A 288,358-nucleotide genomic window follows, 5' to 3' on the forward strand; every position below is an offset into this window, starting at 1 on the left:
CCTGACCACCTGATCCAACTAAACTCCACACCTCCACTGTCATGTGAAACTTTGCAATATATGTTGGCTGAATGAATGAGTGAATTAATGAACAAGTGAATGAGTGAGTGAGTTCTCTTTACAATATGCCTATTCTTTTTGCTTTTGCCTCTAGTCTTCTCCCTAATTCCAACTTTTTTTGTTAAGACAACATTACATATAACTTACACTTGTAGTCTGTTGAGTACGTAACTGTTAAGGCATCATCCTGCTTTGTGAATTCCAAATCTATTTCTATATGATCACACAAACATTATCTTCAGCATATAAATGTTTTAGATTCCTTAATCTTTGATTAGCTGCATTGCTGTGAATGATTGAGTGGCTTTGCTTGTCATTTGTTGAAATACCAAAGATACTTCCTACTTTTTCTGCTATCGAAGTAGCTTTATAAATACCTGAAATTTCTCTTTTAAAAAAGAGTATTCTTAGATTCTCTTTTAAGAGTTTTGAAATTTTTCTTATCACTACAGAGGAAAGAAATCCAAGTAAATCAAAAGGAACAGAAACTAGAAATACATACGCATACTTGTGGCTGGAGTTATTCCACTACTCATACATTATGTGGTTTACCTCAACATGTGGAAAAATACAGTAAGTCCTTCATTGTGCAGGGTGTAGTTACAGTATCATGTAACTTAGGCAGCTTATTCTTTCCTGCTATTTTATGATAAACACAAAATATGCTGTAATCTTTTCTGAATAATTAATATCTATTTGCTTAAAAGAATATTTTTTAACCCACTAAAGCTCTTTTTTTAAAAAAAATTATTTTTCTGCCTTCTTACCTCAACCAAAAAACGTTCCAACCCCACATACATGAAAAAATGCCTTTAGGCTTATTGAAGTCATTTATTTATGGGAGTATACAGAGTAAGTCAGACCTGTCCATCAGGAAAGACAAAAAGAAAAAAATCTGAGGTATTACTATATCAGGTTTGCTTACAAGAGAAAATGTTCAACTTTTCTACTCTAGATAACTCACTGTCTGTACTATTATTGAGGAGGAGAAATTAATGTGTATAGTGTATCCAGAGTTTACACCCTACATATTATGTTCCTCAGTATAAAATATTTTTTTAAAAATGGTTCCCAGAAATCAAAACTAAATAATTTTGATTTAATTTCTGACACTTTCAATGGTCCCTTGTCAATTTTACTAATAAGCAAAAGAAACATTTCGTTTTGTATTCAGTCCTGAGAACATAGAAGGTCTTAAACATCTACTTGCTTATTTTTTCTTTGGGAATCTTAATATTTCATAGGGGCTTAATATTCGTAATACTCTTGGTTTAGATATGCTAATCTAAATGTTAAATTAAGATGATTTCAAAAATACAGGCTGAAATCTTTTCTTCAACATTTCACAGTTCTTTTTATGTATCATTTCTAAACAATTGTTTTATATAAAAATGTGTTGGATGTTAAATCATATAATTATGATTCATGTTATGGTATACTTTAATTTTGTTTTTATTTGTACATTTAATCCTGCAAGTCAACAAAAATCAAAAATACTCAACAATACCATTCTATTTTAAAGTTAAAAATAAATAGCTATTGACTCTTATGACCATCTGTAATCTCTTGAAATGTTTTTAGAAATGAACATCCAGTTGGTTGGTGTGCTATTGGCCATCACCAGTGATTTTTATTCTCATTATTTATGCACTTGCTTTTCTTATTATAACCTTTGTCTATCACAGACTCTTTAGAGAAGTTACCAATTTTTTTCTTATTTCCACCTTCTTTAATTCACAATGTAATTTTTCTACCAGAGGAAACTTATTTTCCTTTTTTTTTAAAACTTTTCATTATATAAAGTCCTGTTAAAACTTTGTTTCCTGGCCAGGTACAGTGGCTCATGCCTGTAATCTCAACACTTTGGGAGGCCAAGGCAGGAGGATAGCTTGAGCCCAGGGTTTAAGATCAACATAGCAAAACCCCATTTCTAAAAAAAAAAAAAAAAAAAAAAAAAAAAAAAAAGCTGCGTGTGGTGGTACACATCTGTGTTCCCAACCACTCAGGAGGCTGAGATGGAAGGATCACTTGAGCCTAGGAGGCAGAGGCTGCAGTGAGCTGAGATTTAGCCACTGCACTCCAGTCTGGGTGACAGATTGAGACCCTGTCTCAAAACAAACAACAAACAAAATTTCGTTTCCTGTAGGCAACTATCATAATCCTGACTGCAGAGCACCTATTTGAAACTTATTTGAATTAGATCTTACATTGTATTTATTTGACCTTGTTCATCTGTCCAGTTTTCTTCTTGAGTTTATTCAGTTACCTAAATAAACTGAAAATTACTTGTAGATAGAAATCACATTTCATAATTTGCTTATAATTCCCCTCAGGCCTTCTGCATTTTTTGCATATTGAACATTACATAATTTAATGAATGGATCATTGGAAAATCTCTCATTATGTACACAATTATAGATGCAATACATTTTCATAAGTTATATAATTGTTTTATTTAGTGTTACAGTTAAAGCTAAAGATTGAGGCCTATGCGTGCTAATCTATTCCTGATGCAATGGTTTATTAAAATGCCCTTTTAAATTATTGTAGGTTTTTGCATTGAAATTGGTTTGTCCTTGCTTAACAGATTCAATCATTAAGAACAGTAAAGAGTTTCTCTCACTGAAATCATTAATACATTTACTTATACAGAGATAGATGGATAGCTGCTGGCACATACTTACAAGCTTATGAATAACACAGTTAGTTACGTCACATTGACTCATTTCAGAAATGTCGTTGTAAGTCACAAAATATTTTGTGAAATGATTATAGTATACTTTCGGCTACAACATTGAGTCTATTATACCTGAGAGGAAATTAGACTCTGTGGGGGGAAAAGGATGGAAAAATTTCCAAAATCAAATTTTTAACACGAGGGTTGCTGTGAGCACTACCCCAGGGGGTGCTGTTTGTGGCATGGTCTGTGGAGTTAAACAGTGTAGGCTATGTGGTTTTATATGGCAGCCCTGCAGAAACCAGAGTATACAAAAGGTATCGTAAAATTTTGAACTTTAGTGCCACTCCTCAGGTAAGTCGTCTTCAAACTCTTATGGATGTTTAGTCAATCTATTGTAATCCATGATAGAATGTACAGCGGTTCTTACCAATCATGTTATTTGATAGAAAAGAAAAAGAAAATATATCAATGAGAAGTAAATTATATATTTAAAATACATATACATAGAATTAAGAAATAAAGCACAAAATATATGACAAGCATCTAAATATTAAGTACTTTTCATAGTCTAAATTTTCTACTACTATACTGTAACTAATAGAGGAGACCACCCCTCATATTGTCTTATGCCCAATTTCTGCCTCTAAAGAAAAAAAGAAGTAAAAACTAAAAGGCAGAAATGAAACCCACAGGCAGACAGCCCGGCGCTACACCCTGGGCCTAGTAGTTAAAGATCGACCCCTGACCTAATGGGTTATGTTATCTATAGATTACAGACATTGTGTGGAAAAGCACTGTGAAAATCCTTGTCCTTTTCTGTTCCGTTCTAATTACCAGTGCAGATGCATGTAGCCCCCAGTCACATACCGTCTGCTTGCTCAATTGATCACAACCCTCTCACACGGACTCCCTTAGAGTTGTAAGCCCTTAAAAGGGACAGGAATTGCTTACTGGGGAGCTCATTTTTTGGAGACCTGAGTCTGCTGATGCTCCCAGCTGAATAAAGCCCTTTCCTTCTACAATTCGGTGTCTCAGGGGTTCTTGTCTGTGGCTTGTCCTGCTACATAACCATTAAAATTGTGTCTTGCTTATACGAGGATTGCATGTCAAAATAAGAAAACATTTTGTAGTGATAATTCAGTCTCCAAATAAGACCATCATTTATGGAAGTTAAAATTAATTACTTCTGCTAAATTAATACAGGTTTGAGCTTTTATATTAAGTATATGTTCCAGGTTTTTTTATGTAATGGTATCTTTTAGACATTATTCAACCACATAAAACATTGAAAATCAAGATTTATAACCTAACATTATTTTTTAAAATGCTTTCTAACATAAATCCTTTTTGTAATTTATGTATGTAATTAGAGGCACAGGGAAATAAACATAATATCTACTTCATCAACATCTTACTTGGTTAAATGCAAATGAAGGAGTAGATTGTATAGGTTTCTATAATATAACCTCTCTGTATTTATTTATTTATTTACTTTTTTTTTTTTTTTTGAGACAGAGTCTCGCTCTGTCACCCAGGCTGGACTGCAGTGGCACGATCTCAGCTCACTGCAAGCTCCACCTCCCAAGTTCATGCCATTCCCCTGCCTCAGCCTCCCAAGTAGCTGGGACTACAGGAACCCGCCTCCACGCCTGGCTAATTTTTTGTATTTTTAGTAGAGATGGGGTTTCACTGTGTTAGTCAGGATGGTCTCGATCTCCTGATTGTGATTCAGCTGCCTTGGCCTCCCAAAGTGCTGGGATGACAGGCATGAGCCACCGTGCCCGGCCCCTCTATGTATTTAAAAAGCTACATGGAAAATGCAACTAGTGATGCTATAGTCTGAATGTTTGTGTCCCCCTGAAAATTCACATGTTAATACCTAATCTGCAATGCAATGGTATTAAGAGCTGAGGTTTTTAAGAGGCAATTTGGTCATGAGAACAGAATCCATATGAATGGAATTAGTGCATTTATGAAAGAGCTCTGAGGAAATTTGTTTGCCCTTTCAACATGTGAGTACTTAGAAGGTGTCATCTATGAACCACATAGTGAGGGCTCACCAACTGCCAAATCTGCTGATGCCTTGATCTTGGACCTCCCAGACTCCAGAACTGTTAAGCAATACATTTTTGTCATTTATAAGCCACCCAGTTTAAGGTATTCGGTTATAGCAGCCCAAACAGACTGAGACACGTGGGAAAAGAGGGTGCATAGGTATACACACTCACGGTGATAGTTAATTTTATATGTCAGTTTAATTGGGCTAAGAGATGCCCAGATAGTTGGTAAAACATTATTTCTGGGTGTGTCTCTGAGGGTGTGTCTGGAGGAGATTAGCATTTTAATGGGTGAACCAAGGAATGCAGATGGCCCTCCCTAATGTGGATGGGCATCACTCAAGCCACTAGGGCTTGCAAAAAACAAAAAGGCAGAGAAAGGGTAAATTTGCTCTCTTTTCAAGCTGGAAATATCCATCTTCTCCTGCCCTCAGACATTGACACTCCTGGTTCTCATGCCTTCAGACTCAGATGGAATTACTCCAACTTTCTTGGTTCTCCAGCTTGCAGATAGCAGAACATGGAACTTCTTGGTCTCTATAATAGTGTAAGCTAATTTCCATAATTAATATATATTAATTTATATGGGACACACTGTCCCTTTTATAACAGTATTATAAATAATAATAGATCTTATTTATTAGTAAGAGGTACAATTATATCTCTACTGGTTCAGTTCTGTTTCTCTGAAGAATCCTGACTAATCTACCCACTTTAGACCAGTTTAATGGGCCAATTTAATTAGTCAAGAATAGAAGACATATACTGTCTGTATAATTGCAGCTAGAGGTTAACTTAAGCCATCTAGGAAAACCTCTCTCAGGATCTGACAAGCTCAATAGCTCTTCTGCCTTTGCTCTTTTATACTTGGAGCTTACATTTCCATTCTGGAAGAACTAAAGTTACAATTTAAGAAAATATTACCTAGGCCACAGTCTCCTAGCGGGAGAAATGACAGTTATCTGTGAGGCATACCCAAATAACATCTCCACCTCCAGGTTTCTAGCATTCTGAAAAGCTCGCTTTCCTGCATTCCCCCACCATCCCCACACTTGTGCATGGGTGATTCACACAGTGTTTAGTTCAAGGACCATCATCACAACTCTACTTACTGAAATACAAGATTTGATACAGAGAAAAATAACACCTTTTTTATTAGAAATTAACAAGACTATTTTACCATTCATATTCTTAAATATGTGGCTTTGAGAATCTTTCCAAATCCACAAGAGAGTCAGATGTTGCTGTAATCCCTCATTCTCATTCTCTCCTGGTTTCTGATGTGTGTCCTCAGTTGGGAAAGATGCCGTCACGGCCTTTGGTAGCTGCACTCAGATTAGGGATTTCTCCATGATAACAGCGTGTTCTGTGCTCAGGATTCAGTTGTGTAGGAAATGTTGCAATGCAGAGATTCCATAGCAGTTCCTAGAGATGAGAATTTTCTGCATGTAAAGTGACACAGAAATTATGACACTATCAGAATGTGTATTTGTCTCAAAGAGTATCAGATGAAGCTTTGTGAGCTGCTCTGATTTTGCCAAGTAATGAGGGAAATTTCAAAAGGAGTTAGCTACATTCCCATCCTCATGCAGTTTATAGTCTAGTGAGGTTAATAAGGAGCCACCTGAGACCATATTTGTTCGTCAGGTACTTAATTGCATTGGACAATTTATTAGTGCATAACGCAATTTGAGTTCTGAGAAATAAACCATCATCAAATCCAAAATAACACAGAAAGACCTTCTAAGAATAGCACAGCTATGACATTTACTAAGAGTTTGGGAATTCAGCCAATCCAAAATTCCTAAGAGATTGTTATGCTTTGTGATTATGAGAAAATTGTGCTAATATTTAAAATTTCTGCTTACTAGTGAGCATAAAACTCCTAACAACTAAATAGGAAGTAGAGGCTGTCAGAGAGAGATGTGCGTATGGATAAATGTCACAGTTATACATTGATATTTTTGCAGCCTATGTTGATGTGTGTGTGTATCCATACTTCCATCAAAAAAAAAAAAAAAAAAAAACCAAAAGGGCAACGTATGGTTACTTTTTTCTCCCCCGAAAAAATTCAGCATACTCTGATTTAGCCTTCCTGTATTGTCCCAGAGAGTTCAGAAGAAGTTTTTGGATTGGGTGGAATGATGAGGTTGGTAGTAGAATTGCTCTTTCCCCTACCCCATTCTGTCTTTTCCTGACCTCTCTCCCTCTATTAATTCCTCCACCCCATTCCTCTTCTATGACAAACTAACTGGGAATTTGCAAACACAGATTTTCTAAAAGGATATCTACTTAAAAGTCTTGGCTGCTGGTGGTCAAACTAGCAGAAAATTCAGGAAATGTGTAATTTGTAAATATGTAAAAATGATTTGGAGTCATTAAAGTACTGCAGAGAAGATTGATTTTTACTTCTTTGGTGAATGTAAGAATAGCCATAGAAGTGGTAATAAATAATAGACTTGACTGGTTGTTTGATGACCTGTTTAACTGGAAAAGCTATTGGACTACATGCAGGTAAGATGTGAATAACGAGATGGGTGAGGGAAACACTGAAAATGAGAGATTTGGTGACAGAATGAATGAGAGAGGATGAGTGGGGGAATAAACTAAAATTCACATCTACACCAAAAGCACTCTGATATTTTGTGAAAATTTTCCTATAATTTTCAGGTGATTTCTACAAATGTCAGAAATACCATTGCTCATCCATTAGACTGATACAGGCAACTGAAAAATAGAATGCCTACATGAAATTCTGACTATATCTTAACTAAACATTTAGAAATCATAACATACATGTTGAAAAAAAGTTCAGGAAAAAATACACGTTGAATTCTTAGACTTACAAGTCTGTGTACCTACTTTAAAATCATTTTAAAAGAGGAAAATAGTTACGATGTGGCTACCATCAGTAAACCAGAAACCTAATATTTCCTATGTGTCTTTCTCTTCTTGTTTTCTCTTGCTTGCTATCTGTTTTGTTCACTAGCATCTCTGCCATATAATAGTAGAAAGGAGGAAAAAGTCATTTTTGGCTATTAATGAACAGGCTTAATATTTGATTAGGAAGAGGTTTGAATGAAATTAGGGATTTCAGTAATTCATGCCACCCTTGATTTTTGATTCCAGGGAAAATGAGAATTGGTGAGCTCTATACCAAATAGATGGATTATATTTTTATTAAGTAAGCACTCTAATGTTCTAAATTTATCTTACCACAAATAGTTTAAAAAGAATCCACATATTTAGTGCCTTATTTCATACTGTAAAAATATGAAAAGTGCATAGATTAACCTATTATTCCACATACAACACAAGCATAATTCTGGCATCATAATCCTTTTAGAATATTTATAAATCTGAAAGTAGGTGAAGGTATCACGTCAACAAAAAAAAAGAGCTCATGTATTTATTTCATACAAGTGGACACAGCATCTCAGTTCTCAAGCATGAATCAGTTTTATAGCTGGAAAGAACCTAAACAGTTTCAACCCCTCCTCTGCATAATTATTTGGTTATTCATAATATTTGGCAATCCAGAGTTCTTCAGGCAATTTTTCATTCTGTTCAATGACAGTAACAGAGACAAAAATTAACTCAGTTCAGTCTAATTAAATAGACAGCATCTGTGTGTCCTCCATGGTCTCTGTTTCTGGGGAGCAGTCCTTATTTTTTCTTGTTATTGATCAGGTGCCTTCACTGGGTCCAACAGCTGGGTGCCAGGGACATCATCTCCTTTATCTGTGCTCTTGTGGTAGCAGTTTCCTGCTCCTGCCAAAATCTAAGTCAACTCACTTTCTGTTGTTTGTCTTTTCAGCTTCTCTAGGACCTTTGCAAGTAGTTCCCTGTATTAAATTCTCTGTTTCCAAATGAACCCTGACTGATGCATTTGGGGATAATAATAACTTTGGTTATTGACAGGTGATAGCAATGAACACTGGGATCCTAGGAAATACCCAGGTGGAGCTGGATACAGTATTTCTTGTGTGTTTATTTGCTGTTAATTTTCAATCCAGTTTAGACATACAATACAATACAATACAATACAATACAATACAATACAATACAATACAATACAAGTCCCAGCAATGTCAAATTGCTATAAAAGCTTACAAACACAGGCTTGGTGCCCTTTCTTCTTCCTTCCTTCCTTCCTCCCTTCCTTCCTCCCTCCCTCCCTCCCTCCCTCCCTCCCTCCCTCCCTCCCTCCCTGCCTTCCTTCCTTCCTTGAGTCTCTTTCCGTCACCCAGGCTGGAGTGCATTGGTGCAATCTCAGCTCACTACAGCCTCCGCCTCCCTTGACTTCAAACAATTTTCCTGCCTCAACCACCCAAGTTACTGAGATCACAGGTGCACACCACCATGCCTGGCTAATTTTTGCAATTTTAGTAGATGCGGCGTTTCACCATGTTAGCCAGGCTGTTCTCAAACTCCTGACCTCAGGTGATCCACCCGCCTTGGCCTCCCAAAGTGCTGGGATTATAGACATGAGTCACCATGCCCAGTATTGGCTTTCACTTTCTAAATTCATCTTGTACTAGAGTAGCCACACACAATTCACGGACCACTGCTGTTGGTGCACACACAGCTCTTTGAGTAGCACTAGCTTAGTAGAGAGCTAGAAAAGAAAACTGCTCTGCAGATTAGAAAAAGTTGTGGAAGTTAAACATAAGATTCTGGAGTCACTGGCAAGTCAGTAGTAGTTGAAAACATGGAATTGGAAAACCAAAAAACCAATAAGGAGAGGAAATGGACAGACAGAAGCAGGCTAAGGGCAGAGGGTCAGCAAACACCACACTTTGGCCAATGGCAAGTAGGTACTCTGCAGAAGCAAGGACTAAAGGTGAGAAGTGAGATGACATAGGGAGAAGAGAAGCACAGCTGCCCAGCATGGCATTGCAGTGCCTTGCAGGTGGTCTGCTGGCCTTGCATGCCTCAGAGAGGCACTCAGTTCAGTACGCCCTGGTGATTAAGGCCGGCACAGAAACGTATTACCTGTTTTAGAAAGAATTTCATCAAAACAGTTAACTTAAAAGCATTGCAGTAAATTACTTGGAAAATTCACTCATGAAGAACACTGCCTTAATTGATGATGATACTGATAAATCTGAGCAGCATCCGAGTCATCGGATAGAACTTTCTATGGTGATGGAAGCACTTATCTGTGTAGCCCAACAGGGCAGCCATCAGCTGCCTGTGGCTACAGAGCACTTGAAAAGTAGCCAGTGTAGCTGAGAAACTTGTTCACATTTACAATACAAAGTTTTTAATTCAATGAATTTAATTTAAATGTAATGAGGCCGGATGTGGTTGCTCACTCCTGTAATCCCAGCAGTTTGGGAGGCCAAGGCAGGTGGATCGTCTAGTTTGAAACCAGCCTGGACAACATGGTGAAACCTCGTCTCTACTAAAAAAAAAAAAACTTTGCTGGGCATGGTGACACATGCCTGTAATCCCAGCTACTTGGGAGGCTGAGGCAGGAGAATCTCTTGAACTCAGAAGGTGGAGGTTGCAGTGAGGTGAGATCGTGCCATTGCACTCCAGCCTGGGCGACAAGAGCGAAACTCTATCTTAAATATATATATATATAATTAATTAATTGATTTAATTTAATGAATGTAAATTCCACAAAATTTTAATTCATTTAAATTTCAATAGCCTCATGTGACTACTGACTCTCTTACTGCATAGGTAATATGTGAGATTCATTGGCAAGTTTGGCTTATAGTAAAGATATATAGGTTTTGGGGTCCCATGGACCAGTCTTTAAGTCCTCTAATCACTAACTCTGTGATCTTGGATTTGTCTCTTTCCCGGGCATGAACTTCTTCGTTCATAAAATGAGAATCAATAATATTTATGTTTAGGGCCGTTGTGACCACTGAAAATGAAACACGTAAACTGCTAGAACAGAATTTCAATAAATGGTAGTTATTAGTATTAAATGATGGAGGTCAGTATTCAAGAACATACTTTGATTGTTTTGATCTTCTGGTCGCCAGCCTGAACATGCACCATGCTGAGAAACAAGCAGCATGAGGGAACCTCCGGGGGCTGTTGCCCAGGATGGAGTGGAGTGGTCTCTTAGTCCAGCAACTGACAATGCTTTTCTATTTAGTGGCTCTCTTATCTCAGCTTTGCTGTGAGCTGTCTTTTTTCAGTGTGATTTCTCCTAGCAAATCCTCCAGCTCCTCATAAGGTGCATTCCTCGCTGCTTTTTTCTAGTTCCTCAGAAGAACTATGGTTGTTAAGGGGAAAAGACAAATTGAGCTTGTTCAATCAATAACTTTAATTTTACATACAATTCTAAGTCAATGGAGTCTGATCTGAGGGCTGAGGGTTTCTCAAGTCTTTTTCTGTGGAATTAAGAGCACAGATTCACCTTTACCTTAGACTTATTTACCTTAGCCCTGCCAGATCGCTACAATCTCTTGGGCAGATCTTTAAAAAAAAAAAACACAAAACACAGGCCTATCCCTAGATCACTACAATCTCTTGGGCAGATCTTTTGAAAAAACAACACAGGCCTATCCGTTCTCCCTCAACCTAGAGACCCGGCATTAGCTGGCAGTACTGCAGGTGATTCTGTTTCGTGGTCTGAAAACCGCTGATGTATGCCAGGATTTCAGGGGGAGCTCTGGACAGACAGGGTGGTCTGACTGAGCCTGGGTTAACTGAGGGACTGCTGTACCACTCTTAGGCAAGAAAATGGGTACAGGTATCCCACTGATCCAATACAGGCATGCTGGATATTTGATTGAAATTTTCCCTGGCATAGCCAATCATTGGAACAATGACTGGATTCCAGAACTCTTATCTTATTTTATTTTTTTACTTTTCCTCCGAAGCTGCTTTGGTCGTCTTGTTTTCAGAGATGGTTTACTTCCTTGTGCTCTCATTTTGTGAGGCTTGCATCTGTTTATAATATATTATTATTCAGCTTACGGGCTTTTATATATTTAAAGTTTCACTAGTTGTTGACACAACTTAGGTACGTACCCTTCTGGAGAAAGACTAGTGAAAACTCTGAGCTCATGTCTTTTCAAGCTCTCATTTTCCCGTAGGAAACCATTTTGGCAGTCAGAGGATTATGGCTAATAACTGCATGTCCCTAGGCTCCCTGCCTTGCTAGGAATAGTTCCACTGTCCAGAGTCACCTGTGAGTAATGGTTAAATTGCATACTGATTCGTGTATGGATGCTTGTTTGGGTACTAGTCAAATATTGTTACATACTTTTGGAGACAGAAATCTCTGTGAAACAAAAGAATTCCAAGCCTAGGATAATGGCCCACTTCTGAAGAATAAACAACACAATAAAATTCCAGTACAAACAACTAATTTCAACATTCTCTGAAAATCTGTAGCAGTCCTTAACATTTTCAGTCCCCAAAACAAGAAAACTATGTCCTAAATCAGCAAACATTAGGGTTTATGAGAGCAGTTTTATTGGCATAATTGATAAGACAATATTTACTGAAATATTCCAGCATAGATGTTTTATTGTGTTCTCTCTGGCTCTTTGACCACATCTTTTATTGGTTTTTGGTTTTGGTGAGGATACTTTGGGGCTACTAAATCTACACTGGGTGATAGTAAAACCCTAAATGAGAACCTTAATAATAAGAGTTAGGGCTTCCTACTAAGTGAACTCCTTGTCATATACTTTATTATCAAGAAGTAGTTTAGGCAATAGAAAAGCTAAAACTTGGCTGGCTCACGTCTGTAATCCCAGCACTTTGGGCTGCTGAGGCCTGTGGATCACCTGAGGTCAGGAGTTCCAGGCTAGCCTGGCCAACACGGCGAAACCCCGTCTCTCTTAAAAATACAAAAATTAGTCGGGCGTGGTGACCCGTGCCTGTAATCTCAGCTACTTGGGAAGCTGAGGCAGGAGAACTGCTGAACCCAGGAGGTGAAGGTTGCAGTGAGTAGAGATCGTGCCACTGCACTCCAGCCTGGGTGACAGAGTGAGACTCTGTCATCAGAAAAAAAAAAAAAAAAAAAAGCTAAAACTCATTGGTTACATTCCTGATTTTCAAAGCATGGATCATAGTGGCATCTTTTATGACTTTAAAAGTGAGACTTCTGGAAAGAAACTTAACTCAAAATGACATAAGCAAGAAAGACAATTTATTGGTGCATTACTTCAGAAGTTCAGGATTTGACTGGTTTTAGAGGTGGCTGTCTTCAGATCGTCATTGGTGTCATCAGGGCTCTTTTCTGTCTCCATTGCTGTTTGGCTTTTTTCTGGTTTTGTTTTGTTCTCTAGTAAGTTGACTCCAGCTGCTGCACGTGTATATGATACGGTCTCAGGAGCTGCCCTGTCAGTGAGGGAAAGGACCCTCCTCCTGTGTTCCCAGAGGATATTCTAATTGGCTGTCCTGGGTCATATCCCTCACAATGTCAGGAAGGTCTGTGGGCAGGTCACACCCAGTGGGAGGGGGAAATTCCTAAAAGGAAGGGATTGGGGCAAAGAAGTGGGGGAAAAAGAAAACTATACCTGAGAGGGAGAGAAATTGGTTCCATTTGCTATGGGAATGATGAAAAATAATTTCTTTCTACTGTTATGTGACTTTTGGAGTTAATGGAGACCACAGCGTAATCTGTGATCATAAGGAATGTATTAGTATGCCAAAGGAAAGTTCCATTTAAATCCCAGTATCATGTCACTTTCTTAAAATGGTAGTCTTTTAATTAGCAAAAAAAAAAAAAAAAAAAAAAATTATTATAAAGTCTGAGTTTTATTTAGTTGGCAACTTCTTAACTATTATGAAACAATAGATTCATTGAATTGAAGCACAATTCAAATATAAAACGATCTTTCTGAGAAAATGCGATGAGTGAACTTGTATTTTCAATGTAGTAGAGATTAAAAAGAAATCGTTGGATCCTTGCTAAATATTTTCTAGAAGAAACAATTATTTTGTGAGTCTGTATTCCATTCAAATTCATTTTGATAAAGATAGATTTTATCTTTTAGACTTCCCAATAGCAAAATTAAATTACAATGTGTTTAGTCTTCCTAAAACAACCCCTCTCATGAAACAACCAAGTTATTAAGCAAATCTAAGCAGAAAGCATTCTTAAATAATATATTAGGCGATTTATAATGATGCACCCCAAAACATTTCATTTTAAAACATCAGCTGGCCCACATTTCAGAGGTAAGTACATCATGCTTGATATTTTTCGTTATTTTTTACTATTTTCTCCAAACTTTTTTTTGAAGTCTTGAAAATGCCTTCAGAAATTAAGCTAGACCGCTCCATCTGAGTATATGAAAGTTAGTAAAGAGAAAATGTCAAGCACCAAGACGTTTGGGTGTATTGACTACTAGGTGGGGTTATCTTATTCAGGATACAGGCTCTAAGTCTACAGAGCTGAGCTATCTGCACTGGGGTGGCAGTCCGAGATGCAGCGGTATCACCGGGTGGGAGCAGGGTGGGGGTGCTTGTGTGCGGATATAGGTGGGGGTGGGGGAGGGGGAGGAAATGGGGGCGCCGACTGAGTGCAGTGGGGGTGGGTCAGGGGTGGGGTGGACATCAGTAGCGGGGTGGAGATGTTGGGAGAGAGGCAGAACTTGGAGCGGAGGTGCTAGAGGGGTGGGAACCCGGAAGGTGGGGTGGGGGCGAGATGGAGGAGGGGCGGGGCGCACGAGGGGCGTGTACACTGGCTCAGGGACACGCGCTCTCGGCCACAGCAACTGGCTCCAAGTTCCCTCCCTCGCTCTCCGGCGAAGCCTGCCTGAGCCCTCCCACTCGGTGCAGACCGAACCATCGCGGCCGCCGCCAGCCGGGCCCTCCGCGGCCGCGCGTCCTGGGCCCGTTCCGCCAGCCCCGTCTGCTCTCTACCAGCGGCCCCGCGACGGTGACCGTGAGGACTCGGCAGCCCCTACAGCCCGCTCTCGGCCCTCCGTCCCTCGCGGGCCCCGACTCTCCCTCCTCGCAGTCTCCGGGAGCCTGGCGCCCGGCTCGGGCCGCACCGCCAGGGACTGGGGTGCGCGGCCCAGGTAGGACTGGGCCGTGGGGGCCGGGAGAGAGACTGCTGGGCTGGGGTTGAGATTCGGGTTCAGTGGTCGCGCCGCGCCCCGACTGCGGACAATGCGAGAGCTGCGCGCGGCTGGGCGGCGCGGAGCTAAGCCGGCTTTGCGCCTGCAGCTTCCTCACCCGGCCCGGGTCTCCATTCAGCCCGGCCTCACTGGCCCAGGCGGACCCCGGCCGGCTTTCTGGGCCGCCGGGGGAGGCGCAGCGCCGCTGCCTACCGCGTGCCCCCTCTGCGCTCGACTTGGCTGCAAGTCCTGGGCTCGGCTAGGAGGCCGGGCGCGGGGCCGGGGCTGGAGCCGGGGTTGGAGCCAAGGCTGGGGGAAGCTGGCGGTGCTGCGGAGCGGAGGTGGGCTCCGAAAGCGCGTCTGCCGGTTGCTGCTGGAGGAGTGAGACTACGAGGGATGGGGACTCCTCTCGGCCACCGCTCCTTGAATGGTCTCTAATCTCAGTGTTAAATACTTTGAGAATATCAATACCACCTAATCCTTGTCTGCTACAAATGTAGATTCTGAGGTTCCGAAAGTTTGCTTTTGGTTACCTCCTCCAGCTCGTCCCGCGGCCTCAATTGTCTCTATTTTCTTTGAAAGCATACAGATTTGAAATAGAATTAAATTCTCCTTGGCTCACTCGGGCCTCCATCACCCAGCGGAGCTCATAACTTGGCAACAAAGCCCATGCAGGCTGTGGGAAGCCGCGATGCCTGCTGCCCAGCCTGGTGCCCTCCTATTGTTTAGAGCTGGAGCTGTACATTGTACATGGCAGTGACAGGTCTCCCCTAAGCTGGCTCGTGGGGAAGGGGGAGATAACTTTGCAATGTGCTTAAATTTCTCTGGAAAGTGGAAAGAAAACACCTGGTGCCCGGCTTTTTAACCCTTTCAAGTTGTTATTTAGATTTATTCACACACACACACACACACACACACACACACACACACACACACACGTGTTTCTTTCATGCCTAAAAAATAGGCAAACTTTGGGTTCTTCCTCACAGCCAACTTATCTCTTCTGCAAAATCTGGCACACATCTGTGACAATACTGCACTTCTGGCGTAACTGGTCTATTTCTCAAAGGGGAATATGATAGTAGAATAAGCATTTTTGCAGTGTGAATAGTAGGACTTCCATTTTCTTCGTTTCCTTTGTTAGTGAAGAAGGTATTTATTTAGTATTTCCCCCCCAACTTACACGTAGTCATTTGTGGGAAGATACTTGTATTAATTTCTTGTGCTCATTTTTGTAACGTCACAACCCCTGGTCATTCAGGTAAGCTATTTATTAAGCATAGTTATTCTAGAATAAGGGTGAGTTAATGGTAAACTAGAATCCTTCACTGATAACATCCCACTGGTTTACCCTACGGTATTTAATCTGTAGTATTACTATAGATTGTACACTGTAAAGTCACTAATTGAACAGAGAGGTGGTTGGTGCCTTGTCAGCCTGACATAAAGTGCTTAGAACAGTGCCTTGCATATAGTTCTAGGTGTCAGCTAATATTACTTTTATTTTTTCTTATCAAGCTATGTGTTTTTTTCTGTTTGGAAAATGGCTGTTTTGATTTTTAAAATTCTGATCTGTTAAATCGTGATCTATTTTAAGTCTGTGGTTTTAATTTTAGATCCGGGCTGAGGTTGGGTTGTTATTTTGCCTGTGACTGACAGGCTCCTCTGTGTATCCTTATGCATGGTAAGGGTTGATTTAATTCATCTTACATAGTGGATCTCTTAGGGCAAGACCACAGTCTTGAACCCAGTCATGCTCTGGTGCCTTTCATAAGGAGACCTGGTTGTCCTTAAGAGCCTAATTGTTTAAAGAGAGGCCTCGACATTAGGGAAGACCTGGGTGCTGAACTCCATCCTTACCTCCCCTGCATTCCCTTGTTCTCTAGGTTTAGAATCCTACTTCCAATTCCCAGTGGAAAGAACCATTGGTACAGCAGAGTTAAGTAACTCTCACAGTGTTAAAAGATGATAAAAGATAAATATATCTACTGTATATACATCAAGCAGAGCAAGCAGGATTCATAGCCTAACAAGCTAAGAAAACTCACTTATTTAAAACTACTTATTTGCCATGTGTTAGTAACCAAAGATTGTGTTTGCTATTTAGATATTTTAAATGATTGTCAGGAGTTTACTCTCATTTCATGTTCTCCTTTCCCCTTTAACTTTGAAGTGACTTTTTAAAAATTATTATTCCTAAATAACTTACTTAGCTAAGCGAAGGAATGGTATTAACTCTTAGGGCACTGCAGAAGCAAAACTGCTGTAGGCACAGTGGCTTGGCAGTAGATGGTGCTGTAGACAAGGCTGGTGGAGGAGGCACATGTATGGTCTAGTAGAATCCCAGGGATTAATTTAGCAATCCCATTGTTGGCTGCCCCCAAAACATACTCTTACCAACCAGACACTATCCAACAATCTTTTTGGGAATACAGTTTGTTTTTAAATTTGTACTTTATATGTTCAACATTTGTAGACTGTTGACCATTTTTCTCTCTGAAAGCGATCGCATTTTAGGTGCTACACAAACATTACTTGTAAAAATATTATTAGGCAACTGTTCACTTTATTTTCCCATAGTAGAGTCAGATTGATCAGCTGAGCCTAGAGTATCTCCAACTAATCTGAACTTTTTTCATACTTAACTTTTTAGGAGAGAGAAACAAACGATCAGAAACCTACTTGCATCTTGAATTTATTTAAGAAAACAATTTCTTAGGGCCAATTCTCATTTACTTTGATTTGCATCATTCTTCTGCCTCCTGGTGTGATGCAGTGAGAATTGATATTCAGGATGAAGACTGAAGTGTTGCAAAGTCATGACTCATCCAAGAAAAATACATCCATTTTATTCAGTACAGACACCAAGCCTAGAAATCTAGTACACTCAGAAAAAGGATTTTCTGGTTCATAATAACAGTTATCTCTAAGGGCTGGCTCTGGGACCAGCAAAGTCCTCGATGGTTGATGTTGGGTGCGTTCTCTCCTCTAAGAGAGAGTAGGTGCTGTTATCGCTTTTCTATCATACAAGTGAAGGGAAGTGACTTGTCTGAGTCACATAGCTAATATGTGGCAAGGTGTGTGTGTGTGTCTCCAGACCCCATGAATCTTTCTGTCATACCAGGAGGAGTAACTTCTGCCTTGTACATTCAGTTGCTGGAGGTGTTTGTGTTCCATACTTACTTTTCAGGTTTGATGTCAACAAATCTCTTCTCTAGAACTCATTGACATACTTTGAATTTTGTGGTTAGCATTTGATTATCAAAGAGTCTAAAATGAGAAAAGGTACACCACTTTTAGTTTTCAGGGGAAACCTTTTAAGATTTCACAATACCTTGTTAAAGATCGCTTGTTTTAGGAAGGTTGAAGAGAGAGATGGCACATTTAACTTCTTTGAACTATGTAGACTCTGATAAAAATGTCTTAGATTTAGAAGTAATAAAGAATGTTGGGTCTGTTTTTGACTTTGTTGCTCAGGTGATCTGGGAGTACCACAGCTCCCCATATGCCCAGTGACTTTCTTTCCCTTGGGTTAAAGAAAGTTTATTCATTTTGATCACTTAAGTACATCAGAGGGGATTATGATGATTTTGGAAACATTGAATCAAATCCTCTTTCTGTATATTCATTTATTTTATTTTAGACTTTAGGCAGAGCCTAATCTGATTTTTTTAATGGTGATTTTTTTTGTACTGAAAACATTATAGAAATATAAAAATATTTGGGAATTGTTCAGAAGAAAACACATATTATAGCCAAAGTGTTTATCAAGGAAGCTAAATGTAGCATTAACTCTAGACTTTGAAAGGATAAGTTATGGGATGATTTGTATGAAAAATTTTGGGGAATAATTGTAGGAAACTTAGTTTTTCATTTTTTGTGAATGTTAACATCCAAACGATTACAGATAATAAAGATATAAGACTTCTCCACTGTTCCAGAATTTCTTTTTCATCCTGTTTTAAAACAACCTTAGTTTGTTTCTGAATGATCCTTTTGTAATATAAAATTAATTTACTTAAATCATGCCTATGTCATTTTGACATCTGAAATTTCCTTACACTTATGGGAAGAACGGATTGAGTGAGATTTTTACGTTTTTCACATTTTACAGTTTGTCTCATGAGGAAACTCCCATAAGAAACTGGCATTCAAAGACATAAGCCTTGTTTTTTGTTGTTGTTGTTGTTTTAAAGGAAAGTTTAGTAGGTGAAGCAAGTTACTTTCTTTGCTCAGTATGTTTGGTGACAAAAATAGTGAACATGTGGATGATTAAACAGTTTTAAACCGGCATTAAATCTGTGACTTTAAAATTGTAAACACTTTAGAGAGAAGTTCAAAAATGAATACCTAATCAAAAGGAAACAGTATGTCATTTGGTAGACAGGTTTCTGGAAGAATTAGAAGAATTCTGTGGTATGTTTTATACATCAGGGCAAGATCAATGGGTTTTGAAATTGTCCAGTTCCAGATAAGGCTTTTAAAAATACAATTCACAGGCATATGGGAAATTTTTGAGTGGTTGTGTTGTAATGCAAAACATTTTTTTTTTCCTCACAGCCCCATTAGAAGTTTATTTCATCTTTTTAATTTTATTTTTTGGGAGGAATCACATATAGGCTTCAAAATGATCATTCTCACCAGTGATTTTTTTTTTTGTCCCATTAACGGGAACTTAATATAAATAAAAAATAAGTAATTGTGCAAAAGAACATAGTTTACTAAGTTCCTCTACTATGATGATTTTGTTAAACAGATATTGATAGAGGACTTATTGTGTGCCAGGTACTTTGAATAAACACCAGTCAGGAAAGACAAGGTTCCTTCCTCTTTGAGGCTTTATTGTGTAAAGTGGGAAAATAGATAATAAATTAAGTGAATAAATGAAAAGTGAATTTAAGGCAGTAATAAGTGCAGTCAAGAATGGGGGCCACTTTTCCATCTGGGCTTGGTGGTCTGGGAGGGCTTCACTGAGGACTTCAGGGCTGACTTCAGTGAAAAGAAGGCAACCTCTGCAAGGTCTCTGGGCATTGAGGATGACCCATGCAAAGGCCCTGAGACAGGCAGAACCTGCCCTTATGAGGAACAAGAGATAGCAGCAAAGGAACCAGGTCAGCAGGGCCTTATGGACCACAGGGGAGTTGGGGTTGGGGTGTAGCGTTTCCATTTAGTTTGAGTATAGTGGGAGCTGCCAGATGGATGATGGATGGTAGATAATTCTCTCAGTTTCTGCTAAGTTCTTTTGTATTACTTGTGATTTCACATCTCATTGTAAGGGCTTTTGTTAGTACACTGATTTTGGTGCTGTTTGTATTTTTCAATAGGAAATCACACTCATTTTATAAATAAGAATATTTGTGTATTCTTCTTCAGGCTTTTAATCTTGCACAGTTTTTGCTTGTTGACTACAGTCCTTGGGTGAAGTTTAGTGAATAAAATGCAAAGACATCTTCAAACACTTTTGTAGACACTCCACATTTATGGCTGTGTATATATATTTAGTCACACACATGCCCAAACACGTTAGTCAATTTACTTTCTCTGGCTGCCATGGGGGCCACCGTTTCTACTCTTGGCCAAAAAGAGACAGTTGGAAATTGAACATTCAGCAACTTTGGAAAATACCAATGAATCCTGATTACCCTTGTGTGTTTTTACCACATAGTTAAAACAAGGTGAATTGGGAGGTTCATTGTACAGTTGACTGTGAGTTGGGGATTTGAAAAAAATTCCTTTAATCTATCCCTAGTCAGTGTCCTTTCAAATGATCATTAATTGGAATGTTGTGATTTTAAAATCAGATTTTTTTTCCCCAATAAATTTTGTTCTTGTTTAGTGACCATGACAGAAGAAGAGAAATCATTGTGTGGGTTGTTAATATGACTAGTCATGGGTGCTCTTCACAGCTTCTGTTGGCTTTGTTCCAACCTGCAACATGCACTGGCTGTGTAACCATAAACCGTTTTATAACGTTTTGGTAAAGTGGCCACAATTTTTGCAAGGATAGACTCCCTGCCTAGTAACTTAGTTCTTTAATTTAATGAAGATTTTTTTTTTCTAGTTCTTCTTAGAGAATCTGTACGTACCTGTCTTGGTGGTGGAGAGTAGTACAGTCATATAAATATATATTTTGTGGGTCGTTGAAATGTTCTTTTAGGTAGTGCCAGAGATTATCGATGGTGTGCCTGTATTATTTGGAAATTGACTTCAAATGAATTTTCCATGGAAGCAGTGAAAGTGCCACACTTGTCATGGAGCTAGTGTGTGCAGGTGTGTGGTGTGTGTGTGTGTGTGTGTGAAGGGCCTAGTGTTCAGTATGTACCTAGCATTTCCTGTTTTTCCTGTTAGAAGTGGCTCTGCCCTTGCCTCAGTGTGACATGTGCTTTAACTCATGTGGCCTGATTTGCTTATTTGATTTTTCTTACAGGTATTTTTCCTTTTAGGATTCACTAGCATCACAAGATTGAACTGTTTTGATTGTTCATCCCTGGTTGCTATCTCCACAAGCCTTTTTCAGAGTAATTTCAGTGTGAAACATGCTGCTGTTTAGGTACTGTGAGTTATCCATAAAGGGACCAAATCACAGGGCCCTTTAATGAAATATACCTGCATATTAGCAAATACCTTTATGCATTTTGTGCCAGAGATGCTTAAGTATCTTCATTTTACTTTGGACTTTTAATTTTACCAGATGGTATTAATTATTCACATATACCTTGTATAAGTCAGAGAACCAGAACCAATAGAATATACATAGAAAAAGAGATTTATTACAAGGAATTGGCTTACATGATTATGGAGGCTGAAAAGTCCCATGGTCTGCTGTCTCCAAGATGGAGACCCAGGAGAACCAATGGTATAAGTTCCAGTGTAAGGTCAGGAAAATATAGATATATTAGCTAAGCAACGAGAGAGAGAAAGAGATAAAAATCAATCTTTCTCCACCTTTTTGTTCCATTTGGGCCTTCTACTGGTTGGATAATGCCCACCCACATTGGGAAGGGCCATTTCCTTTACTCAGTCCATCAATTCAATGCTGATTTCATCCAGAAACACCCACAGGTACAGCCAGAAATAATGTTTAACAAAATACCTGGGCACCCCAATAGCCCAATCAAGTAGACACATAAAATTAACAATCACATATATGTAATACAATCAGAGTAAGGTTTTGTGAAAACACTTTTGTAAAAGTATATTTCCCAAGTTGGTTTAAATGAGCTGACTCCAAGAGTGTTAACACCAGATACCCCTCCTCTAAGTCCTGCTCCTCTACAAAGTCTTTCTCAGTAGTGCTAGCAACATCATACTTTTTCCTTCCTGACCAACACTTCCTTTATTGACCCAATTGATTGCTGCATTTTTGGTGTATTCTTGGTTTTGTGAGTGTATCTTCTGTAAGACAGTAAGTTCATCCACAATGAAGACAGTATCTACTGGCATACCTTGGAGACAAATCGTGGGTTTGATTCCAGACCACCACCATAAAATGAATATTACAATAAAGTGAGTCACAAGAATTTTTTGGTTTCTGGGTGCATATAAAAATTATGCTTTAACTGTATTGTAATCTATTAAGTGTGCAAGAGCATTGTCTAAGAAAACAATGTACATACCTTAATTAAAATACTTATTGCTAAACAGTGCTGATGATCACTTGAGCCTTCAGCAAGTCATACTCTTTCTGCTACTAGAGGTTCTTGCCTTAGTGTTGATGGCTGCTGACTGATCAGGGTGGCAGTTACTGCATGTTGGAGTAGCTGTGGCAATTTCTTAAAATAAGACAATAATGAAGTTTGCTGCGTGAACTGACTCTTCCTTTCACCAAAGATTTCCCTAGAGCGTGTGTTGCTGTTTGATAGCACTTTCCCCGTAGTAGAACTTTCAGAACTGTAGTCAGTCTTCTCAAACCCTGCCACTGTTTTATGAACTAAGTTATGTAATATTCTAAATTCTTTGTTGTCCTTTCAACAGTAGAACATCTTCAGCAGGAGTAGATTCCATCTCAAGAAATGAGTTTTTATTTTTTCATCCATAATAAGCAACTCCTCATCATTGGTTTTATCATGAGATTGCAGCAATTCAGTCACATCTTCAGGCTCCACTTGTAACTCTAGTACTCTTGTGCTTTCCACCAGATCTGAAGTTGCTTCCTTCATGGAAGTCTTGAACCTCTCAAAGTCATCTATGAGAGTTGGGATCAACTTCGTCCAAACTCCTGTTAATGTTAATGTTTTGATATCCTCCCATGAATCATGACTGTTCTTAATGGTATTTAGAATGCTGAATCCTTTCCAGGCTTTCGATTTACTTTTCCCGGATACATCAGAGCAATCGGTGTCTATGGCAGCTATAGCCTTACAAAGTGTATTACTTAAATAATGAGACTTGAAAGTTGAAATTACTCAATGATCCATGTGCTGCAGAATGAATGTTGTGTTAGCAGGCATGAAAACAACATTTTTGTCCTTGTACATCTCTATCAGAGCTTTTGGGTGACCAGGGGCATTGTAATTGAGCAGTAATATTTTGAAAGGAATCTTTTTCCTGAGCAGTGGGTCTCAACAGTGATCTTAAAATATTCAGTAGCTCATACTGTAAACAGATGTGCTGTCATCCAGGCTTTGTTGTATAGAGCACAGGGATAGTAGACTTAGTATCATTCTTAAGGGCCCTGGGACATTCAGAGTGGTAAATCAGCGTTAGTTTCAACTTCAAGTTACCAACTGCATTAGCTTCTAATGAGAGAGTCAATCTGTCTTTTGAAGCTTTGAAGCCAGACATTGACTTCTCCTTGTAGCTGTGAAAGTTCTAGATCAGCGGTCCCCAACATTTTTGGCACCAGGGACCGCTTTTGTGGAAGACAGTTTTTCCATAGACTGGGGGATGGGGTGGGGGAGGGGGGTGGTTTCATGATGATTCAAGCTTATCACATTTTTCATTAGATTCTCCTAAGGAGCATGCAACCCAGATTCCTTGCATGCACAGTTCACAATAGGGTTTGTGTTCCTTTGAAAATCTAATGTCTCCACTGATCTGACAGAAGATGGACTGCTTGCCTACCACTCACCTCTTGCTGTGCACCCTAGTTCCTAACCCCGGGGATTGGGGTCCCCTGTCCTAGATGACATCTTCTTCCAATATAAGGCCGTTTCGTCTACACTGAAAATCTGTTGCCTAGTTGTAGCCATCTTCATCAATGATCTTAAGTCAATATTCTGGATAACTTGTGCAACTTCTGCGTTAGCACTTGCTGCTTCACCTTGCACTTCTATGTTACGGAGATGGCTTCTTTCCTTAAATCTCATGAAGTGCCGGGCACACTGGCTCATACCTGTAATCCCAGCAGTTTGGGAGGCTGAGGTGGGTGGATCACTTGAGGTCAGGCCAACTGACCTTGAACTGACCTGTTCAAGACCAGCCTGGCCAACATGGCGAAATCTTGTCTCTACTAAAGATACAAAAATTAGCCAGGCCTGGTTGTGCATGCCTGTAGTCCCAGCTACTTGGGAGGCTGAGGCAGGAGAATTGCTAGAGCCCGGGAAGCGGAGGTTGCAGTGAGCTGAGATCGCACTACTGCACTCCAGCCTGGGTGACAGAGCAAAACTCCGTCTCAAACAAACCTCATGAACCAACCTCTTCTAACTTTCAATTATTCCTTTGCAGCTCTTTCGTCTCTCTCAGCCTTCATTGAATTGAAGAGAGTTAAGGCCTTGCTCTGGATTGGGCTTTGACTTAAGGGAATATTGTGGCTGGTTTAATTTTTTAGCCAGACCACTAAAACTGTCTCCCGAGAAGCAATAAGGCTGTTTTGCTTTCTCATCCTTTGTGAGTTTGCTGGAATAGCAGTTTAAGTTTCCTTCAAGAACTTTCCTTTGCATGCCCAACTTGGTTGACTGTTTGGTTGAAGAGGCCTAGTTTTGACCTGTCGTGGCTTTTGACATGCCTTTCTCATTAAGCATAATCATTTATAGCAGTTGATTTAAAGTGAGAGATGTGTGACTCTTCCCTTCACTTTAACACTTAGAGGCCGTTGTAGGGTTATTAATTGGCCTCATATCAATATTGTTGTGTCTGAGAGGATAGGGAGACCTGAGCAGAGGAAGGATGGGTTGGAGGGTGGTGCAGCAGTCAGTGGAGCAGTCAGAACACATACACTTATTGGTTGTTTGCTATCTTTTGTGGTTACATTTCATAGTGCCCCCAAACAATTACAGCGGTAACATTGAAGATCCCTGATCACAGATCACCTTAACAGGTAAAACAACGAAAAAGTTTAAAATATTATGCGAATTACCAAAATGTGATACACAGACCAGAAGTGAGCACGTGCTCATGGCACTGACGGACTTGTTTGATGCTGAATTGCCACAGACCTTCTATTTGTAAAAAAAACATTATCTTTGGAGCATGTTAAAGTGAAGTGCAGTAAAACAAGGTATGCCTGTGTATTTTTCCATGGTGAACATTGTCTATGAAACAAAAACAGTGGTGTTGTTGATACCCGTTTCCTCCCTAATCCGTATGGTCTTTGTAAGGTGCACGTGGAGATGACTGTTAGAGCCATTAGCACCTCTTACACTTCTACCAAATCTAAGTCTCCATTTTATGAATTATCCCCAACAAAACTTACATTCAGGTGTAAAGTGATGGCAGTTACTTCGTACAATTACATCTTACTTAGAGGTTTCATTCCTATTTACTCTTCAGATTTTGACCAGGTAAAGAAGTGTTTTGAAACTTAAAAATAACATTTTCTGGTATTAACAGAAGATAGTTATTTAATTTGATGGTAACTACCATTTATTGCCTAACGTGGTGATATCAGGAAGGAACTGGGCTCTCTATCATTTTTTTCCAGAAACCATCATTCACAACTGGCTTTTCCTCCATTAGCACGTGAAATCAATCACAGTAATAATAATGACAATAATATTATTATTCAGGCAGATCCTTATATTTTACTTACTTTTTCCTGGCACTACTTTGTGTGATGGCTCTGTCAGTTTATGGGTGAAATAGTTGATGCGTTCCTGCTTATGTGCAATGTTAGCTTTGCTTTCTGAGAGTTTAGGCTTCAAGTAGTAAAGAACTGAGCAGTTGCATATAACTAAAACTTAATAATTTCTCTGAGTTCACTTTTAGACTCACTTATTTACAATGCTCTAGACTTTCCAACGGCTCTTCATCTGTCCCTCTTTGGCCAGGAGTTGGTTTGAGACTAGAATCAACTACAGACACTGGCTTGGGATAAGGCCTAAGGGACCGTGCAATAGTGGGTGGCCATGGAACCCTAGTGCTATGGCCATGGCAGGGTTCAGTAGGTTGACTGTGGGTCTTTAAACCTCAAGGAAGAGTTTTATCTAGACCTTCTAGGGTAAAACTGGCTGGGTCCGAGTGTAATAAAGCTAAAACTTTTCACTAAGGACATTTCACTGTTAGGACATGAAGTCCACCCTTAATTGAATTTTTTTTTTTTCTTTCTGATACAGAGTCTCACTCTGTCCCCCAGGCTGGAGTGCAGTGGCATGATCTTGGCTCACTGCAACCTCCACCTCCCGGGTTCAAGCAATTCTTCTGCCTCAGCCTCCTGAGTAGCTGGGACTACAGGCGTGTGCCACCACACCTGGCTAATTTTTGTGTTTTTAGTAGTGACAGGGTTTTACCATGTTGGCCAGGCTGGTGTCTGCCTTTTGAACTCAGGTAGTCCACCCACCTCAGCCTTCCAAAGTGCTGGGATTACAGGCATGAGCCACCGGTCCTGGCTTAATTGATTTTTTTTTTTCCCCCAAAACCAGAGTTTGGATTTTGGTCAGCTGATATGGTGATTATTGGTGTCGCTAGTTGCTGACACCACTGCCATTTCCTAGCCAACCAGTATTTCAGTGCCTACAATGTGCCAGGCACCATGCTGCTACCTAGGTCGTGGAAGTTGAGTCTTCGCTCGCCCTGAAGCACTGAGTAACTGTAAGCTCCATGGGCCTCGTCTCTTAGCTGGAATGTCATCTTCACCTTCAGCCGTCTCTTAGAACGTCACTTCTCTGGTCTGAACCCCAAGTCACTGCCTGGTGTAAGAGAAACGAACTGCCCTCACAGGTGCTCTGTCCTCATGAGCCCTCTGAAATGTCCTGTTGCCTCTTTTAAGAAATAGCTTTAGAATCCAGTTGCTATTGTTGAAATTGTCCATGTACCTTGTGTATGGGATCACGTGGGTCCCACTGTTTCCTACCAGACATGGGTGATGCAGCATCAGTGGAACAAAGATACGTCTTTTTAGTTTGGAAGAAAAATGAGGTTTCATCCCATTTTCTTTTCCATCCCTCTGCTATGGTCTGCATTTTTATGAGTCCCCAGAATTCATATATTCAAATCTTATCCCCAAGGGGATGATACTCAGAGGTAGGGCCTTGGCAAGTGGTTAGATGATGAGGGTGGAGCCCTCATGAATGGGATTAGTGCCCTTGTAAAAGAAATCCCAGAGAACTCCCCTGCTCCTTCAGCTGTGTGAGAACACAGTGAGAAGGTGCCACCTGAGAACCAGGATGGGGACCTTCATTAGACTGGATCTGCTGGCCTTGATCTTGGGCTTCCAACCTCCAGGACTGTGAGAAATTTTTGTGGTTTATAAGCTGTCCAGTTTACGGAATTTTATTATAGGAACCACAGTGGACTAAGTAAGGCACCTAGGCATTATGCTAGGTGCTTGGAAATACTTGTAGCAAAGAGTAATGCAAATGAAATGCTATGTCAGAAGGTTTTATTTTCTGTAAGATTTTTTTTTTTTCTATTACAAGAAGGTAAATTTCTCATGCCTAAAATAGCAATTATAGCTACAAGCAATGCAGTTTTTGTCTGTGCTCATAGGTGTTTAATAGATTCGTTGAAACTCTGTGGTCTAATGAAATGACAGTGTAGGAGTCATGAAAAGCTTGCATTTTCTTTTCTTTTTCTTTTTTTTTGAGACGAAGTTTCACTCTTGTCGTCCAGGCTGGAGTGCAATGGCGTGATCTTGGCTCACTGCAACCTCTGCCTTCCGGGTTCAAGCAATGCTCCTGCCTCAGCTTCCCAAGTAGCTGAGATTACAGGCGCCTCCCACCACACCCAGCTAATTTTTGTAGTTTTAGTAGAGACAGGGTTTCATCATTTTGGCCAGGCTGGTCTCGAACTCCTGACTTCCGGTGATCCACCCGCCTTGGCCTCTCAAAGTACTGGGATTATAGGCGTGAGCCACCACGCCTGGCTGCATTTTTTTCAATTATTATTTTTAATTAACATCTAATAGTTGTACATATTCATGGAGTAGAGCTTGGTATTTGGATACACGTATCTAATGTGTTATGAGTAAATCTGGGTAATTAGCATATCCAGCACATCAAACATTTTTTTGTGTGTGTATTAGGAACATTCAGAATCCTCTCTTCTAGCTATTTGAAAGTGTATAATATATTATTGTTAACTATAGTCACCCTGCAATGCTGTGGAACACTAGAACTGATTCCTCCTCTGTAGCTGTAATTTTGGAGGGGACTCAATGAATTCTTCCCCCTGCATCTGAACTAAGGCCGGCACCAGGTATGAGCCCCATGAGTGGGAGAGGCCTCCCCACTGCAGGTGGAAGAAAAGCCAGTATCCACAGACTGTGTTCTTGCAGCTGATGCTCAGCAGCTCACCAGAACCCGAGTCCCCATTGACATCCCTCATCCTAGTTTTTCCTCTTTATCTGACCCTGAAATACCTCCCCTGTCTGGCTCCTCTCTATTTCTGGATACCCCTCCACCTTAGTTCAGGCCTTGGTCATCTTTTCCTTCCTCTCTGCTCTCCCTGCCTCTGAATAAAGAGAAGAGAAGAAACAACCTCGTGTTTATGATGCTCAAGTAACTTCAATGCACAGACATAAGGTATATCTCTGCCTGACCTCTAGACAGTGGGACTTGATAGAGGGGCGTAAGTCACATTCCAGCCAGCAGAGTCCTGTGAGTATCTGCTTCGGTCTTCAACCTCTCTGCTGCTTTGAGAGTAGTCTGTATCTGGAGATTTAGGTGGATTATATCTCGGGTGTTGAAGGAGTTTGCAGATGGGAACAAAGTACCACTGTTGATAATAACCTGAGAGTTTGTGGAGAACACAAAAGGAGCTGGGATCGAGGTAAATGCCTGGATTTTGCAGAAGGCACCAAGAGATCCTAGACCTTCACTGTACAGTGTGATAGCCACAGGACACACGTGGCTGCCCAGCACTGGAAATGTGGCTGGCCTGAATTGTGCCTGAAAGTGTAAGAACTTGCCAGATTTTGAAGATTCAGTTTGAGAAAAGAATGTAAAATAGCTCAATAATTTTTATATTAATTACATGTTGATATGGTAATATTTTGGATTGGGTTAAATATATTATCAAAATTAACCTCACTTATTCTTTTATTTAAAAATATGTTTACATGAAAACATAAGATAACATATATGGTTCACATTTGTGGCTTACATTATATTATCATGAGATGGTGCCATTCTAGACTCTGTAATTCATTGATTTTGCTCCATCTCCTTGGCAGCATTCTAAAACATAGTGCGAAGCAGATGGTTGTGTACTTGTAGGAGAGAAAGTAGTAATAACTAAAAGCAAGAATAATTCCACTAAGAACAAATCATGCCAAACTGACCTCATTTTTTTTTCTTTTTATAGGGTTACTTGGCTAGAAAATCAGAACACTTCTGTAGGTTTATATTTGGATTTCCGTAACTCATTTGAAATGTGTCCTCTGATCAGGTCGAAGGCATTTTAGAGAGCATTGAGTTGTGGTTGATGGCACGGCTCTGTCTATAGCTGGTGAAACTCGGTTTGAGACAGTGTCTCACTCTGTCATCTAGGCTGGAGTGCAGTGTCGTGATCTCGGCTCACTGCAACCTCTGCCTCCCAGGTTCAAGTAATTCTCGTGCCTCAGCCTCCCGAGTAGCTGGGATTACAGATGTGCGATGCGATGCCCTGCTAGTTTTTTGTTTTTTGTTTTTTTTTGTTTTTTTTTTTTAGTAGAGACAGGGTTTCACTACGTTGGCCATGCTGGTCTCGAACTCCTGACCTGAAGTGATCTACCCGCCTTGGCCTCCCAAAGTGCTGGGATTACAGGTGTGAGCCACCATGCCCGGTCTCGGTTCTCAGTTCTTGATGGTTGTGTCAGGAACAGCCTGAGCTGTCCTCCAGCTTCCTACAGAGTTTGCTTCATTTCAAGAATGTGAGGAAACATACACTAGCCTCATTTGAGAAGAGATCAGATTTGGTCAGGTTTTTTGTGCTCTAGAAGGTTCTGCCCCATAAGCCATATTCTGTTAATGATCTGTGGTTCATTTATTGAACACATTTCTGGAGTACTTACGTGCCCTAGCACTATGCTAGGTTCTGGGAGTAAAGATTAATAAGATGTCATCCCTAACCTTAAATTTCCATCTAGGACGAAGGAAAACAGCTTAAATGAAGCCACAGTCCCTGTGGTAGCACACCATTAGAGGCACATGTGTGTGGGGTGCTGGGCCGGGCCAGGGATATCACCTCCAGCTCTGCTGGTTTGACAAGATTCCACTTGATCCTGATTTCTAAGTCCTGCCATAAAGAATGGCTTAATTGTTATAAAACTAGAATCATTATCTTTAATTGTTCATATCTCACAGCTTAGCAAATTCATTTATGTGAGATTTTTCTACAGCTATGGTAGAAAGCTTGGCAATGTCTGCTTTGAAAAATTTCCAGGAAAAAATTGTCTTGACGCTGCTCTTTGGGAGGTGTACTGGGCCCAAGTACTAGAGTGACCTTCAAACATTTCTCAAAGGACATTTAGCTTTGCCTACACGGTATCTGTTTGGCTGCATCCCTGCAGAAGTGAAGAAACGTACATTTTGGTCAGGCATTTTGAACTCTAGCTCAGAGTCAGGAATCTACTGATCTCTTTACAATTAAGGAGGTTTGTTTTCTGATTTGAAAGGTTTGCCCCTTTCTCAACTAAGAAAGACCCTAAGGTTAAAGAAACAAAGTTGCCTATGGATTGAGGGTTCAGAGTCCTGGCTGGCATGGCAAATTTCTAAATTCCTATGGCTCTAAGCTCCCTGACAGTAGAAATTATCAAACCCCTCCTAACAGATTTGCCACCCAGACCACTGCAACTCCGACTGGATAGAGCGCTGGGCTTTTGAGCATCCTTTTCTAATAAGCAACTGCAGACCAGCATGCTTTTAGAGACTGTGCAGGAACTCTGTTTCCTGTGGTTCACCTTTTGACATAAAGAGCCAAATTCTACCTCATTTTAATGCTTAAACCCTGCCCCAAAGTGAACATGGGATGTATGTTACTTACATGTTTACCCACTGTGCACGCGCTCAGCTCCCTCCAAACCTGTGGCATGTGTAGGACTCTCGTGTGATACAGTCCCTGTGAGGCATAAAACCCAACCTGTCCTCCCGTCTTTGAAGAAAGAAAGAAGACCTTTGACACACCCCCAAGATCGTCTCTTCCACGCCAGCAAACCAATATTGCCAGTAGAACTCTCCTTTCTACTCTTTAGCCATCCTGGTCTTTTAGATGACATTTAGTTCTGGAAGATTATTTCAGGGATTTAGGTGGCCCATCCATAGCTTTGCTTCCATCAGCTTGTGTCTTCCAAGTATGTGGTAAGTGGCTCTAGGCAGCATCCAGGTGGCAAGGAGTTATGTTAGACCCCCTCGGAACCACCTTCATGACTGAGTAGACCTCACTTCTGTCACAGGCTCTGCTTCAGCTGAAGGATATTCCAGAGATGGCCACACGACATCTCACTGTATTTTGGTAGAGATTTTGTGAGGACCTCGTGCATTACTGCCTATTGTGCTCTGCACTTTACACGCCTTTAGCAATATGTAAAAAATCTGCAAGGCAAGTAATTTGATTAGAAAGATGAACAGTCAGCTTAGGCAAAATTGAGGTGAAACCATAGCAGCTTGGTAGGAAATTCTGACTAGTTTCTTCTCTAGCTTGACCTCTGTATTACATGCTTAACTTTTCTCTAGGTACTATAATTTTAATTTTCTGTTTTCCTCTGATTTTTTGTTGTTGAAATATCTCACATATTTTTGGGAAAGAAGGCAGGGTTTAAGGTAAAACTAAAGGCTTTCTTAATGTCATTTTTGGTTGGTTGTGTTTAAACTCTACACCTAGAAGATGGAAGTTATTTTTGACCTTGTTCAAACTTTTATATTAAATATCTAAATCAGGAGTGAGCAATGTTTTTATTTTTATTTATTTTGGTAGGTGAGAAAAAATATTTGTGCACCTTGTTCACATTTCAAAATAAAAGATTTTATTGAGTCCTAGGGGAAAAAAATATTAAGAATGATTTCCTTGAGTAGAAAACCTCCAAGGGGATTTGGTGCTGGATCTGGGCCATGAACGTGGCTTACTCCGGGCATGCTGGGTGGTCACAAGTGTGGTGGCAGACAGCCCTTTCAGTCCCTGGGCCCCTGGAGGACTGCTGGAGGACATTTGGGGTTACCCATTTCTTCCTCAGAGGAGTGCTGCAGAGTATGTGTTACTGTGGTCGCACTTCAGTAACAGGGACATTGGTACAAAGATGTACTCTTTAGGTTGTTTGGGGAGTGGAGGAGTGGATGAGGGACAGGCACTGAATGGCTCCATAGCTTGGGGTCCCAGTGTTCTCCCCAGTCTGTTCTTCCCTTTCCTGGAGTCTGAGGTCTAATCCCACCTGAGCTTGGCAAGGTGAAGTGAGCGTTCCCATGACATTTGCCATCCCAGCCTGGTGTCCCCCTGCTGGGATGGCTCTCAGTGGCCCCAACTTCTCCTTCACCCCGGGCTGTCACTTCTGCTGGGGGAGGGGCTGTGGAAGGCCCCTGATGGGTTTTCTCTAGGACCTCCTTCTCCTGAAAGACTGAGTGATGTCTCTGGAAGTGAGGCTGGCTGAGCTTTACTTATCAACAAAGATTTCTGGCATTACTGGACTAGATGGCAAATGCCTGCTGTTACAGAATCTTTCCCCAAAGTGTATCAAAGATGGAGTATCATCAGTATCATCGCAAGAAATGTCAAGTCTGGCAGAAGAGTATGAAAGGGGCAGCTTTGGGCTGTCCCCATGGCGGTCTTTGGGCGCACATCAGGGGCTTATGGTGGGGAGTGGGTGCTGTTCTGTCTCTGGCAGCAGTCTCAGCCTGGCACACTTTTTGGGGCTCAGTAAATAGTTGTGTATATATTGGGAAGGCCCTGGTGGGGTGGAGGGATTTGTGAATTACATGCATTCACCACCACATTGCTGAACCCACGAGGGAAAGTGGTGGGGAAGCAGGCTTCAGCTTAATGTGCAGTCCCAGATGACCCAGACCAGGATGGGCTGCCATATAAAGTGGACCCTGTATTCAGGGACACAGAGGGGCAGTGGGGCTGGACAGTTATCTTCTGGTCCTGCATGCTGAAGCCAAGATATTTTTTATCTTGAGACGTCGTCCTCACCCATAAACTACAGTTGCTGTTGCTATTTCTGGCACCACCTTTTTTACTTCTCATTTTGGGTTTATTTTATCCTGGAGCGCTGAGCCTGCTCTGTGGTAGACTCAACCAGAGTCTATTCAGGGTACTCTCAGGGACACAGTGTTGCAAAATAAGGTCACTTCTCTCTTTAACACCAAAATAAACTGATAAATGCTTGTACGCAGAGTAGAGAAGGAGTGAGGTAGCTGGCCTTTTGTGCTGGCATGCCTGTCACTGTGCTGTGAAAGTGACTGGGACATGGGCCTCTTGTGAACAAGGATTGATTGTGCGCTAAGACGTGAATCTGCTTGTGTTGATCATGCTTTGGTCATCCATTCTCTCTGGCTTGGAAAAGGCCCGAGCCAGACTAGAACTGTCAGAGCTAAATTGGCATCACCCATGTCAGTTCTTCCTGGAAGGGCCCTTCTGGATTACCTGCTTCAGTGATCCAGACTGTCCATCTAGTAAGAACACTTGGGATCACAAAGCTTCCTGGGCCTCCCTCTGCCTAGTGGGAATCAGTGGGACTGCGCAGGGTACTCCCTGGGGGACGCTGATGCACAGGTAGCTTTAGAAACCCTGGATCTGGGTCATTGCTTTGTAAACTATAGCACACAGTCACCAGGAGAGCTATTCAAGCAAATTTACAGTTGCTGCAGAGTTTCTTATTCACGCGGTCTGGGGAGGGCCTCGAAATTTGCATTTTCCCCAAGTTCCCTGGTGATCTTGAGCCTGTCTGGACGAAGTCCTCATCTGCAAAGTGTGTAGTGCTAGGTCTGTGTCCCCGCACGTAAGGTTATAAAGGTGGATGTCTTGCAGGGAAAATGCTGCAAAGGGCAAAAAGGGTTGTAAAAGTTCTCCCAAAGAAGATGACCTTTGACGCAACAGGCTTTAACTTTCTTTTTTTTTTTTTTTTTTAAATTTATTTATTATTATTATACTTTAAGTTGTAGGGTACATGTGCATAACGTGCAGGTTTGTTACATATGTATACTTGTGCCATGTTGGTGTGCTGCACCCATCAACTTGTCATTTACATCAGGTATAACTCCCAATGCAATCCCTCCCCCCTTCCCCCTCCCCATGACAGGCCCCTGTGTGTGATGTTCCCCTTCCTGAGTCCAAGTGATCTCATTGTTCAGTTCCCACCTATGAGTGAGAACATGTGGTGTTTGGTTTTCTGTTCTTGTGATAGATTGCTCAGAATGATGGTTTCCAGCTGCATCCATGTCCCTACAAAGGACACAAACTCATCCTTTTTGATGGCTGCATAGTATTCCATGGTGTATATGTGCCACATTTTCTTAATCCAATCTGTCACTGATGGACATTTGGGTTGATTCCAAGTCTTTGCTATTGTGAATAGTGCCGCAATAAACATACGAGTGCATGTGTCTTTATAGCAGCATAATTTATAATCCTTTGGGTATATACCCAGTAATGGGATGGCTGGGTCATATGGTACATCTAGTTCTAGATCTTTGAGGAATCGCCATACTGTTTTCCATAATGGTTGAACTAGTTTACAATCCCACCAACAGTGTAAAAGTGTTCCTATTTCTCCACATCCTCTCCAGCACCTGTTGTTTCCTGACTTTTTAATGATCGCCATTCTAACTGGTGTGAGATGGTATCTCATTGTGGTTTTGATTTGCATTTCTCTGATGGCCAGTGATGATGAGCATTTTTTCATGTGTCTGTTGGCTGTATGAATGTCTTCTTTTGAGAAATGTCTGTTCATATCCTTTGCCCACTTTTTGATGGGGTTGTTTGTTTTTTTCTTGTAAATTTGTTTGAGTTCTTTGTAGGTTCTGGATATTAGCCCTTTGTCAGATGAGTCGATTGCAAAATTTTTCTCCCATTCTGTAGGTTGCCTGTTCACTCTGATGGTAGTTTCTTTTGCTGTGCAGAAGCTCTTTAGTTTAATGAGATCCCATTTGTCAATTTTGGCTTTTGCTGACATGATTGTATATTTAGAAAACCCCATTGTCTCAGCCCAAAATCTCCTTAAGCTGATAAGCAACTTCAGCAAAGTCTCAGGATACAAAATTAATGTGCAAAAATCACAAGCATTCTTATACACCAGGAACAGACAAACAGAGAGCCAAATCAGGAATGAACTTCCATTCACAATTGCTTCAAAGAGAATAAAATACCTAGGAATCCAACTTACAAGGGATGTAAAGGACCTCTTCAAGGAGAACTACAAACCACTGCTCAGTGAAATAAAAGAGGACACAAACAAATGGAAGAACATACCATGCTCATGGATAGGAAGAATCAATATCGTGAAAATGGCCATACTGCCCAAGGTAATTTATAGATTCAATGCCATCCCCATCAAGCTACCAATGAGTTTCTTCACAGAATTGGAAAAAACTGCTTTAAAGTTCATATGGAACCAAAAAAGAGCCCGCATCTCCAAGACAATCCTAAGTCAAAAGAACAAAGCTGGAGGCATCACGCTACCTGACTTCAAACTCTACTACAAGGCTACAGTAACCAAAACAGCATGGTACTGGTACCAAAACAGAGATATAGACCAATGGAACAGAACAGAGTCCTCAGAAATAATACCACACATCTACAGCCATCTGATCTTTGACAAACCTGAGAGAAACAAGAAATGGGGAAAGGATTCCCTATTTAATAAATGGTGCTGGGAAAATTGGCTAGCCATAAGTAGAAAGCTGAAACTGGATCCTTTCCTTACTCCTTATATGAAAATTAATTCAAGATGGATTAGAGACTTAAATGTTAGACCTAATACCATAAAAATCCTAGAGGAAAACCTAGGTAGTACCATTCAGGACATAGGCATGGGCAAAGACTTCATGTCTAAAACACCAAAAGCTTTAACTTTCTCATTGAGAATCTTCAGTGCAGTTCCTAATTTTTAAAATAACACTTCTGCTTAATAAGCCACGTATATGTATGTTTTCCCCCAACCATTCTGCATTTTTCTTTAATCGGTGTAGATTTTCATATTTAAAATGCCAGTTCAATTATAATTTGGTTTTGGGGTTATCATTTTTACAAAATAGTTTTCTTTTCTTAGGAATTGTAATTGTTTTAGTTGATGAGTCGATGTTCTTCTTTATGTTCAGACAACTTGGGCAGTTTTTACTTAAGATAACGTTAAAGACGGGTACGATGACTCAAGCTTGTGATCCCAGCACTTTGGGAGGCCGAGGCGGGTGGATCACTTGAGGTCAGAAGTTCAAGACCAGCCTGACCAACATGGTGAAACCCTATCTCTACTAAAAATACAAAAAATTAGCCGGGCATGCTGGCATATGCCTGGGATCGCAGCTACTCGGGAGGCTGAAGCAGGACAATCGAGATTGAACCCCCAGAGATGAAGGTTGCAGTGAGCCAAGATTGCGCCACTGCACTCCAGCCTGGACGACAGAGTAAAACTCTGTCTCCAAAAAAAAAAAAAAAAAAATTGATACAGATCCTATTGATTAATTTTGGAGGAATACAGTGAAGAAAATTTCTAAATTTAGTCTTAGGTCCTTAAGTAAAAGTGCCTTTAGTTAACTAAAACACGTGTTTGAAAAGGCATGAGGGGCCAGGCATGGTGGCTCATGCCTGTAATCCCAGCACTGGGGAGGCCTAGGCAGGCGGATCACTTGAGGTCAGGATTTCAAGACCAGCCTGGACAACAAGGTGCAACCCCGTCTCTACTAAAAATACAAAAATTTTAGTAGAGATTTTTGGTGTGGTGGTGTGCACCTGTAACCCCAGCTACTCAGGAGGCTGAGGCAGGACAATCACTTGAATCCAGGAGGTGGAGGCTGCAGTGAGCTGAGATTGCGCCACTGTACTCCAGCCTGGGTGACAGAGCGAGACTGTCTCAAAAAAAAAAAAAGAAAAAAAAAAAGAAAGAAAAAGAAAAAAGGCATGAGGATTTCAAGTGAAATTAATTAAAATAGGTCCTATTTGGAAACAAATTGAACTCTTGAAATATTTAACTATTCCTAACTATATCATTCAACTCATTTTATTTATATGGTTTAATTATATATTTGACCCATTTAATCTTAATACCTCATGAAAACAAAACTATGTAGGGTATCTTTTAATCATTTTTAGCATCTGAGAAATCTGATGTCTCTTTAGTGGATTTGGCCAGAGAAAACTGGAACACGTGCTCTCATTGCCACTTTGATGATATTTTTTAAATCTATGAAATAAATGCTTTTAGAAAAGGACTTAACTGGGCAAAGAGAACCAGGAGTGGAAGTAAAATTTGAATTATCTATTGTTGCATAACAAATGACGCCAAAACTTAGTGGCTCAAATAATACAGATTTTTGTCTTCACATTCTCTGGGCATTCGGAGTGTCTTAACAGGGAGTTTCTGGCTTGGGCCTCCTGGGAGGTTGTTCTCAGATGTGGCTGGGGTTGCAGTCATATGGAGGCTGCACAGAGCCTGGAGGCTCCAACACCCAATGTGGCTAAGTTCTGGCTCAGCTCCTTGACTGGAGAGTTGATGCTGCCTGCTGGTGGGGGCGGGGAGCTCAGTTCCTCCCCAGCTTAAGCCTATCCTGGTGCTGCTTGGTTGCAGGTCAAACAGCCAAGAACCTGAAGGAAGATCTTTCGTAATGTCTCAGTCTGACTAGCTACCCAACTCCAAATATTCATCCTGTTTGCCTTGGGGTGCTGCCTCATGCCAGGAAGTGCTCCAGTCTGTGTTTGTCGTGTTCTGTGCCCTCCAGGAGCTCATGATGCACCAGAGAAAAGGCTAAGCCAGGGCCCATGAGAAGCTGGTGCAGTGAGCAGCATGGGCACAACCTGAATGAGGGAGGGAGTGTGTCCAGGAAAAGCTTTCCTGAAGAAGGTCAGATTTGAGCTGAATCAGATGTGCCTGCCTTTTAAGAGAAGGTAGATGTTAGCTAGGTGAAGGAGTGGGCTGGAAGCAGGGAGTTGGGGGAGAAATTTAGGAAGGAAATGCTAGGCAGATAGAACAGACTTAGTGAAGGGACTGAGACTCGAAACAGCACAGCAAGTCTGGAGAACTTTAGCAGTTTACGTTTGCAGTGCCTAGGGAAATGTTTGAGTTAGGGAAAGATGCCAGGATTGGAGACGCTAGTGTGGTAGGTAAGGGAGTCAGTGCTTCTCAAGCACACAGCTTGGATGCTTGTGTTTCTTGCCCATCATGCACGTTTTCTTATTCATTCCTCAACAAAGATTTGAGCATACAAGGCTTAAAGCATTATGGTACTTCATTGAACCCTGCAAGGTAGATATGTCTGCGTTTTATAGATAAGAGACTGGCTGAGGGATATTGACTTGCCCAAGATGATGTGGCCAGTGAGTAGCAGGGCTGCATCTGTGTGAAAACCCCAAAGTCGAGTTGAGAAGCAAGCCAGTTCTTTATAAGAATCACTGGAGGCACATATTTTATATAAAGATTTCAGGGCTCCACCCTAGACTTACTTATGTCTAGGGGAAGGGCCTCGGGTACGCTTTACTATTGGTGAAGTGGAGAGTTTAGCTTTGCTTTCAACTTGATCTTGACATCAGTGAGAGTGGAGAAATTGTGGAAGAGGGTGTGCAGGTTATTTTCTGTATGTGCTGAGAGACATGAAGTCCAAAAGATGTTTTTATTTGGAAAATTCTGAGCGACATTACTGCCTCATTCTCTTTGAAGATATTTTCAAAGTCTCTAAAAAATAAATTGTGAAGAAAGCTATCCATAAGCTTCACTATCTTGGAATCAACACACAATTGGATTTTTGATATTTGATTTGATTTGATATTTCATGTGAATGAGTAGCTGAAAGGTGCTAATGAGGTATTTAATACTGGTACTAGAATCAAAAGCTGAGAAATACCTGAACACAAAGGCCAGACTAGTAATAATGTCATAGGTTCCTCAGGACTAGAGAAAGAAAAAACATGAAGAATAAAATTACTAAGATTGATTCAAAAGAGTGCTTTGTTGTTAAGGATTGCTCTGTATGTCATAATGTACTGTTTAAGGTCTTCACATGTATTGGGTCATTTTATCCCCCAAACCAAAAATGTTACTGTTTTTATATTTCACAGGGCTATAGAATGTGAAAAAATGTGAAATTTAGTTAATTATTGTTTTTAAATGCTCAAATGTATTTAATTTTTTAATATCCTTATAATTTTTTCTGCCTATTCTACCAATTATTGAGGGCGGAGTGCTAAAAATCTTCACCTGTGATTGTAGATTTGTCTGTTTCTGTCTTTAGTTCTGTAAACTTTTATTTCATTTAGTTGAAGTTCTATGATTAGGTACATGTACATTTAGAATTCTCAGGTCTTTGTAATAATTGACTCTGATCGTTATGTAATGCCTGCTCCTTATCTTTGGAAATACTTCTTGTCTTAAAGTTTACTTTGTCTGATGTTGAAATAGCCACACCAGCTTTCTCATGATTAGTGTTTGCATGGTATATCATATGTATATATTTTTTTCCATTCCTTTATTTTTAACATACCTGATCTTTATCCTTAAAATGTGTCTCTTATAGTGTACAGTTAGATAGTGCTTTTTTTATCCAGTCTTGACAGCCTTTCCCTTTTAACTGAGGGGTTTAGTCTATTTACATTGACTATAATTTACAATGATATTATACATTGATATGGCTGATTTTTAAGTCTATTGCCTTATTCTTTGTATTCTATTTGTTTGATCTGTTTGTTCCTCCTTGTTGCCTCACTTTGGCTTAATCAAGTAATTTTTAGCATTTTATTTTGTCTCCTTTGCATTTTAGCCAAGGTTTGGTTTTACTTTTTACTGGTTGCTCTAGGGATTACAATAGATAGATAGATAGATAGATAGATAGATAGATAGATAGATAGATATAGAATCACCATCTACATTGAATGAATATTTTACCTCTTCACATTAAATGTAAGAATCTTAAAACTGTATATTTTCCTTTACCCTCCTTTACTTTTACTGTCCTTTGTGCTGTTCTGTATTTTACTTGTACGTTTGTTGTAAACCTCACAATACATTATTTTTTACTTTTCAGACAAATATCTTTTTGTAAATATAAAAAAGAAAAGGCCAGGCGCGGTGGCTCACGCCTGTAATCCCAGCACTTTGGGAGGCCAAGGCAGGTGGATCACAAGGTCAATAGATCGAGACCATCCTGGCCAACATGGTGAAACCCCATCTCTACGGAAAAAATATAAACATTAGCTGGACACGGTGGCACACGCCTGTAGTCCCAGCTACTCAGGAGGCTGAGGCAGGACGATCTCTTGAACCCGGGAGGCGGAGGTTGCAGTGAGCCGAGATCGCGCCACTGCCCTCCAGCCTGGTGACAGAGTGAGACTCTGTCTCAAAAAAAAAAAAAAAAAAAAAAAAATCCACACATTTGCCATTTCTTGTGCTCTTCATTTCTTCCTGAGATCTAATTTTTTTTCATTTGGTATTATTTCCCTTCAGCCTGAAGAACATTCTCTATTGTTTATTATAGGGTAGGTCTGCTGGTGATTAACTTTCTTAGCTTTCATTTAGCTGAAGATTTCTGTAATTTGCCTTCATTTTGTTGCCAAGTATGTAGTATTCTAGGTTGTCAGCTTCCTTTTCTTTCAGCATTGTAACTATGTTGTTCCATTATGGCCTCCCTTGTTTCTAAAAAGAAGTTGGCTATCGTTATTATCTTTGTTCCCTTGTATGTAATGTCTTTCTTGTCTTACTGCTATTTAAAATTTTTTTCATTTATGTTTTATTTTCAGCAATTAGACTCTGTTATGCTTAGGTGGGTTTTTCTTTGTATTTGTCTGATTTGAGTTCATTGAGCTTCTTGGTTGATTTTTTCCCAAATTTGGTACATTCAATCTATGTTTGTTCAAATATTTTTAATCCTATCATTCTCTCTTTTCTCCTCTCCTCTAATTGCCCATATATTTTATTGTTTGGTATTATCTTGCAAGCCACTTGTACTTAATTTTTTTCCAGTTGCTTTTCTCTCTTTGATTTAGTAAATTCGTTTTTTTTTTCCTTCTACAAAGTCCAATCAGCAAGCCATTCAATAAATTTTTAATTTGAATTATATTTTAGTCTTGTATTTTATTTAGTGCTATTTTACAGTTTTTATTTCTGTCTGAAAATGTTCCATCTCTTCTCCTATTAGATTTTTTATTTGCGGTAAACGCCTCAATATATTTGATGTAGTTGTTCTACAGTCCTTCACTAGTGAGCTCACTAAGTGAGTCATCTGAGATTCTGTTCTTACTGACGGTGTTTATTTTTACTTATGGATCATATTTTCCCATTTTTAAATATATTTTGTAATTTTTAAAATTTTCTGTGTTAAATTTTTAAATTGTATTCAGGTGTACACAAAATAGTGACATTTGTTTGTTTCATTTCTCAAGAGTGCTAGCTCTCTTCTTAATGGAGATAAGGCTAAGGAGCTGTATATTTAGATCCCTGAACGTTCAGTTAAGGTTGGAGTTACACTTTTAATTAGATAGAGTTCACCTGATCAGCCTTTTAAAAAAAAAGTTCATGTCAATATTTCAGCTGGGAGAAAGTTGGTCTACAATTTTAGATTTTTGATTTCCTGTTGGATTAAAAGATTGAATGAAGCATCATGAGAGTATATGGGCTACATGATTTCTCTCAGCCTTCTACCCTTTCCACTGTTGCTTTTTTGTCTTAATTTGGGAGGCTGGGGGAAGGTGGTGGTAGATCAGAAGGCTTATTAGGAAAGTAACTTGCTTTTGCATTTGTTCTTCTAGCTTCCAGTATGTCCCACCTGTACACGCCACTGTCTGAGGCTTGTGTTTCTCTCCTTATTACTGCGAGTCTCCCTCCGATGGCTCGTTCCTCCTGATCTAGACGAGGCAGTCCTCAGATAGGGAAGCTGCTGTGGCTTTCAGCTCACTCAGGAAAGGCTACTTTCTTCCTGGACTTAGGCTTCTTTGCATTTATTATTTTTTGCTAGGCCCATAGAAAAGTGACTTTTTATTTTGTCCAGGTAAAATTTTTTGTTGCCATAGGGTGGAAGGCTTTTTTGTGCTTCTCATTAGACATAGAAGTCTCACCTGCATTTTGAAAGCAAGTGCCCCAAAGTATAAAGTGTCAGTGAGTTTTTTTTCTCCCTGGATGCTGATTGGGTTTCACCGGTTGGAAGCACTGGATGACCATCAGTGCCCAGTTGGATGTGTTAAGTGACATTCTTCTAATTTTTCTTTTATCCAAGTCTAAAATCTGCAGTATCAGTGCTATTCTATTGGGTCACCACTGGTTACTGATACCTGCCAACCAAATAGGATATCTGAAAGGCAGTAAAAAATAAATAAATAAATAAATAAAACCAAGCATTGCTCTGTAGGACTTGCCCTGAGACACTCTTTTTTAGTTATGGAACTGCCCAATCACATGTAAGCCAGAAAACATGAAAAGTTAAAGACACATACACAGAACGGATTCCTAGCATTACTACTACTTATGGCTTAAATGTAATTATTTACCATTTCAGGTACTGTATCAATGTTGTTAAATGTATTGTCATTTAGTAGTCAGAACAACCCAGAGTAAAACTGAGATTCCAAGTTGGGGTTGACTGCAAAACATACACTTTTAATCACTGTGCTATAAATGCTACCTTGTTCAACCTAGTTGATCAACCAGTATTATTTTATCCAATACCAACTTGGTTGAACAAGGTAGCATTTATAGCACAGTGGTTAAAGGCGTATATTTTGCAGTCAACCCCAACTTGGAATCTCAGTTTTACTCTGGGTTGTTCTGACTACTAAATGACAATACATTTAACACCATTGGCATTCATTTCCTTGAAGTTCTAAAGAGAACATATAGCAGACATTAAATATGGAAAGTTCAATCTACAGTGAAACCTTACCCTAATTGTTTTACACACATACTCTATGGCCTGGCTCTAGCATTCCACTTGCTGGGGAGCCAGTGTTGAGAGTTTCTGGGGAGCACAAGTGAGAAGGGAGCTGAGCTGTGAGCAGCATTCTGGAGTGCTGTTGGTGCTAGTCTCTCTCTCCTGCGAGTGTAGTCAGGCTCTCACTTTCATAAACACAATGATTGGTATTTAGCCTGTTCAGGTACAAGAGCTTGACTGGTGAGAAAGACCTAACTCTGTGCTTCTATTCTGAAAGTTAAATGTCCCTTGACATGAGAAGTTAAGAAGTACCCAGTAGACATGCCCTACACCATGGGCAAACCATGCGGGCATCATGCTAAGTGAAATAACCCAGTCAAAGAAGGACAAATGCTGCATAATTCCACTTACGCAAAGTACCTAGAGTAGACAATGGTGACAAAGTACAATAGTGGTTTCTAGGGGCTGTAGGCAGGAAGAAGTAGGGGTGAATGGGGGTACAGAGTTTCAGTTTTGCAAGATGAAAGGAATTCTGGAGATTGGTGGTGGTGATGGTTGTACAACAGTGTGATAATACTTACTCCACTGAACTGTATACTTAAAAAAGTTAAGTTGGTCAGTTTTACATCATATACATTTTTACCTCAATTTAAAAAATTTAATAATATACAACATGATGTCTCAATAAGATTTGCATTTCAGCCTTTAATAAAAGCATCCAGTGGATTCTGTTATGTTTTACTAACATTATGCTTAATTTTTGTAGAACAGCAGAAAACATCAGTATTGATATTGGCATTGTTCTACACTTGCTTATTAAGGAGATGAATAGCTTTTCTTAAGGAAAGCCAAAAGTAGAAATTCTTTGGCCTGAAATCATTGCCACCTGCTCTGGAAAGCACTTGAAGAAGGCTCCAATTATACTTCTAGACAAGAAAGCCCAAACCCAGGGGGTTGTTAGACAGTGATTAGTCTCTCCAGGGGCAGAAAAACAGTGTGGGAAAGCACTGCCCTCGCAGGTGATGAGCCCCAGGAGCCTGTGTGTCTTTCACACAGATTACGTGAGACTTAGAGTCCCTGCATCCGATGTTGAATATATGGTGGAGACTAATTTTTTTAAGGAAAAAAAATTAAAAGAGATGAATTTCATCAGAATTCTTTAATACATGGAAGGGTGGAAAACTGCCAGTTTATAATCTTAGTGGAAAACAAATTTGTTGACTTAATTTCTTGGCATGGTATTCTAGGGTTACTTAAGTACTATTACATAATTTTTATTTTTATTTTTCAAGCAACACAGCGAGTGATTTAATAGATAGTCATTGAAAAATAATAATTTAAAAGATCAGCCTCCAGATAAGAGAAATGCTTTCTGCTTTACCCCTATGTTTTTACTTTAAATAAGTATTTTTTTATTATGTCGGCTAATAAAGGATTTTGCATGTAAAACTTAGCAGCTACAAAATACATATTTTTTTGCAATAGTTTTTGCTGGACAAAGAGGTACAGTGATTTTGGAAGAACTGGGCTGATGAAAAAGTAAATATTTCCCAATATATTTTGGACTCATGAATCTCAGGTCCTGCACAAGTTCAAACGTTTTTAAGGAAAGTAGCCCTACTATTCTCTCCTGCCTAGAATAGCATGGTAGTCCCACAAAACATATCAGAGTTACCCTTGTTTACGTTCATATATGGGGATCTAAATAGTAGTTCCATCTAGCTGCTGCTCACATGTTGGCTGGGAACTTTACTATAAACTCTGTGTTTGCTTTGTCATTGTATTCGTCTTTTCTAGATGATTTAGGATTTCCAGCTGTTGATTCAAAATCATTGAAATTGTGGAAAATGACGGCATTATTAATTAGATCATATCCAGTCAGTAATGTGCTAGCTTTGAAAACGTGTATTTGTATAATAAGCTGTGTCTGAGTACCATTTTTAGGAGTGTTAAAAATGAAAATGTGAGCTGTGTACCACTCTTTTTAAAAAACTGTATTCTTTGCCACCAGGTATATTTATCTTTAATTTGCAACCAAGTATATTTATCCTTAAAAAGATTTTGTGACCCTACGTTGTACTAAGCACTTATAGGTTTTTCCATCATGGCATTTTCCAGAAATTTCCATCTTGGCATAACATTTCTTTGACCATATATGGATTTGCTAAATGTTATTGTTTATAGAGAATCAATGAACAAAAGTGATGGGCTACATTTGAGTAAATTTAATGAAACTTTCAGTGTGCTTTTCTTTCTTTTTTTTTTGTTTTGTTTTGTTTTGTAAAACTCAGAGAAATATACAGATCTGTTTCCACTTGGTCCAAATAAAAATAAATAATTAGAATACATAAAAAGGCTTCTCTTTAAGTTGTCTTTTTCCATAGCATGTGAGGAGCATTGCAGAGAGGTGATTTGGGTCTTACTAGTTTGAACCTCAGAAAGATGTCTCTAATTGTATAAGCCTGCCTTTTTTGGAAAGAAAAGGAAAATTTTCAGATTGTTGGGAAATCAATGATCCATAACCAAAAAGGGGATAGAAGGAACTTTATTAAGTGACTCCTCTGTGCCTGGCATTTTTACATATATTATTTTGTTGACTTACATTCCTCCAAAGTAGGCATTCTTTCTATTTATTGATGAAAAAACGAATTGCCCAACGTGATTTGTCCAAGGTACGTTATGAATAATAGTGGCAAGGACTTAACCCAACTCTGCCTTACTCAGTGCTGCTGCTGAACAGCCAGCCAGCATTGAGTGAGTGTGTGCCCTGTGCCTATTCCTTTGCCCACTTTTTTATAATAAATTGTTATTTGATCCTCACAGTGACCCTTGCAGGAAGGGGCTATAATTACCTTTTTACAGACTGGGAGGTTAAGTTAGTTACTCAAGGTCACATAGTGCCATGGAGGCAGGCTTTGAACTCAGTTGACTTCAGAATTCCAAAGAGAGTACATTATCTAATCATTTTTGTTCTTATACTATATCCCAACTTAAGGCAGCCTGGATCCTTTAGAGAGTTGCTCACCTTCTATCTTCTGTAGACTTATAATAATGGTATTTGCCTGGGCTTACACTATGTCTGCTGCATGACCCACATTGATACACTGCAGACAGGACATAAACAACATGGCTAATTTACTATCTTGGAATCCCACTCATTCAAAAATATCTATGAAGTGTCACATCCTGGGCCACATCCCAGTGAATAAAATGTTTTCGTGGAGATGAACAAGGCACCATGGGCATGAAGGGGAGAAGTGGTCAAAGGTCAGAGAGGCCAAGGGAATGTTTCTTAAAGGCAGCACCGTCTGAACTAGGGAGGCATGGGCTGAAAGTCTCCAGACTCACAGCAGGAGACGGGTGTTTCAGACAGTGGGTATTTCAGACAGTGGGCAGCATGTGTACAGTGGGAAGGCAAGAAGAAGCATGGCCTGATGAGAGGGTGCTGCAGTGCTTCTGAATAGCTAGGACACAGCAAATGGGGACATTGGTAGATGAGACTCCATCCATAGCGACCTTGTCTGCCATCCTGAGAAATGTTTGGCCTTGATCTTATAGGTGACGAGGAACAGTGAATGTGTGAAAATTATAGGCGTGAGGGCAGGAGGGCATGGACGCAACTGGATATGAGAAAGATTACTTTTGCTGAAAGGCTGGTGTTGGGAGACAGGTTGTGAGGTGATGGTAATGACCTGAGTGTCACACTGAGATTAATTTAGGATGAGAGTGTTACTAAATTTGTAGCTGCTGCCAGGTGTCCCTACCTTAGCAGGCAGTCCATTCAGATTTGAGATTGTTCAATTGCCAGGATGTTCTTATCATGAGCTGTATAACCTCTCTGTAACCTCTGTTGCTCAGAATGATGTCACTTCCTCCACCTGACAAGCACTTCCCTAGTTGATGTAAATATGTTTAGGTCCACTTCCTGTCCACCCATGCCTCAGTTTCTGCTAGATCTTATCAACTTGGATTGGACAGGAGGTCCATGGTCTTTCCAGACTCATGCATCATCTTAGGGACTTAGTAGTGGGGGTTTGCAACACTATACAAGATTCTGGCACCTTCAGCTGGCCTTCAGAAGGGGGCTTGTAATGAGTACATTCACAGCATAATAGAACATCCCCTTTACGCCCGCTACATGGGTTGACCCACTGAGTACAGGGTAGTGCTTATATATATTTGTACTGAACACAATGCTTCTGATAGTGCAGCCTATAATTTCACTAGTATTTATGCCATAGCTAACAGTTGAGTGATAAACTTGCAGGCTTTATTCACATAACATAGTTTGAGCTTCTACTGTGGATTGCGTTACTTACTTTTTTTGGATGATGAACTTTGTAAGAGCAAGGGCTCTTTTTTACTGAATCTTGGTGTCCTTTTTCATCTAGTGTAGTGACCAAAACATGCCAGCCCATCAGGAAATATGTGTTGAATAAAAGTAGTTTGATTATTATTTTGACCTGCACTTGATATTAGTACTATAACATTGTTCTAGCTTAGCACATTTGGAATCATGATTCTATTGTATATCATTTTAGTCATTGTCAACCTTGAATCATCTGTAATCACTTTGATAAGCCTGTCTTATATCTTGTTTACATATTATAGATAAGAGTTTCTAGTAGACTCAGAGACAAAGCCTTGTGGATGCTTAAGAGGTTTTTCTCGTTTAGCGTATCAAAGTGTTTTTAAGAATAGTTTTGGAGTTGATTTACAATCTGGTCTATAATTCTTCAAGTTTCCACATTGACTGTTTTTTTCTACACATTTCTTGGTAAGTCTTTGTTACCCACACAATGGGTGGGTTCAATTTCTTGGCGGTTGACAGTCCAGTGACCACGACTGGATTTAACAAGGGGATTGTATTACTTGCAAGAAGTAAGGACACCAGGATAGTTCCCAGAGCAGTGCCTTCCCTAACTGTGGTGAAAACAGGGCTTTCATTAGGCTGGTTAACTGTCATTGTGTGAAGAGTAAAGGCAGTGCAGGTGCAGCTGCTGATCATGTTTCTACGTATTATCAATCTTCTACATACAATCAAGCTTCTATATATAGTCATGCTTCTACATACATCACTTGTATAGAAAATTGCAAATAAACTCCTCCCCAGGCAGGGTTTTTAGTGTAGTGATGAGGAGAGTTGGTCAAAGTTTGTCTCCAACTCTGGCATCCCTGGACCCAACTGTTTTTTGTTTTTCTGGGGTTGAGTTTCTGCTTGGAACTTTTTAAAAGAACATGAACTGAAGGTGCAACAAGGACAAGTGGGTAGTCTCTCACGGTGTTTACCCAAAAACCAGGCACCTTGGGCTATATCTTCCCTCTCCTGTATGTCACTCTCCATGGATTATCAAGAGTTTTAGAAAGTTTATCTTTTTACATTGAAGAAATTTATTGTAGACCAAATAGGATTAGAATATATTTTGGAAATCTATTGTAAGGTCACAACTTACTAGAAGTTGTAGAACAAGGGAATGATTTAGTTTCCTTGTAAGCAGTATTATTGATTATTGGTTTTTCTTTTTTGTGGTCTCCAGATACTTAGCCATCATTGATTGCTATAATCCTTATTAATTATTTGAAAATGTTGAGTACCATCCACTGAAAGAGTCCCAGGGCTTATTGAGGAAGTTTGTGAATATTAAAAGATGGGAACACTGAGTTTTTTTTTTAAAGTACTTTTGTGAGTTACTATATATATATAACTAAATTTACTGATTTTAAGTGTATGGTTTAATGTATTTTCGCAAATACGGGCAGTTATGCACCCACTACCACAATCCTGAAATAGAACATCTCCATCACCCAGCATGTTCTCTGGGGTGTCTTTGCAGTCAGTCCCTTCCCCCACACTCTGACCGTGCCAATCATTGATCTGCTTTCTATTGCTCTAGTTTGCCTTTCTCTAAAATTTCATATAAATGCGATCATATGTGTAGTCTTTTGTGTTTGGCTTCTTTTCCATAGTATAATGCTCTTTAAATTGATTTACGTTGTTGTATACATCAGTAATTATTTCTTTTTCATTACTGAGTAGTATTCCCTTGTGTGATGTACCGCAAATTGTTTATCCATTCACCAGTTGATGGACGTTTGGATTCTTTCAAGTTTGGGGTTATTATGAATAAGGCTTCTGTGAACATTCTTATGCAAATCTTTGTGTGGAATCTCTGTGTTTCAATTTTGTCTTGGGTATATACTTGGTAGTAGCATTGCTGGGTCATATGGTATGTGCTTAACTTTATAAGCAGCAGCCAAATTAGTTTTCAAAGTGCTTGTAACATTTTGAATTTCCAACAATCATTGTATGAGAATCCAAGTTGTTTCATATCCTTACAAACACTTGATATTTTCTTTTTGAGACAGAGTTTCGCTCTTGTTGCCCAGGCTGGACTGCAATGCCATGGTCTCGGCTCACTGCAACCTCCACCTCACGGGTTCAAGTGATTCTGCTGCCTCGCCCTCCCAAGTAGCTGGGATTACAGGCGCCTGCCACCACGCCTGGCTAATTTTAGTAGAGATGGGGTTTCACCATGTTGGCCAGGCTGGTCTTGAACTGCTGACTTCAGGTGATCCGCCCGCCTTGGCCTCCCAAAGTGCTGGGATTACAGGCGTGAGCCACCACGCCTGGTAACACTTGATATTCTCAAACCTTTTAAAATTAGCCATCTTATTTGGTATGTAGTGGTATCTCATTACAGTTTTATTTTGCATTTCCCTGATTATGTTGAAGATCTCTTCCTGTGTTTACTTGGCATTTCTTTATTTTCTTTTTGAAATATGTTGGAAAGGACATCTTGTCCTTTTTTCTCCCTTAATATGGTTGTTTGGCACTTAGTTTTAATATCATTAGTGAGTTTATAAAAAGAAATATAAGGAAAATATTTTGTTGCATTCACAGTTTCTAGAAAAGAGTTCTTCTTAATGGACATTTTGTTTCCTGACTGTGTGTGTGTGCATGTGTGCTTTTTTGGGCATGCGTAGAAGAGTTTTTCTGTCATCTGTTGGCTGGATTTCATTTATCTTACCTTGCTTGCTTGCATATACTGTTTATTTCCACGGAATCTGTCAGTTCACATTCCCCGGGAAAACTCCATGTGGATTTACTAACTACCCATCTAAAGACACACTCACAGTTACACTCTCATCCTGTACAAACCTTAACTCCAGTGCTGCTCTGAAGGACTTCCTTGGTGACGTTCATCATCAGCCCACAGTGGGCAGGACACTATCTGGTGCTTTTCGGTTCTCATGCACCTAGCACTGTGCAGCAATGAATAATGGGAGAGTCAACACATGACTATTGTTAATAAGCTGCTGATCTGGGTGACCCAAGTGCTTTGCAGTGATTCTAGGGTTTCAGTGAATACGAATTCAGTCTGAACTGATAGATCTAATACCAAATCGTTTTGAAATTCTACTTTCAAAACTGGTTATGTAAGCTTTGAGTAGAATACCTATGTTTTGCTTGAGAGACTATAAATCTACTTGAAAATGTGTTGCAGCAAACCTATGATTATGATATGACTATGAATAAGACAGGGAAACTGTATAATATTTTTGTATTAGATTTATCTAGGTTAGACAACCTAAGAATATCCCAAATTTCATTTTGGATTTCTCATGGGCATTTATATTTTAATCTAGCTTTATCGCTGGGACAAAAGGCAGAGTATGCCCTTGATAACTTTGAACAGTGGGTTATATTGACAGAAAGTTGAGTTGACTTGTGATGTTGTAATCATGCGGAGTAGAAATGATTTTTTTGTTTGTTTGTTTTACGCTAAAATAGATGAAATTGTAATCTCTTAAGAGGTTATTTAGGAAATTAAAGATCCGCTATGATCTAATAGAGCACTGGATTTACACCTAGAAAATCTGGGAATCTGGAGCTGGCTTAGCTGTGTGACTTTGAAGTGGTCACTTAACCACTCTGGACTTTCTTTTTCTCATCTGTGAAATGAGACAACTGGAGCAGATGACCGTATGATCCCTAAGTTTCAAACATCTGTGCTATGAGTTATTTCTATTAGGATCGTTTTGATTTCACATGGCACCTTTGAAGATAAATCCAGTCTTGAAGTTCTCCATATGTGGTATTACTCCCTGTCTCAATCACAATTGAGTGACTTTTCTGTCTGTGAATTCATTCTAGTAAGTGTTCAGCTCTTTGCTATTTTCTCCCTTCAAAAGTGTGAGAAGGATAAGGCAAAAATCATGAGAAAAAATGAACAGGGATTTTAGATATAATTTTTGGCCAACACAAAAAATATTGGTTGCAAAATATTAAAATACAGAACCCTTTGCTTTGTTATTCTGGGCCACAATCAAATTCGTATGGGCCCAGATATATTTTGAATCAATATTTCTCTAACATAATAACAGCACATGATTTCATTAATTTGAGTTTCTGGAAATTCCATATACCTCAGCAGTCTAATAAAATACTATCTTAAATTTCAGGTATTAAAGCAATAAAAAGAACCATGGAACTTGGAGTTTATCTTTCTATTTTAATCTAATACTAGTCTACTTTATCTTCTTGTTGACCCTTGTTAGGTAATGGGACAGGAGAAAGTAGGCTGTTTTGAAAGTTTTAAGAGTGGAGACTATCAATCTTAGTTGTTATTTGGGCATTTTCAGGCTTTCTTTGTATTTTTTTGAAGCGATACAAAATCTAGGTCAGGATTTGCAGCCTTCCTAATAAATGTTTAGTGTATCATTCATTACACATTGCTCCAGAAAGGAGATGATAGTGCTGAGGATGCTGGCATAGATCTTAATGAAGTAGTTTTTAGCCATTATCTGGAGTCCCAAATGCCTCCTTAAAATATTTTTCCCTTGGTTACTCCTATAAACCTGCAAAATATACAGTAAATCTCAATAAAGAAGATATCTATCGCAGACAGGACACTTCCTTCCCTGTCGGTTGGCTCCCACTTTCGAGTAAACAAAGATGCAGTCATTTGGACTAATGGTATCTGACAAAAGCAGATGCTGGAGGAGGAGACAGTTAAGATTTTCAGCACGGTATTTTCTTTAGCATTGCGGGCCGTCCTGATAACCACCACTTTCACGACTCGTCCCAGTATCTCCAAGTGCAGGAAAAGCCGAACATGTCCAGCAGAAGCGGCTTTCCTCCAGGAGCCTCCATTTCTTTCCCCGTTTCCTCCAGGAGCCTCTGTTTCTTTCCCTGTTTGTAAGAAGGAGTCATGTTGTTTCTGGGTCCAGTCAATGTTAATTTTCCCTGATAATGAAATAGTTTGTACTTGAAATTTGGGACTGTGAGGCCATCAAGATCTGTCCTCAATCCAGGAAAAAGAAGTCCAAGACCAGCGGAAATGTGTGCTTGTTCATGACCTTGGGTCTGAACTGCATTTGGAGGACAGAACAAGCTACTGGACTTGTCCTGTGATATCTTCTCCCTTTGCAAACATTAACAGTGTTTCTGGAGGACAGCGTACCGGTTCTGTAGTTGTTTGTGAGGAGGCTTCATCATTTCCTGCATGATTCTGGGAGGTAGAAGGAGTGACATGTCCTTTCTGGGAAGCTGAGTATGAAACAGTGCAAAGCCGGGGTTCCCCAGGCTCATAGCCATATACAGGCTCTTGTTTAGTTTATTTTCCATTGAATACATGAAGTTGGCCCTATACTTTGATTTTTGTTTCCTTTTGGAATCAGTTTTACAGTTTCTTAGAGCAGCTGAATTAGAAATGGGCTTTGAGGAAAAGCAATTTAATTTTGAATGATACCTTTTAATCACTTTTATTCACCAGCGTGATTTTTAATCTGTGTCTTTTTCCTTTTAGAAATCTCCAAATTAGACATCCAGAGCAGCATTCTTGTTCTTTCTACGTCTTGAATTAGAAACTACCAAGGCTCTTTAAGTCCTGAAAAGGAAATAAAAGGTAATTATGTTAAAAAGTTATTATTAAAATCATGTATAAACCTGGTTATAAAGTAAATATGATCCTTTGTATGTTGAGCAGAATTTAGGTATTCTCCAATTTTTCCTACCTTTTTCATTCTTACTTTCCCTTCCACCTTTTTCATTCTTACTTTCCCTTCCCTCCTTCCTTCTTTCTTCCTTCCCTTCCTCCCCCTTCCTTTACATATATTAATTTAGCAAACTTGTGGAGTCTGCCCTGTGCTGGTCACTGTTCTAAGCACACACACTGTATTCCAACTTCCCATGCCCTTGCAGGAATGGGGAGATTGGCAAAAACCATCCTTGTAGAACTGGCTCCCCAGCCTCTGTGCCGGCTGGTGGGGGGCAGATGCTTTGCCATTGGTTTGGCTGAGAGGCTGATCCCAGCACCCGCCCCACCTTCGCTAGCCCACTGGCCCTGAAATGCATGCGCTTCTCCCAGCCCTCTCTGAACTTGGCTGGGTGTTTACTTGCAGTGGCTTTTTTTTTTCCTGAGAATTCTGAGCACTCAGTGGATATTTAACTTCCCCAGTTGACACTGTTAGAATTATAATCTCTCATGGGGTAGGTAAAACGGAAACAGTGTACTGTTCCCCAGCTACTGAATATGTGAATATTCTCACTGGACATGGGACCTATCATATATATATTTTTAATTACTAACATAATGTAAATATTGCAAACAAATAAATGTTACAGATAAGTAGCATAGAATGCAACTTGCTACTCAAAAGCTACTCTCCAGATAAAATACTGGTTAGATTTAGGTGCACATTCTTTAATTATTTTTTTCTCCATGCGCATACTAATGTTCAGGTATTCAGTCTGTATTAAATCCCTTAACCCTATGAGTGAAAGTATTGGGGTAAAGATGACTTCATAATTTCTGGTAAATACTGTGACTTATTTTTGTTCTTGGCCTTTGTTAATCTAAATAATGATGTCTATGAGTTGGGGGCCACTGGCACACCTATTATGCACTTGGTTTATTTGCTGGTGTTTTGTAGTTACTTTCTAATCCAGAGCACTTACCTCCCATTGTGTTAGGAATGCATTAGTTGTTCCAGTGTTCCATAGAGAACCTGGACTCATGTGGCAAGGTGAACACCCTTATCTTGGGTGGAGGGCAGGAGTGGTAAACTTCTCCCTAAGCTGAGAACTGTGGTAAATCCACTCCAGTGTGGCTCTTGAGACATCGATTTCATTAAAAAAAAATAATTTCTACTGTTATTTTAAATTCAGGAGGTGCACATACAGGTTTGTTACATGAGTATATTGTGTGATGCTGAGGTTTGGGATATAAATGATCCCATCAGCCAGGTAGCAGCCATAGTACCCCATCAATAGGTTTTTCAGCCTTTTCCCACTGTTACCCCCCCCCAGTAGTCTCCAGTGCCTTTTGCTCCCATTTTTATGTCCATGTGTACTCAGTGTTTAGCTCCTACTTATATGTGAGAACATGCTGTATTTGGTTTTCTGTTCCTGCATTAATTCGCTTAGGATAATAGACTCCAGCTGTGTCCATGCTGCTGCAAAGTACGTGCTTTCATTTTTCTAATGGCTCTGTAGTATTCCATGCTGTGTATGTACCACATTTTTTAAATCTAGTCCACCATTGATGTACACCTAGGTTGAGTGTATGTCTTTGCTATTGTGAATAGTGCTGCAGTGAACATATGAATGCATGTGTCTTTTTGATAGAACGATTTATTTTCCTTCCGTTATACACCCAATAATGGGATTGCTGGGTCAAATGGTAGTTCCAGTTCTTTGAGAAGTCTCCAAACTGCTTTCCACAGTGTCTAAACTAATTTACATTCCCACCAATAGTATATAATCCTTCCCTTTCCTCTGCAGAAGGAGCGTAAATGATTTCAACAAGCAAAACCAAATAGTCCCGTTAAAAATTGGGCAAAAGACATGCAGACACACTTCTCAAAAGGAGACATACAAGCAGCCAACAAACATGAAAAAATACTCGATGTCACTAATCAGAGAAATACAAATTAAAACCACAACAAGGTACCATCTCGCAGCAGTCAGAATGGCTATTATTAAAAAGTAAAAAAAATTAGTTTTATTTTTCACAGTGTCTCTATCCACTCTTAAGCTGTCAGCTGCAAGTCAGTTGATTGCCACACGTCTTCCTCCTGCTGACTGCCTCTTACTCTGGCTTCCTGCCTCCCTCCTGGGATGCCAGAGCATTGCCTCTGGTGCCTGACTCGGCCCTCCTACTACTTTTCCCTGGTAGCCTTTGTTAACCTCTCCATGCGCCCTTGGAATTGAGCCCTCTCATCACTGGATGCCCGCCACTATATCCCAAAACAATTTTGCCATAAATTCCAGCAGTCCCTCCTGAAACAGACCTGGGTAACCAAGAGCCCGAGTAGCAAAATCCATAGTCCAGATCCTACTGTGGCCGAGGGACACAGTGGGCTGTGGTAACGAAGGGACAGATGACCATTGAATGGACATGGAGCATCCGTCTAGACCAAGACTTGTTATCCTGGAATGCCTAGTGCCCTGGACACTCAGAAATCCTGTCATTTGGGTCTTGTGCACTGGGTATCATTGAGTTGCCAGCTTTGAAGCAAGACTTCTGTTTTCTTACGATGAGTTCCTTCAGGAAAACTTGGGCAGGGGGAGCGTCCCAGCTGGATTTATCAGCTGACTTACGGGTTGGAAGGTCTGGCTCTGCCCAAACCAGTCCTGGCCCCCTTCCTGTCCATTGTTTCAATTCTTCTCATGTCTAGTGACAGAGTGCAGTTCTGGAAAGCCACACTCCTCAGTGCTGAGGGTAAGAGTGTGGGCTTTAATGTTAGAACGACCTGGGTCAGGACCTGGACTCTGCCATGTGCAATATGTACAGCCCTGGAAAAGCTGTTTACTCGATGTTCCAGCCTCTTCATCCATCAAAGCAGAATAACAATAGTGCCCAGATCATAGGAATGTGAGGTTAGGAATGTGAGTTGCAACATGAGCTGGCACATGAGAAGTGTTTGAGGTATGTTAGTAGCTTATGTACTGTGATCTTCTGCAGAATGGAGATAATACCTACTTCTGAGGGTTGCTGTAAACATTAAATGAGGTAGTGTATATAAATCCATTGTGCTGGGTGGATAGTGCATACTGTGTAACTGAGAGCCCTCCATGATAATGGTAAAGTAAAAATAGCACTATCAGCAAATGTGTTCAGAATGGGACAGACATTGTGACCCAGAGTGTGGGGGAATATCTAACAGTAGTAGGGAAGAATGGCCGCAAGTTCAGTCGTCTCATCGTTAGTTTAAGTCACCGTCTAAACTTTGGTCACAAAGGCTCATTGATAAAGGCTTTGGTTATGATTGACTACTAGAGTGAATAGTCAAGAGTTATGTGTCCAAAGATCCTTTTATTCTTATTAGGGACTACTTTTTAAAAGGCAGTATATTCTTGGATTTTTATGAAATTTAAAAATCAACTTAAGAGTAAAGATAGTAGTAATTATTTTGTTCTCTCATTACACAAAATTTTTTATCATCCTTAAATGGGAAGTATACTGGAGAATGCTCACTTATGTTATATGGTTGTTATGAAATGATTAAAGCAAGCAAATTGAAATCTAATAACGTTTGACCCTATCATACCATACCTAAATTAAATGAGATGTATTTAACAAACTTTGGCATTCATTTTCCTCTACTTTAAACCAAAGACACATTTGAATTCTTGGTGTGTTAGAGAATTTTCTTACCATTTGTTTCACACATTTGCTTTTTGTACACTTGAAACTAATGACACTACTTGGCTTAAAAATGTCTTTTAAAGAAAAGAGTATATAATTACATAATTCACTGCAAGTCACCTTAGAAAGTGAATGTATCTGAGCCCTCCTGTCCATAGAGACCTGTCCTGTTATCTTAGCACCCAGACCTGGCATTGAGCATGCTCAGTATAGATGGGAACTGAATTGAAAAAGCAGCAAAGGAATTGAAGGTGTGAAAACCCATGTGTTAGAATGCTGAGAATATGGTGACATTTCTAATTTACCTTTAGCAGTACAGTTTAAACTATAATGAAAGACACTGTAGTGGGAGTAACATGTGCATTTGAATGCAGTGATAGTGATGCTAGTTCTTTGCTCTATGCTAAGTTTAGGATGCCGATGGGCTGGAGTCATCTGTCTCTTCTTTCCTTCTGCCCTCCTTCCCTGCTTGCCCCTTCCTCCTCTTTTTCTTACTAGCACCTACTCCTCCTCCTTGTGAGACTGACCTTGTGCAAGGCTCCATGCGTTCTTGTTCTTCCAGCATTCCCTATGCAGTAGCCTGTGCCTCTGTGGAGGAGGTCCTGATGCGAAGCCACTACACTTGCTGTTTCTGCCGTTGTGACTTGTATTCCTGTAGACCCTTACATCGGTCAGACACCAAGGGAAGGAGTAGGCAGTCTCTTTTTCAGAATCATGGTGGCACGTCTCTCATGCTGACTTAAGTCAACCTCTTAGAGTGGTTTTATCAGTGTCCTTTGCTATATCTTTTCTCAGCTAATTTGGGATGAAAACATTCTGTCTGTATTAACATCACTATATTCTGTCAGAGAACAGTATTACGCCTGAATTTCAGCAAGTCTGTTTGCATTTCACAGGAGAGAACCAGGCTTAGCCAGAAGTTTTATATTCTGTATGAAATCAAGACTTATTATCTTACTTGATAATATTCATTCCTCATGGTAGAAATCTAAAACTGAACTTGCTAAGTGTTCTTCTCTCCAACAGTAGACATCAGCAGTCTTAAAAATCACTGACTTTTTAAAGTAAATTTGCCTTATTTCATGGCTGCCCACAGGTTAGGATTGGTCATGAGATTAAGGTGGTAGGAATAATACAGCCACCTCTCAAAATTTGTAATCATGCCAAGGGACAATTTCCAAAAACCAAGGAGTCGTTAAGGTGCTGATCTGAATGGGATAGATTAGTGAGAACCCCCACTCTTCTTGCACATGTGTGCACACATATACACCTCCCAGAGGTGTGATTTGATTTTGGACTTCAGCTGTTATTGAGTTTGCTTCCTTACTTGCTTTAGGTATTGATCTGACTTGAGTACCATTGAAGAGCAACCCCCTTAAGCGTGAGTGTATTTTAATATGTAGTCGTATACAGTTCTTCAGTCTCTTCAAACCCTAAGAATTTGAGTTTTTCTTTTCCAAGTACAAGAGTATACTAGTTCTCGGCCGGGCGCGGTGGCTCAAGCCTGTAATCCCAGCACTTTGGGAGGCCGAGATGGGTGGATCACGAGGTCAGGAGATCGAGACCATCCTGGCTAACACAGTGAAATCCCGTCTCTACTAAAAAATACAAAAAACTAGCCGGGCGAGGTGGCGGGCGCCTGTAGTCCCAGCTACTCGGGAGGCTGAGGCAGGAGAATGGCGTCAACCCGGGAGGTGGAGCTTGCAGTGAGCTGAGATCCGGCCACTGCACTCCAGCCTGGGCAACAGAGCGAGACTCCGTCTCAAAAAAAAAAAGAGTATACTAGTTCTCTGAAATTTGGTAATACAAACTTAGATTTTCCTGGAATGAGTTTCCCTTATTGTTATCCAATCATACTTATTATTTTTTAGCTTGTTTCGCTGTTTGAGTAAAGGGAAAACACATCGGATGGTGTGTTCTAGTTTTTCAGATTGTTTGAAAACAGCAAAGTATTGATAGACCTTTCATGTGTTAATGCCGTTAAGGTACAAGTATGTTAAATTTTTTTTTTACATAGTCTATAAGCTGATCAACCTGCAACCTACTATCTATAGTAAATGCATTCTTATTGTTACATAGGATTATCTTTTTTAAAACAGTACTTTTAGTGACTTGAGGTTTTTACATATTAATATATAATTTTTACTTGACTTCTCTCTAAAAGGAAGTTTTTTTTTTGTTTGTTTTTTGTTTTTTTTTAGTTAAAATGTTCTCCAGTTTGGAGCTTAGAATGGTGACTCATGCCTATAATCCCAACACTTTAGGAGGCCAAACTGGGAGGATTGCTTGAGGCCAGGAGTTTGAGACCAGCCTGGCAACATAGTGAAACTCAGTCTCCACAAAAAAAAATAAAATAAAAATTATCCTAGTGTGTGGTGCACGCCTATAACCCTAGCTATCCAGTAAGCTTAGGCAGGAGGATTGCTTGAGCCCAGGAATTGGAGGCTACGGTGAACTGATAGTGCCACTGCATTCTAGCCTGAGCGACAAAGTAAGACTCTGTCTCTTTAAAAAAAAAAAAAAAAGTTTTCTAATTTAGGTTGCATACATCAGTCATGATGATGAAATTCTTTTTTCACAAAAAGTATTGTTCACAATCTGTTTAGTTTTCTTAGTGGCATCTCTTTTCAGTGAGTACCGTCTTTGGCAATGTTTTCTGACTTGTTTCCTAACTTAACTAGAATTGGAAAACAGCCGTTACTTTTCTCTCTTTCTCTTTGTTGTCTGGGGCCCTCATACCTGACTATCTTGATTTTCGCTTTCTCCTTCCCCCACTGCAGTTAACGCTTCATCTCTGAGGCTACTTTTCTTTGTTTGGAGTCTGTCAGCTGAACAGATAGGCATCACCAATGTGTGACACAAGCAGGGACTGTCTGGGTTTGAAATGCAAGATGTATTGTACCAAATGAATTCTAGATTGTCCTGCTTTAGTAGCTCACCCAATTTTTGTTTCTTTAATCTTCAAAAGGTACGACTGGGATACTTGTATTCCTGTAGACCCTCACATCAGTTACACACCAAGGGAAGGAGTAGGCAGTCTCTTTTTAGGATACTTGCACCTATTGAGAAAGCTTGTGGTCCTCTCCCTGAGTGATTGCTGATAACATAGAAACGCATGGTAGCCTCTTTTCACTTAAAAATTAAGTATCAGGTATTGCTTACTCTAGATTAGGTTACAGAGCTGCCATCACTCCTCATCATCAGCCCTGGGACCATTAGTGATGACTGTTCTCTGGGCACAGTGCTGTGTTGTGTTTTGCACATGGAATCCTGGAGTGTTGAAGACAGAGATGTCGCATATTTAATTTTAACTCCTTGATTTTCAGAGGAGAAAACAGAGATCATTTCACAATTGCCTTCATATAAATAGTTGTAAGAATGCAACAAAGATATTCTTAGTATAGCTATTCTTCATGTAATTAAAATATCTGTGAAAATTACCTTTAATCCCAGCACGTTGGGAGGCCAAGGCAAGTGGATCACTTGAGGTCAGGAACTCGAGACCAGCCTGGGCAACATGGTGAAACCCCATCTCTACTAAAAATGTAAAAGTTAGCCGGGTGTAGGGGCATAGGCCTGTAATCCCAGCTGCTTTGGAGGCTGACGCAGGAGAATCATTTGAACCTGGGAGGCAGAGGTTGCTGTGAGCCAAAATCGCGTCACTGCGCTCCAGCCTGGGTGACAGAGTGAGCGAGACTCTGTCTCATAAAAAAAAAAAAAAAAAAAAAAAAAAAAAAAATCTCTGAAAAGTAACAAGTACCTCAAATTATGTTAAAATTGATCGGCTCTCTCTACCCACCCTTCAGATCCACTTTATCCGGGACCCAGAGAAGAGCTTGGCATTCAGGAATTTCCTAAACAGCTGTGTGTTTGTGTTTGCTCATTCATTGGTTCCCTTAAGAAATGTATTCTGGGCACTCGCTGTGCAGTACCGGAAAGACGTGGCTCTTGATTGAGAAGCACATAGTTAACCCACCAGAGTTGTTATCTGATCCCATATTTCTTTAAATTTAGCATTTGACGGAGCCAGCAAGATTTGTGTTTTCGACAGAATTCCCTGACGGAGCTGAGGAGAGCCTATCAGCCTGAGGTAGAGGCTATGAGGGCATTTCCCTGGGGCCAGGTTGCCGGGGGCTCAGCCTGGGCTGGCACTCACAGGGCCCCTCCTTGCTGGCCCTACTGAGCCCAGAGTCATTGTCATTCTCAGAACCTCCTATGTTTGGGTTATGCTAAAAATGTAGGGAGCTCTCTTACATCAGCCTTAATTTGACGGGAAGAGGTCAAATTAAAGTCCTTGTTTGGTTTCCTGCAAAGTCCCTGTTTCCTGCAAAGTCCCTGTTTGGCTCCTTGCTGGTTGGCCGAGGCAGGCGAGTCCACCCTGGAGTACCACAGGCCTGTTCCAGGGGCCAAGAAGGCCTTTGTCTCCAGCTCCATTTTCTTCCTCTTTGCTTTTGAACGTCTCACCATCCATGTAGAAAAAGTCTTATACATGTGGGATCCCACTGAGTTTATATGGTGTTGAAATTTCACTCACTAGTACTCTTCTCACAATTTAAAAAATAGTCATTTAAGAAGTTATATCTGTTGAGTAGGCTGTGTTAGGAGCCGCTCCTGTCTATGGGACAGTAGGAAGTACAGCAGGAATTTCAGAACCAAATTTCAGATCTGCCCCCTGATAGTGGTGGTTTGAGTCACATAGAGTGAGGTTAGCCTCCCCCTCTGAAGGTCAGTTCTTATATATATTTAAACATGCACACACACACACACACACATACACACATATTAGAGACAGGGTCTCACTCTCTTGCTCAGGCTGGAGTGCAGTGATGTGATCATAGCTCACAGAAGTAACCTTGAACTCCTGGTTGCAAACAATCCCACCTCAGCTTCCCAAGTAGCTGGGACTACAGGCATATGCCACCATGCCTGTGGAGACAGTGTGGTCTCTAATTTTTAAATTTTGAATATTTAAATTTTTTTTAAATTAAATGTTTACATCTTTTACATTTTTAAATTTTTTTTAAAGAATTAAATTTTTTGTTTGTAGAGGCAGCCTCTCACTGTGTTGCCCAGGCTGGCCTCGAACTCCTGACCTCAAGCAATCCTCCTATCTCTGCCTCCTGAAGCACTGGAATTGGTCAGCGCTTCTTCGACATACTGTACCCACCTCAGCTCTTTTTGAGTGAACCCTTTTTTTCCCCCTGCAAAATATTTAACTTTCCCTACTTGTTATTTGGGCACAAATAATTCTGTCCCTAAAGTGGATTCATCGGCATTCTGCGAGAGTTTATTTATTGAACGCAGAAGCAGTTCGCTTTCCTCTAACATTACCAATACCTGAAATATGCTTACGGAGAGAAACTGGTGTCTGTAGCCCAGTGAGCGTGTGCCATATGCGCACGGCGGCTGCTCTCCCAGCCGTTGACTTGTGGCTCCTGCACAGTCATCTTGTCAGCATCACAGACCCACATAGAGACCAGGCACTCCAGGGCCGCTCTGCCTAGATTAGAGCTGGAGGAAGAGAAAACACTAACCCAGGCAGCAGTGGCCATTAGCCCACCCAGAACAGAATGCTTACACCCAGAACAGATGCATTCACATCTTAGGAAATAGTGCCTGTTTCCATATAATTTTAAAAACACTACCTCACCTTTTTTGCTGACAATTATATTAGGAACTTTAAAATTGTATTTTGATTTGAAATCTGGAGACTTACATTAAGGTAAGTGGAAAGTGAATTACAGCAATGCAGGATCAGCTTTAAAAAAAAAAAAATCAGTTTTTATTGAGACTGAAAATGTCCACTTAGGATATTTCTTCCTTCTCTACTATCCTTAAGTTGGTATATCATAGTTTATAGCTAAAATAAATGGTAGTGATAAATGTGACAAATGTACACTTTTTTAAAAGCAGAGGTTTAGAAATGGGAAAACCTTTTTTTTTTTTTTTTTTTTTGAGACAGAGTTTCACTCTTGTTGCCCAGGCTGTAGTGCAGTGGCACGATCTTGACTCACTACAACCTCCGCCTCCAGGTTCACGCAATTCTCCTGCCTCAGCCTCCTGAGTAGCTGGGATTACAGGCACATGCCAGCATACTTGGCTAATTTGTGTATTTTCAGTAGAGATGGGGTTTCACCATGTTGGCCAGGCTGGTCTCGAACTCCTGACCTCAGATGATCCCCCAACCTCAGCCTCCCAAAATGCTGGGATTACAGGCGTGAGCCACCATGCTCAGCCAAAAATGGGAAAATCTTAATTGCCCATGCCCACCTCGCTAACATAGCCAGGTGAAGGAAGTGAACATTCATCGGAGTGTTCATTCCAGCAAGAAATAGGACCACTGTTTCAATCTAAAATGTGATGATAGTTCCCACTCTTCTCCTATGTTACCTTTCTGTCCACATCTGAAACATCCAATCATGACTATGTACCATCAGTGGTCCTCATTAATTAATTGATGGTGATATTTTAGCCAATATGTCAGCAAATGTTCTTTGCTGATTCTGTCTTCCCCATCCCCAACAATTTGATTTGTGGGTATTCTGTATCTACTGCCTGTGTGGAGTGAGCCACAGTCAGTGGAAATCATAACACATGGGGGCTCTTGTTGCCAGGTAGAGAAGGTAAGTGCACTACCTTGCATGGTAAAATTCACTCACTACAGTGGTAATCAGCTGTCACCAACTTGTGACATTGATGCCTTGCGTTGCACTGATTGGTGGAGGAAGAATGGGGGTCATCAACACTTACTGGTGTTAACCATCTGCTAAGTAAGGACTTACTTAAGACTAGTGCATGTATTTCTGTTCTCTGAATTTCAGCTGTAGGACTCAGTAATCACTTAACTACCAGATGGTTGACAGACAGCTGACTTCTGCTGTCAGTCAGGAAGCAGTGCTAGGAATTGAAATTATTTCCTTGCACTCTGATTTTTCTCAGATAAAATAAGCAGGGGTCTAGCTTCAGTTCTTAGTGGGATATAGCCTTGGGTAAAGTGCGTAAACTCTCCAAACCTGTTTCCTCCTGTTTACCATGTAAAGGCTGAATAAAATAGATTTTGATTTCTCTGTTTTCATAAGGCATAGAATTTTTAATGTGACTATTATAATCAGGCAAAAATTTAGAACAAGTACTGTTATTGGACCGAAATCTCCTATTTCATCTTTTTAGATTCCACACATGTGATCCAGTGTATGGTACTAATTGCATTTGTGATGAAGAAATTCTAAAATCACAGATGTTGATTAATTTAAAAATGGAACATACGCATTTTTATTAAGCTGTTGAGTTACAGGGTTTGGGCTCCTCTTCCTGATTTTCTGGCGCAACCCAGCGGTGATGAGAATTGTAAGTACAATGTCAGCATCATGCAGAGATGAAATTAGGGGACCCATTTGTCTTTTGGCTGCTTTTGCAGAGATTCTTTTATACAATGTATCTATTCCTAGTTTAGTCAGACCTCTAATTTACCTGGATTTTTTTTGTGATACAAACTTCAGTTTTTCCCAGTGGGGTCTCCCCATCTTATTTCTTCCAAGAGAACTAGTTAAGTGATTGGTTGCAGGAGGTACTGTGGGACATTTTGGTACAGTTAGATAATGTGTGCACCATCATGTGCCAGCATTTTATGAGTAGGACTGCGCTTTTCTAGAATTGCTAGATGTAGGTGTGAGTGAAGCTTGAATGTTGCATATATTTAATTCTCTTCAAAAATATGTTTCTTGTGTATGTTGTGTTTTCTACTATCTAAAACTGTAATCCACATCAGAACTGGTTATCAAATCTCCTGGGATGCTTGCATAAGAATTGAAATAGATAAAAAGCATCTGCAAGTTAACATGCCAGGCATTTTTCTGGTTTCTAGCGGTCCCACTTCACACTGTGGGAATAGTCCTGGCTGCCTCTAGCCTGGGAAACTTTTCATGGTGCTTTCATCTTTGTAACACTTCCTTCTCTCTCTGACAGCACCAGGAACAGGGCCTGTTTGCACTGCAGTGAATGAGATAATTTTCCAAGGTGGGAGTGCAATGCACCAGGGATTAGCTGATATTTAAAGAACATGAATGAAAGCAGCAAACACCTCACCAGGGCGGGCCGTACAAGCCTTTGGGCAGTTATTCCCTTGTAGGATTTGAAGTTTTATTGGCAGCTGATTAGGTAAACTGGAGTCATTTGTCCCCTAGGTGTGTCCCTACCCGTGAGGAGAGGTGGCCAGTAAATGTCAGCTGAGGCACCGAAGGCTGCGATGTACCAGCCCGGTGCCCTGTGAGGACGGCCTAGTGGAAACACTCAATGCATGCGAGTTTGCTTTTCAGACCTAATCATTACTTCAAGTCAGGGATTTTAACTTTGTCAGAAACTTGAGTTGTAAAACAGATTGGTCTCCTGAAAACTTCCCTGTCAATCAAGAGCCTTCATTTTCAATCTGGAATATATCACTAATTTTTAAACCCCTGACCTCTTTCAGCTTTGATTTTTTTACAAAATCTAAAGCAATATATAACCAAAACGAAATCTAAACACTTACAGAGTTTGCTATTGCCAGGCACTGTTTTAGCTATTTTACATGTATTACCTCATTTAATCCTCATAACAGCTCTGAGGTAGATTCTGTTATTATGCCATTTTATAGATGAGGAGACTGAGGCATAGAGAGATGAAATAATTTGATCAGGGTCATACAAGCTAATAAGTAGTGAAGCAGGTACTTGCATCCAATCAGACTGATTCTAGAATTCCCTTCTCTTGACTGCTATACTATACTGTCTTCAAAAAATGTAATGCAGATCTCCCTTATTTCTTTACATTTGGCTTGACTGTGTGAATACACATTTCCTCTTTTATGGGAGATATTTGAACCAATGAATATGAATACTATTTTTCTGGGCTTAGATATGTTTTGGCGGGCTTGAATAAAGCACCTCGTCTGTGCTACTTGTGAATTACTTTCTAGAGCAGCATGAGTTCATACCTAGATACATGTGTTCTCAGAGGCACTGCATATACTGATACAAGTGAATAATGTGCAATCACAGGGGTGCCACTTACATAGACTACCATGGTCATGATGCCCCTGACATTGTGCAGTGTGCAGCCTATGCAACTGTCTGTGCAGCCCTTTAAAAGCTGCCTGCCAGCCTTATTTAGATAACTTTCAGGAACATAACAGAAAACGAATATACCTCTGGTCATAGTTCATGCTTTATAGGCTTACCTCAGTGCATCAAAGCTACCTTTCAGTTAAAAATGTATGAATGAAAAAATAAAAAATATTATATAGAACATGTCTGTATATTAAAATATCCATGTAAAAGCAGCCTACCAGATAAGTAAAGAAGCTGTTAGGGTGGCAGCTGAACAATCAAAGTACCTGTACTCATTTCTAATTTAGATGGACCTTAGTAGCCAGACTGTGGATGTTACACTTAACAAAATCATCAGCTTTGTAACTTTGCAAATTAGACATTGACACAATAGAATCAGAAAATAAAAACCAAATGGAAATATTTCAGCTGTCATTTAGCTTGAAACAACAAAACTCACTCACACATCAGACTTCAGGGATTCATGGATGCTCTTTCATGAAGTACCGGTTGTGGCTAAAAATCAGGCAACACTTGGAAATTTTTATGAGACGGGCAGAATACTTTATGGATGAAGTGAAACAGAGCCCTCAAACTGTTTTATCAATTAAAGATATTCAATAGTACGTGGGTTATGTAGCATTTATACTACTTAGTTTTAGGAAATAATGAGTTAACTGGCTAAAATAAAAAGCTCTCTTTCCAAGCAGCTTTAATTAGGTAAAAGTCAATGCTTAATAGTCTGTTAAAGCATTATTTTAAAAATTAGTGAAGTGGAATTAATTGTAAGCTAACAGTCTTAAGTTGGTGTGGTGTAGGCTTCTGCAATTACGATGGTTATTGTCACCTTTATTAAGGGAAGAGGGCTAGCACAGGGCATGATGTGGAGTTCACAGCACACTTGAATTCTATTCCCTTAACTGCTCACAGCAGTGCTGCATGCATCAGCAGTCATCAGGGCTGTAGCAGGGTGTCAGCAAAGTGACACATAACCACACTCTGTCTTGCTACTGTGTCACTCTTCAGTTAGAAAGTTGAGTATTGATAGTAGGATGAGGATTTAAGCATCTTGAGGGTGGGAAGATCCGTCTGTTTCCTGACTGCTCTATCCCCAGGGCCTGGCACCCAGTGAAATGAATGAACTGTTTTCTGATCTGACTGCATGCACACTCTGTGTACTCATGAGGCATAGGTCTGTTTCTGTGAACAGCTTTACTATATGTGATGTCTTTTAATGACTTGGACTTCTTTTATATTGTATTTATTTTTATTTTATATTGTGACCTTGAGGCCAGTTAGCCACCCAAGTTTCATCTGACAGACATGTTTGGTAGTTGATTATAGCAATTAAAGTTTTATCTATTGGTTAAAATTCGGAATTTATCAGCCGTCTGTGAAAACCACTGCACTATCGACCACAGACCAAGGAGGATTTTCATCTAATGAAAAACAAAGAAATTATATTAAGATCCTAATACCAGAAGGCGGGCATTCGGAGAATGTCTTAGTTTGCTCAGGTTGCTATAACACAATACCTTAGGCTAAGTAATATATAAACAACAGAAATTGATTGCTTATGGTTTTGGAGTCTAAGATCAAAGCCTCAGCAGAGTTAGTGTTCTGTGAGGGCTCCTTCCCCATAGATGGTGCCTTCTATGGAGGTTCACAGGCAGAAGGGACAAGGCAGCTCTCCGGGGCTCTTTTGTAAGATCCTGATCAAAAGCACTGATCCCATTCATGAGGGTGCAGCCTTTGTGACCTAATAATCTCCCAAAGGCCCCACGTTCTAATACCATCACCTTGCTGATTAGGTGAATTTTTTTTCTGCTGTGATCTTTTTGTTAACATAAGAATCATTTCTGTAACATAAAATATGATAATCATTAAGCATGGTGGCCAAGTTAGCATTATCATATTAGCTCTAATTAGCTGTAATTGAATTTTTATATTTTATGCAATTGTCAAAACCAACCTTTACTGTATATTTTAATATACAACTGTGGACTTTAAAAGTGTTAGTAATTCAGTCTTCTAGGACTCCTGGATTCTCAGAAATCCTTTGCACATAGTTTTTGTCGTTCTGAAGAGTACCCATTTCACAGATGAAAAAACTAAGGCACAGAGCGGTTGTGGGGGGCCCAGGAGTTAACTATCAAATGTAACTGGAGACTCATGATTCCATGTAGTGTGTTCTTTCTAGTCTACAGTACTGTGTATACCAAGAATCCTCATTAAGTACAACATAGCCACCCATTAGCAAACCGGAGATAACCAGAAAGCCTTAGTTATATGTACATAGGTATATACTTTCTTCCTTGCTGGGACAACCTTTGGAACTCCCTTAGGGCAGGAATCTAAGAAGAAAATCAATGTATCCCTCTTACCATAGGCAAAGCAGCATTTCTTAATTTTCAACTTGTATCATCTGCCCCTGCTCTCACTTATTTTGTAAGAAGAGTCATTGATGCCAAGTCAGGCCACCATAATGGCCACTTTTAATTACTGCATCTCCAGTCTTACACTAGACCTTGCCATTCTATGTGATGGCAGAGGGGTCACACCTTACTGTAGTGACTATAGTGCAGTTGTATGTGCAATGTTTGGTTGTTTTATGAATGTTGGAGAGAATTTGTACTGTAGGACACAGGGTCTTAAGGTTTTATGTATTGGGCTGAGGATCCTATTTTATATAATGGCAGATTTCTAGAGCTGATGTTGACAGCCATAATGTTAACACATTTTCAAAGCAAAGAAAGTTGGATGGAAGAGTTATGAAGAGAAAATATTGGTGATGATAGGGAACACTTCCAAATGATATTGAAAATAATATTCCAGGAGAGAATTTGATTAGATAGAAAATGCAAACTGAGTACACTGCTTTCCTATGAAAACAGTGAAGACTCTTTACTAAGAATGAGATATTGTGCTATTTTGGAAGCAGTAGCATGAGCATTCTGCAGGATTTCAAATAGTTAAATAATTATTATGCCTTGGCCCAGGAGTCTCAGCCTGTCTGCAGAGAAGAAGCGAATATTAAGTACCTGAAGCCTTTGCTCTGAGGTCTGTGTTGGGGGAGGATGTTTGTAGTAAGGTTTGGGTCTAGTGGATGCATTCATAAACTATAGAGATATGTGAACTATGCCTGGAAGCTACCATTTTTGTTTCCTCTGGAAGTTCCAGAGTAGAAGGAATCATCATAGTCTCCACCCATTACCTCAATGGCATCCCTGAACTACATCTGGGCTATAGTTCCAGCAACTGACCAGAGGCAGTCTGTACCTCATCAAATTGTAGTTAATCTTCCTTTTTCCTTTCTCTCTGTCTGACTTACATAAATCAAGTATGGTCCTTAGTAAATATCTGAAGAGGTAATTTCCTATTAAATAGGAATAGTAATAGAGGAATTCTATCTGTACAGTTTATACTTGTTTTGGTAAATGACTGATCTCTTGTAAAACTTGAGAGCTTTTTCTGGGCTATTCAGTGTGCATAATGAATATTGATATCTTAGGGCTTTAAAAAATAGCTTCCTTATGTAGGCGTTAGTGTGCTTGGAGACCAGTTTGAGAATTTTGAAAAAAAAAATTTAATGTCAAAGTAGGATTTAATTTAAACTTTAGCGTCTTCATCTTAACCCTCTTTCAACTTCTCCAGAACAGTTATTAGCATAAAAGCTTAATGATTTACATCTGAAGGTTATGTATGTACTGAGGAAATTCAGTGTTGATTCTAAATACTTCTTAGTCATCCTTAAACCCAGCTTGAAGCTCTAGGGTGCTTAAGCGTAGCTCGTTATTACAGAAGTAAGTCATCAGTGAATTGTTTGGCAAACAGCAGTTGGTAGTGGTTTTTCTCTAACTTAGCCTCTTTCAGAAGTGTCTGCATTTTTCAGGAAAATTATCTGTTCATATTTTGAGGATAAAAAATAGCATTGAAGGTACTTTTAGTGCAGCTTTGCTGGGGCTATTTTGGTGGTCCTGAATTTTTTTTTATTTTATAAAGGAATATTAATATTGGTCTCCCCATTATACTTCTTGGAATTCCTTACCTGCTGATACCTGACACCCTTGCCTCTGTGGGGGAGTTTCCCATTATTGGGGTTTCCTCAGGCCCCAACCCTCCTGTCTCTTCTGCCTCCCCTCCTCCAAGGCATTGGTGTCTTCCTAGCTTGATCATCTGCCCCTACCTTCCCCCTACCCTCCTTTCCTTTTTAGTTGTGGTGAAAAGCATGATACAAAATTTACCATCTTAATCATTTCTAAGTAAATAATTCTCGGGAGTGTTTTGTTATTGCTTTATATTATGAATTTTTAATTTTAAAATGTTCACATGTTTATTAGCTGCATCTCTACAGCCAAGATCTAACCTACTTAAGGGCTTGGGCCACATGTTGTCCTTCTCACTGCATGCAGTCAATGCATCCATTATGTGCCTGTTATTTCCAAGCACTCTGTTTTGCATTCCTGACTTTCTTGAGCACACAGCAGCTGTTAAACATCTGATCACTGAGTTTCAGAATTTTTTTTTTAGGAATGATTTTCAGTGGTAGAATTTGAAAACAGCTTGTGTGAGTAGTCATAGCTCACTCTTTTAAAAATAAATGCCAAATAAGAATTGGATTATCGTGGGGAAGTCTCTCACTTAAGAAAAATCATTGTAGAGTAATACCAATTGAGATTTTCATTTCCTTTCAGCAGGACTGGTAGGATAGATACTGTGTGTGTGTGTGTTTTCTTAAACTATAGTGTTGATTAATTTCTTTTTTAATTACTCTGCCATCTCAAGAATACATTTATTGTCATTTTAGATTGCTGGGTCAGGAATGAAAGTTTGAGTGTGTTTGATTTCAGTCCTGAACTCTCATATATTATGTTTCTGGGGAGTGAGCTTGGTTTTAATATAACTTTCGATTTGGGGGATTTTAGAAGTTAATGCATAAAATAGTGTTCCCTTTGCATGGATAGATGAAATTTTGTGGTGTTCGAACTGTTGTATTAGAGATGTGAATGCCTAATCATAACATAAATTCTGTCAACTATCTTTCATATTTAAGCAGGTTACAATGGATAGAAATATTTCTTGAAAAGCTAGTCTTTTTTTGTTGTTGTTTGTTTTTTTTTTTTTAATGTAGTTGCTCACAGTCCTTAGGCACACAGCAAATGCCAGAACTGCCCTAATTAGGTCAGATGTTTCTCATTAGCTTGTAACAGTCTTGGATAGATGGATGGATGGATGGATGGATGGATGGATGGATGGATGGATGCACAGCAGATAGATTGACCCAGGATAGACACTTTAATCGACCCCTCGCCACTGTCACACTACACATATATAACTCCCTGGCTACACTGAATCTTAAAGACTACACATACCACTAATATTGTACTGATTGAAATTGCTCATTTCAATTCCTAACAGACTGTCTCTGTCTTTCTTAATAGCCTGTGAATATCTGCAGAACAAGGGCTGACTTACCTGTTTTGTTAGTGCCTAGCATGGAATAGACACAGAACAAGTGTCTATAAATTGAAGTAACAGTGTGATGGCTTATGAAAGCAAAATCAGATGCAGAATATTTGTATATTTTATTTCAGAATATTTATATTTCAGTAAGTTAATGCTCACTCTTAAGTAAAGCAATGGGAAAAACATCCTCTAATATGTACTTTTTCTTGTAATAATCTACTGATGGTACTGATGGCATATTTTTATTAGCATTCCTTGGAATTATTCAGTAAGCATTTACAAAGGATCCTGTATACAGCAGATAATTAGTATTTTGATGAATAGAAGATGAACACTTTTCCTAATATACCTCATAGAAATGTAAATAAATTATATTGTTGATATGCCTGTCATTGATGTTAACATTAATAAAATATCATGGAAGGGCTGGTTTCAATTTACCATTTTTGAGAAAAATGGCATATGCATGGTGGTCTTTAAAATAGTCATTGTCATTAAGGATTTGTATATTCTGTTTTTTCCCAGATGTCATGGTCTTGTGGGGAGGATAGAATATTCCTCAGCCACTTCTTACACTTTTTTTAACACGTTGGTTCCGTGTTCACACCTGTGAGTTTAGGTGATAGTGCTGTGAGATACTTTTAGGATGTTATTTTTTGCGTGAACAAACAGAGGCTAGGCTTAGAGGAAAGCATACCAGTTTTTTCTTGCTGCATAACAAATTTCCACAGGCAGCACCCATTTCTTAGCTCGGTGGCTCCAAGTCTGCCATGGCTCAGCAGGGTTCTCTGTCAGGGTCTCCGATGCAAGGAGTTGGCTACACGGCCCTCTCGAGTAAGGCCATGGGGAAGAATCTGCTCCCGAGCGCTCATTCACGTTGTCAGCAGGGCTGAGGTCTCTGTTTCCTGGCTGCAGGCCAAGGACTGAAGTTTCTGGAAGCTCCTAGAAGCCACTTGCATTTGTTTGCTGTGGGCCTTCTCAGGAACATTGCAGCCAACAGCAAGATCCCTCATCAGATTCCCGTCAGACTTCAAATCTCTTTGGATTCTTTTCTGTGACCAGCCAAAGGAAGCTCTTTTAAAGGGCTCATGAAATTAGGCTACGCCCATCCAGATAATCTCTCTATCTTGAGGTCACTGTGGCACACACCTGCCAATCATGGGAGTCAAATCCATGGTATTTACTAGCCAAGGGATTACACACAGGGCATACACCAGGGGGTGGGAAGTCCTAGCCCCTCTTTGAATTCTGCCTCCATGGAAAGGTCAGTTAAGATGCTTGGGAAATGCTGCCAAATTTACCCCAACATTTATACTGCTTCTACTTTGAGATGCTGAAGACCGTGCTCTAAGAACTCTCTTCTTGTTTTACCTTACTGTGTTTCTATGGGAAAGGAAAGCAGTGCTCTGTCCTTGGCGTACAGAGATGTTCTTAATTTACAGTCAGTAGGGCTGAGGGTTTGATGCTTATGATTTCCGTTCCTTGAACTGTATTCTTTCAGCCAATCACTCCTGGGCCAGTGGTACCCAGATGAGGACTGTAGTCAGATGTGCAGGTTTGCAATGAACGTAGAAACCAAACTGACCCTTGTTAAGGGCTTAACCTAGGTTAAGAACTTGACAAGCTAGGCCACAGGGAGCTGCCCTGCCCTGAGTTCAAGACTAGAGGAGTGACTTGTCAAAATCACTGTTTTGGGCAGATTAACCTTGAAGCTGTGTGAATGGTAAGAGGGGAGAAGCCAGAAGCAAAAGCCAGCCAGGAATTCAGAAATGAATGCTCATTTATCAGTGGTAAGGGAGATTTAGAAATGTATTGTGTTCCTTGAATTGCTACTATCAATGGTGGTAGTGCCGGGAAAATTAAAAAGACTGAGGAAGTGTAAGCAAGCTATAAGACAAAATCAGGCTGCTTGTTAGGACTTGTGAGCACCTGGGTAGCCTATGTTTACTTTCCGGAGAGACCATATGCTCGTGACTTTCAGGGTGCATTGTTCAGGTAAATCATCACTTTGTGTATGGGACTTGCAAATATATAACATTTGGCATTTCAAATGGTAAAAATTACTATGGAGGAAGATAAAGCAGGAATGGGGATAGATGCATATTAGTATTAAGTGTATATCAATTTGTGGCTTTTAAAAATCACCTAACATAAGTTGTTAACCTGAGGCACATAGGTTGGAATGGATATAAATGTGTATTTTACATGAAGTTGTATTTCACATTTATGGCGTTTGACCATGTGCTCTCCCCTACCTCTTTCAAAAAGCAACATTCATTTAAATGAGGTGGATAATGGATCTATAACATTTATTATTCTGATGATAGGATGTTCATTGCTTCTGAATACCTTACTTCTCTCTGTTTGATCATTAACCTAATCACATACTCTAATTTTCCTAGAGTCAGTATTCAAAGGGAGTTTGGCTTTTACTTCCTTTTCCTTCCACTGTTTGACTGAAGAATTTTTGAAATAAAAAAACAAAACATAGGAATCATCTGTGAGGCTGGGCACTGGATAGGGAACACATCTGTTTCATGTAAGTATAAAATGCTGGCTTTACAAATATTCAATGTGGAGTTCTCACCACATAGTTGACTGAAATTTTCCATGTTTGCAGTGGAACTTGAAATGAAAATAGAACTATATAGCTTTGTTACCATGGGAAGGGATAACATTTAATTCCATCCTTTGTGACTCAACAAAGTTCTGATGCAATGCAATGACAGTAGAAACAGATCATAGAAAGCAGTATAGAGATGTTGAGATCCTGATGTTTTAAAAGTAAACCTATGTAGTAAATAGGCGACTAATTCAATAATTATTTCTTGATAACTTATTTATCAATAAATATTCAATAAATATTTATTGAACAGGGCACTGTTCTGCAGACTGGGAATATAGCAGGAAACAAAAAATGTTCTATCCTTGTGAGGCTTATATTTGAGTGAAAGGAAGCAGAGAATAAATAAATGTATAACGTATTTGTCATTCAGATGGTAAAAAGTACTACAGAGGAACACAAAGCAGGGATGGAGATAGATGTATATTGTGTATTCCGGGGTGGGATACGGTAGCGATTTTAGAAAGCGTGGTAGGCAGAGTTCTAAGATGGCCCTTGCAATGGTTGGTTATAAGCCTGATAGAGTGTGGTGAGGGTGATGGGCTCTTACTGCTGTGATTAGGTTGCAGTATATAAAACTCTTACCAGCTGACTGCAGTAGAGAGTCTTGCTGGCCTTGCAGAAGTGAGATGCCATGTTTGAGAGAGTCTACAAGAGACCAGTAAGACAGCTACAGACATAGATTGCAAGGGATGGTGGCTTGGGCCAGGGGTTGACTGTCAGGTGGTGAGGAATGGTCAGGTTCTGGAAAGACTGATAACAGAAAGTATGAGATTTAATGACAACTTGACTGTGTGGTGTGATAGAAAGAGGAACAGAAATGCTGACTCCTGAGTTTCTGGCCAACACAGCAGGAAGAAAGATGCTGCCATTAACTGACAGAGAAGAGTGTGGTGGGGACAGGTTTAGGAGAGATCAGGAACTCAGTTTGAGATGCTGATGACATGCAATGGAGACGTGGAGTTGGCCATTGAATACACCAATACCTAGAGATGTGAATGAGGAAGTCATTAGCATATTTATGGTATCTAAAGCCATGAGGTCCCTAAGGCAGTCAATATAGATAGGCAAGAAAAATGTTTTAGACCAGAGTTTTGGTGCTCCAGTAAAATATTTTCAATTATTTTATCTCCATGATTTTAATGTTTCATTATTAACTTTTGTTCAATATTTGGTTCAACTTAAAATGTTTTTCTATTCCCTTCTAGAACTTCAGCTGACTTAAAAAATTTTTCTGTTTGTGTTTGGTATACTGTATTACTTACGTATTTAATGGAGAAGAAAAATCTTAGACAAACTAAATTGAACGTAGGTTACTTGAGAAATGAATGATTCTCAAATTGGGAAGCCCCTGAACCAGCACAGGTTCAGAACTCCAGTGCTACCACGTGGTGGAAGATTTATGGACAGAAAAAAGAAAGTGGTGTACAGAAAACTGAAGTAAGGTGCAGAAACAACCAGATTAGTTACAGCTCAGTGTTTGCCTTATTTGAACTTGGCTTGTACAGGTGGCTGCCTTTGATTGGCCAAAACTCAGTGATTGACACCAGAGTAGATGACAGTCTATTTACACATCCAATTAGGTTACAGTTTACTATGAACTGAAAAACCTTTAGGCCAAACTTAAAATGCATAAGGAGGCAGCTATAGGCTAAATTTAATTTAATAATTAGATCTGAGGGGAGTGGAGGTGGGAAGATGGGTATGAAACCATAAGATATGACATCTCCTGATGGGAAGATTCTAGCACCAGCTAGAAACAGTCTACACCCATGGTAGCCTCCTTCCAGAGGGCAAATAGATATATACATCGAACATCTCCTTCCAATCCCAGATGAACAAAATCAAGCAGAGTATTTCTATACTTCTCCCTAGTCCTCAACTTCATTAGCAAAGAATCAGTGTGGTTTTTCAAAATGGAATTTATGGAAGACCCATGGCTAGCTGGGTGTAATTTGCTATATTTCTTCAGCTATAACTGTTTAAACAAATAGATACACAGAATTAGGAAGATAGACTGTCAATGAGGATAGACAGGCGATTGAGACTGCAAGAACAGAGCCTTTGAGAGTAGATGAGAGCACAGTCTCGGGAGCCCTTGGGAATCTACCTTTGCTGAGTGCACTGGGACCAGTATGTTTGCAGCTAGAGGCTTGTAAGAGTTGATGGCAGGAATGGGGAGAACTATGTCACTCTAAAGCAAAAGACCTCTACCGGTAGATCTACTTTTTTTTTTTTTTTTTTTTTCCCCAAGACAGAGTCTTGCTTGTTGCCCCGGCTGGAGTGCAGTGGTGCAATCTTGGCTCACTGCAAGCTCTGCCTCCCGGGTTCATGCCATTCTCCTGCCTCACCCTCCCGAGTAGCTGGGACTACAGGTGCCCGCCACCATGCCCAGCTAATGTTTTGTATTTTTAGGAGAGATGGGGTTTCACTGTGTTAGCCAGGATGCTCTCGATCTCCTGACCTTGTCGTCCACCTGCCTCGGCCTCCCTGTAGATCTATTTTTTATGTAAGTAATCCCTGTAATTAATAAATTTCTTTTTTAGGCTAGTTACATCTTTACTCATGTATCTTAAAAATTAACAGTTATTTCATAGCACTTTCTCAAGTCCTGTTTTCCTGCTTTTTTTTTTTTTCACCTGATATTAGAGAAAGCTGTTTAGTTACTGAATTGCTTCAAATGATAAGTAATTCTCCACAGTGGTACCATTTTTTAAAGATCCATACAGATCATGATATAACATCTTTGGGAACTGAAATAATTATTCTTACCCTTGCTTGTTCCAAAAAGGACTGCAGCAGCAACTTTTGAGAGTTTGGGTTTTCAGTAGTTTATCTACTGTAATGAGGACATTAGCCCAGGGCAGCCAGCAGAGCTGACCTTGTCACCATGGCAAGTTAGCAGCGGGGTCAGAGAGCAGCGTGGTTTCACTGTGTACACTCTGAGTTTCAGTGCTAAAAGTCCAGAATAGCTCTCTACTTGACCTGCCATGGGCATTTGCTCAGATCTGACCAGCAGATGTTCAGTGTTGAGGATCTGGTTTTAGCAGACTGCATTGGAATAGGTTTGAAAAGGTCTACTCTTCTTATACCTTGATACATCTTTTTCTGTCTTTTCTATTTATACCTTTTTGGTATTTAAGTAGATACCATTCCTGATCTACAGATTATATTTTAATTGATTTTCCTTAAACCTGTGGAAACAAAGTATTTTGAGTCATTTGAGAAAAATACAGCAAGCTTTTCTCTACTCCTCTTACTGTTTTGTATGTTTTTCAAAGCATGGCATTTTCAGTGCTCTTTTGAAGTTCAGTGAATCAATTGAGCTCTTACGTGACAGAAGTGACTTTTTTCTTCTAAGGTACACTGGCCTTGTTGAGAGCCAATCCTGGTCAAATGAAGCATCCTTTTATAAATAGAACACTTTCTTTAGCCATCTGGAGTCACACATGGGACCCACTCTACTTCTAGCTGTGATCCGCATTGACACCTGTTAATACGCTCTGTTCAAGAAAGGATAAATACCCTCAAATCTCATGTTTCATGATAAAAATTAACAATTTGCAGAAACTGGAGAGAAACATTGACTGCATCAAAAGTTGTACAGTTGGAGACAAAGGGTTTCATATTTATGCCCTGAAGTTTCAGCTTCCATTATTTATTAGAGATGGGATTCCACAGGATCTTTTAGTCTAGCCTAGATCAGGGGTTGGCAAATTATTGCCTGTGTGCCAGATCCAACCCTCTGTCTGTTGTGTAAATAAAGTTTTATTGGCAGACAGCCATGATCATTTGTTTATGTGTTGACTATGGCTGGTTTCACTACAGTGGTGGAGTTGAGAGGTCATGAGAGACTGTCCTGCAAGGCATAAAGTATTTACTATTGGGTTCTTTATGAAAAAGTTCACTAATCCCTAGTTTAGTATATATAACTTTTTTAAAAACTAAAAATTTTCAGTCACTAAATAATTTTGGAATAATTGATATTTTTAGCTTTGTCAGCATGAGTCCATCTAGAAGATGGTTTAAAATAAGTATAATTTAAATATTTGGCTTTCTAATGCCATTTCAATTTCTGCAGGTTGTTAAAATCTAACTTAAGAAGCGTAATGTAATTGTATAATAAAGTCAGACTACGAGAGAGCACTGACATTTTATATAAAACTATTAGGTTGCATTTTCATATAGCCTGATAACATTTAAAACTAAAATCTTCATGAAGGCATAATTCATGTATCTGCTAAGTGCTCCCTTATAAATTACCCAAGATGACGTGTTTATGGCCAAACATGAAGGTTGGATTTGCTTTGACTGAAATCGCATGAAAACTTAGTTTGTTCAGGTTCATGTGCATGCATTGCTGTGAAAATTTCAGCGTTTCTTTCTGGTAGGTTAAATTGTCATACAGTGCATAGTTTATTTGAATTGATACTCAGTTTTTTGTAGGCTGTTGGTTGTTGATGTGTGTTCCAGTGTGGTAATGGTGGGTCCCCTTTCCCAGCATTTTCCATCCCACCCCTGCTGTAACAGCAGGATGTAGTCAAAGGGTCTGGAACCCTGCATGCATGTTCTCTCTGTCATTTCTTGCGCTTTGGTGACTCAGGTGGGATGCAAGGCCGAAAATGAGGAGGCCCTGTGTTTTTAGTGGAAATGATCTGCCTTTCTTTCTGTCTAGAGCTGGTAAATGAGGGCAACACAGGAATGGCATTAAGTGCTGCAGAGTGCAATTACCGCTTGATTTGTTTACACCATGGCCAAGGGGTGAGGCCACTGCCATGACAGGACACTCAGCTGGGCTCCCTGGTCATGGGCTGTCTGGAGGGCTCTGCTTCCCTTTGCTGATCCTGCATTTGGTCACTGCCCACCTTGGTGAGAGCACTGGACAGACGAGCTCTCCAGGGTGACCTGGCTGGGTCCCCTCGAGCACACACTGTGGGCACAGATACAAAAGTGCTGGGCTTGTTGATGGAGTGCCTGAGAATTGTCAGACATGGACCTGCTCACACATGTGTGCACAAACACAGGGCACATTTAGGCAGCTGAGTACAATGTTTTTGGTAAGGCTGCCCTTCTGTATTTCCTAGCCATTGGGAAATTTGGCTATAGTTCATTTTCCTAAAGAATATGACTTTCAGTTTTTCTTGTTTTTTATACTGCCGTGAACCAACCTTAAGGATCCAAATTCTCTCAAACAGACTTTTTTAAATCAAGAATTCCCCTTTTCTCAGCCTCCACCCTTTTCTCTGTCACCATCTTAAGCCCCTAGGAAGGCCATGCAGTTCAGAAATAATGATGTGGCTTCATGGTTCAAAGGCACCTCTTGGGGTCCGCTGCCAGCATGCTCCAGTTCCACCTCTTACCGGTTGGTAGTCCTGAGGAGTTTAGTTATCTCTCCATCAGTTTGCTCAACTGTAAAATGGTGACAGTAGTATCTGCTTCATGGAATGTTGCAAGGATTAAATGATTAATGCCTTTTGGCATGGGGCCAGGCACATGGAAGGTGCTCAGTAAAGGTTAGCTATTCCTGGGCTGTCGCTAGCTAAATGACTCACCTGGTGCTTGTGTTACTTTGCTTCCTCCTGCACTCCACAGGGGTGGCCTCCAACCTGCATTGCTTTGACTTGTCCTATTAGTGTCACTGAGACCATTTTGCCCTGTGGGGCCATGGAGAGGGGATATTTTGTCATTGACATGTTATAGAATTGTCTGCATATGGCTTTATTACTGTTTTTTGCATTCTCTACAGACAGTACACATCCTTATTAGTTGCAGGGTGGTTGCTTTCACCTTCTCTCCTTTTGAAGCTATGAAATTGCCATAGTGACAGCTGTTATTATTTAAGAAGTAGCTGGATCTTAATGAAATTATTTAACTTAAAGTCATATAGTGAGGAAGTAACAGAACAGATAGTCAAACCCAAGACTGTTTTTAAAGACTTCTTTGACCTCAAAATTCTTAGCTGTGAGTTTAAGAATGAGAATGATATCAGAGATGAAAAGGAAAAAAAAAAAAGACAATTGTGAATACTACAGTCATATAAAATATATATTAATTTCCTCCTGAAAATGGCTTTATTACAAACGTGGGACAAATAAAAGAAAAATTGGTAAGATAAAAGCTGAAGAGGCAAAAATATTAGTTGAAAACATAAAGAAAGATGTCAAGTCAATGTTAACAGGGATTAACTTTAAAATAAGGCCTATGTATGAATAGGAAGAATTATTCTCATGTCCTTTTAAAATAATCTCAATATCAAGGCACAATATGACATTGGAATACATAAACTATAACCATCATAAATGCATGAGAGCTGGAGTCATTTTTTTCTTTAGATATACATGATATGCTACATATAAATAAGAGGTTGAAAGTTTCAGTGGAATTTAAAATAAAAATAATTTTATTAGGATGATCAAATCAGTAATAAAACCTTTTTTAAAACTTTATAGTAATACCGTATTTGTAATGTTTTGTACAATAGGGTTTTTTGAGGTAAAATTTACTGATCTTAAGTGTACAGTTTGATAAATTCTGACAACTATATATACTCAGGTAATCACCCTAATAAACATATAGAATATTTTCATAATCCCAGCAAATTCTGTCTTGCCACTTAATCAGTTTTCCCTTTCCACCTCCAGAAGAAATCATTGTTCTGATTCTATAATCGTGAGTTAGTTGTATTAAAGTAAATGGAATCCTACAGTAAGTGCTTTTTGCACTGGTTCCTTTCATTTAGTAGGATGTCTTTGAGGTTCATCTCCAGTAGGATTGCTGCCTTTTATTAATGAATAATATCCATTTTCTGGCTATACCAGTATTTGTTTATCTGTTCTTCTGTGAATGGATATTTGAATTGTTTCCAATTGTGCACTTTGAATGAAGTTGCTGTAAATATTGCTGAATAAGTCTTTTTGTGGACAGGTGTTTTTATAGAACTTGGGTCATGCCCATGATTGGAACTGCTGGGTCATAGCATAAGGGTTTGGGTAACTATAAGAAACTGTCAAAGAAGCTTTCCCATTAGCAGTGTGTGGGAGTTCCAATTGTTTCACCTCATTGCCAACATTTAGTATTGTCTTTTTCTTTTTAGTTATTCGGGTGGCTACGGAATTGTATCTCATTATGTTTTTAATTTGCATTTCCCTGATAGCTACTGATACTGAGTACTTTTTCATATGCTTACAGATCATTTGTGTTTGTGAAATGTCTCTTCAAGTCTTTTGCCCCCTTTTTAAGTTTGATTGCTGTTCTTTTGTTACTGATTTGTAGGAGTTATTTTTTTTCTGGCTAAGTCATTTTTCAAGTTTATGTATTAGATATATTTTCTTTCATCTAGTTTTTTCCTTTTTATTTTCTTCAGTGTTATTTGATGAGCAGACATTTCATTTTTGTTAAAGAGCAATTTATAAATTCTTTCAAAACAGTTGATGTTTTTGCAGCTCTACCAAATTTGTACCTACTTTAAGTTTGCAAAAATAGTCTCCTGTTTGTTCTAGAGGCTCTGTAGTTTTAATTTTTAACTTTTAGATCTGTGATCTACCTCAGATTGATATTTTTGGTGTGAGGTAAGGGTCAGCATTTACTAATTTTTTAAATGTATATCCAATTCCTTCATGATCATTTTTTGAAAATACTTTAAACTTTTCATTGTATTATCTGAGTGCCTTTGTTAAAAATTGATTGTGTAATATATATGTGGATGTATTTATAGTCTGTTTCTTATCTTTTATTGATATGTTTGTTCTTATTAACACTGAAGTGTTGGGATTACAGTGTCTTTATGGAACAATTGAGCTGTCTTTCTGGGGGAGGAGGATACTTTCTTATCAGTAGGAACACAGACAACCTGCCCATCTAGATTCCTCACCATGGCTCACATTTCCACAAAATGTGAAGCATCACTAATGCATGATTCTGACATTGAATTTTGTAGGTGGAATGTGTTATGCAGTTGGATGACTTCAGTTTGTTCAGATATGAAAAATTTGGTGCAGTACATTTCATTTCACTGCAATTTAGGTCAGGGAATAATGCTGAAAGGAAATATGTGTGAAGGCATGAGTGAGCACAGACTACAGAGTGGCCCAAAACTAATAAATCAGAAAGGAAGATAGATTAACTGAAATTCCGATTAATCTCACACAACCAAGACCAATTAGACCAACCAATACTTTAAGTAATAGTGCTTTCGTATTGCTTTTTCTTGGTTGCCAATGGAGTATTTTTTTTCCTCCCTAACGTCTTCCCCAGCAGCACATAGCATACAGTGTATTTTGGGAAAAGGGAAATTATTTTGCAAAAAGTAAAATGACAGGGAAGAAATTCTCTATAAATTTCATTTCTGAAAATGAGGAAATTTTAAGGAAAGAGACAGTTACAAAATCAAAAAAGATCTTGCTTCTCTGTCCCGCTCTCTCAACCTATCCCAAGCTGGGATTTGAGAAAGGAAACCCTTGCCCACCAGTTCAGGGCCCTGGCTCTGTCACGTAGGGCCTCTCAAGGATGAGAGCTCAAGTGTTAGTCCTCATCAGCGAGACCACCCACGACTGATGGAAGAGCAAGGCCTGTGTGATTTTCTGCTTTCTTTACCCGGAGAAGCCAGGATCCACTCTGTTCTGTGTGGATGAGCTGCACCCATTGAGGGCAAATAAAATTATTTATTTGAGGGCAAATAAAATTAACTGAGAGCACCCCTTCCCCCAACACACAGCATAATGTTCTCAGTATAACAGAACACCAGCTACCATCTTTCTAAAGCCTGGCATTGATTTATATCACATGTTCAAATTGTTTTTAATTCAACGACTATAGAAATAAATGTGAAGATCTTCATTTATATAGAAATAAATGAGAAGATGGTTAAAATTATAAAAGCTTCTTTAGTCTGTAAAACATTGAAAATGCCATCAAGCCATCAGGTGGACAGTTCCTGTTGCTGCTCTCTAGAGCCCTGGAAGGGTTTTCTGCTCATCTGTCAAATACTTTGTGCCATTTATTCCTATTACAGAATATTTCTGTGGCATTACTTTAAAAGCCTTCTATATAATTGACTATGCAAACCAGTTGTGTAGGCTTGACTCAGACTTTATGATAAAAAACATTCATCATATGCTATCCCCTGTAAGAGGAATTTAAACTCTCCTCTTCATTAGAAGGCCTGCCTGCAGTGGAATTAAAATAGCTTCTCCTGAATGGGAGCACAGACTTGGTACAGATCATGAGCAGTCATTCAAGAGGAATGTAATCAAATACTTGAAATTTAAATTAGCTTGTAATCTGACTTTGAAAATAAAGTACAAGAGAGACCCAAGAAAGTTTCCTGAAGGTGAATTAATGTCCTTCACACCACTTCCTGTTTCAGAGCTAATAGCATACACATGATAAAAGTATTATAGCAGTGAAACTTATCTTTCCCATGTGCTCCTTCTCCCAGGTCACTGATACTGTGCTTAGAAAAGGTGGCCTACATAGAGAGAACCCACACCTGCAAAAGCAGCTTTCAGACATCACCAGGGATTTACAAACTCTTTCAGCAATGTTTGGAGGAATAACTTCTTTTTATTGGGTCCATAAAGCATAAATTGTTAACCCAAGAAAGAGAAAGAACCTTAAATAAGTGACACAGATTTTCTTCTTTATTTAGAAACTATTCTGATGTTCATATTTTTAAAGGATTCTTTCTCTTCGAATATCTTTTCCTCATTCTTGAAGGACACGATACTTTTTTTTCTGTTAAAATCACCCAGTGGTAAATGCTGCAGCAGACTGACACTTCTGAAATGAAAAAGGTCCCATCGTTATTGCGGCTGCCTTTGGCAAAATTATATAATGAAAAATCATTTCTTTGCTATAAAATATAATGAAAAATCATTTCTTTGCTATAAAAGAAGACCATGGAAAAGCATCTCTGCATATATTATTGTATGTAAATTAGGAACAGAAGAAATATAGGGAATCTAGATACAGAGAAATCATCACTGTTTATGAACAGCGTAACATTTCTAAAAAGAGATTGGGGTGATTATTTTCAGTAGAAGAAAAGTCTTAGCTTTACAGATAATTACACTCTTAATAGTATAGATGGAATAGAGCTCAGTTTGCTTCAAGGCAGATTTCTGTTAAACAGACTCCATTTGCACATTAATTTCTATTGTGGAAGTTAAAAAATTGGTCCCTAGATATAATAAAACTACCTTTAAAATACACACATATAAATAGAAATATCTTTCTGACAAACCCATTGAACCATTATCTGTTAATGGTACTGAGCTATGATTCACAGATATTTTGAACTGTGGAAGTAAGAATATAGCCAGGAGAGGCAGACACACTGAAATATGATTGCTTTGCTTTACCTCATTTTAAACTCGATTCCCACTGTAGTGGTAACAATCCATAAAATTTCAGAAACTTGCCAAGGTTCATGTCAATCTTGAATCATGCTAATGTTTCTAACTTTATATCCAAAGAAATTATTTTCCATTTTCCCCATCACTTAAACTTACTGGCTGCCTTCCAGACATTTGAATCTGGCCATATCTCCCAAGTATATAAGAATATCCTTACATAAAATGAGAGAATTGTCCAAATAACTAAGGAATGAAATATCTAGGCCTTCCTTAGCAATGAGGACTTGTACCAGCGCCAACAGAGGCTTTCCCTAATGTCTAATAATAATCAGCAAATTGGCTGACAATTCTGAGCTGAACTTTTGGGGCCCAGCCTAATGGTTTGACTGATGGTTGGGAATGGTTAGCACATCAAAATCCTGCTTGCTGAGACTGCTACTTACTAGCTGGTTAACAAGGCTGAGCTGCACCATGTAGACGGGCAGTAGGCCAGATCTGATGACCACAGCACGAAGCACAAGAATCTCTTAAGACCGAGACATTAGAGGGGCCACTCATGAAAAATTTACCCCCTCCAGTTTTTACCTTTTCCTTGGGTGGAAGTGGGAAAAAAATACCAAGTTTTTATTAACAATTTATATTCAGTGTTAGTAATGACATGGTAGAAAAATTAAACAATTCAGACAGGTTGACTATCTCTGCCATGCAGAGATAAAAACTATTGATGCTGTAGCATTTGCCTCAGACCTTTCCTATGTGTATACTCAAAGAGATATTACAGCATATGTTTATACATACAGAGACTTTAACAAAACTGGAGTCCTCATACATCCATTATTTGAAATGCTTGAAACAAGAAGTGTTTTGAATTTCAGATTTTTTCAGATTTTGTAATATTTTCTGAGAACATACTGCTTGAGCATCCCTAATCTAAAAACCCGAAATCTGAAATATTTCAGTAAGTATATCAATTGAGCATCATGTTGGTGCTCAAAGAGTTTTTGATTTGGGAGCATTTTGGAACCTTCATGCTCTACTTGTACACATTGATTTATAACTTACCTAATATTCAGCTATATTTTTATTTGGTAAATATTTTCTTATAATAGGACTTTTTAATAACTTCACAATGTTCTATTGATTTTATTTTTATGCTGTCATTTATTTAACTAATTTGCTATTGTCAAATGGTAAGATTGTTAATTTGTTTTTGCCCTATAAAGGTATATTAGTCTGTGCTTGCATTGCTATAAAGAAATGCCTGAGATTGGGTAGTTTATAAAGAAAAGAGGTTTAATTGGCTCATGGTTCTGCAGGCTGTACAGGAAGGATGGTTGGGGAAACCTCAGGAAACTTTCAATCATGGCAGAAGGCAAAGGGAAGCAGGCACATCTTATATGGCTGGTGCAGGAGGAAGAGAGATGGGGAAGGGACCACACATTTTTAAACAACCAGATCTTGTGAGAATTCACTCACTATACAGTATCAAGGGAGATGGTACTGAACCATTCATGCAAATTGCACCCCCATGATCAAATCACCTCCCATCAGGCCTCACCTCCAACACTGGGGATTACAGTTTGACATGAGATATGGGTGGAGACACAGACCTAAACCATATCAAAAGGATACCATGGTAAATGCCTTTCTCTAATATTTTTGTACATATCGTCAATTATTTCATTTTTGGGGCATGTGATCCCAACTATTTCCTTAGAATTATATTTCCAAAATGAAATGGCCAGGGGTAAAGGTATACACATTTTTTTAAATTTCAAAAGTTGTTCCAAGTTGCCTCATGAAAAAAGTTGTGCTTAGTTACGTTCCAGAATTTCTAGATGTTATTAACACAAATTCTTAACAGTATAACAGTTTTCATCTGGGTTGTGCTCGGGGCATGAGGGTTATGTATTTATACTATATACATCTTTTTCGAGGAGGGTGTCAGTTTTTCTAGTATTATCTATCATTTGGCCTGGATGTTTTAGTTTTGCCATCATCCAAGTGGGGAGAATTTAGATGATGTTTACTAAGTGTTAGGCACTCCCTAAATGCTTTATGTATTCATTAACTCATTTAGTTAATCCACACAACGTCCTCCTCCAAATGTTCCAGATGAGAACATTGAAGCATAGAAAAGTTAAGTAGTTTACAAAAGGTTACCAGCTAGAAAGTAGCTGGATTGTGATAAAACGTAATAAATGGCAAAGGAGAGACATATATGGCAGTATTTTTCTAGGAAGATAATTTCTCCCTAGGAATGTCATTTAAGATATAACCCCCGAAGTTTTTGTATGACTCTTATCAAGACTGCTATCCTTTAGCCTCTACTAATTTTAAAAGTTTCAGAAAGACCCTAGATGAGATTCATAGCAAATGATGTTCTTTACTTACATATTTGTTTGGATAAACGTCTAATCTTTCAAAGTGACTAGTGTTGAAATTTAATTATGAACATTGATGGCATGCATACTTGAAATTCTTTCATGAATCTTTTTTTAAAAACAGCAGCATGCTTTACCCGTGCAAGGTTATATGCCTTGATTTTGGACAGTAAGTGCAGAGATGCATTAAAGAGCTGGTGATGGGGCTGAATGGGACTACTTCAAATTATCAGAACCTGCACATCACTGAAATGGTGGACATTTCGCTTTAGAAGACAAAACTGAAATTTAGGGTATTTGCCCATGTATTGTAATTTAAAATTTTATAGGAATTATTCCATGGTCCATATAGAAGGAATTCCAGGTCCTTTAGGTGGTACAGAGATGAATAATGAGGTAAACACTTTCATAACCTAGAGGATGCCTGTTAACATCCAAAACCATGGTATGATCTGAGAACAGAAGAGAAGCTAAAGTCTTAGGATGACTTCTGCAACAGAATTCATAGCTCTCATTAAACAATAATATCTGTTTATGATTTTAATACCTAATTATTAATAGGTTGTAATATGTAATTATTATGGCTTTATTATATATTAGATTAATCCTATCCAGTTACTATGCCCATGGGATAATTATAAATAATTTTTGTGTGTAGGAATGAATTGAGTGTTAGGAATGAATTGAGTCTGGAGTCGCTGAGCAAGTCCTGTAGCCCCCCTGGCATTTCCATATCTCTAAGTGAGAAAATAAGAATACCTACCCAACAGCATTTTGGGGATTCTCAAAGCAGATACTATATGTGACGTTTCCTTTGCAATTTTAAAGCCCTGTTCAGGTTTAGTCATTGGCATTGTTGAATCTGTCTCCTTCGCTGGTTTGGAAGGTCCTTCCTTGCCCTTCTCATCCTAACACAATATTTGGCAAATGATAGGAGTAAATAAGTATGAGTTAAACGTCATTATGAGGACAGGGAGGAGGAGCCCTGATGACAAGAAACTGTATGAGAACCAAGTTCCCGCTCCAGTGTGAGTCCTAGTAACCTCTAATTCATACCCCTTCCCGAGCCTCGTAGTACCCTGCCCCCTTCACCAGTACTATAAAAAGCCGATCATTTGAGGAAGAAGAAAAACTAGGCTTTGAGAAGACACTTCAGGATGCACAATTGGCTTCTAAACCGAGCCCTGCAGAGAAGACTCAAGCGGTCTGCTCAGGGCTTTTGTACCCGGCAAGGTCATTGTCCAACATCATTGTCCCTCTCAGCGGGCAACCTCTCTGAGAACTCACACTTGGTATTCGGGGCTGATGCACAGGTACTGGGGAGCCACTGAGGACCTCTTCAGACAGTGAGGCTGCCTCATGGCACAGGGATGCCAAGTGTCTGTGGGGGAGCTGGGGCCAGGGCTGCTGCCCATGGCCTTTGGAGCAGCAGGAGTGACTTCTAGCAGCCAGTTTCAGTCTGCCGCAGGCCAACCAGGCCACAGCTGAATAAGTGCCTGGTATGCCACACTCTTCACAAAAAAAGAAAGATTGCTGTTTGAGTGTCAGAAACAGAGAAGGAAGGGGCACCAGCTGCCTGGACTCTTGCCCACCAGTTGTCTTGCTCCTGGTAGCCAGAAGGAGACTTTCACAGCCTGGGTATTCTTTTCTTTTCCTCAATGTGGGGTGATCCTGGTGGCTCCCTGGACCCGGCTCACATTGACTGGGGAGCGGATTTTTGGTTTCTGTGCCCAGCTCTGCCTGCAGTGACTTCATGTTGTGGCTTGAGGTCCCCTGATAGAAATGCTGCTCAGCACTCAACCCTCCAAGCTGCCCTCCACTCCTTATGTGGGCTGGGGCCCAAGGCTTCTGCTGGACCACGGCTCAAATGCTGGTCCTTTAACATCAGAGGCAATAGCCCCACATGCAGCCAGGCCTCCTTCTCAGGCCCTGGTGCAGTTCATCAGAGCAGAAACAGCTCTCCAGGACCCCTCGCATTAAGATAGTGTTTGACCAGCAGCTGAAACCGAGATACTTCCTGCCGGAATATTATGATCTCTCTAAAGTTATCCCGGAGCCCTGGCTTTCAACAGAATCATTTTTTATACATGAACCCTAACTTTTTTCCAAGGTGAAAAAAACTGTAACAGTTGTAACAATTCTATATGAAAATTCTGGAAACACAGCCTCATTTTCAGTCTCCAGGGTTAGAGAATGAGAACAGAACTTGAGGAAATCCATGCAGTGAGGCAGAAGGTTTCTGTAGTGCCTGCTCCTCCTCGTCAGTACAGCAAATGTAAAATGTACACGTCCGCATTCTCTGAGCCAGGAAGAGGAGATGAGGGTTTCGACTTGGAAGATAATGGGAATCTACAAAGATCCAGAAGGAGAGAAGCGGTGGTCAGACCCTCAGGGAGCTTGAGCCAAACAAACCCTTTCCTCCTCTAGTGTGTGTGGTTGTGTCTCCTCCTTCCTCCTCCGTCCACTGCCCCCGGCCAGCTTCTCCACGACCTTCACAGCTCTTGAAGGTCTTTGCCCATGCTCCTGCTGAGGAAGCCGGCAAACCTGCTTCATCCTTAGCCAGATCCTCCACCCCTGTCATGTGAGCATCCTGTGCTGAGCTGCAGTTTACCTGATCTTTATTGCTTGTTTGTTAATCACGTAATGAGCACTCCCACATTACAACAGAAGCTCCTTTAGGAATCAGAATGCTGTTATTCCCTACAGTATTTCCAGGGTCCAGCACAAGTCCTTACACATAGTAAGGGCCTAACATGATTCACTGAGCAAACAAACGATTTTTCAGAATCAAAAGTGTGTTGACTGAAGTTCAAAGACAAGAGGGCTCATTCCAGAGGCTGTATACATAGGCCCCCCCTTAGCCAAGTGGCAATAAGAAAGATTCCCAATGAACTGTTACTCAGCTCTAAAACAAATACTGGGTCTGAACATGTTGAAAGATAAGACCCAAGAAAGGACAGTAGCTTTCTTCTTTTAGAAAGTGTCTGTTTAATGTCTTCTACTAAACAGGCATGAAACAAATTAATTAAACAGCTTTTTCAGTGCCTATTTTGAGCTAGCAGTCTGTTAAATGAAGAGGAAGGCAGAAGCTGTTAGATGTTTCCTAGAGAAATGCCTGGAAGTGTTACTAGCCTGTATCCTGGCAGCCTGCAGGGAGCTGTGCCTTAGGCCAAATCTCTGAAGCCAATTCCTCTTGGAGTTTTTACCTCCTGATGATGGTGATTGCACTCTGATAATTCAGGAGGAAGATGCTTCAAGGTAGCACACACAGCTCTCACTTTCTTTAGCCAGTTATCTCCACATTTTTCCAGGGTTTGTGTATGTGTTTGCATTCCAGCACAGGTTTTCACTCTTGAATTTATGGACCATGAGTTTCTGTGCTTTCCCTTGAGGTTTATGGTCCATGTCATTCCTTTCACTGGTTTATTTCCCAACAGTTTGTGGTAGACAGAGATTGGAGGATGAAGTGCCCCTTCGCCAGTAGTCCTGTTTCTTGGCTACTAATTAATCCCTGGGAAGATTTAGTTCCTCAGAGCAAATCATAATGCCTCTTCAGCGTGTCAGCTTTTTGGTTTTTAGCTAAAAAAAAAAAAAAAAAAAAAAACTACAGAAATGGGAAGTTTGCATTTTATCTTTGGATTGGAATTTGACTGGTAGAATATACCCACTTGTAGGGAATATAAAAAAAACCGTTGAACATTTACAAATTTGATTAGATCGGCTCAGGACTGCTAATTCTGTAGAACATATTGACAAAAAAGAAATTAAGGGAAAAGAAGTAGATAAACAACTCTCAGAACTGAGAGTTGCATTTGACTGGCTGACTTCTCTCCCTTTTCAACATAAATTTGTCATTTTAAATTTAATCCAACTCCTTCTAATTAAAACTTTTCCCAATTTATATTCCATAGAAAACATTTTTGAAATTTATATCATTAAAAAAAAATTAGAAGCCCTTAATTTCCTGAAAAATTAGTTTTAAGATAGGTTTGTATAGAATCAAGTGAAAGTAGTGACTCTTATATATCTAAAAAGAAGTAGGTGAAATAATTTGCCTCATAACAGTGAATACCAATAATGGTTCTGTGTGATTAATCAACCCTACCATTAGCTTCTTGGCCTTCATGACTTCTGAGTGGTATTTCTGACAGAACTGTATGATGGAGGCGTGTTGAGGTACTCTTTTGAGTGCTGTGATGCTGGAAAGAAAGGGAGACAATATGGAGTGGTTGAGATCACTACTGCTCATAAGAGCTTAATATAGAACCCAGAATCCACCCTGTGCCAGGCCCCGTGCTAAGCACTTACAGCTCATTGACAGTAACTCTTCAAGGTGGCTCCTATCATTGTCTTAGACAAAGAAATGCAGTTATTTGCCCAGGGTCATAGAGCTAGGTAGTGGCAGATCCAGAACTTTAACTGAGGCAGTCTGACTGTGAGAACGCGTCACAGGATTTGGCGTCTAGAAGTAGTTTGGCCGTTCAGTTGTGTAGTGGCCAAATGTGTTTAATTTTTCCTTTTACAATAACTTCTGAGATCCCTTTTCTGTCCCTTGTAACTGCGAATTAATCACTGTAGTCAAGATTATGATTTTTTACACCTTGATTAGCACTTTTCCGCTATAGATAGAAATTTGCATGGTATTTCCAACTATATTGAAGAGTGATTAATTAGCACTTTATGACAAATATGTGGCAAATTGTTGATTAGGATAAATAAAGTAAGACTCAGATTTTATAGCACCACTATTATTTTCACAATATCAATTTTATTATTTATTCTTAGTGCTGGAATCTGATCAGCTTAACTAAGCCGATAGTGCTGTGCATTGATTTAACCACTCTTTGTTTCTCTAGATTTCAGGAAAATAAGAATACACTTTAAAAATCACTTATAGTTTATAAGGTGACACATTAATCCTCAAAGTGACAGGAAGTCGAGATGATTTTGTCTATGAGGTTTAATTTATTAAAATTTACTTTTCTCCTGTGCTTTGCTCCAATGGCTCTGTGCTAGCAAACCAGCTATAATTAGATTAGCAGCCTGCTAAACGCCGGTGACAGCCTGCGTCTCAGAGAGCATGTGCTGGATTCCGCATGTGCCTTTTCCTTATTGGTTGGTGGCGTTGCTGCTCGCCCGTGTGATAGGTTTCCACAGTAATCTTTATGCTGCATTAGAGACATAGATACAGAGGTGCTGTACTGTGTTCTTGCAACGGTGGAGGTGCTCGGCTGGTAACGTTAAAGAAGGAATAAGGCGCCCGAGAGAAGGCGTTCGTCTTTGTTGTGGAGCATCAGCTGTTAAGGACAGCCAGAAGCGGTGGGAGGTCAGTGAAGGAGACTCAGTTCATGGTAATTACTTTAAGTCTATCTCTCATGAAAAACACGGCCATGCGTGAAATGAAGTATGTTCATCGTGTCATCTGTTTAATCTGATTTTGCTTTGTTAATACCATGGGTACTCCAGCATTCCATATGAAAATACATTCTCCCGCAGGCTTGCCTGGTAAACAGCTACCCTGTTTACAGTATTCACCAAGGAATCATGTTTTTACCTGGATCCAAGAATGCATGTGTGTGCTTGGGAGTGATGCTTACCAGCTCGCTTCTGTTTTGGAAAGCCCGATGTTGCATCAGTTTGGGTGTCTTTGTAGGTGCGTTTCAGTACTCAGTGGACTTTGTTTGCATTGAGTCCACACTGTGCTGAATAGTGAATGATCAGGAAGAATTTAGTGAAACACACTCTAATTAGGACAGGGCAGTGACTCCCCTGATGTTGAAGCTGTGCCTTAGCAGAAGTAATGTGCTATTGTTTCTTCAAAGATGTGTGCAGCCTTCATTTTGGATGGTTTTCTTTGTCTCACCTTTTGTAGTTTTTATTAAGCCTTTTAAATACAGAGAGGGTTAACATATCCCATTCTGCCAGAGATATTTAAAGTGTATATTTAGCCGTGCTTGAAAGAGAAATTTTCGTCTCATGGCTTTGTTTAGCAGGGACATTGCGTTAGGAGTTGAAATGAAGTCTCAGGAAGGTGGGGTTCTTACCACTTACTTTGTCTACTGTTTGACAACATTTTTATTTCTATTACTTTTTGCCTGAAAATTCATAATCTTAAATAATCTGAGATAAAAAATGGCACATTCTAAAAGAAAAATATTTAAATGGGCAAGACTGAGGTTCAAATATCCCAAATAAATGCAGCATGAGTTTTTCCTTCTCAGTGTCCCTTCTCCATAGTGTCCTGTTTTATACCAAAACTTCCTTTGTTTTTACTTATTCATCAAACTTAAAAATTGATGTCCTTCCCATATCAGGCTGTAGAGTCCACAGAAACTTGTGTATTCAATCACCAGTCACACGGCTGGCTGCCAGCCACCATGCGTCTGCTATCACCAGAGCCTTGCGATCTCTGAAAACCATCAGGAATTATTTCTCTGCTCCTGAAAAGCCAAATGATGCAATTTTAATGATTTGTTCAAATACCTGCTCTGATCTAGAACTATATTCTGGTTAAAGGGATTCAGTATATTCTTTGACAGAGTAAACTTCAGAGTACTGACCAACCGTGCCTCCTTCCCCACTCCACATTCCCTTCCAGGTCCATCCTGGTAGATAGTAAATCATCCAGTGCAAATTGCATCCAAATAACATTTTTAAGGGAAAAAAATGAATATTATGAAAGCTTGCCTTGAATTGTAATAGAGTATCATCTATAATAAGAAAGTTTGGTAGTTGTTGCTTGTAATACAGTGTCTTTGTGACTTGAACCCGCTGGCAACATTCTCAGGTTTTAGACACCTTGTGTGATGAAATGAACCTGGGAACAGTCGTTCTACTTCACATTCCACTTCCTTGATACAAACCACGCCTGTTCCCATTGCAGAAGATACGCACCAGTGGCGGAGAGTGCAGTTTCAGTGAGAGTGGTTTTGCTCTTTCCAGAAGTCCAGGCTCCTCTCTCGTTTCCCTCCCTCCCTCTGCCTGCTGTGCTCTTCTATGTGGATGTGCAGAAAAACCTTTCTGGGAATCAACAGTTAGGCTTGGACACTCATTTTGGGAAGGAGGGAAGGATAAATTGGTGTGGATCGATCTCTCTCTCTGTGTGTCTCTCTATCTCCTGAAATGCTCCCTAAATTGCCTTAGTCTTAAATAATTTCCAAGAAGGTTTTCTCTACTTTGAAAGCCTTGGGCACACATAAACATTGTCTAGAGTTCCTTTTTTGGGAGCCCCTTTGAGGTGTGTGTCATGGAAAGATGTAGAAAGTAGCTCTAAGTGATGTCAAATCCCTAGGGCTGGGTCTTAAAGACTTTCTGTGTGGAGGAGGAACTTTTTAAAAAATTTAAATATGAATGTATCTGTGTACTGTGTAATGCACCGGCATTATGATATCCCAAAGGGACTTTTAATATACACCGAAGGGGCTTTTTATAACATAAACAAGTGTTATTTATGTTTTTGTAAAGTAACCAAAATATGTGCTTTTATCTTCTGATGTATCACATCTTAACGTTTTAAAAACTAGATTAAGAAGACTCTTTACATGTTTCTGTGACAAGAAAATAAAAAGAAATTTTTTGGACACTTTAAAATGTTGTTCTTTTTCCTCCTTAAAATTCTGTAACTCTTTACTGATGACGTTTCTGACCAAACAACAATAGGTCTATCAGCATAAGCATAAATATTATATTTTAAAATTAAAACATTTTCTGTTATAAGGGATACTTTCTAACATTTTCTCCTGAGGTCTAAATAGGAAAAGTGGTCACTAGTTTCAAAATGAAGTCATTCCATGAAAAATATGATGTGCTGCAAAGTAACTGGGCTGAACAAGGTGTGGAAAATATTTGTGAAGAGGAAAGAGAAATGGGTAGTGCATGATATTGCATGTAAGAGTTTCCATGGTAATATCTATAGGTGGATTTGTGGCTGGTCACTTGGCATCTGTGATAATCCAAAAACCTGATAGATATTTGTCATTAGCAATTGATAAATATTTCAGGGTTGACCTGTTAAGGTTGCCTGGATTGGAAAAATATGTGAAAAGGTATTAGGCCTCTCATCTAAGTGTAGTTATTTTTCATTGTAGTATTCTATGGTCATGGACACTCACCTTGTGCTAAGCTCTGTGCTAAGCTTTATCAAGAGAAAAAAGGCACAGTCCCTTCCTGTAAGAAGTGACTACTGAGGAAGATAAGCAGCTAAATTAATAATAATAGGGGTACATGAGGCAGATAGAGATACATAGTTTGGTGATACCAAGGAGGGGCAACCAGTTTTTTAGAAAGGGGGTGAGGAGTGCCAGGGAGGGCTTCAGGAGAGGAGAGATGGTACCCAACCCATAACTATTTCCTGCCCATCTTGACATCACATTCACAACTCAGCATTAAGTTGAAGCTGGCCTAGCTTCATATTCTGTTTTTGTGTTTTTTATTGATTTCAATACATGTAAAGTATCATTTCTCTTCTACCTGCTAACTCTTCTCAGAATACACACTAGGTTGTTACATGGAAATATGTTCATAGATTTACATCCTGTGGGAATTGAAGTTTTCTTTAACGTATCCAGAATTTAGAAATGCATCTTAGATGAATCACCAAACACTTTGATTGCTATTATACTCTTAAGTAATTTAGTGATTACTTTTGGAACTGTTTGCATTGGCAGGAATTGTCATTTACTCTTGGCTGCATGTAGACTCCTGAAAGTCATTTATCTTGTATGTGCTTATTAAAGACAAGCTTGTAAAATTTGAGACTGGATTATAACACTTGGATTTCACCTTGAAGGTGTTTGCTTTTCTTATACATTTAATTGGATTTAAATTTTAAATCTTGTCAAATTTGGAGGAGAAGTCCACTTTAGGGGTCACCTATTTGCAGAAGATCTTGCCACCAGTAAAATCTCTACATGGAAACAGATTTTGCATTTCTACTTCTATAGATCCTGCAGTCAGGAAATCCTCCTAATTCTGTCATGTGTTACCCTAGTCAGGCTTCCACACTTACTTTTTCAAACGCTGTAAAATGTGCAGGCTTTACTTTTCCCGCCCTCCAGACCCCACCCCACTGCCTGAGTTGGATGGTAGCCCCTTAGAGCCCCTCTCTAACCCAGCAGACCTCAGGACAGGAAACAATTCTCCTGTGTTGCTCTCTTGTCTGTGGTTTGTTTTTTCCCTGTCTCCTTTGCTACCCCTCTTTAAGTAGCTATTCTCCAACGCTCTGGCTTTCATCAGCTTGCCTGTCCATGACACCGACTTTCCATTGGTGGGCCCATCCATTGCCACACAGTGTCCACCAATCCCCCACCCTCACAGCCACACCGACCTCCGGTGCCTTTGCACAGCGTGGAGAGTGGCGCTGCTGCTCCCCCTGCTGCCTGGAATGTGCTTCCCCAGAGAGCCCATGGCTTGTTCCCCCACTGCCTGAAGGATTTCGCTCTAATGGAGCCACCTCAGTGGGTCATTCTGAGATAGTATTTACTGTATTTGTTTATTTCTTTAGTTTCCCCTTTCTGGAATGTAAACTCCATGAGGTCAGAGGTTTTTTGTCTTAACCCCCAGAGCCTTGAACAGTACTTGGTCCGTAGAAAGTGTTCAGTCAGTACCTGTTGAATGAATGAGAGAATTAATGATTCCTGGCATGGGGGTGCTACAGTGCAGATGAAGGGTGCTCCTGAGGCAATCAAGAGCTCTGCCCCAGCCAGCTGAGTGGTGCTGTGGAGCCTCTCACTTTGAATGGGCCTCAGTTTCCAGTTCTGTAGATGGGGCTATAGAACCAGAGGCTCTGAGGCCCCTTAAAACTCTAACACTTTTTCATAGCCCTGGAAATGAGTTATGATGTCACATAAAACGTTATTTATGCGACTCATCACAACTTGATGTTATATTCTTCTTTCTACGTAATTGCTATCCAGGGTTAAATGTCTCTTTTAAAAAAGAAACAATAGTTGAAGTGAACAAAACAGTTTCCAAATGAAGTAGTAAAAACTAATGCATTTTGGTGTACTGACATGTGTGCTATCTTTTTTTAAATATATTGATCAGTTTCTATTTTTATTATTTTTGAGACAGAGTCTCGCTCTGTCATCCAGGCTGTAGTACAGTGACACGATCTCAGCTCACGGAAACCCGCACCTCCCAGGTTCAAGCGATTCTTGTGCCTCAGCCTCCCGAGTAGCACCACCACACCAAACTAATTTTTGTGGGGTTTTTTTGTTTGTTTGTTTTGTTTTTTTGTGGTTTGATTGTAGACATAGGTTTTCACCATGTCGGGCAGGCTGGTCTCCAACTGCTGGCTTCAAGTGATCTGCCTCCCTCGGCCTCCCAAAGTGCTGGGATTATAGGTGTGAGCCATTGCACCCAGCCTGTATTGACCAATTTTTAAAAGAATTACCATTCTCTGTTGCTAAGTGTATTTAATAGCCTGCCTATTTTTATCAAATAAAAAGGCAAAAGCAATCTTTTCTTCCTTTGATTTTTTTTTTAGCAATTTCCTGCTGCAGAGAGCATTTTAAGAAAGGACAGCATTCCTGTGACCTCTGCCTGCCATCCATAAAATACTCATTCCCCTCTCAGGTAAGCATATTGCTTTGCTTTGATCCATTCTGAGAAGGAGGTATTGATTCTCTGTGAAAACCTGTGTCATTATTGCACTAAGACAAAATAGCTGAGGTTTCAGATATTTTACTGTCTGGCAAAAATAAATAAATGAAATGAAATGAAATGAAATAAAATACCCACCTTTTGAGGTCTTCTCCAGGACCAAAGTATCAGTGATGGCCATTTGCCGTTCCAAGGGGTTTCATGATACACCTTCTGCATATCTGCTAGTTGTTAGTTTGTTAAATGCTGTGTGCTGTTTATCAGGTAATCTCCCAAGAATTTAGAAGTCCTCTGTGTTTTAAAAAAAAAATTATTTTTTTTCAGAGATGGGTTTTTGCCCTGTTGCCCAGACTGGAGGGCAATGGTGTGTTGCTCATTGCAGCCTTGAACTCCTGGGGTCAAGTGATCCTGCTGCCTCCGCCTCCTGAGTAATTAAGCCTATGAATGTGCACCACCATGCCTGGCTAATTTTAAAAAAAATTTTCATAGAGATGGGGTCTCACTATGTTGCCCAGGCTGATATTAACTCCTGGCTTCAAGCAGTCCTTCCGCCTCGCCCTTGCAAAGTGTTGGGTTTACAGGCATGAGCCACCTGGCCTGGCCAGAAGTTTCCTCTTTGTGCTTGGGGAATGAGATGGTGGTGCAGGGTCAGCAGCAGGGGCACTGGGAGTGGGTGACCAGGAGAGAGCTTTGCAGGCTGGCTCCTTAAGGGAGGCAGGGTCGAGAGAGCAGAACTTAAAATTCCAGTCCAGGAACTGAGACTGAGCGGGTGGAGCATCTTTGGAGGATGGCCGGCCAGCAGGCCTGGGAATGGCAGGGTGCTTTTCCCCACATCCCCACTGCTCCCGGGAATCCTTTCTGGTCCCCACAGCTGATGGAGAGCCTGGGAACATTTTTTCCAGGTCTCTTCCTACAGTCAGACGATCTTCCAGGAAGGAGCTAAGGAAGTGGAAGAATGGTGGTCAAAGTACAGATGGTTCCCTCTTTTATGGAGGGACTGAGAGCTCAATAACACCAAATGAGGAGGTTAGAAATGTTTAGGAAAATGAAGACAGCTCTCCAGTTCCCTCATTTCCACCACAAGTTGAAAAGTGTAAAGAGCAACCCTCAGGAGAACAGAGCCTCAGCCTCAGTGCCCACATTCTGAGTGGCCCCATGCTTGGATTTGATTGACAGCCTTCCTCCAGCTTCCTGTCCCGCATCCATTTGTAACGTACCCTTGCTTATATAGTAAGCCATGTATTTTGTAATTTATTATTATCGCATTATGCAGGATGTTGTCAGGTGATGTGATCGCTTTTCTAGAACCTAAGAATCTAACTTGGGCTGACAAATAAGAATCAGCCTGTGCCGGGCAGAATTGTGCAATCTGTAGAAACAGGAATTAAAGAGAAAGCCAACAACACCCCTCAGTGCTCTACTCTGAAGTCTCTCACTCTTATCGCCATCTTACTTATCTTCTTATCTCAGATATAAGAAGCTCTGATATGAAAGCCTGGGGCTCCTGTTGACTGGAAGGAGCTTTGCATCTGCCATCGCCAGCACTTGTGGAGCTGAGATTGTAAAACTGCACCCGAGTGCCAGTGTACTTAGTGGGGAATGCCTTCCAACAGTCCCATGTTCTTCATTCTGCACCATTCTAGGGAGCTCATCCATCCTGATTTGCCCATGACTGAGGGATTTCCTGGGACATGGGACTTGGCAGTGCTAGAACTGGGAAGTCAAAGCAAGCCAGGACATGTTGTTCCCTCTTGTGATCCCACCACCCCTCCTCTCTCTCGTACATGGCTGTGTGATGTTCTGCTCACCAGGATGGTTGCCCACAGCAGTTGTTCGCAGCCCTGGTGGCCAGGGAAGAACTACAGAGTTTAGTAGGCCTGGCCATTACCTCAGCTCGTCTGCTTAGTAACCAGCTGGGTGGACTGGGATGGTTTTCTTTGTTTCTGTGAGCCTCAGTTTCTCATATGCCAAGTAAGAAGAACAGCAAGGCAGTGGGGTTGTAGGGAAAGTAACAAGACAGAGCAATGGAGATGCCTGATATAGCCTAGGTACACAACAAGGGGCGGGTCCCTACCGGCATCAAGGCAAACCATCCAAAGCAGGCAGACAGTTACCTTCACAGGCATAAGTAACTGGCTTGAGCTTTATCAATACTATTATTTACCTAGATCAGGAAGGTTAGAAAGAGCTTAGCCATGTGACTCACCAACACAGTGTCAGCTGGGTTGCAGGCTTAAATCCTAGCCCTGATACCTAAGATACCTAATTCTTAAATAACCTTAAGTCAATGTGTACAAGTTACTTCGAGTTGTTTTTATACCAGTTTTCCGATGTAGATTGAAACATTTTTTAAAGTGCTGTAAAGAATGCTGTGAAAAGCATAATTTGTTTCTTATCTGTATCCAAATGTTTTTAACTTTCAGGTTATTATTGCATTTAAAGTTTATTAAAACATTTTTCTTTCCTAGATTCTTAAATTACAGATAAGCAGCCTTATGAATTCATATGCATTATTAACGCCATTAAATGTTCACTGCTCTCAATATATGAGTTTAAGATTACTTTGATTTTAGAGAACACACTGGGACTTTTTAAAAGTGGCTCCTTGTTTAAGGAAACTAAAAGGCAAATGAAGTCATGAAATAAAATGATATTGTAATGTTCTTTTGGTCAAACCTTTTTGAGTTTTTTCATCCTGGAACATGAAATGTCCTGAGTAGTGTATATATGTAAGTCATTTTTAAAGGAATACACAAACACCCATATCTGTGCATTATGCATGTAATTACAATTTCAGGAAATAAGCTTGAGGGCTTCCTTTGTTTTTTGTTTCTTGTTATCTTATTCAAACTTAAGTAATTGATAAAATCCATTTCTCCTTGAAGGTTTCCTTTTTCAAAACTTCTCTTCAGATTTTCGCCTTTTTAATATGGTGCATGCTAGATATTTGAGAAATTGCTCGGAACAACAGCCCTCGCACATTTATTTTGTATGTTAAATGGGCCTGACCAAAAATGCTTGCTGGTTTTCCCCAGACACCTTTTTTTCCAACTCGGTGTTTCCTAAAGCTGGTCCTCCAGAATGAGAGGTTTGTACCTCGTCAATGACTCATCACCCTCTCATGCCAGCACCCCTGACTTGTGCCTCTCTCCAGATCAGCTGTTTCCCAAGAGAATGACTCAAGATCAGATTCCAGCAGTACAGTCAGGTGTGGCTCCTCTGAGGCCATCTCAGCTGACCTTGAGCAAGGTCTCCTCAGGAATCAGGAGAGTTGGCATAACAGTGAGACCCACTGTGCCAGGAGCCAGGCTTGCTTGCTGCTTTTTTAAAAAGAGGAAGAGGAAAGGGCATTCTCTGGGGAGAAAAAGCAGGGATTTTACATGTTTTCTTTTACTTAGTCATAAAAATTGTATACGCTTCTCTAAGGATAGATATAGGGATAGTCCCCCTCATACTCAGAAGTAGAATTCTATATTTGAGGATTTAACACACATTTATTGTGAACTTCAAAAAATTATTGATTGGAATTTAAATTGTCAAATTACAGTAGGGTGTTGGTCGCTTACGCTTGTAATCCCAACACTTTAGGAGGCTGAGTTGGAAAGATGGCTTCAGACCAGGAGGTCAAGACCAGCCTGAGCAACATAGTGAGACCCTGTCTCTACAAAAAAAATTTTTTTTAATTAGCCAGGTATTGTGGCATGCACTTGTAGTTCCAGCTGTATAGGAGGCTGAGGTGGGAGGGTTGCTTGATCCCAGGAGTTTGAGGCTGCAGTGAGCTGTGATCATGCCACTGCACTCCAGCCTAAGTGACAGAGCCAAGACCCTATTTAAAAAAAAAAATTGAGTAATTTTGACATATTTAAATTTTTTTAATCAAATGAAAGACAAATTCTGTATTACTACCTGCATAGTTGTTTATTAATGGCTGTTATAATAGAAATTGTGTCATCGTAAATGTAGTCACTGGTTTTCTTACAAAGATCAGCAGAGAGGAAGGATGGGCTGCAGTTATGCCCATGGACTATAGAAGGACTGCCCTGTGGTCCTGTGCTGGAGACATTTTGTGCAGTCTTTACTTGCCCTTCAGAGAAGCATTAGAATCTTCAATATGTAGATATGGGATATGTGTAATACGGGAATCAGAGGCTAAACTTCAGACCAAAGGGCAGCCATGTGGTTAGACATACACTGGGTATAAAGCCCAAGTCTACCCAAGGCTCTTCTATCAAACCCCCATCCAGACCTTGCACACCAGTTAATTTCTTTACAATATCAGGGTCATACATGCAACAGGAAAGCCAGTTGAGGGAAGTCGGACAACAGGGAAGGTAGAATGGAAAGGTTACAAGGAAACATCAATGTCTAGTGGAATATTAGAATGATCTGTAGAAACCATGAAAATCTTCAATCAATTAGAGTAGGAAAGAGACCAAAAAGGTCGTACGAAGAGGGAAAGAGACTGTTAGGAGGACGCAGGTGAAAGAGAGGAGATTTAAACAGTGATTGCAGTTGTGCCAGGAGAAAACCTAGACTTTGCAGACCTTCTCACTTTCTTTTCACCCTGTAAACCATGTGCTACCATCTGTAGGCGTGGATGGAGAACGCAGTCATGCATTCTGAGTACTCAGAGAAGTTCAGAGAGATGTGATGCTTGCCAGGACCCGGTGTTTAGTGAGCACTGGAGTAGCTTCTCCACACGGGTCTCCCTCTTCCATAGCATAGGATAAAAGAATGCTAAATATTCAAATCTGGTGTCATGTCTGTGTGTCTGTGTTCAGAGATGCAACCAAAAACCTAAATATATTGCTAATCGGCATTTCTTCTGGAAATTCCTTCTATTCACCAGGGGAGCAATGCTGCCCTCTCCTTGCATGGTCTTTAGACAGAGCTTCACAGAGCACTGGCCCTTCATGCTCCTGAAATACTTATGTTTTGCCTTTACTTGAGTCCTACAGGTCCAGTTCTCTATGATACATTTAAAATCAAGCTCCACATCACCCTTGGTCAAAAAGAGACAGCTTTCACTCACCATGACAGTCAGTGGAGACCCTTCCTCTGGAAAGAAGGCTCCCAAGTGACTGTCCCTTACTATGCCTGCCTGTTCAGGTGTTGAGCCCTGCTGACTCCTCCTGGAGGGCTCATGCCCCAGCACAGCCCTCTTCATCACCAGACAATCCCATTACTGACTTAGCCATATGCTGGTCACCTGCCTCTAGTTTCTGCTCCCACACCAGTCCATGTAGGAGGCAGAAAATTTTTTTTCTTATTTTTATTTCTTGAGACACAGTCTGGCTGTGTTGCCCAGGCTGAAGTGCAGTGGCGCAGTCTCAGCTTACTCCAACCTCTGCCTCCCAGTTTCAAGCAATTCTTCTGCCTCAGCCTCCCAAGCAGCTAGGATTGCAGGCGTGTGCTACCACACCCGCTAATTTTTATAGTTTTGGTAAAGACGGGGCTTCGCCATATCGGATAGGCTGGTCTCAAACTCCTGACCTCAAGTGATCTGCCTGCCTCAGCCTCTCAAATGGCTGGGATTATAGGCGTGAGCCACCACACCTGGCCAGAAAATTCTTTTACAAACAGTTTTCATCCTGTTACTTCCCTGCTCTGAAACCTACTTTCTCCCAGTTACCTGTCTACCAAATTTAAATTCCAAAGCCACCTCTCATCTGGGCTCTTCTGCTTACTCAAAGTCAGTGTCTGTTATTCTACTCATATTGCTACACACCTGGCTCCTCAGAGCTTATGGGCTGCTGCTTGCCCGAAATGCCTTATCAGTTCCACTCTCTTAATGCCCAAGAGTTCCTTTAATGCCCATTTCAAAAGTTACTTTTTCCTTTAGAAGCAATGGGTTTTTGGGTGTGGGGGGGAATCTAAGAATTTTTGAAATTTATTCTTTCAACAAATTCATAATCCATGCAACAAATTTCTTCACAATTTAATGTATACCATGTACATATATTTAAGTAGTCTTGGAATTATTCTTTGCTGTCTCTGAGGGTTTATGTGTTATCTCTTAATTTGTATGATCAATTTATTTAAAAATTTTACCTTCATCAAAGAACCTAGACTCTCAGATGCTCGAGGGGATGAATAAATAAGCCTTGCCCTCCCAACTCTTCTGTACAGGGAGCTGCGAGCACATGGGCTAGGGTTGAAATCCTAGAGGAGATCGTAGATGGCTCTGCAGCGTCAGTGCTATTCTATGGACTGATTCACTTCCTGAAGAGGAATCAAGTGATTTACCCACCTGGGAAGCCTTTGTGAAAATAAAAATTTTCATCAACAACACAGAATGGAAAGCTATTGTCAGTTCTTAACTGCCCATAGTAGAGTGACGTCTTAGTGGGCATGTAGAGACAAACCATCTGGGGAAAAATAACCGCATCAGCAGGAAGGAAGAGGAACTCGGTCTAAACTGTGAAGAACCAGTTCAGATTCTCCCTCCCATGTGGGCTTCTTATCCTTAAATCTCCATTTATTCATCATTTACATTCTGTGTCCTCAGAGTTCCTTATGACTGTGAGCACCTAGTCATGTACATTCTTTAGTCTGTGAGTACATTAAAGGCACTTGTAAAATTCTGATTTAAGTTATAGTAAAATTTTTCTACCTCACTCTAGTAGACTATAAGCAAGTTGGGGGTAAGAATTATGTTTTAACTCTGAATCTGTAGAATCGAGCACAGAATCTAGCAAACTGCAGAGGATAAAGAAATGTTTGTGGGGCTGGGCACAGTGGCTCATACCTGTAATCCCAGTGCTGTGGGAGGCTGAGGTGGGAGGATCATTTGAGCCCAGGAGGGCAAGATTAGCGTGGGCAACACATCTCCTCACTGGTAGATGTGAGACCCCCATCTCTGTTTTGTTTTTGTTTGTTTGTTTGTTTGTTTTTATCATGGTGGCACACACCTGTGGTCCCAGCTACTTGGGAGGCTGAGGCAAGAGGACCACTGGAGCCTAGGAGTTTGTGGCTTTGTTGAGCTGTGATCATGCCACTGTGCTCCAGCCTCAGTGACACAGAACAAGATCCTGGCTCTTAAAAAAAAAAATTTAAGGAAATGTTTATGGAATTTAATAGACTGAAGTTTTTTGTGCATATGAAGGGAAGTCACTGTACATTGCTCATCTGTCTTTTTGGTCACTGCCTCTCACAAGCTCCATCTTCAGATATAAGACAGAGCAGCACAAGGCTTAGCAGGGCCGGAAGCATTATTTCACTGAAAGAGGGGGAGACACAGTCTATTGCTGGAGAAAGAAAGGCAAAAATGAAGTCAGAAACAAGAGAGGGGAGAAGAAACAGAAGAAATTGGGTTATTTATGGTTAGATGTAGTTGAACATTATGGTACAGAATTGTAAGAACTTGGGTGAAACTTTAAACTAGTCAAAGTAAGGAATAATCAAGGCATAATTAGCTTTGTTCAAAGGCTGCTTGAATTTGGTGTCCTCAACTGCTTTTGAAATAGGGTTTTGTCTCCAGAATTCAGATTACATAGTTTATTTATTCATTTTTTAAATTTTGCTCAAATCGATTGTTCCCTATGGACTCACAGATTCAATATTCAGAGATTCAATTATTTGGGATTGTCTCCACGTTCACTAATTGTGTTAATTCCGCTATTTCGGGGAAGTGGCACCTTAAAAGCCCACACTCCAGGGCCCATGAAGAATACAGAGTGCAGGCCACTCCTGCCATCCACGCCTCCCCCGGCTTCATGTTCCCTGTGTTAATCTTCTTGTCATTTGCTGTTCCATTAAAATGACGGATCCAGTGTCTAGTTTGCCCAGGGGTGAAATGGGGATGAAGAACCTTTCCCACCTTGAGACTCTGACATTCTTGTACAGGGTTAAAAACTGTATTTGAAAATTCATCCTAAGAAGAACGGTAGCTAGTAGTGCTCGAGTTGGAAGTAAAGAAAATCTGAGGAGATCCAAGAAAATGATGAATTTTAGGCAGAGCCGAAGCTCTGGGTACGTAGAAGAGTATGGCTAACTCCTGGGTGGTCCGGATCAATGGCATATGAGAGAATCCACCACGGAACTGTTTGTGTTTGAATCTTTGGTTCACACTAGTTCGCCATATTAGTGGTCTGTCCTGTGTATCCTCAGAAGTTACAAGACTGTCTTTCCTGAGGTCAGCGGGCTCCTGAAGTGTGCTCGTGACCAAGACCTTGCTGGCTGCCATCTGAATCATATATAGTGGATGAAAAAAAGGAGTCAGCAGAAGGCATGGATGGTGTGCACCTCGCTAAAGAGAAGATGAACTATAATATTTTCAAGCATCATTCTAGTGACAGTTGGCCTATAAGTAGTGTTTCCGATTTTAATTTCATTTCTAATTTATGTGGTTCTATAAGATTCTCTGTGTTTTCCATCCTTCCAGCAGTAGACTTGAATCTCCATTTTTCCTTTTTTTTTTTTTTTTTTTTTGAGATGGAGTCTTGCTCTGTCTCCAGGCTGGAGTGCAGTGGTGCAATATCTGCTCATTGCCACCTCCGCCTCCCCGGTTCAAGCTATTCTCCTGCCTCAGCCTGCCAAGTAGCTGGGACTACAGGCACTCGCCACCGTGCCCAGCTAATTTTTGTATTTTTAGTAGAGACAAGGTTTCACCATGTTGGCCAGAATGGTCTCGATCTGTTGACCTTGTGATTCTCCGGCCTCAGTCTCCCAAAGTGCTGGGATTATAGGCATGAGCCACCATGCCTGGCAAAATCTCCATTTTTTAAACATGATTTTTCACTGGAAAACTTACCATCATGTATACCTTAAACTCTCCATCCCCAGATAGAATGGATTGTGAAGCTTCACTCTTTACCTGTTCGTGAGGATTATATCCCTAGAGGCTGCTGTCAGGTGCCAGCAGGGATTTTATGGATCACTACCAAGAAAATGATGGTAAATGTCCCCACCGAGTGGCACTGGATTCTAAGCATAGTATAAGGAGTAGATTTCACCCTGCACCTGCCAGGACTTTCCCTCTGGACACTGTTTTACAGGGGGTGTTAGAGTGGCTACCCCGCAGGATGCTAGGGCAGTCAGAAAGGGATTGACGCATCACACTCTGAACCTGGCAGTTGGCATCAAAAACAGGAGAAAAAGCAGCCTTCATTTTCATTTACTCTCCTAGTTGTATTTGTAGTTCAACATTTCATGCTGTATTGGTAAAGGGAAAAAATTACTTTTTGTGGAGGTCATGCCCCCTTTCTTTAATCAACTGAAAAGTCTTGTAAAGCTGATACACTTTTAGCCAGGCATGGTGGCTCACACCTATAATCCCAGCCCTCCTGGAGTCCAGGGCAGGCAGGTTACTTGAGGTCAGGAGTTCAAGACTAGCCTGACCAGTATGGTGAAACCCCATCTGTACTAAAAATACAAAAATTAGCCAGATGTGGTGGTGGGTGCCTGTAATCCCAGCCACTTAGGAGGCTGAGGCAGGAGAATCACTTGAACCCAGATGATGGAAGTTACAGTGAGCTGAGATCACACCACTGCGCTCCAGCCTGGGTGACAGAACGAGATTCTATCTCAAGAAAACAAACAAACAGAAAGTTGATACACTTCTAGATTTAAGATTTTGACCATTGGCCTATGAGCCAGAGAGATGTTTGTGTTGAACTTGGGCTTAAAAAAGTTTCACATTCGTTTTTAGAGTATAAGGAACTCTCGAATACTTCTGACACACTGATTTATGAAGCACTTTAAGATCGTGTTCACTTTCTTCTCCACCAGATATCTGTTTTCTGTACTTTGAACCCTCCACAGATGTCCCTGTTATAAAGTGTGCTGCATTCTGCTTTTTGCAGGGTGGCTTATTCTCCACTGCAGTTCTTGGGCACTGGCCATTTGCACACGGAGCTCTAGCCTTTAGGGACCAGTGCCCAATTAAAAAATCAATGGAATTAATATAAACCTGAGTAAATTATCAATGGGAAAGTATGATTTAGCTTACAAAATTAATTTGTAACTTTCCAAAATGTTTTCAGTTTGGTGAAGCCAACTTCCCCAGAAGTAAAACTCCTTAAGGCCTCAACTCAATACCTGATACCTGGTTCTCGCTTTACTGGCTTATAGGAGGGGCCCAATCAGTGTTGCTAAACTGAAATTAATGCTGTGTTCATCACCTGTGTACAGTGGTCATATTCATAACCGAATCTGCAGCTCTTTTAAGGTAGTCTCCAAGAGTGTTAAGCCAAAGTAAATTGCCTCATTCGGAGCCTTCCAGAGCACCTCTCTCTTATTTTAAGCTAAGCATTAGATTAATATGCCAAGTATAATAAGGAAAAATTATATGAATACATGACTTTAAGTCTACTATTAAGAAACAGGAAATTAAGAGATCACTTGAAGACATTTTACGTCAAATCTGCAACATTTTTTAATTTCTTATTATATTTTAGTAATAAAACTTCATGTTATACATGTTTGCAGTATCTTATTAATTTTAAATTCCACTATGTTTAAAACCATTTTATGATTATTAGATCTTTTCATCCAGTCAGTATCTTATTTTTCACACGATTGAAACCTAGCTTTGAAGTGCTATCTGAAGTGTTCTTATGTCTCATACTGAGAATTCACCTCTTTATTGGCACTTAGCTTTACCCATAAGTAGGACCACTGTACACTTCTTAGGACATTCCACAGGGGGTGCTACTTCTGTTGTAAATTTGTGCAATATTGCTCTGATATGTAAAATACTTTACAAACTGCCACCTTGCAAAGTTCCCAGTCCCCACTTGTCAGTGATGGATGGTGATGCTTTAAGGGTTCATTTCAATAGCGGTATATTTTCCAGTAAAGACAAAGGAACGTTAATGGACTAATAGCTGCATACTGTCATGACTAACTGACGTGGTATTGCACAAGTTGAAGACAGTGGAGCTGGCATTTTGCTTGGCATTCACTGGGCACTTCAGCCCTTTAGTGCATCATCTCCCTTCATTCTCACAGCAGGTAGTTGATGGAACACATAGCATGTGATCATGGGGCTAGATTTGAGCTCACACCACACCGTCTGGTTGCAGATCTGTCCCTCTACACTATCTTGCCAAGTGTCCAGTGTGCTTTAGGTGTCAGGTGCTTCACAGACTATGGAGGTAAATATTTTCCTACTATTTAGAAGCCATGTTTTTTCAGCACATAAGATTTTCTGAAGGTTTCTCTGAGCAAAAGAACTTGCTGCAGATGCCAACCAAGAATTCCTCCTCAGGGGTGCTTATCATATAGTAGTGCCAAAGAAACCAGCGCTGTGCGTTACCTTCTGCCTTATCTAGAACCCTAGAGAGGTCTCCTATCTATCTGTGACTTAGATCTCTGGGCTTCACTTCCAGTTGTCTGATTTAAGGCTTCTGTTAGAGCAGCAGCTGTAGCAATTTGCTTTTTGAATAGGCTTATACGTTTTACAAGCACTTTCACTTCAGCGGCCTAGAGGGCTGGAGTAAACTGTTATATCAGCTTCATAGATGAGGCAACAGAAACATCAGAGAAAAACGACCTCTCAAAGCTACATGGGTCATAACTGGAAAAGCCAGGATACAAGCTCCTCTGCCTCTTTCGCCATCACAACTCCAAAACTTGACCTCTCTCTGGGGCCATCTCCTCATTGGCTCATCGGCAGAATGAATGAATTGAACTCCGGCAGTGATTTTCAAACCTTGTTCCCTGGAGTATTAGGGGTTTCAAGGCTGATGGGGATTGAGATTTGGGGCTCTCCTTTAGCCAAAACCACTCTGCATTCATCTACCTTGCATACCAGTGTTCCACATTGTCTTTAAAGAGAGCTTCTGTGGTAAGAAAATACTTTGAAGATTACTGATCCTCAAAGGTTTTATTATATTTTAAATTTTAACCTTTAGGGGCCAGTGCCCCGTTTAAAAATCAATGGAATTAATATAAACATGAGTAAATTGTCAATGGGAAAGTAGACTGGACTTACAAAATTAATTTGTATCTTTCAAAAATGTTATCTGTTGGGTGAATCCAAGAGGCTTCCCCAGAAGTAAAACTCCCTAGGACCTCAACTCAATACCGGATATCTGGTTCCCACTTGACTGGCTTATAAGAGGGGCCAAATAAATGTTGCTAAAATGAAATTAAAAGAAAAAAATTTATTTTGATACTTGTTTTAAGTAATGCACAGACTATCAAAATGTATTTATTTTACACCTGTTGTAGTATGCTAGGATTATAAATATTCTACAATTAATTTTAAAGGACAATCACAATTTTAGTTTCTCCATTGAATCTTATTTTGCTTCATTCATACATATATTCAGTAAGTCTTCCCTCTTACCCGAGTCTCTCGATAAATGTCTCCATTATTTTACTGACTTGATGAATTCCCAGTTCCAAATGATGTTTCAAGTCATATATCTAGTTTAGAACTCATGCAGCAAAATAACATTTCTAGACAGAATTCTGAATTCAACGAAATGTGTCTCTTTCTCTCTATAATACATTGTGTTATCTTCATTCTTGGAAGAGATTTGAGTAAAGGGATTGTATATGCTTCCTTTAATGGGATGCTATGAATATGAAAACTCATTTAACAAACCAAATTATATTTCTCTCATTCCTCAAACTTTAGAAAGGTTTATGATTTCAATTGATAGCACACACTAGAATTTGTGTAGAAGTTACAAGGAAACAGAGCTGCCCTTGAGAGTTGCACCTTCATCCTGGGTTCAGCAGCATCCTTAGAGTGAAAAGAGGGTGGAGGAGTTCTAACTGCATTCCAAGACCAAGTGATATTTTGTCCAAAAACTATCAAGGACAGACTTCTCTGCTTTTAATACTAGCTTTTTGATCAGAGGGCTCATGGGGTGCAACATGCACACCAAGTTTGCTGCCTTGTAAACTTGAGCCCTTGTAAATCCGTGACATTTTTCCTTGTTACAACAGTTTTATATTCTCATGTATATAAATACTGCCTTTGACAGGATAAGGGACTAGTGCCATGAATATTCCTTTAGCTGTGGTAAAAACTCTGCAATAAAGCTTTGACGTTTTAAGATGACAATCAAATGGTCCAACAAAGGGCAGAAGAAGCTAAAGTAAAAACCTTCACAGATGAGTGATTTTATTTCACATCAACTCTGTGGTCTTACTGCTGCCTGTTGGAGGCATGTTTTTGCATCAGCCACATGAATTGGTGAACTTTAGTGTATATGGATCATAAAGTATTTCTTCACTTGAAGGTCATCTGTGGCTAAGCTGTAATTTCTGCAGTTCTGTGAAAATTAGCACTCTATCAACCTTGTCATTTGAATTGGGGATCTTTCTGTAGATGTTTGATGCTTCTATTTCACTGCTGCTTTCCCTCTGCTGGAGTGCTTAAAACATGGTGTCTGAGATCCACTCTAATCTAGTTTCGTGGTTTAGTTTACTTGTGGGTGCCTTAGTTTTGTGGGTTTTGCTTTCCACAAAAAGATGTGATAGAATCTGACCTCACAGGCATTACCTTCTATACCCAAGGACTTTTTCCCTCTCTTGTCACCCTTTCCCTGTTAGCAGACATCGTTTTACTTCGGCATTATTTGATTTGGTGTGATAAATGGATTAAGATCAAAATTAGCATCAAAATAATTATGGCAATTTGAAAAGACATTCATTGGGGGAACACTGTAAACACTCCAACTTCGTAATGATAGGATACAGAGATTTTGAGAAAAAGCTATTGTACAGAGGCACTGATGATAGGTTTTACTTCTGAGTTAGTTATTGTAAAAGCTCACATAGCTCTTATTTATTTTTGATCAGGAGATCATGTTTTAGAAGAAAGCATTACACGGAAGTAAAATGGCATCAAAACTATTGCTTACTTTGAAAACATTTTTGCCATTTGGCATTTTCTAGAAAATTGTATCCTTTATACATATGTAGTATGATTTCTGTCCTTCTCATACATTAGCAGACTTTCTATTAACTACAGTTGGCCCTTGACTAACACAGGTTTGAACTGCTCAGGTCCACTCATATTTTCTTCTGCCTCTGCCACCCCTGAGACAACAAGACCAACCTCTCTTCCTCTTCCTCCTCCTCCTCTTCCTCAGCCTACTCAGAGTAAGACAATGAGAATGAAGACCTTTATGATAATCCACTTCCACTTAATGAATAGTAAATATATTTTCTCTGTTTTGTGGGGGTGAGCAGAGCAAAGTCTCTCTCTGTTGCCCAGGCTGGAGTGTGGTGGCGTGATCTCAGCTCACTGCAACCTCCACCTCCCAGGTTCAAGCAGTTCTCCTGCTGGAGCCTCCCAAGTAGCTGAGACTACAAGTGCATGCCGCCACGCCTGGCTAATTTTTCTGTATTTCTAGTAGTGACAGGGTTTCACCGTGTTTCCCAGGCTGGTCTCAAACTCCTAAGCTCAGGCAATTTGCCTGCCTCGGCCTCCCAAAGTGCTGGGATTCCAGGCTCAATGAGCCACTGTGCCCAGCCTGGGATTTTCTTAATAACATTTTCTTGTCTCTAGCTTATTTTCTGGTAAGACTAGAGTGTATCATACATCTAACATACAAAATTTGTGTTAATTGACTGTTTATGTTATCAGCAAGGCTTCCAGGCAACAGGAGGCTATTTGTAGTTAAAGTTTTAGGCAGTCAAAAGTTATACTCAGATTTTCAACTGCATGGGATGGAGGGTCAGGGTCTTTCACCCCTGGCATTATTCAAACGTCCATTGTAGTTTACTCATAATAGAGGCTAAGGTATCTGTACACCCTTCAGATAATTCCTTTGAGCATATCAGTGGTTTCATCTCATTATTTATAAAGATTGACTTGAGATTTTCCCCAAAAGGCCTTTGAGCTCAGATTATATTGTGTTTTTTGTGGAAAACGAAAACCATAAACTTAAGGCACCCACAAGTAAATTACAATTTTTAATATGAGCAATACTAGTAACATTAATAGTAATAAATATAGCAGTTAACAGATATGAGTTGCTTGCTATGCACTTCACCCCCTTTTAAGCATTTACTTGGATTTCTCACTGAATTCCTACAACCCCTTGGTCCAGATGAGGCAGTGCATGGCAGGTGTAGCCGTGCCTTTGCTCTCCTAAGCAAGGGCCCTTCTACTAAAGCATTCTCTTTAGTTAACCGAACAGTCTCTGTAGTGGGCCAAATGTTAATGCCTCTCCAAAAGTTGAACACTGTAAGACAAGATGAGGGCATTTTCATGCTCCTCTCTTCAGCTGGGATTGTTTGAAGCAAAGCAGAATGAAAACATGTCCCTTAAAGAAATAGGCTCAGTGAAGACTCCCTCATTCCAGGATGTGAGCGTGCCCGGTGTCAGGTTACCTAGCTTCCCTGTCTTTGTTTCCAGCTCCTCGGGGTAGCCTCTCCCTTACCCAAGCACAGGCAGATTCTGGTCATCACCAGGACATTTATCACAGCTCAGGTGTCCTGCTGGTGCTCATCAAGGCTCCGCTGGACGGCAGGCGCTGCTTGCAGCAAAGCCCCACGAAGGGTTTTAGCTCAGCCCTCCTCTCTCTCAGGATTCTACGTCAGAATTTTATAATCACGTCGGCTGTAGCTCACAGCATAATGAGATCTGTGGATGACCTTATCACCACCAGGCTTCCATCAGAGCCCATGCCTGATGGTCACTGGCAGACTAAAGAAGAGAAAAAAATAAGCATAGGTAATTTTTACATATTCATGACAGATGCCCCCCATTCAGCATTCTCATAAAAATACGATCCTGCTGAAACTCATTTTTAATGGTGACCCTGAAAATCCAAAATGGGGATCTTGCTTCACCCCTCCATGTGGTCGCTGGGTTACAAGGAACATGTGAAATGATCCCTGCATGGCAGAGCAGCCTGTTACCATGGAGACAGCTTACTACTTTCCCAGCCCTCTGGCTAGTTCCAGGAATGTTAACTCCATACCAGTTTTAAAGAAATGGAAAGAAGTCTAAGGTTAATATCTAGCTTTTTAAAGGTTATAATTATTAAAAAAAAAAAAAAAAAAAGCACTCATATTAAGTTACAGACTCTTCTCATCTGGAAAGGATTACATTTAATATTATTAATAACAATACTTCATGTAAGCAGAGTAACCACTGCTAAAAGACTCACATTCTGTTGCTGTTAATTGAGCTTTTCTTTTTCATATTTTACTTTCAGGCTTGGTATTACACTCATCTGGAGGAAATAATTTTATTTATTCATAATTTGCTGTTTATGTATTATTTGTGTCTTTTAAATCTCAATATCTTCATGGAGATATGCTATATTTTTCTTCTTTTTTTTTTTAATTATACTCTAAGTTCTGGGATACATATGCAAAATGTACAGGTTTTTTACATAAGTATACATGTGCCATGGTGGTTTGCTGCACCCATCAACCTATCATCTACATTAGGTATTTCTCCTAATGCTACCCCTCTCCTAACCCCCCAACCCCCGACAGGCCCCAATGTGTGATGTTCTACCCACTGTGTCCATGTGTTCTCATTGTTCAGCTCCCACTTATGAGTGAGAACATGCAGTGTTTGGTTTTCTGTTTTTGTGTTAGTTTGCTGAGATTGATGGTTTCTAGCTTCATCTATGTCCTTGCAAAGGACATGAACTCATCCTTTTTTATGGCTACATGGTATTCCATAGTGTATATATGCCACATTTTCTTTATCCAGTCTATCATTGATGGGCATTTGGGTTGGTTCAAGTCTTTGCTATTGTAGACAGTGTTGCAATACACATAACGTGTGCATGTGTCTTTATAGTAGAATGATTTATGATCTTTTGGGTATATACCCAGTAGTGGGATTGCTGGGTCAAATGGTATTTCTCGTTCTAGATTCTTGAGGAATCGCCACACTGTCTTCCACAGTGGTTGAACTAATTTACACTCCCACCAACAGTGTAGAAGTGTTCCTATTTCACCACATCCTCTCCAGCATTTGTTGTTTCCTGACTTTTAAATGATCGCCATTCTAACTGGCATGGCATGGTATCTCATTATGGTTTTGATTTGCATTTCTCTAATGATGAGTGATGATGAGCTTTCCTTCATATGTTTTTTGGCTGCATAAATGTCTTCTTTTGAGAATTGTCTGTTCATATCCTTTGCCCACTTTTTGATGGGGTTGTTTGTGGGGGTTTTTTGTGAAATTGTTTAAATTCTTTGTAGATTCTGGATATTAGCCCTTTGTCAGATGGATAAATTGCAAAAATTTTCTCCCGTTCTGTAGGTTGCCTGTTTAATATGATGATAGTTTCTTTTGCTATGCAGAAGCTCTTTAGTTTAATTAGATCCCATTTGTCAATTTTGGCTTTTGTTACCGTTGCTTTTGGTGTTTTAGTCATGAAGTCTTTGCCCATGCCTATGTCCTGAATGGTATTGCCTAGGTTTTCTTCTAGAGTTTTTATGGTTTTAGGTCTTACATTTAAGTCTTTAATCCATCTTGAGTTAATTTTTTATAAGGTGTAAGGAAGGGGTCGAGTTTCCGTTTTCTGCATATGGCTAGCCAGTTTTCCCAACACCATTTATTAAATAGGGAATCCTTTCCCCATTGCTTATTTTGTCAGGTTTGTCAAAAATCAGATGGTTGTAGATGTGTGTTGTTATTTCTGAGGCCTGTGTTCTGTTCCATTGGTCTGTGTATCTGTTTTGGCACCAGTATCATGCTGTTTTGGTTACTGTAGCCTTGTAGTATACTTTCAAGTCAGGTAGCATGATGCCTCCAGCTTTGTTCTTTTTGTTTAGAATTGTCTTGGCTCTGCGGGCTCTTTTTTGGTTCCATATGAAATTTGCAGTAGTTTTTTCTAATTCTGTGAAGAATATCAGTGGTAGATTGATGGGGATAGCATTGAATCTGTAAGTTACTTTGAGCTGTATGACCATTTTCACAGTATTGATTCATCCTCTCCTTTTTTCCATTTGTGTCCTCTCTTATTTCCTTGAGCAATGGTTTGTAGTTCTCGTTGACAGCCCCTGTAAGTTGTATTCCTAGATATTTTATTCTCTTTATAGCGATTGTGAATAGGAGTTCAGTCATGATTTGGCTCTCTGTTTGTCTATTATTGGTATATAGGAAGGCTTATGATTTTTACACATTGATTTTGTATTCTGAAACTTTGCTGAAGTGGCTTATCAGCTCAAGGTGATTTTGGGCTGAGACGATGGGATGTTCTAAATACACAATCATGTCATCTGCAAACAGTGACAATTTGACTTCCTCTCTTCGTATTTGAATACGCTTTATTTCTTTCTCCTGCTTGATTGCCCTGGCCAGAACTTCCAATACTGTGTTGAATAGGAGTGGTGAGAGAGGGCATCCTTGTCTTGTGCCGGTTTTCAAAGGGAATGTTTCTAGTTTTTGCCCATTCAGTATGATATTGACTGTGGGTTTGTCACAAATAGCTCTTACTATTTTGAGATACGTTCCACCAATACCTAGTTTATTGAGAGTTTTTAGCATGAAGGGCTGTTGAATTTTGTCAAAGGCCTTTTCTGCATCTATTGAGATAATCATATGGTTTTTGTCATTGGTTCTGTTTAGGTGATGGATTACGCTTGTTGATTTGTGTATGTGGAACCAGCCTTGCATCCCAGGGATGAAGCCTACCTGATCACGATGGATAAGCTTTTTGATGTACTGCTAGATTCAGTTTGCCAGTATTCTGTTGAGGCTTTTCACATCGATGTTCATCAGGGATATTGGCCTGAAATTTTCTTTTTTGGTTGTGTCTCTGCCAGGTTTTGGTAGGAGGATGATGCTGTCCTCATAAAATGAGTTAAGGAGGATTCCCTCTTTTTCTATTGTTTGGAATAGTTTCAGAAGGAATGGTACCAGCTCCTCTTTGTAGCTCTGGTAGAATTCGGCTGTGAATCCATCTGGTCCTGGACTTTTTTTGGTTGGTAGGTTATTAATTAGTGCCTCAGTTTCAGAACTTGTTAATGTTCTATTCAGGGATTCGACTTCTTCATGGTTTAGACTTGGGAGGGTGTATGTGTCCAGGAATTTATCCATTTCTTCTAGATTTTCGTTTATTTGCATATTTCTTGTTTATAGTAATCTCTGATGGTAGTTTGTATATTTGTGGGATTGGTGGTGATATCCCCGTTATCATTTTTTACTGCGTCTATTTGATTCTTCTCTCCTTTATTAGTCTGGCTAGTGGTCCACCTATTTTGTTAATCTTTTCAAAAAACCAGCCCCTGGATTCACTGATTCTTTGGAAGGGTTTTTCTTGTCTCTATGTCCTTCAGTTTTGTCTGATCTTAGTTATTTTTTGTCTTATGCTAGCTTTTGGATTTGTTTGCTCTTGCTTCTCTAGTTCTTTTAATTGTGATGTTAGGGTGTCGATTTTAGATCATTCCTGCTTTCTCTTATGGGCATTTATTGCTATAAATTTCCCTCTAAACACTGCTTTAGCTGTGTCCCAGAGATTCTGGTACATTGTGTCTTTGTTCTCATTGGTTTCAAAGAACATCTTTATTTCTGCCTTGACTTTATTATTTATCCAGTAGTCATTCAGGAGCAGGTTGTTCAGTTTCCATGTAGTTGTGTAGTTTTGAGTGAGTTTCTTAATCCTAAGTTCTAATTTAATTGCACTGTGGTCTGAGAGACTGTTTGATATGATTTCCATTATTTTGCATTTGCTGAGAAGTGTTTTACTTCCAATTATGTGGTCAATTTTCGAATAAGTGTGATGTGATGCTGAGAAGGATGTATATTCTGCTGATTTGGGGTGGAGAGTTCTGCAGCTGTCTATTAGGTCTACTTGGTCCAGAGCTGAATTCAAGTCCTGAATATCCTTGTTAATTTTCTGTCTTGTTGATCTGTTCCATATTGACAGTGGGATATTAACGTCTCCCACTATTATTGCGTGGGAGTCTAAGCCTCTTTGTAGGTCTCTAAGAACTTGCTTTATGAATCTGGTTGTTCCTGTATTGGGTGCATATATATTTAGGATAGTTAGCTCTTCTTGTTGCATTGATCCCTTTACCATTATGTAATGGCCTTCTTTGTCTCTTTTGATCTTTGTTGGCTTAAAGTCTGTTTTATCAGAGACTAGGATTGCAACCCCTGCTTTTATTTGCTTTCCATTTGCTTGGTAAATGTTTCTCTTATCTCTTTATTTTGAGCCTATGTGTGCCTTTGAACATGACATGGGTCTCCTGAGTATAGCAGTCTTGACTTTTTTTTTTTTGAAACGGAGTTTTGCTCTTTCACCCAAGCTGAAGTGCAGTGGTGCAATATGTGCTCACTGCAACCTCCACCTTCCGGTTTCAAGCAATTCTCCTGCCTCAGTCTCCCGAGTAGCTGGGATTACAGGCACCTGCCACCATGCCCGGCTAATTTTTGTATTTTTAGTAAAGACAGCATTTCACCATATGTTGGCCAGGCTGGTCTCGAACTCCTGACCTCGTGATCCATCTGCCTCCGCCTCCCAAAGTGTTGGGATTATGGGCGTGAGCCACCGCGCCTGGCCAGGCCTTGGCTCTTTATCCAATTTGCCAGTCTGTGTCTTTTAATTGGGGCATTTAGCCCATTTACATTTAAGGTTAATATTGTTATGTGTGAATTTGATCCTGTCATTATGACACTAGCTGGTTATTTTGCCTGTTAGTTGATGCAATTTCTTCATAGTGTTGATGGTCTTTACAACTCGGTATGTTTTTTGCATTTGCTGGTACTGGTTGTTCCTTTCCATGTTTAGTGCTTCCTTCAGGAGCTCTTGTAAGGCAGGCCTGCTGGTGACAGAATCTCTCAGCATTTCCTTGTCTGTAAAGGATTTTATTTCTCCTTCACTTATGAAACTTAGTTTGGCTGGATATGAAATTCTGGGTTGAAAATTCTTTTCTCTAAGGATGTTTCTCTAAGCCACTCTCTTCTGGCTTATAGGTTTTCTGCAGAGAGATCTGCTGTTAGTTCTGATGGGCTTCCCTTTGTGGGTAACCCGACCTTTCCCTCTGGCTGCCCTTAACATTTTTTCCTTCATTTCAACCTTGGTGAATCTGATGATTATGTGTCTTGGGGTTGCTCTTCTTGAGGAGTATCTTTGTGGTGTTCTCTGTATTTCCTGAATTTGAATGTTGGCCCGTCCTGCTGAGTTGGGGAAGTTCTTCTGCGTAATATCCCTAAGAGTGTTTTCCAGCTTGGTTCCATTTTCCCCGTCCCTTTCAGGTACACCAATCAAACATAGGTTTCGTCTTTTCACATAGTCCCATGTTTCTTGGAGGCTTTGTTCATTGCTTTTCATTCTTTTTCCTCTAATCTTGTCTTCACACTTTATTTCATTAAGTTAAACATCAGTATCTGATAACCTTTCTTCTGTTTGATTGATTTGGCTATTGATACTTGTGTATGCTTCACGAAGTTGTCGTGCTGTGTTTTTCAGCTCTATTGGGTCATTTATATTCTTCTCTAAGCTGTTTATTCTAGGTAGCAATTCGTCTAACCTTTTTTCAAGGTTCTTAGCTTCCTTGCATTGGGTTAGAACATGCTCCTTTATCTTGGAGGAGTTTGTTATTACCCACCTTCTGAAGACTACTTCTGTCAGTTCATCAAACTCATTCTCTGTCCAGTTTTTGTTTCCTTGGTGGCAAGGAGTTGTGATCCTTTGGAGAAGAAGAGGTGTTCTGGTTTTTTGAATTTTCAGCCTTTTTCTGCTGGTTTCTCCCCATCTTCATGGATTCATCTACCTTTGGTCTTTGATGTTGGTGACCTTTGGATGGGGTTTTGGTATGGACGTCCTTTCTGTTGATGTTGATACTGTTCTTTTCTGTTTGTTAGTTTTCCTTCTAACAGTCAGGCCCCTCTGCTACAGGTCTGCTGGAGGTCCACTCCAAACCCTGTTTGCCTGGGTATCACCAGCAGAGGCTACAGAACAGCAAAGATTGTGCCTGTTCCTTCCTCTGGAAGCTTGGTCCCAGAGGGGCACCCGCCAGATGCCAGCTGGAGCTCTTCTGTATGAGGTGTCTGTCTCCCAGTCAGGAGGCATGACCCACTTGACGGGGCAGTCTGTCCCTTAGCAGAGCTCGAACTCTGTGCGGGGAGATCCCCTGCTCTCTTCAGAGCTGGCAGGCAGGAACGTTTAAGTCTGCTGAAGCTGCGCCCACAGCCACCCCTTCCCCCAGGTGTTCTGTCCCAGGGAGATGGGAGTTTTATCTGTAAGCCCCTGACTGGAGCTGCTGCCTTTCTTTCAGAGATGTCCTGCCCAGAGAGGAGGAATCTAGAGATGCAGTATGGCTACAGCAGCTTTCCCTAGCTGTGGTGGGCTCCGCCCAGTTGGAACTTCCTGGCGGCTTTGTTTATGCTGTGAGGGGAAATCTGCCTACTCAAGCCTCAGTAATGGCAGATGCCCCTCCCCGAACCAAGCTTGAGTGTCCCAGGTGGACTTCAGACTGCTGTGCTGGCAGCAAGAATTTCAAGCCAGTGGATCTTAACTTGCTGGGTTCCTTGGGGGTGGGACCCATTGAGGTAGACCCCTTGGCTCCCTGGCTTCAGCCCATTTCCAGGGGAGTGAATGGTTCTGTCTTGCTGGCATTCCAGGGGCCACTGGGATATGAAAAGAAACCCCTGCAGCTAGCTCGATATCTGCCCAAAAGGCTGCCCAGTTTTGTGCATGAAACCAGGGTCCTGGTGGCGTAGGCACCAGAAGGAATCTCCTGTTCTGCGGGTTGTGAAGACCATGGGAAAAGTGTAGTATCTGGACCTGAATGCACAGCCCTTCACAGCTTCCCTTGGCTAGGGGAGGGAGTTCCCTGGCCCCTTGCACTTCCCAGATGAGGTGACGCCCCACCCTGCTTCTGCTTGCCCTCCATGGTCTGCACCCACTGTCTAACCAGTCCCAGTGAGATGAGCTGGGTACCTCAGTTGGAAATGCAGAAATCACCCACCTTCTGCATTGGTCTTGCTGGGAGCTGCAGACCGGAGCTGTTCCTATTCAGCCATCTTGCCAGCCCTCTGACTTGCTATATATTTCATGCCAACTGTCCCTGTGCAGACAGGATGCATTCTTGTTCACTCTTCCCTGTCGACAGTAGGTTTTGTAGGTTTTGTGTGCAGTGTTTCTATTCCTGCTGATTTCTTAGTTGAAAACTGGTGTAATACCTCAGGGGATGTACAGAAATACTCAATGTTATTTTGTAATCAACTGTGATATACTTAAATATTTAAATGTAGTTTTAAGAAAAATGAATGCAGGTTGAGCATCCCTAATCTGAAAATCTAAAATCTGAAATGCTTCAAAGTCTGAAACTTGTTGAGCACCCAAGTGCCGCTCATTATAAGTATAATGAAACTATTCCAAAATTTTAAAAACAGAAATAAAATCCAAAACACTTCTAGTCCCACGCATTTCAGATAAGTGATATTCAACCTGCATTTAATTATTTAAACTGTATTAAGCTGTATTTATTATAGTTTAAAAATTAAACATGTTTAATTTCAGCATATAAGTAATTTCAGTATATAAATAAATTTTCGAAACTGAGAAAAGTAAGCTTATCTATTCAGTCTGTTGAGGTCTTGCTTAATACGTACCTCAGTTTTGATCTCTCCTGTCCCATCTGGGCAGATTTAGTACTCTGGTGTAGCACATTAATTTGCAGATATTTATTGTTATTTCATATAAGTGTTAAGATTTTTAAATAGATATACAGATATGAATACTGTATATATATCAAACTGTGTTGTCATTCCTTTTAGAGTAGATCTTACCTATTTCTTTTTTAGTACTTTATTACAGGGTTTCTTAATGTGCATTTTCTACTATGTAGCCTATTGTATTGTATCTAAAGGGCTTTATGAAGGCTCGGTGTTTTATGTGCTTGATTTCATTTTAAAGATTTTCATTGATTTCTGTCACTCTCTTCAGTCTGTCCTTACCAACTTCTAGCTCAGCATCCAGAAACACCTTGTGTTTGTTCTAAGGTTCCCCTATATTCTGTGAATTTGCCTACTCTTTCTGCCTCCTCCTAAGCCATTTCTCAGTACTGTCTGGCCAGACCTCTCCCTGTCTAATTCCTCTCCCTGTCCCTTTCTTTTCTCTTGTAACTTAGATTCTAGGGAAATCTTTTGGAAATCAGAGACCGTAAACTCTGGTCTCCTGGTTCTGTGTAATACACAGTGTAAATATTAATACATTTCACCAACTATTAACACTGAAATGGCACTTCCCTGGAGTTAATCTGGTGCTTCCTCTAGATTTTGAAAAAAAAAAATCATGGACTCAGTTTAGGGTACTGGAGTTGTTCCCGTCAGATACATTTGAAGCTGGGTGAGATCCTTCAAAGAGCAAGGGTGGTGTGTTTTGGCTTTTTCTCAGTTGACTATGTTTCCTATTGTATAAGTTTTCTAGGCTGCTCTAGCAAAATGTCACAGACTGAGTGGTTGAAACAACAGAAATATATCATCTCACAGTGCTGGAGACTGGGAATGTGAGATAAAGGTGTCAGTAGGGCTGGTTCCTTCTGGGGGCTCTGAGGGAGAATCTGTTCCATGCCTCTCCCGGCTTCTGGTGGTTTCCTGGCCATCTTCCGTGTTCCTTGGCTTATAAGAGCATCATCTCCATCTCTGCCTTCATCTTCACATAGCGTTATCTCTGTGTCTGTCCAAATTGCCCCTTTTTATAAGGACGCCAGTCCTGTTGGATAAGGGGCCCAGCCTACTCCAGAATGACCTCCTGTTAACTCATTAAATCTGTAAAGACCTTATTTCTAAATGAAGAATGTTATAGTACAATGCATTCTGAGGTGTTGGGGGTTAGGACTTACACGAATGAATTTTGGAAGACCCAATTAAACCCGTAACACATACCATTGCAATAACAGTAGTTCTCTGGCCGAGCATGGTGGCTCATGCCTGTAATCCCAGCACTTTGGGAGGCCGAGGCAAGCTGATCACGAGGTCAGGAGATCGAGACCATCTTGGCTAACACAGTGAAACCCTGTCTCTACTAAAAATGCAAAAACAATAAAAAAAATTAGCTGGGCGTGGTGGCAGGTGCCTGTAATCCCAGCTACTAGGGAGGCTGAGGCAGGAGAATGGTGTGAACCTGGGAGGCGGAGCTTGCAGTGAGCCGAGATCGTGCCACTGCACTCCAGCCTGGGTGACAGAGCGAGACTCCATCTCAAAAAAAAAAAAAAAAACCTGTTTTATATTCCAAGTCTATTCACTCATTTTACAATAAGCAGTGATTTTGTAAGTCTGTGATTTTGATCTTGTGTTTGGATCAAAATATAGTACAAATCAAACACAATTGGTGTGAGTGCATTTAATAAATGAATTGTTGACCATTTGTATGTTGCCAAGCTCCAAAAAGCAGTCTGATCATTCATGTACTTGCAGGGTCCATTTATTTCTAATCATGCTGGCTTAACTTCATTTAAAGAATGAATTAATTGTTTTTAAACTTATGCCAGCAGTTGTTATTCCCAGAGGCCAGGCGAAATCTCTAAACACTTTTTAAACCTTTTCATCAAATAGTAATTTCATTTTAACCCAAAAATTCCTTTTTGTTTTCTTTCTTAAAACATGACCATGATGCATAGTCAATCAAAATAAATCAAAGTATTTATTAATTAGAGCTGTATTGATTTCTACTCTAAACTGACTTCCTCCAAAATCTAATATGTTTCATGTTTCAAGAATTAATTTCTTGATGGTACTCTGCTGCACTGTAATTTAGTCGTGGTGGATTGAGTCACCGGCTATTAAGACAGTCGTGATAGTAAATGGCAGATGGCATCTAGTGGCTCACCTTTGTTTGTACCTCTTGGTACCCATTTCTCTGAAGCTACAAGTATAGCCATGAGGCACTGATAACTGTCTTAGCTGGAGTCTCAGAGCTCGTGCTTCATTTATTCCCAAGGGAAGGCACTGAAAAGCCATAGCTGGAGCTGGAGCATTTGCCAACTTGTATTTCTGCCATTTACAAGATGCTCAGTCCCTACGTCTAAAATTTGAAAGGAAAGGAAATCTTCCATATGAATGCCACTTTTCGTTATTTTCCAGACCATCACATCTTACTTTTCCTTTCATTCAACAATGATAACTTATTCGCCAACACTTTTCAAGAATGTGTTTACATGAAAGCAGAGTGAGCATGTAAAGAGACCCAGACTGCAAATAACTTTGGAACAGCTTCAGAGTAATTCAGAGTGAGTCATCCTGCCTCAGTTACAGAATGAGCAGCTCTGATTGACAGAACTTGGAAAAGCTAACACAGAGCAGGAAAGGGTATTCCCCAAACCTTAATTTATTTCTGTTTGAGAGCAAAAATATTGCGAAATTATCCATCTACAACTTACCATTTTCTTATTGTGTAATTTGATTTTAATGCTAGAGGATTTACCATTGTTTACATAATTTGATCTTCAATGAAATTACTCCTTATGTCCGACTTTTGGTTCAAGTTATATCTAAATTAAGAGATTAATAATCATTTTTAGATGAAGTGGACTAGCATAGATCAGATGGTATGATTCCCGACTACCAAAAGGAATTTATTTGGGCAAGAATTACTAGTACGTCTATTGCTTTTGTTGCATAAATGAATTGATTTCCACCTAGGCCTTAACAGTATATCTCACACGCAACGTCTAAGCTGGAGTTGGAGGAGCTTTCTTGTCTGCCACTGCCCTCAGCCTCCATTCTCCCTTCCTGGTGCCCCGGTACAGTCTCTATTCTCCTTTTTCATAGTTTCCAGTGGGAGCATCTCCACTTCCCTTCTTTTTAAGGGGCCTGGTCATCTTCACCTCCACAGAGCCCACAAACTTCTCATTTGTACTTCTCCTGGTACAGTAGCCATGCCATTAACCAAGATGGATACTGATCAGTTACTCAGGCTAGAAACTTCAAAACCACGAAAACAGGTTCAAGAAGAGAGTAGTACAATTACACTTATGCTTTAGAAAAGTCAGTCTTCTACCTGAGCAGTATTATATTGTACAATGTTTGTTATTTAAAAAAAAAAAAAAAAAAAAAAAAGGATTTCTTTTCCATTGTTTTTTTTGGGGGGGGTGTTTTGTTTTGTTTTGTTTTAACAAAATGAGAGATTCCTCAAATGGATAACCTTCAGCTTTGCAGCCTGAGGGCCATACCTAACAAGTGGAACTAGGTGCCTTGGGTCAGCATTGTCCTGTGTTAGGGGGAGGTGGTAATTTCTAAGACTTTTGCCATTTTCCTAAAATTGCTTTGGGCTCCATGTTGCCTAAGGTTGGAAAACAAGTTCTGAAGCTAGATACACACAGGTTTCATCACAGCTCTACCACTCAATATCAGGGTGAACTCGGCAAACAAGTTAATTAACTCCTGGAAACCTCAGTTTCCTCAGGATTGTGTGGATTAAATGAGAAGATAGATATAAAGCACTTAGCATATTCTGCTGTTCTATTGGCTCAATTTTTATTGCATTTAAAAGGATAGTTGATGTGACACATATACACCATGAAATACTATGCAGCCATAAAAAAGGATGAGTTCGTGTCCTTTGTAGGGACATGGATGCAGCTGGAAACCATCATTCTCAGCAAACTATCCCAAGAACAGAAAACCAAACACCATATGTTCTCACTCATAGGTGGGAATTGAACAATGAGATCACTTGGACTCTGGAAGGGGAACATCACACACCGGGGCCTATTATGGGGAGGGGAGAGTGGGGAGGGATTGCACTGGGAGTTATACCTGATGTAAATGACGAGTTGATGGGTGCTGATGAGTTGATGGGTGCAGCACACCAACATGGCACAAGTATACATATGTTACAAGCCTGCACGTTGTGCACATGTACCCTAGAACTTAAAGTATAATAAAAATAAATAAATAAGGATAGTTGAAGTCCGGTGCAGTGGCTCACATCTGTAATCCCAGGCGGGGAAGATTGCTTGAGCCCTGGAGGTCAAGTCTGCATTGAGCCATGATCACACCACTACATTCTAGCCTGGGCAACAGAGTGAAACTTTGTCTCAAAATGAATGAATGAATGAATGAATGATTTTTTTTTTTTTTTTTTGAGATGAAGTCTCTCTCTGTCACCCAGGCTGGATTGCAGTGGCGCGATCTCGGCTCACTGAAAGCTCCGCCTCCTGGGTTCAAACCGTTCTCCTGCCTCAGCCTCCCAAATAGCTGGGACTACAGGCACCTCCAACCATGCCCAGCTAATTTTTTGTATTTTTTAATAGAGACGGGCTTTCACCATGTTAGCCAGGATGGTCTTGATCTCCTGACCTCGTGATCTGTCCGCCTCAGCCTCCCAGAGTGTTGGGATTACAGGCATGAGCCACCGCACGCCGTCTGAATGAATTTTTTAAAAAGTATAGGTGATTTATTTTTCAGAACTTTTTATTTTTCGTATATTCACTTGCCTTTTTTAACTTTGAATGTTTATGCGAAGCTTGGGAATTTGATTGTTGCCCCAATATAAATAAATACACCGTTGTAGTCCATTGAATTAGAACAAAAGTGTCTAGTGAATTTGAATTCCATCCAATCACTACTTTTCACTTTGCATGCTTTCAGTCTGCATTAATTTCAATTCCCGTATTTTAGTTAAATAAAACCAGTCCCCCAACATCACAGTTCACATCTTAGTTACCATAGTATATTAACTGTAATTAAATAAAGTGCAAACCTCATAGTTAGTCTTCATTCCCCAAATCACTCTGTAAATAACAGGTGTTCATCACGATCAATGACCAATCATGCCCCTTCTTTCCATGTCTGCTGGTGATGGTTCTGTTCTCATTTATTATTCAGTTTTCAGACAGACAGGAAAGGTTGTCCTTGTGTTGCCTCCCCACTGACAGTGATAACTCATGGGGAATTTTACAAAAATAGATTTAAAAGATGGAATTAGTCAACAAAGATGGAAACACAGCAGGGCAATGAAAAGTGGTAGTCAAATTAGAATCAAGCATGTGTAGAAGAAATAGCTGATGGTGGGGATTTGACACTGCTGGCGTTCTAGATCATGTATTGGGAGGAGACTCTAGATAGGCTCACAGGAACCGAGGGAAGGCAGACTTATCAGCATAAATGAGGAATGGGGTTTTGACAGAAAGGACAAAGATATCCCAGAGGAAGTGGTGTCATCAGAAAGCTTTACATTAAAGGAGTTCTCAGAAATCACAAAGGATAAAATGTTGGAAGCTGACCCAAACTCACAAAGGGCAGTTAGCCAAACCATAAAAAAGATGCTTATGCCATACTGACAACATAAACACACTAGATTTTAGACTTTCAGTCTTTCAGAGTTTTAAAAACGTGTCAGGAGTAGTCCGAATGGTGCGTGACTCCATACCCATGGTTTTGGGTTATATGGTTATTTGTACAGTCGTAACCTCACAAAGCAGGGACCACTAGCGGTAGTTGAAAAAAAAAAAGTAATCAAACCACTACTGTTGCCATCTGGATTTTTATATTACTGAAAAATTAGTTAACACATTCTCCTTAATATTATCAATAGTTTCAAGTACCTTCCTAGCCTGTTAAAGGCAATTTATGTAGTAATAGATGACTTTCTAATAGTTGCTACTTTTAATTTTCAAATAGTCCTGAAATTAAATATTCAGACTCATATTTCTGTGGTACTTTTAGTGAAATATTTTTGCAACATTAAAGTTTTCTTTGTCGTCGTCGTTCTTTTCATTTTAAAAGAAGGCCCACCGGGATTCTCCATCAGCAAACAGCCAAGCCACTGCGTTATACATAGCAAGTTTTAGTGACAGTTCTAGTCTCTTGGGGGTGAGAAATATAGTCTTGTTTGCTCATTTAAGTCAACAAGCTGTGGGATTTATTGTGTATTTTGTAGTATGCATACAGAATGTTTTGATTTTTAAAAGTCTAAAATAATTGAAACTGTCTTATGTCATTCAACCCTATAATAAATACCTATAATTTAAAACCTCAAAATTGGTTGGTTTTGAAAGATGTTAGTATAATGCATAGTAATAAGAGCCTCTGGATTATTTTTAATGCATCAGATCCTGTGCTATGGTCTGTGTAAGAGAAAGGAGCCCTGATTACAGTTTTGGAGAATGTTCCTGGTGCCCCCAGCATGCCCACGGTGGATACCACATCATTATGCTGTGCTCTGAGGGGCCTCATTCTGACAACATGCTTGGTTACATACAGTAATGAAAAGCCTTGTTTGGGGAACATTTGTGCTTTTAAATACTGGTTTCAGCATGTCCAGGGAATGAAGCTGATTTAAACATAGCTCACAGTGAATCTGAGAGTGGAAAGTTTGATTTTACCCACTAGTCTTTCTAATTTTTTACTAATCTAACTTCCCAATCCATTGTGTAGCAGAGAAACTGGTTGAATTTGTTCTTCCAGGGAAAGAAGGCCCTTTTTATACATGAATTTGTATGAAGTTTTTCATGTAATGTATTTTATCCTCCATGTTCATCAGCTTTACAAAGAAAAACTTAAGAGTTTTTACTCCAAAACATTTTATCTGAGCCTGGAGTGCAGATTACTGTAAGGAATGATTGAACAACGAGATGCCAGTGATGGTCAAGGAAAAAGTCAAAAATGTTGATTTTGAAGATCCTTTGCTAATTCTCAAATTCTGGTTGTTTTTCTTTTCATCTATGAGCAAGGCCAATTTCAGGAATAGGAAGAAGGAGGAACATAGAGCCTTAGCCAGCATTGGCGTAGGTGACACCTTCAGCATGGTTGTAGGAGCACAAAAAGTCAGCCTGGTGTCACTTGCTGGCAGGCCTTCACTTCAGATCTGACCTTAAACAACACACAGAACCTCTCCTTTGGCTCAGATCCCAAGTGAGTCTTCCTGGCATATTTGGGTAAATGGATGGCTTGGATCGAGGCTGCTCCTGACTTCAAGTTGTAGACCAGCCCCCATGGGCTTCCTGGCCTGGTCTCCTCAGCTCTGGAGGCTGGCCCGGAAGCTCCAGATGATTCCAGGAGATAGCCTGCTCCGTGACGGTCCTCAGGCTCCAGCTTCTGTTCCTCCTGTCTCATTCGGGGCGGTGAATTCCCACGTTCATGATGTTCCTTCTGCCTAGAGGGCCTGTCCGGTCTCCCAGTTTTCCATTTTGTGAACCACAGTGAAAATGTTGAGTATTCTTTCCCATACTTCCCAGGAGCTTCATTCCTTTTTCATCTGGGTTCTGGAAGTAATTTATTCTCAACTGTGGTTCCTCCTGTATGTTGGGTGCCCTTTACAAGCACAATCTCAACCCACCCAACAACCCTATTCAACCCTATTTATTACAGACTCTAATCGGTGAAGAAACTCAACTACCTTGCTCTGGGCTTAGCTAAGTAACTAGTGGAATTTGGATTGAAACACTTTTCCTCTTTTACCTCTTACAGCACATCACACATTGAGTCATTGTCTACCTGCTTCATTTCTGTCTGCCACACTAGACTAGGAACTCTTATGTGTCTTATCTGTTGACGACTTCCACTCCCATCCCAAGCATCCCCATGCTTGGTCCACAGCCCTTGTTACATAAATGTTTATCTTGCAGGACCAATGAGTAAATGAATGGAAATTTGAATCAATTACCAACTAGCTGCAGAGTAAGAACAGAAGCCACAAGAAAGATGAAAATCCAATTTTACAAATTTAACATAATATCTGTAGGAATAGTTTTTTGCTGTACAAATCTGGCCATCATGAGAACCTATGTAAATAGAACTCATGAAGACCCCAGGGCTTATTTTTTGGTCTTCAATAAAAGTCACAGTAGCTGTTTTTATTAGTGACACAGAAAAATGATTTTGTTTCCTATGATACTGATCCTGCACAAGTTTTCTTTTTCTTTTTTCTTTTGGTTACTGGCTAGGGGTATATGAGGGAAGTTTGGGGGAAGGCTTATTGGTGTTCCCATGGCTTATACTCCTCCCCAAAGCTGTGCTCCTCTGACACAACCAAAGAAGGACAGACAGGAAAACGAGGCCAGGAATCCTGGAAAGGCCAAGGTGCCTGGGATACCCATGGGGGATCCAAAGGGCCACCAGGCATCCCCAGCGACATCGGAAACATGAAAGGCTACATGAAGGGTGGCCAGAGCCATCAGTCTCCCGAAATTGTGGACCCTTAGACTAAACATCCTGCTGCCTTTTCATCATTAACCTGCCCTTTTATGCAACTGATTTATTATGGGAGAAAACAGTTTATTGTGAGTTATTCAGTTTATTTAGTCAGAAGCTGTAGAGTGGCTCAGCGACAGGGACAAATGAAAATTCGGAACACCATACTCTCCGTGTTTATTATGATGATTCTCCTCTTCTCTCACTATCTATAAACAACACTGTGAGGACAGAATTCCCTGAAAAGTTAAGATATGGGACACCACAAAGACCTGAAGCTTCCATCCAAAAGATCTGGGTTGGAGCTAGTGGGGATTAAGCATGCTATTGATTTAGTATTCATTTTTAATATTTGGACTGTTTAAAATTACTTATCCAAGAAATCCTCCAAGGCACATGATTATATTATCATACTCATTTGTTGGGGAGAGTGGGGGGTTGTACTTATTAGTCTAATTTGCCCCAAACTAGAAAGTACTGCTAAATGCTATGATTAGAAAAAGGAAAAGGAAATCTGTGTTTATATGGAAAAGAATTTACTTATGATGTTATTCTGCATTTTAAGTTGTACAGAAGAAAAAGGAAAGAAACCGGTTAAGAGGCTTAAATTTAAAGTTTCTTTGGAGAATCAGTGACTAAAATGTCTCAGAAGGTATGTGTTAGGATCATAGTTGAAAAAAATAAAAGATTACACTGATTTATGTATAGTGAAATCTAATTAAGTTGTAAGTAAAAGTAACAGTATTTCAAAGATACTTGACCTGCTAGCATTCTTTTTATCATCTTTATTGACCATAAATCAGAGCCCTTGGCTAAGGATACATTTCATTCCAGAAAAATTATTTCAGAACTTGATTTCAACTGTATTATTGGTCAACTATTTTATTTCCTTTTTTTATTTCAAATGTCAAACAAGAGGGTGTAGACATTTATCATATTTATAATTATTTGTATCTACAATTATAGGCACTTAATTTATCATTTGAACAATGATATGACATTGTGCTAAACATTTCAAGGAGAGACACAGAAGGGGGAATATTATTGGTCATTACTTCTTAAATATAACAGTTTGTCTTTAAATAGCTGTGAAAGGTGTTATAGGAGTACAGATTCCAAATTACAAGCCAAACATAAAATCTTCTAAATGTTATTTTGGAACTGTACTTTCCTCAAGATAGCATTATTTTTATATCTGTGAAACTGACTTGATTGGATATTGTTTCTTCATTATAGTAATTCAAAAATTTAATGTTAAGAAAAATATTGGACTTCAGAATAATATGAATGAATTAATCCTTATAAAAATAATTGTATGCTTTGTGTTTATGTACAAGCCTGTGTATCTCTTTTCCCAAACACAAAGCAAACTTCCAAATACACACATTTATTTTGTATTAGCCCCCACCCTCATCCACCTGTCTATTTGAAAAATAATTCTGAGCTCAGGAAATGGCTCTCCATGTGATGGGTATGAAAGTGTGCCCTTCACTCCTGAATTTTCACTCCTACCTTATTTTTGGCTTATATTCATGTGAATTTTTACAATTTCATTTTCTATTTTTTGAGCTCAGTAGATTCAAAGCAGAAATTGTGAAGTAGATTAGAAATAGAAATAATTGTGAGAGGTTGGGGAACTTCTGGACATGTGAATAATGGCAAGACATTAATAGCTAGCAGCCTGGCTCCATGTGGAACACTGGAAATCTAAAACATTAGACAGCTACAGAAGGTGTTTGTGTGTATTATAGTAGTTAAGATAGCAGCCATGATTCATCAATAAATGAAGACATGTAAATATATAAACTACTTTTTAATTTAAGAAAAGAAAAAACTACTTTTAAAAGATTGCACCAGAAATGCTGATTTAAACAAACTATTTCCTTCCTTACATAAACATGTGAGTGGGCGAAAAGACATAAGCTGCTATTTTCTAGGTCCCCCACGTGTGTGCAAACCCCTTCTTCTCTGACCATAGGAAGTAATTGAAGAATTAATGCTGTATTCTCTCACCCACTCACTTCACACCTAGTTTGTGCCTGGCATTGGGCTAGGTGCTTTCCATACCTTACTTAACTGATATAAGTGAAATAAATTCACCCAAATATGTTCATAGTTTGGGTTAGTTACACTTCAAGCAAAAGGTCACTGGTAAAAAAAAAAAAAAAAGGCAAAAGTTTTTTGGGTTGTTTTTAGTACAGTTTACAATTATAACAATATTAAAGTTTAAAATTAGTATTTTTGGCCGGGCACGGTGGGTCATGCCTGAAGTCTCAGTGCTTTGGGAGGCCAAGGTGGGCAGATCACCTGAGGTCAGGATTCGAGACAAGCCTGGCCAACATATAGTGAAACCCCATCTGTACTACTTAAAAAGTACTAAGATTAGCTGGGCGTGATGGTGCACACTTGTAGTCCCATCTGCTTGGGAAGCTGAGGCAGGAGAATCGCATGAACCCAGGAGGCGGAGTTTGCAGTGAGCCAAGATTGAGCCACCATACTCCAGCCCGGGTGACAGAGCAAGACTCTGTTTCTCAAAAAAGAAAATAAAAAATAAAAACAAATTAGTATCTTCACATCAACAGCTTACCTAATAATTTTTACAAATATGCTCCACCTCACATTTGTTTGAAAAATCATGAACAGCCCCTTGTATAAAGCGAGACTTCTGAAGTCTAAGTCATTGCAGTCTTTACCTCAAGCATATGTTTGTAACATTAGTAACAACCCCCACTCATCCTGCAGCTGAACTTCACCTGGGTGATAATTTGACTTTTCCACAGTACAAGATGGTGCTGAGGGTCCACTGGGCCACATCTCTGGGCTCTCCTGGGGTTTGTCACCCCACTTTGTCGGAGTATAGCTTGGCCCCATCTGGTCCTGTTCCAGATGAGTGCTGGTTCTCATTAATAGCCTCTGGGAGTGATTTTTTTAAACAATATGTTCTTAAGATTCCCAAAGGAAATATATCTGGTTTTATGCTTTTAAGAGATCTTTTAAAGTTTTCTGCATAGTAAGTGTCTTAGTCCACTTAAGTACTAAGGGCTAAGGACTTAAGGACTTAAGGACTAAGGACTTAAGGGCTGCTGTAACAAAATATCATACCCTTGAGTAGCTTAAACTACAGACGTTTATTTCCTGCAGTTCTGGAAGACTGGGAAGTCCAAGACCAACATGCCAACAGATTTGGTGTCTAGTGAAGCCCCACTTCTGGGCTTACAGATGGACATCTTTTCAGTGTGTCCTGAAGTGGTGGAAGGGAAGAACTCTTCTCTTCAATCCCTTACAAGGACACCATTCCCATTCATGGGAGGGGGGGGAGTGGAGACAGGGGGGCTCCACCCTCATAATTCAATCACCTCCCAAAGATCTTGCCCTTTTTTTTCATTTTACCAGTTTATAATGAAAATTCTACATATGATTACTTTATTTCTGCATCTTTTCAGTTGTTTCTTCCTTGTGTTTGCCCTTTCTCTTGCCTGCTTGATGAGATTTGGCTTTCTGTCCAAGGATCTTTCTTTGGTCTCTGTTCACTTTTAGCCTAGAGGTAAGAGCTTGCTGGAGTGAATGCCTATGTGGACAGTTGTGCCATTAGCCTTTTCCCACTGCACCTGCTCAGTGTAGGTGACACATTTCTTCCTGTAAACCTGGACTGCTTTGCCAGTTTGCTGACATTTATAGTGTCCTCATACAGCCTGAACTTCATCATCCTTTCAGATGAGCGTGGATCGAACATTGTACTTCTGTGTCAGCTCTTTGGAAACGGGAAGACGTAATCTTCCTGAGAATGTGGAAAGGTACCTTGAAATGCCATTTTGTGGTTCTTACTTCAATCAAAAGTCACAAGGGATTAAACTTCGTTTTGGCCACTACCACTTCAGCGATAACTACAAAAGGGAAGACATTCTTCCTCTTAATACTATCACATTGAGGATTAGGTTTCAACATGCGAATTTTGGGGGTACACATTCAGACCACAGCGATAAAGAAATCAATCTCTGACTGGGAATGATTCATTAATAAAGAAGTGTCTGCTGGGCACAGATTTTTAATGGCACTTCATAGGTTTTCATTTCTGTAATTGCTTTAGATTCATGTCTCAGCTGAAACTTCATAAAGCAAGGAAAGAAGATAAATGGCAAAGGAGAGTATAAGTGACTTCTTTGTATTGCATCATGCCTTAAAAGTCTTATGCTCACTTACAGTCCCTTGTCCCTTTATTTTGGTAATCTGCGTTTTAAAGTAACTCACTGCCCTGCCATTGCCATCTGCACATATGATAGGTTTGCTGTAGCTTAACCTCTGGGTCTTTAATGAGCATGCCCTCTCTCTTAAGAGAAAGAATAATCACTCAAGGGCTAATATTTGTGCAGGGAGATATTATTTTCCCAACTATTGCTATGATGTGAAACAGAATCAGAAGTCTCGATAGATCTGTCCATGACTTGTCTCTAGTCCATGAGAAGAGCTTGTACTGGTCTGGTCTCAGAGGGTTACTACTAGAAGCCACAGTTGCTATTCCTCAATAGTCAAATAGATGTATATTAAATAATTATTTATTCTGGTAATGATATAAAAACAAATAATATATTTACATGAATTCTCAGAATTTTCTTTAAAACCTGTAGTTGTATAACACTCAGGAATCTATACTGGCTTTCCCAAGTGTATTCACCCTACCCAGGATGTCATCGTCTCAGCCAGCCTCATGCTGACCTCAGTAGCTTTGTGATCTTGAAATTGCTACTTCAAGTTCACCTCTCTTGAATCCCAGGCATTCTCTGAAAGGCTTCTTTTTCTGTACTCAAACACTGAAAGGAGAATTCCCTTCTTAATTACCTGAACAAGTTGGGGTGGATCTCCGCTGGCAACAAGGTGAGAGACCAAACCACGAAGTGAAGGTACAAGGGTTGAATAAGCGTCAACTATCAATGTGAGTGCTAGGCCCTGTTCTAAATGGGTGCCATGCGGAGATTCATTTAATCCTGATTTAATAATCCGAGGAGATGAATAATATTTTATCTCTTTTTGCAGATGAGGAAACTGAGACCAAGGGAATTTGAGTAGCTGCTGAAGGACATTCAGCTAGTTCCATAGAGTACTTAAACCCAGCAAGTTATCTCAGCCCCGTGTTGTGTTGACCTCTGATGAAAGGCAGCAAGGGAGATGGTCTTCACTGGAATTAGACCGCTAGAATTCTCGAGTGCTTTGGGGTCACCAGTCCTCTCTATTGGAAAGTTGTTTTTTTTTTTTTTCTTAATTAGTAATTGAATCGCCGTAAATTCTAGGCAAATCCACTTTCCTCAGAATGTGACTCATTTTGACTAACACTCTTTTCCAAAATATTTCATTGCTCATCGGCTCGTGCCCACCCCCATGCCCCACCCTGGCCAATTTCTTAAAGACTACTTTTCTGGCTCAATTTTCCTTTTCTTTAGAATGACAAAAAGTAATTCCTCTTCCATATACTTTGTCTAACTAAAAAATACTATTAATACACCATCTTCCCCAGATAACAAATTCTATACACAGCACAGGTGGACGTGAGCACACACATATGCACAGAGCACACATACACACACACACACAGTCACACACACACACACACACACACACACACACACACAGAGTAGTCAAAAGCAGAGCCTGAGTCATTTTTTTTATTTTTTATTTTTTTATTTTTTTATTTTTTTGGAGACAGAATCTTGCTTTGTTATCCAGGTTGGAGTACAGTGACACGATCTCGGCTCACTGCAACGTCCACCTCCCGGGTTGAATCGATTCTCGTGCCTCAGCCTCCCAAGCCTCCTCCCAAGTAGCTGGGACTACAGGCATGTGCCACCACGCCTCCTAATTTTTGTATTTTTAGTAGAGATGGGTTTTCACCATGTTGGCCATGCTGGTCTCGAACTCATGACGTCAGGTGATCTGCCCACCTTGGCCTCCCATAGTGCTGGGATTACAGCAGAGTCTTGACATATGTAAGAGCACCTTGGGACTTTTGCCCATCCCTGGCCTTTGTCTTCCAGACATCAACACGGTACAGCAGATGGCTAATGATACAGTGTGCCTTATTCTGGTGTTGAGAAATGTATTATGCTGAGTAGAACTTAGGCTAGGAAAAAACTTTATTCCTGATAAAAAGTAGTGTTAGCAGAGGTAGAATAGCATAGTGATGAATTGGAAAAGGTTGTTAGCAGTAACTAGAATTAGTATGGCAGTAAGGAAGATAAGGAGGTATTTGAAGAATGGGTTGATATTTGGGTCTGAGCTTATGTACCATAGCGAGAATTCTATGATGGACCAGGTAATGAATAGTGCGATTGGAATAAATATTATGGAGAAGTGGAAGTCAGAGAAAGGCCCAGATTGGAATCCTAGCTCAACCACTTGGAAGCAGTTCAAACTCTGGCCAGTTCGTTCACTTATTTAACAGGATATTTGTAAACTCTGTGTACCAGGTCCTGTTCTAGGCCCTGGGAATGCAGAACACAAAACAAATCAAGACTGCTTAAATACTAGTATGGAAGACATACATACATACATACATACATACATACATGCCTGGTAACCAATTGGCTGCACTTTTAAAATATATTCAGAAAACAACCAGTTTTCACCACTGCCATCATGGTTCCAACCCCTCGGATCATTGCAGTAGCCTGTTAACTGGTTCCTGCTTCTATTCTTCCCTCCTGCAGTCTTTTCCCAACAGAGCATTCAGAAAGCTCCCTCTAACCCATGAGTCTGAGCCCTCTCTCCCAGAGTCCCACTCTCCTTGAAGACAGCCATGGTCCTTGACAGGTTGTGTCCATTCTCTCTCCACCTCCATCCTCCCATGCCAGCCACATCTGTCCTCCAGGCCTCTGCAGTTGTCTTTCCCCTAGCATCTCTGTGTTTACTCCTTTACCTCCTTCATAACTTTGTTCCGATATCCCCTTTTCAATGAGGCTTTTCTTATTTGGCAGATAGATCAATGCCTGAATAAAGAAGGAGCTAACCCACCCATTTCATATACGAATATGCCAACCCTCATATTCAGACCAGATATATTTATTAATACTTTTAAATGTTCTGTAACGCATCTGTGGAATAAGCCTATTTTGAAGCTCTTGGGAGTCCTATTCCTCCCAGTCACTGAAACTTGAATGTGCCATGATAGCAAACCAAGACATTGTAAATGAATGAACATTCAGTTTCCAGGAAGAGATTAAAAAAAAATTAAAAAAAAAAGTAAATTACCTTATTTGTTTTGTCCAGAATGTATTCCATTTAAGGCTTATAATTCTGAATTCTTGAGACTGGAGAACAGATTGTAGAGCATCAGGAATGGTTTGTTAACTCAAAACCATTTCAAGCTTCTTAATGCGATGCACACAGCATTTGGGGGCTGCCTCCAGGAGTGTAAGCCTAGCTGCTCCCTCAAGACCTAGAGAAAAGCAAGTGAGAAGGCGAGTGCATATCTCAGGATCTGACGGGACGGCTGAAAGCAAAGAGCCTCTATTGTGGCAGGTTTATTTTATAGCATTTTTATGCCACTCTGTCCAGAATCCCTTAACCGGTGTGAGGGAAAAATCAGTATTAGGTAAACCAATTAGGGAATCTCAGTGAGGTATTTTTCTCTGAGTCTAATAAAGCAGAAGCTAGCTGAGCTCTACCTGAGAAGGGTTGATGGGATTCGACGTGGTGCTTTCTTGATGGCAGCTGGACACAGATACAAAAACAGAGTACTTTGTTCTAATTTACACCCCAGTGGGATGATCCATGAACCAGTATTCGAGAAAAGAGCCAGAAGAAAATTCTGCAGAAAAAGCCTCAGAAACCTCAGCTTTGATACATAAGCACAGAGTGACAGAACTACTGCCAAAAGTGGGAATGGCAAATTTGGGGGAGGCCTTAACCTCTCAGCACCTCAATTTCTTCCTTGGCCACATGGTAGTCATGAGAAGCATCTATAGTGGAGTCAGCCCGCCTTGTTCAAACTCCAACTCCATCTCTCTCTAGCTAAGGTAGAACAAGGGTTTTCTTGGGTAAAGTATTGAACGCCTTAGCATCTTTAGACCTCATTTTCTTCATTTGTAGAATGAAGGGAAGTAATAGCCCCTGCTTCGTAGAGTCATTGTAAGAGTTAATATGTTCATATTTGCAAAACGCCTTAGAGTGGTTCTGGCACATAGTAAGCACGATCTGAGTGCTATTTTTATAATCATTATTATTATGTAGTATGTGTCTAATGAATATGTATATTAATAAACATAGTCTATAACCAGAAGACATTTTTGCAATTTCTTTATTTAATTTGCATTAAACTTAATAGAGTGGAGACTTGGTTCTGTGTTAAACTCTTTCAGAAAACTAGCGGACTTTAAATACAGGATGGCATGTTTAAAACTTAAATTAAAAAGTATCTATCTTTGTAGATAATTATACAATACTGTCAAACCAGCTTCCAGAAAGTATCAAAAAGATTCTAGAGTTACATCTTGGGCTGTGAAAAAGATAAATCCTGTGTTCACAAATGTCATTAGCTTTAAGTTTAGCTTTAAGTTTTAAAAATGTTTACCCCATTGTCATTAATCTATTCATTAATAATAATGCTATTTCCATAATCTCAAGGGACCTAATTCAATATATTTCTTCTCTCATTTCTCCTCTCTCCACTGACCTTGTTCTGTGACATTGCTTTCCAGACATTTGATGAATGAGCATGGTCTGTCTTGGAAATGCCAATGCAGATTGATACAGCCAGGGATCAAGCCTCAGTCAGGTCTCAAGAACCAGAAAGCTTTGTAGATTTACTAACCATGAGAATAGCAAGTAGCCGCATTCCAGGACATTCAGATTTCACTCTTCCCATCCCAAAACAGGTTATCTTTTTTGAAGTGGGTAGGGGAGACCAAATTTCAGGTTGGGTCTGGGTGCTTACCAGAAGATCAGCAGTGGGAAGTTTCTTCAGTTTAATTTAAGGAGAAAGCTTAATTGCAAATGCTTACTTCTGGGGTGTGGTGGGGCATGGTACCTGGGGCTGAGCTGCTGCTGCTTCGAAAGTGGCTTCACTAAGAAGACTGTTTACCCTCAGTGCATTCACACTTTTAGTTACAAAGCAGCAGCACCTTGTAGCAGCATCAGTTGTGAGCATCTTCCAGGCCTCTTATGGGTTAAAAACTCCAAAAATCCCCTTTTGAAACCATAAAAGCACAGTTTGAAAAGTGCCTCATTCTTAGAGCTATAACTTCAGATGTTATTTTGGTGCAGCCTGGGGAACACTGTTTCCCTGAAACAGATAGCAGTCCTCATAATGATAAGTTTAAAAAACCACTCGACCATATTCGTGCAGCTGGCCTTACAGTCTCATTTTTAGATTCTTGTTTTAACATTGCCTAGAGACATTATTCTTACATATTACTTTAAACATTGAGAATTAAAATTATTCATGATTTTCTGAAGAAATGAGATAATGGCATCATTTAGAAACCAAAAAACAAACACTCTGAAAAGTACCTGTTCGTTTGTCCCTTACTGGAGGTGGCTGGACTGACATCCAGAATGGAGCCAACCCAAAGCAGGCAGCATTCCTGAAGAAAGGTCATGTGCATGCCCTCTCTTTTCTCCCCTCATAACTTATTTTCTCTTAATTTGAGTTTAGAGGGTAACCTAGTCAGTTTGAGCCACTGTAACAATATACCCTGGATTGGGTAATTTGTAAACAACAGAAGTTTATTTGCTCAGTTCTGAAGGCTGGAAAGTCCAAGTTCAAGGCACCAGCAGATTTGGTGTCTGGTGAGGGCTCCTTCCCCAGAGATGGCAACTTCTTGCTGCATCCTTGCATGGTGGAAGGGCCAAGCACACCCCCTCAAGCCTCCTATAAAAGGGCACTAATCCCATTCGTGAGACTGATGCCCTCCTGAGCTAATCACCACCTAAAGGCTACACTTTTTAATACTATTGCATTGGGGATTAGGTTTCAACATGTGAATTTTGTGGGGGACACAGTCAGACCGTACTAGGGGGAAATAGTGGTGTGTAAATTTCTCATTGTTACTGAAGATCTACCTTTCTAAATAATTTGGTTGTAACTGGCAAGGGTATTTATAGTCTTGTTGCAGTCACTGTAGGATATATCTAGACATCTCTGATAGCTTTAGGTCTTTCCACTGACCTGTCTGCAGAGATTCTTCAGGGTTGTACTCCTTCCCAGGCTGGTCTGTGGAAAGAGAGTAGGTGACCACGCTGCTTTTTGCAGTTCTTTGGTACTTACTGCACCCAGCATCCCGCTAAGTGCTCTGTGCAGGTTATCTCGTTCTACATCCTCAACAGTCTGGTAAGGTTGGTTATTATCATTGCTCCTTTACTATTGAAAAGACCAAGACTCGGGTTTGGGTAAATAACCTGCTTCTGGGAAATGTAGCCAGTAAGCCACAGAGCCCAGGGTCAAGCCAAGGTGGGTCCGACTTCCAAATTCATACTTTCAGTCGACATTTGTACATCCCAGAATTGTGTCCTGGACTTGGTGACTCTGAGGACACCTTCCCCAAGGGCACATGGTTTCTGCCTAGAGTGAGGAAATATGAGCTACATGACTGGAGCATATTTTTAAAAGATAGGCAAACTATGTTTGCACATAAATATTTTATTATTATTTCAAATACCTGGTCAACAGCATACGGTTTTCTTAATGAGATTGCTTTAGGAAACCGTCTTTATGTGGAAAGAGGGTTTTTCATCTTCCTGATCTAGCCCCCCTCATATGAATTACCCTGTAGACTGTGGCATACTGAAGAATAATGGAGAATGTAGGAATAAGAGAATAACTCCACTAACAGCCATTATCTACTGGGAAAATTCCAGGCAGGGCACTTCAGGAAGTACCTCTGGTATTTCAACAGGTGATGAACATCTTTCTGTGTAATTTATTTTTGTGTTGGAACACGAACTTATGGATTGCTGGATCCCATCCCAGAAGTGGCTACCCCTCCACTGCAGATAAGAATAAGAGCTCCGAGGGTGGGACTGTCAGCCCATATTGTTGAGGTTTTGATTTATTACTCAAGAGTTGTGTTCTAAAGAATCCCTCATTTAAAGTACATGGCTCTGGGATCCATGAAATTCCCAAGGTGAAGAAACGAGAATGGATGTAACTAGGCTAGATCGAAGACTGGGAGAATAGATGATATTTATTGAAAAGCCTGGCGGGGTTGGGGCTGGCATCAGAATCCCCAGAGGCCCATTCCCTCCCACAGCCAACATCCAAGCAAGGTGGAGTATCCCCATAAGAAACGTGGGAGAAACTTGCCACTCCCCTTGAGTTACACCCTTTGTTCTTTCAGTCATTTGAATATTTGAATATAAAGGGATGCAAGGGTGAATAACAGACGCATTGATGTCCTCTGGAGCTTGCCTAGTTCCAGTGCAGGAGACAGAAAATAAATGTAGATTTTAGTCAGTGGCAAGTTCATGCAGAAAAATCAGCACTATAATAGGATGAGGATGAGCCTCCAGATGCTGTGTGGCTGCTAGGTCTGGGGAGGTGCCATGCAAATAGGGAAGCCAGAGGCCCATTGATCTCTGTTGTCCACACGCACCACTGTGGATGTAGCTTCAATGGTCTCACTGATAGAACAGCATAATAATGCTTTTGATGTATTCTCCTGTGGATCTCCGAAGTCTAGTAGAGGTCATCAAAGTAAAGAAAAGTATTTGGGTTTCAGTCCATCTTAGTTTCCGAGATTCCAAGCATCCGTATGCGAATGCTTCATTTAGTAAGTTTTGAATCTGTGAAATGTACTCTGTATGGAAAACCTGCAGCAATGTGTTAAAATCATTTTTCAATTTTCTTTCACCTTGAATTGCCCAAGGAATATGCCAGATGGCAGAAATTATGTAAAGTTGAGAGTCTGCTTAATTAGTTTGCTTTTTAAGTTAATTTTATTAAGACAATGTAATATAGCTACACATTCTGCATAGTGTCCTATAACCATGCCTCTTTGCTTATAGACAGAGTCCTCTTTTTATAACGTTAATGACCTCCTTTTTGTATTTTGCCTTACTTTCTAATATACCTGGCGTCAGATTATTTTCCCAGATGTTCCCGCATTTCTGCCATATGCCTTTGAATAATATTTCACGTGTGCTCATGCAGACCTCTTTCCTGGATCTCTATTCCAGGGTCATTTGAGGTCCAGTTGCTCTCTAACCTGCTCCAACAGCTGCTGTGCTGACTTCTCATCAACAGAATGTGGGAATTGCCTTTGGCTGCCCTTCTGGATGGAATCCCCTCTTTTCTTGGATCTCATCTTTTTCTTTGTAGGTTTATTTTCTCACCTTACTGAAGCACACCCTCTGTAAGCCTCCTAAGTAAAGGGGCCTGGAAGGTATATTTTTGAATCTCTGCATATCTACAAGTATCCTTATTCTATCCTTCTGCTTGAAGAAGGATTCTCTGAGCATAAAATGTAGATTAATAATTATTATCTCAAAAATAATTTCCCTCAATTTTGAAGATATTACATGCTGTTTTTAAGTACAGCACCATTTTGATTCCTGAATGTGCCCTGATTTTTCTCTAGAAGCTTTTTAAGGTCCTCTCTTTGTCCCTGGTGCTCTGGAATTTTACAGAAACTTTCCTTACTGTGGATTTTTTGTTTCTTTATTCTCCAGATATTCCGGCCTTGGAAGTACTTGTATCCCTTCATCTGACTAACTTTTAATATTATTTATTAAACAATTTATCCCCTTCAATATCTTCTATTCCCCTTGGTTATAATTGTTATTACTTGCTTACTGCATCTGCTGGGATGGATCTTCTAATTTTTATTATCTTTTCTTTCCTGTTTCCTAACTTTTGTCATTTTACTTTCTAGGACACTTCCTTGATATTTCTTCAAGCCCACCTATTAAATCTTTACATTTTAATTACATATTTAATTTCCAAAGCTTATTTTTGCCTTTTTCTGTTGTTGGGTTTTTTTTAAAAGTGCATTTGCTTTTTATTTTAGGGCTGCACTAACTTCACTTTTTTCTGTATTTCATTTCCTAGGCCTTTTGAAGTTCTCTGCAAATGTCCTTTGCATATCTTGTTTTCCTTCAGGTCTCTTTTGTTCTGTTTGATTATTTGAATAGTCTCTGCCTTTCATGTTAGAGGTTTGCCTGCCCATTACCACTTAAAAGGGAGTGCCTAAAACTCGGAGCAGAATCTCAGTGTGGAGGTAGGAGTTGCTGATGATAGAGTGTGCTGTATGAAATCACATGCAGAGCTGACTTTCTCCAAATTAGAACCCCTAACTTCAGCAGGCGTCTCCCCCAGATCATACCTTCCTTGGGCTGATCAGTTTCTTCAGAGGGAAAAATAATTCCTTTCTGGAAAGCATCCTGTGTCCTGCTCCTTGCCTTATAAGAGCTCAGCAGAGCGGGGAGCTAAAGGTCCCACCCTCTGAAGGCTCCCTTTACCCTAGTCCTCCTGCTGTCAAACTGCTCCCGCCCGCCAAGGACCCCCTGGGTGCTGGCAGAGGTGGCAGGTGGTGTGGGGGCTTGCCTCACTGCCATATTAGGGTGGGGTTTCAGGAGCCCACTACTGCTCTATTTGGTGCTGCACAGGCTCTGTCTTTTCAACTTTGTTCCTGAGCCCACACTCTTGGCCTCACCTGCCCTCAGGTCCTGCTCTTTGAGGAGTCATGCCAGGCAAATGCACTCACTTCTCCCTGGGATCTTCCCCAGACACTTTGAATGATTGCCACTGTCCTGTGAGGTTAGTTCCAACTCATCTGTACACTTTGTGTCTCTCTTGTCCTTTCTGCTCTGTTTATTATTTTCATTTTAACAGGGATTTGGGAATAAAAAGAGATAAACCAAATAAATCTTGCTACCATTTTGAACCAAAAGTAACATTAAGGCTACTTTTTAATCACTCATTTCATATAATTTCACATTATTTAAATGATAGCAGTCAGACTATTTATCTAATATTCTGTGTATGATGCTATAATCTTTAGAACCCATTGTGCAGAAAATGCTAAATTCTGTAGACATGAACATGATACGGTAAAGATTTTATACAGATAGTAATTATAAATTATTTGATTAAGCATGACTTCTCCTTTATAAATACTCATCGAGAAAAAATCTGTCAGCTATGCCAGACTTGTTTTCATAGCTGTCGTGATTTAGATTCTGAGGTACACTTTCCTGCTGCACACACTTCTTTGGAAGACAGAATAAAAGCAGATTTCTGAGTTAATTAAGAGTGTTTGTGACAGGGATTTGATTTTGTTCTATTTATATAGAAAATGTGTTTTTCGGATCCTTTACAAATACAGAGGATAAGATATCCATGTAGGACAAAGGTCTTCTTATATCTCTGCTAGCCCACTTTACCCTGTTTCACTTTTACCTGTTTCTGTTTTTGATTATTTAATAAAAGTGTCAACCTAGTGAAGGAGACAAAGTGGAAGGCCAGGTTCCCCATTAACATCTTACTGTTCAACAGGGTGGATTAGGATTGGCCTCTATTTTACTGATCAGAGGCCACATATACTGGCAGAACATTCAGTACTGGATTCGTTGGGTTAGTCAGTCAGCCCCCAGTAAAATGATTTGTACTAGAGGGAGCTCTTCATGTCCCTAATGACAATGAAATTGTGAAACCCTCAGCTTCTCTGATAACAAAGCACAGCAGAGCATTGCTAAGAGGAGTTCCAGTGGATCAATTCTTGGGTTGCTCTCTGCGAGAAATGCTTCCATCTCAAAGCCAAACCGATGGAACAGCCTAGTTACAAGTAGAGACTGGGATTTCATATGACGCTGCATAGGCAACATTTTTCACTTGAGCTTTTCGTTATCCTTGTTTATAGTCCTTAAATCTCTGAAATGCTGTCATAACCCATACTCTAGTGATGTATGTGAAGAGAGGTGGAAGGTAGGAAGGCACATCCTAAATACACCTGATGCATTTTGGGGAGATGCTATGGGATGAGAAAGCCACCCTGTCTGCATCACTGATACTAGAACTGACTTGCATATTTAGCTGGAACTTAAACTTGGAAGCATAAGTTGTTTTCATAACTTTTCCCATCACTCTACACACATCTCTATTAAAATGGTCACTTAAAATGTAGAATTCATGAAGGAGACTTAGGAAATGTCAAATATGGTATCTCTGACTCTAGTTCTTCTAAATAGATTAGATGATAATGAGGAATTTTTAAAGAAAAATGATTCTTTTTATGTTTGGTAGACCGAAACATCAACTCTGCCCCAAATCCTTGTTCTTCGGTGCTGATTTTTTTAAAATATCTTATCAAAATATAACTTTGAAAGCACTTCAGTTTACAGTAAGAAATCACTGAAATCTAGAATTGTTCTGCTTAGATTATTATAACTTGTACATGAAAATATTATTGAGGCCAGGTGCAGTGGCTTATGCCTGTAATCCCAGCACTTTAGGAAGCCAGGGCAGGTGGATCAGCTTGAACCCAGGAGTTCGAGACCAGCCTGGGCAATGTGGCAAGACCCTTCTCCTCAAAAGATATAAAAATTAGCTGGGCGTGGTGGCGCATACCTGTAGCCCCAGCTACTCAAGGGGCTAAGGTGGATGGATCACTTGATCCTGGGAAGTTGAGACTGCAGTGAGCTCTGGTCTCGCCACTGCACTCCAGCCTGGGTGGCAGAGAAAGAAAAAATATATATATTATTGAGAAACTCTTTCAAAGAACACTAGTAATGTGTTAAATTTATTTTGTTTCTTATCTCATCTTCTCAATGTAGCTTCAATTTAGTATCCTCATAGACATGAATCATTTCATATGATTGTGATTTATTGCCTTCGGTACTATTTAAAAACTTTTTAATCCATGGCATATTCTGAACCATAATAATGGAAAAAGACTTTTTGTTCAAAAAGAGACTTAATTTTAAAATTTTGGAACAATTTAGGAGACAGTCTCATTTTTCTGATTTTTAGTCCAAAGTTTGACCCTAGGTTATTTTCTCAATGTTAAAATATGAGAAATGTAAGAGCCTGTTTCTCCATATAAAATGTCTTAGGACCTGAGAAACATGTCAACTTACATTATAATTTTAACCTCTTGTTATTTTTAAAAATCATAATTGTTCCTTTATTTGGGAAGCAGATTATGGATCTCTCTCTCTTCCCCCAGTTGTTTTCTTTAAACTTTTATCCTTTGAAATTATAGATTCACAGGAAGTTGCAAAGATGGTAGAAGTTTCGTGTGTCACCCAGTACCCTCCCATGGCTATGTCTTATATAATTATAGTACAGTATGAAACCAGGAAGTTGAGCTTGTGTGTATAGTTCATTTTATCACTTGCATAGATTTATGTAACCACCACCACAATCAAGATCCTATTCTGTATCACAGAGATCTTGTGCTTTACAAGCACCCTCATAACTCCTCATCCTTATCTCCTGAAAACCACTAAATCTGTTCTCCATCTCTCTAATTTTGAGAATGTTATATACATGCAGTATGTGACTGTATGACATTGGCTTTTTTTCATGTGGCTGTTCTTCAGACACATCCCCGTCATTGCATGCCCCAATAGTTCGTTCCTTTTCATTGCTGAGTACCAGCCATTGTATGGATATACCATAGTTTAGTTAACCATTTGCCCATTAAGAGACATTTTGGTTGCTTCTAGTTTGGAGCCATTACAAGTAAAGCTGCTCTGAACAACTGTGTATAGTTTTTATGTGGATATAATAATATATACTCTGGAATAAATGCCCAGGAGTGCACTTGCTGGGTTCTATGGTAAGTGTATGTTTAGTTTTTTAAGAAACTGCCCAGCTATTTACCAGGGTGTCTCTAGACTCTTACATTCCCACTATCAAGGCATAAAAAGATAGAATTTCTCTGTATTCTTGCCAGCATTTATTGGGTGGTGTCTCTTTCTTGCTCTCTCGTTTTTATCTTACTTGTTCTAACAAGTGTGTAGTGATAGCTTATTCATTGCTAGTGATAGATTTTAATGTCTTATAATATTGATATCTTTTCATATGTTTATTTGCCCTTTATATGCCCTCTTTGTTAAAATGTCTTTTGCCCATTTTCCAATTGGATTGTTTGGTTTTTTAAAGTTGAGTTCTGAGAACTCTTTATATGTTCTAGATATCGGTCCTTTGTCAGATATAGATCATGCAAATATTTTCCCCAGTCTGTTGCCTATCTTTTCATCCTTTTAATAGAGCCTTTCACAGATAAAAAGTTTTTGTAATTCTGATCAGTCAAATTTATCAGTTTTCTTTCATGGATCACTCTTTCGATGTCATATCAAAGTACCCTTCATCAAGCCACAAGTCCTAAAGATTTTCTTCTTTGTTGTTTCCTAACATCATTTTTTATTTTACAGTTGACTCTATGATTTTGAGTTAATTTTTGTATAAGGTATGAGGTAAAAAGTATGAGGTCAACGTTTATATTTTTGACTATGGATATCCAGTTGCTCCAGCACCATTTGTTGAAAAGTCTAGTCCTTTTTCTTTGAATTGCTTTTGCACCTTTGTCAAAAATCACTTGGCTTAACTTGTGTGGGGCTCTTTCTGAGTTATCTGTTGTGCTCCATTGATCTGTGTGTCTGTCCCTCCGTCATACCACTGTCTTGATTACTGTAACTAGATAATGTCTTGAAATTGAGTACACTGATTCCTCATTCTTTATTCTTTTATCTCAGAACTGTTTTAGCTATTGTAGTCCTTTGCCTTTCCATATACATTTTAGAATAATCTTGTGTAAGCTTGCAAATAACTGGTGAGAGGTTTTGCTTGATATTCACTCTTCCTTCTCCCTCATTTTCATCTAGCCAACTTTTCTTACACCTGCTTCTTCTTTGTTGTCTATCTTGTCTTATATGATTGTCTACATAGAAAATCTCAAATAATCTACCCAAAAATGTAAATAAAAAGCTCTAGAACCAAAAGGTGAGTTCAGCAAGGTCTCAGAATATAAGATCAACAGACAAAAGTCAATTGTATTTCTCACTAGTGATAAGTATGTGGAAACTCATGTTAAAAATACTATACCATTTACGTTGGCTCAAAAAATGTAATACTTAAAAATCTAATAAAACACATATAGAACGTATATGCTGAAACCTACAAAATACTGATGAAAAACATCAAAAGTCTAATTAAATGGAGAGGTAGATCCCTTTTAAGGACAAGAAGGCTCAACCTAGTGAAGATGTCAGATTTCCTCAAAGTAAACAGGTTTAACGCAGTGCTTCTCAAAATTCCATAAAGGATTTTTGAGATTCTGTTTTAATGCATTTCATTTTTACAAGAACATCTAGAATTTGCATGTGTTTGGATGGATTGACCAGGGAGGTGATTTTGTCACAATACACAAGTACTGTCAGTATGTCCAATTAAAAATAACCCTTTTACTGTAAAAATATAGTTCACACCTTCTGTATGACAGGCCCTGTGCTCAGTGCCTTCCAGCCTTTGCGTCATATCACCTTCACCAGCACCCTATGAGGAAGGTGCTGTTATCATCCCATTTAACACATGAGAAAAGGGAAGCACACAGATGGAATTCTCTTGTCCAGAGTCACAGAGCTAGAAGACGGGGAAGCAGGATTCAGACTAGACCAACATGAGTCCTGCGTCTGCTCTGCATGCAGTGTTCCGTGGCCTCCCTGAGGCCCATTAGGGGTCTTGGGGCCTTCTTTGGTTTCATCAGGGTACTCACGTCAAGTCCAGAGAATCCTACTTTTTGAAAAATCACTGTAATCCTTACATCATTTCCCTCACTAGCACCCTGTGAGCCCCTGTTTTGTTTCCCCAGTCTACTATAGGATTTCAGTTTCCGTTAGACAGCTGAACCCCAGGATTATTTAAATTGTCCAGCCATAAGGAAACATTTGATAGATACTTTTCAGGAAAAAAAATTCACTGTGTGTTGAGAGTGTTGATTAAAAGAGTCCTTCTCATCTGTCAGAGAAGAATGGCTGTGTAAGTATTTGTCTTTTGCCCTGCAAGTGGGGGAAATGGATTTGGGGATGACACATCACTTTTCTGAGGTGTCAGAAGAAGTAGGTCACATTATGCTATTGATCATAATGTTTGAAAAAGCTGGCATTGAAAAATGAGAAATTGCATTTTGAATAGTTCTTTGTCCAAAGACTAGAAATATTTTCTGAGACAAACAATAAGTTTTATAAATTTTTTCTTTTTTTCCATCATCTCCCTAGGATAACTTTTCTTTTGTGGTCAGTTTTAGCCTGCTAAAAGGAGTCACTGGCTCTTCATAGATGTATTGGCTGCGTTTATTGAAATGTCTTTCAGGAAAGCTTTACCTCTTGAGTTCTAGAAACAACATTGGGAGTGATCCAGAATGCCTTACTAAGTAAAATAGATGAACGTTTAAAAGCCTCTGTCTATCTTTAGAGCTATCAAACAATAGAGAAACATTCAATATCTTCCCTTTAGTAGTCAGTAAGAAAGAAGAGTGTTGCAAAAGAGTTCGATCCCCTCTAGGCTAATGGAAGGGAACCACCTGAGTCAGAGAACTGGTCTGGAGAGACAGGCATTACACCCAGTGGTCTCTGATAGCATCTCAGCTCTGAGCCAGTGGCCTCAGGGGTACTGTGTCCCAACTGGAGGATTAACGAAGTGATTACTTAACTGTAATTGCTGGCTAAATGTCTTCCAAAGAATATCATAATCTCAGAAATAAGCTGACACATTACATGCAAATATAACACGACCTTTTAGCACAGTTTATTGCAGAACCATCCAACTCTTGATAACATTAGAAGCTGCCTCTGTTCTTCAGTCAGCCCACTTCGGGGCCCCTGTTGGTAATATTTTAGCCCAATGAATGGCTCCTGTCAGTGGTTCCCTTGGCCTGGAGGAAGGGAAGGCGCTGCTGGAGGCACTGTACACGTTCTGTACCCTCTTATACATGCTGTATGAGAAGTATGTGAGGCTTGAGGCTCAGGGCCATAAAGGATGTGAGGGATCAACCCTGGCACAGATCGCAGCTACTAGAACAGGGAGGCACAAAAGGCTGACAGCTTACCAAGGCAGAACCATGCCCATGCAGGGTCTCCGGTGCCCATGGCTGAAGGGATGCCCTGCATCCTGCTCCTTCTTTCTTCCTCTCTTACTTTTTTCATCCAGTCTCCTTAAACCTCCCTCTTCTTTACTTTTTTTTCTTAGATTTAATCTACTTATCAAAAACATTCTTGTCACTTTCTTAATATATTGCAATGATTTTTTTATGCTTAAATTCTCATTACAGTTTATCTTTAAAATTCTACCTTCATGTTCTGTCTTCATGTTCCTTTCTTCTTGCTTTGAAAATAGAAGTTTCAAAGAAACGTAGAACCTGTTAGAAAGGAACTTGACATTCACCTGCCTCCTCCTTCCACCCATTATAGGAATTCCCTCTAAAAGTTATTGGGCAGATGGTAAGTCTACCTCTGCATGAAGCATTCCTGGGATAAAAAGCTAGCACTTCTTTAAAAAGCAATGAATTCTAGTTTTGGGCATTTGAATTGTTCAAAAATTATTCCTTCTATTAACCTGCAAATTGCCTTTATAGTCTATGATGTTCATCTGATAATGTTTTCTCCAGTTCATTAAAAAAAACAGTAGCTAACATATATTGCCCCCCTCTACTATCACGAACCCTGGTATCAGCCACATGGCACAGCTAAGGAACCTAAAGTTAGAGAGACAATTTTTCAAGGTCATGCGGTGGTAAATGGGGGAGGAGACTCACGTGTTCTGACCCTAGAACCTAGAACCTATGGCCACACCAGCCTCTCCTCCTTATAGGCACAGTTTACATTTTCCCTTAGAATCCAACCATAGAATTTCCCCCATCTCTACTCTAAATCGTGTAATCTGTTCTGTGGAATGTATGTGAATGCCTAAGCATGCCACAAAAACAGGGAATTGTGTCTCTTCCATTCATGTCAATACCTCCAGCGCTAGTAACAATGCCCGGCATGAGTATCAATTGAATGATTGAATCCCTTCCTTAGCTATTATATTGCTCTATGAATTCTTAGCTGTTTTCTCCTAGGATCTCTAATTCCCTGTTGATAAACTTTAAATTCACAGAAGCAGTACTTTCTCCCTGTGTTTTACAGATGATGAAATTATCACTCATCAGATGATTTGCTTTTGGCAGATGTCTAGAAAATGGAGAGTTTCAGAGACCTGTCCCTATTAGGTTTTGCCTCCGTGAACACGAGGCCGTTGTTTACACACCAGCGTCTAAGAACATTCCCACAACAGTATCACTGTCTTCCTTTTCGTGCTCTCTACCCTGTGCCTCCCCTCAGCCTCCGACAGCAATCCATATAGGCACAGGCCCCAACCCACAAAAGCTCTCTTCTACTGCCACTCCTTTAGAGCCCTTATTATTTAAAAAGGCCTTCTCCTCCAATGCCACTGACCAGTTAAGAAAAATCCCATACCACCTCCTGACACCTATACGTCATTATTCTCTGGATTAAAGTTTTTGGTCACATTTTTATCCCCCTGTTCTCAGTGCATTAGTGTAAAGTCTTTCCTGTATAACATGCATTTTTCTTTCTGTTGTGTCATTCCCAATATGCTGCCTTTTTTTTTTCTCTCTCTCTCTCTGTTGCCGGTGGAGTGCAGTGGCATAATCATAGCTTACTGCAGCCTCGAACCCCTGGCCTCAAGCATTCCTCCTGCCTCACCCTCCCCATTTACTGGGATTCCAGGCATCAGCCACTGCTCCCAGCCCATGCTACTATTTTTAACCATTGGAAAATAAATATCCTCTCTTGATTCTGCTTACCAACCTCTAGCTATTACCTCCTCTCCAAACTCCTGAAACAAGCCACCCATATCACCGTCTCCTGTTTTATTTTTCCCATATCTCCTGAAAGGCTGCCAATCACTTTACCAGAACCCTTCTTATCTAAGTCAACAGTAATTTCCACCTTAGTAAATCCTTGCTCTGCTTTTCTTTTCAGCACCTATGCTTGTCATACTACATACTATATTGATCGATCGATTGATTGATTGATTGCCATATATGTGAGCTCCACATAGTGTTTGTTTTGTTCACTGCCTGGCACATTTATAGATGCTCAGTAAACACTTGCTGAATGAACAAATACTTTAGTCGGGGTGTCCTGCCTTCTAGCTCTTCGGCCTGTATAAAGTTGATTAAGCAGATCCCCTTTGAATTGGTTCCCTTGAGGGCAGAGCTTGGGGGAAGTTGCATTGCGTTGGTCTGCATGGTTGAAGGATCCGTCCCCAGAGATGGGCTCAGGCTTCACCAGGATAGGCTGATTTTTATCTATCAGGTCATGACTAGATGTTAGTTTTCTATTGCGCAGAATATATTCTAATTTCCTTAGAAAGATATTAGAATACTTATTTGCCACGAAGGAGGGTGTCGCCACATTTTCAGAGCCCCTTGGAGAATCTCACCAAAGAAAGAGCTTTTATTGTCACTGCCTCATATTGGATTCATTGGGCCTATTTTTTATATTTTATGAATGCCTCTCCTCACAAAGTTTTCACATCATCTTCCTGCCTCTCACTGCCTCTCACTGATGTATCCTCCGGCACAGCAAGTACTCCTAACCGCGGCTTCTGCCTGTAGTAGGTACACACTCTCCCACCATAGCAGGAAGGAGTTTTGCTGTGAAAGCAGCCTGGGGCTTGGCGTGGTACAGGCTGGGGTCGGTGAGGGGGGTGCTGGCCAGTATTTTTTCCTTTTTTCCGTCCTGGCTGATGTTCAGGTCTGCCCCTCTTCAGTCCTTGTGGCCACAGCTGTTTCCATGACCGTCCAGAGCAGTCTTAGGGCACAGGCTTAGAATACAGATGGCCCTGAAGTGGACAGTAGCTCCTTCAGCTCACTGACTGCAGGCAAATCACTGAAACCCTCCGTGTCTCCACTTCCCCATCTGTCAAGTGGGAGAATGACAGGTGCTGGGCAGGGCAGGTAAATAGAAGACATCCACCCTGCCTGGCATGAGGTCCGGCGGGTGACAGGTAGCCAACAAATGATTGCTGCTGTGTTCCTCTTCTTACATTGAAGATGCCTGTGCCCAGAATCAAAAGCTTAAGAGATCATGAGGCACCAGACATCAGCAACTACCTTTTACTGCAGCAAAATTATGCTCGCTCTTGTGAAAACACAGGAGAAAACTTCCTTTCCCAGTCAACAACAACAAAGCTAGAGACTGAGAATAAAAGAACCGTTTCTAAAAGCCAACTCCCTTTTTCACTTTGGGGAGTTACTTTTCTGTAGTAAACAGGAATGAGAAGCTTAAATGTTAACCAAGACAGAAGCAGGTGGTATCATTTTAACATGAAAGCATGATGGAATCGTGTAAAAAAAGGTACATTTTATTTTAATGTATATTGAAGGCAGAGTTTTCATATCTAATGAAAGATGTATTTTGCCCATTCAACAATGTCTGTAATTTTTTAGCGTATTGATCAGATTACTTTTAATGATGGTTTTAGATTATTATAATCCTTAGAGAGCCCCTTAAGTGAGCTCGATTTTGTTTTTTTTTTTCTTTTTGATAGCAGGCGCGAGTCGGGAGACCGGTAAGTGAACAAAGCCACTTTCATAACACATTAGGTGAGGTTTTTAGATTTGTATTCTTTTATCTCGGGGCAAAGGCACATCCTGAACTAAGCACATGTCACATGAAAATCTCTACAAGAGATTCCAAACTCTGCTGTCCTCCAGTACCTGCTGTGCTGGGCAGGCAGGAGCCAGGCAGCTGCCCTCAGGTGTCCCATCCTTCGGGGAGGAGGGTCATTACCACCACTCACCATTCGGGAATGAGGACCGTAAGGCAAGAGCCCAGGAGGAAGGATGGGACTCAGAATGAGAGGTCAGAAAAGGCTTCCCTGTAGTTTTGTTGACTCTTTTTTCAGCTTGGAAGACTCAAGGAGGGCAGTGGATTCCAGGAGAGAGCGCAGAATGTGGAGGCAGGTATCAGAGAGCCTGGGAAGGAGGAGGGCGTCTTGGTCGAAGGAAGCTGAATAGAGGGGACAGAGCCTGTGGTCGCAGACCTGCATCCCCCTGATACCAGTCTCTCCTCTCCCTCCTAAGGCAATGCCTACCTTCAGGCACAGCTGGACCCAACCTAGCTCTGCCCAGTGGAGCCCAAGCCTGCTACTTTCCTTTGAAGGAGCTTCACGGCAGAGCTGAACTGGGCCTGGGCAAGGTGGATGAACTTATTAGTCATTGCTGAGCTTCCTGTCACTTGAACCCAAAAATAATACTTCAAGTGCAAATTGTGATGAAGCCTTACCTTTAGCATTCTAGGCTTGAAAATATAATTTTATGTAAGATATGTTAAGTGCTGGAAAGATGAAAATATGTGCTGCAAGAAATAGGTGTCTATAGTCTTACATGTCTTATTTTGAAGATTATTTATCCCACAGTTCAGTCTGAATCCATAGAAGTGAAAAATAAAACTGTTCTTTTCAGAATATACTTAAGGCAAAGAACTAGTTGTTCTAACAACTGCTATACAAAGAACTCTTCAAGAGATGGAAAATAATTCTAGGTGTTTCTTGACAAATGAGATCAACAATATTCACTATTTTTTTAAGTGAACTTACTGGTTCTGCTGTAAAATTCTACCTTGTATTCATTTCCTTTTGCCCCTTATTTGTGCTCTAAGCACAATTCAGTGCTAAAGTGTTTCTTCGGTTGTGAATAAACAGTCTCCGTGTATTTGCTTTCTATTGCACCATAATCTCCAATCAAAAGGAGGTACTTGGAGTATCATTTCAAATATATACACATTCCCAACTTCACTTCCCAAGATTTTATCTGACATTTTCACTGGGCCTTTACAATATGAAAGAGTGTGCTAGATATTCTACTGAATGCTTAACATTTTAGTTCAGCTCCATGAACGTTTGAATTAATGCCTACTATGTGTATAGCTGAGAGCTTTAGTAAAAATAGCAGTAAAATTAAGTGATCTCTGCTCTTCATATGTTCTGTGCAGTAAGATAGAATGAAACCAGTCTTACATTACTGTTCTTTTTCAAATCTTTCATTAGTTTCATCAAAGTTCAGCCAACTTTGATAGATCCACAGTCAGTAACATAAAGAAGGAAAATTTAAAATGAACAGAACTCAATTTATAAATGTTTTACCTTCTCTTTTGTGCATTTAAGCTGTTAACAAGTAGCATGGTTATTTGATTTAACAAAAAAATCAAGGGTTTTTTTTTTCCTCCTTCACCCTCTGGAGGAAGCTGGTATTAATACTAAACAGTGAATGGCCAAAAGAGTAGATTTTCAGAAGTAAAATATAATTAGTGTGGGTGCCTGAGCCATATTACTTTAATATAAAGCATTTAAAAATACATTTGATGCTTCATATGTATCTCTTTAACAGCTGAAGCTACAATGTGACAAGGTGGGGTAAGCCAAACCATCCTTGTACTCACTTTGGTATGAAGCCCTCGCCCCTCCGTAGCTGAACATCTTAGACAACCTCTTTAATGTCTCTGGACATCAGTTTCCTCATCTGTAAAATGGGGATAACAACACTTGGTTTAGAGATATTTGCAGGATGGAACTTAAAAATGTGCGAAAGGCATTATTACAGCACAACATATGTGCCTAATGAGAAATGGTCATTACTAACGGGGCATTATTTCAGTTCCGGGGACATTGTATGTGCTTAATAAGAAGTGGTCATTACTAACAGGTAATTTTTTAACATAATTTATGTAGCAATTTATCTAATACACTCACAGAGGAATTCCCCCAAAATACTGCTTTTTCTCCCTTCAAGTTTAAATGTTTCATAATTTTATTATAACACATTTTATTTAAGAGTAAATATCATCTTCTGCCCTAAGGCTGTTTACTATAAATTACAATTTTTTTCAAAAATAAATGTTCTGTGTATATTGGCACAGTAAACTTTCTTATCATTTGTGCTAGATTCGCCCTAGAGTACAAGTTTACACAGCTAAAGGAGAAAGCAGTAACATGCAAAGTGCAGACTCTTAAAATCGACCTTGGTAGAAGCACTGGGCACGGCTCCCCAGATCCACACCACCCTGGGTTCTGGTCTGGGCTCTCTCTGCTGCTCACCAGTACTCACCCTCTCCTCTATGCAAGGGGATCAGACCGCCTGTTAAGGAGGCTGGCTGAGATGAGGTGTGGGAACTCACAGCACAAAGCCTTATGAACTGCAGGAGTTACTACCAGACTTTATAATCACCGAGTTAGTTGAGTTGTTATTACTGCTGCTGGAAGTTGTGCCTGGTTCACCCAAAATGGGGAACTCACTAACTCTCAGACTCACAGTAGCCAGCGAGTCTTTTTTTTTTTTTTTTTTTTTTTTTTTTTTTTTTTTTTTTGAGATGGAGTTTAGCTCTGTCTCCAGGCTGGAGTTCAGTGGCGTGATCTCGGCTTACTGCAATCTCTGTCTCCCAGGCTCAAGCAATTTTCCTGCCTCAGCCTCCCAAGTAGCTGGGATTACAGGCACGTGCTGCCACGCCCAGCTAATTTTTGTGTTTTTAGGGGGTTTCACCGTGTTGGCCAGGATGGTCTCGGTCTCCTGACCTCGTGATCCGCCCACCTTGGCCTCCCAAAGTGCTGGGATTACAGGTGTGAGCCACCACGCCTGGCCCACCAAGTCTTATAAACTCTGTGACTCGAGTAGACTAGTCTGTAAAAAAATGACAGTGGTCCCTTGAACTCCACATTCATTTAATATTTGGTCATGGCCTCATACATTGTCACAACTGAATATGAAGCCACATAAAGCTCTCCACAAGAGAGGAAACGCTGGCAGAAAGGGGATCATTTTATGTTTGCTTGGGTAGGGCAGGCATTCTTACTATATTTGCATAAAGGAATTCTAGTAGCCCTGCTTTTTAATTACTTATAGTAATTTTCATCAAGCAAGTCATTATATTTCCAAGTGATTCTTGGCACTGGTTATGCACAGCATTGATTTCTGTAATCTCAGGTAAAAGGCAAGGCTCCCCCTCACTGATGCAAGTTGGGGGCCCTCTTACAATAACACATTCCTTACCTTAGGCCAAGGAAGAATGTTGAGCTAGAAATGTGAAATTTTTTTCTGACTCTCTGTTTCATTATAGTTGTCTTAAATAGGAGGAAAACATTTTAAAAGAAACTTCTAACATTTTTGTTAATCGCTTTACTTACAAATGAAAATGAAGCATGTGGATGACTTCTCTAAATGACCTTGGAGAATGACATTAAAGTAAAGAATCCATCATGGATTGAGATTTGACCTGCTATTTTTCTCCTACTACCAGATTTCATTTGTAATAATGGCTTTATTGTTTACTCTAGCCTGTTTCACTCATGTAACTGTTTGCTTTGAAATTTGAAACCACATATTTTCTCTGTAACTCAAATAAAAATGGGGTCATACAAGTGACCTTTTAGCCAGAAACTGCACGGTCAATCCTCTTTGACAGAAATAGCACAGGCTCTATCACTTGAGAGTAATGGAATCATTTTAAGACAAAAGATCATTCACTTACCATAAAGCTTGAAATCTAATGATGGTGATTATCAGTGCCAAGCTGCAGACACTGGGGACAGCATTTAATAATAGCTTACATTGGCCAGGCACGGTGGCTTATGCCTGTAATCCCAGCACTTTGGGAGGCCGAGGCGGGTGGATCACCTTAGGTCAGGAGTTTGAGACCAGCCTGGCCAACACGGTAAAACCCCGTCTCTACTAAAAATACCAAAAATTAGCCAGGCATAGTGGCAGGCACCTGTAATCGCAGCTACTCAGGAGGCTGAGACAGGAGAATCTCTTGAACCCAGGAGACAGAGGTTGCAGTAAGCCAAGATTGAGCCATTGTACTCCAGCCTGGGCAATACAATGAGACTCCGTCTTTAAAAAAAAAAAAAAAAAATTGCTTACATTTACCAAACAATTTCCGGGCTGAGCTCCTCACTGAGCACTTTCATGTGTCACCTCAAGGAATTCTCACCCCAGCCAATGAAGTGTAGGAATCATGGTTATCAATGTTCCATAAATGATGAAACTCAGGTACACCAGCTGGAGAAACTTGCTCAGGGTCAAGTGTCCTGTGTTCTTTTTCCATGCCCTAAGCATTTACCCCACTGAATTTTCATTTCTATGCCTGGATGAAATCTCAGACAGGACCTGTAGCCTTTTCCGTTCATCTTCAATAATTTAGAGTCCCCGGATCAGTTTCAGGCATGGAAGAGTGCTGCCTCACATCAAGATCAAAACTCCACCTCTGGTCCAGTTAAATTGGTTTCTCTTCTCCCAGCTCAGGCCTGCGTTGGCTTGGAGACCCTGTGAAGAAGGTAGTTAACAAACATCATTTTCCCCTTTTCTTGCTCCAGCTCCTCTCCTGCTCCTTATCAGACGGCTCTACCAGCCTCTACTGGGCAGGCCCCGAATTGCATAATGAGCAAGGGACGGACAGAGCGTTCAGCGGAGGTGACAAGGTTTCTCTCGCGGCTCTTAAGCGGGAATCGATGTCCCCTGGGCATGGTGCATTTCAGAGCTGGTTCTCTCTGGGAGCTTTTAGGTTCTGTGGAGGCAGCCACGCCTCTCCTCAGCTAGCGGATGCCCCCAGCCTTCTCAAAGGAGGGCTTTGGGCGGGCATTTTTTCTGTTGGCCTCCTTTGAAGGGACTTCTGTGAGAATACTCCCAGACCACCTTTCCCCGGCACATATGTGGGCGGAGCAAACCCTCATTTTTGTGCCTGTGGAAAGGCAGCTTCATCCTGCCTGTGTAGTCTGGTTAGAGAGTCCATTACAGACTCTGCTCTTAGACTTCTCAGACTGGAGGTATAAGCCAGTTCCCAGGCTCCTCAGCTCCAAGGGGCCTGTGTTGGGCTTTTTTGGGTGCCCTTGAATTCAGCCCCAGCCAGTGTGAGATGAGAGGACGCTGTGGCCACCATTGTGTACCTGAGCACCGAGTGAAGGGCTTCAGGCAAAGCTATTCCTATTCCAGTAGACTTGGTAGCTTGCTTTGCCCACCTGACATCATGTGAAACCTTTGTGGGTAACAAATTGTACCCAGTCCACTCCCTCCTGACTTGCCACTTGGAGGATCCTGCCACAACGTAGTGCATATTCACTTAACGTCAAAATAACTTTTCCATTTGATCGACATGCCTGTGCGAGTTTTGTTCTGTTGCACTAGTATGCCTCAGCACACCTCAGGAGCACCACTGGGGTGGACTTTCCTTGAACTGTATCTGTAAAAACGTTAGAAGGTAAAAGTTGGCCTTCCCTGCATCTCTACACCTGGTTCTACATTTACTTCCCATCCTCCGGTCATATAGAGTAGATGTGTCAAAAGAAACCAGACTTTAAAAAGTTGCTGAAAAAGTGGAGAAATGATTTACTCATCTTTGTCGAAAAAATTAAAGTGCCCAATTAAAACAAAATAATGGAAACCTAGAGCAAGAGGATACTTTATTAAATAACATTGGAAAACCTACTCTAGGAAGCTGAAAGAGTACGCTAAAATATGACTAGAATACTGGAATCAGAAGTTTAAATATTATTAGGAAAAGTCTGTGGTTTTAAAAAATTTATAACATGATAGTGTTGTTGTCCAGAAGATTATTTTGCTTGCAATCTGGAGCTGATTGCTAATGGCAATACTAAGGTCAGAAAGAGAAGATTCAGCCATCAGAATTATAGATGGTGAAGGATTTCACCATGGAGATAAGAAGGAAAAAGACACAGCATTCAGTAATTGGAAAAGTGCAGGTCCTGAAAGGGTGGTGGTTTTGACTTAATGTTTCCAGATGGGTGACACTCTGATTTCATACTTTCTGTCCAATTTATAGTGTGCAAAATCAGTCTCTTTTGGTGCGTGCCTTTTACTCCTCCATTTGCTCTTTCATTTTCTCCACTTTGCATTCTTTACAAGTTATGCTCACAGTATAAAAGAGGTTAATGAAAGTGGTGATGTGCTTGGAAGAGAAGGAAAAGGGAAGATGTTGAAAAGGAGAGCATATCTTATTAATTAAAATGAATAAATACTTTGGGAGACCGAGGCGGGTGGATCACAAGGTCAGGAAATCGAGACCATCCTGGCTAACATGGTGAAACCCTGTCTCTACTAAAAATACAAAAAAAATTAGCTGAGCGTGGTGGCGGGTGCCTGTACTCCCAGCTACTCGGAAGGCTGAGGCAGGAGAATGGCATGAACCCAGGAGGCAGAGCTTGCAGTGAGCCAGGATTGCACCACTGCACTCCAGCCTGGGCAACAGCGAGACTCCGTCTCAAAATAATAATAATAGTAATTAATGTCTAAATAAAATGGATAAATAAAGGAGGCAATGGAATGGCATTGCTGTTGGTTAAAAATGGCTCAGGCAGAGGGAGCAGCAGGAGTGGACACAGTGGGTGAGAGACCACTGTAGTTGTAGTTCTGTTTGGCTTAAGCCCAGGGTGCAGAGGAGGAAGGGAGCAAGGATTAGAGAGGAGAGTGTATACTTCCTGCCAGCCACTTCTCTGTAGTCAAGTGGGAAGCTGGGAATGACTCATCCTCAACATGCACCTCCTCCCGCTTCGCATCCTGCCTGTCTCCCAGTTCAGCCCAGTGTGTCTCTTAAACATCCCTTGAAACTGTCCACTCTTTTATCCATCCTAAAGCCACCCTCCTGGTAAGAGTGAAGTAAATGAAAATGCCTGTGTGCTCTTATTTAACCCACTCAAAAAACCCTAAAAAGGTAGGTACTATTGCTATCCCCATTTTCCAGATGGGAAATCTGAGGCACGAGAAGATAAAGTGACCTCCCCAAGGGTACTCAACCATTACAGGGCAGAACCATAGGCAGTGCCATATTGGGCGGTGCTCAGAGCCCAGCTGCCATGTCCCCTCCCCTGGGAAGCTCTGACCCACCTCTCTGCAGCCACACTTAATCCCCACTCATCCTGTCCCCATACTGCAGCCAGAGGAGTTTAAAAAAAATACACGTATGACCATGTCACTAATGCTCAATTACCTCATAAAATCCAAAGTCATCTGCCTTTCCCCTATACCTAGCTGGCCTCTTACCGGTGTCCCCTAGCACTCCAAACCAGCCATCAGAGTGTCTTGAATGTACCATGAACTCAAAAGCTGCCCTGATGAGGGATGGCCTCGCCTCCTGGGTCTTTATTGGAGTTCGTCTCCTCCTTACCCTTCTTTTACCTTCAAGTCCTTTGCCACAGTCCTGCTGAATTTATTTTCTACATCATTCATTCAATTCACATTTATCAAATGCATTTTGAATCTTTAAGTTCAGGATTTTTCTATGTCTTACACATAATTACTCCACCAATAGGTAGTAATTGATTGAACACAGCCATAATTCAGTGAGTACTCTTGTATTGTAAGTGCATCTGTCTTCCATTTGTAAAGAATCCAAAAGTTAACATTGCCGTGGGAAACTGCATTTTTAGTTCAAAGACAAGAATGTGACTGTTCTTAAAAGGGAAGCCAAGAGTATAGATATGAGAGTGATCGGAGTCAAGTTGGAACCTGATGCTTCAAGTCAGTATGCACAAATACTGTTACCAGAAAAATCAAAAAGCAGTGTTCCAGAGAACAGTTTTACACATATTGTAAACGTTTTGTTATCTGGCATGTTAGGAAACTAGAAGAATCAGTTCTAGAATTCTTAATAACTTCAAAGGTAAATTGCTTCTTTTATTTGCTCCCAAGAATGTTTGAGCTGAAGACATTTTTCAGCTCACCAGATTCAACACATTTGTTTTTATAGATAAGAAAATCAAGACACTTAGATGTCAGGTGACTTAGAGCTCAATTACTCAGGCTTGCTCTTTCAGTAACCCCCTTTTCCTGCTGTGAGACACAGGGGAATTACTCATTCTCACATAGAAACTTCTGTGGGTGAATCCAGGTTGTGTTCAGTTCCCAGGGCCCTTGCTCTAACTCCATTGCTTTCTTTCCTACTTAAAATTTAAAAACTAATTAGGCATTTAACTATCCTTTTCTTTTTCGTTACGAGAAGCACTCTTTAAAGAGGAACTAACAAAACAGCAGCCCGAATTTGGCCAACAGTGTTTTTAATATTGAATTTTTAAATCGGGAGAGTTTGTGCAGAGCTCTGGATTTGCTGCTGTGTCAACAATGAACCACATTCCCCATGGCAGCCCGTAGCTGGGAGCTCCTTTCCCCAGGCCACACACTCTCCCATTATCTGCCTGGCCTCAGAGGCTTGGAGGCACAAATTGCCCGGATTACAGGAACTTTGGCTTTAGCATTTTTTTTCCAAATAAACTGTGTATGAGGTTCATTCTCTATATCTAACCACCTCCAGGATTGCAAATGTTCTTGAGTCTCCCCAAGGTTATGGTTAAGCTGAGGGTCCTGTTCACCTGACTGCACCTGTGAGGAGCTGGCAGATTGGAAGTTAGAAAGGTTCAGGCCACTTTGGTTTTAAAAACTTGGAATTCTCTGAGATTGCTATTTCTGTGCCTAAAAAGCTCAGACTTTTGCTCATTCAGAGACAAGAAACTTTGGCCTGTTTCCTCTGTGCTGGAGGCATTTGGGTTCTAATGGGATGCTGGCTAGCACAGAAATGGGCTTCCCCCCTTTCCTGTTGCTATACTCAAAGGCAACAAACAGCATCACCTGGGATCTGGGGAGAAATGCATAATCTGGGCCTCACTCGAAATCTACCAAATCCGACTGTGCTTTAAGGAGATCCTCGAGGGGTTTACAGGCCCATTAAAGTTTGAGAAGCACCACTAGAGTGAGTAGTGGGAGATAACATTGCTCTTCTTCCTTGTCCTTGGGTCCTTTGTCCCCCAGCTGGCTCTATGTGCCATGTGTTCTCCCTGCACAGACCAGGACTCCCCCACAGATGATGTGCTCCCCCCACCACCCGCCGCCACCATCACCCCCAGGCCAGATTGCATTTGAGTTCATATCTGCTCTGATTTGCGAACCATTTAGCACTTTGGCTTTGCCAAGTTTATTTTCCCCAGTCCTTTTTATCCCTTCATGAAATTTTCAAATGGATGCTAAACAGGGTAGAATATAGCCAAGATGGTTTGTGAATGGAAGTTTCTCCCACCCACAGGCTGTGTTCTCCGTCCTGAGTCATAAGTCAAGGATCAGGCAAGGCTACATAATTATTTTTGTTGATGAAACCCTACGGGGCCAAGATCTAATTTTCCTTCCTCAAAACAACACGAAGCCCCTCCCAGCCTGGCGGTTTGCCTGACCATCCCATCAGCGCCTGACTGTACCTCAGGGGGCCTGTTCAGGACATCAGAGGGCTGACTGCAAGGCCACAGCCAGTAGAGTGTCATGTGCCACAGTGTTCTCTGAACAGACCTCATGGTTATCTCGTACAAAGTCTGCACTACAAAACTCAGAGTATTTCTCCAGCACTATATAGCTCCGTCCCTGCCAACACTGTTTCACACTAAAAAATAAAAGAACCAGAGTTAAGGATTAAGTAAATATTACAAGAGACAGCAACCTAGGTCACCTGCTTATTTTTGAAGTAGGTTTACTTTGTTGGCTAAACCAGGTAGAAAACTTGGATTATGCCTTAGTATCCCACAATACCCCAAACAGTATATTTAGTTTGTTCTGTTGCTTTTGGGTCTTCCAATAAGATGATGTTGTTTTTTTTTTCCTTCCCAGAGTTCACATCAAATCTATAAACTCTAACCATGATCATGTCAAAACATCATCACTGTTGAAAATTATTAGGGAAATTGGGAATAGCAGAGGAGGAGTGGGAAGGGGTAGAAGCCAAAAGGAAATGAAGTATGAAGTACTTGCAGGTAATTGCTATTTCTGACGTAATTCTTTCACACAGGTTTTAAGATAAGTAATTGTTGAGGGGTGTGGAACAATTGCGAGTGCTAGAGGAGCCGTCCTGAGGGTGTCTGCCACATGAATATAGAAAGCAGTGTGCAAGGAAGACAAGCAGCTTTCTGGAAAATGCTTCCTAGAAGATAGACTGGTGTTCCTCACTCTTGTGAATCAACAGTCAGGCTTTTTATTCAGTGTTGCCAACAGTACCAAAGCCTACCTCAACAGACATGCAGGTGTGCATGGAAGGCCACGCCAGTGGTGTAGGTGTTTTAGGCTTCTGGTCCAAATATGATAGAACTAGAAGAGAAGATGGTTAGAAGAGAAGCACAGGCCTGCATGAGGAGGAATGTTACATGAGAACTACAACTCATCTTCAGAGAGCATTGGCCTAAGAACAGTCAGTGCAGGACCATAGAAAAGTTCACTCATTCACCAATATTCCAACACGCCATTTTGAAACTGGAAGTAACTCCTTCATTCTTAGATCCTCAGAACCTCATGATTTTAAAGGAAGAAGGGATTGAAGGAATCTTGTCCAACTAACTCGTGCCCCAGGAGAAGGGAGGTGAACTTTGTCTCCCACTGCCCACTGGGTGGTATTCCCTACTCTAGTCCTCAGGCACAAAGCTGAAGGGTACAGATCTTGGTCCTGCCCCTCACTGTGCCCCCAGACCTTCTGGTATTGCCCTGGAGTCAGCCCTCTCCTAAGATTCCCGGGTATGATGCCCTCGGAGTTGCACGCTGGCCCAGGCTCTGCTGCCTGCTCTGGCTCTGAGTCTCCTCTGTAAAGAGGATGAGATTGTGCCTCCAGAGGAATCAGGGCTCCCTTCTGGCAGTTCATTCAAAATGTGTTCAAAGAAACAATCTCATTTCAACTTAATGGGAGGAGGTGTTTTTTTAAAAAACCGAATTAAGGTATCAAAATAGAACCGCACAATTAAAGGAAATTGTTAACGTAGGTATTGCCTTGGGGTTTCTCAAATCTTGCATAGGAAAATATTTTTATGAGAACAAACCCCTTCGCAGATTACTAAAATTATCTCTAACAAAACCTGGTGATGGGTTGCATTTAGAGATTTAAGAATTTCAGAAAATTATAAGGAGAAATATCAGCATATCTGGTTGTAATATGACTTTATTTATTTTGTCAATTAGTTATTTGGCATGTTAGTTGAATAGGTTACTCTCTTAACATTCCTAATGATAACCAAAGATGCTGTTAAGGTTATTAGCCCGTTGCTTTGGAGTGCTGATGCGTTTGTAAATGTTCTCGGCCTGCAGTAACAGGTTATGGGACGAATTGTTCCAGGGGCTGCAGGGGTAAGTGTTATATTATATGGCATATGAAATAAAAAGACTCCTTACAGAATTACAGTAGGAATATTGATAAACGTTCAACTATTGACAGGTGGGTTTCGTCGTTGTTGTTGACTTGGTAGTCAAGTTTTCCCATGAAAGCTTACCTATTACCCAAGTTTTCTATAGTATTAAAGTAACATATTGTTAGGTATGATTGACACTTTTAAGACTTTGTTCCTAGTACTGTTAGGGGATTTGGAAATATACATACCATAAAGAAACTTTTGATTTCTGCTCATTAAGTATGAAAAATTATGGATAACTTAGGGACAATCAAATTATCTACTCATATGGTAAATCTGGAAGTATTTCTAGGTTTCTTCTAATGTTAAAAAAAAAAGTAAGCTTGTGTTTAATGGGAGCAACTCCATGCACATTTGTGGTTTTCAGGAGAAAGTGTTTTTAAATATATTGGTTGGCCAAAGTAAGATAACTGAAACGTTGAGTTTTTGGGGTTTTTTTTTTTTAAACTTTGTAGCTTTGCTGCCAATCCCATTTCTTGCCCTTTTCAGTTTATGAAGTTATAAAAGGGATTGTTGTAAGTGTTCCTGAGAGATTGGGAGTACGGAGGGAGAAGTTTTGCTTCATTGCAAAAGAGATAATTCACGACGTTGCAACTGGGGGCACGGAAGGGATTCCTAGGAACTCAGTAGCATGTAATGAGCTGGAGAACCGGACTTGGCTAAGCCCTCATTCCTACGTTCATCTAGTATTTGCTGGGTTTTGAGCTAAGAAATGCCAACCGGGCGTGTTCAGAAGGCGGATCTCACCAATCCGGAGGCAGCTGGAAGAGTTCGCGCGTGGGAAACCTTAGCCCTTTCTTTCTTCCCAGCACAGCGTTGTGCTGCCGTGCGTCGGCACAGGCGGGGGTGCAAGGCCCGGGTTGTCCCCCTCGCGCAGTTGGGGAAACAGCTGCTGAGCTGCGGCCCGCGACCCTCGGCCGCGAAGGGGCGGGGCGGGGGCGCTGCGGGGTTTCTCTGTTGCTAGAGCCGTGATGTCACCCGCCCCTCCTAACCCGCGGTTGGTTGTTTTGTGTTTCAGCTCTGCCTGCAGTTGAACACAAAGACCTGGAGGAGACTCCCACCTCTTCAGGGAGAAGAAAGGAGGCAGCGAAGCAGATTAAAGGAACTTGTGGCTTGTGGCCTTTTTGTGCAAGGGCTGCCTGAAAGGGGAGAAAAGTGTATGAAAGCCACCGTGGCGGTTAATGAGCTGTGAGATGAGGCGCTGCTGCGGCCGCTGCTGCTGACACTCGCTCCCAGGCTGCACCCGCTGCCCTTGGCGCTTCATGTACATGTGTCTATTCAGGCCGTGCGGAGGCGTCCAGAAGAGCATCCAACACGGCTGCCGGGGAAAGACCGCCCACCATGCCCACGGAGACCCTACAGACAGGTAGCATGGTGAAGCCGGTCAGCCCCGCGGGCACCTTCACCTCTGCCGTGCCCCTACGTATCCTGAACAAGGGGCCAGACTACTTCCGCAGGCAAGCCGAGCCCAACCCCAAGAGGCTCAGCGCCGTGGAGAGGCTGGAGGCCGACAAGGCCAAGTACGTCAAGAGCCAGGAGGTGATCAACGCCAAGCAGGAGCCCGTAAAGCCCGCCGTGCTGGCCAAGCCCCCGGTGTGCCCGGCTGCCAAGCGCGCGCTGGGCAGCCCCACGCTCAAAGTATTTGGCAACCACGCCAAGACCGAGAGTGGCGTGCAGAGGGAGAACCTCAAGCTGGAGATCCTGAAGAATATCATCAATAGCTCCGAGGGCTCCAGCTCGGGCTCGGGGCACAAGCACAGCTCCCGCAACTGGCCACCCCACCGGTCGGAAACCACCGACCTGCACCGTCACTCCTTCGCGGAGTCCCTGAAAGTCTATCCCACGCAGGGCCGCGGCAGCCCGCAGGAGGGCGGCTCCCACGTGAGCAGGAGACTGCTGGAGCAGTCAGCCGAGTCCTTCCTCCACGTGTCCCACAGCTCTTCGGACATCCGCAAGGTGACCAGCGTGAAGCCCCTCAAGGCCATCCCCTGCAGTAGCTCTGCCCCTCCCCTGCCTCCCAAGCCCAAAATCGCAGCCATCGCCACCATGAAGTCCCCCGAGGCCGACCCTGTGGAACCAGCTTGTGGAGTCAGCCGAAGACCCTCCCTCCAGCGGTCTAAGTCAGACTTGAGTGACAGATATTTCCGAGTGGACGCGGACGTAGAGAGGTTCTTCAACTACTGTGGACTGGACCCGGAAGAGCTGGAAAACCTGGGAATGGAAAACTTTGCAAGGGCTAATTCTGACATAATATCCCTCAACTTCCGCAGCGCAAGCATGATCAGCTCAGACTGTGAACAGTCTCAGGACAGTAACAGTGACCTTAGAAATGATGACAGTGCCAATGACCGTGTGCCGTATGGCATTTCTGCCATCGAAAGAAATGCCAGAATCATCAAGTGGTTATATAGCATCAAACAAGCTAGAGAGTCACAGAAGGTCTCCCACGTGTAAGACAGTGCGTGGAAAGGAGGGAGGGTGGGTCTCTGTGCTTACGCAGTTGTAAAGGTTGTGAGGTCTCCTTGAAGTGTTGTGAGCTTCTCCACTCTTTGTGTTGCTTGTTGTGCAATGTTTTCAAGTTGCATGCCTGTCAACATGGGGACTGACCTGGCTTCCACGTCACCATCGCTGCAGAGCCTGGCCTAACACGCGTCATCTGCCAAAAGTTTCAGGCCAGAATCTAATTAGGGCTTTGCTCTTAAGCAAAACTGTTTACATGAAAATGGTATACGACTTCTTCAATATTTATGTGGTTCTTGTGTTTTTATATCCCGCGCTATTATGTCTTAATTAAAAGTTTTATCAACTGGCTTTTAAGTTGAGAGCAGAATCTTTTTGAAATAAAAAGCCACTTTGCCTACATGTGAGACTATTCCAATGGGACAGTAAATGGGATCTGCTACCAAACAGATAGTGACTGACCACACATAGAACCAGGCTGGGTTTTCTGTGGAATAAAGTGGTGAGCCTGACGTTAATCGTTTACATGTTGAAATTCTCTTGCCACTTAGTGAAGTGTCGCTGGGGTAACAATGCTAAGTTTTGTGTCCAATTCAGTGTGTAAATGTTGGTGGTTCTGTGTAATGCTGACCCCAAGGAAAGACAATCAGATAAAATGAAGGATGGTTAAATCTAGGAGGTTGGGTGTTTGGGGGTTTTGTTGATGTTGTTCTGATTTGGGATATTTCAGAAATTTTTAATACTATCTTTTGACAGAATGGCCACCCTAAAACAAATACTGAATGCCTTTAAAAAAAAAAAAAGTTGTGTTTGTTTGTTTTTGTCGAGAACTACTAATTTCATGCTGTTTCTTTCTTTCTCCCTTTGTTGTTATTTGATTTGAGGGAAGGGAGTGAGGCTTGTGCAGGTTTGAGCTATCAGAAGACATGAACAGAAGTGAAAATACCAGCCATATCAGTAGAGCCTCCCATTCAAAAGTGAACACACTTGGTAGCTGAACCATATCTGAGCAGCGTGATTCTGTTGTCTTGCATATGTTACTCTCTCAGGCTGTGGGTCTCTGTTACAGCTCTAGGAAACTGTAGAATTTCAATGCTATGTAGCTTTTCCACCCCATGGTCTCTAGTGCTGCCTATCAACTTGTCCCCTTTTTTTCCCAATAACCTGGCTTTCAGGTGGTACAGTTAGCTGTCACTCAGCTGACTCTATGATGTGGCAGCAGAGAGGGAAACCTACAAGTGGTTTGCCTCATTGCCTTTGCCACATCTGAAGTTCTCAGCAGCGCTACCTTAGACTTCATCAGCTAATAGGAAACTTTTTATGGTGTAAATGCTGTAAGACTTTGTACATACTTCAGTTGTTATGAAATCTTTAAAGAAAAAAAAGAAAAAGTTACACTAATAAATTGCTCTGGTGCAGGCACTAATGGTGGTGGTTTCTCTTTGTCCTTCTGTATTCTCCTTCCACAAAAGTTTGACTTTGGACTATGAATCAGAAGCAGATTTTTGATAGTCTTGAAGAAACATTATTTCATTAAGTTATATTCACCACATTCCAATTACTCCAAACACCAGTGTTCTTAATTGTGGCTCTAGCAATGTGCTTTTGCTAAAATGGTTACATCAGGGTTCCTAAAATGTGCTGCAGCATCTCAATTCACACTTGTGTTATTTTTGTCTTTTCTTAAACATCAGGATTTTTTTGCATCTTCCACATGACTCTTCAGTTGTAAATATTTATGCGTTCTCACCTTGGAGGCATACCTTCGAAATGTATGGCTTTGTTTTTATTTGTACCATCCCAACATCCGTACCTTGGCATGTTTTCACACACTGGCTCCTCCACTCCTTCCTTCATTCCTCTTGAAAATGTCACTTGTTGAGTGAGTGACTCCTTCCAGGTATCATGGTAGGCACAGGACTTTCATAGTCAACAACACAGTCTCTGCCTCAAGGAACTTAGATTTTCCCCTTTATTTTAAGAGAAATAAAATTCCTCTTAGTGGACATGTCCTATCTGCTGTATTTGGACAATGAGTATTCCATGATTATTTATTACATCAAGTTATTTGAAAATTAATATTTCTTGCAAAATTCCATATACTACGCAAATGTAAAATAAAGCCCTCTTTAAAAGGTAATTTTCAGAAACAAATTATATGATTCTCAACTATTACTGTTTATAAATATTTTCCTTCTCAAAAGCAAATGTGCTTCCTTGACTCTTTCTCCTGGTTTTGAATTCTGCCTGGTTTTTTTATTCATGTTCAGTAAAACTAAAACCCTGCTTCCCAGAAGAACTATTTTGGAATGCAGCTATGAGTGGGGATGATACAATGTGTTCAATATAATAGAATAAAAATAAGTTTTCTAAAAAAAAAAAAAAGAAGAAGCAAAATTTTCTTTCCTACCATTTGTGTAGAAATGTGGCCTTTTAAAACATACATGGCTTAGCATTGACATATTCATCTCTTTCAGTAGTATTCATCTCTTTCTAGAGCTACTGAAATACCAAAAATAGATATTATTTTCCTAAGGAAACCCTTGTCTGGGGAGATGAGCACTTAGCTAATTTACTATCACTGCTTGTGCTATTTGAGTCATAGACAGTGTTTGAATCTTCCAGTATTTCGCTACTGTGTGCAATCTGTATTCAGACAGGCCTATAAATCACCCCACTGTAATTCAGTCTAATCCTCTGTGGCCTTACTTGTACAACAGACAGATGTGAGGCTTTTGGTTCCAATGGAAGATGGGCGCTCTTTATTTTCTTTTTGTTCTTGAACTAGCATTTCTATAAAGAACTATTTTTTCAAATGCTTAATATTAAATCCTAAGAGTGTGGCATTTCTTTTGAAGTACTCTTTGTGATGGGCTCATTCTTCTAAGTTCGTGGAAGAGTGTGTGTGTGTGTGTGTGTGTGTGTGTGTGTGTGTGTGTGAATACTGGTATAAATATGGTGTCATATAGTTCACGTTTTTTTTTCCTACACAATGCAGAATGAAACATGATTGCACTAGATGGCCTTGGAAACTACCTGTTTCTTTCTGAAAACCACCAAATCTTAAGACAGTCCTCCCATATGCAACCCCTCTGCCATTGCCTTAGTTCATGTTCTCATCATCTCTTACCTGAACTGTTGATTCTAGAAGTTCCTAACTGGAAGTCTCCCTCACTCCCCAACCGGCCTCTTCCCCATTCCATTTCATGCCAGAAATATCATCATCAACTCTGATCATATCACTCCCCTGTGTAAAGACTTCCTCTGGCTTCAATAGGTTGCTGACAGGCTAATCCTAACTTCCTATAACAGAGGGGCATATGACTCTCAGATCTTGGTCACCAAGCCCAGGCCCCCAGATTCCAACCAAAGGGAAGTTTCCTTCGGAAAATTTTCACCACTGAATTTCTAATCTATTACGTAACAAATTGTCCCAAAACTCAACAACTTAAATAAACAATTATTTTTGTAGTTCCTGTGGATCAGGAATGCTAGAGTGGCTTAACCAAGTGGTGTTGGCTCAGGGTATTTCACGAGGCTGCAGACAAGATGGCAGCTGGGGCTTGACCACTTCCAAGATGGCTCACAAGGTATTAGCAAGAGGCTTCAATTCTCTACAGCATGGGCCTCTCCCAGGGGCTGCCTGAGAGTCCTTATAACATCTGGTTCCCCCTAGAGGGAGTGACCAAGGAGAGGGAGCAAGGAGGATGCCACAATGCCTCATACAGTTCAGTGTCCTGGATCACACACATTCAATATGTGTGATGGCTGTCCATCACAATCAGTTCACTAGAAATGGGTTACTAAATATAGCCCACTGTCTCAAGGAGAGGAGTGAGACACATATTTTAAAGGGAGGAATATCAAGGTAACTTATGGACATATCTTAAAACTGCCATTGCTGCGGAGTTTCAGTAGCTCTTCACCCTGGAAGGAATGTTTTCTCCTCCCTCCTTGACCACACAGACACTTGCTCTTTCAATACTCAACACAACCATCAATCAGTGCAATTTTTTTTTTGAGTTTCCGTGTTGCCTTTCCCCACTAGATTATATTTTTTGTCATGGCCATGACCCAGCCTTTTCTAGCCTAAATAGTGCTTTGTGTGAATTTTAAAAAGGTGTGCCTTCCTCAAAATATTTTATTCCCTGCCAAAAAAAAAAAAATGAAAACATCCTAATAAACATGCAAATCTCTAATGACTGTGATGCAAACTGTGGTCCCAGAGTTGGGCAGCAAGCAGCAAACACAGAAGCCCAGGGTAAATAAGAGGTTCTTAATCAGTATGTACTGACTTTTTTTTTTTCCACGTTCACGTCCTATGCTAAACTATAAATGTCACCACAATAAATCCAAAGTGATAGTTATTGTCCCCATTTTAGAGGTGAAGAAACTTAGTTCCATGGAGATGATGCACCTTAACCAAGATCCCAGAGAAAGAAATTTGCGGAGTGGAACTTGAAACTCAACTCTGATTCGAAATGTTTTGAGGAAGGCATGCCCTCCCTACAGTCCAGTTGAAGATAAGAAGAGGCAAACTGAGTGGGTTATGCTTACACACAGAAGGGCCCTTACATTCATTTTGGTATTTTTAACTGATGCCTGTGTGAAAAAACAGTCCTCAAGCAGTCAAAATTTCAGCGATTTCATTCGTACCTAAATGGGAGCCCATAAAGTTAGAAAAAAGACTTCAGCTCTTCCACTGTGGGTAACACACAGCCCACTGAGTTCAAAGAGACAAGGACATTCGAATTGTGTGCTTTCAGTTTTGTGTGGGCCATATTTTAAAATCGCATCCTGTCTGTTTTGATCAAGGACTTTTAGAAGGGTAGAGAAAAATGGCCACAATTCAACAATCAGGAAACACATTTTGACTATTTGGTGAGTCAGCATCACTGTGTTCTCCCATCCTTGCAGGTGTAGCTGGCATGTTCTGACCAGAAGGAGTAAAGAGGGTAAGGATGCTCCAGATAAACCGAGTAGATTTCTAACTCGGTAGTCAGAAGAGATGGCTAATCTCATCAGCATTTTGAACATGCCAAACCTGACTTGTCCACTTAGCCCTGTAAAATAACTGGGGTTCTCTCACTTTCTACAGTGCTGAACAAGAGCTGAGCTGGAAGGACCCCAAGCTGGGTGGCTGCATGTGTGGCTCTGCACAGGTCACCTTCGTGAGGGTTTCTCCTGTGTGTTCAGGTCCTGACCCCTTGCTTTGGCAGAAACTCTGGAGAAGGAAAAGCCAGAAGGAGATGGGCCTCGGCTGCCTTTTAGAACCCCTTCCTCCAATACCTGGGACTCATCTGCCTCAAAGTGTGCCGTCATTCCCTCACCTGGAAAACGGGGGAAGGCCATCAAATGGATGTAAGGCCTTGGCCTCACATCCTATGCTAAACTATAAACAACATTTGTAGTTCGTTTATAGTTTAGCATAGGATGTTTATTGCACGGATAACTGTTTTTGAAGCATTAGGATGATGTGTGAAGAATATGAGAATTCAGAGAAAACAGGGTTCGTGGGCAAGTAGGACAGCAAGTGAGGTCCAATGGGGGCCAAACACTTAATGGAACAGCATTTTAGGCTCTGTCTACCTGAGAGAGTGTTAATTGGGGAAGGAAATGAAGGGTTCTTTTCTAAATGGAAGGAATCTCCAGAAAAAGCCTCATTAAACTTTCAGATTGACCGAGGCTGACAGAATTGAATGTGGCCAAGTTCACACCAAGATACCATCCAAAGTTGTGAGGATAAAGATTATGAGAGTCTTTTACTAGTTGAACGTTCTTTTCATGTGACATTCATGAAACAACTATCAGCATGTCTTAGATGGACACTATGCTAAGCACTTTGTCACATTATCTCACTTTATTCTCACAAGAACTTTAGAAGTAAATTAGAATCCATCTTACTGATGAGGAAGCTGAGGATTAAGTTTCTTCTCCAAGGCACACATCCAGTAAATGGAAAAAGCGAAACACAAACCCAGGTTCATAAAACATTAAGACTCATTCTATCATATGAAAATGAATTTTTAATATCTAGGATGGCGGGAGCCACTTTTGCTTCTTTGCAGTAAGTTGCATCTCATAACATTTCTCAGAACTTAAAACACTGTTGAACATACTGGTTTGTGATTGTTTCATAGAGTGAGTGACTCAAAACTATTGAGCGTATGGGATCACATCAGGACCCATGTTTTTGGGTTCTTCTGAGAGGGACATTAGTAATAAATTGTCCCTCTCCATGTTACTGTACAAAAGAGAAAACAGAGATCCAGGTAAATAAGGTGGTGGACACAGCCAGGGCTGTAGGGCAAGGGAACTGGCAGAGGGGCTGGAACAGGGAGACAGATGCTCAGACCCCATGAAGGAGCCTGGATCAAAGAACAGTGGAGCCTCGCAAGGCTAACAATTCCATCGTGCCAAATAGGAGCAACCTGAATAACATAAACTCTTGTTTTGTTTTGTTTTGTTTTGTTTTGTTTTGAGATAGAGTCTCGCTGTGTCACCCAGGCTGGAGTGCAGTGGCACAATCTCGGCTCACTGCAAGCTCCACCTCCCGGGTTCACGCCATTCTCTTGCCTCAGCCTCCCGAGTAGCTGGGACTACAGGCGCCCGCCACCACGCCCAGCTAATTTTTTTGTATTTTTAGTAGAGACGGGATTTCATTGTATTAGCCAGGATGGTCTCAATCTCCTGACCTTGTGATCTACCCACCTCGGCCTCCCAAAGTGCTGGGATTACAGGCATGAGCCACTGCGCCCAGCCAACTCTGTTATTTTTAAGCAGTTTCCCTTGACTCAAAAACTATGTATCAGATATTTAAAGAAACTTTGATTTAGAGCTTTTCTGTTAATATACATTAACTTTTTTAATTAATCCTAGCAAACATAAAATACTTAATAAAGATGAAGAAATTTCTCTAAGGAAGTTTTTGTCAATTTTGGAAATGAGTACCACTATCTTATTATTTTATTAACTTCACCATCCATAGATGCCCAGTGATCCTCAAGATCTCAAGAACCATCTTTCCAGGTCTGGTTCCTCCACCTCCTTGTCTGCTGAGGTGGACATTGCCACTGGTTCTGATATCCCCTTCTCTCTCCTTCCAGGATCATAGGAGGATGGCATTTCTACACCCCGTAGCATTAGGTGTGGCCAGTGAGTCACCAACAGAAGCGACATGCTACAGATGGGAGGCAGCATAAAGAGCCAGCCCACGATTGTCTATCTTCTCTTCCTCCTGACCTGGCAACCAGCAGAGTCCCAGAGGGCAGAGCTTCCATTAGGATCCTGAACAAGGACAGTGTGGAACAAAGGCCTCCATCCTAACCCAGAAGGACTGTGTCAATCCAGGGTTATCCTTCTAAGCCACTGAGAGTGTGGGGTTCTTTTTTTACTGCGGTACAGCCTATCCTGTTCTGGTTACAGCCTCTGTCGAAGTGCATCCAATCTGTCACACAGGAGAGACCTCCATGCTGTCCCATCAGGAGGGGGTGGTAGGAAACAGAAACTGACCAGGAATCCACCTTTTCAAGAGTGTCCCCCAGATGATTCATGTGCACTTCAAAATTACAGTCTTTACTTTCACAGATGATTTTCCATGTTGCTAACTGGAAATCAGGTGAGAATACTATAGTTGCCAAATACTTAAAAACACTTTGATACATTTTAGAACCACAATTACAAGCTCTGGCTTTTCGGAGGCTTATTTTCAGAAATTTAAAACACACAATCAGTTGTACCTGCCCACTGTGACAAACTCAGCAGATTGGAATGAGATTGCAACCTCTGTCCACTTCCCATGTCCCAATGCATTCTGACCACTGTGATCTGTCATGAGGACCACCACCATAGCCTCTGAGTGGGTGTCCACCCTGCTCTTGCTTCCCTCGGTGTATTCCCAGAAAGCTACCAAAAGCGATCTTTAAAAAGCGGAAATCACATGGTGTCGTTCTGTGGTTTCCATTGCAGTTATGACACAATTCTTTAAAAATGCCAAACCTCAGCCTGTAAGGCCCTTCAGGAGTCCCTCACGACCAGGCCCCTTGCCCTCAGCCCCCATTCTCTCCACTCTCATCCTGCTCTGGGCTCCTTCTCTCTCTATGCTGGTGGAACCTATCAGCACTTCTCACCCCAGTCTCCAGGGGCCGAGATCTTGCCATTTGGCCTTAGTAGACTATTTTTCCCTTGATATTTGATCTTCCTGTTCCTGATTTGTCATCTTAAATTTTGCTTCAGCTGACACCTCTGAAGGCCCTTCCTGCCACCCTATGTAAACTAGATGCTGTGTTAATCTCCATCCATTTGTATTTCCTTCCTGGTTCTTTGTCATCTGAAGTTACCATATTCATTAAGTGACTGTCTTGGTCACCTTTTACCTCCTTTACCCAGTTCACTGCCTGGCACAGGGTTGTGAAGAGTAGGTACCTTTGGAATGAATGGAAGAATCCAAACGTGACTCCACAACTAAATCCCACCTGGTGGCTGTGGAGACCCCGCCAGCTCATGCGCTTCTGCCTCCCCTGCCTCTGTTGCTGACACCATTGTTCTACAAGAGGCAACTGGGCTTGGCATTGAAGAGTTTTCTTCCTATTTGTTCTTGGAAAATAAACTAGACAGCATGTTTGAGGTACTGGGGGTCCAGAATATGAAATTCTTTGTACAAAGAGATTTTACAAGCAAGTATTTTTCACTCCTTCAAAGCAATTGCCTTCAAAGGAAGGGGAAGTCCTGCTCACTTTGCACCATAGCCCAGAGCCAGGGAAGCTCTGCTGGGGGGGTGGGGCATGGGAAATAATAATCTAAGACTGTTGACATGAGCTGGATCTTGACACCCTCGTATTTGTCCCAAAGGACAATGAGTAGCATACTCCTTTTCTCTGCCAAAATACAAAAACTTACCCTTTATGCGAAAATATATCCTCGGGGTAGGGCTACTGGGTATTAACCATTGAAGCCCTCCCGGCAGACTGTTTTCCAGGAAAATTGGCCTCAGAAACACTTCCCATTTTAGCCTTTCAATGTGTGCACACTGACCTCTTCACCACGGGTTCACCATCCCGTTCTCTGGAAATTCTGCTCACTGGGGCAGAGGGAAACAAGCCATGCGTGAATGCAATTGCTCCCTCAACTGAATAAAACTGTGGTGGCTCGTAATTGATAACATATGGAAGTTCAACTGGGAAAAAGGGAAAATGGGAGGGAGAAATCTCATTACACCACCTCCTAGAATGCTTGGCTTAGCATGTTTTGCCTTCTTCAGTGTAAATAAATTTGAAGCTTTCAAGGATTTCTAGGCATACATAATCTTTTCTGGTCCTTTCCTCCTTTTTGTACTAGATGGAGAACAGCAGCCAGGTGAGGTATTTATGTGCCTCGCAAACCCAGCTCCCAGACAGGTCCTCTGAATGAGTCACGTCACTTTCCTCTATTGAGTTCTAGGCCATTTTAAGGACTTGAGCTACTGAGCATTTTATTTCAGTGGAAAACGTTTAGACATTCATTTATTAACTTCATGGGCATGTGGTTTTTCACTAACGGCTTTCCCTGTTTCCCCTCAGTGAGCTGACAGCTGCACATGGTTTAGGAATGTGTGGCTAAGGCCTGTGGCTGCAGGAAAATGACTCCACTTGATTTGGACAAAGGCTTGGTGTATTTTATCCATGTTTCAGATTTCTCAGAGCATCTCGGTGTTCAAGCATCTGATCTAAAACAAACTCACTTTCCTGAAAACCCCTAGCTCTGAGTTTATGGACTTACTACCATCTGCTGAGAATTCTTTTGATTTAAAAAAAAAAATCTATGAATGGAGATCTGGATAGCGTTTTGGGTTCCCAAATGTTTTCAGGTTTAATTCCCCACCTGATACCTTTTAAAAGCGGTTTAATGTTTGAGATGGAGTTTTGAGCGTTCTGCCATGTATATATGCACATGTTGGATTTCTTAAGGAATTTATTCCAGACAAATGTGCTGAGGGTCAAATTACACTACGGTTATTTCCAAAACTTAAATCCTGGTGATTTTTTGGGTCTGTTCAGGGAGATATGAAATGCTATGCAGACAAGCAGATTGTAAGGCTGATTTCCAGCTCAAAGGGAACTGGAAAAGATCTTCTTTCCTTGCTCTTAACACTATTTTCCTTTTGATTGGATTGCTTTTTCACATGTTCAGATTTGGAGGGAAAGAGAGAAGGAAAGGAAAGGAGAGGAGAGGAGAAGAGAGGAGGGGAGGGGAGGGGAGGGGACGAAAGGAAGTGTCTTGCAGGTGAGAAGGTGACACAACTGCTGTCAAGGCTGGTTCTGCTCAATGTCCCTCTTTCTGCCCACGTGCAGGTGCCCACTAGAAATCACTTCCCTGAAGATGGGCACTCTTGCTCACCTCTGTATCTCCAGGCCCTAGTTAACTGTGTGGCAAGTAGGGGGTGTAGGTGCTTAATGTTTGCTGAATGGATATGGAGTAGAGAGAACTAGGAGGACTTTAGGGTTCTTAATCTGTGGGGAGAGACCAGAAAGGCTTAGTGGGGTGGCTTCCCATCAGTTATGTCCTGTCCCTTCATAGGCTCCCCACACACGTGTGCTGTGGTTCTCCCTCTTTACCTTCTCCATCTTACCTCTCTTCCCTGAGTTGCTATGATGACCCAAGCATCTCTAGGCCCAAGGGATACAGCAGTGAGCCCCCAGACAGAATAGGTGCTCACAGCCATAAGGAGCCTGGCTCCTTGACAGAGAGTAAATCCAATAGGCTAAATAGGTCAGATGTATAAAATGTTAGATGATGCACGCACTTAGGGAAAGAAAAATAAAACAGGGAGGAGAAAGAGGGAGTGGCCTGCTCAGGGAATCATTTGAGAAAGACTAAAGGAAGTGAGGGAGGTGCCCTGAAGATACCTTGGAGAAGCAATCTGGGCTAGAGACAGATCAAATAAACTGCAGGGAGGCCAGCAGGACTGGTAAGGGAGGGGCTGGTCAGGTAGGACCTGTGGCTATTTACCAATAAGTGTCAATGGGGAGGAAAAAAAGAAGAATGTACTATAATCAAATGTAGAGGAAACTTCAGGTTAAATGGACGTAAGCATGTTCTGTGGGATTTTCATCGGAGCCTTTAATCTCCGAGAGACAATTTTAGTGAAAAATGTTTCCTAGGTATTTAAGGCAGGAGGCACTTTTGCAGGGAACTCAAGAACTCGGTTCCCTGAAGATCCCATAAGTACGCTGAGGGGCTGGGGAAGGGATGTCAGCAGAGGCCGACTCTGTGGCCCATCCTCTTCACTGACTGTGTCCCAAATCCATCCTACCTGAGCTTACAACACAAAAATATCCAGGAAAGAGAAAGTCAAATAAGCTGCTGTGTCAGATGACAGAAACATTATACACATATTATGCTTTCCTGAGATACATTATTTGTTTAGCTAATCCAACTATTAATTACTACCAATTGCTACCATTCAATAGTCTTATTTTTGTTTAATTAGTAACATTTCTGTAACAGAAAAGTAAATAATAAGCACATAGTTTTCATTTCTTAAGGTAATAACACACACGTCTGTCATTTAAACAAATATATACCTATGCGGCATGGACATACTATCTATATATATGTATATGACATGCATGTGTACACTATATATTTAAAGTTGTCCTGCTGCTGCGGCTGTGTCCTGGGTGGTCTCTCTGAAGAGCTGGTCCCCCTACCCAAGTTCAGAGTTCATTTTTCATGGGGACTTAGAGAACGCGTCAGCCACCAACCCTACCTGGAGAACAAAGACAACAGAACCAAATAAAACAGTGGAGACCAGCAAACACTCCCCGGGTGGAGTCTCCTAGAGCCAAACAAATCAGGAACTTAGACTGGAGTCAACCGCAGAGGCTGAGGAATGTCCGAGAACGTAAAACTCTAGTCTCTGCAGCCCAGTCACAAGAACTCACATCTGCTGTCTGCTCCCGGGAAGCACCGGGGACCCCTTCCCCACCACTCCCTGCCCTCCACCCCCCAAGAAGGCAGCCAGCAAAAGGGTGAGAACTGGCTTGGGAATTTGACAATTTGACTCCCATTTCCTATTCCTGTGATGAATCTTCAGCAACTCACTGCAATTCCCTGAGCCTCGGTTTTGTCAACTGTGAAATGGAGATGCTGTTGGCTCCTACTGAGTGGTGTGGATCAATTATTTTGTGAGGATTTCATATGCGTATACAGTGGAACTCTGTGAGGCCTTATATATCCCCTCCTCCTCACTATACCCTTTGCTTTCAATAAGGGTCATTTCGGATGCTCAGTAGAATGAATAGTCACCATAAAGGAGGCCTGAGTTTTAGAAAATTATTTGCCAGCTGGGCACGGTGGCTCACACCTGTAATCCCAGCACTTTGGGAGGCCGAAGCAGGCAGATCACTTGAGGTCAGGAGTTTAAGACCAGCCTGGCCAATAGAGTGAAACCCCATCTCTACTAAAAAATACAAAAAATTAGCTGGGCGTGGTGGCACACACCTGTGATCCCAGCTACTCGGGAGGCTGCGGGAGGAGAATCACTGGAACCTGGGAGGCAGAGGTTACAGTGAGCTGAGATTATGCCATTGCACTCCAGCCTGGGCAACAGAATGAGATTCTGTCTCAAAAAAAAAGAAAAAGAAAAAGAAAATTCTTTACCACAGGAAAACTTCTTTTATTTATTTTTGTAAATAACAATTTTTATTTTTATAAATAAAAATTCATATTTTTATTTAAATAAGAATCACTGCAGGCCTGGCGTGTCCTTGTGGAGCCCAAACAGAAGTCAAACAAGTGAGTAGAGGGGAGAGGACTCAACTCCCACCTCCTCGAGCTCCTTGCCCCTTCCTCTCCCCTAGTTTCAGTTCAGATCCTAGGAAAACCAAATCAAACTACCTCCTCTCCAAGCCTTCCTATTCCTGCCATACCTCACATGAAGCAACCTCCTTCCTACAGATGCTTATGATAATGATTCATAATAGAGAACACTTGATAATAAATCATGTACAGCATAGTGGCATGTCCTTCACATTAAAAAAATGGTTTTTTAATTGTTGTCAAAAATTGTTTGCATTTTCCACTATTCTATTTAACTTTCCCACTGAGAAAGCAGTGAGAAAACCCACCCATCTAAATATTCACACTGTGACTTCATCTGGGAAAACCCATTTTGCATACATACTGCCCAGCATTCACTTTACATGAATTTACTTTAAGATTTTCTATTTTTTAATTTACAAACATTAACTATAGTTGTAAAAATCACTTTGTTTCAAATGGGGTGTAGAGATATATAGACATGTGCAGTTAATTAAAGACCTAGGTAGACCATCCGTGCTCTGCACTGCACATTCCTATCCCTTTCACTATGGAAGTCTGCAGTCCAACACCCTTTAGAGCAACTACAGTTTTCATTGTGCAACATGCTTACAGGAATGGGAACACTACGGAGCTTAATGAAGGGAGGGGGTGAGAGGGACAGGGAACCCAGGAGAAGAGAAGTTTCCCTAAATGGTTGTACACTGTGTTGAGCTTGACTTACTGAAATAAAGCTTTTTGCAAAACTCATTATAACTTTCCGTGGGCTAGAAACTATCTACACACTGTACCCACTAGATAAGTATATCTATTCACAGTAATTCAGGACACAATTTTGTCTTACCTTGGGCTGCCATAACAGAATATCACAGGCTGGTGGCTTACACAACAGACACCTTTTTCACAGCTCTGGGGGCTGGAAGTCCAAGATCAAGGTGCTGGCATGGTTGAGTCCAGGTAAGGGCCTTCTTCCTAGCTTGCAGATGGCCAACCTTCTTGCTGTGCTCTCATGTGTTCTCTTGTATCTTTTCCTCCTCTTTTTTTTTTTTTCCTCTTTTGGGATGGAGTCTTGCTCTATTGCCTAGGCTGCAGTGCAATGGTGTGGTCTCGGCCCACTGCAACCTCCGCTTCCTGGGTTCAAGCAATTCTCCTGCCTCAGCCTCCCAAGTATCTGGGACTACAGGTATGCACCACCACGTCCCGGCTAATTTTTGTATTTTTAGTAGAGATGGGGTTTTGCTATATTGGCCAGGCTGGTCTCAAACTCCTGACCTCATGATCCGCCCGCCTTGGACTCCCAAAGTGCTGGGATTATAGGCATGAGCCACTACACGCAGCCTCTTTTCTTCTTCTTATAAGGACACTAATCTCATCATTAGTGACCTGCCTCGTGACATCATCTAACCCTAATTACCTCCCAAGGCTCCATCTTCAAATATCATCATATTGTGGGTATTCAACACATGAACTTTGGGAGGATGCAAATGTTCAGTTGATAGCAGTAAGTTTGCTGGAAAACACGCCGAGAGTGGAGACTAAGTGAAAACAATCCTATTTGCAGGGCATGTCTGAAGTCATTTACATGTATATCTCCCACCTCAGGCCCAGAAAGGTGGAGGAGCTGCGAGATCATTCTGTGTCAAACAGGATTAAATGATGCTCTAGATGCTATCGGAAAGTGAACACTTTAGAAGATTTTAAATGTTAAAACCAAAAGAGTTTGAGAGTTTTCTGTGTAAATGTTCCTAACCAGATGTGCATGTGTGTGTGCCTGTGTGTGCATATGCGTGCGTGTTTTCATACTTCTATAAGAGAAATTTTACTCTAGAATTTAGGGATTTGAAAGTGTGGATACAGCAGACATGAACTTGCCGTGCGGGTCTTGTTTGTTGCTTCTTACTTTACCAAAGCTGGTATTTTAAGCACCCTGATCTCATTTCCATCCTGAGACCTTGCAGATAAAATAGATATCCCTATAGATAAAACACAAGTTTGGATGCAAACCACACAGAAGCCTATGGCAGCTGCAAACACCCTCACTGGAGTGCTCCCTGCACACCAGGCAGTCACAGGTCAGCAGAAACAATGGGCCTGTCTCTCCAAAGAGCACACCACATACAGCACAGCTGGTTAAAACTTACCGACAGTGACCTCTGCATGAGGTGGCATTCCTTGTAAATGATAACAATTTTTCAGTTTGGTAGAGGAGAGTATATTCCCTAAGATGCACAGCTAACAAGGTGACAATCCCGGGTGCTTTTCACAGAACAAAGGCCAAAGTTTGTGTTCTCAGGATAAGATGGCTAAAGGAGTGGGCAGGGACGTCCGCCCAGGAAATTTACAGGCAGAAATAGGGGGAAGTGGCAAGCTAAGGACAATTCCAGAACTTAAAAAAAAAAAATCTAACGAGTTCAAGTAACTAATGATCATAGGCTAGATTTTGTTTTTGGTTTTGCATTTTGATTCACAAGTACTCAGAAGTATGTTAACCTCTAACAAAATGAATACCTAAATATTTTATCAAGCAGAGTCGCTGGTTAGGCCTGATTGCTCTGAGTATGACCACGCTGAGTGGAGACTCCACAGAAGGGAAGCGTCCGCCTGCAGAGAACACCAGGCTTCCCACCGCAGCTCTGCCCAGAAAGCCCGTAAAAGGGAGGCACAGACAGGAGGCCTGCATGCTAATGTCCTCTTCTCATGAACTGTTTTCGTTCCACTTCCTATGAGGAAACTATACAATACCTATTGTCAACTGCACTAATTTCACATATTCCTCTGTGTCCCCAGAACTGAGGCATGTTGGTTTCACCTGTGCAGGATCCACCACCCTCTTCTGTATACAACACCCCTAATTTCCTTTAGGTGCTGAGGCTTCCTGTTACCAGTTCCCCTCGCCACTGGCTGAGGGTGTGACAGGGACTCAGAGAGGGCCAATTGCAGAGTGTACCATCTCCCAGGCCACCCGCCCCATCTGAGGCGTCCCCTGAGGAGAAGTAGGGGTGAACAAGCCAGGAGAGAGAGTTCTGGAGCTACTGGGGCCACCATGTGCAGTGAGGCCGAGCTGGGACTGTTCAGTCATTCCATTTGGCTGGCAGTTCTGAAACAAAGAAAAAGAAAGAAAAGAAAGAAGGAAGGAAGGAAGGAAGGAAGGAAGGAAGGAAGGAAGGAAGGAGGGAAGGAAGGGAAAGAAAGAAAGAAAGAAAGAAAGAAAGAAAGAAAGAAAGAAAGAAAGAAAGAAAGAAAGAAAGAAAGAAAGAAAGAAAGAAAGAGAAAGAAAGGAAGGAAGGAAGGAAGGAGAAGAAAGGAAGGAGAAGAAGAAAGGAAGGGAGGAAAGAAGGAAGGAAGGAAAAGAAGGAAGGAAGGAGCAGGGAAGGAAGGAAGGAGAAAGGAAGGAAGGAAGGAGAGGGGAAGGAAGGAAGGAGAAGGGAAAGAAGGAAGGAGAAGAGAAGGGAAGGGAAGGGAAGAGAAGGATCCTCCTCTTTAATCAGTCAGTTTGAATTTGAATTGGGTTTTCTGTTGTTTCCAACAAAAAGTGTTTGAACTAAAGCACTATGTATGATGTCTTTTCGAGGATTTGCTGGTTTAAAGACAGTGAATCATTTACGTAGGATGTGAGCCAGTTTCTTAGATTGACGTGCTCCTTGGAAACTTTGTTCAAACGAAGACTTCCGAAGAGCACCACAGCAGGGCCGGGGAAAGGGATCAGCAGAACTGGTGGGGAAGATCTGGGCTAATGGTCCTGGCCTCAGGCCAAAGAGACACTCCAAGTCAGGGGACTATGTCAGCCAGTGAGGAACTGCCCTCTATAAACTATGAACACTTTAAAATGGAAATGTATTTATAATACTTTTATGATACAAGTAACCCATAGTAGCATAAAAAAAACTGGTAAAAGAAAATATATAATTTCTCTATAATTCTCACTATACATGTAGGTAAAGATGTTGCTAATTCTTGTCTATCCTCTCATTGTACTATAAAATCACAGGCAGGGCTATGTCTTCATCATTATGCTAATTTCAGGACCTAGCGCTCTCCCTGCCTCATTACAAGCATAATAATAAACACAAATAGTGAGTGAATAAATGAATGAATTTGAACATAAGGCATCAAAGCTCAGCTGCATGGTGACTTTCCCTAACCCTTGTCCTGGGACCACGGAGTGTCCTTGGTTTGTGAACTTGAGCCTGGTAAGCCCACAGACCTGAAGTGGGATACATATCCCTCTGAATGGAGCATCCTCATATTTAGAAATTGGATCCATTTTTGAAACCTGGTTTAGAAATTGGATGCAAAACAAGATGAGTGATCAAATTTTATTTTTATTTTAGAATAAGATATAATTATAGAATAAATGATACATTGATCATTCTCAAGCAGTTTTTTCAAAAATGTATCTTGGGAACCATTCTGAAAACAGAGCCAGAATATTTTAAGAAATAACACCTCTGTGAGAATGAGTATATCATCTCCCATAGTAACCACTCTGAGGGAAGCCTTATTTGGATATATGAGTTTCAGCAAGTTTATTGAAGAGCATATGTCTTTATAGTAATGCTGTAGAACTCCAATCACTTTAGAAACCCTGGTCATCTTAGTGTGGGAATATATAAAGTATTATTTGTATTTGGGTGTGCCACTTGATTTATTTTCTAAAAGAACATCGGTAGTACATATTTAAGCAATTTGTGGTTTATCTTGCCCCTGACCTACACAGTCTCAAGTGTTGATGGGACTATGAGGAACGATTTTCAGGTATCTACTTTTATGAAAAACCAACCATAATTAGCAGCAATTAGAAATAAGCTTATTCTTTAATTTTTGTATTTGCTGGCCTTTAAAAATCATGATCTGAGCCTAAGTTTGAGCTGTGGCTCTTAAAATTTTTTTTTTTTTTTTTTTAATTCGAGACAGAGTCTCACTTCATCACCGAGGCTGGAGTGCAGAGGTGCGATGTCTGCTCACTGCAACCTCCGCCTCCTAGGTTCCAGCAATTCTCCTGCCTCAGCCTCCGGAGTAGCTGGGATTACAGGCACTCGCCACCAGGCCGGATTAATTTTTTGTATTTTTAGTAGAGATGGGATTTTATCAGGCTGGTCAGGCTGGTCTTCAACTCCTGAGCTCAGGTGATCCACCTGCCTTGGCCTCCCAAATTTCTGGGATTACAGGCACCATGCTGGCCTTAAAATTCTTTTTTGAAAGAAAAGCAGTGTTCAAAAACATATTCCTTTTCTTCCTCTGTGATGTAAAACTACATCAAAAAGCCATTTTAAGGAACACTACATTAAAATAAAGTATATTATGTGATTCTGTGTTATGTATACTAGTAACATTCTATATTAGGCCATACTATATTATCTCAATAGCTGGTATGTTGCTAGACTCACAACAATCACAAAAATATGCCCTGTCTCTAACTGAGAACAAATAAAATAAAATAATAATGGGAACCCACCTTTAGTGCCCAGATCTTACGAGTTAGGCAAAGGTACACACTTAACCCTCGCAGCAACCTTGAGAGAGAAATGGTGGGAGAAACTGACCCTTCCGTGCATCAAGGAAACCCAGGAAGGACTGGGCTGTGCATCCTCAATCTAGTGTGTTACCTCAGAGCCTGAGTTCCCAGAGTAAAATCCATGAGATACTGAGGTTTAAGAAAAATGTCTCCAGGGAAATTTTTCTTTTTTCTCCTTCCAAGACACAAGCACATTTCTCTGATGGGGCCTATCTGGGATGAGAGGCCGGGAATCAAGCAGTGTTTCCCCTCAGAAGGGCCAAGCTAACCAACAGTGTTTTCTTCCCATGAAAGAGGTGGAGGGGGGTGGCAGGGGGAGTGCTACAGGGAAGCGCTCTGTGACCATACACACTGAGTAAGAAAAGGGCCACCCGGTGTCCCCCTTCAAAGCCTCCGCTTCCGGCTTCTGCCTGTGCCAGTCCCTTTGCCTGGAATGTGCTTTCCATTTCCAGCCCCCTCGCTGTCAAATGCCTGTTCCTTCTCCGAATCTCAGATTAAACACTCTTTATGGTGATTAAACAGGCTTCCCTGACATCCCAGTCACATGATTCCATCGCACTTTGGGCAGATACGGCACACTCTTAATGATTTGCTTGTGTGTTGATTGTCTTGTTTTTAGCATTAGACAGTAAGTTCCATGGAGAGACGGACTGTGAGGTCTTGCTGTCCATTGCACCCTCAGTGCTTCAGCACAGTTCCTGAGACATAGCTGAGAGTTCATCATAAATATTTGTTGAAGGAGTAAATGAACCATATGAATTCCTTGGGGAAAAGTATTTGTCTTACTCCTTCATATCATCAAAGTTTGATTTAGGGAACTAATGAATGTGCAAGGAATGATGAGGTTAGAACTTCGCCATTTTGCCACTACAGAGCAATAATTGATCTGGGATGCTATAATTTATGGATGCATGTTTGATGAGGTACAAGGATATTTACACGGCCTCAAAGAATCCCCTCACAAAATACTTGTTCTTTAGAAAGAGACAAATAGTAACCTTATGGTTACTATATGAGAAAAAAAAAAAAAAACATAAAATAATAATGGGAACCCACCTTTAGTGCCCAGATCTTATGAGTTAGGCAAAGGTACACACTTAACTCTCGCAGCAACCTTGAGAGAGAAATAGTGGGAGAAACTGACCCTTCCGTGCAGCAAGGAAACCCAGGAAGGACTTGGCTGTGCAAGATGGTGGAGAAACCAGGTGGGCACCACAATAACCAATGGACCAAAGTTAACATCACCAGTGTTGGTACAAATCAGCATTATGTGACTCCTGGAGTGAGGCATGAAAAAGAAGAGAGTCTATGTGGAATGGGAATTGGGATGCTGAAAGAGCAGAGAGACTTTCACTTGGTTCTCATGGTAACCCTGGTGACATAGAAACCCTGAGATATAGGAAGAGCTCATTTCCATATTATAAATGAGGAAGCAGATTTAGTGAAATCAGGTGACTGAGCCAACAATCAATGAGAGAGTGTCAGAAATGGACAAGGACCTCTAGCTCCAGCCTAAGTGTACCCTCCACTTCCTGCTGCCTCTCCCAAGGCCTCAAACACACAAGAAATGTGAGTGGAATAACTCCACCAACAAGAGGTGGGCCCAGTGGTGAGCACAGGGAGAGAGTCTGCAGACTCAAGTTCCGGGTCTGCCTCCACTATCAACCAGCCAGCTATGGAACAGTGAGGAGGGATCCTCTGCACCCCTGGCTCTGTATCTGTAAATGATGAAAGTTGGAATATACCTCTCTAAGCTTCCCACTGCTTCTTATTCTAGAAAGGAAATCTTTCTGTCTAGACTTTTATCACAGAGTTGGCAACCATTCAGTTTCAGTATGATCTGGAAACTTGCTATGAATGTTTTAAGAGAAGTAATTTCTTTCAGAATTGGATGCTTTGTGAAATGACTACAATATCTTCGATTTGAGACAGGTAGAAAGAAAGGAGAAATCATATCTCATTAGGAAAACACTTTTCTAGTGTAATAGCAAGTGAAGGAAAACTCCCAGCTCCCCACTCCCAACCCAGTCACATACACAACAGGCCAAAAGCTATCATTTATTCATTCTTGTATTTAATCATTTCTGTGAACCATAATTTCCAAAGCCACCTCTCAATCCCCCCAAAAACCCTCATTATATAAAAATTGTCTAGGAGTTAGAAACCTAAGTCTTAATTGGCTGAACTAAACAATAAAATGACACTGCAGTGAACCTGAAGAGAAAAGAGAGTTATTGCTTAATTATCTTCATTCTATAATCATTTAATGAAGACCCACTACGTGCAACGTATTATCATAAGGTTTTATGTAGTACATGAACCAGGGAGGATAAAGCAATGGTAGAAGGTAGGATAGAAGGTAGAGGGCCCCACAAGTAAACACAAGGGGTGTGACATGCAGATTATACAAAGAACCTCTAGTCATTCAGTCTCATTGCCTGTCAGGCAGGGTGGATCCCAGTGGAGGGCAAATATGAGGAGGGTAGCCTCAGCTTAGAAATCCTTGTCTTCCTTGTTCAAGCTCTTGTCTTAATAATGATGAAAGTTTTTAGCAGAAGCTTCATGCTTTAAGGGCTGTTTTGTTGTTTATTTATTTGTTTGTTTAAAGGATACTGGCTGGAGAAGGTTTGGGATATTTGGGATGTTTCCTATCGAGAGTAATACAGGCATCTAGGAGAGCACTAGAGCCCTGGCCATGGCACCAGAAATGTAAACCTCTCATTGACATGGATACTTGAAGCACAGTGAGCTCGAAGAACCTCAGCACATTATCCTTCTGCTGGGCCTTGGACACCCTGTTTCAGACCTGAACCTCCTGTTCCTTGAAGGCCTTTGGATCACACTCCGATATGGTTTGGATGTTTGTTCCCTTCAAATCTCATGTCAAAGTCTGATCCTCAGTGTTGAAGATAAGACCTAGTGGAAAGTGTTTAGGTCATGGGGATGGATTCCTCATGAATAGATTAGTGCCCTCCCTCAAGGGTGAGTGAGTTCTTACTCTGTCAGTTCCCATTAGATCTGATTGTTAAAAAGAGCCTGGTGCCTTCTCCCTCTCTCTTGCTCCCTCTCTTGCCATGTGATGCTGGTTCCCCTTTGCCTTCTGCCATGAGTAGAAGCTTCCTGAAGCCCTCACTAGAAGCAGATGCTGGCCCCATGCTTCTTGTACAGCCTGAAGAACAGTGAGCCAAGTAAACTTTTTCTTTACACAATTCTCAACCTCAGGTATTTCTTTATAGCAACACAAAATGGACTAAGACACACCCCTTGCCCATGTTAATTAAGAAGAGCTGATGCTAACATCACTGCTGGGAAGATGCACTTAGGTCATGCAGTGACCTACTTTAGACCCATAAATACTTGGCACCTGAGCAGTAGCTCTTGTCTGGGTTATCAAGAAATTTATGGAGAGTCCTTGGAGCCTCTGAGAAGGTACCCGACTCATAAAATATCTGGTGAAGACTAAGTTCCTTCCTTGGTGGTTCATGGTGCTGTGTTGGAAAGATGCCAAGGTTTGATGCATTCTCAGAAGTCCCCTGAACCACAGGCCAGAGACTTTCTTGGACTTGGTGCAACCCAAGACTCCCACACACTTTCATCCATAGCAGCTTCTGTTGTGCTCCTACTGGAAGCACAGACTGTGGAAAAAGAGCAAGAGACAAATGGTCTGAGAGAAAACCACCAACAAAATAAACGATGGTTCCCCCGGGCTGTGGGTATCTGGGAGGCTCTCAGAAGGTCATGCCCGTTTATCAGCATGCTTCCCTTGGCAAGAGTTTTTATGCAGACTGTATGATGAGGTTAAATCCACAAAATCTACAGCAGAGCTCTTCAAAGGGAGGACTGTGAACAGGTGCTGGTCTACAAATTGACTGTTACCAGTTCACAAAGAGATAAGTATGGAAATAATGAGCAAACATTTAGAAACTTTTATGGCTATCTTATGTGACTACAATATTCAAGCATAGGATTAGTGGATTTGTCTTGCTGAACATGGTAGAGATGAAAAATACTGGTCTGCAACAGCTTGGAAATGAAAACGACGACAAACAAAACTGCAAACTGATCCTTCAACCACAGCTAGTTGCAACAACTGTAGAAAGTATGAGGTAGAACTGGATTTTGATGGTTTATTCTCAGCACGCTTTGAGTGCCAGCCATTTTCCTGCAGCTGGGGAAGAAGGCTGAGGATCATTCTTAAGGAGCTCACAGTTCACCTGGGAAGACAGATAGGCCAACCAATTCATGTAACCCAATCGGATAGAGGCTAGGATAGAGCTTACTCTAGGTGCTCCCCACAACATCCAAAGCAAGGCTGCTCTTCCTCGGCCATTTGGGTTGCCTGGTGATGATGATAGCATCCATTTACCAAGTATTTACACCATATCAGACTCTGAATTAACCAATTTACATGCACTATCTGTTTAATCCCTCATAACATCTCTCTGGCTAAGTACCTTACTGTCACTTTCAATTTATACTTGCATAAATTAGGGCTCAGAGAGGATAAAAGAACTTGTCCAAGATCATAGGTTTAATTCATGGAAAAGCCAGAATTCACAGATCACCTGACTTCATAGTCGAAATTCTTAACCCCTACCTATGTTGCCTTTAATCTGGCTTGTTGTACTTGCTTGTTCAGTAGGGGGAGAAAGACTGAATTCATTGCCTCTTTAGCGGCTTACAAATGGTTGGCACACAGTAGGTGCTTGTGATGAAGCAGGTGATAGTGCAGCTGATATTTACTCCCTCCACCTCATCCAGACTCCAAGGGAAGAGACTGTGTGCCCACAATATTGATGGTGAATTTGGCTATGTGGCTTGTTGGATTAATGTGACTTGTTGGAATGAAGGCAGCAGAGCTGATTCACTGACTCTGACACTAAGAGCATCATGTGTTTCTGCTTGTAATTGAGTTTTTTTGAAGCAATACCTAGTAGCAAAATGTTCAATAAATATTTTTTGGATAATGAATCTGGTGCCAGGGGAACATATAAAAAGGTACCTGACAGTGCAAGGGTAAAGAAAGGAGTCTTTGTAGAGGAACTCCTTGAGTAAGATAGTTATCCAAATTTCTCATAAATCAATTCCTAGTGGTCATCCCAGTGCCTAATACCTATTAGTGGACTAATATCAACTGCATGATTGAATACCAAAAATATTACATTAATATAAAGTTATATATATGAGCTAGATAGTACTTTTTAATCTAAAGGGTTAAAGCTTTACTACTGAAATTAACAACTTAAATGCATTAGTATCCCTCATACTTTGTAATTAATCCGTGTCTTGATCTGAAATGCATATAGCCATTCTTTCATCCCTGGACACCCACTGATCTCACATAAAACTGATGCTTAAAATGCAGTTCTTCTTTTCTCTGTTAAAATATGAATGTTTACCCAGTACCTACATTTCTCCTTTGCTGCCAGGGCTCAAAGCAGAGGTGACAAAATGCCTGAGAAAGACAATTTGCCTGAACTGCCAATATGAAAGAAAGCCAGAGGTACCAGCATACTTCCAAGAAAGGCTGCTTTCAAAAAATTCTAGCTGGATTTTTGCAGATACAAGGGGTTTAAATAAACATCTAAACTTCTGCATGCTTATCAAGCTTGAACCTCTGAACCAGTCACAGACAAAAAGATCTAAAGCAAGAGAATGAGAAATCTCATGAATAAAGATTATATTTAACTGTAAATGCCTCCCCACCTTGTCCTGGTGGCTTCCCACAGAAGGAGAATAGACAGTATTTTGAACAGATTAGTGAAAACCATCAGCATACATAGGTTATACCTAAAAGTAAATAGCATTCATGTTCCCTTAACCGACCCAAATCTAACACCAAAACGCAATAGATTTGTGTATTGTAGCATATCTAGAGGTCTAAATGTTTTTCTTCTTTTCTAAGGAATATATTTCTATTAAATTTCCACGAATATTTGATATACACATACTCATGGATTTTCCATTTGTCTGCTGCATAAGCAGATGGCTAATAGTATAAAAATATGGAATTTATTAGAACATCTGAATCCCAGGCCATTTGGTTTATCTTGAATACCAAATTGAGTATTGGAATGTTTTAAATTAAAGTGCATAATTCTTACCACCTTGATGAGAGTCTTAAATTCTGTACACAGATTAACTAATGAAATCACAAATCATGGAAGAGTTGACAAATAAGGTGCGATATGGCCTTTTAAAAAAATAATTTACTTCTCAAGATGGAAGTAAAGAGATGTTATGCCACCCCTCCACCATGATTGTTTTTATAACACACATTACAAAGGAATCTTGTTTTCCTCTATGACACTACAAATGCTCTTACTTTATTTTATATTAAAACAAGTTTACCTACTAGTTCCAAAAATCGATGAATGTGTACAAGGTTAATTGGCTTTATCTCCTCTTCTCAGTAATAGTCTGTTCTCTCTTTTCTTCTACCTCCTGACCAATCCACTTTTTCCATTGACTTTGCAGTTTGACAGTGGCAATGGCAATTAGCTAATATTCTATTATATTCAGTGACTTCATGATAGGGCAGGAGGAGCAAGCCTTTATCCCTGAGGGAAGCAGGAAAGGCTGTGCTGCCACACTTGGCTGGCTCCTGCTCCTGCTGCCGCTGCTGCTCCTGCTCCTCCCCTGGGTAACTTCTCCCACTGCCTGAGGACTTGGTGGTTTCCACCACCCCTAGCGTCCCATGCATCAGAGACACAGTCATGCCTATCACTGTGTGATCCGGATGTGGATTCCCTGAAGTTCAAAGCACCACCAAACAAGCCCCTCCCCTAGAAGGGCCCATATCTCCTCCAGCTACGAAGCCTTGGTTTTCTGTTTGTCCAAAGCCACACTTTTCTGACAATGGCCTACATTCCCTGTGGCTGCTTTCTCCTGTTCCTTTCACTTCTCAATTTGCTACAATCAAGCTTCTGACACTTCCCGTCATGCTTCTGACACTTCTGGTGATTGAAACTACCCTTGTTAGGGTGACCAATGCCCCTCATATTGCCATATACCATGGGCATTTCTCAGCTCTCGGCTTCCTCAATTTGCAGCAGCATCTGGCATCGCGCACTTGCTCCTTGGGATCACTTTCCTCCCTGCTTGCATTGTCTGCCACAATCTTGCGTCCCTCTTGCTCTGCTGGCTGCTGTTTCTCAGCTTCCTTTGCACTCTTTTGTCAAACTGTAAAAACAGTGGAGAGCCAGAGAGCTTGCATTGGAGTGCATTTTTCTCTTCTGCTTTATTTTTCCTATGTTCTCATTCAGTCTCATCTGTATGCTGATGACTTACACATTTGGATCTTTGGCTCCAGCGTCTCACCTGAGTTGTAGACATACAAAACCCACCCTCTGCTTGTTATATCTGCTCATCTAACTTAAAACCAAAGTTAAATAAACAAGTAACAACAACAAACACCAAATTCTTTATTTAATTTCCTAACGTATACCATCCCCCAGCCATCTTCCCTATATCAGTGATTGGCACTGCCAGGCTCCTTTCAATCAAGTCTAATTTAGGGAGCTATCCATTTCTTTTCTTTTTCCACTATTCTCACATCAAATTGCTGAGTAAATTCTATTAGCTTTACCCTCAAAATGTATAACAAATCTGTTTACTTCCTTTCACCTGCACAGCTTACCACCCTTGTATAAGATATTGTCTGTCGCCAAGAATCTTGCACTAGACTAGTGGTTCTCAAAGTGTGGTCCCTGGACCCGCAGCATCAGCAGCACCTGGGAAATAATAAGAAATACAAATTCTGAAATACTGAATCAGAAACTCTGAAGGTGGAGGCCAGCAATTTGTGTTTTAACAAGCCCTCCTGTGATTCTGATGCATTCCCGAACACTAATGCGTCTTCTGCTTCATTTTTGTCTCAGATCACACTCTCTTACGAATGACAACTTTCCAATGGGCTAGGAGCAGTGACTCATGCCTGTAATTCCAGCAATTCGGGAGGCTGAGGCAGGTGGATCATTTGAAGCCAAGAGTTTTGAGACCAATCTGGCCAGCATGGCAAAACCCCGTGTCTACTAAAAACAAAAAACAAAAACTAGCCGGGTGTGATGGCACACACCTGTAGTCCCAACTATTTGTGGGGCTGAGGCAGGAGAATCACTTGAGCCTAGGAGGCGGAGGTTGCAGTGAACCGAGATTGCGCCACTGCACCCCATCCTGGGCGACAGAGTGAGACCCTGTCTCAAAAAAAGAAAAAAAAGAAAACTTTACAATGACTTACAATTTATCCTTTCTAATTTCTTTTTTACATTATATTGTAGGTGTTCTGCCCCATTTCTACATCTTTGATCTCATAGCATATCATCCATCCTTCCCACACTCCTTCTCATGGACATCTTCATTCTTTGACTATACCAAACTCACGCCTACTTCTGTGCTCACATTGACTGTTTATTATTTCTGAAATCCTCTTTGCCAGATTCTCCCATATCTGACACTTTCTTATCGTTTAGCTTTCAGCTGAAATGTTAACTCCAGTAGGAATCTTCCCTAACCTTCATATAGGCACATCATTTTGTATTGCATTGTTCATAGCATTTATCACTGCAAAGATTGTGTTACTCATTGATTCACTCAATTACTGTTTCTCCCAACAGAATTTAAGCTTCCGTGGAGCAGCGATCTTATCCACCTCATCCATTACTCTATTGCCAATGCCCAGAACAGTGCCTGACACATACCATGAATCAGGGCATGAAAAGCTGCGTTAAATACAGAATAACTGTGTATACTCCATAGGGCTCAAATTGCTGCTCCTCCATGAGAGACACACCAGCCTGTGACTGGCTGTCGACCCAAAATGTGATACTTAATTGGGACTCACAGTGGCCACTGCTGCTGACAGTTCAGCAGCCAGTTGACCATAGTAAGTCCTCAATTAATGGTGGCTGGTAATTGCAACTTCATAGGGCAAACTTTTACCTTATGCTTCTTTTATCCAAAAGTTCTTCACTTCTTGAGCATGTATTATTTTAGGTGAACTTTAGAATTCTTTTCCACTTTCCAAAAATCTCTGAAAAGATTATCCAGAATTCCTTTACATTTATAAATCAGTTTGGAATTTAATGAGGGCAGTGAAGGAAAAGACCTGTATTTGGACATGCCAAAGGGATAAAGGTAATCTTGGAACAATTTCCCACTGGCTTACTTAATACTCGACATACTTAAATACCTCCTAACAGGTCCCCTTGCAAGCATTTAAAAATTCACAATTTTCAAATATTTAGTGGGAAAAAAGCAAGTCTTCTCAAATGGCTTGTGAGATTTTCTCATAGGAAGAATTCCAAGAAGAACATGTAATAATAGTCTACATTTCCATAAAAAGTATGAGATATTTTGATGTGTTGGTTACATCTAAGCCTGGAAACTATAATCAGAAATATGGTCTTTGGAGCTTTCTGTGAAAAACAAATCAGTTTCAAAATGATTCCTTTAAAATATTTCTTGTATTTTAAGTGAGTTACTTTTCTGGTGTGGCAGCTGTATGAACATTGGCCGGAATTCCTTTTCTAACAAAAGAATTAATTCACAACATTTTCTTGTCTGGCAAAATAAATAAGATGTAAACAAAACACTTGCATTATTTTTTTGAAAGGTAGGAGGAAACTACATATGTGGTAGATGAGAACGTTTTAAAAATACAGAGTTCTTAAAAAACATAAATTAGGTAGTTATAATTACAGAGATATGAAGATTCTCAGTTTTGCTTACTCTCTTGAGGCAGCTTACTTAATAAATTATTTAGTGAACTTACAGATGTTAATTATATTAGCATCTAGAATAATTAATATTAAATTGCATTTCTCTGGCATGTCCACATTAAGAACTACTGGTGTTAATCTAAGAAATAGACATATATATATATATATAAAATGAATATATATTTGATTTAATATATATTTGATCTAATATATATATTAGATTTACTGTAATATATTTGGTTTTATTCAAAAGAATTTACAAAATATTTTACTATGTAGGCCTTTATCCCTGTGACTCCTAAAGACTCTAGTAAAAAATAAAAACATAAAATTATTTGATATCCACTAAACAGAAGACTCATATGAGAGCACGGCCTTTCTTTTTAATTAAGTTTCTATTGAGGCATATCATATATACAGTAAAGTGCACCAATCTTACTTGATGAGCCTTAATATATGTGTACAGCATGAATGAACTCTCCCCTCTGCCAGCTCAAATGACAAGACATTTCCAGTATTCCAGAAGGCTTCCTCATACTCCTTCTAGCCAATATTCCCCCAGTCAGATAGCCACTATTTTTATTTCTATTACTAGAGGTGAGTTTTGCCTGCTCTTGAACCACATGTCAATGGAACATCATGTACTGTCATGCACTGCATAACAACATTTTGGTCAACGAGGGACCAAAAATCTTGATGTGGTCTTATAAGAAAATGATATGATTTGTTTACTGTTCTTTCTCTATGTTTAGATATATTTAGAAACACAAATACTTACTACGGTGTTACAATTGCCTACAGTATTCAGTATAGTAACAGGCTATACAGAAGTGTAGCTGAGGAATAGTAGGCTGTCCCATAGAGCCTAGGTGTGTATTAGGCTACACCATCTAGATTTGTGAAAAGACACATTCTGATATTCACATAATGATGAAATCACCTCATGTCACATTTCTCAGAACTTATCCCATGGCCAAGCAATGCATGACTATAAATATAGTATGTACTACATTTTGACTAGCATCTTTCATTCAACACTATGTGAGATTCATCCATGTTTTTGCATGTAGCACCATTCCATTTTCGTTTTTGTAATTGAAAAGAAACAGTAAAAACTTGGAGACAGTTTAGAGAATAAGGATATAGTTAAGGCTGGGCATGGTGGCTCACACCTGTAATCCTAGCACTTTGGGAGGCCAAGGAGGGCGGATCACAAGGTCAAGAGATCGAGACCATCCCGGCCAACGTGGTGAAACCCTGTCTCTACTAAAAATACAAAATTAGCTGGGCGTGGTGGCACGTGCCTGTAGTCCCAATTACTCGGGAGGCTGAGGCAGGAGAATCGCTTGAACCCAGGAGGCGGAGGTTGCCGTGAGCCGAGATCGCGCCACTGCATTCCAGCCTGGCGACCAAGCGAGACACCGCCTCAAAAAAAAAAGTTAAAATTTTGTTCGTTGAGCATTAAGTCTGCATGTACATTCAAGTTCTGTATCCCCAGATAAAAATCACTGGTGTTATCTCCTTTCTATTCCCAAATTTCACATCTCCAGAATGCTCATGCCATGACCTTCCTAGGGACCTCAAGTCAGACAAGACCTGCCAAACTGGACATATAGCAATGAGTAAAAAACGCTAATGGTTCAGGGACTCGTCTTACAGGATAAACACAATGGAAGATTTTTCAGACTAGTGATTGAATGAGTATCTTGACTTTTGTCAAGGGAGCAATTCTCATTTCCACTGAAAATATGGTAACAAGTTACAGTCTTAAATCGTACAGGGGATGCTGCCAAGATAAGGGTGAGAAGGATTTAATACCTGTAGAATTATGAAATCATATAAAAAGGGATTATGCTAGCTACTTCTCTGCGGACTTTGGAAAAAATAGGAAATAGGTATGTCTTAAAAGCACATGAAAATGTTCAACTTTACATAACAATAAACAGAGGCTGGGTGCAGTGGCTCATGCCTGCAAACCCAGCACTTTGGGAAGCCAAGTCAGGCAGATCTCTTGAGGTCAGGAGTTCAAGGTCAGCCTGGCCAACTTAGTGAAACCCTGCCTCTATTAAAAATACAAAAAATTAACAGGGCGTGGTGGCATGTGCCTATAATCCCAGCTACTCAGGAAGCTGAGGCAGGAGAATTGCTTGAACCAGGGAGGCGGAGGTTGCAGTGAGCTGAGATCATGGCATTGCACTGCAGCGTGGCTGACAGAGTGAGACTCTATTTAAAAAAAAAAAAAAGAGAGAGAGAAAGAGAGAGAGAAAATACACAGATATTAAAATAATAATAAAGAAAAATTTTAACACTAAAATCTGCAAAAGTTAAAAATATACCAATATCAGTGCTGGCCAGAGTGTGGGGAATGAGCCCTCTAAAACACAGTTGGTTGGGTATAAATCAGTAATCCAATTCTTAAGGACAATTTGTCAGTATGAATCCAAAACTTTAAACATCTTTATACTCTAGTTAAGTAATTTCATGTCTAGGAATGTATTTTAGGGAAACAAAGATGAAAACAGTTGTATGCACACTTATCCCAAAATTATAATAGCAAACATTTAAAAATCCAAATATCCAAATAAGCAGAGAATAATTTAATAAATATCAAAATAATATGATGCAATACTATAGAACCATTTAAAAATATTTTTAAAGGAATGTTTAATGACAGGAGAAAATATGTATGAAATAATGCCAGGTGAAAAAAACATACAATTATAAAAAGCAAATGTCAAAAGTCGTTTTTTGTTTGACCCATGTAATGCTTTTAAAATGAAGCTTCCAGGGACCTTGATGCTCTGACTTGCTTCAGTGCATCATTTTGGTCCCTATATTGATTGAACCTGGTAAACAAAAAGTGGCAAGTAATCTGGGTGCCCGAGTGACACACAGGGAGTCAGAGAGTAGCAGAGAAACCTTGCAAAGCAGGAGCGGCCTGCTGCATTGTAAAGTTTTAAGGGGTGAAATGGTCTGGACAAGCCAGTTTATCCCTCCTATGATAAAGGTCAAGATATCACATCTTGTACCCCTATGTTAACAAAAGACAGGAAGGAAAGGAGAAGCCTATTTTCAGAAGAAGCAACCTATAGATCAGAGAACATAGCTTCTGGAGAAAAATCAAAAGTGCATGTTCCACAGAAGAGAGTGAGCAGCTGGTATATGTGTTTCACAGAGTCAGCCTTACATACATGTGGAGCAGGATGGGGGAAAGTCTATGAATATTCATGAGGGAAATCATTCATGGGCACAGTGGGTAATCATATATGTAACATATTGTATGTTCACTTTGGGAGTTTTCTCATTAAAATTAGGTGGAATTCGACTCTTTACAACAAAAGGTGAACTGTAGAACACAAAGACAGTTTGTGTGCAGCCTCCATAAGGTGGCTGAAACTGGCTTGAAATCTGCAGCTTTTCATTAATAAAGAATGTCTGTAAGACCAGCCCTTTGTCCAGTCCGCGTTGTGGCAGGAATGGCAAGGTGGGGAAAGGGGGTTGTGTCGGCTTACTGGCATCTGGTGGTTTATCAGGGTCAGGTGGGAAATTTTCCAGCTGTAGTTGTTTTGGCAATGCTTTTTAGGACCTGATTTCTGCTTAATTATAGGAAAGAAAACTTATAGCAATTAATGAAGCATACATGACTAATGCTTCATCCTGCTAGCCATGAGATTCAGGTTTGTTTTTGGTGTGTATCATTTTGAGTACGGGGAGTTCATTTTGTCTGTCTGTTGGGGTATATCTTAATACCTGCCGTATGAATGTGGAGGCAAAGTGTACCACACTTGGGACTACTGCTCCAACCCATTCTGCAAATGACTTAGAAATCTGCCTGTTTTGAGTGGGAGACCTCTGCTGTGGTCTATGTCCTGCCACTCAGAATGAATGGCCCAGGCCACCCAATAGTGCTAGAGGATGCATTGTGTGGCAGGTCCCAGTTCAAGAGCAGCCCAGAGCCTAGAGGCCCTGCCTCCTACAGCAGAGCATGGCTTGAAGAGAAGCTTTCGTGTGCTCCTGGGCCCTAGGAGAGATTAAGCATTTGGCAATGGGACGTCAAGCGACAGTGCCCAATCTGCCCAGCATGGGCTGAGACTTGTCACAAGCCAGAGCTGGCCAAGAGCAATTCCTTGTGCTGTGGAAATGGTGCTGGAGGATCTTGCCAGAGTGGGGCCAGAGAGCACAAGGAAGTCAGATAAGTGGGTTCCTTTCCCTAGCTCTATCCATGGCCTCAGGGATGTGGGGGAGGGGAGGAGAAACCTGGGGTTCCTCCTGGATAGCTCAACGCATTTGTGTGAGCTGAAAGTGGACTGCAGCCACACTTGAGCCAATTTTGACAAATGGCACCTTGCATGTAACCACCTCTATCAAGACAGGCCATCCACTTACAGGGAGTGAGTTTGTATATAAACTTACTCAATGACAGGTATACAGACTAATCTCTCAAAAATTGTATGCTTCATAGGAAAATAGCATTCTATAATGCAGTACTAATTTTAAATTAGTGTGTCTTTGGTAGAGCCAGATTATTTAGCTTGAATTAATGAAAAAAACTTGTACCTTAGCTAGTAAACAATCACTAGAATTCTCAGGCCAATTTTTAATGAACTGTTAATATACTATGCATACACATATTGGTATACATGGAGTGTGTGTGTGTGTGTGTGTGTGTGTGTGTGTGTTTATTCTTGGTAGTTTACTATATTTCTCAGGTTAAAAATTTATATGCCTGTTATTAGATGCATAACCCACTATTCATATGCATCTATCATCTATCTATCTATCTATCTATCTATCTATCTATCTATCTATCTACCTACCTACCAACCTATCTATCTATGTATTAAATATCAATCATCTTATTTGTTTTCTGGTATATTTGTGCTCTTTTAGGGAATAACTAACTTGTGGGTCATACAAGTTTTTGTCCTTTAGGTACTGACTTTAGGTACTCATGAAGTTTTAGTGACAGTTTGTTTGTGTTCAGTAACAGAAGGAATATAATGGATTTGTGACTGGATTCCTTGGTATCTAATTTGAATTTTTCATTTACACAGCTGGTTTTATTTGCTCTGAGGTATTATTGCAAAGAAGGCTAGAAGAAGCACATGTGTTACACTAAGCTCCAAGCTCATTTAAACATTTTATCTTCCAAATCCTGAACTACAATTGACCCCTTCAAAGTTCAGGTTTATATTTACTCTTGGAATTATTAAAATTCCTGTTTTTATAAAGGAAGTCGTAGAAAAAAATCATTGGGAATAAAATCTGTCTCTCAAAGCCTACTAAATAATTATAAGTGGAACTAAAATAATTGATTTAATTTTTCTTAAATAACTGTAAAAAGATATGTTAAATATAGAAGTAAAGCAATTCCATATTTACTAGTAATTCATTTGTTTAAAAAATAATTCATGTTTGGTGCCATTTCTTTATTATCCAGGTGTTTGGTGTCATTTCTTTATTATCCAGGCTCCTGATTCAACAGAAGTCAGGCAGAAAGGGTTTCTTGAATTTTGTTTTATCTTCTAATATTATGAGGCTTACTTATCTTTGAATATTTAACTTTATGTTTTGATGATGACTTTTTCTTTTATAACGTCTATTATAAATCTGCTAGAGAAGAAAATATAGTGATGGAACCATATAAAGATACATAAAATGCATCATGTGGAGTAGTTTATATTAATCTTAAGACTAAAAGTTACTCCAAAGTGTGATATTCTGAAGCAATAAATCATCTCTTTGGTATCATTTTTTGTCTTATTGTTTGTTTTAGTTTTTGTTTTGTTTTTTTGAGACAGAGTCTTGCTCTGTCATCCAGGCTGTAGTGCAATGGTGCGAACACAGCTCATTGCAGCCCCGACCTCCTGGGGTAAAGTGATCCTCTTGCCTCAGCCTCCCAAGTTCCTGGGACTACAGGCATGTGCCACCATGCACAGCTAGTTTTTTATTTTTTTGTAGAGATTTGCTCTTGCTATGGGTATCGAATTTTTAATCTCGTTTTATTTTAGAAAGATGAAGTTTATTATTTGTGAAACTACTGTTTTCCGCCCCAGAGGCATAGTTGATCACCTATGGAAACAACAGAAAACATGCTTTCAGCGAACCTCAGGAGTGAACACTGTGATTTGCATCAGCATTACATGCTATAAAGGATTTTTTCCTTGCTGCAGTAGTCACTCCCTTTATCACACCCTTGAACATTGGGTGGAAAAAACTAAGGAAGAAAAAGATGGTTTGTGTCAAGATAATGGCAGGACCAAGAGCATGAAGACAAGAAACACTGGACGTACATCAGGAAAGATCTGCATTTTGGCATGGCAGGACCTGGTGGCACAGGCACCCAGGTGGGCAGATGTGATATGATGGATGGAGGAGGGTGCCAGAGCACAGAGGTTCTTGGATGCAGAGTAAGAGGGACTTTGCTTTGGGGGTCTATTGAAAGAACATATTTTTAAATAGGTCTTTAGCATAAAGAGTGACTGCTGTAGGAAGATTACTCTAATACATGTTTATTCTGTTACTCAACAAATATTTGTTGAGCTTGTAAAATGTACCATATGCAACCTAAATGCTGGTCACACAATGAGGCCTTTGTATGGTTCTTTCTCTAAGTCTAATGAGACCATATCGAATGAATTGGAAAAGCAAGATAACCAAGGTAGTTAAGAGATATTTTCTGCATTACAGAAAAGAAATTCTATGCTGAGTTAGTGGCAGTGGGAATGGGAACGGGAATAGAGCAGCTGGGCCTGACTTGAGACAAAAACCCACAGAAAATGGACAGAAATTGACAAATCATTGTACGTGAAAGAGTAAGGGAAGTTTAAAAAGAAAGACATCAATAATTTGGCAAATTGGAGATACCATAACACATACAGCTATCCAGCAAGTAGAGGCTTTTGAGGAACAATGTGGATTAAGATTGGGAATAACTGAGTTCGGAGGTCTTATGAGTGATCTAAGACGGTCTGGAGTTGGAGTAAGAAGTGCCGGAGAAAGATGACCATATAATTCATCATCCAAACTAGGACTCCTTGGAGATGAAACAGGGCACTATTAGTAACTACACCAGGACAACAACATAAATGGGAGCGCTCTCAGGAAACCCAGTATGGATGGTGGAAGGAAGGAAGTTATAATCACTCACATCGTATGGTAACTGACTTTGTTGCAATAATATAACATTGTTAAGGGAGGATGTGGAAGGAGAGGAACAGAGGATGAATGGCCACAGCCACCCTATGAAATAACTCATTAAATTGTGGCTTGGGACACACTGCATTGGGCTGTATTCTGTGAAGCTTTCCACAGATGGATAAGAGGCTTTGAGAAATCTAGGGTTAAATGCCCCATTTATTCTTTAGCAATCTATTTTGTGGTTACCATTTTGCCACCAAAAAAAAAAAAAAAATGGAGGAGAGGAAGAGATATATCTGTAAGTATAGTGACCCTTTAAATTTTAAAATTTTTCTTTTTTGTGTCAAGTACTAGGCTGGAGGTGGGTGCAGCCCCGACCTAGGCCCTTGAAGCAACATTGTGGGTGTGAGATGGACGTGACAGGCCAGATGGAAAGGCACAGTGACTAGATATGCTTTTCACGCGAAGATAAGGCCTGCAGAGGAGGGGTTGTAATAATGAACTATTAAGGGTCAACAACGATGTGCTTGTTCATAGGAGCCATTCGTTTCCTCATAGTGTTCTGTTTGCCAAAGATATGTGTTAGAAAGTATGATAAATAACTGTGAAGGAGGTGCCGAATGAATATATTTCTAGAAAGCCTAATTTAGATCCAACTGTGGACGCTAACTGAAGGCCCTTTACATTTTCATCCATTAAGAACAATTTTTTTTCCCCTCAGGAATCATGCTAATTAGTCATAAAGTGTTACCATAATATGCTTGAGCTGGGTCTTAACAGTTTGCAAGAATCGATTGTTGAGTTTTCAGAATTTTCAAGCTTGTTGCTAAACCTAGCCATTTTTAAAAAGTACATATTATGGTCAAGCACAGTGGCCCATGCCTGTAATACCAGCACTTTGGGAGGCCAAGCCAGGTGCATCACCTGAGGTCAGGAGTTCCAGTATGGCCAACATGGTGAAAACCTGTCTCTACTAAAAATACAAAAAGATGAGCTGGGTGTGGTGGCAGGCGCCTGTAATCCCAGATACTCCCGAGGCAGGAGAATCACTTGAACCTGGGGGGTGGAGGTTGCAGTGCGCCAAGATCGCGCCATTTCACTCCAGCCTGGATGAAAAGAGTGAAATTCTGTCTCAAAAAAAAAAATTACATAATATATTATTATGCAGTGTTACATTATATTATTATATTATGTAAAAAGGTATAAACATTTAGAACTCAACATTTTCTAATAGCTTTATTACATTTTATTGTACTCTCTGCTACAGTGGTATTCATATGGTAGAATTATTATAAAATTATGGTTACTTGCACTTCTTTCCAGTTCTACACTCTGATGCCGGGTTGGTAGTTTGAAATCAGCCATGGTGGGTATATTTATACCAAAGATATAGGCAAACACTACAAATCAGGACAGCCCATCCCCAAACCCCAAATCTGGCTGTTAAACATTTACTTAGATAGATAGTATCTATCATTTCATCTGTATATTTTATAATAATATAATAATATTATAACAGACAGATTGTTAAATGCTTCTATAGGACTTCCTTTTAAAAATAAACTCTGAAGAGTGAAAGCACCACATTAGTATTCAGTCCAATAAACAACTGTTGAGGAATTGCCTGATCATTTCCTTAAATAAAAGTATTTTTTTAAACCAGTATTTCTCTGGGAAAATTTCAACTTTAGTAATTATACATTCAGACAACCAAACCCAGAATGGATGCTGTTTTGGATTAGAAAATGTATTTTATTCTATCTTCCTGGATCACAGGCAGTGAAATTTCAATTTTCTGAGAACTGGCTTTTCCTAAATTCATTGTCTGCTCAGCAGACTTACTTGGCTCTTTTAACATTCTGAGTATTATTTTTGCACTTGTGTTTACCATCTTATCACTTTGGTGATTCTTTTTCCTGATAAAAACATACTAAAAGAGAAAACTAACTTAGGAAATCCAAATCAATTTGTTTCAAACCACAGTCGTTTAGCCTGGCTATAGTAATGTGTCAGAGATAAATGAACTTGTTATTTAATTTTTTTAACCAATGAATGTATACCAGATATGAATAGCAGAAGCCTCAATATGATTGCCCCAGGAGAGCAAAGCCATGATCTTCTGCATTCCTTCACGAGGAATCTCAAAGAAATGCTAATTAACTAATTTAGGTTGTAAGTTTACAGTAGCTCTTTATAACTGTCAATTTTGTGTGTTAGTATAGATTTCATTTAGACCCTTTATCAGACTGGACAACCTAGCAACACTTGAAAACAACTGATTTAATTTTCTCTTCTTTCCACCGGTATTAAGAGGCATATAGGAGACTTGAATGCATAACAAATGCATTTTAATCAATACGCCCTGAAATTGGTTTCAATATATTCAGAATATCAAGAGTAAAATGATTTATAGGTGATGACTCATCTCTGATCTAGGATAATTTAAGAAAAAGATACAATTTTATATAAGACATTAAATATAGCCATTACCGGAGTTGGCAGGCTCCATACCTACCCTAGATTAATGGAATCTAATAGGAAGATGTAACTCTAATGGCTCTTCCAAACCATCTTATTATTACATGGGCACTTTCAAGAAGCTATCCATGTGAAGAGATCCACATATAAGATTCTAGATCTTACTGTACCATTTAACTGAAGCTCTTGCTATGGCTCCTGGCTGTGGCAGTCACAGCAGACAGGGCAAACTTTGAAGCTCTTCCTATCCCTCCACAGATTTTTTGACAGGGTTTTGAGTGACAGGATATAGCAAAGGTATACAAGAGCACAGGGAAAATAAGAGAACAATTTAGACATGGAGAACAATTGAATCTTTACCTGCTCTTCCAAAAAATATTTTCATTATTTAACCTAAAAGTGTTATACTTTAAGCAACAAAACCATTATCTAACTAATTGCATAGTTATACATTTAAGAAGTGCAAGCCTTGAGTGGAAATTTTTTTTCTAGATAGTGCATTCTCCAAACTCATTTCACTAATATATGAATCCTGTGAGTTTATAATCACTTTCATAGATAACTAGAAAGATAGATAGATGATAGATAGATAGATAGATAGATAGATAGATAGATAAATAGATAGGGGGGAGAGAGAGAGAGAGAGAGAGAGAGAGAGAGATACCACAGATATGGTTTGCCTCTGTGTCCCCACCCAAATCTCATGTTGAATTCTAATCCTGAATGTTGGGGGAGGAACCTGGTGGGAGACGATTGGATCATGGCAGCGGATTTCCCCCTTGTTGTTCTCATGATAGTGAGTGAGTTCTCAAGAGATCTGGTTGTTTGAAAATGTGTAGCACTTCCCCCTTTGCTCTCTTCTTCCTCCTGCTCCCTCCAGGTAAGACATGTTTGCTTCTCCTTCGCCTTCCACCATGACTGTAAGTTTCCTGAGACCTCCCAGTCATGCTGCCTGTACACCCTGTTGAACCGTCAGTCCATTAAACTTTTTTCTTTATAAATTACCCAGTCTCAGATAGTTCTTTACAGCAGTGGGAGAATGGACTAATACTGACACATTTCTTTAAAGATTTATAACTAACACCATTTCTCTTCCTTTACTCTTTGCCCTTTCCCTATGGAAGACAGTGGAAGACAGTGTTTGTCAACCTCTTCTTTCTATGTCCACTGAATGAATGTTCAATGTACAATGTAAGTATCTAAGCAAAGCCCCCTCCCCACCATTTAAAAATTTTGGTTCCATGCCCCAAACAATATGGCCACCTACCCAGGATGAAGACAGTTTTCTGCTGAATACTCCATGGATGTCCTAATAGGAGTCCAGGCTAGCCTTGGGCACCAATTCAGTTTCTCCCTTTATCCTGGAACTCTCCCAGGAAGAGTCACTGCATTGCACAGTGTTGTGATAAAAGCCTCCTAGGAGGAGCATCTTAAACACAGTACATATGGAGGCACTTGGCAATACCCCTCACTAAGAGAGAGTTCTTGTCAGTAAATCAGGCTCTTTCTATTATGAAGTTCGTTTTATGTTGCTAAGGGAAAAATAGCACTGAATCATTAGTCATCTAGAACATTTTTTTTTTCAACATAGAGAGCAACAAAATGTATCTCTGAGGAAAATTAATCTGAGGCTACGTCTGTGGACTAAACCGAATGTTTCTGAGTATGGAAATTTGATTTAAGAAATTGTTTTTGCATAAATAGATTTGTGCTCACATTGTCAGGTAAATAGAAGCAATACATCACCTTCCAGCTAAAAATGGGAGGAAGGTCAGTTGGATGAGGATGACTGGGGAGAAGTTATAATTTTTCAAATTAAATGATGGGATAAAACTTGCAGCCTGGCTTTTTTTTTTCTTTTTGATTTCAACAGCGAAGAAAGAAAATTATAAATACTTTCAATAATGAGTTTGAGCTCCTTGCAACTGACAGAAGTGAGATTAGCATATATTTTGATTGACATTAGAAGTCTATTTCTGTTTATTTAACTCTGAGTTACCATTATTTTGATATTAAGTTAATGGAGAAGGAAAAGACACACCATCATCTTGTCAAGCTAAGCAGAGAAATAGATCTGATTTCCTACTGGGAATTATAAACATATCTTCTTTCCTGTTGGGATAAAATCAGAGCTGGAGTTCATTTCCTATTGGGGTTATGCTGGCTGTCTCTGACACCATAAGTCTAGAAGTAGTGAAATTGTTTGTATATCAAAACTGTGATAGTGAAAAATATACATGTAGGAAAAAATGCAAAGGACAACCTAGAGTATAGGAATACGAGATAGTCAAATGCATATGTGGGAACTTACCTGTATTTTGAGAGTAAATACTAAAATGTGCATAAGTAGCATGCGCTTTTCTTCAGATGGTTAGTTTTTTCCTGTCTGTGTCATTTTTCTTTATTATAGCTAAGTGAGTATTTATTAAAGGCTCATTTTATTGCATTAATACTGAAAGTATGGGTTTGCCTTTTTTGGTTAAATATAGTCACATGTCTATCATAAGAGAAGAGTATTTGAAGTTTCTGAGCTTTATAGCACAAGGCATGGAATTATTTCTGCCTTTTAAGAGTGGGATCATTTCTTCACTTATTGATGTTTAAGTTTGAACAATTTTATTCTCCTTATTATGATTATAAGGACATATAAACACTTTTGTTTATTCATTAAAAAGTAGTTACTATTGTGAATGGGAGTTCATTCATGATTTGGCTCTCTGTCTGTTATTGGCATATAAGAATGCTTGTGATTTTTGCACATTGATTTTGTATCCTGAGACTTTGCTGAAGTTGCTTATCAGCTTAAGGAGATTTTGGGCTGAGACGATGTTTTAGGAATCCAGCTTACAAGGGACGTAAAGGACCTCTTCAAGGAGAACTACAAACCACTGCTCAGTGAAATAAAAGAGGACACAAACAAATGGAAGAACATACCATGCTCCTGGATAGGAAGAATCAATATTGTGAAAATGGCCATATTGCCCAAGGTAATTTATAGATTCAATGCCATCCCCATTAAGCTACCAATGACTTTCTTCACAGAATGGGAAAAAACTGCTTTAAAGTTCATATGGAACCAAAAAAGACCCCACATTGCCAAGACAATCCTAAGCCAAAAAAACAAAGTTGGAGGCATCACACTACCTGACTTCAAACTATACTACAAGTCTACAGTAACCAAAACAGCATGGTACTGGTACCAAAACAGAGATATAGACCAATGGAACAGAACAGAGCCCTCAGAAATAACACCACACATCTACAGCCATCTGATCTTTGACAAACCTGAGAAAAACAAGAAATGGGGAAAGGATTCCCTATTTAATAAATGGTGCTGGGAAAATTGGCTAGCCATAAGTAGAAAGCTGAAACTGGACCCTTTCCTTACTCCTTATATGAAAATTAATTCAAGATGGATTAGAGACTTAAATGTTAGACCTAAAACCTAAAAGCCCTAGAAGAAAACCTAGGTAATACCATTCAGGACATAGGCATGGGCAAGGACTTCATGTCTAAAACACTAAAAGCAATGGCAACAAAAACCAAAATTGACAAATGGGATCTAATTAAACTAAAGAGCTTCTGCACAGCAAAAGAAACTACCATCAGAGTGAACAAGCAACCTAAAAAATGGGAGAAAATTTTTGCAATCTACTCATCTGACAAAGGGCTGATATCCAGAACCTATAAAGGACTCAATCAAATTTACAAGAAAAAAACAAACAACCCCATCAAAAAGTGGGCAAAGGATATGAACAGACATTTCTCAAAAGAAGACATTCATACAGCCAACAGACACATGAAAAAATGCTCATCATCACTAGCCATCAGAGAAATGCAAATCAAAACCACAATGAGATACCATCTCACAACAATTAGAATGGCAATCATTAAAAAGTCAGGAAACAACAGGTGCTGGAGAGGATGTGGAGAAATAGGAACACTTTTACACTGTTGGTGGGACTGCAAACTAGTTCAACCATTGTGGAAAACAGTATGGCGATTCCTCAAGGATCTAGAACTAGAAATACCATTTGACCCAGCCATCCCATTACTGGGGATATACCCAAAGGATTATAAGTCATGCTGCTATAAAGACACATGCACATGTATGTTTATTGTGGCACTATTCACAATAGTAAAGACTTGGAATCAACCCAAATGTCCATCGGTGACAGACTGGATGAAGAAAATGTGGCACATATACACCATGGAATACTATGCAGCCATAAAAAAGGATGAGTTTGTGTCCTTTGTAGGGATATGGATGCAGCTGGAAACCATCATTCTGAGCAAACTATCACAAGAACAGAAAACCAAATACTGCATGTTCTCACTCATAGGTGGGAACTGAACAATAAGATCACTTGGACACAGGAAGGGGAACATCACACACCAGGTCCTATTGTGGGGGCGAGTGGGGGATAGCATTAGGAGATATACCTAATGTAAATGATGAATTAATGGGTGCAGCACACCAACATGGCACATGTATACATATGTAACAAACCTGCACGTTGTGCACATGTACCCTAGAACTTAAAGTATAATTTTAAAAAAAAGGAGTTACTATAAGCGTGCTATGTGTTACACGCTATTCTAAGTTCCAGGACACAGGGATGAATTAGACAGTTATTAATCTCATAGAGTTTACATTCTAGGGGAGACTTCAGATAATTAAAAATAAATGTGTAATGCTACAGCCACTGCGATACATGCTGCAAAGAAAAAATAAAACAGAGTAGTAAGATAAAGAATGTCTTGGGAGGAGAAAAATGTGGTCAGGAGAAATTTCTTTGAAGGGATGACATTTGATCATAGGATATTTGCTGACGACAACAAAGTAATAACCACAGGTCTCTGAGGGGGCATCTCAAGCTAAGAAAACAGTGAGTGTAAAAGGCCTGAGATGGGGAAGAAGCTTAATATCAAAGGAACAGGAAAAATGCTGATGGGGCTAAGATGCAGCAAAAGAGTCTGACTTTAAGACGGAGTCAGAAAGACCAAAGCCAGATTATGAAGGGCATTTTTGTTTGGTTTCGTTTGGTTTGGTTTGATTTGGTTTGGTTGTTTTGTTTTGTTTTGAGATAGAGTCTTGTTCTGTCACCCAGGCTGGAGTGCAGTGGCCTCAAACTCCTTGCTTAAGTGGTCCTTTGCCTCTGCCTCCTAAGTAGCTGGGACTATAGATATGCACCACCATGTCCAGCTATTTTTTTAAAAAAATTTTTTTGCAGCGATGAGGACTCACTATTCTGTCCAGACTGGTCTCAAACTCCTGGCCTCAAACCATCCTCCCTACTCAGTCTCCCAAAGTGCAGGCCTGAGCCACTATGATGAAGGGTGTTCTTGATCATGTAAAGGACCTTGGATTCTCTTCTCAGTATGATGGAAAGCCGCTAGAAAACATACCACATAGAAATGGCATAGCTGATTTATATTTAAAATAAAATCCTTATGATTGCCATGAGAAGGGTTGAATGTGAGGTGGGGAAAAGAGAGACAGGGGGCAAGAGTAGAAGCTAAGACAACCTGGCAAAAGATGATGATGGAGACTTAGGCCAGAGGTGGCAAGATGTCACCCTTGGCCATATTTCAAAGTAAGATTTGCTCATGGACTAGTTGTGAGTAATGGGAACAAGGCTATTTGTAGAATTATAAGTGAAAGAATAGTTACTATTTACGGAAACAGGAAAGATTGGGCCTTGTTAGGTTTCAGATGCCTTAGAAAATGAGACTTAGAGTTCTGGGAATTGGCTTGGGCTGGAAATATAAACTTAGTCAACATCAGAATAGAGACGATAATTCAATCCAGGGGACTGGGCAAGTCCCTCGAGGAGTAAGCATATATAAATAAAAGGTCTGAGGACTGAGCACTGAGCTCTGAGACCTACAATTGCATGATTGAGGAGAGGAGGAGCCAGCAATGAAGACTGCAGTACCCAGGGAGGTAGAAAGAACAACTGGAGGTTACAGAGTTCTGAAAACCAAAAGGCAAATGTGTTTCAAGAGAAAAAGAGTGATTCCTATGTTGTACACTCCTGAGAGGCTGATGACAATGACTTTGTGACCTTGCCAGTTACATTTTCAGTCTGGAGGCATGGGTAAAGCCGGAGTGATGAAGGTTGAGGAGAGAACTCAAGATGAGACCATGTAAAGAATCTGTAGAGACAACTCTTTCTAAATGAATGGCTACAAGACCACAGAGAACTGGGTTGTGGCTGAGGGCAATGGCGATTCTTGGAAGAGCATTTTAATTTTTATGGAAATTATTATAGCACATTCATTGATGGTCATGATCTAGTAGAGAAGGATAAAGTAATGAAACAGAAAAGAGAGGGAATAATTACAAGATCAAAATCCTTGAGGAGGTGAAAGTGGACAAGGTCCATGATGGTTAATTTTAGGTGCCAACTTAACTGGATTAAGAGATAGCCAGAAAGGTGGTAAAGCATTATCTTTGTGTTCGTCTGTGTGGATATTTACAGAGGAGATTAGCATTTGAATCAGTGGACTGGGTAAGGAAAATTCACCCACACCCAAGGTGAGGGCCTAGATAGCAGAGGAAAAAATTTTCTCTTTTTCTGTTGGAGCTGGGGCACCCTTCTTCTCCTCCCCTTCAACAGCAGAACTCCAGGTTCTCTGGCCTTGGGACTCCAGGACTTGCACAGGCAGCACCCCAAGTTCTCAGGCCTGTGGCTTTAGACTGAAATTTACACCATTGACTTTTGTGGTTCTGAGGCCTTCAGACATGGACTGAGCCCCACTATCGGCTTCCCTAGCTCTCCAGTGCGCAGGTCACCTATGGTGGGACATCTCAGCTTCAGTAACCACATGAGCCAATTTCCCTGAGACATCTATTGTCTTCAGATACATCTACATCTATGAATATATCCTATTGTTTCTCTTTCTTTGGAGATTCTGTCAACTAACACAAAATTCAACCCACATATCAAGTGGTTGGCCTCAGCTAGGAGTAGACATAAAAGAGGTAGGCAGATCACGAGGTCAGGAGATCAAGACCTTCCTGGCTAACACGATGAAACCCCATCTTTAATAAAAATACAAAAAAATTAGCCGGGCGTAGTGGCAGGTGCCTATAGTCCCTGCTACTCGGGAGACTGAGGCAGGAGAATGGCGTGAACTCGCGAGGCGGAGGTTGCAGTGAGCTGAGATTGCACCACTGAACTCCAGCCTGGGCGACAGAGCAAGACTCCATCCCCTCCACCCAAAAAAATTACTTATAAAAACAGGCAGTGAACTGACTTGTCCTGAGAGCCTTAGTTTGCTGGCCTATGGTCTAGGAAATTGAGGGTGCAGCAAGGAACTATTGTACCAATGGCCCATGGACACAAAGCTGGATAACATCAGAAGTGGACACAAGATAATGTGATGGGTTGCAAATGGCTTAGAGGTCTAGATGAGGGCAGTAAATTATTGGAATAGGGGTACTAATTAAAAATAACTGGAAAGAAGTAAGTTGGTGCTTAGAGTGTTTGCAGCTTGACATCCTAGTTGTTAGAGGTGAAATTTTCATTGGATAGGAGCCAAATGAGGACATGAATCTGGGAGCCTTGGAGCTGGAAAAGCAACTTTGAAATGTTTTGGTGCTAAGTCTTGATGAGGGAATGGGAGGTCCTACCAGGAGCAAGTGCTGCTCTGGAGACCTTTCTCAAATCAGGGGCAACTGGAGCTTTGTACACCTCCTTTATAGATTCCCATGAACAGCAGGATGGGCTGACTTCTCCCAGGGTTCAGATCTCTGGAGTTCTCCTCAACACCATGCTGAAAATGAAGGCATTGTCAAATAGACGTCATTTTGCAACAGTCTGTGTACCCTAAAGTCTCACTTCAAATCATTTGTTAGTTACTTCCAGTGTATCTGGTACCATATCTCTTTCCGGATTATTTGCTAATATTCTGTGAGGGGAGGAAAAAAAAAAAAGACAGGATGATTATTATTCTTGAAAAATCACCTCAGTTGATAATGTCTACCAGGAGACATTCTTGTCATCCCTTTCTCAAGTAATGCAGTATTTACCCAGAAAGTAGGTAGTTGTAGAAAGAGTCTTCTTGTTAGGAAATTTGATGGCCATTTCTGATATAAAATATATTTGAAAGTTACCTTCTCGGATTAACTCATCTCTTTGCTTATTCTTTCATTTTATGTGCTAGGTAGATAAAAATATTTAAGGCAAAGTCTCTTCCCTCAAGATACTCAGGCTAGAAGTGGCGCTGAGACAGGAACAACACAGGGTGGTTGTAGGAGAACAGAAAATTCCAGGCAGCAGTTCCAAGTGACTTGCAAAAGGAAACTGTTGAAATAGCTGTAGAAGCTAGGGGCTGATAAGATCCTGAAAAACAGGGTATAGACTAAGCTGGCTAAGACCAACATGGCACTGAATTTTACCTAGGTTTCACCTAGGACCTCATTATATGCTAATTAACATACTAAATCACACACCAAGCAATACCATGACAGTTCTGGGGAAACCCATATTTAGTATAAAAATGGGTGACACCACAGTTCTGAGAAATCTCCACCTTTTCCCAGGAATCTTCATGACTATTCCACCCTTGGTTAAAGAAACCCATGAAGATAGAAACCCCAGTCCCCATTGCATGGCTCTTTCGAGTATACCCACACTCCCTCTTCTTGAGTGTACTTTTCCCTTTGCAATAAGTCTCTATATTTTCACTATTTTCTGACCTTGAATTCATTCTCATGATGGTGTCAAGAGCCTGGACACCAGCTGGGGTTGAGGTCCCACCGGTGTCTCAGGACCTCCCCCAGCCCACTGGTATCAAAGTGGATTGTGTAAATAATTGCAAGACACCCAAATAATTACTATAACAAGGCAAAGAAGAGTAATTTATTTGCTTATTAATCATAAGTTTTATTTTTACTCTTTTATATATGCCAGGCAGATAAAAATAAATAAGATATTTTCTTTGCTGTCAAGGAGTTCAGAATTTAGATATGGAGATGGATAGATAAACAAATGACTGCAAGCTACTGCACGCATTGCTACCATAAGGAGGTACAAATAAAGGACAGTGACAGCACAAAGAAGGTTGGAATTGACTCCGCATGAGAGGTAAAGAAAGGCTTCACCAAGGGGAAAATCCTCAACTGGGTCTTGAAAGATGGTTAGGATAGCACCAAGAGTGGAGGAACATACTAAGAGGAGGGGATTAGCAAACGTATAGAGTCTGATGATAGCTGGAGCATTGGGACAATAGAGGAGAGAAACAGGACATGAGGCTAGAAAGCTGGTGGGACCAGGGAATGGGAGGATGGCAGTAGGGGGAAGTTAGACCTTCTCAGCGAGGCTCTGGGAGACCTGGAAGGGCTTAAATCAGGGAAATAAATATCAGATTTACATCTCAGAGAGATAATGGAGAAAGGATTAGAGGAAGGTGAGTCTGGAGGCAAAAGTGTTCCAGTTTTAAAATTTTTTTAACTTTTTTTCCTCTCCCCAACCCCGTTTTTAAAAAAATTTGGTAGTGATGTATTCAATTGATATGTAAAACACAAAATCTCAGAATCAAACGGTTGTCTAGGTTCTTTATAATTTTAACCTATGCTGGTTTAGGCCACTCCTCTGCCCTCAGGTGCCAGTGCTTATATCTATCACTACCAGTTCACATGCTGAATATTAATAATGGATCTTTCTCTGACATCAGCCTGGAAATTCCCTGAAGATGAGGGCCAACCTTAATTTACCTTAGTGAACATCTCGCCTAAGTTCCCATTATATAAATTCAACTACTCTTGCTGAACCAAACCAAATGTCGATTCCTTTATATGATATAACTATAGAACAGTTGGAATAGAATAATTGGAAATGGGGGGGAAAAAATGACTGTTAGCAGTATACCTGGTAACCTGTCATTGGAGATAAGACAGCATGTCCACACTTCCAAAACACAGCTCAGCTAATATTGCAGAATGGAATAACCTAAAAGAATAAAGAATGAGAGATCCACTAGACTCAATGTGATTCTAACTTCTTCAAAGTAGGTTTTTTTCCACCTGCATGCAATTTATTTCTTAAGATACTTTCTCATCATGCATTATATGAACATGATATAAAAACAATTTTTGAGGCAATACTAGGAAACACTAAAGTTAGGGTCTAACTTAAAAGGACTGTCAAAAGCAAAGGTAGAAAATTATGGTGTCCACAGATAACCCACTTTTACGTCCCTCTTACTCTACCGTGCTTCCGACATTGTGAACTCTGGACTTTCATCACGTGCTCCCACTTAAATGGAAGCCGCGTTGCTGCCCTGTACGAATGGAATAACTGTTTTAGCAGATTTTATTTGTAAAAAAAAAAAAAAAAAAAAAAAAAAATCCCCTCTAAACTTCTTAACACAATGTGATAGTAGTGGCACTATGTCAGTAGTGTATTAACCATTGGATAAGACATAGTATCAAAAATGAATTCCACACTGTATTCTCCTTGGTATAATTTAAAATATACTGATGTCCTCCAGCATTATGGGACAGATAAAACACAGCTCTGTCTAGAAGTCCTGAAATGTAGGTGTTATCTTGAAAGCTGTGTTCTTTTAAAGAACAGGGACAAATAGATAATTTACATGTAAAAAAAGAAAATAATCCTCAGGCTGCAGGGATGCTTCAAAGGGGCAATGTGATCAAATATCACTTAAAAAGTGTATATGGTAAATACTTGTCTCTGCTTATGATATTAAGAATGGGTACGTTCTCTCCAGGCTTACAGTACACGGCATTTACCTCCTAATGGCAGTAGAACTCTTGCCTTTCTGGCTGGTGTATATACAAAGTTGCATTCTCAGTGACAATTTGTTTTTCTTCCCCTAGGTAATGAAGCCCCCAACTATGTAGCTCATAAAAGCTTCACAGGGATAATAGTAACACTTAGACTTGTATAATAGAACCAAATACTTTAAGAGATTTATTGATCAGGAATCAGTTTGTTTCTACCACATTTCTATGGATTAGGTCTTGTGGCATTATTTCGTTTTTATAGCTGATATATCACTGATGATGAACAGGTCTTTCTCGTTCTCCAAGGGGAAGAAGAGAGAGAGCAGGATGAGGCATTTCTCAGTGAGGAATCTTACCATGTGGTCAGATTCGTTGGAAGTCTGTTTATTATTGAACTTCTTTATGTCAAAGTTAGTGAGTAATCAAGGAATTTCCAACCCTGCACAATGTACTGAATCATTCTGAAGCAATCACTTATCCACAGGGCAATTTATGACACTCATTATTTAATTGGCAGAAACCCTAGAGAGTTTTTCATCAAGGAGATTCTATAAAGATTTTTTTCTGAGTTAAGGCAGTACCTTAAATTTCATTTTTGTTTTTAATGTCAGTCGGTGGCTTTTTTCTCCATGACAGTACTATAAATGTGACAGTTCATAACATTTAGGTAAGGAAAAGCAAGCATGATTTGGGCTGAATAAGAAGTGGGTTAAAATGAGTCACTACGGAAGACTGTAGAATTCCTTTCACTCTGCGGTACCTGAGCTGCTGTGGATGTGATCCCAGAAAGTAGGTGTGATGCTTAATTTGATGCATCAACCTGGAGGGTGTTTTGGATGACATTTACCTTTAAATTGGTGAGCTCTGAGTAAGCAGATCACCCTCCATGATGTCGGTGGTCCTCATCCAATCAGTAGAAAGCCTGAACAGAACAAAAAGACTAGCTTCCCTGAGTAAGAGGGAACCTTCCAGCAGACTGCCTTTGGATTTGTTGGTCTCCGTAACTGCATAAGGCAACACCTTATAATTATTCATTAATTTACATCCTTTTGTAAGGAGAAGAGTTCTATTGATTCTGTTTCTTCTGAGAACCCTGCTAATGCAGTAGGATCAACACACAGTCCAACTGTAAGTTGTTCCTCAATAGATTTATGTAATTCTGGACCTTACATTTATTGGTCTCTAAGACCATGCCAAAGAATGACTTCTCTGATAGATGTGCTTTGGCATCTCCATTTTGGCTTACTTGCCATGCTTTGAATATTTTTCACAATCCAGTGAAGGGGCAGGCCTGGGTGGCCATGATTGTACTAGGTAACCCAACCCCCATGGCTACAATTTACTGAACCTGAGATTAATAATTGACTAGGATAGTTGCAGAGTGGCTGATCTGTAGGTGAGGCTGAGCCAAAGAAACACTTGATCTTAAAGATTTAAACTAAGATACTCTGAAATAGGGAGGGTACGTAGGCATTGCTGACCAAATCTAGTACTTGCAAGAGGATTTGCTGCCATCTTCTAAACCCATAGGAGGCCAAACACAGAACACCTGGGAAGTGGGGAGTAAGAGAGCAGAGCATGCTCATGGTGAGCTAAGGCAGAAGGGCTTCAGGCTGGAAGGAGGCAGGATCATGCATTCCTGCGCCAAGGACCACCATGGCTGAAAAAGGTGCCATGTGTGCCCAAGACACTGGCAAAGATCCACCCCTGCCAACGCATGGTTGATTTATCTCCTAGCTCCAGCTACTCCCTTAATTTACCTTGAATACCTTCTTTCCTGGGCTTTCGTTTCCTCCTCAGAAAAATAAATACTTAACTTTTGTGTGTAAAGTTCTAGAGAACCCCACAAATTTTTTAAATTTACTTTCATTTATTTATAAAGACAGGGGCTTGCGATATTACGCAGGCTGTTCTTGAACACCTTGCCTCAAGTAATCCCTTGCCCCCACCTCAGCCTCCCACAGTGCTCAGATTACAGGCATGAGTTACCACGGGCAATCCCAACAGTTTTTAAATTGGTCATATGAAATAGGGATTGTTTAATGGTGGATTCTGTGCTCATTTTATTGGGCTCTGTATTCTATTATTCTTATCTGTGGCAATAATTGAGTTTTTCTTGAGGGAAGTAATTTTCAAACTTTTGTTTTGTTTTGTTTTTTATCAGGACAAACTTTGTTAAAAGGAAGTCTTATATGGAGGATTTAAATAAAACAGATAAAAGCTAAGTGGATCTGATCAGAGTGGCTGGGGCTTGGAGCTTCGCCCTGTGGCCTTTCCCAGCACCCTCCGTCCCCACATGCTCCACATCCTCATCTCTGCAGACTCCAGCATGAAAGCCTTCACCCTTGAAAAACAACCAAGATGAATAAGGAAGAGACAGTCAAATAAAGTTAAAAACTACATGAGCAGCTGAAGACCAGCAGGATTTCAGAGATCCACTGTCTGGAAGCACTTCCTGCCTTGGCTTGCTGAATTCTAGCAAAGAGCACAGGCAAGAACCTGGAGGTGCAGAGGCTGAGGAGTGGCAACTGCAAAACTGGGACCAAAGGGGAATGGTCATTGTGGGGAAAATAGAAGGAGGGAGCAGTTGCACGATGTGGTGTTCCTGTGTCCCTGGCTTCAAATGACATAAGAGAAAATAAAAGAAAGAGTTAGGGCCTAGCAAGGCAGGCCAACATTCAAATCAGGAAATACAGAGAACACCACAAACATACTCCTCAAGAGGAGCAACCCCAAGACACATAAATGTCAGGTTCACCAAGGCTGAAATGAAGGAAAAAATGTTAAGGGCATCCAGAGAGAAAGTCGGGTTACCCACAAAGGGAAGCCCATCTGACTAACAGCGGATGTCTCGGCAGAAACCCTACAAGCCAAAATAGAGTGGGGGCCAATATTCAACATTCTTAAAGAAACATTCTTAAAGAAAAGAATTTCCAACCTTAAAAAAAAGAATTTCCAATTCTTAAAGAAAAGAATCTCATATTCAGTCAAACTAAGCTTCATAAGTGAAGGAGAAATAAAATCCTTTACAGATAAGCAAAATGCTAAGAGATTTTGTAACCACCTAAGCAAAATGCTAAGAGATTTTGTCACTACCAAGGCTGCCTTACAAGAGGTCCTGAAGGAAGCACTAAACATGGAAAGGAACAACTGGTACCAGCCACTGCAAAAACATGCTAAATTGTAAAGACCATCGACACTATGAAGAAATTGCATCAATTAATGGGTAAAATAACCAACTAACATCATAATGAAAGGATCAAACTCAAACATAACAATATTAACCTTAAATGTAAATGGGCTAAATGCCCCAATCAAAAGACAAAGACTGACAAATTAGATAAAGAGTGAAGACCAATTGGTGTGCTGTATTCAGGAAATCCATTTCATGTGCAAAGACATGCATACGCTCAAAATAAAGGGATGGAAGAAGTTCTACCAAGCAAATCAAAAGCAAAAGAAGCAGGGGTTGCAATCCTAGTCTCTGATAAAACAGACTTTAAACCAACAAAGATCAAAAGAGACAAAGAAGGCCACTACGTAATGGTAAAGGGATCAATTCAACAAGAAGAGCTAACTGTCCTAAATATATATGTAGCCAATACAGAAGCACCCAGATTCATAAAGCAAATCCTTAGAGACCTAAAAAGAGAGTTAGACGCCCATACAATAATAATGGGAGACTTTAAAACCCCACTGTCAATATTAGACAGATCAAGGAGATAGAAAGTTAACAAGGATATCCAGGACTAGAACTCAGCTCTGGACCAAGCAGACCTAATAGACACCTACAGAACTTGTATATTTAGAATACCCCATTGTCTCAGCCCAAAATCTCCTTAAGCTGATAAGCAACTTCAGCAAAGTCTCAGGATACAATATCAATGTGCAAAAATCACAAGCATTCCTATACACCAATAACAGACAAACAGAGAGTCAAATCATGAATGAACTCCCATTCACAATTGCTTCAAAGAGAATAAAATACCTAGGAATCCAACTTACAAGTGATGTGAAGGACCTCTTCAAGGAGAACTACAAAGCTCAATGAAATAAAAGAGGTCACAAACAAATGGAAGAACATTCCATGCTCATGGATAGGAAGAATCAATATTGTGAAAATGGCCATACTGCCCAAGGTGATTTATAGATTCAATGCCATCCCCATCAAGCTACCAATGACTTTCTTCACAGAATTGGAACAAATTACTTTAAAGTTCATATGGAGCCAAAAAAGAGCCTGTGTAGCCAATACAATCCTAAGCAAAAAGAATAAAGCTGGAGACATCACGCTACCTGACTTCAAACTATACTACAAGGCTACAGTAAGCAAAACAGCAAGGCACTGGTACCAAAACAGAGATATAGACCAATGGAACAGAACACAGGCCTCAGAAATAACATCACACATCTACAACCATCTGATCTTTGACAAACCTGACAAAAACAAGAAATAGGGAAAGGCTTTCCTATTTAATAAATGGTGCTGGGAAAACTGGCTAGCCATAAGTAGAAAGCTGAAACTGGATCCCTTCCTTACACCTTATACAAAAATTAATTCAAGATGGATTAAAGGCTTAAATGTTAGACCTAAAAACCATTAAAACCCTAGAAGAAAACCTAGGCAATACCATTCAGGACGTAGGCACGGGCAAGCCTTCATGACTAAAACACCAAAAGCAATGGCAACAAAAGCTAAAATTGATAAATGGGTTCTAATTAAACTAAAGAGCTTCTGCACAGCAAAGAAACTACCATCAGAGTGAACAGGCAACCTATAGAATGGGAGAAAATTTTTACAATCTACCCATCTGTCAAAGAGCTAATATCCAGAATCTACAAAGAACTCAAACAAATTTACAAGAAAAAAATCAAACAACCCCATCAAAAAGTGGGCGAAGGATATGAACAGACATTTCTCAAAAGAAGACATTTATGCAGTCAACAGACACATGAAAAAATAATCATCATCACTGGCCATCAGAGAAATGCAAATCAAAACCACCAGGAGATACCATCTCACACCAGTTAGAATGGCAATCATTAAAAAGTCAGGAAATAACAGATGCTGGAGAGGATGTGGAGAAATAGGAACACTTTTACACTGTTGGTGGGACTGCAAACTAGTTCAACCATTGTGGAAGACAGTGTGGCGATTCCTCAAGGATCTAGAACTAGAAATACCATTTGACCCAGCCATCCTATTACTGGGTATGTACCCAAAGGATTATTAATCACACTGATATAAAGACACATGCACATGTATGTTTATTGTGGCATTATTCACAATAGCAAAGACTTGGAACCAGCCCAAATGTCCATCAATGATAGACTAGATTAAGAAAATGTGATACATATACACCATGGAATACTATGCAGCCATAAAAAAGGATGAGTTCATGTCCTTTATAGGGACATGGATGCAGCTGAAAACCATCATTCTGAGCAAACTATCACAAGGACACAAAACGGAACACCGCATGTTCTCACTCGTAGGTGGGAATTGAACAATGAGAACACATGCACACAGGGTGGGGAACATCACACACCGAGGCCTGTTGTGGGGTGGGGTGATTGGGGAGGGATAGCATTAGGAGATATATCTAATGTAAATGGTGAGTTAATGGGTACAGCACACCAACATGGCACATGTATACCTATGTAACAAACCTGCACGTTGTGCACATGTACCCTAGAACTTAAAGTATAAAAAAAAATGTGTTGAAAACAATCAAAGGCAATTGAATATTGCAGCTGCCTGAAGCAGAAGATAATAGTTGGAACAAATGCAAAGTCCGACCAAGATGATAAATACTAAAAACTGGACAGAAGAAAGGGGACTTTGAAATTCTGCAACATGTTCCTGGGAATCTAGGAGGGCATACACACATATGGGTCTATGTGCACATCCCGTAAAGACCAGAAACAGTTCTATGCTCTCAAGCCAAGACACAGTTGCAAACTGCCTGCCTGAGTGTTGAGGGCATGTCCCAACACACACACAGAGTCCTTCAGCAAAGATTGGGAGAGTTATTAGTTTCAGGCAGTAAAGAACATCTCTGTCTACTCATTAGCTGACAAATAAGCAAACCAAGCAGAGACTTCAGTGGCCACCGCACACTACAAAGACAATAGACTTCACAGAACTCATTCACTAAACAAATAACAACAATAAAAACAACAACAAACCACCAAAATCCTGAGAACTGGAGAGAATCTAATTCTGCAGTTGTAACATTATATTATTTAAGATAATACATTCTATAAAAAATTATTACACATATATTGTATATAAACATTACATTATTAAGATAATTTATTATATATAAAAATTATTCAACAAAAGATTATAAAATTGGCAAAGAAATAGGAAATTATGGCCCATACACCAGAGAAAATAAAAGTCAATAGAAGCTATCCATGAGAAAGCACAGAGATAGCATAGAGACAAAGTCTTTCAATCAGCTATTTAAACATACATTCAAAGAACTACAGCAAATAATGCCTGGAGAAATAAGGGGAAGTATGAGACCAAAGTCTTACCACATAGAGAATATCAGTAAAGAGAGAAATCATAAAAAAAAGAATCAAATAGAAATTCTGTAGTTGAAAAGTGCAAAAGCTGAAATAAAAAATTCACTAGAGCATTTTAATAGAAGATTTCACTGCCAGAAGAAAGAATCAATAAATTTCAAGATAGTTCCATTGAGATCATTCATCCCAAGGAACAGAAAGGAAAAAGACTGATGAAAAAGAAACAGAGCCACAGAGAACTGCAAAGCACCTTCAAGCATCCCAGCATATGCATAATGTGAGTCTCAGAAGTATAGAGGATAGAGAATGTGGTAGAAATAATGTTTTAAGATATAATGACAAAGACCTTTTCAAATTTGATGAAAATAGCAATCTACACATCTAGAAACTCAATAACCCCCAATAATAAGAGCAAAATAATCCACATGAAGACATATAAATCAAATGTTGACTTCAATACCCTACATTCAATAACGAACAGAATAACCTTACAGATGATCAATGAGGAAACAGGGAACTTGAACAACACTATAAACCAACAAAATACAGAAGAGCACTCCACCCAACAACAGAAGAATGCACGTTTCTCAAGTGCATACAAAACTTTCTTCAGGGTATGAAGCAATTTTCAGTAAATTTAAGAAGATTGAAATCATCAAAAATATCTTCTCTGACTACAATAGAATGAAGCTAGAAATCAATAAAATAATGAAAACTGAAAAATGCACAAATATATGATATTAAACAAATCACTCTTGACCAAAGGATCAAAAAGAAATCAGACAGAAAATCAGAAAATACTTAGAGACAAATAAAAATAAAAATACATGATACCAAAATGTATGTGAAGCAATGAAAGCAGTGCTCAGAGAAAAATGTATATTTAAACGTATACATTAACGAAAAATAAAAATCTCAAATCAATAGCCTAACTTTACACCATAAAGAAATAGTAAATGAAGAACAAAGTAAACCCAAAGCTAGCAGAAAGAAGTAAATATTAAAGACTAGGTGGAGATAAACAGAACAGAGAGTAGAAGAAAATAGTATCCACAAAACAGAAAGTTAGTTTTCTGAAAAGATCAACAAAATTGTCCACCTGTAGCTAACCTGATCAAGCAAAAAAGAGAGAAGACTCAAACTATAAAAATCCTTAATGAAAGAGGGAATATCACTACTGACCTTACAGAAACAAAAAGGATAGCCTAAGGGAATACTATAAATAATTGTGTATCAACGAATTAGACACCCTACATTAAAAACGGACAAATACCTCGAAAGATACAAACTAAATATTTGGTAGAGTTCACCAGTGAAGCTATCTAGTCTTTAGCTTTTTTTGTAGGAAGTTTTAAATGATCAATTCAATCTCTACTTGTTATAAGTCTATTTATATTTTTTGTGATTTAAGTAAACTTCTGTAAAGAGGAATTAACATCAATTATTCACAAAATCTTTCCAAAAATAGAAAAGGAAGAAACATTTTCCATCTTATTTATTCTGATAGCAAAAGGAGACAAATACAGCACCAGAAAAGAAAACTGCAGGCCAATATCCCTAATGAACATAAACACAAAAATCCTCAAAAAATAGCAAACAAAACAAAAAACCCCTAACAACAGTATATAAAAATAATAATACAACATGACCAATTGAGATTTACCCCAGGAAGGTAAGTAAAGTTGAGTCACTTAATCAGTATAATACATCATATTGGCAGAATAAAGAACAATATCCACACAATCAACTCAATAGGTAAGAAAAACACATTTTAAAAAATCCACATCCTTCATGAGAAAAATATTCAACTAGAATTGCAGGGAACTTCTTCGACTTGATAAGGGGCATCAGTGAAAAACACACAGCTAACATAATGCTTGTTAGTGAAAAGACTGAAAGTGTTTCCCTAAGATCAGGACAACCAAGAATGTCTACTTGTACTACTTCTTTTCAGCATTACTGGAAGTTCTAGCCAGGGTAATTAGGCAGGAAAAAGAAAAATAATGCATCCAGGTTGTTAAAGAAGTAAAACTACCTTGATTTTTAGATGACTTGATTTTGTATTTAGAAAATCCCATGAATCCACAAAAAAAAACATTAGAGCTATGAAACAAACTTAGCAAGATTGCAGCATACAAGATAAGTATACAAAATTAATTGTATTTCTATATACTAATGATGAGCAATCTGAAAATGACATTAAAACAATTTCATTTATACTGACATTGAAAATAATGAAATATTTAGGGATTAATTTAACAAAAGAAGTCAATTTTTATATTGAAAACCTTTAGACAACATTAAAATATATTAAGAAATATCTTAATAAGTGAAAATGCATCTGCATACATGTGTTGGGAGAGTTAATATTGTTAAAATGCAATACTCCCCAAATTTATTTACAGATTCAACTCAATCTATATCAAAATTTCAGCTGGACTTTTTTTTTTTTTTTTTTTTTTTTTTTTTTGCAGAAATTGACAAGCTGCTCCTAGAATTCTCATGGAAATGTGAGGAACCATGAATCGCCAAAATAACCTTGAAAAAGAAGAACAAAATTGGAGGACTCACATTTCCCATTTTCAAAACTAACTACAAAGTCCTGGTAGTCAAGACACTGTGGAACTGGCACAGGATAAATGTATAAATCAATGGAATAAAAATGTAAATCAAAACAGTGATGAAATACTACCTCACACCCACTGTGATGGCTATAATAAAAAAAACAGGCAATAAAAATGTTGGTGAAGATGTGGCAATGTAAATAGTGCACCACTTTGGAAAACAGTCTGGCAGTTGCTCATATGGTTAAATATAGAGTTACCATATTGTCTAACAACTTCTTTCCTAGGTATATACCCAAGAGAATTGAAAATATATGTCCATACTAACACTTGTACATGAGTCTTCAAGCAGCAGAATTTTTTAATAATATCCAGAAACTGGAAATAACCAAGCAAGGTGAAATGTTTATCAACTGATGAATGGAAAAACAAAAATGTGGCTTATCCACATAATGTAATATAAAATGTAGCACATCCATATGATGTAAAATAAATATAGTTCAGCCATAAAAAAGGAATGAGGTACTGATTCATGCTACAGTACAAATGAACTTGGAAAACATTATGCTAAGGAAGTGAAACCAGAAACAGGAGACCACATACTGTATGATTCTATTTATAGGAATGTCCAGAAAAGGCAAATCCATAGAAGCAGAAAGAAGACCCCTAGTTGCCAGCGGCTGAGGGAAAAAGGGAATATGCAGTAATTACTAGTGGGTGTGTTTATTTTGAGAATAATGAAAATGTTCTGGAATTAGTGGTAATTATTGCACAACTTTATGAATACACTAAAAATCACAAAAGTATACATGGTGAAGAGATGAGTTTTATGGTAAGAGTAATTTTTAAAAGAAAATTCAAAGAAACTATCTTGGGCTCTTCAGTTAAATGATCTGAGGCAAATTTTTTTGTTTGTTTCTTTTTTTGTTTTTTTGTTTTTTTTGAGACAGAATTTCTCTTGCTGCCCAGGCTGGAGTGCAATGGCACAATCTCGGCTCACTGCAACCTCCACCTCCCAGGTTTAAGAGATTCTCCTGCCTCATTCTCCCTAGTAGCTGGGATTACAGGCATGTGCCACCACGCCCAGCTAATTTTGTATTTTTAGTAGAGACAGCGTTTCTCCATGTTGGTCAGGCTGATCTCGAACTCCCGACCTCAGGTAATCCGTCTGCCTTGGCCTCCCAAAGTGCTAGGATTATAGGCATGAGCCACTGCGCCCAGCCACAAGAATTTTTTTTTAAATGTATTTCTGTTCAGTGAGTGTGACGGTTAGTTTTATGTGTCATCTTGGCTGGGTCAAGGGATATACAGATAGCTGGTAAAACACCATTTCTGAATGTGTCTGTGAGGAAGTTTCTGGAAGAGATTAGCATCTGAATCAGTGGACTTAGTAAAAACCCACCCTTAGCCATGTGGGTGGGCACCACCTAATGGGCTGAGACCCTGGATAGAACAAAGAGGCAGATTAACTTTCGCTTCTGCACCAGAGACACCCATCTTCTCCTTCCCTCACACATGAGAGGTCCAGGTTTGAAGGCCTTCAGGCTCTGGGACTTATGCCCAATGGCCCCCCATTTCCTCAGGCCTTTGGCCTCAGACCGAGAGTGACACCATTGACTCTCCCGCTTCTCAGGTCTTCAGACTTGGACTGAATCACACCACCGGCTCTCCTGGTTCCCCAGCTCACAGAAGGTATATGGTGGGAATTGGCCTCCATAACCACATGAGAAAATTCCCATCCTAAATCCCCTCTGATATGTTTAGGAGTCCTGTTGGTTCTGTTTCTCTGGAGAGCCCTGAGTAATACGGTTACTATTTCTTGTTACCGTTGTCCAGAATGTTTAGAGTCCTCTTTCCTTCTTACCTAGCTTGCCTAATGACAGCCTGTATCCCTTCTGTTTTAGAATGATTGATCCTGCTCCTTGAGGCTATGGAGGATTCTCAGTGATTCCACTGGTCAAATGATGTGAGACACGGGGGAGGACCCATGAAAGCCTTCTGGTGCTAAGACATTGAACTGAATGTCTTAAGTGGTGAATAGTCTGAACAGAGAAGACGGGAACAGACTGCACAGGACAAGCTCATCCATATCAGAGGTGATGTAGAAGTGGTGACGGTTCCTCTCCTAGCCATGAAGGCTCTCACCCTAGAAGTGGATTGTGAAGTGCTCAATGAGGAGAAGGAGTGTCACATACTCACCTAGCTCTCCATCTCCCCATGTTCATAAGCAGTTGCCATCACCTAATTGTTGTAGTGCTGGGGATGCCATAACATAGATAAAACCTGCTAAGATTCTGTGAGTCAGTCCTGGGTTATCCCAGTACCCTGGAACCACAGCTGCTGGAGATGTGACCCTACCATTACAGATAAACAAACAACAAAAAATGACCTTATAGAGATTTAAGTTCCTATTACCAACTAATTACGTTTCAGATTTTTATATATGGATATCTGTAATATTCTGGGGAAGAAATATAAAGACAAAACTGGCCATGTCTCCTCAGGACTCTGTGATGATCTCTGCAAGAAACAGTGCAAAGACAATTTTCATTTGCTTTAAAAATTAAATGCCTCTTTTATGAAGTATAGTTTTAAAATTCTACATATTTTGTACTAATAGTACCAAAACTCATGGCAAATTTTTTTCTCTGTTTTTAAAAAATGTTTTGTGTGTATATATTTATTTGTTTTAACTTTTATTTTAGGTTCGGGGGTACATGTGAAGGTTTATTACGTAGCTAAACTCATGTCACAGGGGGTCTGTTGTACAAATTATTTTCATAATCCAGGTATTAAGGCCAGAACCCAATAGATATCTTTTCTGCTTCTCTCTCTCCTCCCACCATCCACCCTCCACCCTAAAGTAGACACTAGTGTATGTTGTTTCTTTCTTTGTGTTCATAAGTTCTTATTATTTAGTTCCCACTTGTAAGTGAGAACACGTGGTATTTGACTTTCTATTCCTGTGTTAGTTTCCTAAGAATAATAGCCTCCAATTTCATCCATGTTTCTATAAGACATGATCTTATTGTTTTTTATGGCTGCATAGTATTCCATGGTGTATATATACCACCTTTTATCCAATCTGTCATCGATGGACATTTAGGTTGATTTTATGTCTTTGCTATTATATATAGTGCTGTAATGAACATTCACATGCATGTGTTTTGTGGTGAAATTATTTATATTCCTCTAAGTATATATCTAGTAATAAGATTGCTGGGTCAAATGGTATTTCTGCTTTTAGTTCTTTGAAGAATCACCATACTGCTTTCCACAATAGTTGAACTAATTTACACTCCCACTGACAGTGTAAAAATGCTCCTTTTTCTCTGCAACCTTGCCAGCATGTGTTATTTTTTGACTTTTTAATAATAACCATTCTGACTGGTGTGAGATGCTATCTCATTATATTTTTTATTTGCATTTCTCTAATAATCAGTGATGTTGAGCTTTTTTCCATTTGATTGTTAGTCTGTCTGTTTGTTTGTTTGTTTGTTTGTTTGTTTGTTTGTTTTTTGAGACGGAGTTTCCCTCTTGTTGCCCAGGCTGGAGTGCAATGGTGCAATTTTGGCTCTGTGCAACCTCTGCCGCCTGGGTTCCAATGATTCTCCTGCCTCAGCCTCCTGAGTAGCTGGGATTACAGGCATGAGCCATCACACCCAGCTAATTTTGTATTTCTAGTGGAGACAGGGTTTCACCATGTTGGTCAGGCTGGTCTCAAACTCCTGACCTCAGGTTATTCACCCACCTCAGCCTCCCAAAATGCTGGGATTATAGGTGTGAGCCACCGCCCCCAGCCATGTCTTCTTTTGAGAAGTGTCTTTTTATGTCCTTTGCCCACTTATTAATGGGGTTGATTGGTTTTTTTCTTGTAGATTTGTATAAGTTCCTTATAGATGCTGAATATTAGACCTTTGTCAGATGCATTGCTTGCAAATATTTTCTCCCATTCTGTAGGTTGTTTACTCTGTTGATAGTTTCTTTTGCTGTGCAGAAGCTCTTCAGGTTAATTAGATCCTACTTGTCAATGTTTGCTTTTGTTGCGATGGCTTTTGGTGTCTTTGTCATGAAATCTTTGCCTGTTCCTACATCCAGGATGGCATTGCTTAGGTTGTCGTCCAGGGTTTTTATAGTTTTAGGTTTTAACACTTAGGTTTTTAATCCATCTTGAGTTGATTGTTGTATATGGTGTAAAGAAAGGGTCCAGCTTCAATCTTCTCCATATTGCTAGCCAGTTATCTGAGCACTAGTTATTGAATAGTGAGTCTTTTCCTTATCACTTGTTTTGTCAGGTTTGTCAAAGATCAGACGTGTGTGGCCTTATTTCTGGCCTCTCTACTCTGTTCCATTGGTCTATGTGCCTGTTTTTGTACCAGTACCATGCTGTTTTGTTTGCTGTAGCCCTGTAGTATAGTTTGAGGTTGGGCAATGTGATGCCTCCAGCTTTGGTCTTTTTGCCTAGGATTGCTTTGGCTATTCAGTCTATTTTTGGGTTCCATATGAATTTTAAAATAGATTTTTCTAGTTCTGTGAAGAATGCCATTGGTAGTTTGACAGGAATAGCAGTGAATCTGTAAATTGCTTTGGGCAGTGTGGCCATTTTAATCATATTGATTTTTTTCTATCCATGAGCATGGGATGTTTTTTCATTTGTTTGTGTCTTCTCTGATTTCTTTGAGCAGTGTTTTGTAATTCTCATTATAGAGATCTTTCACCTCCCTGGTTAGCTGTATTTCTAGGTATTTTATTCTTTTCTTTTAGCAATTGTGAATGAGATTGCCTTTTTTATTTGGCTCTTGGCTTGGCTGTTGTTAGTGTACAGGAATGTTAGTGATGTTCACACATTGATTTTGTAACCCAAAGCTTTGCTGAAGTTGTTTATCAACTGAAGGAGATTTTGGGCTGAGATTATGGGACGTTCTAGATATAGAATCATGTTATCTGCAGAGATAGTTTGATTTCCTGTCTTCCTATTTGAATGCCCTTTATTTCATTCTCTTGCCTGATTGTTCTGACTAGGTCTTCTATTACTATGTTGAATAGGAGTGCTGAGAAACGGTATCCTTGTCTTATGCTGGTTTTCAAGAGGAATTCTTCTAGCTTTTGCCAATTCAGTATAATGTTGCCTGTGGGTTTGTCATAGATGGCTCTTATTATTTTGAGGTATGTTTCTTCAATACCTAGTTTGTTGAGAGTTTTTAGCATAAAATAGTGTTGAATTTTATTGAAAGCCCGTTTCTGTGTCTATTGAGATAATCATGTGGTTTTTGTCTTTAGTTCTGTTTAGGTGATGAGTCACATTTGTTGATTTGTATGTGTTGAACCAACCTTGCATCCCAGGGATGAAGCCTACTTGAACATAGTGAATTAACTTTTTAATGTGCTACTTGATTTGGTTTGCAAGTATTTTGTTGAAGATTTTTGTATTGATGTTCGTCAAGGATATTGGCCTGAAGTTTTCTTTTTTTGTTGTGTCTCTGCCGGGTTTTGGTATCAGGATGAGGCTGGCCTTGGAGAGTAGTCCCTCCTCCTCAATTTTTTGGAATGGTTTCAGTAGGAATGGCACCAGGTCTTCTTTGCACATCTGGTAGGATTCAGCTGCAAATCCATCAGATCCTGGGGTTTTCTTGGTTGGTAGGCTATTTATTATTTTTTTGGTTTGGGGGGTAGGCTATTTAGTACTGATTCAATTTCAGAGCTCATTGTTGATCTGTTCAGGGAATCAATTTCTTTCTGGTTCAGTCTTGGGAAGCTGTATATGTCCAGGAATTTATTCACCTCTTCTAGGTTTTCTAGTTTGTGTGCATAGAAATGTTCCTAGCAGTTTCTGATAGTTATTTTTATTTCTGTGGGATTAGTGTTAACATTACTTTTGTCATTTCTAATTGTGTTTATTTGGATCTTTTCTCTTTTCTTTCTTATTAGTCTAGCCAGTGGCCTCTCTTAATTTTTTCAAAAAACCAATTCCAGGATTTGTTGATCTCTTAAATGGCTTTTTGTGTCTTGGTTTCCTTCAATTCAGCTCAGATTTTGGTTACTTCTTATCTTCTGCTAGCATTGGGGTTGATTTGTTCTTGCTTCGCTAATTCTTTCCGTTGTGATGTTAGGTTGTTAATTTGAGATCTTTCTAAATTTTTGATGTGGGCATTTAGTGCTATGAATTTCCCTTTTAACACTGCATTAGCTGTGTCCCGGAGATTCTGGTATGTTGTGTCTTTGTTCTCATTCATTGCAAGAAACGTTTTGATTGCTGCCTTAGTTTCATTATTTATCCAAAATACATTTAGGAGCATGTTTTTTAATTTCCATGCAATTCCATGGTTTTGAGCAATTTTCTTAGTCTCGACTTCTATTTTTTATTGCACTGTGGTCAGAGAGTGTGTTTGGTATGATTTCAGTTATTTTGCATTTGCTGAGGATTGTTTTATGTTCAATTATGTAGTTGATTTTAGAATATGTTCCCAACTTTTTAAAATACGAATTGAGAAATTAAACTGTGAAAGGGCGAAGAGCAGGACAACTTTTTTAAAACAAAATAAAATTATTTGTGCAGCCCATGCATTATTTAACATTGCTATGTCTTTTCTTTTTTTTTTTTTTTAATTTATTTATTATTATTATACTTTAAGTTGTAGGGTACATGTGCATAACGTGCAGGTTTGTTACATATGTATACTTGTGCCATGTTGGTGTGCTGCACCCATCAACTCGTCATTTACATCAGGTATAACTCCCAATGCAATCCCTCCCCCCTCCCCCCTCTCCATGATAGGCCCCGGTGTGTGATGTTCCCCTTCCTGAGTCCAAGTGATCTCATTGTTCAGTTCCCACCTATGAGTGAGAACATGCGGTGTTTGGTTTTCTGTTCTTGTGATAGTTTGCTAAGAGTGATGGTTTCCAGCTGCATCCATGTCCCTACAAAGGACACAAACTCATCCTTTTTATGGCTGCATAGTATTCCATGGTGTATATGTGCCACATTTTCTTAATCCAATCTGTCACTGATGGACATTTGGGTTGATTCCAAGTCTTTGCTATTGTGAATAGTGCTGCAATAAACATACGTGTGCATGTGTCTTTATAGCAGCATAATTTATAATCCTTTGGGTATATACCCAGTAATGGGATGGCTGGGTCATATGGTACATCTAGTTCTAGATCCTTGAGGAATCGCCATACTGTTTTCCATAATGGTTGAACTAGTTTACAATCCCACCAACAGTGTAAAAGTGTTCCTATTTCTCCACATCCTCTCCAGCACCTGTTGTTTCCTGACTTTTTAATGATCGCCATTCTAACTGGTGTGAGATGGTATCTCATTGTGGTTTTGATTTGCATTTCTCTGATGGCCAGTGATGATGAGCATTTTTTCATGTGTCTGTTGGCTGTATGAATGTCTTCTTTTGAGAAATGTCTGTTCATATCCTTTGCCCACTTTTTGATGGGGTTGTTTGTTTTTTTCTTGTAAATTTGTTTGAGTTCTTTGTAGGTTCTGGATATTAGCCCTTTGTCAGATGAGTCGATTGCAAAAATTTTCTCCCATTCTGTAGGTTGCCTGTTCACTCTGATGGTAGTTTCTTTTGCTGTGCAGAAGCTCTTTAGTTTAATGAGATCCCATTTGTCAATTTTGGCTTTTGCTGCTGTTGCTTTTTGGTGTTTTAGACATGAAGTCTTTGCCCATGCCTATGTCCTGAATGGTACTACCTAGGTTTTTCTCTAGGATTTTTATGGTATTAGGTCTAACATTTAAGTCTCTAATCCATCTTGAATTAATTTTCGTATAAGGAGCAAGGAAAGGATCCAGTTTCAGCTTTCTACTTATGGCTAGCCAATTTTCCCAGCACCATTTATTAAATAGGGAATCCTTTCTCCATTTCTTGTTTTTGTCAGGTTTGTCAAAGATCAGATGGCTGTAGATGTGTAGTATTATTTCTGAGGACTCTGTTCTGTTCCATTGGTCTATATCTCTGTTTTGGTACCAGTACCATGCTGTTTTGGTTACTGTAGCCTTGTAGTATAGTTTGAAGTCAGGTAGCGTGATGCCTCCAGCTTTGTTCTTTTGACTTAGGATTGTCTTGGAGATGCGGGCTCTTTTTTGGTTCCATATGAACTTTAAAGCAGTTTTTTCCAATTCTGTGAAGAAACTCATTGGTAGCTTGATGGGGATGGCATTGAATCTATAAATTACCTTGGGCAGTATGGCCATTTTCACGATATTGATTCTTCCTATCCATGAGCATGGTATGTTCTTCCATTTGTTTGTGTCCTCTTTTATTTCACTGAGCAGTGGTTTGTAGTTCTCCTTGAAGAGGTCCTTTACATCCCTTGTAAGTTGGATTCCTAGGTATTTTATTCTCTTTGAAGCAATTGTGAATGGGAGTTCATTCCTGATTTGGCTCTCTGTTTGTCTGTTCCTGGTGTATAAGAATGCTTGTGATTTTTGCACATTAATTTTGTATCCTGAGACTTTGCTGAAGTTGCTTATCAGCTTAAGGAGATTTTGGGCTGAGACAATGGGGTTTTCTAAATATACAATCATGTCATCTGCAAACAGGGACAATTTCACTTCTTCTTTTCCTAACTGAATACCCTTGATTTCTTTCTCTTGCCTAATTGCCCTAGCCAGAACTTCCAACACTATGTTGAATAGGAGTGGTGAGAGAGCGCATCCCTGTCTTGTGCCAGTTTTCAAAGGGAATTTTTCCAGTTTTTGCCCATTCAGTATGATATTGGCTGTGGGTTTGTCATAAATAGCTCTTATTATTTTGAGGTACGTTCCATCAATACTGAATTTATTGAGCGTTTTTAGCATGAAGGGCTGTTGAATTTTGTCAAAAGCCTTTTCTGCATCTATTGAGATAATCATGTGGTTCTTGTCTTTGGTTCTGTTTATATGCTGGATTATGTTTATTGATTTGCGAATGTTGAACCAGCCTTGCATCCCAGGGATGAAGCCCACTTGATCATGGTGGATAAGCTTTTTGATGTGTTGCTGAATCCAGTTTGCCAGTATTTTATTGAGTATTTTTGCATCGATGTTCATCAGGGATATTGGTCTAAAATTCTCTTTTTTAGTTGTGTCTCTGCCAGGCTTTGGTATCAGGATGATGTTGGCCTCATAAAATGAGTTAGGGAGGATTCCCTCTTTTTCTATTGATTGGAATAGTTTCAGAAGGAATGGTACCAACTCCTCCTTGTACCTCTGGTAGAATTCAGCTGTGAATCCATCTAGTCCTGGACTTTTTTTGGTTGGTAGGCTATTAATTATTGCCTCAATTTCAGAGCCTGCTATTGGTCTATTCAGGGATTCAACTTCTTCCTGGTTTAGTCTTGGAAGAGTGTAAGTGTCCAGGAAATTATCCATTTCTTCTAGATTTTCCAGTTTATTTGCGTAGAGGTGTTTATAGTATTCTCTGATGGTAGTTTGTATTTCTGTGGGGTCGGTGGTGATATCCCCTGCTATGTCTTTTCTTATATTAGAATAGTTGTTACCCACATCGGGAGTGTTGGGATTTCCTAGGTCAGAAAATATAATAGTACTGCTATTTAACTTCACATTCTAACTATCAACAATTTTACATACTTTGTACAAGGAACAAAGAGAGGAGGTACAAATGGGGTTTCATCAAGTCAGAAGCCTGGAAGGAACTGATAGAAAGGGTGATTTTGTCTAAACCTGAGGTTTACATATTGTATGAAATAGCTGACTTGGTGTTGCAGGCCTGGCCAGGTAAAATGCAAATCTATCACAAACTGTTTCCAGGACAATGAAGATGAAATTAGTGTATTACAACAGGAGAGAAGGGATAGAAAAGTAATGGCCTTGGGGGTTATTGTTGTAGAGCACAGAGCAAAGAAAGGAAAAAATTTATGAAAAGAGGAGAATCTATAAATAAGAAAGAAAATAGGAACATGAGACAGACTGCAGGATTCGGGAGGACCAGGTGACATATGTTAAAATATTTAAAATATTTAAATCAAAATAATAAATTGTTAAATAAAATTTGTTCTAGCCTCCTGTTTTGACAAGTATTCCTTCATAACAACCTGGAAGGCCAGACCAGATTAGAAGTTTTGTGCCTCTTGGAGTCCACAGTGAGATTTGCCGTGTGGGAGAGCCTGGGAGCCTGCATCCCTCCACCTCTCTCTTCTCAGTCTGTCTTCATCCCAAGTGCAAGGGGCCTCCTGCAGATACCTGTGGATATCTCAGACCAAATAGTCCATATCCCTGCAAACAGTCACCACTCAGCCATCCTGAGGATATAGGTTACATTTACCATTGGGAGCATGGTTTCAGTGAAGAGACTTGTGCAGGCCCTGGAACTTGGGTTGAACAGAGAAGGCCAGGGTCCCAGGTACCTGAATGTTGTTTAGAAAGTTCTAGAAGGGTGCACAGGATCTGAGTTGACATGTCTACTTTCCCCACGAATTCTTTCCCCCAAAAGAAGGCCAAAGCAAGACTCTCTAAAGCACAAAGCCCAGGGTAGGGAATGCAGTGGTCTGGATCAAAGGATGATGCTGACAAGAGAGTTCTGTCAGAGACAAAAGTCTTTTACTGATGGTTGATGGAGCAGACAAGGAAGCAAGAAATCTAATTGAGATTAACAGAATAGTGAAGACAGTAAGACTTGGTTTGCTGCAAGGCAACTTGGAATTCAATTAAAACATTCTACAAAAGAAAAAGTAGTAAAAAGCTGGAAGGTAGTGAAAGAAATATAAACCCAGGAGAGGAGACCATTGTAGAGAACATTCCAGAAAACATAATTCATCGTACTCAAAACATGCACAAAATAGAGCCCAAGTTAGAACTGGATTGAGAAGACATAAAATATAGGATAAAGATATTTAGCAGATGGAATTGTGATAAATGCTTTTTTTGTTTGTTTTTAGTGTAGTCTAGAAACATTTAACACTCAAAACATTTAGATCTTGTCAGTACGATGATGAGATGATATAGAAAGTAGGTTATAGGGTGGCTATAGCTGAGACTATAAGAGGAAAGCTGGGAAAGGGAAAACTTTCCAGCCTTCATATTTGTGAGGCTGGGTGGGGCTAGGGGGTAAAGTAAGCTCAGTTACAATTTGTCTTAGAACAGTTATGACTATTACTTAATTTATTTTTCTTTCCAACTTTTATTTTAGGTTTAGGAGGTACATGTGCAAGTTTGTTACATGGGTAAATTGGGTGTAGTGGAGGTTTGCTGTACAGATTATTTCATCACCCAGTTAATAAGCATAGTGCCAGAGAGGTAGTTTTACAATCCTCACCCTCCTCTCACCCTCCACCCTCAAGTAAGCCCTGGTGTCTATTGTTCCTGCCTTTGTGTTATGTGTACTCAATGTTTAGCTCCCACTTACAAGTGGGAACATGTGGCATTTGATTTTCTGTTCCTGTGTTAATTTGCTTAGGATAATGGCCCCCAGCGCCATCCTCATTACTGCAAAGGACATTATCTCATTCATTTTTATGGCTGTGTAGTATTCTATAGAGTTTATGTACTATATTTTCTTTATCCAGTCCACCATTGATGGATATTTAGGTTGGTTTCATGTCTTTGCTATTGTGAATGACTATTACTTTAAGTAGCACTAGAAATAAACCTGTATTTTTGCTCTTGGGGTTATGCCTCTTCTTCCAATATGGATATAAAGGACAATTCTATTTAAATATTTTTCAATTATACCAAACCCCAAAGAATTAAAAGTGATGTTTATAAAAAATACTTAGCTATAAAATGCCTAACCATTTATGATTAAAATTTTTCTCATTAAATAGAGCATGGGGTCTATCTTACTTAGAAAATAGTTTTTGCTGTTAATGGAAGTTTCTTTTGTAAAAAGTCATTTTCTAGCCAACTTTGCTAATAAAATACAATAAATTACTCTTTTATATTTAATTGTTACTATGTTGTTTACTATTTTAAACTTTAAATTCTGTTAAATTTGAGACAAATATATGTTTGCTTTGAGGATAGAGATTTAATTGGCTAGTGATTTAATTGATGACATTTAAAGTACAGGAAAGAGAGTATAAAATTTACATGCAAAAGCAGACTAGAAAATTCCCTCTTTTTATTGCAACTGGATATTCTACATGAGAAAAAAAATTAAATTGGGATTTAGAGACTCTTATATTGTAGAAGAGAGAGCCTTCACAATTTTACTTTAATTACCTTCCAATTTTTATTTGTTGTCTAAATTAATCAATAAGTCTTTTTGTTTTTCACTTATTGTTGTCATATCTTTTGAACAAAATTGCTTCCTTCATGTCAGATCAAAAATAAACGAAGAAAATGAGTTTCCATAAAAAATTAAAATTATATTTCCTAAATTTTCTAGAACATTAATATTCATAAAGTACTCAATTCAACAACCTATGTGGGTTCATGTTTAAATGATAGAAGTACTATATTACCTAGTACTCGGGCCTTTGATTTTTTCAGACTTTCCCAAATATTGAATCCATCCTCTACTTTGTGTGTCTATGAATGCTAACAATGTACTGTGGTGCTGCATTTTGTTAGTACCTTTCAGTAGAAACAAAGAAGCCTGTGAAACTACAGATGTTTTACTATCCAATTTTAACAGATAGGTTACCATCAAGTTTTAGGAAGTTTTCAACTCTTTTCAGTTCACCACCAATTTCCAAATTACCATAGTTAATACTTTCTGATCACTTATCCATCTACTGCATACTATTCTCAGTTCATTACATGTATTAACACATGTAATCTTCACAAGAATCATATGAGGCAGGCATTATTATGATCCCTACTTAACAAATGGGAGTGGTTTCAAAATGGCTGATTAGATGCATCTCTTATTCACCTCCTCCACTATGAAGAACCAAAATAATAAGTATATAGATGTACTTTGAATAAATCATCCAAGACAGAACACTGAAATTTAATAGAAAAGTGACAGTAAACTCCTAGAGCAAGAAAAGGGAAGGAAGTGAGGCAGACTGCTAAGCCGGTATCAGCTCCAAATCCTAATACAGAAAAAGGGTATGTGAGAGATACCCAGTGGTCCACATTCCCACCACACACCGAATTTTGCATACAATTCTAACCACGGGAAAGCCCCTCCACTCTCATGGGCCCCAAGACTAACGTAGGGAGCTCTCTGAAAATTATGAAAGCATTGCTCCAAAGGAAGAGTTCATGCTGGGTCCCACAAGCCCCTGAGTCCTGGGCAGCAATAGCATATAGCAGACTGCATCCTGCCCTGCAATCAGGCAGAGGCAGCAGCCATGAACAGCAATCCCACCACACTGCCCCCTGCAGAGAGGCAGCTATACATTCTCATGTGCTCTGAGGACAAATTCCACCACCCATAACCACTGAAGCTGGGAACTGCTTTGGGATAAAGTATAAGCAAAGACACACACCTCAGTTGGCTACAGCTGCTCCTAGGGAAAGTAATGTTGCCTTCCCCAGCAGAAGGGCTGCAAGGCAGTTGCTGCCACCTTTACCTGAGCATTTCACTGGCAACAAGGGGCTCACTCTACACCTGCACACCAAAGCCAACATTTTTATGCACCACCAGGGAGTTTGAGGTCACAGCCCGAACTGGCTGCATGTCCCTGGTTCCTGAGCACACTGTCCAGGTGCCTGGGGATGGCCAGCCCAATTCCCTTCTGGTGGTACCTGAACACTCCTCCTGGAGTTGGGGGTTGGGCCCACTCAATTTACTGCTAGCAACATAGATGACACCCACGCCCCTCCACTGCCCCACACAACCTGTGGGTCTGGGGACTGGCACACCCAACCCATTGCAACCATTGCCAACACCAGTACAAACCACTTGGGTCGCAAATAAATGGCTCCTCCACTGCTATTGTCATTTCCTACACCAAACCCACTGCCCAGGAGCCCGAGAACATGCCTATCCACCTGCCCCACGACTGCCATTTCTGGCACCCAAGGAAGCCATCTGGAGGCCCAAAAATCAGTCTGCCTGGGCGTGCTAACATCTGCACTAATGTATGTCACCCTAAGGGCCCAATGACAGGCGTACTCTGCCTAATACTGCTACGCCTGGGGCTCAAAAATTGACCTAATTGGTATCCCAGGCCCCAGCAAACTTCACCACAGGCTGAACTAACATCTGCAACCCAAGCCACACAGGAAATCATGGATACCACTGGTGGTGTTTATAGCCAAAAAAAATCCTACAAAGACTACACTACGGTACACACTCAGAATCAAAGCCGAAATACCCTATCCAACCAACGTCATAGATACAGCTTCAGGAAAAAGGCCCTCCCCTTCAAAAGCAAATTCAAAAAGTTGATAAAAGCAATTATTATACCAGATACATAGATATCAATGTAAAGACACAGGAAACATGAAAAAGCAAGGAAATATGACACCTTCAAAGGAACACAATAATTTTCTAGCAATAGAATCCAATCAAAAAGAATTCATAAAATCACAGAAAAAAAAATTCAATATTTTGATACCATAGAAACTCAGTGATATACAAGAGAATACCAAAAAATATAAATACAGAGAATTAAGAAAAGCAATTCAGGGTATGAATAAGAAATAATTTTTCAATGACATACCATAATAAAACACCAAACGGAAATTCTGAAACTGAAAAATGTATTAAATGAAATATAGAAAACAAAAAACTGGATCAAGCAGAAGAAGTAATCTTAGAACTTGAAGATAGGTCTTTTGAAATTACCTAGTCAGACAAACATAAAGAAGAAATTTAAAAGAATGAGTAAAGCCTACTTGATATATTGATATCATAAAGCAACCAAATATTCAAACTATCAGTATCCCTGAAAGTGGAGAGAAAACAAAAATGTTTGAAAACCTATTTAATGAAATCATAGATGAAAACCTTCCAAGTCTAGCAAGAGACTTAGACATCTAGATACAGGATGCTTAGCAATCCCCAGATAGATATAATTCAAAAAGCATTCTCCACGGTATACTATAATCAATCTGGCTGAAGTCAAAGACAGAGAGAGAATTCTAAAAACAGCAAAAGTGTCTAGTCACCTGTAAGGGGACCCCGTCATCAGAATAAAAAGAGCAGACTTCTCAGCAGAAACCTTACTGGCTAGGAGAGAATGAGATAATAGATGTAAAGTTCTGGAAAAAAAAAATACTGCTAGTCAAGGATGCTATATCCAGCAAAATTATTCTTTGAAAATGAAGGGGAAAAAATGTCTTACCCAGACAATCAAATGTTGAAGGAATTCATTACCACTAGACCAGCCCTATAAAAAATGCCCAAGAAAGTCTTACACCTGGAAGCAAAAATACAACAATTCCTAACCTGAAAACACACAATAGTATAAAACTCACTGGTAAAGCAAGCACACAAATAAGAGAAAGGACCTAAATGATACCAATACAGAAAACCACCAAACACCAATGGTAAACAGTAAGAGAAAAAGGAACAAAGAATATACAGAAAAAAAATTAACAGTATGATAGGGAAAAAAAACCTCACATATCAGTAATAACCTTGAATGTAAACAGATTGGATTCCTCACTTCTAAGATAACAGACCAGCTGAATGGATTAAAAGACATGATCCAACTATATGCTACCCACAAGAAATGCTCTTTATCTGTACAGATACATATAGACTTAAAGTAAAAAGATGAAAAAAGATATTCCATGCAAATGGACACCAAAAGCAAGCAGGAATTGCTATACTTATATCAGATAAAACAAACTTTAAGTCAAAAATAGTAGAAAAAAATAAAGATTATTATATAATGAAAAAGGGACTGATCCAGCAAAATGACATAAAAATTCTAAATATACATGCACCCAACACTGAACACACAGTTTCATAAAGCAAATATTACTAGCTGTAAAGAGAGGTATGTACTCCAATACAATAATAGTGGAGGACTTTGGGTAGAAATGTACAAATCATTTTACCCAGTAATTGTAGAATACATATTCTTCTCATCAGCACATGGAGCATTCTGCAAGATAGATCATTTGTTAGGCTACAAAACAAGTCCCAACAAATTTTGAAAACTCAAAATCATATTGATTATTTTCTCAGTCCACAATAGAATAAAACTAGAAATCCATACCAAGAGGAACTTTGGAAACCATACAAAAACTTGGAAATTAAATATGCTCTTGAATAACTATTGGGTCAATGAAGAAATTAAGATGGAAATTTAAAAATTTCTTAAAACAATAGAAATGGAAAGACGACATGCCAAAACATGTAGGATACAGCAAGAGCTGTGGTAAGAGGGAGTTTTACAGCAATAAATGTCTACATCAAAAAAGTGGTGGAAATATTTTAAATAAAAAATTTAGCAATGCACCTCAAGGAACTAGAAAAGCAAAAACAAACCAATCCCCAAAGTAGCAGATGGAAAGAAATAATGAAGAGCAGAGCAGACCTAAATGAAACAGACAAAAAACAATACAAAGGGTCAACGAAATGAAAAGTTGTTTCTCCAAAAAGATAAACAAAACTGATAATCCACTAAAGAAAATCCAAATAAATACAATCAGAAATGAAAATAGAGACATCACAACTGATACCACAGAAATACAAAAGATATTTGAAACTTTTACAACAACTATTCACTAATAAACTGGTAAACATAGAGGAAATGGATAAAATCTTGGAAACATACAACCCACCAAGACTAAATCAAGAAGAAATAGGAAACACAAACATACCAATAACAAGTAGCAAGATTAAATCAGTAATAAAACATCTCCTAAAAAAGAAAAAATTCAGAATCTTATGGATTCACTATCAAGTTCTACCAAACAAATAAAGAAGAATATGAAGCCTCCTCAAACTCCCAAAAAATTAAAAAGAATGGAATTCTCCCTAACACATTCTATAAGACCAGCATTAGCCTGATACCAAAACCAGACAAGGAGGCAACAACAATGAAAAAAAACTATAAGCCAATATCCCTGATGAACACAGATGCAAAAATTCTCAACAAAATACTAGCAAATGGAATCCAACAGCACATCAGTAAGACTGATTAATCATGATTAAGTGGAATTTATACCAGGGATGCAAGGAGGGTTCTACATACACAAATAAATGTGGTGCTGATATGGTTTGGCTGTGTCCCCACCCAAATCTCATCTTCCATTGTTGTTCCCATAATCCCCATCTGTGATAGTGAGTTCTCACGAGGTCTTATGGTTTCGTAAGAGGCTTTTTCCCCTTTGCTTAGCACTTTTCCTTCCTGCTGCCATGTGAAGAAGGATGTGTTTTCTTCCCCTTCCACCATGATTATAACTTTCCTGAGGCCTCCCTAGCCATGCAGAACTGTGAGTCAATTAAAACTCTTTTCTTTACAAATTGCTCAGTCTCAGGCTGTTCTTTTTTTTTTTTTTTTTTATGCTTTAAGTTCTAAGGTACATGTGCACAACGTGCAGATTTGTTACATATGCATACATGTACCATGTTGGTGTGCTGTACCCATTAACTCATCATTTACATTAGGTATATCTCCTAATGCTATCCCTTCTCCCTCCCCCCTTCCCACAATAGGACCCATTATGTGATGATCCCCTTCCTGTGTCCAAGTGATCTCATTGTTCAATTCCCACCTATGAGTGAGAACATGCGATATTTGGTTTTCTATTCTTGCGATAGTTTGCTGAGAATGATGGTTTCCAGCTGCATCCATGTCCCTACAAAGGACACGAACCCATCCTTTTTTATGGCTGCATAGTATTCCATGGTGTATATGTGCCACATTTTCTTCATCCAGTCTGTCACTGATGGACATTTTGGTTGATTCCAAGTCTTTGCTATTGTGAATAGTGCTGCAATAAACATACGTGTGCATGTGTCTTTATAGCAGCATGACTTATAATCCTTTGGGTATATCTCCAGTAATGGGATGGCTGGGTCAAATGGTATTTCTAGTTCTAGATCCTTGAGGAATTGCCACACTGTTTTCCACAATGGTTGAACTAGTTTACAGTCCCACAAATAGTTTAAAGTGTTCCTATTTCTCTACATCCTCTCCAGCACCTGTTGTTTCCTGATTTTTTAATGATTGCCATTGTAACTGGTGTGAGGTGGTATCTCATTGTGGTTTTGATTTGCATTTTTCTGAAGGTGAGTGATGATGAACATTTTTTCATGTGTCTGTTGGCTGTATGAATGTCTTCTTTTGAGAAGTGCCTGTTCATATCTTTTCCCACTTTTTGATGGGGTTGTTTTTTTTTTTTTTTTTTTCTTGTAAATTTGATTGAGTTCTTTATAGGTTCTGGATATTAGCCCTTTGTCAGATGAGTAGATTGCAAAAATTTTCTCCCATTCTGTAGGTTGTTGGGCTGTTCTTTATAGCAGTGTGAGAACAGACTAATACAGTCAATCTAGGTGCCTATCAATGGTGAATTGGATAAAGAAAATGTGGTGCATATACACTATGGAATACTATGCAGCCATAAAAAAGAATGAAATCATGTCCTTTGCAGCAACATGGATGCAGCTGAAGGCCATTATCCTAAGCAAATTAACATAGAAACAGAAAACTAAATACCTCATGCTCTCATTTACAAGTGGGAGCTAAATATTGGGTACTCATAGACATAACGATTTCAACAATAGACACTGGGGAGTTCTAGAAGGGGAAGAGAAGGAGGGGAGCAAGGGTTGAAAAATTAACTATTAGGTACTACGCTCAGTACCTGGATGATAGGATCATTTGTACTCCAAACCTTAGCATCATGAAATATACCCAGTAACGAATCCCCTGAATCTTAAGTAAAAGTTGAAAAAGAAAGAAAGAAATCTACCTTTTCGACAACCTGACAGTCATTACCTCTATGGGGAGAGATAATCCAAACTTTAAATAAAGTTAATAAGATGTATAACTATGAACTGATAGTTCTAATAGTCTCAAAAATAATTTTATTTTGCTTTCAAATTAAAAATATATATTTATTAACTTTAATATTTGGGAAATAATTAAGCAAGTGTTGTAACTAGAACACTTGCATGGAATTACTTTAGCATGTAGCTACTTTGAAGTAAGGGCATGTAAGTTAATTGTTCTAATTTATTTACTATAGTCTGTTGTATTTCTGCAAAAATTATAAAAAAAGGTTTTATATCATAAAGCTAAGAGCATAGATCTGGAAAAACTCACTTTCTCTAACTCCCTTAGCACAAATTGTTTAAGTATCAGATGAAGGGAGAAGATAAAGAAACAAACAGAAGAAGTGTCTACCACCTTGTTTCCAAGAGGGCTCTCTGATCCCTAGGTTGAGTGTATAGTTAAAGCCTTTCTGGTTAATATTTAAAATGGTATTTTGTAGTGAGTTTTCATAGAGTGGGATGATCAAAGAGAGATGATCTACACGAGTCTCAACATCTTGGAGCTTACATCTACAAGGTGAGGCATTCAACCTTCATGCTTACCTGCTGTCTCTGGGTCACATAAATGATATAAGCTTAAGGTTGTTCCTGATCTTCACAGATCATGGTGTCTTAAACTCTATGTCTCTCCAGATGGGTGCTTCATCACACTTATACTGTAAATACTATTCATTTTGACACCATATTTCTTGGATGACAGCATTCTCCTTATGAAAGTGTTGTAAATTCCTCCATGGGATGTGTGCCTTAGTAGATTGCATTTTGCTTCACTGCTTGACTAAATAACCATACACACTCAAATACACACATGCACACACACACACACACGATCAGCTAAAAAGAAAAATGCCACTTTAAAGGATCTAGATATTTGGAAATAGCTGTTTGTGAGAGGCACTTTTTCTTAGGTGGGACTGAGAGGCATCCTGCCAGATTCGGATAAGAAAGCTACGCTAATGGTATAATGTCTCCTCCCAAGTATTTGAGAAGGAAAACCAATAGCGGTGCTCCCTGGATACAAATGGATAGCCAAGTGCAATTACAGTGTGTTGCATATATAATAGACAAATAGAATGGCCTATCTTTTCCTTGGAAAATAATTAAAGAAAGAACCAAAGGGTCAATGCAAATGTCAAGTTGTTTATAAACATCTTTTCTGCACCAGTGGAACCATTATTTCAACCTTCCCTGTAATAAAAAGGTTATATAGGAGAGTGAAATTATAACCAGTATAATATCTTAAATAAAGAGATTTAATTGAATGACTCTTATATATGTCTTTTTCTATTTAGCAGTTAAAAGATTATTAGGAATAGACTTAGAAAGTCACCTAGCACTTTAGTCCTTTGTCGCCACCCTTGGTAGTGAGTCAGTGTTTTGGTTTGGTTTGTACTGGAGCCTCATCCACATGACTTGTTGTTAAAGAGCAAGTCATACATTGTGGAACTTTGGAAATCCATTGTCATAGAGGTCTTAGGCTTGGATTCTGTAGCTGAATTTGGAATGAGATTAAATCATCTGATCTACAATAGTAAACAATATGTTGTACAAAAAAATGCATCATAAAAATAAGGAAACTCAAACTTCCTTCACATTAAAACCAATGAAGGAAGAGAGGTCCATGACTGACCTGACATGGGGGAGCAATGCTCTATTGGTGTGCCTCATCCTGGACATGTCTTCTCCAAGAATCAGGTTAAAACTATTTCTGAAGACAAAATGTCCAACTTAGAAACAAGTGGAATGTGTTCATTGATCTTTATTGCCTGTCTTCCCGGTGGCATCAGCAAGGGTTTAAGATGATGTTTCTTTGAACTGAATGGGAGGTCTGATCTGAAAAATCTGCCATGGTTTTTGACTATGCTAATATCTGATGCTTTGAGATGATAGTTGGGATTCAGTCTTGAGGTGCTGTGTTTCCACTGACTGCAATGAAAGGCCGACAGGGATAGGAACTAAAAATGTGAACCTCCTGGGATTATCATGCAATCTAATATCAGAACTCCATTTCAACTATCACACATACATACAACAGTATTTAATGCTATTGTGAGATGTGTAAAGAAAAGTGTAATATACTAAATTTTGTACTCCTAAACGTTGAGAAATGTAGATTTAAGTAACTCCTGCAGTGCCATAGCTACCTGCTATATTTTTCTGTCTTTTTTTTTTTGGTACAGATTTCAGAGAGGCTCCATCTGATTGTGCATATTTTGCAAACGAATGGATTACAAAAAATACGTTTAAAGAGGAAACCATTGTACTAGAAGACCTCTCCCCCACTCTCCTGTGGGTCAGTTACCAAAACAAACAAGCAGACAAACTGTGGACTCTTGAAGAAAATGGAGAAAACAAAAAATAATCACATTGCAGTCTTAAAAGAGAGAAGTTAAAAGCAAAACTATACTTCATTCTTGTCTTATAAACAGTGAATTGTAAAACTTGTCTATCACTTTTTTAAAATTTTCAACCACTGGCTTTTTGTTAAGAAAAAGAAAGAAATTTCTGTGGCCCGAAACAATGTTTACTTGCAAAAACTGAAGATGTCTTAAAATGGGATAGAGATTAGCACAACTCTGTCTATTGGAAATGTAATATAAGCCACATAGGTACTTTTTAATTTTCTAATAACTGAGTTTTAAAAAGAAAAAAGTGGAAAGAGTTTTAATAATGTATTTATTTAACCCAATATGTACAAATGGTTATTTCAACATCCAACCAAAATATAATTATTGAAATACTATATATTATTTCTTTTGCACACTGTCTTTGAAACTTGGTGTGTATTTTACACTCACTGTATATTTCAACTTGAGCTAGCTATATTTCTCATTCTAAGTACTCAGAAGCCACATGTGTTTATTGCTTATTGCCTCCCACATCAGTAAGCACAGGTTTAGCATAGAGTCCTGTCTTTGTAATCAGACCAATACTTGTTCAAAACATGACTGTATGGCCTTAGCTATGTGGCCTTAGACAAGTGGCTTAATTTCTATCCTTTAAAAAAAAAACCGAGATAATTACATCTAACTTCTAGAATTTTGTGAGAATTAAATACTTTATGTCAATCTTTCTTCATGTAGTCAATCCCAATAAATGGCTATTAGTATTGGAAGTACAGTAGAGTGGATTATGATAGTGCAGCTATTATTTTTAAGCAAGTTTAAAATTGCCCTAATTTTGGAGCATCTGCTATATTTCCAATAAAGTGAAGGCATGCATAATACGTCTGCCAGCCTGTGCTGTCTGGCCCTATGGCAAAGTTTGAATACTGAAGCCCATCACTTCTTTTTTTATGTTTTGAAATGCATATATATATATATATATATACACACCCACACAAATATGTATAATTGAGATTGGATTTTGGACTTTTCTGAACCTTGTGTTGAGAACCATGAGTGGGAAACCTTTGGGCATTTAAGCATGCCATTGCCATAATAAACATCAAATGAGGTTGGGTGCGGTGGTTCACATCTGTAGTCCCAGTGCTTTGGGAGGCTGAGATGGAAACATAGCTTGAGCCCAGTAGTTCGAGGCTGCAGTGAGCTGTGATCGTGCCGCTGCACCTCCAGCCAGGGCAACAGAGTGAGACCCTGTCTCTAAAAAAAAAAAAAAAATTGTAATGAAAGAAATAGCAAATAAGCCTCTCCAACATTCTAAAGGGACTATTCACATTGTTGATAAGTCATTGAAGATCTAAGGCCAGTCAAGTGTTCAGCCAAGCAGAGTGAATATTCTCCTGGAGCCCCGGGATATCATCTAGTCATCTATGCTGTCCAGGGCTGCAATACTCCCATTTAACGTTTTGGTAAAATGTATTGCCCTGGTTTTCTTCTCCAAGAATGTTAATGGTTACAGGCTCCTCAGAGGAGACCATCCATCTCAGGACTAGGACTTAACAGCTTGATCATGATGTCAGTGATAAAGATGTTTACTGAGCCCACTGGTACACACTGTGCTATTACTGAATCTCTTTAACTATAGCCGACTCTGACAGGGAATTTACAATCTGCCTTCTCAAAGTGGATAGTTTGGGTTTGTTCGTGTGTTTACATTGTGAAATTATGTTTATCAAGATCTCTGCACCCTGACTAATCACGAATTTTTTGAGTGATCAAAAAGACACAGCCAGAACAAGTCACAGCAGTTTCTCTTCCCGGCTGAGCTGTCTACCTACAAGAGAGAGTTGTGGTAAATTCTGTGGTCAGTGACTCAGAGAAGGGTTTGTAGACACTACTCATGAAAGCTTGCATTAAAATAATACACGCAAGAGTCTGTTCTCATGTTTTTGTATGGGAGGAGCATGAAGCACAGGTCCCCTGTGATGATGAAAGCCATCATTTTTCTTTTTCTTCTCCCAGCTCTGCAACATGGAACTAAAACCCCAACAGTAATCTGAACAGACTTGCAGTGACTAAAGGATCCTCTTTGATTTTCACTACTCAGCAGCAAAAGCAACACATTCGGAGCATGTAAAGTAGTTCAGCTGAGTTGAACAGCTGAGTCGATGCTTTTCATGAAAAGCCACACACAGCCAAGCTAGGGGAATCAATATCTTGACCCATATTAGCAACACAGCTGAGGATTTTAAGGCTCATTTAAATAACACTGGACACCAAAGTGTAATGCCTCACTTGATATTGGGGAGAGGAGATTGACATTTATTTGGGACTTGGAATGAATGCTGTTCATCATCCCTGTACTAAGAGAACATTGGCTGGGAAACATCCAAGGCTGAAGTCTGATCTGACATAAAGTAGTTAAACTGCAAACCAGAAAGCAGAAAGAAATCATTTGTCTGTCTGGGATGGATAGAAGAATTCTATTTCACTGCTTTGCACATTCTTTGGTGATATGCTGAGCACAGACAGCATATTTCATAAATCCACAACCTTGTCTAGAATAAGAATATTTCATCACCTTTCAAACTGCAGGGCTAGGTGTTTTCTGGTCCTAAAAGACACTGCCTCCTTATAAATCAGTATGGCAAAGCTGCCCCACATGTCGGGGTCTTGTTTATCAAGAGACTGCAGCAAAGCATTGGGCAACTTCATGACTGCTTACAATACACTCAAAACAGCCAGATACCCTGTGGAGATCTGTGTGGATGTTTAGTTTACAGACTCTTGTGAAGATAATATTTAACATAAATGTGGGATATTGAAATTTTCTTTCATGACTACCCTCCTGATGGCTCTGTAGGGGAATTCAGTTTGAGACACGAAGAAATACTCCTGAAGGAACTTTCTGATGAACTGTAGGAAAATGTGATGTGCTGGGAATTCACTGCATAGTGGAATAAACCTCAAGGAAAAAAGCTCAAAGGCACAACTTTTATTCTGGTTCTACATGTAGTTTACTTAGTTCAAAAAAACTTGACAAATTACTTAGAGAAATTACTGAGATGATTGTAAAATATTTTGTGATTATGAAATTAGCTATAGAAAGTTCTAGAAGTTGGATAATAAAGCCATGCCCCTACTATAAAATAGAGTAGATCTCTCTAAAATATGCACTTTAATATTCCATGTAATTTGTTTTGTATCCATTCTAAAGACTGTAGCCATCATCTAGAACTAAAATTTGGGAGTGAGCTCAAAGTATGTGGCTTTAAAAATACACAAAATGTGGCCGGGCGCGGTGGCTCAAGCCTGTAATCCCAGCACTTTGGGAGGCCGAGGCGGGCGGATCACAAGGTCAGGAGATCGAGACCACAGTGAAACCCCGTCTCTACTAAAAATACAAAAAACTAGCCGGGCGCGGTGGCGGGCGCCTGTAGTCCCAGCTACTCAGGAGGCTGAGGCAGGAGAATGGCGGGAACCCGGGAGGCGGAGCTTGCAGTGAGCCGAGATCGCGCCACTGCACTCCAGCCTGGGCAACAGCGTGAGACTCCGTCTCAAAAAAAAAAAAAAAAAATACACAAAATGTGAATCGAATAGGCTGCTGCCTACAGGATACACCACAGGCTTTGATGGAAGGTGAAAACATCTCGGTCTCTATTCAGTGCCACTCGCTTGTAAGGGGTATGAAATACAGGGTAGCAGCCAAATTCCCTGTGGCTAGCAGATGTCTCGGTCTTGTATGGGATTAAATAAGCATCCCATAATGAAAAGGTCCTCAGAGAACCTGACAAGCAGTCACATCTCTTCAGAACACATCTGGGCTGCATTTGGGGCCTTGGAATCTAGGGATGTGCTATCTTCCAGCTGTAATACTACACTGGCTCTTGGTACTCAAGCTCTTGGTACTGAAACATTTTCAAAGGACCTCCATGGCCTCTGATGTTTCATGTCCCAGGGTATCCATTGGGAATATGTGAGCAGAGTGGTTGTACTATGGATGCCAAGAGAAAAAAATGTTTTAGGGTAAAATAATGCTCACTATTTGAATAAGTGGAATTTATTTTTGGGTATGTTCAGAGATGAGTCAATAACAAGCACGTAGGGAATTTAAAACCAAATATTCTATGCCATTTGCAATGCATCTGGTGTATGGCCAAAGGAAGATCGTTAGGTTTTCAGGTGAGATGCAGTTTCTGGGTTCTGATTAATGACCCATGCACATTTATGCAAAAACAAGGGATATTCTTGGTATGTCTGGAGAAAATCCAGTTATAGCAATTTTTCTTTTACATTTACCTCAAGATGTAAAAGGAGGTATGGTATTCTTTGCCACACTTTTTTTCTGTGTTCCTGGATAACCTTAAAGCCCTTCGAACCCCTAGTTTTATTTCCACATTTTCCATTATAGATCATATGTAGTAAAACTTTATTTTCGGAACAAAATAAAATATTTAAAATCAAAGGATATATTATTAATACTATAACTAATTTTCACTTATTGATCCTGATTTTCTTCAATTAAAAGATCATCTGTATCTTAATGGTGTTGTTTCACATTATCCCAAGGATAAATTTAAGGTTCCTTAGGGATTGTATTAAATAGAGAACCCACCCCCTAAATCCCATCTTATAAAGCTTCATGTAACCTTTCAGGGCTCAGTAAATGGCTCACTCCTACTGTCAATTTGATTTCAGAACCCTTGCAAGTTCCCTCTGCAAAATTATTTAACTTGAATTATGGAAAGTGAAGTCCAATCAATCCGGACCCTCTGGTCTTGTGTCAAGGAAGTTTACAGCCTTGCAGGAGCACACTCACAGAACCTGCCTCCACAGTTTGCCGTGGCATAACTAAGTCCTATTTACTACATCGTCTCAGCAGTGTGTATTATCTCATATCTGTACACTGTCCCAAATAATGGAACATTCTAGTGAGGTATGGAATTTAAAATGGCCTTTTCTCTACAAATTATCCTGCAAGAAATTAAAAAGTACATTTTAATCTTCATTGCGACAAAACAGGAGTATCAGACGGTTACCCAACCACACCATCAACCACAACAATGGCTAACATCCAATTAACCGGTATTGTTTTAAGCTCTGTGAAATGCTTATTTATTCTTCTGTTATCCCCCCTACTGCATAGCTGAGGAAAATGAAGCGTTGAGAAGTTAAATGACTTGCCTAAGGTCATGGTATAAGCTAACGGCAGAGCCAGGATTTGAACCCAGGAAAAATAGCTGGAAAATACCAAATAGAAAATAGCATCTAATAGACAATTGGTTAATTCAGTATTCTTTTTTTTTAAATATCTGTTATTGGGAAATTACACTAAAAATGATTGAATTCCTATTGCAACCATTCTTTAAGCAAGAATTCATGGATCCCTACTAGGGACACAGGCGAACTACGTAATTTTATGTAAAATAGGTGAAAGTGTTCATTTGTCTGTTGATGAGTTCAACAGCATTTACTAAATCTCCAAAGGGATCCGAGACAACCCCCTGCCCCCAGTCCCCCAAAATAAATTTCTACTAGCACCGAGTGACTCACTGTGTACCTTTCTCTAAATCCAGAAGCAGGACTAGCAATTGGTGCTTAGCAAGGTAAGGTTTAGTAATGTACCTATTTTAGAAATTTAGTAATTTCACTCATCTAGTAAACATGAAATATTAGCTGAGACATCAGCGAGCAAGCAATTTCGCTATGACTACACTAGCTCTATCAGCTGAATCAGCATTTTGCTATGATTATACTAAGGAAGCTGTGCTAGGTTTTCTATTGTACTGCTCCAATATTTTAATCTATTTGCAGTGGCCTTGCAGTTAGCAAAACTTCCTAACACAGCAAGAGTTTGATCAGCAATATTATGCATTCTTTCTTTTCTACGTCTACATGGTTATATTAAGGGAAGTCCAAAGAGTCTATATTAAGGGCATGACAATCAGGTGCCATTTGAAGTCAATATTTTCACTAGGGATTAAAAAAAACACATTTTTGAGACGCTAAATGCCACTGGTGAAGGCGGTTATACTTGCTGCAGATTATCCTGCAATAGACATAACCTAGGTTATCCAGAAGTAGACATTGAAAGGGAGTTTGGCATTTGAATATTTCCTGGGGATCAATATCTGTGAACAAGAAAGAGGGAAAGGAAGCAGAATTGAGCAGGAGGAGAGGCCAAATCGCCAAGCAGGCACAGCACAGCCACAGCTCAGTCAATAAGAAGCTCTGCAGCATACATGGCCCAGCAGAGTCAACTGGCTTCTGGCTTCAGGCTGAAATGGCTAGAATTTATACTCTCGCCTCAATCAGTTCTTAGATGGGCCTTTGAAAGAAGCAACCCTGCAGGTGAGGCAAACACTTTAGTAGCTGACAGTTGGAGGCTGTGCTGACAACTGGGACACAAATCGTTCTTTCAACAGTAATCTGGGCAGTGCCTTTCCATGTCCACCACAATCCACGCTTTGCACCACAGGAATCCATTGCTTTAGAGCAGCCTGGGAAGCAGCTCCTTCCGGGTTTCAGAGGGCTCTCTTCTTTGGGTGTGCTTAGAAGAGGAAAGTCAGCGGCATAAACTCCAGACTTGCCACTGCCACAGGTCTCAGGGCTGCAGCTGATACTGTCACTCTTCCCTCTGCATTCTAGACTTCTCTCAACTTTGGACAGCACTGCTGCAGCTCCTGGTGGCTTACCTGGTGGCATGATGAAGTCTCATCCCTGAGAAGCCTCAGGCCTGGTGCCCCATGCACTTCTCAGGCCATGCCTGCTGCACTGTCTATTCGCCTCAAAGCTGAGCAAGGCCGTACAAAAGAGCACCCAACTGGGTCACCTGAATGCCAAATGTCTTCCTCTCTTCCTATTGTGTGACAGCAGTCTTCCCTCCCCCTGATGATAGGGATCCATGCCCCTTCTTGCCTGGAATTCCTTGGCACAAAGTGTCTGAAATGTCCAGGAGGCTGTAGCAGCGCCTCATTCATTAGAACACTTGCTACGTCCTTGAGTAGAAATAATCCATCTTTAAGAACCAGGACCTCCAAACGTCCATGACCTAGAGTTGTGGGAATGGGAAGCACAAGCTCCCTAAGTGGCCACTGCAAGTGATGGTAAGCAGAGCCGCATCTACTCCCGCCCCCTGTGTTCTTCCTATCCTGGACACAGAACCATATTCAGGGCTTTGATGCAATTGTATCCTGTGCCCCAAGCTGGCCCAGCACCCTCAGCAGAGAGGCACTGTCAGGTGGCTGCTCTTGGTGTCAGCACATGAGAGAACCAGTGATTCCTGTGGGCCTGCTCCCACATGCCTTTGGTTCCTTTGTTATAATGGATCTTTCTGTGGAAACCTGTGCAGATGGACAAACACTCGGGAACCATTGTCCTAATGATTCCCACTTCTTCCTACTTTTCAAATGGCTGAAAACTGTACCACACAGTACATCTAGTATACTCCAGTATACCATCCCAATTCACCTAAAAATGTCTAATCTCAAAAGACTTAATTCTTCTGAAACCAAAAACGGGTAGCTACCTTCCTAGCCTAATTTAATGAGACAATGAGAGGGGCAAGAAACAACAAAAAGCCCAATCCCCTGTTCCTTCTGCCTTTTCTGTTAGATGTTTCTTTAAAAATACGTGTGTGTGTGTGTGTATATGTCAATACTTTGAACTGCTCTGAGGAAAAATGCTGAATTTAGGAAAGCACTCTTGCCAAGAAATATTATTGAAGAAGGTTGTTTGCTTTTTAATAAGAAATGCAGGCTTCCCCTCCAGAATGATTTGGAAAAAGACAGTTTTACTATCCCCTAAATTCTTCAGATTTCTTCTGAAACATAGTCTCAGGTTTTCTAGTTCCTTGTTTGGACCTAGAGCTTCTTGTTTTTAAATGTTTATTTGCAAATACCTATCAGACCGTCACTGGAAGCCAAGTAGACATCAGAGAGCTGTGAAGTGATGGAAATGGAAGGCCTGTGCGTGAGACCTTCACACACAAATGTAAGGAAACAGCCATTAATATTAATTTGAGTTTTCAATTGTAAGCGTATTTTGTTTCTCCCATGACACTCATAAGTTTAATCGTCTCTTTCCCAAAGATAAAAATTGCTGATATTTATGCTTTTCTAACAAAAGCATAAACATAATCTAGAGTGCCACTCTTTTCCTTCAACAACACAATTCTTACTGATTTTAAAGTATAGGAAAGTAATTTGAATCTCTCATGCCAGGTAGTGAACAAACACAGCAATTTAGTAGCTCATTTTTGAGACACTATTATAGTCAAAATGTTTTTTATCTGAGTTTTTTATGGTAGTGTGATTGTGATCATTGAAAATAGTAGAAACAGCTCTTCGGCTGGCTCCCTTTCCAGGTAAGGAAGTGATTGAATCAAAGGAGTATATTACCTGGAAAAAAAATCTGGATGAGAACAATAGATGGTAGTTGTATCACTTGTCTGAACTCTACATTCTAATGATACTAATTAGACTCTGAAAATTATATTTTCACTGAAGACATGACAATTTCAATTTAAACTTTTTCTACTTGGCCCAGTTTCAAAAACTATATATCCTATGGTGCTGCTGATTATAAAGCTCCATAGACAATGTTACATAAGAATGCTGATTAAATCTGCAAACTTTGAAAGTTTCAGCAAATGAACTTCACATGCAATGTACAGGTCAACTATGCATCTTCTTATAAGTAATATTTATGCTTCAAGTAAAGTCACAGAAAAGTATCATAAAAAATGGGCAATTCATTATTTATAGAGTCATTTACTTGGAATGTTTCTAAAGGAAAGAAAATGAACATTTCTTCTGCATATCAATAAATAAATAAGCCAAAGCAATTCTTCACACAGAAAATTAACTATAAATTTACCTCTTAAATGTGTTAAAGTATGAGCAAGTATCTTTTTTAGACAGAATTAATATACTGGCTATTTTTTCTCAATCAGTATTCAAAATACCAATATATTAATATCTAAGCATGTAAATAAAAGCTATTTAGTTGATTATGCAAACTCCACCAGACTTCTCAAAAAAGCATCTAACATTTCCACACTGATTGAAAATATTCAACTACTCTTTCAGTTTTCTTACAGAACAATTTTAACAACTATGGGGAATATCCCTAAGGAATCATAGATATAAAGACCAAAGCTTCAGTTTTCTTTAGGATCATTATTCATCTGGAAATTGTTTTGGAGTTCAAATTAAATAAACTAGTACTAAAAAGAATAGTTTTCTTAGGAAAAGCAAGGCAATAACATCTACATTCTCATTTCAGGAATGTTTGTCTCCTAAAGTTTTAAGATAATCAGTTTCAATTTTAATTACATAATCAATTCTATTTTATTAAAGGTAAAGGTTCTTATATTTAGACTTAGAGTAATGATTTAACTAAAATTATTACTTACCTCCCTAAAATTTATTGAATATTATATGAACAAGTGTGAGAAAGTTGGGTAAATAACTATAAACAATAGCATTGATGATAGCAAGAGTTGCAGATTTTTTAAATACTAATGAGAAATACAAATAATAGATACATACATGAGAAAACATAAGACCCAGAAATATAAAGGCTAATGTGAACTTTGAATAACTGTGCTCATTTTTAAAACTATTCCCAGGTCAAAGAAAATGTTTCCTAAAGCCAGCTCTGTGGCATGCTAAGTCAGACCTCCCAATCTCCTCACCTCAATTCCCCCATCTTGAGGATGGGAGTAACAGCACTTCCCTCCAATGGTTATTGTGAGGATACATTAAGTAAAGAACTTGGTCCAGAGTTAGGACTCCATAAATTGTAGGTATTATTGTCAGAGACTAATGTGAATAATATAAATAGAAAAGGCAATGTCATTTTAAGCCTTGAATGAATGGATTTTAAATGTACTAATGACAGGAAGTAAGCATAGGGAACTGGACTGGTCACTGTCATTTGTAACTGTGGAATGTATGTCTGCAAATTTCTCCAAAAAGGCAAAAATATCACAACCTAAAAGCATGACAAGGATGCTTTTAGCAGACAACCAGTCAAGAGTTGTGATCTTAGAGTACATACGTCTATTTCTGTTCCAAGTAAAGACACAGTTAAAGACACTGAGGCCTATGGAAGTGAAATTATTTCCTCAGAGTACATCATGGTGCAGTCAAGATGAAAAGCTTATATAGAGAGTCTCAGCTCAACACTAAGGTCATCTATTCTTCCTTTGCTTTAATATCCACCAATCCAGATGACCAACACAAAACTCTCCTTTGTCTTCAACCACAAGTAATTTACATTCCATGTCAGGGTTTCATCACCAATTACCTCAATAACTTTACATACTTTTCTCACGACTCTACTCTCATCATGGTTGAAAATGCCAGTGTTACTCAATATCCATGTTGTACTCTTTTGCTTTTTCCTGGGCACCCAGCTAGATCACATTTCTAGCTATTGCAGTTAGGTAAGCCATGAGACAATGGATTCTTTTCAATGGGATGTGATGTTCCAGCTTCCAGATTTGGGTCGTAAGGTTCTCCCACTCCCAATCCTTGTTTGGATATGGCATAATTAAAAAATAAAATTTATTTGTTTAGACTTTCCCCAAGACCAAGATGACATAGTCTTCTAAAATAAGAACTTCTTTTATCTACTATCTAAAATAGACAAAAGTGTTGCTCAAAGGCTAAAATAAACACTATTTCAAGCAAACCATCAGGGTATGAGGAGCAGTTACAGAATTTCCACTTATGACGGCCTAGAGAAGGGGCAATCTCATTGAAGCAAGGCTGGTGGACTTGACCACAAGTGTGGACACACCTTTCCTTTTTTAAGATTGTTTATTTGGGGTGGCTGGGTTGAAAATGTCTTCGCTATCAACTATGAGATGCACCTGGGGAGTAAGACTTTTGGTTAACTCAAAAAAGAAAAAGAAATGGCACCAGTTGCAAATAAAATATTCTGGCAAGAGAAATTCATCTGCTAACAGAAAATATTGGTTGTCTTGAAAATGTAGAGAAAGAGACATTTTTGTGTATTGCTGATAGAGACCAAATGACCACAAATATGTCAATATCCATTAACATTTTACCATAATAATTTCGTACCATTTGGCCTAACAATTCCAATTTGTGGGCTCTACATATAGAAATAAATATCCTAGTTCTCATGAACAGATGGGCAAAGAATTTGTCTTTCAGTATTGTTTCCAGTGACAAAAAAAGAAACTTAAAAAAACACAACCTACGCTGGGCATGGTGGCTCACGCCTGTAATCCCAGCACTTTGGTAGGCTGAGGCAGGTGGATCACCTGAGGTCAGGAGTTCGAGGCCCAGCCTGGACAATATGGTGAAACCCCATCTCTACTAAAAATACAAAAAATTAGCCGGGCGTTGTGGCAGGCAACTGTAATCCCAGCTACTTGGGAGGCTGGAGCAGGAGCATCATTTGAACCCAGGAGTCAGAGGTTGCAGTGAGCTGAGATCTCACCATTGCACTCCAGCCTGGGCAACAAGAGTGAAACTCCATCTGAAAAAAAAAAAAAAAAAAAAAAACCTAAATTTATATTTCTAGGAGAATGATTGAATGTATTTCTCTACTTAAGAAATGTTACTCAGCTATTAAAAAGAATGACTCAGATTTATGAATATTGACTTAAATCAATGTCCGTGACATTTACTAAGTAAAAAAGAAAGCAGCAATATCATGTGTATTGTATGATCCTATTCTGTGAAACCAAAGCAGAAACGAAATTCCTGCAATTGTTCATCTTCATAGAAAATGGAGTAAAAATGGTATGGAAAGAGACTGACCTACCTATTGTCATAGCCTGACTTAGAATAGTGGATGGTTAAGGGAGTGGAGGATAATGTTGGCATTTTCTTTACATATTCCAATGCTGTTTTACTTTCTAAAAAATTCATGCTTGCTAATTTTTTTAAAAGCTGCTAGATGGAGAAGCCCTTGAACAGGGTGGCTAAGGGCATGACTTTTGACCCCAGGTCCTGTGGCTCAGTCCTGCTCTTCCAGGTACCTGTTCTAGAGCCATGGACAAGACAGTTACTTCAACTGTGAAATGGAGGTAATAAAATAGGGTTGTTGTGAGCTCTACATCATTTAACGCAGGCCCAATGCTTGGCACATGGTAAAAGCTCTGCGAGTAGTCACTGAGAAGGTGGCAAACTCTTTAGGGCCAATGTAAATTTTCAACCCAAAGCACCATGATAATCAGAAAACTTTAGCTTTTTGCCCAAACCGGACAGTTGACCTCCTCTTTTCTACCAAGTGTTGAAAGAAAAATGGATATGTGAAGGGGAGAAGAAATCAGCCCACTAGCTAATGGCGGGACCAGCAGGGTTAGTAGCTAGTGTCATCATTTCCCTGTCTTCCCTCCTTAGAAACATACCACGGCCATGATGGTTGGTACAGCGCTGAGCTGAGAAATTGAACACATCAGGTCTGTGTGGATGGAAGCCAGAGGGCTATGAGGACAGCTGTACTTTGGAGTCTTGCTTCTAGTCTCAGTACTGAATTGCAGGACTCTGAAACACTTGAGTTTATCAAACGATAAATCTTAGCACTGCAAGTCTCTCTGCTTTATCTCTGCCTATCTGTCCCTGACTCTTTCATTCAAACACGCACACATTCATTCCTGTTTGTTAGGTATCTGCCTTGTTCGTATTCTGTAGCTTTCTTTCCTCTCACTTAATTGTCCACAGAGGAAGCTGGAAGTGTGGATGCCATTACCTCACACTTCAGATCCCTCTGAGCTGGCAGAGAACCACTTCTACCTCATGTGGACAAGAGATGCCGTTGATAACCTTGACAATACAAAGTCACTGTTCTTGGAACAAAACTTATCCTGGAGCTCAGAGAAGGCCATGGTTCAGTTCCCTGCAATGCTGAAAATAACATCGATAATGAATGAAACTGACCCGAGCGCCCGGCTTCCTCCACTGTCTGCATAGAAACACAGATAGGCACTGGATGGTACCTGCCTCATGGTAAGTGGAACAGTCAGTTCCTCAGGTGTCCTCTTCACTCAGAAATGGCAATGAAATTTCTTCAGATTGAAACTTGCGAGTGCCTATTTGGCTTTTTTTTTTTTTTTTTTTTGAAAGGGAGAGAGATGATTTCACATTGTCACCCAGCCTGGAGTGCAGTGGCGCGAACTCGGCTCACTGCAGCCTTGACCTCCTGGGCTCAAGCGATCCTCCCACCACACCTGGTTAATTTTTGTACTTTGTGTAGAGAGGAGGTTTTGCCATGTTGCCCAGGCTGGTCTCAAACTCCTGAGCTCAAGCAATCCACCCACCTTGGCCTCCCAAAGGGCTAGGATTACAGGCGTGAGCCATCACACCTGGCCATGTGTGGGTTTTCATAATTCAGACCAGCTGGTGTGCCTGCACAGGAGCATCTCTTCTCAATGTGCTTTCTCCACACTCTTCTTCCTTCCAAGTCTTCATCTTCAGTCCTACTGTTCTCCTCCTCAGGAGGCCACAACTCACTCTTTACTGAAATTCCAACATTCATGTTTGCTTTTTGCTCACAGGTTGGTGAGGGAGACAAACAGGATTTAGACACATTTCTTGGCCTTAAGAGCTTAAAATCTACCTCTTACTAACCTCTTCCTTTATATCATGCCATAATTGTCCCAGAATATTAAATCATTAACATTCAATCCAGGCATATTTATTCTAACATATAGTAACTAAAGGTGCATCAAAAAACAAAAGAATTGCTTGCAAGCCCTCAGAATGTGAGCAACCGTGTCCAAATATTCATGGGTGGCTCAGTCTACATTTCTTTTGGACTGTTAGTGTGGCATAAACCCATTAGTCCCCAAGACACAGACGTAAAAAAACAACAAACACAAAAGAAAATGTGTGCCCAACTGACTCATAGCTTGCATCATAAAATGTAATTCCTGAAAATTACATCTTCTGCTGAGACATAGTGATATAGAATGATTTATATTTTACTTTAGTCTCTATATGCTCATTTAGATGTTTTAGAACGTAGCATAGAGAAAAGATGCTCAGAAAAGCAAAGCTGTTTAACAGTACTAAACCTGAACTGGTTTTCTCTCGGCTGGACTTCGATGTCTTGTCATGGGTCCAGTGTTCTCCCACCCTGTCAGTCTGTCTGACTACAGGCACTTAGCACAAGGAACAAATGGAAGTATCCTTAATGGCTTCAACTATGCTTTGTTTTCTGTTTATTTTTAATTTTTCTATATTCATAAGAATTGGGCAATATTGTATTTCTCCAATATTTGTTCAGATCCTATTGATTTTTACTGTTTCATTCTTATTTGACCTTTGTTCATTGGAAACTGCAGTTAGTTTCTGTTGACTAAACAACTACTAATGCTATGCCTGGTGCAGAGCAGCGGCCTGATTTTGGCAGCATGCAGTGTTGTGTGACTGAATCTCTCAGCTGTGGAAAACCATTTTGAACTCTGAGACAGGAATTGGCGTTTCTGCTCAAAAGATTATGAGGGTCACCTGGATTCCTGATGAGGGTAGTTTTTAGTTTACTAAGAACCAAGTGACCTTGACTCTACAACAAAAACCGAGGAAGAATCAAGGCCACAATCTGAATGATTCAAATAGCACTTTAAGGAGTTCCAAGAATTAAATAAAGGAAATACAAATAAAGCCCCTGGCCCACCTCCCAGAGACACCCTGAAGACACATTAAACAATAACTGTGAATGCTTTACATCACATGGGAGGCAAAAACTTTTTTATCTAAAGTGTGAGTCCAATTTCTCTTATTTGTAATCATCATGCTGATTACATGATAATTATACTTTAGCTCTGTTGGACTTTGTGATGATTGTTCTTAATTTATCTATTTACAATGCATTTAATTTGATACTATTTAAAATACTCAATGCAACGTGTTCATATACTTATTTATTTAACAGATATTCAATGAGTGCTAATATATGCCAGCCACTGCTGCAATGAAACCCAATTCCTTACCCTCAAGAAGCCTCCATTCTAGTGGGAATGTGAGACAATAAATCAGTAAAATAAAAGCATATCAGACAGTGGTAAGTGCCAAGGAGAACAAAAGAGAGGGGAGCAATGTTAGACCAAGTAGCCAGGAAAGGACTCATCAGGAATGTGACTTTTGAGGTGACATCTGAAGGAATGAGGGAGCAAGCATGAAGTTACAGAGTGGGGGGCTTCCAGGAAGATGGAACAGCAAGTGAAGGAGGAGTTTGTGTGGAATGGCAGGGAGGGACTGTGAAGAGGCCATGGTAGGGGTAGAGGAAGCAGAGCAGAGGAACAGGAGTAAAGTCAAAGAGGTCACCCAGGTCGTAGAACACTGATGCATGACGGGAAGCCATCAAGTGCTCTGAGCAGCACCATAATATGACCTGACTCAGAGTATCACGGAGTTACTGTGGCTGTCATGTTGTAGATGGTGTAGAAAGGGCTGTGTTGGCAGCAAAGAAACCTTGAAGAAGTGACCACAGTGATCCAGGTAAAAAATGAAGGTGGTACTTGGCCCACACTGTGAGCAACAAAGTTGATGGGAAATTACTAGATTCCAAGTGTATTTTGCAGGGAAAAACCGACAAGATGGGCTGATGGATTGGATGTGAGATATAAGAGAAGGGGATGAGGCAAAGCACACCCCAGAGATTTTTACAGGAGCAATTGCAAGGCTGATAACGGAGTTAAAGAGGAAGTAGGCTTGGTGAAATTCAGGAGTTCAGTTCTGGACATGATATATTTGAGATGCTGAACAGCTGTCTGAGCAGACAGGTTGAGTAAGCAATTGAATATAGAAGTTTGGAAAGCAAGGAAAAGATCTGGGCCATAGACATGGACTTAGGAGTCATTAGAAACAGGTGTTATTTAGAGCCATGAGAATAGGTGAGATCTCAAAGGAGGAAGTGGGAATAGGGGGAAGCCCTGGAGCGCCCTGTCCTGAAGGGAGGAAGTGGAACCAGCACAGAAGACTAAGAAAGAGAGACTAGGAAAACCAGGCCTGTGCCCCCTCCTGGAGGCTGAATGAACAGCAAATTTCAAAAGAGAGCGATCCACTGTGTCAGCTCGCCAAGATGCCCTGATGCCTACGTTTGGTAGCTCAGAAATCATGACGATATTGAGGAGAAATTTCAGTAGCAACATAGTGGAAAAATAGGTTCAAGAGTGACAGGGGGCAAATTGGAGTCTTTAGGTGGAGACAATTGTGTTAAGGAATTTTTCAATAAATAAGAGGGTGGTTGCTAGAGGAGGAGGTAGAGATAAGACAATTTTTTTTTTCTTATGAGATAAGATGTAACAACAAGTTTATCAACTGCATTAGTGTCCTGTGACTTCCATAGCAAATTACCACAAACTGGGTGGCTTACGAGAGAAATTTATTCTCTCACTGTGAAGAAGGAATTAATGAAATTAACTATAACCTAATAGTAGTAGTAATAGAAATTTTAAAATCCTCTTAAAGTTGCTGCAAAGTGTGACCCCCCTTACACTCAAATCAAAAGGGAATATTAACAGCTTGTCTTCTCTCTGCAGACAGCAGACTTTATCTATACTCCCCAACTCCACATTTGTCAAAGTTTATTACAGACCTAGCGAGTTCCTACACAGCTGCAGGGTCACAAGACCGATAAGTTTAGTTTGCAAGACATGTTTCTCTCAAGATGTAAGAAATGTTGTAATGCTGCCTTTGTTTCTTGCTTCTGCAACTCGCTTCCCACCTCACATAATTCCTACCTTAAGATGTTTAAAAGTAGGAAAAGCCCTTTGTTCGGGGCTCAGACTTTCTGGATGTATGTCCGGCTGAGCTGGTGATCACCTTAATTTAATAAACTCTCCTGAAACTTTTTCGGTCTCTGCAGTCTTTGATTGTCCCACAACATTTCGTCTGGAGGCTGAAAGTCCAAAATCAGTTTCAGCAAGGCCCTGTTCCCCCAGAAGGAATAGGTGAAAATCTCTTCCTTGCCTCTTTCAACTTCTGGTGGTTGCCAATACTTATTGGCTTGTGGCCACATCACTCCAATCTCTGCTTCCATGGTTATATTTTCTCCTTCCCTTTTGTGTATCTCAAATATACCTTTGTCTCTCTCTTATAAAGATGCGTGTGATTACATTTACGGCACATCTGGATAATCCAGGATTATCTCCATGTCTCAAGAACGTTAACTTAATAATATCTACAGAAACTCTTTTTCCAAATAAGGTAACACTCACAGGTCTGGGGGATTACGGCGTGGACATATCTTTGGGATATCAGTCCACCACATTAGCAGATGACAACGATCCAATAGAGAGAATAAAATGATAATGCAGGAGAGGGGAGAATTACTGAAGCAATGCCCTTGACAAGGGCAGAAGGGATTGGATCTAGTCAACAAAGTAGAGAGGTGAGCCATGTCTTGGAGCATGGACAATTCATTTATATAGTATTATTGGTATAGTATTATTGGTAACATAATTTTATTTTTTAGTTTCAGAAGAATTTATCTAAAGTACGTGTACACTCGGGTATTTATTTGCATTAGTTCCCTACAGCTGCTTAACAAGCTATTACAAATTTAGCAGTTTAAGGTCACAGAAAGAAATAAATTAAATATAAATAAATAAATACAAGAGGCGTATATATATTGTAACTCCCTTTACTGTTGCCATAAAGTATAATCTAATCACAGGGGAACATCCATAACTTTTGCCATATTCTGTTGCTCAGGAGCAAATCACAGGCCTGTCCATGTTCACGAGAGGAATTCCACAAGGTGTGAGCACCGGGAGGTGGAGTTCACTGGGGTTCTGTCCGCCAGATTAATGATAAAGGTCAAAATTGGGTAAAATATACCAGATCCATAGATTTAGTTAATTCTTGCATTTTTTATCATTAAAAAAGAAAACAGACAAGGATACTTGTGTACGGCACTTGGGGGTAAAGTAGGACTCTGCTTTTACACAATTTGAGTGTAACCTTAGAACAAAAAATGAATGAAGCAAGAAATCAGGAAGAGGTGGTTTAGAATATCCAGGTAATAATTTTTAAAAATCAATAAACTTCTCCCTCAAAAAGGTATATTTGGTTCACTTTTCTTATTCTAATCACACGCACAAAGACTGGTGTGCTCTAAATATTCGAATTGCATTAACATGAGAAAATAGCACTGGATTTTGTTGACAGGGTGTTACGCACTTATTTTATTCTCTGACATCATGGTCAAATTACTCTCTCAAAGCCTCAGTTTCTTTATCTGTAAATAGAGACAATAAAGTTTTCTATTCCAAGGCATTGTTGTGTGAAAGAAATCAGACAATCCATTTGCAATGATCATCACAGCACCTGACAGGTAGCAAGAGCTCCATAAACATTATTACATTTATTATTATTATCCTAACTCAGTCTATGGCCAGAATGTGACAGATCCATAAAAATAAGAAAACATGTGCAATAGGTTATACTCCCAATTGATTGTTTTAACTGAACAGGTTGTTTGTTTATATTGTCTTCCAAATAGCTCCCACATAAAAAGATCAAAGAGCACAACCACATGGTGGTTATCATGGAAAGTTCTGAATTTTGCTTCCTTTTGAATTCTGTTTTCTCCACTTCAAATTGTGCAGCCTTGGAAAGGTTAACCTCCATGTGGCTCAGTTAACTTCCATGTAGCTCCCTTGACTATAAATTGAGGATAATTGTGGTATTCCACTCGGGTGTGGTTAAGATTAGATGGGATAACTCACATTAAGCAATTAACCCAGTGCCTGGCAGAGGGTAAGTATTCAGTATGCAGTAGCCAGAGCAAGAAAATAGTCCAACAAATAATAACCAAGCCCTTGGAAACATCAGTAAGACAAGTATTACCTATTTAACACATGTGGGTATTTTTCTATGTGTTTCATTACTTGCTTCTGATTATGAGGCAAGTCAGTATTGATATTCCAATTTGGAGATTAAGGACCAGTAATACAGTTTTGGGGATTTCAAGACCCATGAATTAAAAAAAAAAAAAAAAAGTTTAGAGCCGGAAAAAAAAAAGTGTTTTATTTTGTTAAGCAAGAAAAAATCAATCAGTTTTCTAGAATCAAAAAAGCAGAAAGAACATAGTCACAATGTAGAGGTCAGTGTTTCAAACTCAATGAATTTGACTTTATAAAAACTCATTTTTTTTTAAGGATATATTTTTGAAAACTGTATCTTGGACCAGTGCTGCCTGCAAACCAGTGATTAGGAAATACGGGGCTATGATAAATGTAATTGTGAGAGCCAAAATATGGATTGATAAGCAACCCTGTAGGGAGAATTTCACTTCTGCAGCTACAAGCAGGAGAGAGAACCTGCCCCAGCTTCGCTCATAGGAACACTGGGAAGATGCCTGTGGTTGTGATTTGGAGCCTAAGTTACCAGAAGAAAGGTCCTGTGTAAATTGTGAGCCCAGTTACTCATAATTCTCATCACCATATTCATCTGTTATATTCTTTTGTCATAGAGAGACATTGTCATCTTTGAAATTTTCTGTATGAATAATCCCCACATATTGTTACTCATTTTTTCCTATCTCTCTCCTTTTTCATCACCTTTTTAACCTACTCAACCTTTTCATAACAAATTCCTCAGGCCTGACTATACTCTAAAGTCTCCAAGACATGGATTAGCATTTGAATATCTGAAGTTGAGGTGCACTCCAGGAACTTCCATATTTTAATGTGCTTTTGGCAGCTTTGAAAAGTTAATGGGAACTGAATTATATTTAATGCTATTTAAAAGGAAAGTCCCTTTACTCACAAATATGTGCTTTATAATGAATTTCTAATCCTAAGCACTTCAGCATCAAGTTTCTTAATAATATGTATATAAGATTAATTTTTTGACAGTCCTTTGTAATTCACACTTTTACCAGAAAGCAAGGGAGGCTCTGCCATAAGCCGTTTTCTTTCACCTCATTTTGTGCATGACGAGCCAGATTCTCTAACACGATATCAGAGAGCCAGTCCAGGCTGAACGAAGAGAAAGAAAATGGAAAGACTGGCTATTGTTTGTCTGAGAGGTGGAATGGGTGGAAGCGTTAAGTGATGCTCTATCACTCTATCTCATGAGGGGGAATCATGGCACATTTAGGCTTTCTCCTGAGCTAAGGCATTTCTTTGGACTCTGATTTCTTCATGGAAAATTTGAACTTTTGTGAAAAGGGTGGAAACTTCATCTCACAAAGAAAATCTCATTATGAGAGTGAAGATTAAAGGGACCTTTGTTCTCAAGGAGGAACACACCATCTTTAACTAGTTCACTGTTCAAAAATTTCCATCCAAATTTAAGATAAAAATGTACATCAGCAACACAAAGGTAAAGCTGCTGTGAAGGGGAAGTAACAGAGGACCATTTAGAACTGCATTATCTGGCCAGGCACAGTGGCTCACACCTATAATCCCAACACTTTGGGAGGCCAAGGAGGGCAGATCACCTGAGGTCAGGAGTTTGAGACTAGCCTGGCCAACATGGGGAAACCCTGTCTCTACTAAAAATACAAAACTTAGCCTGGCGTGCTAGTGGGTGCTTGTAATCCTAGCTACTCGGGAGTCTGAGGCAGGAGAATCATTTGTAGCCAGGAGGCGGAGGTTACAGTGAGCTGAGATTGTGCCATTGCTTTCCAGCCTGGGTGACAGAGTGAGACTCCGTCCCCCACTCCCCCTCCAGAAAAAAAAAAAAGAATTGCATTATCTGAACTCAGGCACATCTGCAGCAACAAATGGCAGTTCTTGAGAGAAAATCATGGACACTGAAGGAATCAATGGTGATAAGAAAAGCGCTTTTTTCTCTCCTCGGTCTCCTGCAGCAATCTATGAATACCAAAAAAAAAATCTAGTAAGTGTCAATTTTCTGAATTCAAACCCCAGTGAACCAGAGACCAAAGACACAAACTGTAGTGGAAATGAGGGAAAGAAAAAAAGGGACATGTTCAAGTGCACTTTAAACTTCACCTTGTAGGTTGTTTCTGTAAAGAAGATAAGAAAATATGACTGTGACTTAGTCATATTTCAGTGACTCAAAATGTCACTGAAAATAGTTGCTTATAATTACTTAGTAGCATTTTCTTTTCTTTTTAGCTTCAATTCCACAGGTACAGGTTTCAACCAAGGATTAGGTTTAATAAAAGAGATAGAAAAACCACTTCTAGTTTTAGTCTGACATGAAATGAGGTGAGAAGTCGCCACTCTCGTCCTTAATATAAGCGAAAATGGAACAAATGCAAAAGGAATGACCTTTCTTGGACTCATTAGAGAACTGAGGTTGCAAAGCAAATCTCTACTCTGAAATCTGAAAAGACAGCAGAATCTAGAGAGTCACACCTGAGATCTGCTTACCTACAGGACAAGCCACAAGAGCCAGAAACTAGAAAGAACGTTTAAATGAAAACTTTGACAAATTGCTGGAGGCTGGTTGAGTATAGACTAGTGTGAGAGTGAGAAATTCCAGGGGGCAGCAGTCTTGGGCGGGGTTGGGCTGGGGAGGACTACACTTTGATTCTTTAACTCCAGGAACCTCACCAAGTTTTCATGGTAAAGACCCAAGAAAGTCCTTTGATGTCTCTAGCAGGTTGAAGGGAAGAGTAACCACGATGAAATAAGTCAAGAGGCTTCTCTCTAACAAAGTCTACTCTCTAACAGAAAAAGACTTTCCCAGAGCTGAATACTTAACAAACATAAGAAAAGTTATTAGATGTCATTAATAATCAAGAAATATAATGTAAAAAGACACTATTTTTATCAAAATATATCGACAAAAATTTTACAGCCTAATGAAATCAAGTGTTTATTGGGATGTTTGGTGAAGTTGGAACTCTCATCCTCTGAACAAAGTTGTTAGTATTAAACTACATAAGCTCATGCCCTATAATTTTTCTTCTGGGTATAAACTCTAGAGAATAAAGTCTTACACATGTATATAGGAAGACATATACAAGGATGTTGTGACTTTATTATTATTATTATTATTATTATTTTATTTAGTTATTTTTGAGACAGAGCCTCACCCAGGCTGGAGTGCAGTGGCTCCATCTCGGCTCACTGCAACCTCCGCCTCTGGTGTTCAAGTGATTCTGGTGCCTCAGCCTCCCAAGTAGCTGGGATTACAGGCGCGTGCTGCCATGCCCAGCTAATTTTTGTATTTTTAGTAGAGACAGGGTTTCACCATGTTGGCCTGGCTGGTCTCGAACACCTGACCTCAAAGGATCCACCTGCCTCGGCCTCCCAAAGTGCTGGGATTACAGGCATGAGCCACTGTGCCCAGCCAAAATTATTTTTAATAATAAAAACCCAGAAATAAATGAAGCTGAAGCTGTTTAAAAGGAAAAAATAAATATATAAAGACTCCAATAGGTTGAAAGTAAAGGGATAGAAATAGATATGACACTCTAATACTAATTTTTAAAGAAAAAACTGGAGTAGCTATATTAATTTCAGATAAAGCAGACTTCAGAACACCAAAAATTATCACAAATAAAGATAAGTATTATGTAAATTTAAAGAGCTTACTTAATTCTATAAGGAGACTTAAGGATCCTAAACATGTGTGTACCTGTGTTAGTCAGGATTCTCTAGAGAAACAGAATCAATAGGAGATAATAAATCTCAACAGAGATTTATTGGTATTGGTATATGGTATTGGCTTACACTGTTCTGAAGGCTAAGAAGTCTCACTGTCTGCCATCTACAAACTGGATATCCCGGAAAGTCAGTGGTGAAATTCAAAGGTCTGGGAACCTGAGAGCCAATGGTGTAGATTCCAGTTCAGGTGTGAAGGCCTGGGAACCAGGAGCACCAAGGGCAGGAATAGATAGATGTCTCAGCTCAATCAGTCAGGCAGAGAGCAAATTAAACTTTCCTCTGTTGTTTTGTTCAATGCATGCCCTTCAACAGATTGAACGGTGGTCACCCACACTGGGGAGTACAATTGCTTTACTCAGTCCATCAACTCAAATGCTAGTGTCTTCTGGAAGTACCCTCACAGGATAACTTCATAGTGGAGAACACTGAAAAACACTGCTTGAACCAGGTGATCAAGGTAAAAACCAGCAGTGATCAGTCATCTTGATACCATGTATCTGTGGTATGATGTGAAGAAAATGGTATTTCAACGCTGTGGTCCTCCTCTCCAAAACATATAACCCCAATCTGATAATAATAAAAATATCAGAAATACCCTAATTGAAGGACATTCTACAAAAATACCTGATTGGGACTCCTCAAAGCTGTCAAGGTCATCAAAAGCAAGGGAAGTCTGAGAAACTGTCACAGCCAAGAAAAAACTAAGGGGACATGACACCTAAGTGTAACGTATGTCTTGGATGGAATCCGGGGATATAAAAGAGACATTAGGTAAAAACTGAGGAAATCCAAATGAAGTATGGGCTTTAGTTAATAACATGTCCATACTGGCTATTTCACTGTGACAAATGTACCATACTAAAATAGGATGTGAATAACAGGGTAAACTGAACACTATATATAGAGGAGCTTTCTGTACCATCTCCACAATTTTTTGTAATCTAAAACTGTTCTAAAAATAAGTTTTATTTAAAAATAATGAGATAAAATAATTTCATTTTCCTTTCCTCTTGCAAGCTTTGGAAGCAGTCTCAAAGGAGATACTAAGACTCACTGGACAGCTAAGTTTGAGAGGTAAGTTTGTGGGCTTTTTATGTAAGAACGGAGCCCCAGAGAAGCTACTCTCCAACCAACAAATCCTTCTCTTGAGGAGTTCATCAATGAATACTACTCATAAGAACTTACTGTCCCTGAAGACAGGTAAGGAAATATCCACTGCAGCAAATGAATATTTGAGTAAAGATAAATGTTTGAGTAAAGATAAAAAGGATGGAATTTAGGATTACGTAGTCAAAGGGAATTGAAGTTAAAACCACTTCCCAACTGTGGATTTATATAGCTCTTACAGAAGCAGCAACATGCCTAAAGTGATAGACACATGTTAATATTCAAAGAATGCAATCACTAGAGCCATATCTTCAAGTCATTATGGGCCCAAACAACAGCGTTTGTCTTCTGTGAGAACCAGAAATATTATCTGGAAACATCTGATTTTTAATTCAGAAGCTGTAGCTGTCGGGAAAAACTAGGGGACACCCATGTGGGAGCTATGTAACTGTGTATCTTTTAAGCAAGCTTTATTCTCTTTAAACAGTCTTGAAATCTTATTGCTAGTGTTTCTCCACTTAAATATTTTTACATTATTTTTTCATCATTTACATTTATGGACATTTATGTACAAATCGAAATTTAGTCTTTTACATTTATTAGCTGTTGTCTTTTGAAAGATAAATTAGATCAACATATTCTTCCCTGCACTTCATATTTCATAACACAGTTCAAGAATTTCATTGAGCTAAAAAAAACTAACGTAAAAGTAAAATTATTATTGAATTGAACAAACATAGATAATATGACATGTGTTTATCTATTTGTAATTCTCCACTTAGAGGGATTTTCACATTTTTTTTTGTTTGCTCTTTATTATTTCATCACTTTGTGTCATTTTGTTGCCTGCCTACCTCCCTTACCAAGATAATTTCAAATTTAATCATTCTCACAGTAATGTATCTTAAATTAAATGCAAAAAGTAAAAGCAGCTGCACTGATGTGCAAGTGTTAAATCCCTCAGGTTCTGAGACTTGAAATGAGCATATATGATCTTAAAACAAAAACGTGCTTCAAGAACCAGCCCTTGATAAGTTGGGAAGTGTTAGCACAGTGAGCGTCATCATGTTACTTTGTCCCACTTCTGCTCTTTTCATATTGCCATCTGCTAACCTGAGATAGGCAAGCTACAGCCGAGTAGTCAAGAGTCAACTTTACCTTCTTTAAGAAAAAGTCCTCTAACGGCCTCAAAACATGACATCAAAACAGCCCTCTGGTGCTCCAAGTCCCTCCCTCAGCACTTCTTCCATTTCCCGGAGTTCCAAGCAGTAGTAAGTTATTTGCTCCCTGTAGGGCTTCATTTCCTCAGTTGTATAAAGAAATCTGTGATTCTATGTGACAGTGAATAGAATTTAATCCTCTGTATTGAGCTGGATCCTTAAAAACTGCAAGACTGTTTCATTTTTTCGTTTATTATAATTGAAAGACAATTCTGAGGAAAAACATTCTGGATAAAGAGAGAGAAATTTTTAAAAGAATACCTTGTCTTCTTGTTAGGAGAGCTGTCCCTTTGCTTTCATGGCATTGCAAGAGAATCCCAGGGATCTTACTTAGCCATGCCAACTTGCTATTAAAAATTGAATCCCGTTCTATTCAATTGGCACAAAAATCAAGCAGTCATTTGTTTTCTTAAATTGTTTCAGATTCATAAGAATAAGTTATCCAGGTTTTCCTTCATTGAAGCTAATATTTCAAGGTTTTCTTTTTTTCTAACCAGTGCTTTCCATGGATCCACTCTGCAATGGTATCGTTAGGAGTTAAGCACACAGCAAGAGAGACATACTGAACATATTGATTACCAAGTAAAATGGTTTCCCTGGCAACCATAACCCAATGAAAGCCCTCAGAGCTTCCTTCCTTCTACACATGATTTTTTTTTCTAATGATTTCAGGCATCACAGATGGCAGAAACAGATACAAAAGTACCTGTTCCAAATATGTTGCTACAAAAACAAAGCTGATTCAGCAAGAGATGTTCTGCTCTGTTCTGTGGCTAGCTAACTTGTGTATTTTTTTGAATAATTTTGAAATGAGTCCATTCCCATGTGCATTGTAGTATGTGAATGTATTAGTTTTCTATTGCTGCTATAATAAATCACTACAAACTTCACAGCTTAAAATAACATAAATGTATTAACTCACAGTTCTGCAGATCATAAGTCTGGCACAGGTCTCGCTGGAATAAAATCAAGGTGTCAATAGAGCTATGTTCCACTGTTGAGGCTTTAAGGGAGAATCCTTTGCCTTTTTCAGCTTCTAGGAGCTATTGGCAATCCTTGGCTCAGAGCCCCTTCTATTTTTAATTTAGAAACATCACATCTCTCTCACCCTTCCTCTGTTGTCACACGCCAGCTGGGAAAGGTTCTTAAAAACTTGATCCTTCTGATTACATTGAACCCATCTGAATAATCCAGAATAATCTCTACATCTCAAGGTCTGTACCATTAATCACAGCTGTAAAGTCCGTTTGGCATGTAAGGTAACATATCCACATGTTCCAGGGATTAAGCCATGGATGTCTTTGTGAGACCATTATTCTGCATACCACAATGAATGCATTGTCTAACATATTTCCAAGAAAAGAAGATGTCTTTCAAAGTATTCATATGCAATAGAGCATGCACTTTGAACTGATTCTTTTAACTATGGGTAATTGTTTCACACTCATCTAAAGCAGAGATTGGTAAACCTTATTTGTAGAGGGCTAGACCCTATATATATTTGGCATTGCTAACCATACAGTCTCTGTTACAAATACTCAACTCTGCCATTGTAGTATAAAAGCAGCCATTGACAGTACATAAATCAATGAGCTTGGCTGTGTTCCATAAAAATTTCTCCAGAGAATCAGGCAGTGGGTCAGAGTCAGCCCGGTAGCTACAATTTGCCAATTTGTAAACTAGAGCAATGAAAGTGGGTTTCTTATAAACTATAAGCTTTCTTCAATATTATCAAGTCTGTCTTGAGTACCAATGATAGGGCAAAAGACCACAAAGAGATAGAGGACAGAGGATCTACCCTCAAGGGGCTAAATATAATTGGAGAGGTGAAACATTTTTATTAAAACATAATAATATAATGTTTGATTTATATGTTTAGTTGAATACATTATTTAACTCTCAAACGTATCATCTTTAAAAATTATTTTATGAGAGTTCCATTCTCTTAATGAAAGACTATTTGGTATTGAACTACTTCCTGCAGATAACAAATATACACTAAAAATAAAAATATTTATTTTTAAAATAAACAGCTATGTGTAGGTAGTTCAGAATGATTAACAGCACACAGAAAGTAGAGAGGAGTCCAGCTTTGAAAGAAGTGAACTATTCTGATAGAAATTAGTGCTTATATGACTTTTTGCCTAAGGGCACGTCCCCATCTGTGTGGCATAAAGCCGAAGAACTAAAGAACACATCTGGTCCTACTGACTTACATAGTCAGAGTATGGAGTTGGGAGACGATACCGAGCATAGGGAATAAATGAGAAATCCCAGAAATTAGTGATTCACAGGAGGAAAACTCTCAAAACTGCATATAACCTCTGTCCCCTCTTGCTTGAAGCCTGAATTTTGCATGCACGGAAGATGTACCCAGTTTCCCAGTGAAAAGCAACAGCTGAAAGATTTTAAAAACCGAGTATGGTCAGCTGCTGTTTATTCCAGGGAGGAGAGAGATTGAAGTTGATTTTATTTTTTTTTTTAATTATCCTTTAAGTTCTAGGGTACATGTGCATAACGTGCAGGTTTGTTACATATGTATACTTGTGCCATGTTGGTGTGCTGCACCCATCAATTCATCAGCACCCATCAACTCGTCATTTACATCAGGTATAACTCCCAATGCCATCCCTCCCCACTCCCCCCTCCCCATAATAGGCCCCGGTGTGTGATGTTCCCCTTCCAGAGTCCAAGTGATCTCATTGTTCAATTTCCACCTATGAGTGAGAACATGTGGTATTTGGTTTTCTGTTCTTGTGATAGTTTGCTGAGAATGATGGTTTCCAGCTGAATCCATGTCCCTACAAAAGACACAAACTCATCCTTTTTTCTGGCTGCATAGTATTCCATGGTGTATATGTGCCACATTGTCTTAATCCATTCTGTCACCGATGGACATTTTGGTTGATTCCAAGTCTTTGCTATTGTGAATAGTGCCACAATGAACATACGTGTGCATGTGTCTTTATAGCAGCATGATTTATAATCCGTTAGGTATATGCCCAGTAATGGGATGTCTGGGTCACATGATATTTCTAGTTCTAGATCCTTGAGGAATCGCCATACTGTTTTCCACAATGGTTGAACCAGTTTACAATCCCAAAATAGTGTAAAAGTGTTCCTATTTCTCTACATGCTCTCCAGCACCTGTTGTTTCCTGACTTTTTAATGATTGCCATTCTAACTGGTGTGAGATGGTATCTCATTGTGGTTTTGATTTGCATTTCTCTGATGGCCAGTGATGATGAGCATTTTTTCATGTATCTGTTGGCTGTATGCATGTCTTCTTTTGAGAAGTGTCTGTTCATATCCTTTGCCCACTTTTTGATGGGGTTGTTTGTTTTTTTCTTGTAAATTTGTTTGAGTTCTTTGTAGGTTCTGGATATTAGCCCTTTGTCAGATAAGTAGATTGCAAAAATTTTCTCACATTCTGTAGGTTGCCTGTTCACTCTGATGGTAGTTTCTTTTGCTGTGCAGAAGCTCTTTAGTTTAATTAGATCCCATTTGTCAATTTTGTCTTTTGTTGCCGTTGCTTTTGGTGTTTTAGACACGAAGTCCTTGCCCATGCCTGTGTCCTGAATGGTATTACCTAGGTTTTCTTCTAGGGTTTTTATGGTTTTAGGTCTAACATTTAAGTCTCTAATCCATCTTGAATTAATTTTCGTATAAGGAGTAAGGAAAGGATCCAGTTTCAGCTTTCTATTTATGCCTAGCCAATTTCCCAGCACCATTTATTAACTAGGGAATCCTTTCCCCATTTCTTGTTTTTGTCAGGTTTGTCAAAGATCAGATGGCTGTGTGGTATTATTTCTCAGGGCTCTGTTCTGTTCCATTGGTCTATATCTCTGTTTTGGTACCAGTACCATGCTGTTTTGGTTACTGTAGCCTTGTAGTATAGTTTGAAGTCAGGTAGCGTGATGCCTCCAGCTTTGTTCTTTTGACTTAGGATTGTCTTGGAGATGCGGGCTCTTTTTTGGTTCCATATGAACTTTAAAGCAGTTTTTCCAATTCTGTGAAGAAACTCATTGGTAGCTTGATGGGGATGGCATTGAATCTATAAATTACCTTGGGCAGTATGGCCATTTTCATGATATTGATTCTTCCTATCCATGAGCATGGTATGTTCTTCCATTTGTTTGTGTCCTCTTTTATTTCACTGAGCAGTGGTTTGTAGTTCTCCTTGAAGAGGTCCTTTACATCCCTTGTAAGTTGGATTCCTAGGTATTTTATTCTCTTTGAAGCAATTGTGAATGGAAGTTCATTCCTGATTTGGCTCTCTGTTTGTCTGTTACTGGTGTATAAGAATGCTTGTGATTTTTGCACGTTAATTTTGTATCCTGAGATTTTGCTGAAGTTGCTTATCAGCTTAAGGAGATTTTGGGCTGAGACAATGGGGTTTTCTAAATATACAATCATGTCATCTGCAAACAGGGACAATTTGACTTCTTCTTTTCCTAACTGAATACCCTTGATTTCTTTCTCTTGCCTAATTGCCCTAGCCAGAACTTCCAACACTATGTTGAATAGGAGTGGTGAGAGAGGGCATCCCTGTCTTGTGCCAGTTTTCAAAGGGAATTTTTCCAGTTTTTGCCCATTCAGTAAGATTGGCTATGGGTTTGTCATAAATAGCTCATATTATTTTGAGATACATTCCATCAATACCGAATTTATTGAGCGTTTTTAGCATGAAGGGCTGTTGAATTTTGTCAAAGGCCTTTTCTGCATCTATTGAGATAATCATGTGGTTTTTGTCTTTGGTTCTGTTTATATGCTGGATTACGTTTATTGATTTGTGTATATTGAACCAGCCTTGCATCCCAGGGATGAAGCCCACTTGATCATGGTGGATAAGCTTTTTGATGTGCTGCTGGATTCAGTTTGCCAGTATTTTATTGAGGATTTTTGCATCTATGTTCATCAGGGATATTGGTCTAAAATTCTCTCTCTTTTTTTTTTTTTTTTTTTTTTTTTTTTTTTTTTTTTTGTATCTCTGCCAGGCTTTGGTATCAGGATGATGTTGGCCTCATAAAATGAGTTAGGGAGGATTCCCTCTTTTTCTATTGGTTGGAATAGTTTCAGAAGGAATGGTACCAGCTCCTCCTTGTACCTCTGGTAGAATTCTGCTGTGAATCTATCTGGTCCTAGACTTTTTTTGGTTGGTAGGTTATTAATTATTGCCTCAATTTCAGAACCTGCTATTGGTCTATTCAGGGATTCAACTTCTTCCTGGTTTAGTCTTGGAAGAGTGTAAGTGTCCAGGAAATTATCCATTTCTTCTAGGTTTACTAGTTTATTTGCGTAGAGGTGTTTATAGTACTTTCTGATGGTAGTTTGTATTTCTGTGGGGTTGGTGGTGATATCCCCTTTATCATTTTTTTATTGTGTCTATTTGATTCTTCTCTCTTCTTCTTTATTAGTCTTGCTAGCGGTCTATCAATTTTGTTGATCTTTTCAAAAAACCAGCTCCTGGAGTCATTGATTTTTTGGAGTGTTTTTTGTGTCTCTATCTCCTTCCGTTCTGCTCTGATCTTAGTTATTTCTTGCCTTCTGCTAGCTTTTGAATGTGTTTGCTCTTGCTTCTCTAGTTCTTTTAATTGTGATGTTAGAGTGTCAATTTTAGATCTTTCCAGCTTTCTCTTGTGGGCATTTAGTGCTATAAATTTCCCTCTACACACTGCTTTAAATATGTCCCAGAGATTCTGGTATGTTGTATCTTTGTTCTCATTGGTTTCAAAGAACATCTTTATTTCTGCCTTCATTTCGTTATGTACCCAGTAGTCATTCAGGAGCAGGTTATTCAGTTTCTATGTAGTTGAGCGGTTTTGATTGAGTTTCTTAGTCCTGAGTTCTAGTTTGATTGCACTGTGGCCTGAGAGACAGTTTGTTATAATTTCTGTTCTTTTACACTGCTGAGGAGTGCTTTACTTCCAACTATGTGGTCAATTTTCGAGTAAGAGTGATGTGGTGCTGAGAAGAATGTATATTCTGTTGATTTGGGGTGGAGAGTTCTGTAGATGTCTATTAGGTTGGCTTGGTGCAGAGTTGAGTTCAATTCCTGGATATCCTTGTTAACTTTCTGTCTCGTTGATGTGTCTAATGTTGACAGTGGGGTGTTGAAGTCTCCTATTATTATTGTATGGGAGTCTAAGTCTCTTTGTAATTCTCTAAGGACTTCCTTTCTGAATCTGGGTGCCCCTGTATTGGGCGCATATATATTTAGGATAGTTAGCTCTTCTTGTTGAATTGATCCCTTTACCATTATTTAGTGGCCTTCTTTGTCTCTTTTGATCTGTGTTGGTTTAAAGTCTGTTTTATCAGAGACTAGCATTGCAAACCCTGCTTCTTTTTGCTTTCCATTTGCTTGGTAGAACTTCTTCCATCCCTTTATTTTGAGCCTGTGTGTGTCTCTGCATGTGAGATGGGTCTCCTGAATACAGTAAACTGATGGGTATTGACTCTTTATCCAATTTGCCAGTCTGTGTCTTTTAATTGGACCATTTAGTCCATTTACATTTAAGGTTAATATTGTTATGTGTGAACTTGATCCTGTCATTGTGATATTAGCTGGTTATTTTGTTCGTTAGTTGATGCAGTTTCTTCCTAGCATCGATCGTCTTTACATTTTGGCATGTTTTTGTAATGGCTCGTACCGGTTGTTCTTTTCCATGTTTAGTGCTTCCTTCAGGATCTCTTGTAGGGCAGGCCTGGTGGTGACAAAATCACTAAGCATTTGCTTGTCTGTAAAGGATTTTATTTCTTCTTCACTTATGAAACTTAGGTTGGCTGGATATGAAATTCTGTGTTTAAAATTCTTTTCTTTAAGAATGTTGAATATTGGCCCCCACTCTCTTCTGGCTTGGAGATTTTCTGCTGAGAGATCTGCTGTTAGTCTGATGGGCTTCCCTTTGTGGGTAACCTGACCTTTCTCTCTGGCTGCCCTTAAGATTTTTTCCTTCATTCCTTCATTTGGTGAATCTGACAATTATGCGTCTTGGAATTGCTCTTCTCGAGGAGTATCTTTGTGGCGTTCTTTGTATTTCCTGAATTTGAATGTTGGCCTGCCTTCCTAGGTTGGGGAAGTTCTCCTGGATGATATCGTGAAGAGTGTTCTCCAACTTGGTTCCGTTTTCCCCCTCACTTTCAGGCACACCTATCAGACGTAGATTTGGTCTTTTCACATAATCCCATATTTCTTGGAGGCTTTGTTCATTTCTTTTTCCTTTTTTTTTTCTCTAGACTTCTCTTCTCACTTCATTTCATTCATTTGATCTTCAATCATTGATACTCTTTCTTCCAGTTGATCGAGTCAGTTACTGAAGCTTGTGCATTTGTCATGTATTTCTCGTGTCATGGTTTTTATCTCTGTCAGTTTGTTTATGGCCTTCTCTTCATTGATTATTCTAGTTATCCATTCTTCCATTCTTTTTTCAAGATTTTTAGTTTCTTTGTGCTGGGTACGTAGTTCCTCCTTTAGCTCTGAGAAGTTTGATTGACTGAAGCCTTCTCCTCTCAACTCATCAAAGTCATTCTCCGTCTAGCTTTGATCCGTTGCTGGCGATGAGCTGCATTCCTTTGGAGGGGGAGATGCACTCTGATTTTTTGAATTTCCAGCTTTTCTGCCCTACTTTTTCCCCATCTTTGTGGTTTTATCTGCCTCTGGTCTTTGATGCTGGTGATGTACTGATGGGGTTTTGGTGTGGGTGTCCTTTTCTGTTTGTTAGTTTTCCTTCTAACAGTCAGGACTCTCAGCTGTAGGTCTGTTGGAGATTGCTTGAGGTCCACTCCAGACCCTGTTTGCCTGGGTATCAGCAGCAGAGGCTGCAGAAGATAGAACATTGCTGAACAGCGAGTGCTGCTGTCTGATTCTTGTTCTCAAAGCTTCGTCTCAGGGGTGTACCCTGCTGTGTGAGGTGTGAGGTGTGGGTCTGCACCTAGTGGGTGATGTCTCCCAGTTAAGCTACTCAGGGGTCAGGGACCCACTTGAGCAGACAGCCTGTCCATTCTCAGATCTCAACCTCCATGCTGGGAGATCCACTGCTCTCTTCAAAGCTGTCAGACAGCTGTCAGACTCCACCCAGAGGTGAAGTCTACAGAGACAGGCAGGCCTTCTTGAGCTGCGGTGGGCTCCACCCAGTTGGAGCTTCCTGGAGGCTTTGTTTACCTACCTAAGCCTCAGCAATGGTGGGCCCCCTCCCCTAGCCTTGCTGCCGCCTTGCAGTTAGATCTCAGACTGCTGTGCTAGCAATGAGGGAGGCTCCGTGGGCGTGGGACCCTCCGGGCCAGGTGTGGGATATAATCTCCTGGTGTGCTGTTTGCTAAGACCCTTTTTAAAGTGCAGTAGTAGGGTGGGAGTTACCCGATTTTGCAGGTGGTGTGTGTCTCAGTTTCCCTTGGCTTGGAAAAGGGATTCCCTTCCCCCTTGTGCTTCCCAGGTGAGGCGATGCCTTGCCCTGCTTCGGGCTGGTCGGGCTGCACCAGCTGACCAGCACCGATTTTCTGGCACTTCCCAGTGAGATGAACCCGGTACCTCAGTTGAAAATGCAGAAATCACCCATCTTCTGTGTCGCTCACGCTGGGAGCTGGAGGCTGGAGCTGTTCCTATTCGGCCATCTTGCTCCCTCCTCAAGAATCAAGATTGAAGTTTAATGCTAACAAAGTTGGCATCTTGCTAAAACAAAAATCTATGGTTATAAGGAAAAAAGATTCCAGAGTCTCAGTCTTTAGCACTAAATGCATCATTAAGAATAACCAGTACACAATAAAAAATTAATAGACATGAAAATAAACAGGAAAATGGGAGCAATAGTTAAGAGAAAGGTAGTATGAGGTAACAGATTTCTAGATGACACAGATGTTAGAATTAGAAGGCAAGAATGTTAAAGTAAGTAAAATAACTACATTGGTGACTTAAAGGAGAACATGGTCATTAAAAATGAACAGAAGGAGAAATCTGTGAACTAATGGAAACCATGAAAAGAGAACCAAGTGGATCATAGAAGATAAAAAGTAAAATTTATGCAATTAAAAATATTACCGGATGGGCTTATCAGCTTATTAGAGATGGTACAAGAAAATGCCAGTGAACGTGAAGAAAAAGATGAAAGGAAGAAAAAAAATTATTGAAAAAGATGTGAAAAGAACTTTGTGGCACAATAACAACTTGATTAACATATGTGCAACTGGAGTCCCAGAAGGATAAAATGAAGAAAATGGGATAAAACAAAATTTGAAGAAGTAATGACTATTAGGTTTTCAAATGGAGTGAAACAACACTATGTTAGATCCCAAGAAGCTCTGCAAACCCCAAGCATGAGAAAGAGAAAGGAAGGAAGGATGGAAGGAGGAAATGAAGGAAGGAAAGGAAGGAAGGGAGGGAGGGAGGAAGGGAGGAAGGAAAGAAAGGAGGGAGGGAGGGAAGAAGGAAGGAAGGAAGGAAGGAAGGGAGGGAGGGAGGAAGTCAAAACATCAGGTTAAATTGTTGAAGACTGAAGAGTACATTTTTTAAAAATCTAGAAAGCAGCTAGAGAAAGATGACATATATATAAGGGAGCAATGATAGGAATGATGGCTGACTTCCCAACAGAAACAGTGATGGTTGGAATACTATTTCTGATGAAAATATAAAAGATAGCATCAGAATAAAATAATTTTCAAATAAACGAAAAGTAAGAAAAATTTTAACCCACAAACCTACACTTTAATAAATACTAATAAAAATACTGTACTTGGAAGGAAAATGACACCAGATAAAAACTAGTATCTGAAAGAAGAAATAAGAAGTCTTTGAAGCACTACTTATATGGGTACATATATAAGATTCTCTCTTGCCCTTTTTGTATATGTATGTATATATGTATGTGTAATATGTGTGTATATCTCTATTTGTTCCTTTTCCTAATTTATTTAAAAGCCCTGTGAGTGTTTAAAGCAAAAATAAAATAATAAATACATACTATAAAATGTATAATATACTACATGTAAAACATAGGACAACAATAGCACAAAGAGTAGGTCAATTAAACCATTTCATGGTTCTTACATCTTACATGAAGGGTTGTAATATAAACACTAAGGAAACTGTGATAAGTTAATGGTCTATATCATAATCCCTAAGGCAAATGCCCACCCCGCCCCCATCCGCCCCCCCACACACACATACTACCAAGAGGCACAGCTAAAGCCAACAGAGGACTTGCAATAAAATACTAAACATTATTCAATAAAGCAAGAGAAGGCAGAAAAGGAAGAATATATAATCAGAAAGCTGATGAGATAAAGAGAAAATGCATGGCAAAATTAAAGACTTAGATCTAGACATGTAAATAATTGCATTAAAAATAAATGAATTAAGCACTCCTAACAATAAGTTAAAATAATCAAGACAGAATGTTTTAAAATGCTATTTTTGGGAGATACACCTTAAATATAAAGGCACAAACAGTATGGAATTTAAAAAAATGGAAAGTGACATATTTTGCACAGTAACAGCAAACACAAGAAACCTGAGTAGATGTATTAATACCAGAAGATAAAAAGATATAAATACAAAAAAAGGACTATCGCCAGCAATTAAGGACAGCTTATAATGATAAAAGCTTAATTAATCAGAAAGACACAATGATCATAACATTTGTGCAATAAATAGCTTATATAAAAAGCAAACATTGACAGAATTAAATGGAGAAATAAATGAACCCATACAGTAGTAGATTTTTATATGTTTCCAAACAATTGATAGTCAGAATAATAAGTAAAGATTTAGGAGACCTGAAGAACACTATTAAACAATTTAACCTGCCTGATACTTATAAAGCATCAATACCCAACAAGTGCAGAATACATATTATCTTCAAGTACACATGAAATATTTCTCAAGGTAGACTATAACTAGGGCCATAAAATGAGAAGATGAAATTTATGAAATTTAAAAGGAAGAATGAAATTTTACAGAGTATCTTTCCTGACCACAATAAAATTAATGTAGAAGTCAATAATAATAACATATCTTAAAATCCACAAATACGGGAGCAGCCAAGATGGCCAAATAGAAACAGCTACACTCTGTGGCTCCAACCGAGAAGGATGAAAATGGTGAGTGACTTCTGCATCTTCAACTGAGGTGCCAAGGTTCTCTCACTGGGACTGACTAGGCAGTTGGTGTGACCCATAGAGAGTGAGGAAACGCCGGGTGGATCTAGGGCCTACCTGGGAGCTGCAAGGGGCAAAGGGAGCTCCCTTCTCCAGCCAAGGGTGGCAGTGAGGGCTTGTGCTACTCCTCCCTGAAAATCACCGTTTTCCCATGGATCCTTGCAACCCATGGATCAGGAGGTCAACTCATGAGCTCACACCACCAGGCCTTGGGTCTCAAGCACAGAGCTGTGAAGGCTCACAGTGGGTGCTTGGGTGGGCAGCCACCCAAGCAGGCACTGAGTCACAGGAGTTTTTGCTAACTCCCGCTCTGTGAAGTCTGGTGTGGCAGGAGATCCTCCCACTCCCATGGGAAGGGGGTTGAAGCCAGGGAGCCAAGCAGCCTCACTCAGCAGGTCCCACTCAAATAGAACCCCACAAGTTAACCCACTGACTTGGAATCCCTGCCAGCCAGCATAGCAGACCAGAGACTGCCTAGGAAGACCAAATTCCATTGGGGGAGAGGTGGCCACCATCAACGTGGCTCCAGTCAGCCATTTTCTCCTGCTGCTGGTGCCAGCAAGACTGGGTGGTTTGGACCCAAAGCAATTTTCCGCAGTGCGGCACGTGGCTGGCACAGTTCATGGCCAGGCTGCTTCTTTAAGCAGGACCTCAATCCACCCCTTCTCACTGGGCAGGGCCTCCCTGTGGGAATTTCAGCATGATCAGTCAGGGGCTTATGGACAGAACTCTGAAATCCCTGAGAGGAGACCCTAGGAGGAGGGGCTGCTGTGATAGCATGGATCAGTGGTCTTAGTCTTTTCTACTTGTTTGCTCTAGAGAGTCAGGGCAGCCCAGGCAAGGGAAACTCCCCCAAGTGTAGCACACCTACTCTGCCAAGGGGCACTCAGACTTCTTATTTAAGCAGGTCCCTGAACCCACTCTTTCTGACTGGGTGAGATGTCCTGACAGGAGTGTCCAGACACTTCATACAGGAGCATTCCAGCAGTATCAGGTCAGTTCCCCTCTTGGACAGAGCTGCCTGCTCCAGAGAAGGAGCAGACTGCCATGTTTGCTATTCTGCAGCCTCTACTGATGATACCTCCAGGGGAGGGAGGGACCCAGGAAAATAGGGTCTGGAGTGGATCCCCAGCAAAACTGCAGCAGCTCTATGGAAGAGGGGCTTGACTGCTAAAAGAAAAACAAACAGAAAACAACAACAACATCACCAAAAAAGAGACCACAAAAACCCCATTCAAGGGTCAGCAGCTGCAAAGATCAAAGGTAGTTGAACCTAGGATGATGAGAAAGAATCAAAAATGCTGAAAACTAAAAAATCCAGTGTGCCTCTTCTCCAGATGATCACAACATGTCTCCAACAGAGGCATAGACCTGGGCTGAGGCTGAGATCAATGAACTGACAGAAGTAGGATTCAGAAGATGGGTAATAATGAACTTTGCTGAGCTAAGGGAGTATGCTTTAACTCATTGCAAGGAAGCTAAGAACCATGATAAAACATTACAAAAGCTGTTAACCAGAATAGTCAGTTTAGAGAGGAATATAAATGACCTGATGGAGCTGAAAAACACAACATGAGAACTTCACAATGCACACAAGTATCAATAGCTGAATAAACCAAGTAGAAGAAAGAATATCAAAGCTTGAAGACTATCTTGCTGAAATAAGGCAGACAGACAAGATTAGAAAACAAAGAATAAAAAGGAATGAAATAACCTCCAAGAACTATGGAATTATGTTAAAAGACAAAACCTATGACTGATAGGGGTACCTGAAAGAGATGGGGAGAAAAGAATCAAGTTGGAAAACACACTTTAGGATATCATCCAGGAGAACTTCCCCGACGTAGCAAGACAGGCAAACATTCAAATTCAGGAAATCCAGAGAACCCTAGTAAGATACTCCATGAGAAGATCACCCCCAAGATACATAATCATCAGATTATCTAAGGACGAAATGAAGAAAAAAATGTTAAGGGCCGCCAGAGAGAAAGCCGGGTCACCTACAAAAGGAAGCCCATCAGACAAACAGTGGACCTCTTAGCGGAAACCCTACAACCAGAAGAGAATGTGGGCCAGAATTCAACATTCTTAAAGACAAACATTTCCGACCTAGAATTTCATATTCTGCTAAACTAAGCTTCATAAGATAACAGTAATAACAAAGAAACCCAAATCCAGTTTACCTGCTGACTAGATGGACAGAATTGTTTGTACCAACAGAAGACTGAAACTCGTAAAATTGTGATTAAATGAATTAGATACATTTTTCTTATTTTTGATTACTTTAAAAGATAGTTTATGTCTCAAACAAAAAATAAAAACAATGTATTGAAGGTCTATAACACAAATAGAATTAGAATATCTAGTAACAATGGCACAAAGGACAGGGTAGAAGGAAATAAAAGTATACTATTGTAAAGTTTTTATATTATACAAGAAGTGATATATCATTATTTGAAAGTAGATAGTGACAAGTTAAAGTTGTATGTTGTAATCTTCAGAGGAATCACTAAAAATATAAAATGAAGTATAGCAAATAACATATGATGTAGATAAAGTGAAATCATAAAAGTATTTCAATCCAAAATTAAACAGAAAAGAGGATAAGAGGAAAAAAATCAAATGTTATAAAAACAGCAGTATAGTAACTTTAAACTAAACCATACTGATAATTTTTTTATATATAAATGGTCTAAACACTCCAATGAAAAGGCAGAGACTGAGATTGGATTTAAAAAGCAAGAATGAATAATACACTACCCACAAGAAACTGTCTTTAAATATAAAAATATAATCTAAAGGATGAAAAGGTATATGCCACATAAACATCAATGAAAAGAAAGTTGTAAGGGTTATATTACTATCAAACACAGTAAATTTCAGAACAAGAAATAGTGTCTTGCATAAAGAGACTTTTCATAATGATAAAGGGGTTAAAAATACATTACAATTCTAAATATCTATACATTAATAGAACTTCAAAATAAGTAGAGTGAAAGCTGATCAAACTAAAAGAATAGGTAAGTCCAAAATGACACAAAATTTCAAAATTTCTTTTTCAGTAAAATAGAAGAAGAGAGAAAATTAAATGCCAAGTAAGCATAAATAAGGAAGGAAATAGTAAAAATAAGAGTAGAAAATAGAACAATAGAGAAAAATCAATGACATCAAAAGCTGATTCTCTGCAGAAAAAAATGACTAACCTTTAGTTTGAATTATCAGAAAACAAAGAGTAGAGAGAACCATCACTATCAGAAATGAAAGAGAAGAAAGAACTACTCATCCTACAGACATTAACAAGACAGCAGAAATATAAAGAACAGCTTGGTGCCAATTTTAATACAGAGTCTGACACTGTTTTTTGATACTTGACTGTTGACAACTTTTTTTTTTTTTTTTTTTGAGAAGGCATCTCACTCTGTTGCCCAGGCTGGAGTGCAGTAAGATGATCTTGGCTCACTGCAAGCTCCGCCTCCCGGGTTCACGCCATTCTCCTGCCTCAGCCTCCTGAGTAGCCGGGACTACAGGCCACCAGGCCCTACTAATTTTTTGTATTTTTAGTAGAGACAGGGTTTAGTAGAGACAGGGTTTCACCGTGATAGCCAGGATGGTCTTGATCTCCTGACCTCATGATCTGCCCGCCTCGGCCTCCCAAAGTGCTGGGATTACCGGCGTGGACTGCTGACAACTTTTAAAGCTCAATCCCTCCCATTCCACTCCACATCTGGGCAAGCTAGTAAAAAACAAAAAAAAAAAAGGGCCAGAGTGTTCTCTACTTTGGCATCAGCAGGAGATTCAACACGTAAGCACCACCCACACATGGAAACCTTCACACAGGCCTCACCCCTACCTACCACAAGTGCCCCAAGCCAGTCACCTCTCCTCCTTCTCTCAAGTTATTTCTAACCTGCTTAGGAGACTTGCTTTCCACAGGAAGTCTCATTATGTAAATAATAACATTTCCATACCCATTTGGGGTGTGCATGTGTGTGTGTATGCAAACATTAGCCTCTGAAGGGTGTCTACACCACCAGTAATTTTGAGATCTGATAAAATGAAAAATTTGTTAGAAGACATAAATTTTTAATGCCTAATTAAGAGAAAACAATCTAGAGATCTTTGTATCTATTAAAGAAACTGAGTTTGTTGTTAAAAAATTTGCACACACATATACACAATTCTCAAATCCAGATGGCTTCACTGGTGAACTTATCAGCCATTTAAGAAGAACTGATACTGCTACTATCACTAATACATTTTCTATACAAATGTTTCCAGAAAATAAAAGAGAAGGAAACACTTGCTAACTTATTTTATTAGTCCAGTATTACTATGATTAAAAAACACACAGAAGAAACAACATAAGAACATTATAGACTGATATCCCTTATGAAGATAAAAGTAAATGTTCTTAACATATTTTAACAAATAAAATCAAGCAATATTTAACAAGGCAACTAAGAGTTAACTTGGGAATACAAGTTTGCTTCAAGATTTGAAAACCAATATATACCTCATAACAAAATTCTAAAGAGGAAAGCTATGATAATCTCACTAAAGAGAAGGCATTTGACAAAATTCAACATCTATTCATGATAAAAACTTAGTAAACTAGGAATAGAGCATCCTCAACCTAATAAAGGGTAGTTATAGAAATCCTACAACTAACATCATTCTTAATAGTGAAACTTAGAAAACATTATTTGTAATGGCACCAAAAGTAAAATAGTTAAAAATAAATGTGACAAATGCTTTATAATGTTTTATAACATATGTTTAATAAAACACATTTAATTGCTTTTACTTTTAGCTTTCTGAGGTGAAGTTTTCTATTTCTGGATAAAATATTATTACATGTATATGCATTTATCAAACTCATCAAATTGTACACTTAAGATTTGTGTATATCATCATAGGTAAATTTTATGTACAAAAAAAAAACCTCCCATAAACAAAAATTAAACTCTAGTGATTAAGTTTGTTTTATATGCTGGTACTGTTAGCAATTTGGAAGCTACTTTCTGTTTATTACAGGAATGAGTAAATGGATGACTACATTGAGAATGATGAAAGTTAAGTTTCTCACTGCTGAATGAAGGAATTACAAATATAAAAAGACAAAGACTAGAATTTATCTTCTGGTGTTTTATCGTAATAGAATTGGATTTATCAGTATGAACCTGTATTTCTAACTCCGTGTAAAACCTAGTTGTTGTCTCTTCCTTCTTGTCCTTTTTCTCCTTCTCTTCCTTTCTCCTTATCCTTCTTCCTCTCTCTGCAGATGTATGTATGCGTGCACACACACACACACGCCAACACATATGCATGTTTCTCCTAGCTCTGTCTGCTCAGAAGGCCTATAAACAAATGGAGCACCAAAGCAATGAGTACATCTGGCACCCATATCTTGGTTTGTAAATACCGTTGCCCAGTTCAAGAAGCTAACTTCTTGGAGAAAAGTCTGAATCCAGAACTGGCAGAGAAACTACAAGATAAGACTGGAAAACTTTGTGTCAGAAAATAAACACAATGGTCAGTTTTATGTGACAAATGGACTAGGCTCTCTAGCCCAGATTACTCAATCAAACACTTACCTAGGTGTTGCCATGAAGATACTGTGTAATATACAGTTAGTTGACTTCAACAAAAGAGACATCCTGGAAAATCCAATTAGTTAAAGTGCCTTAAGAGCAAAACTAAATTCTAAGATTCCCTGAAAAGGAAGAAATTCGCCTATGGACTATAGCTTCAGATTCTGCAAGAGAGTTCCCAGCCTGCCAGAATGCCCTGCAGTTTCCAATCCACTTAGGCAGCTCCAAATAGTGTAAGCCAAATCTTTGCAATAAATTTCTCTCTCTGTCTCTCCTGCTGTTCTGTTTCCTCTGGTGGAACCCCAACTGATACAGTAAGGGAGAACAAAATAACAACAAATCAAAAAGACATTGCAGCTAGCTTGAAGAGGGATCTACATATCCAATATGAGAATTTGGGGCATCAAATATGTAATGAATTACAACTGACTGATTAAAGTAAGGATCTATGTGTCTGTACTAACATAAATTAATGAGTAAAGAAATGAGCAAATAAGTGGAAGATAGAAAAGTTCTTCCTTACAGTAGAATATGGATTAACAAATGTAGAGGGAATGGTGTTGTTAAAAAAACATCCGTGGATGCTAAAACTGAATAAAGGTCACGAGAAGCAAGATATTTACAGAGGCGCCAAGTATCCCCTCATAGAATATTAATAACAGAGAAAAATGGTAGCTTTACAGTGGGGGATCATGGACCACATCATCTTAAGGAATCAAAGTTGACATCATCGATATTGAGACAAACCAGATCCATATGCCTCCTGATACTGTGTGCTGAAAGGGACTCAGTGTCACTTCAGTGTGCCCAACACACTGCATACCTGACAATATACATAACAAGAATCTAATCATGAGGAAATAGCCATGCCCAAAATGAGGAACATTCTATAAAATAAATACCCCTTCTCCTTCAAACTGGCAATGTTCATAAAGTTTTTTTTTTTTTTAAGTTTTGGGAGTGTTTTGGG

General features: G+C 39.9%; 1 protein-coding gene across 8 annotated transcripts; it reads left to right on the forward strand.

Moving 5' to 3' along the window:
* The first annotated feature begins 14,336 nt into the window (after positions 1–14,336).
* Positions 14,337–176,320, forward strand: FAM110B (family with sequence similarity 110 member B). Of its 8 annotated transcripts, XM_005563362.5 has the most exons (4): positions 14,559–14,804; positions 53,002–53,100; positions 97,239–97,327; positions 165,596–168,459. In XM_005563362.5, the coding sequence occupies exon 4, from the start codon at positions 165,919–165,921 to the stop codon at positions 167,029–167,031; it is 1,113 nt and encodes a 370-aa protein (XP_005563419.1). In that variant the 5' UTR covers positions 14,559–14,804; positions 53,002–53,100; positions 97,239–97,327; positions 165,596–165,918; the 3' UTR covers positions 167,032–168,459. The 8 variants fall into 8 exon arrangements, with proteins under 8 accessions (XP_073854935.1, XP_005563419.1, XP_005563425.1 ...); XM_073998834.1 differs by lacking the exons at positions 53,002–53,100; positions 165,596–168,459 and adding an exon at positions 174,144–176,320 and having other exon boundaries at positions 14,337–14,804; XM_005563368.5 differs by lacking the exon at positions 97,239–97,327.
* Positions 176,321–288,358: the final 112,038 nt, after the last annotated feature.

The sequence above is a fragment of the Macaca fascicularis genome, chromosome 8 (assembly GCF_037993035.2).
Source record: "Macaca fascicularis isolate 582-1 chromosome 8, T2T-MFA8v1.1".
NCBI classification, from domain to species: Eukaryota; Metazoa; Chordata; class Mammalia; order Primates; family Cercopithecidae; genus Macaca; species Macaca fascicularis.

Coding starts and splice junctions, on each gene's coding strand:
- FAM110B (XM_005563362.5), top strand. CDS start 165,919: ATGCCCACGGAGACCCTACAGACAGGTAGCATGGTGAAGCCGGTCAGC.